Source organism: Denticeps clupeoides, chromosome 3 (assembly GCF_900700375.1).
Source record: "Denticeps clupeoides chromosome 3, fDenClu1.1, whole genome shotgun sequence".
NCBI classification, from domain to species: Eukaryota; Metazoa; Chordata; class Actinopteri; order Clupeiformes; family Denticipitidae; genus Denticeps; species Denticeps clupeoides.
The window spans coordinates 26,305,987-26,530,515 of record NC_041709.1 but is presented as its reverse complement, the minus strand read 5'-3'; the positions used below and the strand labels follow the sequence as shown (position 1 = coordinate 26,530,515).

The window sequence follows — 224,529 nt, the reverse complement described above, 5'->3', positions numbered from 1 at the left end:
TCGTGAGAATATGATCAGACAGGAAGAACTGATCCTGTACTGGATGTTCAAAGCAAAATATTGAGGAAGGAAAAAAAAAATACTGTTCAAACAACAATACAACTAGGATAGGTGAATGTCAATTTATTTGCAACAATATCATTTACATCCAATATTGCACTGGCTCTGGACTGTTTGCATTTACCAATAAACAGACAACACCAATACTATAAATAGGCTGCCGGAATGTGTGCGTCTGTCTTAAGTTTGCTGCTCCCTTGACTTTCATGCTCTTTTCTTAGTGTAGACAGGGCTCCTGTTCCTGCAGAACTGAGCCAGTTGCAACATTACTGATTGTCAGTACAGCAGGCGCAGAAGATCTGTCATCTATCCATACCTTCAAACCCCATGATAATGTTGGTGTGTACATACCAGGTTCTTGTTCGGCAACCTCCCCATCTAGAGAGCTTTTTAATAAAAATGCAAACAGTTGCTACGTACACATATGTAATACAGTATATTTTATATAACAACACAGTACACAAACAATACAATAACAGTAGAATATCCTGGAATCTAGTTTCTGCCAACTGAAAGCTATTATCTACCCCTAAGCCACATTGGAATTATAAAAAATTAAGAAGAAAAAAACTAAAAAGCAACAGAACCCTGTAAAATAAACAGAAATGTGTTAAATCAAATACAGAATGCGCACATTTATTTTCACTTTATGAATTTCTTCCCCCAAGTTAGAAATGGTGCACACACAGGCTTTAAAGAGAATTGACAGCAGGAAGATGAACCCTGTCAGAACCCCGGTAAATAAGAAGCCCACGTTTGCAGGGAAAAGCCACCTAAAAAATGCACAGGGCAGCATTTTCCAGCAGGTAAAAATGAAATGATGCCATTTGTCATGTGATGATAGTGATGTACGTTGCCAATGCTGACTAATTTCTCAACTTTTCTTTTTCAGAATGCATTTGCTTGTTCCAAGTGAGTAAAGGCAAGAAGACTCTTTCATCCACCCCCACCCGCTCCTTAGCAGAATGGCTCTGTTCCATTTGAAAAATGTTGCTGACGAAGCATAGTGTAGAAAATTCTCATAACAGACCATCCGGGAGGGGATATTTTTTGTTAAGAGTTTGCTTTGTGTCATTTCCAGGAAAGCGAACCATGAGATGTCAATAATGACACCAAATCTGTCTTCTGATGATTGCTGGTTTTGCTCAGGTCAATCAATCAATCTTTATTCATATGGCGCTTTTTACAATGTACATTGTCACAAAGCGCCTAACAAACAGGAGTGCTCAAAGCCCCAGGTAGGTGAGCCAGAGGCAATGGTGGCAAGGAAAAAAAGTCCCACTAACAGGAAGAAAACCTTGAGAGGAACCCATCCTCCTCTGGTCAGCACTGGATTACAATGAAATATATCCAAAAATTATGGCATATGAAAGTGAAGTGATTGTCATTGTGAAACGCTGCAGCACAGCACATGGTGACACAAAGAAATGTATCCTCTGCTTTTAACCAGTCACCCTTGGTGAGCAGTGGGCAGCCATAACAGGCGCCCGCGGAGCAGTGTGTGGGGACACTGCCTTGCTCAGTGGTACCTTGGCGGATCGGGATTCAAACCTGCAACTTTCTGATTACAGGGCCACCACTGCCCCAATGTAATGTGATCCACACATCTTCTGCACCTGTACAGGTGTGTATTACAGATCTTCTGCGCCTGCTGCACTGACAATCAGCAAGGTTGCAACCAGCTTGGCGAACAGGCGCGAGGGGGCCTGCAGCTCTGGAACTTAACTACTGTGAACAGGGGGCTGGTGTGCACTGTTCACATGCAAGCTAAGTCCCAGTGCCGCCAAGACCCACATGCGGGTGGGAAAGGCGTGGCACATGTCTACACAAGCCAGATTGTGCGATTTACCTGGCAATTACAGAAAGAAGATAACACACTCTGACAAACGGGCAGATCAAATGTCTTTTGTGGTGACAATGACGGGCCAGAGGCTTGTCTGATTAATCACGTCGCTGCCCCCAAGGACCCTTTCATCTTCAATTTCAGCCGCCACACCAAAAAGGGCTCGCCTACTTCATCTCACCCATGGAGGTCCGGTGTACATGTGTGGGTTAAAACGCTAATGATTCCTAATTACAGGGAGTTAAATGAATGGCCAAATTAGAGGTCCGCTGTGAGGAATAACCCCCCCAGAAGCAGTCCAGGAGAATTCTGGCATGGAACGAACCCATCGCTGAAGCCACTCCAGCCACTGGAAATCCCTGGCAATGTGATTCGGTACAGACATCCTATTAAAACCACCCTGCCAGGAATCCCCCTGGCCAGAGGCACATGGATGTGTCAGAAATGCCACTGGCTCCTTCACTCTATCCGTGCCCAGGTTTTAACGGGGAAAAACTCACACTCTGACTGCGGGCAGTACACACGGCATTCTTTCCAAGACGTCCTAAACTGTTTCTGCATACTCCGTTGGCCGTTAAGCAGGGTGTGCTGACAAGTGATTGGCAGCTATGCACACACAAATGGCCACGCCCTCAAGACGAAATGACTGTCTCTAATAATTCACACATTACAACCAGTGTTGGGCCACTTTAGCCAGCCTTCGGAGGAGCAGACTGCGACCTGGAAGAGATAGGGTGTATGGAAAAGGGACGCAGCAACCCGGATTTCTCAGTTCCGACACAGAAACCTGGAGTGGCGATCTGATACTAGCGTTTTAATTCATCAATTATGAATTAAATATTGACTCAAATACCGATTTCTTTACTTGCCCTGGTTTCACAGACTCCTCTCGCCTCCTGGCTGTGAAGCGAGGCTGCAGAAAGTTCATCGTTCCACAGGTTTAAATAATACACACATACCGGCCACATTACACACAAAGAAAGAAACCTTGCTGTCGAGGTGGCAGTGGCAGCCTGGCGGATGAGGAAGGGTGCCACTGAGGTCCCCACACACTGCCGGTCCCCCGGTTGCCTTTCATGGCTGCCCACTGCTCACCAAGGCTGACACAGGGTTAAAAGCAGAGGACACATTTCACGGTGTCACCGTGTGCTGCGCTGCGGTGTATCACAACGACAAGAAACAATCACAACTTGTTACCCTCACAATCTGATGCTGACTCACGCCGATTTACAGATATGATTCAGTTCATTCACACATTGTGCGTTTTTAATTCACGAAAGCGACGCCCATCTTACCTTTAGTGAGGTCCGAGAGCCTCGAGCGCGAACGCCGTGTGCGTGTGAGCGCGCGGGATTCCTTTCTGCCGACGTCACAGGCGCGCCCCGCCCACCTCACTCCTGACGGGGAGGGGAAGCTGTCATGGACGTCAGAGGCGGGATCTGAATCCGGCACAACGTAATTACATGCAATTTGCTGAAAGGATTACCTTTTGTGTAACTTCACTGGGCGTGTAGGGATCTGATTGTCTGATGGTTAGACACAGTATAGGCAGAAAAGTAAACCACTAATAAATACAAATATAATAGAAGATAAATATTATAATCAAACAAAGAAAAAAGTTAATAAATAATAAAAAGATTAAGACAACTGGCGGAGAACATTCTAGAACCTTCTCTGCAGCAATCCACCAATCAGACCTGTATGGTAGAGTGGCCAGATGGAAGCCACTCCTTAGTAAAAGGCACATGGCAGCCGGCATGGAGTTTGCTAAAAGGCTCCTGAAGGGCTCTCATCTCATACTAAATTCTCTGGTCTGATGAGACAAAGATTGAACTGTTTGGTGTGAATGGCAGGCATTACATTTGCTCATCACCAGGCCAATACCATCCCTACAGTGATGCATGGTGGCGGCATCATGCTGTGGGGATGGTTCTCAGATGCAGGAACTAGGAGACTAGTCAGAATAGAGGGAAAGATGACTGCAGCAATGTACATAGACTTCCTGGATGAAATCCTGATTGGAGCCAAGAAATCAAGAGTGGCTTCAGGACAACTCTGTTAATGTCCTTGAGTGGCCCACCCAGAGCCCAGAATCCGACTGAACATCTCTGGAGAGAAAATGGCTGTGCACCGACGCTCCTCATCCAACCTTATGGAGCTTGAGAGGTGCTACAAGGAGGAGATGGGAAAACTAGCCAAGGATAGGTGTACCAAGCATGTGGCATCATATTCAAAAAGTCTTGAGGCTGTAATTGCTGCCAAAGATGCATCGACAAAGTATTGAGCAAAGGCTATGAATACTTTTTTCAGTTCATGTGATTTTTCAGTTTTTTACTTTTAACAAATTTGCCAAAACGTCAAGTAAACTTTTTTCACGTGGTCATTATATGGTGTTGAGTGTAGAATTCTAGGTATTTTTTTTATTTAATTTTGGAACAAGGCTGTAAAATAACAAAATGTGGCACAAAAACATTTTTCCTGATGTACTGTATGTCATTGTTTTGTTGTAATGTGCACCATGTACGTTCCCAGTTTATGTCCTTCAAGTTAATTTACATTTTAGTTTTTTAGATTTTTTTCAAATTACAGAGGAACAAAGGGGTGCTTGGCTCCCTCGACAGCAAACTTCCACTTTTATGTTAAGCATTGTATTTTATATTGTTGTGGTTCTTGGAAAATAATGCGGGTACAAATATGTCAGTGTTGTTTGCTTATTTAAGTCCACTTTTTGCCCACATCAACAAAATGTTGTGTCAGTCATTTTTTCATGGGTTGTCTGTTATATCATAAGCAGGAAGAGGAAACAACATCAGTGCAACTTTTTCTTAGCATATACAGCAGCCTACACTTGCATTCAGTCTCTTTAAAAGCAGAGGACACATTTTGTTGTGTCATCATGTGCTGTGTTTCAGAATGACAATCACTTAACTTTTTCACTAAAAGAAAACATGATTTATCATACCTGGACACCTTCCATTGCTCCACAGTCCAGTGCTGATTCTCACTTGGTCATTTTAAGTCCTTTAGGTAGTGCATACTGGATTGCATCAGGGAGTCTTGGCTGCCTTGACCTATAGGGACATTCCTGCTTTTTAGGAAATATTTTCTAATACAACATTTTCTAATGTCCATCACCCTCACTCTTACCAGTTCCAAGACTACCATCCATCTTTCAATCGACGTAACCTTCACTTTCTTTTCACTTATATTTAACCTGAAGAGTAACTATAAAAAATAAACTATAAATAATAAAAAGTAATAATAGAAAATATGTTTAAACAAAAGAGTCTATTTCACAGTGAAGTGAGGTGGTAGAGGATGACCAGTGTTTGAGAAGGTGAGATCGCTGGAGGTATGATGAACCTCCACAGGATCGCCACGTATTTGGGTGTTTTTTCCCCTGCTGACAAGGGTGTCCTAATTTAATGTTTTTTTGTCACTCTAGAGGGCACTTTTGCAGCAATTGATTCTTTATGGTGGCACCACAATTGATAATATAGCAATATAGACTGTATTGTCTCCATTCTGTCTCAACCTCAATCTCCATTTACAACATTCTCTTGAAGTCAAAATCATGGAGTCCAGAGGTATTATTATATAGTGCATAATATTTAGATGAACTGTATAAATTTTTGGTCCTATACTTATGTAAGTCATCAATTTTCATTGTTAAGGAAATAAAATTAAGTAATTTATGCACTTTAGCTTTGGGCACCAGAAGTTTTCTGTCATCTCTTTTATAAAAATAAAAAATTACCATAGGCAACAGATTTAGAGAGCTGTTTAATCGTCATAAAATGTCTCCTAATATCAATGTCTCTGAAAGGATTTAGATTGGTAGTACTGAATAATAAAAATTTGAGTAGCACAAGATTTATTCATTACCATTTTGTTTTAAATAATGTGAAGTTCATGTGAGAACAGTTCCCACTGTTGGGTCTGTTTTCCATAATACTGTGTGCTGATTGGTTAGATTGCAATAATTCTAATCTAGATTCTAATGTATTAGTTTAATGCTACAATAACCAGATGTTTTCAGTCTCTAGTGGCTGTAGGCACTTATATCTTCCTGGTGTTCTTCTATCTGAGTCACCATGGCAACCCAACTACACAAATACCATGACAGGCCACGAGTGGGTTTGGCAACAAAACTTGAAGAGACCACAGAGACGTCACTGAAGCTCTTTCTCCTTCTTTCACTTACTGCCTACTTCTTCTCATTTGCTCGCCATTGCTCTCTTCTCCCACATACTCAATTCAAACATCAGTGCTATTAATATTGTGGCTTGCGATGCTGTTTGTTGTGCTGACTTGTTAGTGACACTTGTGATGAGCATGTGTGTATGCAGATATGTGAACGTAGTGTTGATGCCAGTGACAGCGATGTGTGGCAGGCATGGGTTTACTCTCTGGTTTTATCAGGTGAGTGTGTATGTGTGGACTGGATTGGGTCTGTGCCGCAATCCTCAGCAGTTTCATCTTGTTTTGTAGGCTGTAGGCTAATTTCGACTATGTACCAGATTTTTAATCTGAAAATCAGTTGCAGCATGATGTGGAAAAAAATCAAGCATCACTGAAGAATGCTGACATATTTTCTCATGCATAATCTCGAACTCCGTCATGGCAATGTGGTGTCACACAAACAGGAATTTTCAAGATATATACTGGTGGTACACATTAGAAATCTATATCAGTGTTCAATCATGGTACAGTAATATCCAATATAATCTTATTATTTTATTCATCATTAACTTGTTCAGGTAGTCAATCAGTGAAAGTTTTCGGATCCCTTGAGGTGTGAATTAGGGGGCAGCGAGTTATAGTGAAGGCCATTCTGGTACAGACAGTAAGTAGCAGACTTTTGCTCCAAAACGTGTACCTTCACTTGTCCTTCCATGTTCACCTTATCCCTTTTACCAAACTGCCATCATGTGTCTGAAACCTATTAAAGTAACTATCTCTTACAACAACAACAACAACAACAACATGTATTTCTTATATAGCCCAAAATCACATACAGTATATCTCAATGGGCTTTGACAGGCCCTACAGTTGACACCCCCCACACTTGACCCTTCTGCACACAAGGAAAACTCCACACAACAGAAAGCAGAAAGAATAGAGAAAAGAATAAACCTTGGGAAGGAGTGATACAGAGAGGGACCCCATTCCAGGTTAGAGTGATCCTGCAAGTGGTGTCAGTGCAGGGTTTGTGATTGGCCAATAAGAGAAAAAGTCCCACAGTTGTAGAGGTGGAGAAGTCCAAAATATAGTCCAGTGTCATGGTGTACAACACGTGTCCATTATGATGCTACTGGTCCATTTGAAGATCTGAAGCTGTAGTTGTTACGGTGGTGGTGGCTGTGGTGACTGATACTGAAACATGTGGTTATAGTGGTATAATGGTGCTACAGTGGCCCGGTACCCTAACTGGGACAGCCTAACTGAGGTGAATTTAACACTGTCTGTGCTTAACAGGGTGACAGTGTGATAGAGTGGACTTAATAATTGACACTGTGACTGGGACTTTAACAGAAGGCCAGAGAAAACAGATGTATTTTCAGTTTAGATTTAAACACTGAGACTGTGCACACAACTGTGGAGCTCTATAGGAGAAGAATCTGCTCCAAGCTGTGACCCTCTATACTTTGGGTACCAGTAGTGACCCCACACCCGTTTATCACAGGGGGCGTGGCGGGTTGCAAAGAACTAAAAGTTCACATAGGTACTGCAGGGCGAGACCATTTAGGTCTTTTTAGGTTAAAAGTAAGATTTTGTAGTCACACCTAAATTTGATGGGTAGCCAGTGCAGTGATTGTAAGACTGTGGTGATGTGGTCAAATGTTCTAGTTATAGTTAGAACAGCATTCTGTACTTGCTGGAGTTGCACCTACTAGAGCATCCAGACAGTAATGCGTTGCGGTAATCTAACCTTGATGTAATAAATCATGGACCAACTTTTCTGCATCGTGCATTGAGATTATATTTCTTATTTTTGCAATATTTCTAACAGGCTTAGGAAAACTGGGAAAACTTATTCACGCTGCACCCTGTTACCAGCAACATCTACTTCTCAAACAAGGGTGGAAGGTCTGGAACTGCCAGTATGCTGTTAAAGAAGCTGACTTCATATCTGCCCTCACTCCCCACTCCCTTGGCATTTATGAGACTTGGATATCCCCTCAGAATACAGCTACAGCAGCAGCTCTTCCACACACAAAGGAGAGAATGTCCTGGACCTGGTCTTCAGTTGGCCCTTCCCCAATTTTCAGTTCACTCCACATCCCTGACCACCACTTTCTGTCCTTCACCCTCACTCTTACCAGTTCCAAGACTACCATCCATCTTTCAATCGACGTAACCTTCACTTTCTTTCCTTCATCTGTTACCTCCTACACTCTGTCACATCTTCCAAACTCTGACTCATTCTACTCCTTACCACTGGAAACAGTAACTAACTCTTTCCTCTCCTCACTTTCCCTTTCTATGGATCATCTCTGTCCTCTATCTTCCAAACCCAAAACTTGGCAAACTTGGCTCCCTGGCAATCTGATAACACAGCAATCAAAGAAAACAAAGAGCACAAGAGAGAAAATATAAGTAATCACAGCTTGATTCGGACCTGTTGTATTATCAGAATCTTCTACACAAATTCTTCACTAACCTCACCTCCTCTGAATATGCTTTTAACAGAGAAAAAATGGAAGCCTCAGCCCACAACCCCCAAAAACCCCACAACATATTTTAATCTCTACTCAGCCCTCCAACTCCCTCTGCCCAACAAAATGTGTCATCTGCTTTGAACCATCATCCTTGGTGGGCAGTGGGCAGCCATGACAGGCGCCCGGGGAGTGTGTGGGGATAGTGCTTTACTCAGTGGGAACTGGGCGGATCGGGATTTGAACCGGAAACCTTCTGATTACGGGGCCGCTTCCTTAACCAATAGGCCACCACTGATTTTTTTAAATCATCTTCCCTAACTGCTGAAGATTTCACAGTTTCTTCAAAATAGCCACCCTTTGCTCTGATTACTGCTTTACACACTCTTGGCATTCTCTTGATGAGCTTCAAGTGGTAGTCACCTGAAATGGTTTTCCAACAGTCTTGAAGGAGTTCCCAGAGGTGTTTAGCACATATTGGCCCCTTTGCCTTCACTCTGCGGTCCAGCTCACCCCAAACCATCTCGATTGGGATCAGGTCTATTCTTTTTGTTAAGTACATAACTCCACATGTGTTAATTCATAGTTTGATGCCTTCAGTGAGAATCTACCAATGTAAATGGTCATGAAAATAAAGAAAACACATTGAATGAGAAGGTGTGTCCAAACTTTTGGCCTGTACTGTACATGTTGCTTACAAAATTTCTGGATGTCTAAATGACATTTCATCTTGAATGGCATATCATCATCTAAAACTCAGTCCCACCAAAACTGAACACATTTTTAATTCCAACAGATTCTTCACCTCATTAGGATCTTGCTATCTTCCGGGACAACTCACAGATCTTATCTTCTGCAACTGCATGCAACCTTGGAGTAACTATAGACAACCAATTCTCCTTCTTGGCTCACATTACACATCTCCATTCTCTACAATATCCACTTATCTATCAACACAGGCCACCCAGATCCAACTCCCTAGAAAAAAACTCACATGTAGAAAAAAATGTAAGAATACTTTGGATTCAGAGAGCAATCTCTTTCCAGGGTAACAAGAGCGTGTAATGCCTTCACTGCAGTGTTAACACTGGGTTAACAAGAGTCATGAGTACAGGAAATCCCTTATTTCTAAGATTGTCCATGTTGAATATGTCCAGAGTCATGAGTCCATCTTTGGATCGGCGGGACCTGGTCGTGGCGGGGTGAGTAGTCCATGCCCACCTCTCATCTGCACCTCCCTGGTGGTCTCATCATTGGACTTGAGGTTTTCTGGCCGCTTGATGGCTCTGGCTGCAACATACTGAACTAGCTGGAGGTTACTCATGCACCTACTAGAACATCCAGACAGTAGTGCATTGCAGTTATCTAACCTTGATGCACTAAAGGCATGGACCAACTTTTCTCCATTGTGCATTGAGATCATATTTCTTATCTTTGAAATATTTCTACGGTGAAAGAATTCTATCCTAATGCGAATTGAATAAGAGACCTGCATCAATAAGGACACCTAGATCTGTTACTTCTGTACTTGGTGAGATAGAAAGGCTATCCAATGTTATGATGTAGTCAGGCAGTGAGGTTGAGTATTTTCGAATAGCATCTTAAGATCTTCCTCTTTAGAGAATACATAGAGTAACTACAAACTTTCTGATAGTCTGACTTATGTAAGAAAAACTACAAAAGAGTGAATAAAATGATTGTATTCATAGTTAGGGTCCAAGTGAACCAGAACTGATGGAAAAACGAAAGTGTAATATAAAAAATATTATCACTCTGGATAATGATCAGATGGATAATTTTCCATCATCCCTATGTACACCCCCACTTTTGGGGAAATGCATTTTCATGTTAAATTCAGAACGTTATTACAACATATTTCAAATGCCTGCTTCAGATACATTTATCACTCATTTGCTCTCTCTCCCTGGTATGCCACCACCTGAACTGAACTTTATGGAGACTATGACTGAGAACATTTAAAAAATTTATAACAGAAAGCATGAATAAGGTTACTCAGAGTTGTACATCTTTATGAATGCTTTGCACACTACAACATGATATTCTAATCGACCTGAGACTTCATTTCTGTGGTCAAATGTAGACAGAGTTGGGGAATGGGGGAATGCACTTACGCAGTGCTACTAATTAAGACTTTTTGCATGTTGTTTTGCATTAGAAGGTATGAAGAAAAATTCTCCTCATGCTCCTCAGTGCACACCAGAAAGGTAAGGGCTAAATGTTTAGCTTTGACAATTTCTAGGATAACTAGAAAGAAAACCATAACTAAAGATGTCTGGAGATAAAGAGAGATAGTATATGTAGTGTCAGCTAAATTCTGCATTTTGTCATGACTGGAAGATTATCGTCTGAAAAGGTTTTGCTGCAAACTTGGCCATGGTAGGCCAATTAGTAACCTCAGACGACCTTTTAAGTGTGTGTGGTTTGTGAGTGAAGCCGTCCACCTCTGTCACATTGTGAATGGTTTGCATGAGCAGGTTCATTGTAAGCACAAGTATAAAAATAGTCCGCTGGAAAATCCCTACAGACTGGAGACCTCCCACCACCTATCCCTTCTCCCTTTCCTTCACCCTCCTGCTTCGCTCCTAACTCCCATTTTTAAAACATATATCACTGTAATCTTTCATTTTCCTGTTTGTTTCTACATATAAAATTGTTTGTAAGATGGAGCTGTGGTTAACCCAAGGAAATTATGTGAAAGGATGCAATGGTGAAGTAGTTGAGAGAATAGATGGGTGGAAAGAGGAGAATAAATGAGAGAGAGGGCTGCATATGGGATCCACGTGGTCTATAGTCGGTTGTGTGTGTTTACATTGCCACTAGTAAGCAGGCATGGTTCTGATGAAAGCCTTAGACTCTACTAACATTAACATTCACTTCCTCCCTGATTAAAGTGCAGCAGAATTCACTTAACATTATACACACACATTTGGTATGTGTTTACGAATGTATATAAAAAAATGCTGCTTTTTTTAAGTGGATCCTGTGATTGTACAGTATTTATGCAGACTGTTGGGGCTTGAGGAATGCGAGGTGGAAGTTGTCTTGAGTGGTGAGTGTAAGTAGCGTGATCCATGTGCGAAGCTCTCAGTTCATTTAAACTCGAGGCCTTTAAAAATAAACCTGGACTTGAATGAGAAATGAGGAACTGAAATAAGGATACACAGATGCACATGCGTACTGAGAGAAAAACACACACACACACACACACACACACACACACACACACACACACACACACAATTTCCAACATGTGCTTGCAATTATACGACATATGAGAATACAAAGTGTGGTTCCTGAACACCTAGTCCTCATCCTGTTCCATGTGGGAGAACGTTCTTACTTCCCTGCCACAATCAACTGAGGGGATGGAATAAATGAAGGCTGATCGTCCTCAATTTTTCAAAGACAATTTTTCCACAAAAATACCACTAGGCAATTTTCCCATCTAGTGGTTCAAATACATCCTGCCTTTTCTACAGCATTGGTTTTGTGTTTGTAGCCGTTTTTATAGTATTCTTCAGTCGTAGTTGAATGTTTTAGTTGGGTTTTGTCTTTGGCTCGCCGATCGTCACCTGATCATGTGTTGGAGACGTACGCTTTATGCCAGCAGCTCAGCCATTCTGGCTTTACTTTAGTGGAAGCTTTGACTAACCGTGGCTAAAAGGAGTAACAAGTACCTTCATCTCTGTATCGTCTGCATTCATTTCATTTCAAGCTAAATTAGATTTTTTTTAAAAAAGGACAAGAAGCATGAAAGTTGCAAAATGTATTGATAAAGAAATCCTTTACATCCATCAGCAGACACAGCAGGCACACTGACTCGATATATCTCCACTTCACCAAAATACAGATACTGTTTTGGCTTTCTAGAATCCTGTGCGTCATTAAAATCTAAAAGCAAATTCTCTTTCCAACGAACGGACGTTCGTTGCAAGTGACTCTATAAAATGATATAAAACATTCATTCAGGAACAGCAACAAGATGCCTGTTTTAATAGTAAAACTATACACACATGATATATGATGTGTAGTAATTTTTTAGTAGGTGAAATTACTGCATAGTAGACTTCAGTTCTGAATTCAGCCAGTACTTCCTGTTAAATACACTAATGCATCTTATAAAGAAGCTTATACTGAAATAAAAAGAAAAACATCATAGCTGCTGATATGCAATGTTCTTCATAACCTTAAAATACATAATATGCATTCTGAAAGAATGTCACATTAAGCTGTGTGTGCTGCTGCCAAGGACGATTATAATGTTCCTGTTTGACATTGAGCTTGAAATAGAAGAGTGCATATTCATAGTCTGGTCAGCTTTCAGTCATTGAGGAGTAGTTAAAGAAACTTCACCGGTGCATATTTCCTTCTGCCACGTCTTTCTCTCGCTGGCGGACTTCGTCCTTCACTTCTTCTGACTTGCCTGTCCCACACCTCACACCTATAGGTCCAATTTTCACTTGTTCCTAAGTCTAGCACAGGCTCAGAAAAGTAGCTGACAAGTAGGTGGTGAGGATGATACTTAAATCTTTCCCCACTTAATTTATCAAGGACTCTTTACACTAATGTCTTCTTGTCCTGGAAATTGGGGGGATCTTCTCAGAAGTTGCTGAATAGCTCCTGTTTCTTGCTCCAGTCCATAGGAGGAGCCTTCTTCTTCTTCCTCTTGGCATAGGCTTTTTGCTTGGCCTCAGCAGCGGTCAGGCTGAGCTGAAGTCCACTCTCCCTGAACGGGTCAAATGGCTGGTGGTCCTCTTCCTCCTTGACCTGTGTTTCGCGATAAAAAAGATCAAATGGCGACCAGTCAGTCTCTGAGAGTCTTTACATGCATTCTCTGTGCTTATCCCTGAGCCACCCCTTGCTAGCTTGTCACACCAAACATGAGTTATCATTTTAAAACAAACATTAAAAACCCACATTATTCTCAAGTGGTTATTAAAAAGAACCTGTGTTCGATTTACATATGTATTGTAGTATACAATTAATAGATTTAACCAAAATATCCCAGATATTTGTATTTAGTGTGTAATGTCTTTTGAGAGCTGGTTCGACTTGACTAAATAAGTGCATTATATATTAAGATATAAAAAAAACCCCATGCTTGTAAGACTATTTGATCAGCCAATCAAAATCAGAATTCATCAATATCAACTAGTGTGCAATTTGTTCTTTCTCTCTATCTCTCTCACACACACGCACCTTGGTGCTGGTGTCTGAGCCACTCAGTTCGGTGCTTATCTCAGACAGGGTGGAGCGGGTGGAGGTGCTGTCCGGACTGCGGTGTCGTGGCGACCCATTTGAAATTGGCGGATCTATCAGGGTGACATTTATGACTGGCACAGCAACAGCCAGGTTCTCGTCCTCCAGCGATGGTGTCACAGACTTATGTAAGATCGCAACGTCAACAACGGTGACGGGCGAATCCACCGACACTGCGGAATCATCCCCAGAACTTTCTAGAACTGGTCCATCTACACAGTCTTCTGCAAGATAAAATAATAGAAATGTAGTGGTGATAAATCCTACACATTCTACATGCTAAAACCTACATATTCAGGTGATAAGGGTTCAAATATCAACTTATTGTAGTTTTAGTACTTTTGCATGAAGGCCTTCTGAAATCCACAACCATACAGCACGTCCATAACACTGAAGAGAAGCTCAGTGACATAAACCGACCTTCCAGATGTTTGTTGGTGGGTGTGATCCCTAGCCTCTTGAAGAGCTCGTCTGTTTCTGGGTCAACCACCAGCAGAGAGGTTTGGTCCCCTCCTCGTCTGATCATAGCCACCACCTCAGAGTGCCTCAAGTGCTCAATGTTCATGTCATTCACCTGGACGATAAGAGAGCATGTAAAAACTCATTTCTAATAACAAAATGGTCACGGTTTTATGAGGGCTGGTTTCCTTGACTACAATTAAAAATGTATTTGCATACCCATTACAGTAAATATCACCAAATTGAGAAATGTGATGCGGCCTTAGTGCTACTTTTGCATACTTTTACATTAAATCCATAAAAATTTGTCTATTGGTGGCATGATATGTCATTATATCAGTCATGTGATCCGTATAGTATAGTGTTTGACTAATGTCTATATTTCTGTGTAATTTTGAGAAGCAGGTAACTGCTCATTGTGTGATGTTTGGCCATCTCTAGGTCCTCAGAGGGAGAAGGACCATGACACAGTGCTGCAGTTGCACTGCATGAGCAGCAGGGGTCAGGCAAAGACCTGCTCCACTTCCTCCTCCTGCAATCTCTCAGAACAACTAGTGTACGATCAAACTCATCCTGCTCATTAAAAAACAGACTCCCCGCAAATCATAACGTCTGCATTTCTGGATCACAGGGAAGAGCGAGAAGATGAGACTCTGCTACTAATCAATCACATCTGATCTGATTATGTCACTCACATCTTCAGACTTGTTCAGAAACAAGGCACAATTTGCTCTCTGCATAGTTTTACTGTCTTTTAGTAGAAACAATTCTTTTCTATTTTCTAAACCTACTGAACAAAAGATATGTTCATATGATGCTAATAACTTTCTTTTTACAAATACCTCAATCACAGCTATACAAACAAGACTAAACCACCCACAGCCTAATCTGGTTGTAATCTGGCTAATCTGCTGTAATCCAATCTGAAACAGTCTCCTGCAATCACCTCAATGAGTCTGTCCTTCGGCCTCAGCCCCGACTGCTCTGCTGGGGAGCCAGGGTCCACACAGCGGATATACTGGCCCATGCGCATCTTGTCGCTATGCAGATTGAATCCAAAGCCCTGCTCCCCCCTCACAATGTGACACTCTCTTGGGCGGAGGTCCTTGTGGGCCATGGAATAGGTCTCCTGTGCCAACTGGAGAGAATATGAGCAGGGTGAGTTCATGGAGAAGGGAGAAGTTCACTGAGGATCAGAAATGCTAAAATGGAAGAAGGTTAGACTAAACCTGCTCCGCAATTGTCTTTTCATCAACAGAGTGTGTCAGCAATATAACACCGTATAATGTTATGATGTCACTGAACTTATGTAAATCACTAATGATCTCAGAATTATGAAAAATTTTGAAACTGAACCAGACCAGGTGGCTAATATCGCTGCAACGTAATTATAAAAGAGCTTTCATAATCTTCAATTCCATCATCGGCACAGGAAAGGCGGATCAGTGTGGGTCTGGTACAACACAAGACGGCCTGAGGTCACTTCCCCAGGAAACAGCCATACCCTATAGAAACAAGGCAATTTTATGGACACAATGTCACTTCCTGTTCCAAAACAATAGAAATCAGTGGTGGTTTAGGCTAGGAGGTGCACTGTGCCACACCTTGTCATCAAGGCTAAAAATATACAGGAACACAAACACCATTGATGGTACTGTCTTGATCTCAACTTACGTTGCATTAGACTTCATAAATAAAAAAATCATACTTCATAGCAAAACCTGTGCATCAAGAAACAATATGATCATTTATCACATACTTAATTTTCATCAGTAAATACTGTCATCTTAAAGTATTAAAGTATATTATACATTATAAATGAATAAATATGTGGATGGCAGTTGTGACCTTTTATTATGAGTACACTTGCCAGCCCCCAAAAATTGCCTCCTGGAGCCATTGATTGGTTCAATTACTGCAGTGATTAATATATGAAAGTGATCATTTGTCATTGTCACCACAAACACTCATAAGTCTGGGCCACTACACAAGTGAATACCTTCTAATTTCTTAAACAACCGTGTTGTGGAAAAGATGCTACTGGTTTTTCAGAAGGGTCAATTTTTTGCAAAGAAATGTCCAAAAGCATTCTTAAAAACTGGAAGGATAAAGAGACATATTGGCAGAAATGGAAAATGAAGTTTGGTGATGTAAAATTGCAGAGGATTTGGAGGAGCTGTGCAACAGTAAGAGTCACCTTATCATAAAAATGTGCTAGGAAGCACAAACATTGGACTCTGGAGCAACAGGAAGATTTGGGTTTACTCTGTTCAGAGTGATAAAGTAGAAAGGAAAATACACGAAGTCCATCCTCAACACAAAAGGACTGAAATAAATCCCATGTGCGAACGGCTAATGCTGTAATCAGAGCCAAATGGGTTCCAATGTATATATTTTTTTATACGGTATACTTTGAATGATTTGTGAATTGTTTAGTTTGTGATTTTTTATATTCTCTTATTGTGTTCCAGAGATTTGTGTGTCTTTGTGATTCTAACACAAGGTTTTAAAAAAATCCAAGTCAACAATAGTCCTCAACATTCCTCATACACACACTTAGAAAGGAAAAGTACACACTCACACCCTCATACACAATGAACAGGGGGACGCACACAAAGGGTGTTAACACCCGAGGCCAGCAGGTCCAGTAACTGAATCTAACAGTGGCCTCAAGGCACAATTACACTCGTGTATGGAGCTTAAATCGCAAGATATTAGATCGCAAAGAGGAAATCAAGGTCAGCAAAAGTAAAAATGACACGCTTTAACAGAGAAATTCATCTGTTTGCCATTCGATAATTTAATGGCCTCAATCCTCAATCTCTTGCCTAACCTTCAAAGACAGTGTGTGTGTGTGTGTGTGTGTGTGCGCACAAGCTCACATACCAGGGCGCTTGTGTCCGATCCACTGAGGTCAACGCTGAGCTCAGACAGGTTGGTGCCGATGGCAGGTGATGGTGGGCTGTCATGGCAACAGTTGGCTGGAGAGCCTTTGACCACTAGAGATGGGCTTTTGATGGGACTCTAGGAAATATAGAAGACATTAGATCATGACACTCATACACACACACATTTGGTACATTACAAGCATTCAAATGAAAAACAGCTCTAGTCTAATGATAATCAAATGAGCAAACCGTGCAGGACAGGCTCTTAACGTGACCAATTCACAAAGGTTCAGATGTGGAAAAGTGCTCTACAGTGCAGTGAGTAGATGAAGGGCCTGTTTCTGCAGCACTGCTGTGCTTGTTAACTTTTGGAGCCTTCAGTCAGACACCAGTGGATCTACAGATCAATAGCCTGAGATATCTGCCACTTCACCTGATGCAACCCGACAAAATCCAGCTTCATCCTCTTACGCAGCTTCTGTAGAAGGCTGGCACCACCAGTACATGCAACTCTTAGGTTATACTAGCAATGTAAAGAAGTAACTGCTTGTTTAATGACCTGAATGTGTGTATGTGTGTGTGTGTGAATGTCAGAGTATGTTTCATGCAAATCACAGAGGAGACAGGTCACCACACACACCAACATGGTGTCAGAAGGGATTATGGGTGTCATGACATGCTTCTGACCAACTGCACTCAGAGTATCAAGATAAGTACTGGGAATAGACCAGAAGTAGGGCTGAGAAACATGATCATCTTAAATGGGATGATAAGAACGTGATTAATAAAAAGACATCTTTAGAGATTACTGCTACAGATTAAAAATCCTTAACATTTGACAGCCACACCCCTGGGGTGTTCCCACGGCAGCAGTAATCCCACCTGGGCAACATCTGAGCCGCTTAGATTGGCTTGTTGGGACAGTCTGAAGCTTCATCTCTTAAACGTATTATGAACACACATCGCACCAAAGGAGATATGGATGCTCTGCCCTCCACACAGGTCGCATGTGGAAAGAAATTTTTCAGAAAAAAAAAAATAAAAAAAATCCTCATGTGGACAAGTGTTATGTAGATCAACTCTGCAAACATATTAATAAAACAGGCCCAAAATCCACAGTTTTTTTCATAATCCAGCCTCCATCCACTCTTTCAATAAGAATGGCATGGAGACCCCCTGTATGGAGTGACTTAACAATGACTGGGAACAATACACTCATACAGGGTATCAGGGACTACACCCAAAAATGCACACACACACACAAACACTTACACTTACCCACACTGCTTTGGCACTGTTTCAGTGTTGCATCAGTGCACAAGAAGCTCTGCCGGACAAAGAGCATCCTTCTCATCTTCCAAACACACTGCTATGGGGCAGGGATTAACACTGCTGCCCTACTCTCCTGTACCACACAACAAAATCTGCATTTCCCCAGACACGCTAACCGCCCCGTAACTCGCTGACAGCTACTTGTCACTACAGCAGTGACCCAGATGAGTCACTCTGTTTGCCGTGAAAACACACCCACACTTTAATGATGACAGTGACGTTGTACAGTGGTGGTGCAGAGACCCTTAGATCAAGGCAGGTAAAGCGGGTGCTGAACATGGGGGTTGGTTTTGGTATCAACTTGACACAGAGCACAGAGATGACATGATAAAAAAAAAACGTTTCTTGTCTCTTAGAGAATCTGTAACAATAATTACATTTATCACAACTTGCACAGTGTCCTTTTTTAAAAACATACTAAAATATCGCTTTGGCATAATACTGCAGATGTTCCATACAATCTGAATTTGGCCTGATTTTCAAACAGACCAAAATGGTATTTTATCGATATAAAGCACAACCCCAGAAAAAAAACAGGAACACTCCGGAACTGAATCAGATTCAGTATTCCATGCAATTTCATTGGAACTGAAACATCTGCATCTGCATGAAGCTCATCCTTCTCCAGTCGGTCTGCTTACGTAACAGCAGTAGTATGCTTACTCTGAACAGTGGAAAGGTCTAGAAGGCTGCTGGTTTTTCAGCAGAAGGTGCCGAGCCATTCAGATTATTACTATGGCCTTGGCGGCCTAACAAGTAAGGAGGTGAACTCATAATCAGGAGGTTGCGGGTTCAAATCCCAAATTGCCCCCCTTCAGCAAGATTTTTTTAATAGAAAAAAATGAAAATGATGCATATATGCCTGTATTTTTATTCCTTGTTTCTCTTAGTAAGGCTCTAAATGATCCTGTACAATACAGGTTTAGTGTGGACAATGTTTCAACCAGTCTTTATCTTTACTTTTTAAATATTGTCAACAACGTAAATTCATTTTACTGTGCTACCATGGAAATGGAATCTGCTTGGCCCGTGGTTTTGTGAGAGTCGTAAGTGGGAGTGCATGCAGGCGGGTGCCGATTTAATTATACTGCGTAGGTGTGTTTGTGCTCTGGGTTGGTGCATTGTCTTTTCATTAAATTCAGTTTTCTTAAGACTCACCCCTCAAACCAATTACTCACAAAAAACAGATTACGACTCGCTATATCATTGACTAGACAATAGAGTCCCAAAAGTTAAACGAATAAAAGAGATTTTTGTCAAGTTATGAGGTTGATCCTCATTAACCTCTAATACTGAAATTCAATGAACACCACGTGTCCAGGAAACAATCAGAGCCTCTCACCATCTGGCCAAGCTGTCTCCATGTCCACTGGACCTGAAATGTCATCGTTGTTTAACATCCTCAACATTGATGTTTGGTTTAGGATGGGGTACCCAGCCTGACCGCCTGCTTACCCTCTGGCCATTGAGGAGAGGGGATGTGGGCTCAACCTCCTCTCTGGCCTTCACCACAAAGTCCCACTGGCCGGACGCGGAGGCCGGAGACATGGGGACGTGTGGGGAGGAGGTGGCGGAGCTGCGCGGAGACAGACAGCCCATCTCCACGGCCAGCTCCTCCACGCACGGTAGCCCTCTGGAGCGCAGGAGCTCGTCCGTCCCACGGTCCACCACCAGCAGCCTGGTCCTGTGCTCATTGGCCTTGATCTTCTGGACCACCTGGTGAACAGGGATGGGCAAGCAGCAAAGCAGATCACCTGAGACGCTGTCAAAACAGTCCACACCATGTTCAAACAGCTCCAGGCTAAACAGCTCCGACAGGTTCCCACTCACCAGGTGGTGCGGATCCCCCTCCACGTTCTCGCCGTTGACCTCCACCACCCGGTCGCCGGAGCGCAGGCCGGCGAGGTCGGCGGGGGAGCCGGGCTCGATCTTACGGACGTACTGCGCGCCCCGGTTCCTCTCGCCATGCAGGTGGAACCCGTAGCCGCGCTCACCTTTCACCAGGTAGCAGAGCCGCGGTCTCATGATCTCCTTCTCCGAACTCTGAGCCATCTCCATGCGTCAAAGTGGCCTCAACACGCCATCTGCGCCAGCTGATCTTTTTTATTTTCTTACTTTGCATTCATATTTGGCCCAAAAAAAAAGATTTACGAGTCTGTCAGATCCGAGCCCCCCTCCGAAAAGCTCAGACGGCCGCGACCCGTCCGCTTTCCTGCGCGTTCCGAGCGCAACCGAGTGCGCGATTCTGGCCCATTTTCCAGAAGAAGTGGGAAGAAGTTTCACTCCCGCATTCCCTCCGACAGGTGCCGCGTCCGCCTGCGATCCATCCCCCCCGGAGCTGATCCGATTAGAACCGGAGAAGTAGCTTCCAGATCGCGCCTGGTAATACAGCCCACGACACGCCCGCTGTCTCACACCCACATCTGCATACAGTGTGCAGGGACATGTTCCCGTTTCCTCCCCCTGCAGGGAATCAGCGGGGAATAAACTTTTTGGGGTTATTAATTAATTTATATATATTCGCAGCCAGTTCACCGGACAGAAGCTATAAAGTATGCATTACGATGCGAGGAGGCATGCGAAGGTGGTGCACAGGAAGATGAAATTGTGAGGAATCTGGGAAGTTCCGCCCTTTACGTGGACTTTTCCGTGTTCCATTCCGTGGAAATGGCAGCGCTCTCTTCCACGCTAGCGAATATCCGCGGTGTTGAACCTCAAGCCGACCGAGCAAGGAACATAATCATACAGATTATAAATACATTTCGTATTCGTCAAATAGGCAGTTATAGCAATTTAATTAGCATTTATTTCATTTATATATAGCAAAAAAAAAAATACCCCACATTGATTTTCCAGTGGAAAGGATATCAGGCTGCTTTGTCTGACACCCACGTGTTGGGGTTGGAAGTCTGAGCTTCACCTCCCTTCAATTAGCTGCTCAGCCCACAGATTAGAACCTGGATAAGGGAGTTTTGGGAACACTTCCTCCTGCCCTCCCCCACATGACTGACATGTTGCATAAATATAATCCAATATTGCATCATGATCTAATATGTATATGATATAATTATCTATTAGAATATAATTAGAAATCCATTGAAATATGTTTTCTGAAATTTCCTACGTTTACATGTTGCATCCAGCTCCCAGTTTAGTTATTGTCCCCATGCACTGGTGACTTCTATATGAGACTCGTATCCTCCATTCTGTTCAGCTTTGTACAACTTTAATAGTTTTGATGCATTACTCATCAACGTGAGGCTTGCGAACCCGAGCATCTACAGAGACACAAATTGCGCATGATGATCGTATGAACTGGAACAAACCATATTTTAAAATGGTCATATATCCACACTGTAACAAAATCTAGAGTAAAGAAGAATTCGGTGTCCAAACCGCCCTCTAGGGGTCAACATTGTTCTATGCACCTTTAATGAACAAATTGGAGTTTGACTCCCATTATTGTACAGAAATTAAATTTAAAAATATATTTGTAATGTGTTGGCATATTAACAATCAATCAATCATTGGGGGCACTGATCTTGCTTTTGGATCTCGAGCTTCGAGTGGACAGCTGAGGACCGGTCACATGCTGCTCTTCTTCTTTTAGAGAGATTTTGGGTGTCTTTTTCCTACTAGGTGAAATCAGGGGGGATTTATTCTTCTCCTCTCTGACATGACTTGAAGAAGCAGGTCCAGAACTGTCCAAGCCCACATGCTTCTGAGGAGATTTAGAGGACCTGGGGGAGCCTAGTTTGGGCTTCTTCTCTAGAGAAGTGATGAAGGCGGATGGGCAGCATCGCTGGTTTAGGCATGTGGCACATAGGGGGCTTATGGCAAGACATAACTGTTGGCCGAAACCCACCAGCAGCCAGTTAATCTCACTCCATAGCTCCCTGTAGAAAGCAAACAAAGAATAAGAAAGTAGAATTTAAATTAAAAAAAAAAATCTTATATCTCAGTATTACCTTGGCAACCACTGTTCCAAGGCCTGACGTGTCTGCTCTGGATTTTTGGTCCTGTCTTGAGTCCACCCCAGCCTGTTAGAGATGCGGTGTACGTGTGTGTCCACTCCTACTCTTCCACACACGTGTTTTAATTAACATTATTTCAAAAGAAATGCAGAATGGCAATGGATGCAAAGACAAAGGGGCTTACCAATGCCAGAGACTTGCTTCCATGCAATGTCCATGGCCAAATGGGCCATTTTTGGTCCGACTCCAGGCAGGCCTGTCAGACCCTCTACTGAGCTGGGGATGTCCCCGCCATACTCTTTCTGCAGAATAGCTGAGCACTGTTTTAAGTACTTCACCTTTGTCTACAATGGCAGAAAAAAGAGGCTATAAGAGGAAGAACTTGGGTAAAACAGTGTGTGTGTGTGTGTGTATATTTATAATTGATATATGAGTAACACACCCTACAGCAGATTACAGCCTCCATATACGACTGTTGAGTAGCATTTTGTTTAATCTGTGAAACCCATTTACCAAAGGTTTGATGAGCTGCATGTATTATTTCCTGTCAGGAAGTATTGTATATATTTGTGAGACTTTGCAAGCTTTTGCCGTACTCTGACCTTTGACACCGTTATACGGTGAACTCCATGTGAACAGAAAAAAAACTTGCCAAAGGCCTAAAACTTGCTGTCGAAAAGCTGAACTTAAACGACAGTTTCTTCCTCCAAGTTCATGCAGCCGGAGCCCGAGTAAAATGGACCAGATCAGGTTCGGATGTAGATGATCAGCTGTAATTTACATGACTTTTAAAAGGAGACATGTGCTTGCGGAGACACGCATGCTGCCCCACGTGATTGGGTTCACTACGTAAAGTCAGCAAATACACTATAGACCTGCGCTAGTTTTAAATGTTGTAGATATAAATGTAGTCTTATGAGAACAATGTACTTTATTATATATTCATGTGTTTTAAATGACTTTTCAAGCACTTTTTATGTTTATTTCATATTCCAAAACTCTTCAAGACCTGGAAAATTCTCTTTTCAAATTCCATGACGTTTACATGTTTTTAAATGACCGTAAGAACCCTGTTAACAAGACAGTTTGGGCATTAGATTCACTAAGCAAACACACACATAGACATTTGTTCTTTTGGGTCAGAGTTCATATTTCTTCGCATGAGTAGTAAGAGCCTGGGTGGCAACCTCTGTCGGTCAAACCTTAAAAATATTGGTAGCCAATATCTGGGGAAAATCAATTGTTTGAAATATGGGGGGGGATTTCCCATTGTAGGATGTGCCCGTATTAATTAGGACCACACCTGCTGCTTATTAGACAAGCTATTTTGGTTCTTTTTTGACACACCAGAACAGACTGACATACATATTTGCCACAAAATAGGTCAGTAAGTCTGTTTCCACCCGCTTGTCCAGATGAGGGTCAGCAGGCTGAGCTGGTCAGACCAGACATAGCTCCTGGTCCTCCGCCCAGCGGGATGTGCCTGGAAGAGACACAGCGGAAAACTGACCACATCTAAGCAAGTTCCTCTCGATAGAGAGGCTCTTCATCCTCAATTTTTTTTTCTTTCGGTCAATACCCATACGTAAGGACAAATAATTTTTTTTCACGCTTAGCTCTCTCTTCACCACTACAGATTCAGATTTTTTTAATTATCACCTTCCAAAATCCCACTGGGTAGATGAGCCTGCCCAGTGTATCGTCATCCGTGTTGAGGATGGTGGCTACGGTGAGACCATGGGCTTGGAGTCTTTGCATCGCAGCACTGGTCACCTGGTCTTTGGTCTGACTGGACAGCATTAGAGAAACTAACACCTGATACCTCATCTCCTGCACACACATTGAGAAGTGGAGACACAGAGGGAAGAGTAGTTATTACTGTTCAAGACATTTCTACTCACATAATCCCACTAAGAAGGGTGAACCCCACTCTTTGAGCTCCCCTATCACCGTTTTTCACCGTTCAGAGAGCGTCAGCAAAAGAATTTCATGTCATGGGACCTTTAACATTCCGTGCACTTGATTAAAACACATAAGGTTAAATGACTTAAAGGAAGTAATTGTGAATAAGACAAATATAAGATTGTCTTATATAAGTAAGAATATGACTAGAATTTTGCTGGGGATGCCACTGTCTCACTTCACCTCAGGTGTAGCCTGAGAGTCGTAACACTTCACGGCACCCATGTGGTCCACGGGCGCATCCCTGGCCTTCCTCATCTCTCGGATATTCTCCAGTTGCCTCCTCCAGTCGGCTGGTTCCCATTGCTCTTGTTTTGGGTCCACCTGCTCATACTCGACCTTCAAATGACCCCTTTTTCGTTGATGTGGTGACAGGCGTTTGCTTGAGCTCTTCGGTTCTTCCTCTAGCTTGACACTAGCTGGAAGTTCCGATGTAGCACAGTCTGTGGAAAGGTTCAGAATTCAGGGTGTAGGGACTAAAGAAATACCACCTCTATTTAAGTTGGATTTGAGTCATGAACAGAACATATTAAAATGAGCAACATCAAAACCGTCAAGACTACAATGTTGAACTGGGAAAATGGTCAATCCACAATGGTCATATATTACATGAATATGTTTGCGTTTTACTGTCCAAAAGTTAGCTGCTTGCCTGTTTGAGGATGATGGTTTGCGTCTAGGCTGAGGTTAATGTCTTCCTTCTCCTCTTTCACCTGGACCGAATCATTTGATTTAGCCATCCTGGATCTAAGTGCCGATATCCCTCTTCTATAACTACTCCTGGTTTCTCTCCCCATTCCAGCGACACCGCAGCCACTTCGACTAAAGTAATCGGATGTCATTTTCACCGAAGCTTGAAACGTACTAGTCATCCGACAGCATTTCATTTCAGGTCATTTCACTACCTGTAAAACTCAGTCAAAACGAAGAGTAAAAGCAACATTTTAAGACGCTAGACTTCACCATATCGCGGTCAGTTAAAAATTAACGCCATTCGGAGGAGCGCTGACCTGTGTCGTGCGAAAACTACATTACCCAATAGCGCACTACGCGCCGGTCACGTGACATATTTTTAAGGAAGCCCGTGCCAATTTATTAAACATGACTTCCGGTAGGTGTGTAGGGGCTGAGGGCTGCTCTGGGACAGTTCGGAGGGGACGTATTTAGCGAATGAAAGATATATAAATGCATATTTATGGGAGACTCAGAGGGCTGAGCGCCAAACACTTGCACTTTAATGACACCGAGGACATATCTGCGCATTCAGAAGGTGAGGCTTGCGCAGCCGCCGCTACACTGCTGGCTGTTGGCTTAGCAGGCGGCTAGGCTAAATTTATTTATTTCAGCTTGTTTGTGTCGCCCTCTCGGATTCTGTCAGCTGCCCCGGTCAGTCCTGTCGTGGGTCGCTTGGCACTTTCTTCTGTCATTCCGTTGCTTACTTGTTGACACGAAGCCAGGACATGTTTGTCCGAAGGTGTCTTAAAATTCTTCTCTTTTAATGAATATGAGGCAGCTTGGCTCAGACTTTAGAGCATGTGATAATGTGCTACAACATTGATTGGCGAACTTGAGGACAACTTCATGCAATCTTACCTCATTTCAACCTAAGATCGGTACTTTGTACCGACACTATGACTTGTCATTGGGTATTGTTTTAATTCAACAGTGAGAATCTAGTTTTAATTGCACCATTTTAATTTGGTCAGAATCTGTGACAACCGATAACCATGCATGTCACAATTGTCATTGCTCTTTTTTTCTAACCATATTGAAGTTTCATGAATTGCTGTGTTGTAACCAGTTTGTTTTGAGGAGCGTTGATTGATTTGGCAATTGTTTTAAATGCTTTATAAATAGTCTTATTGTTTCCTATAGAGAAATGTGACGTGAAGAGTGTATGAGCAATAAACTACCATTTATTGATTGGGATTTTTTCTTTTTTAGGACCATGGTGCAAAACCTAGTCAGTCAATATTCCACCCAACACAGATTACTGATAAACCATTGCCATGCAGTAAAGGTGGTTGCTAACAGGGTACTCTCTTCCTGCCGATGTAGTGAATTGCCTTGCACGCCATCTCAGTCCTGACCATGAGCAAACCGCCCAGTAAAGAGTCCGTGAAGGACAAGGTCAAGGCCATTTTTGGGCTGGGCCCATCCCGCATTCCCAACAAGCCAACTGAATCCAAACCATCTGAGTTCATCATCACTCTCGATATCCTCAAGGTTTGTGCCATGTCATGCTCTCTGAATATATAATTGTGTCAGTGTGATGTTGTACAAATTTTGCTTTTGTACCTCAGTTTCGGTCCAAATGTCACTTTGTGGGCTCATCCCTTGTTGTTTTCTCTTCCCTTCGTTCTAGGAGTTGAGTCCAGAATCAGGATATAACAACCGCATTCATGTAATCAACCATGTGTGCGACCTTGCAAAGTCCAAAAAGTTTGAGGAGGTTTGTGCAGCAGTATATTTTTCTTGGTTATGAATCTCAGTATTTTAGGTTATTTTAACCTTGAGTGTTTTGTAGCATGCGGTGGAGGCAGTATGGAAGGCGGTGGAGGATATGCTTCATCCAGAGGCTCCACCAGAAGCTCGTCATGCCGTCCTGCAGCTCCTCAGGGCCATAATACAGGGACAGGTGACACACAAACCTCCCAATATCCTTCTGCTCCATTTTACGTAGTCTGCAGTAATGTGGGAGGAAACATTAATCAATTAAAAGAAGGAATCCGTTCTGAAAGTGTGTGTGTGCTGCAGGGAGAGAAGCTTGGTCCACTCAGAGCTTATTTCTTTAAAATCATCTGGAACTATCAACCCTGCAACGAAGACTTGGCTGATCGGCTGGAGGTGTTCAAGGCCCTCACGGAGAATGGGAAAGACATCACCTATTTGGAGGAGGACATAGGTAGGATTGAGACGAATCATTGACCTTCTCTTCTCTCCTGCAGAACCCTCCTTTAAATAAATTTGTTAATCAAGAAGGATGCGTGATACCATGTTGGAATCACTTGAATTATAGAATTATAAAATGAAAAATCACAAATAAAACATTTAAAATAATTTGAAAACATTGTGCTTTTAAAATAAAAATAAATAATTTAAAAATGTTACCCATGTACTGATTTGCGTTCTGCCCTTTATGTTGTACAGCAAATTATTGTTAAACTTTATAAAGTTTACTATTTTAAAGCTTTCCTCTGACAATATTTATAAGAACAATATTATTTGAAGCAAGTTGTGTGAAGCGTTATTGATCATTAAGCCTTTGTTTCTGTGGTGTTTTTTTTTTCATAGCTCGTTTTGTGCTCTTGTGGATGGACACAGGCCTTACTGCAGACTTCCTGCATGTGCTGGTCAACCTGGTGAAGTTTAACAGCTGCTACTTGGACCAGAATGTCTCCCTGATGGTCCAGTAAGAACACTTCCATGTTAATCCCATTAAATACAGACACTAATTATGTTCTGATTATGCATTTTTACCTCGAACAGGAAAATCTGCCTCTTGTGTAATCGAACTACATCCTCAACTGACATTGAGGTACAGCAGAGTTTCTAAAACTTTAGATTCACATACTCTTGTATATGACTTTTTTTTATTGAGTGTGTGTGTGTGTGTGTGTGTGTGTGTGTGTCTGTGAGAGTTTAGGTGGCATTACAGGTGCTGGATGCGGTGGTCTGTTACAACTGCCTGCCCTCCGACTCCCTGACTATCTTCATCATCACACTCTGCCGCACAGTCAATGTGAAGGAGTTCTGTGAGTCCTGCTGGAAGGTAAGAAGCATCCCCTGTCCTTCCTGCTCGTCTCTCCTCCATTTTATTTTTTCATTTCTCTTTCTCTCTTGTTTCTGCAGTTGATGCGTAAGGTTCTTGGGACTCACTTAGGTCACAGTGCCATCTATACCATGTGCCGAATTATGGAGGAGAGGTAACAGCTAGCTGTGTGTGTGTATGTATGCCCGACTGGTGGGATGGCACATGCATTTTCAGGATTTATTTTCTCCAGCAGGCCACTATATGTTTCCCGCATTATTTTCTGTATCCACTGCTTACTACTGCCAGATGTTGTTCTTGCTTGATCAGCTGTAGAGATATTCAAAACTGATGCAGCCAGTCCGGATACGGATACTGAAGATTACAGACAAGGGCAGCACTTTAACACAGTGCTGAGTTTGCTCCAACTAGTCTCTGAACAGTGAGGGGTATGGTAAATGATTCTGAAACTTATTAAAAAAATGGATAACTGTTGATACGTTATACAAACCAATAAGGAAGCGGACCCGTAACTGAAAAGTTGCTGTTCGAATCCCGAGCCACCAAGGTTCGATTTGAACGTGAGTTGGGTTTTTTTGGATCTGTTGCACCACCTCTTAAGCTTACACTTTAAATTGAGTCAAACCATTTCAACATTTTAGTAGTCAATAAAGGTGTCCTATCACAAAGTGACCAATAAAATCCTGGAGTTTGGACTGCAAAAAATTAAAGGTTGGTGAAAGAGCAAATTTTCAGTACTTATGTTCATACTTCAGTATCCATACTTGTATTATACTTGTAGCAAAGTTAGTCCGTTCAGAACAGACAAAATGTGTGTTGCATGGTGCCGTTGATTGGCGTTTAACTTGCCATGGAAGTTGCCCTCCTTGATGATCGCAGGCTCACAGTCCAGTTTAGCATGGGAAGACGTCTTTTCAGCATTTTTGTGTGTGTGTTTACGTGACTGTTTGTTTTTTTAAGGCTCTGTACATATTTTGAGAGATTGATTCTATAACTCTGACTGAGTTCATATTATTGCTTATGTATGTGTGCCTGCTCCTGCCCATAGGGCCTATACAGAAGATGCTGCTCTGTTGCGTGGGGCAGTGTTTTTCGTTGGAATGGCACTCTGGGGAGCCCATCGTCTTCCTGCCCTTAAAAACACCCCCACGCTGGTGCTGCCCTCATTCTACAAGGTAGGAGTGTGTAGGAGAAACCAACATCCGGTCAGAAGAATGTTTGATTTAACAACAAATGTCGAACTTGAAACAAACAGACCAGCCCAGTAGTGTTTCGGTCCTTTTCCTGCTGCCAAAACAGGTCAGACCTGGAGGCATGGAGTCTACAAGGTCTCTGAAGGTGGCCTGTGTCTGCCAGAGCTCTGGATTACTATATGGCCACTGTCACACCTACAGGCCGTTTGAATTGAACTGCAGTGCCTCATAGACATTTGGTCTCCCGACTATATACTCGCCAAACTACCCACAACACACAAAAACACCAACATGTCTGCAGTATTTAGTGAACATGAACAAATTGCTAGGGTAACAGCCAAAGTATGTAAATCAACTTGAATCATGAAAATGTCAATTACAGACATAGTGTAAAAGTCCTCAACAAAAATAAACACACAGCAGAGTGAAAGTTTTCACGTGATTTGAATTTGATTCGCTTGGATTTTTCCCTCTGTGAAAGGAAACCAAATCAAGAGGAAAATGATACAATGCTCAGAACTCACCGTCTGATTTCGACCAATGCAAATGAACTATGGTGTAAAAGCGCCCTAAGACTGCAGGTGGAGCCTCAGAGTAGAACTATTTTCCAGTGGATCCCGCAATAGCTCGGTTGGATTAAAATTTGGGGAATTAGATATCAGGGACCAACAAGAAAAATCAGCCCAGTTTGGATGTTCATGTGCCATTAATGGCACCCTTGCAGTGATTTAATGTAGTGGCTGATTGAGCAGGTGGAAAAATATGCATTTATCTTATGTATGAGTAACTTTTCAGTCATGTACTTTTTACCATCTAATTTGCTTGTTTGACTTTCAGGCCATGACGTGTGCCAATGAAGTGGTGTCCTACGAGATTGTGCTGTCAATCACGAGACTTATCAAGAAGTATGGTAAAGAGCTGCAGGTGGTCACCTGGGATATTCTGCTGACCATCATAGAAAGACTGCTGCATCAAATTCAGGTGAGAAAAAGCAGTACAAGCACAGGGCACCTACGGTCATTAAAATCCTGGGAAAGTCATGAAATTTGAAAAGAGAATGTTTCAGGCCTTTTGGAATAAAAAATAAACATATAAAGTTCTGCAAAGTCATTGAAATATAATTGACACATGAATGCATAATGAAGTACATGGTTCCCATAAGACTGTGCGAAAAAGGGTTTTCTACGTTTATAACTACAACATTTAAAACTAGCACAGATCTATAGTATCTACATGGTGAACCAGGTAACATGGTGCTGCATGCATTGCTTCCGTATTCCAGCATCTCCGCAGCTGCGTGTCTCCTTTTAAAAGTCCTGTAAATTACAGCTGATCTATGCCCAAACCTGATCAGGTTAACTCTGGCTCAGCCTTGCGTGAACTTGGAGGAAAAACACTGTCATTTAAGCTTTTCAGGGTTGTCATAATTTTTTGGTAAATTTGACTCTTTGTGATTTTTGCCTTTAGAGTAATTGAAAAGTCATATAAATTATTCTGTTAAACACACATAAGAGAAGTGAATGTGTAAAAGTGCAGAATTCTATGAATTTGGGATTTATTACTGCTAGTTTTTATCATCTATATATTTAAAATGTTTATACTTTATATAGACACTGATTTGGCTTGAAACAACACAGATAAATAAAATAAATAAAATTGTACACTCCAATGGCTGTAATGGCTGAACTCCTGCTCACAGACCATTGGGAGTTCAGAGTTGAAGGCAATTGTGTACGAGCTGCTCAGCACAGTGGAAGAGCTTTATGAACAGAACGGATACCATGGATCTCAAGAGAAATTCTTCAGCCTGGTGGAGAAATGTGCGGACAGACGACCCGTGAGTCTCCTCTACTTATCTCAAATCAGTCACTCCCACTTCCTTCGATCCCTGCAGTTAATGCTCTTTTGACCTTTTTGTTTTGTTTTGTTTGTTTTCAATCATTGATTTCTGAAGTGTAAGAACAAATACACCACTAGTGATGAGCAGAATGCATAATTAAGCATGTGTGTTTTTAATTAAGAATTTTTTTTTTTATTTCTGGTAGGATGCATCAGTGCTCACACTCATCACTTACCGGGCTCAGTCCATTCAGCCAGCTAAAGATGGTTGGATCCAAAACCTGTACAGACTCATGGAGAAGTTCTTCAGGTAAAAACTGAAGCCTATTTGCAGCAGCTCTATTCTCTTCTTAGACAGCCAGACTGATTGCTTTTAACTTGAATGTCGCGTCATATGCATTTCTTCGTGTCTTTTCCATGATGAGGATATGTGCATGAAGTGCAAAACGGTTGATATGAAGAATTAAGTTTGAGTGAGTTTGTTTCATTGAGACCTGGTGACAAGGTCAAATGTGTTGGCGGCACAAGTTTGCCTATGAAAATCCATAAATTGCCTATTAGTTTCCACCTTGCTCTTTAAATTTGGTTATTGAGTTGCGAAATAAATTAATATAATAATATAAGTTAATATAATTTTATGTCTGTAGAAAATGTACCGCTGATTGTACAAGGACAACAAGTTTATTTAAACAAGTTTAACAGTCTCTTGTCCACATCTGCAGACCCTACTACAGGGCACGTACGGTCATTAAAAAGCTGGAAAAGTCATACAATTCATAAAGAGAATTTTCCAGGCCTTGAAAAGTTTTGGAATATGAAAAAAAAAATTCTGGAAAAGTCATTGAAATATGATTGACACATGAATGTATATTATGATTTTTCAAAGTTTACAACTAAACATGTAACCCACATCTCAACATGCAACATCTAACTATTTATATTCAACCCGTTCATTTACTTTCCTTCTTAGTCTAGCACTCGCAGCGCGTGCAAACCATGCTGGTACTGTCAGGTTGGCTGGCAGTCACGAAAACACGGGCCTAGTGGTAATGATTACTTAGAGTAATTGAAAAGTAATAATTCTTTTGTAAAAATGCGTAAGAACCCTGCTACTAGGCATAAATGAAATGAGAAATTATTTTTTGAAAAGTTTACTTTGACTTTGAAAATACACAATTAGTACTGTTCAATAACTGTTATAACATTATGGAATAAACTGCTGACTAGTATATGGCTTACATTAACCAAGTTATCAGATGCCTTGCTTAGCCCTTTTTTTAACTGGCAAGATTTCTCTGGTGCTGGTGAGACTGCAAGTCATGCGTGTGTGTAGCTGAAGTCTGGATTTAAATGATGTTATGCTCCTTTTGGACCATTTGGACTTTTAAGTCTCTATTTCTCTCTTTCAGGACTGAGACTCGCAGTATGATCAGAATTAAAGTACTTCATATTCTTTCCTTTGTGCTGAGCACCAATCGTCAACTTTATGAGGTGAGTAAGCACCTGGGTTAGTCAAGTTCAGCACTGGTTGGTCAGTTCCTGTGCACTCAAGAATAATAAACTGGACTAACAGGCTTCTAGCCTGGATGTAATCTTCCATCACACCATTTCCATGACACCATGATAAAGACATGCTTGTACATATCTAAATTACAAATCTCTTTCATTTTCATTTCTGATGACTTTTGAGAATTTGGGTTTTTAAACTTTAAAGTCCTTCAAAAGAACCTCTTGAAGTATGGAAACCATGCAAAGTTTTACATTATTTTTTCTTTCTTTGAAAATAAGTCAGAATGTCATTGGTCTTTTAAAGCAATAAAACGGTTATTAAAAAAGTTTTAATAAATTGTGAGCTATCACAAGCTATTATGTGATATGCCATGAATGTTTTGATGCAGTATTTTTTCAAGGTTAGAGAACTTGAGTGAAGTGCTACGAATGCCTCTAATGCCACAATTAAGAATCCTCCAGAGAGTGCAAAACTCACATTTCACACTCCCCACCTCTATAATCAGATCAGTGTATAAGCTTCTCAATACGAGAAACGTATTATGGAAATAACTATGACTTGGTAAACTGTGGTTGATTTCAATAAATTCATATTAATAATGTTGTAGTGGTTTTTAATTGTAAAGGCAACCTGGTATACACATGTGGACATCTGCCCATCTTGCCTCTTGGCCCAACCTAAGCAGCTCGTAATGTGCTACAGTGTTTTGTACCTGAAAACAGTCTTGGAATTTAGTGATACTTTACTTTCAAAATTCTCAAATAAATATCACACCATTCACAAATATATTTCTTGATTCAGCAACAAACGTAACAAGATTCCCTAATATAATTTCTGACGTCCAAATAAATACATTTACAAACCACTTATGTAAAACCCTTACATTTATTAGTGATTTTTTTTTAAAGTAATCTGTCTGCACTTGAGGCACAAATGTGTTTTTTTTTTTTTTTTTTTTTTTTTTTTTTCCTCCCCTCTTCAAAAGACAGCTAAACAAATGTCTCCAAAGTTTACAGTCAATCACATCAACTGATGTTTGAGAACTTGATTTAATGTTTGACAACATGGCGCTACTTTCACGCATTGTCATTCTTATCTAGTTAGGAATTGCAAAAACCCAGGTTTCATAAAATTAATCAGGACAAAAGTCATAAATATAATACAAATCCTCCAGTGTTTCGTTGTGGTAGAAACTGTAAATTCTGCTGAATTTAAATGAAAGTCCATCAGTCACACGTCAACACAGACAGCCTGGTGTCTTGACATGACCTGGATACAAGAACACGATGTGAAATTCTCCGAACAGGTTAACAGCAAAATCCTCACGACCCAATGAAAAGGGAAGATCAATGCAAGTCAGCAGAACGTTTTCTGTAACTTCACTGACCTTTTGCTCTTCAAGTAATAATAATTAGAAAAATGCATTTGTGAATGGTGTTACATTTCTTTCTAAGTTATGAATTATTATTGTGAAACATTTGTTGCTGAATCAAGAAATATATTTGTGAATGGTGTGATATGTATTCATGAATTTTGAAACTAAACTATCGCCATTTGATATGCTTTAGATGAGACTGAAAATGCCACCATTGTCCATTGTCCTCATTAGTTATCATTTCCCACAACGTTTTCTGCCCTGAGAGACAGCAGGTGCATGTCTGGCCAGATGAGGAGCTTCCTCGTCAGAGCTAGTCTTCTGCTGACATTACAGAATGCAACTGACATTTTGTCAGATCAAATTAGCACATGCGTCCCTGTCAGCTTTGTTTTGAAGAGGCGAAGAGCTATAGCCTCACAGCCAGCCAATTCCATCAGCTTTATATGCTGTGCATACAGCCTCAGGTGCCACTGACCTCTCAGTTTAGAAAGTGAAGAATCTGTTCACCGCAGACTATCCCTTGCAGCGAGAGAGTCTGTTCATACCGCAGCATCAGTGTCCTCATACAGTACGAATGAGGTAAATGACTAATCTCTGCCAGTGGTGCAAGCTGTAGCCCTGGCAAAAATGGCTACTAGGCGTTCTAGACTGAACAATTAAAGTGAAGGGCAGGGTAATGGAAAGAACATTCACCCACATTCGAGCCAAAGAGATAATATTTCCAACTTTTACTTTTTAGGAGGAGCTTATTGAGGTGGTGGTAATTCCTCATTTGAGCCAGATCGCTGAAGACCGAGACCCGCTGGTACGCAAACAGGCAACTCAGCTGCTGGTGGACCTTGCAGAAGGCTGCAGCACGCACCACTTCAACAGCCTCCTAGACATCATAGAGAAGGTAAGGAGTGTGTGAAATCATAGAGAAAGTTATGATAAAAATTTCTTACCATCCATCTATCTATATTTTGGCAAGGTTATTTCTATTGTGTCAGTATCACAATCAGTTACTATGTGCAACACTTGTCATGACACGAGCAATATTTACACATAATTTTTTTTTAATTCAATAGTAAAAAGTTTTTTTTAAATAAGTGGTCAGGTTTTAATGTCCATTGTGTCTAATCGTTAATATGCTGGTGTATAATCTGAGTTTGTTTAATTCTATAGGTGGGTAGTCGCTCTCTGACCTGCGGCTCAATGGACGGGGAGCGTGACCTGACTGCAGAGTCATCCATGGAGGATGTGAAGACTGCCATCTTGGGCCTCCTTGAAATCTTGCAGGTGGCTCTGCTGTTAAGACATGTTACTAATTAGTGCAATTTGCACCTTTTAATGTTGGCACTGCAACAATTTCAAGTGCATTCTGACATCTCTAGCCCTCCAGGACTGAAGTTGGAGAGCAAAGCGGACACTAGCAGTGAATATGGAGATGATATAGCAACTTGAATCCAATCATATTTTCTCTCCCAAGAAACAATCCCACTTTTGTTAAGTGAAACTCTTTTGGCTTAAGTTGTTATCCTACCTTCAGGTTCCTCTTATTACTGGAGTTATTATATTTGGCTAAATATATATAAAATTTATTTTTGGGAGATTATTTAAAAATGTATACAAGTTTCCCTAGCCTGTCTATGGTCCTGCTGGAATTTGGAATTTGTCCCTTCTGTCGTCATAAGGGGAAAGGTTACCTTCCGTTTCTCATCCTTTTTCCACCCAGAGAATTTCATGGCGAGACTCTGAGGAACCAGTGGGTTCATTTTATTTTTTTCTCTTGTCTGCGGCAAACATTGTTGTTGGTGAATGGTGTTAATGACGTCATTTCAGCGAATGCCCGCTCGACTTCTTTAGGCCTCTCTCCTCCTCATTAGCATTTAAGGCTACAGATACCGTAATGGTGCATCTTGGGGATATCTCATTGTGTGACTGGATAAAAGTGCCTGTAATTCTGCACCAATGCAGAATTTTGGAATGAGACTTCAGGGGACCTTGAATTTATTTATTTTTCTTGTCTGAATGCAGAGTAAAATGCACAGCCTGCCAGCCAGTCACGCCAGCCGGGTGTATGAATTGCTGATCAACCATGTGCAGCTCCATTACAAACACAAATACTGCTCTGCCATCGCCAGTGCCATCCGCCTGCAGGTGAGGGCAAGTGGGGCTGATCCGGTGAAGTGTCACGACACGTACCTCACACATTGCAAAAATGGGATTCTAATGTATACTTAAATATCGATGTAAAATTTAGATAAATAATTTTTTTTTAAAAATTTATTTTACTGTGCCTCTAGGTCTTTGACTTCTTGTTGCTGATGCGAGCCGACTCTCTTTATCGTCTTGGAGTCCCCAATAAAGACGGAGTGCTGCGCTTTAGCCCATATTGCTACTGTGATGTGGGGTCTGTATTACCCAAAATTAAGAAAAAATAAAAGAAATGAATCAATCAAACATCATCTGTGAAACTGTCCATTAAATGGAATTTTGCATTTATGCTATATATCTACGGCTCGTTTTTTGTCTCTCACTTTTGGATGTGTAACAGAGAGCCAGAGAAGAGACCAGCAGAAAAGAAGCCCTCTGGTTCAGTCTCTCCCCCTGCTGGAAGTCCAGCCCCTCCTGCCCAGCCCTCCTCAATTCGGACTGCCCACCTTCCCTACAGTCTGGCCTTCGGTGTCCTTCTGCAGTGCCTAAAGATGGTGCGCATAAGTTGACATTTGAAGAGAAATGCTACAATTTAAAGAAAAATAAATTACTGGTAGAAGTGGCATATTTTAATGTGACGCTCAATTTTTGTTCCTGCAGGAAACAGACTGGAAAGTTTTGAAATTGGTTTTGGATAAAATGCAGTGGATGCTGCAGTACAAGGTGTTGCTGTTAACATCGCACTGTAGCATCGACCAATTGTGCTCCACACTCTGCTCTATGGTAGTAGCACCTGTGCATACACACACACACACACACACACACACACACATATCCATAAGACCCAGATATCATGAATGTGTTGCATGCAGGCAGCTTATACACAACTCAGATGAGCAGGTTTGCTGTGATTTGCTGTGGCCTTATATTGAAATGTCCCTGTAGAGCATTTGGTCATGAAATGGAAAATGTTGACTCTGCTTAGTGACATGTGCCTCTATTATATAACAAGGTTGGATGGATGTAGTTGGGAAAATGTCACAGCTAAATCTTAAAAATATATTTTTTAGGTGACTGATCGTTTGATCTCTGAACGCTTGAAGAAAACTCCAGATGGTTTTTCCCGCACTGATGTGCAGCTTGGTGTAGTGCCGGTGCTGACTGCCCTCGCATCCTACCACAACTACCTGGAGCAATCCAGACAGGTACCGCCTCTCTGATAGTAAGACATTAAACCATTACAGATATTGGGTGCAAACAAAAGCACTAAATATGCTTTTACCCATCTTGTTTAATTTTTGTCTTGTCCTTTTCTCTGTCAGAGGGAGCTGGTGCAGTGTCTGGAGACAGGACTGATCTATCGGTGTGCTAAGCAGTCTGTGGTTGCCCTCACCATGTGCACTGTAGAGATGCCTGACATTATGATCAAGTTGTTGCCCGCCCTCATCGTGAAGCTCACACACATCTCTGCCACTGTTGCCATGGCATCACCAATGTTGGAGTTCCTGTCCAGTGAGTGAATGCTGTTTAATTAACAAACTCTTGTCCACTTGCAGATGAAGGAACTACCAAAATTGAGTCATGTCATCTGACTGAAATGCACCTGATTTGTTGTGTTTTGGTTTTTATGAATTCTTTCCCGCAGCTCTGGTGAGGCTGCCCCACCTGTACGCTAACTTTGTGGCAGAGCAGTATGTGAGCGTGTTTGCCATATCCTTGCCGTACACCAACCCTTCCAAGTAAGTGCAAAAACATGGGCCACTGAGCCACAGTTTTAATTTCTTTCTGTCTTGCATCCAAGACTGATCTCATGATTATGCAGTTGTGGGTCCAGGGACCTTGCAAATAAGGAAGCGGACACATAATCTGTAGGTTGCGGGTTAAAATCCTGAATTGCCAAGGTGCCACTGAGGTCCGTCAGGGTACCTTACACTAAGGGTGATTGGTTAAAATCACTTTTTCTTGATAAATTCTTCTCTCCTACTCTTCTCTTGTCTTCAGGTTTAATCAGTACATTGTTTCTCTGGCCCATCACGTCATTGCCATGTGGTTTATTCGATGTCGACTCACCTTTAGGAAGGACTTTGTGCAGTACATCACTAAAGTATGTAGCTGATTAATTTTTCTGTTGCCCAAAAAAAATAAATGTCTTAATTAGTCTTTTCTGGTTTCTTATTGATTAGAATTTTAAATCAGATTATTCCTGTTTTTTTTTCCTCAGGGGCTGCGTTCTAATGCCTTGCTGCCGTTTGACGATACACATGAACAGAGTAGTTTTCGTGCTCGCAGCACCAGCCTGAACGAAAGGCCCAAGAGGTACACACTCACACACATTCTCTCATCCTCCTACACACACTGCCACACTTTCCACAACACAAATGTTGCTTACGTTTGATTAATGAAGTGATAGGTGGTCAGACTGGGGATAGTACGCTGCTCTGTTTGGTCATCAGTACATTTTCTGCTGGTGTTTGTGTCTTGTTTTTCTGTTTTTTTATTTATTTTTTTATATAAAGTTCTCATTGAGGCAGGCATACTTTTTATTTTTCACTCTTCCTCTGCATCTCCCCTCCATCACACCCCCCTCTTTGTACTCCTGCCAGTCAGCACACAGCAGGAATAGTCTTGCTGTCTGATATGCTAGATGCAATCTATTAGTTTTATCTTGAAATAGCGCCGATGCTCTGAGTCATTGTCCACGTCTAGTCCCCCTCTGTGACAAAGTGATAAGCAAAGTGCGATAACACTAGCACGGTCAACCAGTCAAACTTTGCGTGCCCAAAATTTTGTCCACATTCCTTTCCACCTGCCCCTTTTTCTTTGCCCCCATGAAAGGAGTAATCTCTCTTTCCCTTCCCTGTGTCTTGTGCCCGGTCTGCCCTTTCTGTTCAGTGTGAGTTTTTAAAGCAAAAACAATTAACGTCACAAATGGCCATAATATCCAGTCTTTTCCTGTAGCATATGCCATATCGTAGCATTAGTGATAGTCATGCTATCATGATAACCACTCACACTGACCTCTGACCTCCTGTGTTTTTGTTGTCCTTCAGACATCCCTTGTAGGTTTCTGCTTCATCAACCATCACTGTCCAGATTTCATTATATGAGTTATTGTTACTTTTTCCACAACATTGTTTGCCATCCATTACCATTTTCTTTGCTTTTATACAGTATCTCACAAAAGCAAGTACACCCCTGAAGATGTGACACAAGATGTGATACAATGTGAAGTAGTCAGTGTCCAGCTTGTATAACAGTGTCAATTTACTGCCCCCTCATAATAACTAAACACACAGACATTATTGTGTAAACCATTGGAAACTAAAGTTTCCTAATTTGGGCATGGAGTTCAATAGAGCTTCACAGGTTGTGACTGGAACCCTCTTCCACTTCTCCATGACGACATGGCAGAGCTGGTGGATGTTAGAGATCTTGTTCTCCTCCACCTTCCGTTTGAGGATTACCCTCAGTAGGGGTCAAACCTTCAGTTTCTTTAGTAAGGCAGTGGTGGTCTTGGAGGGGTGTTGGGGGTCTTTATCATGTTGGAATACTGCACTGCGGCCCACTTTCCTGTTCTGCTTCAGAACATCACAGTACATGTTCAGCACCCAAACCCACCCACTGTGCTGGACTGTAGGCACCCGGTAGCTGGCACACATGCACGAATCCTTTGGAACCAAATAAATTTATCTTGGTCTCATCGGACCACAGCACATGGTTCCAGTACCCATGTTCTTAGACTGTCTTCAGCAGACTGTTGGTGGGCTTTCCTGTGCATCATCGTCTTTCTGGGACGACAGCTGTGCAGACCAGTTTAATGCAGTGTGTGGTATCTGGTCTGATGATTGGCAGGCTGACCTCTGCAGCAATGCTGGCAGCACTCTTACAAAAGACAACCTCTGGACATGACTGGCTCAATTTCAACCATGGTGAGACTAGTTCGGTCCTGGGGCAGCAGCGGCCTAGCGGTTAAGGAAGGGGCCCCGTAATCAGAAGGTTGCCTGTTCGAATCCCGATCCGCCAAGGTTCCAATGAGGTGCCACTGAGCAAAGCACCGTCCCCACACACTGCTCCCCGGGCGCCTGTCATGGCTGACCACTGCTCACCAAGGGTGATGGGTTAAATGCAGAGGACAAATTTCACTGTGTGCACCGTGTGCTGTGCTGCTGTGTATCACAATGACAATCACTTCACTTCACTTTTAAAACCGATGTATGGTTTTGGCCACTGTGCTGCAGCTCAGTTTCAGGCTGTTCAGGGCAATCTTCTTATAGCCTCTGCAATCTTTATATAGAGTAACTATTCTTATTTTCAGATCATCAGCGAGCTACCACGTTGACCAGTGTGAAAGTGAAGTGACATTTTGAAACACTGCAGCACATCACACTGTGACACCGTGAAATGTGTCCTCTGTATTCAACCATCACCTTAGTGAGCAGTGGCCAGCTATGAAAGCCGCCCGGGGAGCAGTGTGTGGGGATGATACTTTCCTCAGAGGCACCTTGACTGCTTGAGATTCGCAACCTTTCAGTTACGAAGCCACCTTCTTAACCGAACAGAGCTAGGCCAGCACTGTCCCCTGAGTGTGAGTGTGAAAACACACCTGCTCCCCATTCACACCTGACACCTTGAAACACTAACCAGTCACATGACACCAGGGCACAATTCAGACATTTTTACTTAGGGATGTTCTCACTTTTGTTACCAGTGGTTTAGACATTAATGTCTTTAACTTTTGTGTGTTTAGTTATTTTGAAGAGACTGTAAATCTGCATAAATTTACACCAGCTGTACACTGACTGCTTTATATTACATCAAAATGTCACATGTTCTGTATTGTCCCAAGGAAAGATATAATAAAATATATATTTTTTTTAAATGTCAGGGGTGTACTCACTTTTGTGTTATATTGTATATGTAGGGTTGGAACACTGCATATTCTAAAGCACATAAAAGGACGTAGACGCCTATGTAGGCAGTGCTCGTAGTATGGGCAGACATAGTCTAAGGACTATGAAGGACAAATGGTCAAAAAGGTGTCCCAGTCAAAAAGAAAACCCTGTAAAAAAAAAAAAAAATGGCATTGCCTCACAAAGTCACCGTGGCCCAATATTCCAGTTGCCTTTATTAATTCAAGCAATATCTCTCAGCTCTCTGGTAGAACCTGACGTGCTCTGTTCCAGCCCTGAATTTGACTGTTTTCGTCTTGCCTCAGGAGCTTGTCTACCGTTTCTCATTTAACTCAGATCCTGCTGCTAATGTTTTACCAAATTGGTTTTTCCTAAACGATGATAATCATTGCCATGTTTTGGCTTTCTGCTCCTGTTCAGTGTGACACTGTTTCTTATTTTGCTTATTTTATATATTTTAACAGCCTTTTACCCCCACTTTTTTAGTAATTGCTGAAGTTATATTTATTGTGCCTTATTGTGTGGTTGTTTCTTTTTCTCAATTTTTTTCTCCCTTCCTGTTTCCTGTAATGTATGTGCACTGCTGTTCAATTTACTTTTGTGTTCAACTATATTTCTTTGACCCTCCCCTCTTCTGACTGGGCCTTCTGTGGTGGCCCTGGTTTGTGGACTACATCTTGGACCCTCCTTCACCGATTGGCCACCTCATCCTTCACCTCCACTTTGCCGTGGCGCTGACGTCTGCGTGGCCCCGCCCCGTCTCGCACCCATTCCGTGTGTTGTGTGACCCCTGCGTTCGCCTCTGGGTTCTGTACGGGGGTGGTTTTCACCTGTCGCTGAGCAGTCTGCGGACTGCCAAAGTGGCCAAACCGAGCCCCAGTAGCAACTCACCTATTAAAGAGCTGAAAGATCTGTCTGCCATGGACGCCTTCCGCTCCCGAAGCATCAGTGTCTCCGAGCATGCGGTGCGCAGGTAGAGCATTATGGGTAACGACCAAAAGATTATAACATCTCCACCCGCACTTCTCCTTATCTCTGCTTCCACTTGGGGGGAGGGATACGCTGCAGGTGGTGGGTGTATGGCAGGGTGGTTGCGCTCAAATGGGATGTTTTGGGCAGGATTTTCTTTTTTATGTATTAATTGTTCTAAATTAATACATAAATTTGGTTTGACTCACCATTCTTTCATTTTACATCCTTATTGCATGCTATTATGCTGAATTTGCTGATTTTTAAAAAATTTTTTTTTATAATGAGTGTGTGCAGTCCCCCTTCTTTCTTCCTTTTGTTTCCTCTGTGCAATGAGGCCTGTTTGGAGGTGTGGCTCTTGTGTGGCTCTTGTGTGGCTCTTGTGTGAGTTTGAACGAACTACCTAACAAATGAGTGACTATTGATGGGGGAAGGATACATAATGCCAATCACTTTATCAATACATAATGCTTTCAGTTACTGATGCTATCACATCAATTCACCAAAATTATGTAATGAGTACTTCAGAAATATAAATATACCTCCTTCATCCCCCAACTGTGCCTTTCCTCATCCTATAGTGCCACACAGGTAACTTCGTTTTGCAGAACATCATGCTGCCATTTTTACCCACAGCCATCCTGTCACAGATACCACATAGAATTATTCTATTTTCATGCCCATTCAGACACAGAAATGATGCATGGTTTTGAGGGATTCCCTTAGACTTCCATCACCATGACAGAATCATGAGTTCAAAATTATTTTTAATGTCAGTGTGTGTTATTTTTCAAAGGGACATGCAAGGTGTATTTTTGTAAAGGGCTGTTAATACTACCAGACGCCTGGTTATCATTGTCATCCCCCCAGGCTATTGTTAAAATGTAAACAATTAAGTCTCTTTTGACATTATACAAAATTTGCAACGCGTTCCATCTAATACAGCTATAAAATATTTGTGGTTGCTGTCCCAGAATCTGTTTCATTTATTTTATTCTCACATTCGAATTTGTGTTTTTTGAGTACAACTTGTAAAAGTGTACTCATTCTGCACTTTAGCTTGTTTGCTTTAGGGGCAGGATTATCAAAAAACTAATTACAAGACCTCCACCTACGCTAGACCAGTGCTTGGTGATGGTCTTCCATGGCAGCTGAGAGGATGTAACATTACTAACAGTGAACAGTACTTTTCACTGCAAATTAATACTTACTGTTTGGTGAGATGCATAAGGAACTTGGACGTCATTATATTATTACATTTACATGTGTTTATCAGACTCCTTTATTCAGAGTACCTTGCAGTCAGTGTTATATGTTTTTTTGGATACGTATATGTTTTTCTTGACACCTGCCATTAAGTAAATTAGTTAGTACATTGGTTGCATGTTTCACTGATTAGGTTGGGCCATAAGCCTGACATGTCGTCGTCATCATCATCATAATCATTAGTAAAATGTTTCGTAAATATCCAGATGCTTGCTGGATCTGTTCAAAGTGTCTACAGCCAGAAAAGACTCTGTGTTATCACACACACACACACACACACACACACACACACACACACACATATATATATATATTTGGTAGTACTGTTATGCTAAGGCCTTTGAAAGATGCTTTATTATGCCACTCACTGTTCCTGCCTTCCAATTTTGAATTTGTATTAAGATATAAGAGTTGAATCTGATTCAGAGGAGCTGTAATAGAACTTGAGCAGTTGTCGTCTTTGCTGTCAGCAGCCTGCTTTATTTTCATTTGGCAGAGCACTATCATGCAGATAGGAAGCATGGTGTAGGAAGATGGACTGCTCTTGCCACGTCAGGGCCACAGGGAAATACAAAAAAATGATTGCAGAATGTGGTGCTTTGCACATTGCCAGTTCACGTATTCAAATGTGAAAAAAGATTCAGATCTTTGCAAAAATGTGCAAAAACAAGGTAATGACAGTTTAATGGGTGGTTTACTTTGTACAGTAAAGACTGCAGATAATTCTCCAAGGCTTTGTGATAAACTTGTGTTTTGTATATGTGTGAAAACGTTTAAAATGTCCCTTGTGAGCTAGCTGAAGTGGTTACCATGGATACAGAGGTGTTTTGTAAGCCACATAATGTCAAAAGATGGACTGCTGTCTTTGTTACGGTCCCATGTGTCATGGTTAAGAGTCATGTGCCTTATGAGCAGAAACACTGGTGGCGTAGCAGGTAAGGAAGCAGACCTGTAATCGGAAGGTTGCAGGTTCAAATTCCGAACTGCTAAGGTGCCGATGAGAACCCCTTGCACTGTTTCACAAGGACAATCACTGCTCTAAGAACCTCTGCCAGCATCTGTAGGCTGTAGTGGTAGCAGAGTGGCATTTCATGTTCTCAGCTCAAGTTTTTTTCGCTAGTTACAACTTTTCTATTAGCATTGAGGTGAATTCTCTATGGAAGACTGCTTTAAATCTTTTTAAATCTGGACATCAGGTGGAAATTAGTCACAGGTTTTTACTCCTGGTGTCACTTGGGTAGTTTAATGATTACTCCTAATGATTGCTCACAAGGTCATACGCTCATTTGTCTTACATTATAGGTTTTGAAATGTCCTGGAAATTGGGATTTCAGAAAATCAATGAAAAGAAAGGTTTACACAATGTGTTCAGACGGTGTAGTTGGCTCACCAAACATCCACAGCAGATACTGTATAATTCGTGTATCATATGATTATGATATATAATTATTAATTAAGTAATTCATCGAATCATTTGCCTTGGCCTCCTTGGCTTTTTATCATATAAATGCAGTCAGCAGTTGTATTCTTGACCGTTCTCATGAGTGGTTTTTAATATCCCTGACTTAAAGGCTAAAGTGAAATTGACTAGTTTAAGTTGCGTTGTAATTTTGGGAGCAGCTTTGCCTTCTAATGAGCAGTGATGTAGATTAATAATATTCCAGCTTCTGAGACAGGACCCGTGCATCATCATGGAGTTTAAAAGTATGTGTGTGATGTGTCTGTGTGTGTGAGAGTACAGTATAGTGCATGTAATGTGGGCAAAATGTGTCCCCCACCAATCAAAACCGTCTGCATGCAGAATCTCAGCTCTGTGTCTTCATTTTGAGGATTGTGCATGGAGGTTCTCCTGGTGGTGGTTCTAGTAAAGGGATTCCTCTGTGGCTCTTCCTGCAGGATGCAGCAGTCCACCACCACCTGCAGCCTGGGTTCTGCCGATGAGAATGCTGTGGTTCAGGCCGACGACGCACTCAAGACTGTCCACTTAGAGCTCACAGAGACCTGCTTGGACATGATGGCCCGCTACGTCTTCTCCAATTTCTCAGCCCTCCCCAAAAGGTGTGTGTCTTTGACTGGTGTACAGTGAGTAGAAAAGGTGTATGCACCCCTGTTAGTTTTTTTTTGTTATGTAAAGTAACATTCCCCACCTTTATTGTCCCCGAATGTGAACTTTATATCTGGCTGATTTCAATTACTATTATGATATTTGTACTCTGATTGGTGTCTTTATAAATCCTTCCACTCTCCATCAGTTAAAAATTCTTACTTTCATAGATACACAACATTTCTCTCTTCACTCTGGGCTCTCTGTGCTTTTGGCTCTTTTTCATTTTTAATTTGATTTGATTTAATTAATTGGTTACATGTCTCCTCTGGTAGATCTCCCATAGCTGAGTTCCTGTTGGCTGGTGGGCAAACCATGACCTGGCTGGTGGGTAATAAACTAGTTACCATAACGACCAGTGGTGGCGCCAGCACTCAGGCTTTGCTGGGTCTTGACCCTACAGAACGCCCTGGAGGAGGAGGAGAGATGACAAGGTTGCTGACTAAATTCCAAATTTTGATTTTTATATAATTTTTCATTTATTATATGATTTATTTATTTTCCATGTATCACACTCTCCCTACTCCCCATTTCAGATCTGACCCTTCCCTTCACACCAGACAGACCAAAGAGGCTCCTGGCAAGCTGGAGTCCCAGTCTACCCAGCAGCAGAGTCGGACCGCTCGCATCCGTGTCCGCTCCATGTCAGGTCTGCAGTAGAATGAAACATGCTTATCATCCAATCAGGCATCTTGGCCAATTTTAATAACAAGATTGGCTCTATAGCAGGACTAAGTGCAGCCTTGTCAAAATGCAGCTTGGACAGATAAAGAATAGGTACCTCCACCTTACTTCAGTTTGAAATTTGAATGTTCATGCGTGTAAGACACATCCTGTGCTCATAGAAAAGATGGTCATCTGTTTGAGAAGGCATCAGTGATTGAGGTTTGAGTCAGTGACATGATGAAAAGTAACTGTTGTTTGACTTTCAGGGGGGCATGCATTACGAGGAGGACCAGGGCAGAGTTTGAGTCCTCTGGTGTCTCCTTCGGATGGGGAATTCTGTGGCCCCCTGCCCCCTCCAGGCCCGCCTTTAGATGGCCTGGCCTCTCTGCTGGCAAATGAGGATCAGAGTGCTTCTTTCAGGGCCAAAGATAAGCCAAGCCTAGCGGAATTCCTGCCCATGCTCACTCAGGGCTGGGCTGAGATCTTCATCCGTAGGCCATCAGGTGAATACATCCCCACAACACACAGAAGTAGTATTCTCCTCAACCGCCTCGCTTGAAGCTGGTGTTATCTGTTGCTCCTTTATATGCTGGATTTGTTTATACCCCATGAATATGAAGATGAAGGAATATGAAGGAATTACCAGCGAACAAGTTGACAGGGTTCCACAGGGACCAACAACCAACCATAAGTGCTTCCTTGGGGAAATCCACACTCAGGCTGGGACATCTGCTATGCTTACCAGGCACTAATGAGCACACTTCATTTATAGATAATTTGTCATTGTGCTCAGTGATGTGCATATTGTGAACTCATTTTAAAATCAATGCCTTCTACTCAACTAAGTTTCATCAATCGTTTGGACTGTGAAGGTGGTCTGCCTTTTTCATGTTGCCACATGGTACCTCATTTAGGATGTCTGAAAAGACACAGATTACATCTTTCACTATATTTTGCTAGGTTTTTTCTTGTGGAATATTTGGAAATAGGAATTTTTAATGTTTTGTGCTTGTGTCTGTCACTCTGGACTGTATTTTCTGAACAGGTAACACCAGCTGGCTAATGTGTCTGGAGAACCCACCCAGCCCGTTTTCTTCTGAGCTGGGCAACATGCCTCTGCAGGAACTTTCTAGTGTTTTGATGGCTATGGATGGTATGAAGGAACCCCCCTCAGACCCGGTCAGCGCTCCTGCCCAGATCCCCCAGACCCACAGCAAGGCATCCCTCATCCAACGCTCAAACACAGGTGAGCAGGAGCCCTCCACCCCTCGCATCCGCACTGTTTTCAAACGGGTTGTGGTAAAAAAAAAACCTCTGTGAGTGAGTTATTGATATGAAGGTTGGAATATGTGATTCCGGTTTAGTTGACTGCTGTGACGTTCTTTGGCTTGCACTGCATAGGATCTCCAAAAGTGTTCTCCTTTTCTTCTAATCAACATGATATATGGTTAATCGAACAAAGATGAACGTAGTGAGACTTATCACATGGTAAAAAAAAGAATAAATTTCTTCTTTGTGAGTAGACAGCCATGTATTTTCATTGGCAGTGGCGGTCATTATCATCTTCTAGGAGTTGAATCGCAGATTCATACAAATCATACAAATGCATACATTTCGTTCTTTTACCTTTATCTCAGTTATGCATTGCTTTGTTGGTAATTCATTTAGTTTGCTTTTGTTTTTGTGATATTGCTTTTTATTTTGCGTGTCATGCTGCTTGGTCTTCCTTTTGCAGTGGGCGCTCTGTCCTCTCTTTGCGCTCCAGAGCTGCCGGTCAGGCTGCACAGGAGCATTTCCTGGGCAGGTACTCCACCCATGTGTATTCCATACACACTTCAGCCTTTTCTAGTGTGACTCCCTGCAAACGTTTGGGGAAAAATTATAATTTTGATAATAATAATTAAATAATAATTAATTTGTATAATAATTATTTATGTTTAACCTTCAGAACTTTCAATCAAAACACCGTACCGACCTGTCGATCATAATAGTCAGGACGTGTTCACGTCATGTTGTGGTTGTGACTTTTTTTTTTTTTTTTTTTTTTGTCTCTAATTATAAATCATAATTTTCATCTCTTCCATTTGACCTCCTCAATAACCCATATATTTCCATCTCCTTTCGTCTGCATGGCAGCAGAAGACCCGGTCCTTCACTAACACTGCTTCTTACCAGGATTATAGCCCTACGTTAAATTATTTTCTTTTCAGAAGCCAGACGCTTTATTTTTATTATTTAATGTAAAATTCCTGATGTCCAGCTTCCAAAGCTACCTGTCTGCTGCATGAGAAGTGAAGTCAGGCCTGTGGCGCTGCTGCTTTTAGCTGCTGTGTCTCTGTTATGTAGCTGCTTTTGGGAACAGAATTCAAAAACAAATCTTAGGAGGCAAGTGGCGATGCTCCAGGCACCTGCTTGTGTGATTACTCATAAGCCTGAGAGTGTGTGTGTGTGTGTTCCCTTCAGAGCTGTGCTTGGATCTTCCCGATCTGTCTGTATGTAGTATGAAAAGTGAAAAGTGGCATTAAAGTGATGAATTCCATTGCCAAACTAAACACTGATGCTTCTTTGTGTGTGGTGACAGTTGTGGTCCAACTACTATTTCCTGCTGAGTCTAATTGTATTTCTCACTCGCTTTCTTTCCCATATTTTTATTTTTAAAAACTCTATTTCTCTCACTTTCACCTTCTCTCTTTCCACTCTTCTTTCTGTCCATCTCCTCCACCCCCCAACCCCCCAAATGCTCGCCACCCTCTGTCTGCACCTCTAGACTCTGTGTTGGAAGAGTACAGTGCTGGAAGAGCAAGTGTCCCCCCTGAGATTGAAGGATTTGAAGCTACAACATCCGAGCCCATCTTCATGAGTGCTGACAAGACCATGCCTGTGCCTTTAAGCAGAGTGAGTGACAAGCTCAGAAGCTCATGAAAACCATGTTAAAGGTTCCATACTAAGTATGAAGTGGTGTAAACCTTATGCGATATCAATTTGGCCAGCCGGAGAGATCTTTGATTGCACTGGCCAACCGCAGAAATATTCACATCACATGCACAAAACCACGGCTACTTGTGGCACAATGCATTATTTTGTGAAAATGCATGAAAGCACACTGAGGAGCAGCTTGTTAACCAAAAAAAGTGGTGCAAAGTTGATAATCTGACCTGAGTAAAGTTAGCTGTGGGTCTTGTATTCCATAGACATTCACAGATCTTTGCTGGGGTTAGGTTTTCATTTTTATTTTTTTTATTTTGAAACGTTGCATACCGTAAAAATCACTGTGAGGTTGTTGTTTAATGAGTAAGAGAAAATCCAGTGAAGTTCTATGAATGTCTGTGAACAGGACCAACTGCTAATTTTACTGAGGTCAAGACCTTTATGGGAGAGATGTTCAAATGTTATCATTTTTTTTCTAGAATTGCAGATTTGCACAATAAATATTCTACGCTTATGGCTACTTTGAAATGTGTAAAAAGTTTATTATTCATCTGGCTGCAGTGCCTTTGCTATGGACTCGTTATGTTTCAAAAACAGTTACATTTAAATGTACTTCTAACCGCAATATATACAGGGTGGGCCATTTATATGGATACACCTTAATAAAATGGTTGGTGATATTAACGTCCTGTTTGTGGCACATTAGTATATGTGAGGGGGCAAACATTTCAAGATGGGTGGTGACCATAGTGGCCATTTTGAAGTCGGCCGTCTTGGATCCAACTTGTATTTTTTTCAATAAGAAGAGGGTCATGTGACATCAAATTTATTGGTAATTTCTCAAGAAAAACAATGGTGTAACGTAACTTTATTCTTTCATGAGTTATTTACAAGTTTCTGACTACTTATAAAATGTGTTCAATGTCACCAACCATTCCCATTTTATTAAGGTGTATCCATATAAATGGCCACCCTGTACAATCTATGGTTCAATTTATATTGCAATATCAATTTTATGCCAAATCACTCAGCCCTAGTCTCATGACAGGAAAATGTGACTCTGTGAGATTATTAAACATTTTATTTAACAGTTTCCCTAGCCTGTCTATGATCCTGCAGTGGCAAGAAAGGGCAATAGGTGTAAAGAGTACTTTTCTCATTCTGCTTCACCGTTCAGAGAGCAACAGCTCAGACGGTCGGGTCTGGAATTTGTCCACTTGGGAAGGTTACCTCCTGTTTCTCATGCTTTTTCCGCCCAGATAATTTCCCCACCCCTCCCCTAAGACATTATCTCCATTGACTGTCATGGCTTCCATTGACTGTCACTGTCACATACACAGTCATACACGGTATGATGTGCAGTGAAATGCTTTCTGCAACTGCTACAGACCACAGTATTGCAAATGTTGCAAGTAAACAATGAACCAATATGCAAATATTGCAAACATAACCAAGTATTACACTTTTACGTCTTTAACATAAAATATGTGTAACTGGTAGGGTGAAGGTGTGCAAATGAGTTACAGTTTTTACAATGTTTAAAGAAAGAGAGAAAGAGCCATAAAAGAAAGAGCAGTAAGGACCTAAAAAGCACAGAGTCATTTTGTGCAAAGTGGTTTTGTGCAAAATCGCATTGTGGGACTGGATCAAAGTGGATGCACCAAGGCTGAATTTCGGAAAGACTTCATATACAGTATTAGGGCACCAATAAGATCTATATAAAAGCAAAAAAAAAATCATATCAGGGCACCTTTAAAACCGGTTATGATTATGAGTGGCCATCATTCTTTTTCAATTAATTTGAGAGAATGTTTTCACTTTTGCTTTGATGTGTGCAGTCATCCTCCAGTTCCAGTCAGGATGATGACAAGTCCACTCTGGAGGAGGTGAGTGAGGGGGCCATTCCCATCGACCAGCCTTCCCTCACCCTCTCCCCGACCGGTGTTCTGGAATCCGACCTCCCCTTCCCCCACTCCCAGACCCTCAACAAGTCCAGCTCCTCGCCAGAACTCCAGACACTTCCTGAGGCATTTGCTAAAGCTACAGCAGGGCCTGGGAGTGCAGCAGGAAACACACCCCGGTCGCGAACTCCAGTGGACGGTAGACCTCAAGCTGAGAGGGAAGGAGGTGCGGTGGCGAATGTGCAGGGCGATTTGTCCAGACCTGGAGGTCCGTGCAGCAGTGCCAGTATTTCTTCCTCATCCTCCTCCACCTCACGGATGAGGTGGGAGTTCCCTGCCGGCCTGCAGTCCGGACCCCTTTCACCTAGTGGCCACCGGCCTCGTGGGCACACCATCTCAGTATCAGCCCCTTCCTCTCGCCGTGAAAGGAAGACGGACAGAGACTCGTACCAAAGCAGACCAGGTCCCTCCAACTCTGAGAAGAACAATGGCCTCAGTCCAAGGTGAGTACCTGTCTGGATATAGGGGGCAGCATTAGAGCTGTAAATCTTGACCCGGTTGGGTAAAGCTTGCATGGTAAATGGTAAATTTGTACATTTGTTTTGCTGATTGGTAAAAGGGTTTTGCATGTTTTATTAAATGTACATTTTTTGATTTGCAATTCTCGGCCACCATGGTCAGGTGATGCGTTTTAATTATCGTGAGAGAGAGATGCGAAAATGGATGCTGAGGAAGTGAAACAGAGGCTCGGCACTGGTGATTTTATATTTTAAATCTGCTCATTTCACCATACATTTTCTTTCCCTCTTAGTCTACCTTAGTCTAGCATGCATAGAAAGCTGCTCTTTTAAAAAGTTGTACTTGTCAGGTCAGATTGTGTCACTGTCTAGGCAGCATGACGTGTGTCCATTTTTTACTTTTTCGATCATATCACAAAACTGCTGTTCATATTGTTTTTGATGTATTTTAATAGCCCACACATTTACCTCTTAATTCATTACATTTTAGTTAAATCTTCTTTTTTGCCTAATGGGACATTAATTACATATTAATTGAACTCCTGGCTTTGTTAAACAGACTTTATGTGAAATTAGCAGCATGGCAGTGTAGGCTCTCAGCATGGCAGTGTAGGCTGTCACGCAGACTCATTGGATGGGGACTTGTCACTGCTGTCATTTAAATGTTTCTAACTTACGTGACTCAGTGGAAATGCTTTATTTCCACTGAGGATTATTACACCTATCTGTCTGTGTGTTGGTACTGCTGACGCTAACAAAAGAACAGCAGTGTCATGCCTATCTGATTTGTGCTGTAATGTCACCGGTAGTCGACTTAATGGAGGAGTTGCAGCATGAGGGAGATGGAAAAAGTCTTTTGGACAGTCTTGACTGCTCCATTGTTCTGTCTCAAACAATCAGAGGTGGCATTAAATTGGATGCTGGCCCAGGGACTTCCATGGGTTCCATGGGTTTGGTTTAATAGGAGCTACAGACAGGCCGATGAATGATCAGGGTGGTGCCTATCATCAATCAAACTGAAAGCTGCATTATTGCTTGGTGTTTCCATGTATTTAAGGTTTACCTTCAACTTGAACTCAGAGACTCATCCCTCATTCCTTCCTGCTCTAATCAGTTTTCAGAAGGGATTGTGAAATAGGAGTATTTATTTTGCATTAACTGAAAAATTGGTGGTGGTGTTTACCACTTGATACACCATCCCACACTACTGATTTTCTTCATCTGACTGATGTTCTTAAGCCTGACATTGTAGTTTCTTAGCCTAGAGTTCACACCAATTTTTATTGATTGCCTCATCCTTCTGGTAGGAATAGTGTGTGTGTGTGTGTGTGTGTGAGATATATATATATATCTCTCTCTCTCTCTCTCTCTCTCTCTCTCTCTCTCTCTCTCTCTCTCATAATGAAGAATGACTGACTGCATAATTAAACCTTAATGTTGATCCGTTGTTACATTGGTGCTGGGAAATCCCATTTTCATCACTTACACTAATATTACCCAAAACTGCACCACAAACCTTTGTTAAAATGCTGTCTCCATATTGTAATAGATAAAATGTCTCCTCCACAGCTTTGTCTTCTTGCAGCTCTACCACTCTCCGTTCTTTGGAAACGAAGCCAATAAGCCCCTCCTACTGCCCAAATCTCAGGTCTGTTTCACTGCAAAATACGTCAATCAAATGGTGTAATTTGTACAGGGTCGTGAATAACATTATATGTTAACTTATATTTGTGTGATATTTCCTGCATCTCCAGTTGATTGACAGAGCTGTAAAGGTCCTGGACCAGATGCCTCCATATGACACTCACAAGATTGGTGTGGTATTTGTTGGTGTGGGTCAGGTGAGCTGTTCCTTATTATTGTGTATATCCAGAGCAGCATGCAGTGCTTTTGTTATTCTGAATAATAATAATAATAATTATTTCTCAGGTTAATAACGAGGTGGCCATCCTGTCCAACGAGTATGGTTCGAACCGATATGCACAGTTCCTCACTGGCCTCGGCAAACTTATCCACCTGAAGGACTGTGACCCAGACCAGATCTTCCTGGGTGGGCTGGATCAGTATGGGGATGACGGCGAGTTCACTTATTGCTGGCATGATGACATCATGCAGGGTGAGGGAATGTATTGCTGCTTGTGTGTGTTGGATATGTGCGAATCTTGTGTTTTTTTTTTTTTCTCCGTAAATGGGCATCTACATGTCATTGTCATGTTTCAAATATTTGCATGATTCACATGATCAAACCTCTTCATTAATAGTATTTTGCAGTATGACAATCTGACCCGCCCTTGACTGTATGTATGAGTCAAACTTTCTTCTGCTCCATATATGACTGGGTGAAAGAAGTAATGAGTGTCAGTGTCAATATTCAGTGTTAGTGTCTTCCTCTTCATGCGATTTGTTGTGTGACTGTCATTGATGTCTGATATACGGGTTTCTGTTACATTGAGACTTTGTTGGCATGTCACTTGTTGTTGCGATGAAGATTTCTGCTCTGTTCTCAGCCTGCTATTGTTTTTTGTGTTCCATTGTGACTCTTTGATTATTTCCTCACAGCCATATTCCACATTGCTACTCTCATGCCGAACAAAGAATCCGATAAAGGATGTTGTAATAAGAAGCGGCACATCGGCAACGACTTTGTGGTTGTTGTCTATAACGACTCCTCTGAAGAATATAAACTGGGAACAATAAAGGTACATTTCACATGCTGCTGGTCTGTACTGATGTTAGTTTAAGGGATGGATAATGCCGTCTCTCCCAAGAAGTTCCGAACATTTAAGGTGCCAAGCCATTTACGCATCCTTTATTCATTATGGAACATGTCAGTGACATATATTGTTGCCCTTAGTCAGTTTCAGAATTTTCAGTCATTCAGAAGAAAACCAGGATGCTGTAAGGATGTGACTCAGAGGTTGATAAATGATTACTGCTCTTTCCCGCAGTCTCATAGAATACTATTAATCATATTTTTGACTTTCTGTCATCTTAAATGACTAACTGCTAGTTTTCGTCTGGTAAAAAGTACAATGGCACAAAACAGTAAACTGTGACAGGCTACTGTCTGTTGCATTCTGTGTGATTTCTGTTCATGCATCCTCCGTGCATCCATATCCATCCGCTGTGTTTCACAGGGTCAGTTTAACTTTGTGGAGGTGGTCATCAAGCCCCTGGACTATGAGAGTAATCTGGTCACACTACAGTGCCGTAAAGGTGAGACAGTTTTGGAGAGCGAGTGTAAGGGGTGGACAGGAACTTAACCAGATGAACATAAATTATGAGAATGTATAAAATGGGGAAAAATATTGATTCATTGTAATTAGCATGGTTCTGAAAAAATGTTTCCTGCCTCTTTCTCATGGCCTCCATAAATTACTGTTTGCTGTAAAGCAGAAGGGAAAAATTTGATATTTTGTTAGGGCTGTCAATCAATGAACTGATTTTAAAAATTAATTCCCTTTTTTTCCATTTTAAAACAATGCAAGCGTCTGCAGTCTCTGACTGACTGTAGAAAAATGGAAATAAAATTCATATTATTTCGGTTTTATTTTTTACATTTCTGCCAGGGTTATGGTTTTTATGATGCACCAAAAACACATGATCACATGGATTAATATAATTTAATCTGGGCATTTCCAGTCTCTGCACAGCAGCCATGTGTCTCCTGTTCACAATAATAATAATAAATAATAAAACGTTCTCATCCTTCAGTCAAACACCACACAGGAAAGACACAAGAAGCAGCTGTGTTCATATATTGAACGAATCAAGTATTCATAAATTAATTGCAATGATTGACAGCCCCATATATCACCTGATACCGATCACATATTTCATGTTGGTAAAGCTATGGAGACAGTAGATGGAATTTCAATGTTGAATACAGCTGAACCTAGAACGCAGTCCTGGCACATGCATACAGCAGTTGTTATTGAAAATAACTTTTATAGTAATCATTTTAAAATCTGATCTGTAAAAAGGATTTTTTTTTTGTTAAAGTGTCATGAGTGCTGATGTGGTGCTGAGCATCTTAGAAAAGTCTGTATTCCACTCTGCTGAATTGACATCTCTTCCCTTTCCATCTCTCAGATTTGGAAGGTTTGGTGGACACCAGCGTTGCAAAGATTGTGTCAGACCGGAACCTTCCCCTGCTTGTTCGACAAATGGCCCTGCACGCCAACGTGAGTGTCCCACATCTTTTGAGAAGAATGTGACTGGATTACTTCAAAGCCATTGCAACACAGACACCGTCAAACGTAGTGTGACACTACACTTTCATAGTGTGAAAGATTAGAACTCTTTGTCAGTCACAGAATAAAAATGCATAGAATTTGAGGTGGCTAAAAGATGGGAGAAGGTGACAATAAGGACACTGTCCAGCCTTACACAACACTTGATATACGCACCATAACATAAAACTCGTCTGTGTTTTGCCTGGTGAGTCACTCCCAAAGTTTCCCCTGAGAAACTCAAACACACTGCAACTCACAAGAAAACGCAGCCTTTGGTCTCTGTGTCCAATTAGAAGGCTGGGAAGCAAAATGGCTGCCGGGGTTAATAAAGTGCAAAAAAAAGGAAAGCCTGTTTTGTTTTGAGTAAGACTTGTTTTGGTGCAAGGAGTGAAAGTTTAACAAAATCAAAAAAGCTAAAGCTGGCCTATTGATTTAAATTTTTTTTTTTTTTTTAAGATGGCTTCACTTGTGCACCAGAACAGATCCAACCCTTCTGATGCCTATGCGTCGAAATGGCTCGCCCGACTCAGACACATTAAACGCATTCGCACACGGGTGAGTGGAGACACAACTGGTACAATGTTAATAGCATCGTTTGACTGAAAGAATTTTTTTTGTCTGTTCTGCTATGTGCTTGTACTATATTGACTGGGTTTAATAGTATTACTAAAAAGATTCTTGCAGATTAAAATACAATTTTAATTGACTACACTAAAATATTCATGATATTAAAATGAGACTAAAACACTTTTAGTCAACTGAAACTAGACTAAAATGAGTTTGGATGTGACTAAGACTAATAGAAATTGCCTGATGCAAAGACTAGACTAAAACTAAAATTAAGACAGGCCACCAAAAACAACTGTTGATGTGAAATATGATCACAACTCATTTTATTTCCACTCTGGAAGCAGAACGGCACTGGCAGCAGCCTCTCTATCTCCCCCTTTCTCCCTCTCCCTCTTTCTCCTTGGCTCGTATCATTTTCAGTTAACAGTTATTACAAAAATATAAGAAGTGTTCAGGAAATTAAGTAAGAAACATGTCAATTCCTCCACATCTCCCGTTCTCTCAGGCTCAAGAGGAGATCCAGTCTCGCCCCACCCCAGGCATCTCTCTCACCCAGAGCCACGCCCAGATGCAGAATAAATCCACCCACCAGCAGAGTGGCTCTGTCTCAAACATCGATTCAGGCCAGAGAAAGAGACTGGTGTCCACAGTGGATGACTTCACAGATTTTGTCTAGCACTGGCTTGTACAACACACAGTGGTTGTGTGACCCCTTTTCAAATTCTGTTTTTGACAGCACAGTCATATCAGACATAAGTGTGCACAGTTTTTAAAATCGGCATCTCTTATAAGGTAAGCATGTTCTTAAGGTCTCTTGTTTAGCTCAGACACATGTGCTCACATGAACTCCTTCAGGCTGCTCTCAGTGTGAGCTTTATGCGTGAGCTTTAGCCGAGCTGAGCCCATCAGGATTCAACCTAGTCTCATCCCTACAGCTTCTGTTCAGACATCACCCTGACCTCTGTGTTTTTCATATTTACATGATCACACCGTCATTTTCCAAAAATACGGTTTGGTTTCAAATGATCACATTATTATTTAATAATAAACCCACTAAATTCCAGGGACTTTGAATAAATGAATCAGCATCTGTGGTTGATGAAGAGCATAATGGAAGCTGTATGATGGTTTTAAAGGAAAACAGAGCTGCAATTAAAACAAATTGCCTCTATTTATTTCACAATTCATAAACTCCATGGGTTGGAAGGAACGTTCTTCCAAAAATGCCCTGTGAATGTAATGGAATTTGGCGATTAAACATTTTGATGAAATTAAGCCATTTGTGTGAGTTTATTGACCAGTCAAGATGGCCAGAATTGACCAGTATCAGTGAGAGGAGAGATGGAAGTACTAATGTGTGTGTGTGTTGTCTTTTTGTGTCTGCTCTCACTCTGAATCACCACTATAGTGCCTACATTTACATTTACGCCCTTATCCAGAGTGACTTACACTTTAATGGAGGGACACTGTAAAGGAGAACCTGAAGATCCCGCCTGTGCAGGATAGATGAGCGGTGATGGTGGCAGGGGTGGAGACACAAAGTGGTTGCAGCTCTGCCTCAACACAACCTGGGTACATTCTTAGCTCCGCCCGTCCCCAGCACCTGGGAAACATTTAAAACTCCACACAGTCTGTCTAATTACAAAACGAACAATCTATATTATAATTAGGAAACGCTGCAACCTGGTTAGGGTGATAATTAAACATCAAGAACAATAGTTGCAATAGAACATTACATAGCTGTTCTGAGTGTGGTAATAGACATAATGGTAGTAGGTGCGGTTTAGGCCTGTGATTTTGTGCTTTTCTGGTTTATAGGCAAGTGTGTTACCACTAGGCCGTGATTCAGATATTCTAAAGCAGAATTCAATTTCCAATTATCCATCTTCATCCACTTATCCATGATCGGGTCACAGGGGCAGCAGCTTCAGCTGGAATACCCAGACTTCCCTCCCCAGCCACTTCTTCCAGATCCTCCAGGCCAGTCAAGAGACATAGTCCCTCCAGCGTGTCCTGGGTCTGCCTTGGGGTCTCCTTCCGGTGATTAGATTCTCGAAGAGGAGGAGCAGCAGTTCTACTGAGCCCCCATCGGACGATTGAGCTTCCCTCCCTGTTTCTAAGGGAGACTCACTACAGTCAGTGGACGTTTTTTTTTTTTTTTCTTTCCAGTTATCATATCGACCAAGTTTGATGAGACAGTGCTCAGCTGTCAAACTTTTTTTATTTGACTTTGTCACGTGCAAAAGCATTTGAAAAAGAAGTGCTACAAAATGCCATTATACACACATACGATACGAAACAAAGACCTTGTATTAGACGCACATAAGCTGAGTTGAAGAGCATTTCTGAATGGTTTGTGTTTGGGTCTTGGTCCTCTTTGGAGGCGTGGGGTTGGGTCTGGACGTCTCGCTCACAAACCCCCTGGGGTATGGGGTCACACACCTGAATGATTGGAAGCTTTTCTATGACACTTTTGAGATGCCTGTAAGTGTGTGTGTGTGTTTTCCCCTATAGGTGAATAATCCTCTTAGTCAGTGCTGGTGTAGGGGAAGAAAATATAGAGCCAAACAGAAACAGGTGATTAAATATGCCGCTGAGGTTTACAGGCTGCGGATGGGACGATAAGCACTTCAGTGTCATTTGGTCAGAAATATTCAAGCACCCGGTCCTTTCTGGAGTGCCTTTTAAAACCACTTCATTAAAAGAAGAAGAAGAGAAAACCCTAACTTGGGCAAAAACAGGTCCCTGAGAAAGTGCATGGTAATTAAAACGGGGGGAAATTGCATTATTACAGATAATGTACAAAAAATGCAACAAAGATGCATAAAAACATAACATCATAAACACCCCCTGCCAATCAACATCCTGCTGTTCTTCTGCTTAACTTCTAAGTGGCAGCTGTTGGGGAATCGATATGAAAACTGACACCATATAAGTAAAATATGGCATATCATAATGGCCACACATGGAAATAAAGTGCTACGTACAAACAAAATTCTCTTTAACTTAAAGTACATCTCTTGATGCATAAATGATTAGCAAGCTTTGGCAAGTCTATGCTGAGAGTTAATGTTTGTGAAGCTCTTGCTTATGAATTTGTACCAAGCTTATTAATCTGAAACACTTGCTCACACATCCTCTATGTACATCAATACAAAGTGCTTTTTTAAAAATTAGATTAAAACAGTTGTGAAAGCCACAATAACAAAAATCGAACCAGTCATTTCATCGAGGAAAATAGCAGAACTGCTGCTGAGTACCCATGATTCCTTTTTCTGCTGGTCCGAACACACTCTGAATTCATGAGGTTCATGTCGCTTGGAAGACGAAACTCTTCTACTTGTCGTCTGTCCAACTCCTGATGGGTGGATGAGGCGTGCTAGTCAGTTAGCACCCGGATATCCTCTTCATGTGTGTGTATGTGTAGGTTTTTGCGTTATTGGTGTGTTTAGCTTTGCAGCACACCTACATTTCAGCATATGCATACACATACTAGCAAGCATGGAAATGTACCCATTTAAGAAATGCATTAGTGTGTTTGTGTGTGAAATCAGAACATTTCTTCTTTGTTCGACCTTTCATCTTTAAGCACAAGCACAAGATGTGCTCTTGTCAACATCATTTGCCCCACTGTGACCTCCAGGGTCAAGGGTTAAAGGTTAATGCTGTTGGGGTGCAATGGCGCAAAAGATGACCCGCATCTTGTTGCCATGCCAACTGTGGAACATAACACTCAAATATGTAACCACCAAACCCTTTCATAAGGCTGTTGGTGCTGTTTTTTTTTTTTATAAAATTTGGCAACAAGCATATTACACTTTTTATATTTATGACTATTATTTCCCTCGTACCTGGCTTAACAGTCAGGTGCCAGAGACAAAACCTGCTGCTCCTGGCAACCTTCTGTCGTCAGGTCTGCACTTCTGTGTTGCTTTTTCCCTGCATTTACTAAAGTTACACGAACGAAACAAAGCAATAGAAAATAAAAGACAATCTTCAGTCACCTGGCTTGTGTTAGTGTTTATGAGAACATGGGCGCGGTTTCTCAGGGTTTGAGGTGTCCTGAGACAGGCCGGTCGGGGTTGGGGTGCACTTTATTCTTGAGGGGCGGGGCTTTGTGCTTGCGTTTACGAGTGGGGATGGTGGTGGTGTGGGCGGGATGCCGGAAGAGGCTGGAAGGTGGGTTGCTGTCAAGGGTGGGGGGGGACCACTCGCAGGGTTTAGGAGGGGTTGGAGTTAGAGGGGCGGAGTCAGGTTTGGAGGTCCCTTTGTCCTTACGAGCACTCTTGCACTTCTGCGTCCCTGAGGGTTTCTGGGGGTCCCTTTTGTGTTGGGGAAATTGATGGTGCTGTCTCCTCTGTCCAGCAGAGTCTCCCCGACTGTTTTTCCTTTGTGCCCCTCCGCTCCGCTCATGACCCCAGCTCCTGCTCCTGCTCCTCCTCTGAGCTTGCTCCAACCAACACTCAGTCTGGTACAGCTCCTCCGTGGCCTGGGTGACGCGGTCCAGCTGCTGCAACAGTGCCTCGAAGGTGGGCAGGACCCTCCGCAGGGTGGCCTCCGTCTCCGCCCGCTCTCGCCATGCCGAGCCTCCCACCACCACCGCCTGGCCCAGACCGACAGTGTCCACCAGACTGCAGGGACTGCTTGAGGCCAGCCTCCAGGAGGACTCTGAGCCACCATCTATGCTGTCCGGGGTGGGGGGTGGCTCGGGGTTGTCCAGAGGTGGCAGGCAGAGGGACTTGCAGTCACTGGTGGACGAGGATCGAGAGCGGGGCAGCTCCATCCCCTCAAAGTGGACGTTGTGACGGAACTGATGGAGAAGAACAGAAGATGTGTGAAGAACAACAGATCTGAACCAGAATCTTCAGAACTTCACATGCCAGAAGTGTCAACAGGAGGGTAGAGTAGCCAAAATATGTATGAGTACCACTAATCCAAAATAGTAATACTCAAGTACAAAAATACGTAGTGATAAAAATACTCAAGTACAGTGTAATTGTTGGATTGTAATCTCATTTACTTTACAGAAATGATTTATTACGATGGAAAGCTAATTCTGGTATTTCAAAATAATATGAATAACTTATTAAAGTATCATTTGTAGTAATGAATGGACTACATCTGAGCATACAACAGTCGCATCTGCCATTTTTCATTTTGTGTCTGTGCCATGCTATGCCAGCATGGTTTTAAAAAAGTAAAAAGTATGGTGTTGTAAACCTACCTTTTTCTTCAAGAAGTTGTTCAAACAAATGTAATGCCTTAACACACACCTTTACCCAAATGGGTTGGACACAATTTAGCTTGGTGACGCACCTCTTTGACCCTGCTGAGTCCCATCCACATCTTGAGGCGCCGCAGGAACAGCTCCACCATCTCGTAGTCCTGCATCTCCACCGCCGGCTGGTACAGCTCTGCCCGCGCACGCTGGTAGTTTCTTAGCAACGCTGAGGTCACCACCCACAGAAGCCCCAGGCGCAGCACGGCGAAGCTGGTGTGGAACGCTAAAGAAGGACCTGAGAACGGGGCGGAGCCTGCTGGGTGCAGTGGCAGGCCCCGGCCACCAACAGCTAGTAGGTAGAGGCACGCTGAACCAACGCTGCCATACTCTTCAAGGACGGAGTGGAAGAGCTGGAGAGAAGAAAGCAGGGAGTTACGTTGGTGTCACTCACATCAATGCGTGAGGTCAATATCATCAAATATTATTATTTCTACAATAACAGAAATACACGAGTCCTGAGCGCTGCACAGATGCAAAGACACACAACTGTTGCTGCCAAAGATGTTGGTGCCCACGTGATTGAACTGTGGAATGGAGAAAATGATTTAAGTAAAAATATGGTTTCTTATCCAAAAGAAGGCCCCTGGACCAGTGCAAAAACCTCCAGACAGCATCTTTCTGGTTTAACTGCTTGTGCACGATTACATCAATAACGTGTGAAATTACGGTTCCTCAAAGCAGGAGGGCTTCGCATCCATACGGTCCTCATGATGACAGAAAGATTAAAAACAAATGGGCCACAATTTATGAGCTCCACTGATCTGTCAGTAACTTTCTTTTCGCCGACCATAACAACAGACTGCAATTTGCGCTCACAGCATTCAAAAATGAAATTAGATTGAGGCAAGATTGGGGGGGGCGACGTGCCGAACGGCTGTTCACCAGCATTAATACATACAACGCCACTTGCACTGAATAACACGAATGCAGCACACACTTAATATTCCTTTGATGCGGTCGGCATGGTGCTTGCCAGGCTTTTAAAGTCTCTGCCAGTGCAACCATTATGATTCAATAAAGGTTAATCTCTCGACTCCCTCACTGAAGACAGGCAGTAAATCACCACGGTCGCGGCTTGCATCTCTAAAGAATCTGCCAATTGTATGAATGGGGTTTGTGCTTTCTTTCTTTTTCACTAACAGATGGCTGCAAGGTCTTCCTAGTAAAAAGTGATAAAAAAAAAACTCATTGAGCTCAGGAGACTCTGAAATAAATGGAGCTCTACTGAAAAGCTTTGCAGGTCCAGGTGCAAAATGAAAGTGTGTGTGGAAAAATGACGACCGCAGTTGTGTGAGCAGCATGGCATGAGGTGATATTTTGCAGTGAAAATGGATTCCAGTTGCAATTTAACAGAAGGTAGAGCTGGTGTGTTTACCTCAATAAGCCACATGATTCTATCTCAGTTAGTCTTTTTGGCCATGATCTGATATTAAGGTTGTCAAAAATTCACATGTTACTTTCTGCTATTTATTTATAATAAATAATGCATTCGTTTTAATGGGTGAAATAAATTTTAGGGTGGTAGTAGCCTAGCTGGTAACACACTCACGTATGAAATAGAAGCAGTTTCAAACCCCACCTACTACCATCATGTCCCCGAGCAAGCCACTTAACCCTGAGTGTCTCCAGGGGGACTGTCCCTGTCACTACTGATTGGAAGGACCTCTGGATGCTAGGTAAATGCTGTAAATGTAAAGTAACTATGTGGGGTCTGCCATATGTCACTGAAAATTCATCCAACCCAGAGAAAATACCTACATAAAAATTTAAAAATACTTTTTTCATAAAAGAATGAGTCTTGAGTTCTCGAGGGACTGTTTAAACAAGACAGGTTAGTCTGTAATGGCATTAAGATGGACATTTTTTTTCTTTCAGAAAGAGACAGGAGATTAGAATGAGTGATCAGAAATGTAATATCGGGCTAAATTATGGGGAGACTTGTGTGTGAAAGCAGAACTTGAACTAAAATGTCATAGTTGGTCCAACAATTCAAATGAAACAAAATCCCAACACCAAACAACTAAACAAGCAAACGGGTATCTGCTGTACTCTTGTTTGATACAGGCTTTGGGTTGCAACTGCATTATTTCAAATTCATATTCACTCATTTTCTGCTCTATGCCATCTTCATTTACTTCTATACTGATCCTTGCACAAAAATATTTTTGTATAGCAGGCATCCAAAGAGGTCAATGTTAAAGAAAGAGCCGGTAATATGTACTGACCATGTGTCCACTGTAGGAGTAGGCCAGTAGTAGGGTGATCATGGCCACCAACGCAGCCAGCAGGTCCGGTGCCGAGTGACGCAGGGCCCGGCCGAACACGGCCCACTCTCTCAGGAACCGCAGCTGATGGGAGGCCTTCCGGCACAAAAACATGAGACTCTCAACGTCTCATGGTTGCTGTTGCGTTTAAGTGTTAATGGGAATCTCTTTTATGGAGTCAAATTTTGCACAAAAATCATTGCACAAGTTGCTCTAAAGAGGATACCAGGGGTTTTCAGTTTTGATTCCTGTTGATATAATTGTAAAATTCTAAATTCTAAACCTTGTATTACTACCTACCCATATAACAGCATGAATGCTATGTCTCCTCACCTTCAGAACAAGCAGGAACAGCAGTAAAGCCATGAGCACGGTGAGAACCTGGCTCTGCTGTACCACGCCATAGAAGCTGGTGTAGCTCCGCCTCTGCAGCAGGAGTAAGGCCCACTGCCGATCGGCCAGGGCCGAGGTGCTGAGGTGCAGCGTGACCACCAGCAAGGCTAACACCAGGCTGAGCACACCCGCTGAATTCCATGTGCGTGAGAAGTAGCCACGCCCTTCCCTCAAAACAGTGAAGCCCTGCCACACACAGAAAACCACACCGAATGCAAGCAGCAGCACCTGGGGAAAGACGGGGAAAGAAAGATCGTATGAGGACATGTGTCCTCTGCATTGAACCCATCAGCCTTAGTGAGCAGTATGTGGGGACGAAACCTTGACTGTTAGTTATTTGAACCCGAGTTTGTCTTGACATGAACTATATTATGCCTTTTTACACACTCTGAATCCCCGAAGCTTCACAAACTTGTTTCTCTGTGTACTTGTATATGGTGAGATGACAATAAAGTTGATGTTGACTTTGAACCCTTCGGTCTGCTCCCTTACCCGCTAGCTCACCACTGCCCCATGCTCTTCTTCTTCTTAGTGGTGTTGCCATGGTGATGGCTTCTCAGTTACCTCTCAGTTTTGTGACTTGACTCCGTGAGACTATTGATGGACGTGCTACATAGTGACCAGTGGGAGGCGGTTGCTAGCAGTTACCGTCAGCAGCAGTGGCAGGTCCAGGCCTTGGCTGAGGCGATGCAGGCGACACGTCTTCAAGTCCAGGCTGGAGAGAGCGCGCTCAGACCCGGAGAACTCCAGCAGGAAGGTCAACACAGACAGAAGGTCTGTGTTTGTGTTGTAGAGTGAGAACTCGACGAATACGGCCCTCGTCCTGAACACGCACACACACACAAACACACACACCATCTTATTTACACATTATTTACGCGTTAACCTGTACATTCCTCCATCATACTTCCAAACGACTTCAATTTAAAGACACATTTGGGACATTCTAAAAATTGCCATATATGTATTTACTCACTGTGGGTCCAGCCACTGTTTTTTTTGCAGATTTTGGAGGAGACCTCTGGATACTTCCAAGCTCTGGCTGAGTTCCTGCACAAATCCACCGCTGCCATACACCCACACCTGACCCCAGTGCCACACCCTGCACAGACAGATACAGGACAAAAGATCAGGAGGATGGATATAAATGGACTGCCAAGACATATCGGAAATCATTTGGTCCCGTTTCTCCTCACCCACTGTTGTCCACTGAACTGGCTGTCCAGTTGGATGCGAGTTCGAATCCCTGTCCACTCCAGGCGATAGTGTCATTCCTGGAAACACACCCGAACCAAGAGGATCCTGGGAAATATCCACTTGCTGGACAGGCTAAAGGGAAAAGGAAATGTCTTTTCAGCGTTAAGGTTGTGTCTCTCCCTCAGGATGAATCCTGTCCAGATCATTCAGATCTCTTGACGGACAAATACGCCTCTTTTCAGGCTCTAAATGGGCCGTGTCATGATTAATGAGACTTCTTTCAATCTCATGTCGGCACAACGCTCCAGGAAATGATTCAAATGAACAATATAAATGTGCAGGCTGTTCAGTTGTTGACACGAATGTAATACTTCTATAAAATTCCCCATTCCTATCCAACCAAAAGCTGTCAAAGCTTCACCTCATATTCACTTCACACCAGAATAATCGATCCTGCACACTTTACTCTCTCCACTCCTGTTTTCTCACCAGTGGGTGCTCTGATCTGTCGTAGGCGGGGTGTCCCCAGCAGCAGACTGCCCGTCTGGTACATCAGAGTCGGACCATCCAGAAGCTGTGGCAACAAGTAGCCCGAGAGCCATGTCCACAGTGTGTCGCGGCTAGACAATAAGGGAGGAAGGAAGGATGGTGAAGTGATTGTCATTGTGATACACTGCAGCACAGCACACTGTGCACACAACAAAATGCATCCTCTGCTTTTAACCATCACCCTTAGTGAGAGTCAAGATTGCTTTATTCTCAGTGCAACAGTATACACAGTATACCTTGTATTGAAATAATGTTTCACAAAGACCCCCCCCCCATAGTGCAATCATAAAAGAAAGAAAATATATATGTATATACACACTAAACCAATCTATAGTAACTAAGCCTAAAGCTTAAATACTGTACAGATTATATAATAGGAGAAAAGTAGACATAAGGACATAACTGGACAAAATCATGTAGGATGCTTGTGAGTGGATATATAAATACAAATACACGACAAATATTTGCAAAATGTGCAGGAATGTGCAAAATGAGTAGAGAAAAATCAGGTGCAGAAGGCTTGAAGTGTATTGTTGTTGAGTTAATAGTGTTTCGGTTGATGGCAGTTTATTGAGAGCTCTGACTGCTTGTGGGAAGAAGCTCTTGCAGTGTTTGGCAGTTACAGTTCTGAGGAACCATCTGCCAGATGGTATGAGGGAGAACAGGGCATGTGAGAATCCTTCATTATATTCCGAGCTCGACGGATGAGGTTTTTCTCGTAGAGCTGGGAGATGGGTGGAAATGGAACCACGATGATGTGCTCTGCTGTCTTCACTATCCGATGCAGGGCCTTCTGCTCAGTGACAGTGCAATTCCCAGTGATGTAGCAGCAGAGAACACTCTCAATAGTCCCCTGGTAGAATGATGGGAGGATGGGAGGAGGGAGATTGGCCTTCTTCATCTTCCTGAGAAAGTGCAGACGTTGCTGGGCTTTCTTGGTGGTGGAGGTGGTGTTGAGGTTCCAGGAGAGGTCGTCTGTCATGTGCACACCCAGGAACCTCACGCTGCTGACGATCTCAACAGAAGATCCATCGATGTGCAGTGAGGTTGGGACAGTCGGTTTCTTCCTGAAGTTGGCAACCATCTCTTTGGTCTTGGTGACATTGAGAGTCAGGTTGTTGCTCCGGCACCAATCCACCAGATGTTTTATCTCCTTTCTGTAGGCAGGACACAGTTGACTTCTTTGGCACTGGGAGGATCTTGGTTGTTTTGAGGCAGGTCGCTGGGAGTGGGAGTCGTTTTCCTCGGTGGCTCCCTGATCTCTGATTCAAACCGTGCAAAGAAGTCATTCAGCTCATGTGGCAGGGAGGGGTCCCTGCTGCAGGCCTGGTGTGTTTGTAGCCCGTGATGGTCTTGATCCCCTGTCACATGCGGCATGTGTCATCTGAAGACGTGACATGGCTGTTGATTTTCTCTGCATAAGCTTGCTTTGCCTCCTTAATGGCCCGCGACAGGTTGATAGTGAAAAAGTGAAAGTAAAGTGATTTGTGGTTTGGACGGGTGATAACGGTCTTGGAGACGTTGATATCCTCAATACACTGGTAGCTGGTGACTGAGGTTGTGTACTCCTCCAAGTCCACAGAGTGGTCATAGGTGGCCATAGGTGAGCAGTGGGCAGCCATGACAGGCACCCGGGGAGCAGTGTGTGGGGACAGTGCTTTGCTCAGTGGCACCTCAGTGGCCACCACTGCCGAATTAGAGGAGAAATGAGCCAATTCAATGTGAGAAGATCCAATCATACCGACACAGGCACACCCCTTAACTAAACCAAACAGCTTCCAGTAGGCGACAATGTCCCTAACATAGATCCAATCACACAGACTCATAGTGAAATAGTGAAACTCACTCACACACAACACTTAACTAAACCAAACTAGTTCCAGTAGGTGACACTATGTCTGACACTATGTCCAGTAGGTGACACTATGTCTGACACACATGTGCAACGCATTATCTGAACATAATTATTATTATTAAATAGGGCTGCAAGATTTGGGGAAAAAGACATATTGCAATTATTGAGATCAATATTGCAATATGCGATTGCGATATGATAAAGGACACTTGCTTGTATATCAATGAAAAGTCGCATACAAATTACTAATAGTGAAATGTTTAATTTCAAAGTGAAACATACAAACTACTTATAACAACTTGAAATGCCCAGTGCTTTCAAAATACAATATTCTACTAAATTAAATAATCACAAAAAACTCTTTACGTTACTGTCGAACGACAAACCCTGGTAAGGCTAAACAACTGTTTTGATTATATTTGGCCATTATAAAATCCTGTATTATAGTTCTTACGTTTAACCAAAACGTTGTTTGGAGGCTGAATTGAACACAGGGATGCATAGCTTGCTAGCTTAGCTAAGGTTAAGATTTGTAAACTGAGGTGAATTTCTTTGGGAAACCTTCAAAGTTTGAGAAAAGTTAACTAAACAGCTAAGAACAGTCTAAATAGTTAATGCCTACGTTTAGCTAAAACGTTGTTTGGAGGCTGACTTGAACACAGGAATGCATAGCTTCGCTACCTTAGCCTAGCTTAGCTAAGGTTAAGACTAATAAAACGGGATTTTATAATGGCCAAATATATGAAATGGCCAAATATAATGAAATGTAATCCCCCAGGATCTGGTTTTGAATGTACAGCGGTTTGTACAGCCCCAAGCAGCACAAGAGTGAGGCATTTTTATGCACTTCTCTCCATAGACATGTATATGCTTCACTCCACAGCAGAGCCTATCGCAATATGGCGGCAACGTTGATGTACGTGTACCCATATGTCTATGTGAGTCACGAATCTAAGGTCTCCATTGAACCGAATCGAAAGTCATGTGACCGAACACGTCACATTCGACTGAAGTGAGACTTCAGTCAGCTCGCAAACTTTGAGAGAATGAGTGATATGTTCAGTCCATGTCCTAATAATTTAAATCGCAGCCTTTTGCGTTCATGTAATCGCACAGACTGACATTGCGATTACGATTAGATTAATCGTGCAGCTCTATTATTAAATCACTGCACATTTGCTGTCATTCAACAAAATATACTTAAGCAGCCTTCATACAACCATAGGTTAAATGTACACAAATGAGTTTGTATCTTTGTGAAAATGACAGGATGCAGCAGTGTGTGTGTGTGTGTGTTTATGTGTGAGATAGGTATCTACCGCAGGTGTTATTATGTGGCAGGTACCTGTTGATGGTGCTGTAGTTGAACCTCTGTTGGAGTTGGGTACGCAGCTGCAGCTGCTGCGTATCTGAGGCCGAGTCGGTGTAGCAGAGCAGCAAGACGACCAACAGGGAGAACATATAGAGCAAAAAGCCCTGAGATCACAGAACAACACACACACACACATACACACACACACACACACACACACACACACAACCATTAGATCACAGAAATTCACACACAGAATACAAAATCATCACATGGTTCCTTCCGACCCCTCATCCACTGCCCCGCCCCCCTCGCCCCTCTTGGCTCTGTTAGACGGGGCTGACCCCAACGTTGGAATGCCCTTACATGCACACTGCACCACTGCTAGGGTTGCCAACTGTCCTGAACTGTCCGGGACATCCTGAAATATGGGTGATTTTGATTTGTCCCTTCTGGGACAGGTCCAGCCCCATATTCAAATCACAGCCTCATCGGCCAACAATAGGCTACTGTAAGCGAGGCAAAACGTTGCTATGAGTTGTAGACTGTTTCAGGAATGTCAAACTCACAGCTACAGACACAGAAACGGCGTGTCCTGGGAAATCTCATTGTGGGACTGGTTCAAAGTGGCAGTAAGTCTGCACCAAGGCTGAATTTCAGAAAGAAACTTTCCAATACGATACAGTATTAGAGGACCAATAAGACAATGCAATGTCTTTTATTTGTCCCATATGCTGTGTTTCTTTTGTTTTATGATGGTTTTATCATGAGTTAATTACATTCTACTTTATTTTTGTATATTATTGTTACTTTTAATGATCACTTTATTTAGCAGTGTCCTTGGAAATATGTATTATTATTATTAAATCAATGCACATTCGTCTAAAACAACATGTTGAATGTGTGTGTTTGTAATTTTGTGAACAAGATGTCCATTTTGCTGCCTGTTGTTTATGCACAGCACACATCTCACCTTCAGTGTGTTGTGCAGCATGCGGACCTTGCGCGCCTCCTCACGGGCCTGAGCTAAAGCAAAGCCCTGTGGAGGCCTCAGCCGTGGCACTCTCTGCAGCATCCGCTTCACCCGCGGCAGCTCCACCAACACATCCTGCTGCTCTGCCCGCAAACGCCCCACGACCAGCGCAAAGTACAGCCCCTCACAAAGCACCTGTACAAATACAGAGATAACCCCGCCATAGCAAGTGACTGTACCTGTCACTACTGGTTGTAAGGCGCTCTGGATAAATGCCGGAAATGTAAATGTATCTTTTCTACATCAACGTAACAAAGCCCTGCATATCAGGAACATTAAGGCGTACATATTGTGTGTCCTTGAACTATGGGAGCATTTTGTATACTTTGTGTGTTTATAGTGCATGCGTACCTTGAGCGGTTCCAGCAGGCAGAAGGAGGACAGAAAGCTGGCCATGCAGGATATGAGCCACATCAGAGCCACTCCACCATTCATGCTCCGTCCCAGCCACATCGTCAGGCTGCTGGAGAGGAGAAGCCCCGCCCAGTTCCCCCACAGAGTGACCCGCCCACACCAGGGAGGCAGTGGCCGAGGCTTACACACATCCGTCACCACTAAAACAGAAGGAGAGCAAAAGCTGGATCAACAACAAACTACTTTGAATGTCCTGCTTGATCCTATTTTTCTCAGACTACCAGCTTCTCAGATCCAAAATCACTTGGCTTATTCCCATATGTCACTTCTCTCATTTGTATTTATGGAATATTAATAAACATGACTTTGTGTTTTGAGAATGTGCCATACTGACCTGTGTGGTTTGTGAAGGCAGTTTTGGGTGGTTCTCTTCTTACTGCTGCAGCAGGCTGGGATTCACTGAGTTTCTGAAGCAATATCACCTCTGTCTTATCCCCCAAAATACTGGACCTATAGCAACAAATCAAGCATAATTAATCATCATTCCATCATCATCTACACATCCAGGAACGTCCCTCATTAATACAATGTCTATCCACCCAACCAGCCCTCCATACTTCAGTCTGCCCAGGTCAAGGATCTCTGCTCTTCCATATGGTCCTATATAATTCTCAAGCCATTCTGAATATTATAGTAATGGCAGAAATTGATCTATTAGACTTACAGGTCGGCCACATCACTGTCTGGTTGAGAGAAGAGCTGCTGTGCATCACAGAGATGGGAAACCGGCAGCTGTCCATCAACCAGGATGCGCTTAATGAGGTCCTCGTCTGGAACAGAGGGAATTAGTAGAAATTCAGTAATCCCTTCACAATCCCAGGAGCATGTCTCAAAAATGCTGGCATGGGGCAAAAAAAACTGTTCATGTGGCACTAAAAAGAAACAGTTGGAGGGACATTTTATCTCTGAATCTGCAACAAACAATTTGATAATAATATTACTCAACACAAAATTGTAAAGACTTTCAACATCACATCATCTGTATGTTATATAATATCACTGTATATAACATCAGTGCATAATGTCTTCAATATTCTGAGCATATGGTAAAAAAACATTCCGCAGGGGACGGGGCCAAAAATCAATATTCAATATTGGTTATCTTCAGGCCCTTGGGGCCACACTGCCTAATTTCCATGAGTATTCCATTATTCAGTTATGGAAACCACTGCACCGGCTCAGGAAAACTTCTAGTAAACGTACATTCTGCCATCAATACAAAGAAAGAATAACCTATACATGAACATGATCCAGAACCACTGGGCCAAAGCTAGTTCACAATCCACTGAGCTCAGATGAATATAAATGTGTAAAAAAAAGAGGAGAGGGACAATCTGCATCTCTGATGGTATTAGTGCACCATCATTGTTGAAAGGTGTATATGAACGTGAAGTGATTGTCATTGTGGAACTGCAGCACAGCACACTGTGCACACAAAAAAATGTGTCCTCGGCTTTTAACCCATCACCTTGGTGAGCAGTGGGCAGTCATAACAGGCGCCCAGGGAGCAGTGTGTGGGGACAGTGGCATCTCAGTGGCATTTTGGTGGTTCGGTATTCGAACAGGCAACCTTCCAATTACGGCTCCACTACCTTACCTGCTAGCCAACCACTATACAGGTCTTTAGCAACATTTACTACCATTTTGATGATGTTATCATCTTTTTCAGGAAATGTATTATGCATCACATGTATGATTTTCAGGGAAGGAATAGCATATTTCTGCAAAGCAATGCTAAATCACACACTGCATCTATTACAGTAGCATGGATTCAAATCAAAAGAGTCCAAACCTGCAGGCCAAGACCAACTGAACTCTGTTATTTGACAACTTGTGAAACAAAATATATGCCAAAGAAGACCCAGGACTTTTAAGCAGCCAGAATCCAATATTAGACAAACCCGAGTTATGGGATTTGCAAATAAACCATTTTTTACCACCTCCCAACTCTTCTTTTTAGTTTCAAGTCTTATAATGTTGGATTCATACTGTTGATGTGTGGACACTGTTTGCATCGTTGTACAAAATGAGAGATAAAGAAGTAACTGGCCTTTACATCTCAAATGCAGATTTATTTTTTTAAATAGGTTTTGTGCTGATCTTCATTTACGCTGTGCTGTGCTGGTGAACTGCTCCATTGCACCTACTGCTTCAGTAACCAGTGTCAGGTCAGCAGTAGAGCTGAGGCTAATTTTAACCTTGTATGCAGTTTTCTTTGAGTGTTTGTGTGATCGTACCAGATGAGGTGAAGTACTTGTTCCTATGAGGATCTACACCCTCCTCATCCTCAGTGTTAAAGGCCATGTCTACACCAAGGTATCGACTGCCCTGTCCCCGTTTCAGTCTTGGGGGAAGTCCCATCCCGACCACCGACGTGTCGCTCACTGTCTCCGGACAATCAAGGTCTGGCACACTCCATCTCTGCAGACTTTGGACAGAAATAGTGGGACAAAGATAAAGGCACAGATAAATACACAAGGCCTCCAGAAAACATCTATTCAGAATTCAGTAGTCACAAACAAAACTCAACAGTGTTCTGGGTGACAAAAATAAATCTACACCAAATTCTACACCAAAAATGTAGTTGAGCTTACACTAGCAAACAAACCCTGTTCTTCGCTGTTCTTATCGTAAGTAAGAAATAAATTAAAATGAAAAGAATGCAAAATACATTATTAATGTCTAAAAAGATAAAAGGATGGGTAACACTGTGATTAAGAATGCTCATATAATCATAAACTACACTGCAAAAGATTAAATCTTAAGAAAAAAATATATTGAAAATGTTGTGGTTGTTTCTTTGATTAAAATATATATGTATATGTTTGATAAATACTTCTAGTTTTATGACAAGAATACACAATAATGTTCTCACTTAAAGATTCTTTTTTTTACACTTCTACACAGGTCTGTTCTCATAATAAGAAATTGAAATATTTTATCTCTTTTCCATATTTTCTAGTGCAATAATATTAACACTGGTCACGTATCAGAAGAAGAAAAACAGAAGCAGCATAGATCATTTTTTGAACATCTTGTGTTCATCTTCATATTAAATCCAGCTGCTGAAATTGTAAAGCAGGGTTAGGGTTTAATTAGGGGCAATTAGGGGGAAACTTGCTCACTTAAAAATGAGAGACACAGAATGTTTACAAATGAGCAATTAAAGATTAAGAGCACAAGACAACACACACACACACACACACACGCACGCTGTAGAGTTTATTGCAGGATCTAATCTCTGTCCATTAGTAAGAGTTGCCTCTCTAGAATGCAAATGGATAACGAGAATGTCACTCAGAAAAAATATCTCCATGGCAACAAAGTCCGTACCTTTTTGTGGAAGGGGTGGGCAAGTCAATATTTGTCTCCTCTGAATACGTCTACAGAGAGAATGCATGTTAATAATCTCTATGAATCATTTTTCATCAGAAATGACAGCCTCAATTATTATCAAAACAAAGTGACAGCAATGCCACACAACATACAATATTTTACATTTGTATTACATTTCTGTTAAAACAATTCTGGGGGATCTAGGCTATAAAACAATTTGTGCTTTGTTGTTCACTTCAAGACACTTCAAGATTGACGTAGAAGTGACCCTATTAATAACCTGCACTATATTGCAAAAAAAAAAAGCATCTGCATTTACAAACACAGGACATTCCTTTATTAAGCCATAAGTTATAATATAGAGGTTTTGCAGGCATATCAGCTTCAATTCTTCTGGGAAGGCTTTTCACAAGGTTTAGCAGTGTGTTTATGAGGATTTTTGACCATTTTTTCCAGAACAGAATTTGTGACTCCACACTAATTCATCTTAAAGGTGTTCTGTACGCTCTGTGCAGGTCAGTCAAGTTCCTCCACACCAAACTTGCTTAGCCACGTCTATAGGGACCAAGTTCAGTGCAGTTCTCCTGTCACTCCATTGCTCTAGAGTCCAGTGGCGCCGTGCTTCACACCAGTGACGTAAGGTTTGGATGTAGCTGCTGGGCCATGGAAACCAATTCCATGAAGTTCTCTATGCACTTTTCTTGAGCTAATCTGAAATCCACATACAATTTGGAGGTCTGCAGCTATTTATTCTGCAGAAAGTTGCCAACTTCTGCACACTGTGTGCCTCAGAACGTGATTTAACCTGAACTTATGCAGTTATTCAATCAGTCAATTTCTTCTTCCCTGATGACACAGTCATATTCAGAGATGACAATGCCTGGATTCGTCAGCAGCAAAGTGTGAAAGCATGGTTCAGGTGGCATGAGACTTCATTTTCACACATGGATTTGCCACCACAGAGTCCAGACCTTAACCCCATTGAGAATCTTTGGCGCATATCTTGTAGCAAGAAAAATTCAGTAATGCAAATTATTACAAATGTGACCTTCTATCACAGCACCACGCTGGAATTCACTGAGCTCCTGAGATCTACCCACTCTTCCACTAATGTTTCTAGAAGCAGTATACCTGCCTACCTATGGTGCTTGACTTTATACACCTCTGACCCTGGAAATGACTGGAATACCTGAATTCAATACTTATGGGTTTTATAGTTTCAATAAAAAAAATATGTGACAATTACACAATGACTCACCTCTCCATGGATTCCATTCAAAACCAAGAGGGAACTTCCTGTCATGGAGTCATCCAGGAAGTCATCGATCTCGAGGGACTCTTGATCGACAGGAGGGGGAAGCTGCTCTACCAGAACCTACAAACAAAGCATACAAGCATGTGTGTACCATGACTTTTCCATGACCCTAACACAAATTTTGATGAATATACATTTCTCACGCAGTCTTATGGGATCTGTGTAATTCATGTTATACATTCATGTATCAATCTAATTTCAATGGCTTTTCCAGAACTTTATATGTTTATTTCGTATTCCAAAACATTCAAGGCCTCAAATTCTATGACTTTTCCAAGTTTGTAATGACTGTAATGCCCTCTAATCTGCTCCTCACATCACAAGCCTTTTTTTTGGTCTCATTTGATCTAGTGATCTGGACAAATAACACCACTGCACTGGCCAAAAAAGCACAGCAGCGTCTCTACTTCCTCCGCAAACTTAGAAGAGCAAGAGCACCAGCCCCCATCATGTACACATTCTACCGGGGAACCATCGAGAGCATCCTGTCTAGCTGCATCACTGTGTGGTTTGGAGCCTGCAATGCGTCCTGCCAAAAAACTCTCCAACGCATAGTCAGAGCAGCTGAGAGAATCATCGGTGTCCCTCTCCCCTCCCTCCAAGACATCTACAGCACACGTCTCACCAAGAAAGCCCTCGGCATAGCAGCTGATCCCACCCACCCAATGCAAACCTTCTTCAGCCTGCTGCCATCAGGAAGGAGACTGTGGAGTCTCCAGGCCAGGACCAGCAGACTGAAGGACAGCTTCACCCATCAGGCTGTCAGGAAACTCAACTCCCTCCCGGCTCTGCCCCCACTCCCCTCACTCCCCTCTTCTGCTCCACAAACTTTCTGAACCCTAACACATACAAACTGACCATGCACCAGTCACTCTGTGCAGCTTTGGTCTGCCAACTACCTCACTTGTCACTTTGTCACTTTAAACTTACCTCTGTTGCACTACATGGGTTTGCACTCTCCACCATGTGCCCTTATTTGTATATGGTGTTTTTAAAATTGTATATTGTGTTTTTTTTTTATTGTATTTATACCTTTGTATTCAATGTTACTGTTTTGTATTTAATGTTACTTGTATGGGTCTGAGAGTAACATAATTTAAATTCTCTGCATGTCCTGTCCATGTGGCAGAATTGACAATAAAGCTGACTTTGACTTGACTTTGACTAGTGTGTGTCTCACCTTGCTCCGACTCAGTCTAAACAGGCAGAAAGTGAGTAGGTAGAGGGGGTACACCACCAAACAGCTCACAAGACCCACCCCTAACGTCTCGGAATTTAGGGACACCAAATGAGAGACTGCAGTAGAGCTACAAGTCAAAAGCACAAAGACACACATCAGATTTACAGTGTACAGTTTAAAATGTATAGTGCTTAAGGACCATAAAGTACACTCAGTGGGCTGAAAACATGGTTATGGCTTACAAACACCATCAGAGGTGTGACCCTCCACTGGTCTCATGACTCGATTACTCGATTAAAAGTGAATCACAATGAATCATGAATCAATTTTTCTACATTATGTTTTACATATGCCAGTGAGATGATAGTTACTAGATATTCTGGCAGCCATTGTCACTACCAACACTACTTTTTAACTTGGATCCAAAAATCACCAAGTAACGTCATTATGATATAATGGAGTATGTTCTGCACTGCATCAATGCAGAATCGCCCATTGCAATGTATCGATTTTGAGAAAACACCCAGACTATGTTGTTTCTAGTGTCTTAAATTCACCTGTTGGTTTCTGTTTTTCCTAAATATCTCAAAAACAAAGCTAAAATACAAATACGTACCTGTTGCCATGGGTGACTGTAGCGTACCACACTGCATTAGCTAGCAGTGATAGACTGAGAAGTGATGCACAGCACGTTGCCCTCTGCAGGCCACTGAAGGGACTGCGTCGGGGCCGTTCCCACAGCGACAGCCAGATGTGACTGTCACACAAGGCCCTCTGTAGCTCCCACGAGAGCAAGCGACGCCAGTCCAATAGCTCCGCCTCTTCTGTAGGATCAACAGGAAGTAAGAAACGGAAGGCATATTATTTGGAGTTAGTTCCATGGGTACCACTCTACATTTTCAACCATAACACAGAGACTGAATTGAGAAATGAAAACGTCCGTACCTGATGCTTCCACCTCAATTTCCACCCGTCCATCTGTGTTCTCATTGTCAACAGACAGCCACTCTTCAACTAAGAAGAAATAGCTGTTTCCAGACTGCAGGTCCTTTACCAACACATACTGTAAAAACCAAGCCGGACTTAGGCCTGAGAAAATGACACATTATGATAGATGTGGAGAGGGAAGAAAGAAAAGGTCAGAGTTATGATAACCATTTTAAAAAGTGTCTAACTGTGGACAAAAAAGTCACCTTTGTTGTCATGCCAAATACGAATCTTCCAAATATTGCCCAGGTTGGTATCTGTGGCAATACGAAATATGTCCAGATTGTTACGGGCAAATGCACCAATGGTGTCCAGATGGCGATGCCCACTTCTGCTCTCTCTCCCATACAGACTTATGCCAATGTGGGCAGTGGTGCCTGAACACAATGGAGGGAAGTTAAGAACAAAGTGCAGAACAAGGTAATGACAGCTACGCTTGTCCAGCTCACAGATTTGACAAGCTAACAAGGCCAAGAGCCTGGAAGCCCTTACAATGTCAGATGATGACATTTACATTCAGAATGAGCCCCGCCCCTTCCCGATTACCCACACCTGGAGAACCTGCACCAGTGTTTCACGTCCAGTCTTATCCCTCTGTCACTGCCACTGTGTGTGGTATGAGTGAGTGTATTACGCAAGTTGTGTGTAATGGGTTTAAAGGGTTGTCAGCCGCGGGCTTCTCTGTGGATTCTCGGTGCGGTCTGCAACAACTGGGCCAATCTATGTAAGTTTTGGTGTGTGTAAATGGTATTGTTGTATTGTATTTTTCTTCAGATGTGGTGTGAGTGTGGAGTGTGTCTGTGTGACTGAGCCTTTCCTTTCCCCATTACCACTTCCCCTTCCCCAAAGTAGATTGTTTGTTTGTCCCATATTACCATAAACTGGTTTCTGGTTTTGCACCTGGATTCTCCCCTACATTGGTGTCCTAAATTAGTTATTTTCAATCTAAAATTATGGATCAATAAGTTCCCATCCCAGATTACACACTAATATAAGTTTTCATCCATGCTAAAAATGCTAATTGGTGCTGAACACTTCTGACACATTTCGAGTTGAGTAAGCCACTAATGTCTGAGATGAACAGTGACCTGAAAAGTAACTGTGACATCCTTACCAGCACCTCGGCTCCAGCCAGTCTTCACCTGCACCTCATACTTGTGAAGCCCATCCTTGCCGCAGAGCGGCACCACGGCAGCGCGTTTGAGCTCCAGACGGTCCAGCTTGTTCAGGATGGCGGCTGCCACTGCGTAGCAGATGAGTCCCACCAGGCAGCTTAGCACTGCCACCAGACTGCGGCCCGCGGGAACCTGGAGCACGACACCGTACGGAGGACTAGGGTGAGGGTGCTGCAGTATATAAATATTATTTATGTAGATGGAGAGTTGAAAAAATGTTCACATTCAGAGCTGAAGAAGACATCTAAATATGAAAAATAAGATGATAAATGGAATTCATTCAGATTGTTCTGAAAGTGAAGTGATTGTCATTGTGAAACACTGTAGCACAGCACACGGTGACACAACAAAATGTGTCCTCTGCTTTTAACCATCACCCTTAGTGAGCAGTGTGTGGGGATGGTACTTTAATCAAGGGACCTAAGTGGCACTTTTGGCAATCTTCTGATTACGGTTCCCCGCCATTACTGTCTTGGCCACCACTGCCCCTGAGTAACTATGCCTTTTTCCCATTTTATGGCAACGTAAATAAATGTTGAATGTTGTTAATGGTTCAATGTGTTCTGCATTCTCAACCAACTGTGGCACTCACAGGGGTTATGAACTCCACGGCGTCGGGTGGCACAAACAGGCTGGCTGCAAAGGCGGTGAGGTGTCTGGTGCTGCAGACAGCCCGGCTGGCATTGGTCTCTGCCAGGGGTGCCATGCCATCTGTTCTCCACAGTTTGGCGCTCTCACTAAAGTACTGGCACAGCGACGAAAACACACCAGCCTCCAGGCGGATCAGAGCAGGGTAGTTCGGTGCACAGCCTGTGGTCACGTTGATGTAGTACACCAGAGTGGTGTCATGTGACCTACAATGGTTACATAGGACAATTGCTATAGACAAGATGGTTTTGTGAGTTCATCTCATTTCTGGGTCAGAAATCTTACACTGGAGACACGAAGAACGTGTAGCGTCGGTGGTCCAGGTCTTTCCCGCGGGTCATGCTTAGGCTGATGTGCTTACGGTCACTGCAATTGTATTCATTGGGCCAGTCCGAGCTGTGAAGGTAAGCCATTATGGCGGGGTCTGGCTCACGCTCCTCTGAACCATCTGGAATAAATTCCATTACAAATACAGTTGAAGACAAACTCTGGTACATCATTTTGCTCGTAATTGCTATGCTGCTTCGCACCAAATTGCAGCAAACTACCTGAAAGCATCATTTGCTTCTAAACATGATCTCTGATCTCGCTTAGACTGAGGAAAATATGTGAAAAATGCTGCTGAGCCCAAAGCATATAACCATGTGAATTAAGACAACATATTTGTCTAGTTTTGTCAAAATAATGTATTTCTCATTGAAGTGGATCCTGTTTAGCATGTTTTACCCTAAAAAGCACAGAAAACAGTCAGTAGCAACTCACAATATAATAAAAAGCCCATCCTAAACAAGTTAAACACCGTATATTCATAGCTTAGTCATATAACTGGATCAAGTAAAACTAACCATGCAGTGATATACAATACTGACCTATTCAGCTAAATTGCAGGTTCTTCTATATGTTATGCTTGCTAAACAAACACACTCCAGCATACTGACAGAGTGTATGTACATTTGTATAAATTTAATTTTGTTAAATATTAAACAATAAGTAAGTAATCTCATTAAGACTGTAAAAGGGTTTAGTCGCATCTGTACCCAAACAGCAGGTATACCAATGTGAGATACCAATGTGTCTCTAGCTATTGTCAGTGTAAAACCTGCGTTGGTATTTATTAAGCCATATGCCTTTCCATGAAAATGCTACTGGGTGGTACAGTCTGATACAGTAGGTCTAGATGAGCTCAGACAGTTAATTACACTGGCTTCCTTACCCTCCACCACAGTCAAGTTGAGCTGGATGTAGATGCCGGCCTGGCGGTTGGAGTTGCCAGTATCCACCCTGACAATGACGTGACTGCACCGACTCACGTTAACACTCCCCGCAGGCCTCCCCACTCCATCCAGTCCAGCTCCAGTTCCGTTGTTCACCGCCACAGTGATGGCTTGGTTCTCATCCAGGCCAGAGATTGGGATCTGGGTGCCATTCTCTGTGCGGAACTCCATGGAAGCCACTTCAGTGGATACTGTGTAGTTGGCTACGTAGTTAAAAGGGAATGGGTTGGGCTCGACCTGGAAAAGCAGCTGCACCACACCGGTCCCTCCAGAGCCCCCAGCCTTGGTGTTCCCGGCCGCAGCCGCCCGGCTGAGGCTGGTGTTGAAGGTGCGAGGTATGGAGAAGCGCTGGCACTCAGGGCTGCTACTGCTGTCGTAACAGAGGAGGCTCTGCGGGTCGGCACGTTTGCCCGCGGCTGCGATCTCAGCCCCTCGCAGAATCAGCGGCTCTTCGTTGAGAACGCGTGAGTGCATCAGAATCCGCATCAGCTCGGAAGACAGGGTGTAGGCTTTGGCTGCTACCCGCAGAGGGTGGTGGTCTTCCGATGACAAAGGATGCGTCAGAGATGCGTGTGGCCCGCGGTCCTCAGAATCGGATGGAATGCCAGCTGCTGCCGCCTGACTCACCTGGTGGATGAGGTCACCTGCAGGATGTAGAAATAAAACCATATCCCATTACGGCTTATTCCCAATCATGTCATGGCTCCCGGGACACTGGGCAAAGGGTGGGTACTGGGACTAGGGAGCACACACCACTCACCTACTGCCTATTTAGTGTCACCAGTATCTGCCATGCCTCTGTGAAGCCCAGTCTTACTCTAATAATCAAATAAATCAAATAATGCATGTAGCATACGGGGAATGTTCGCAAATGTTCACACTAATTTGCGTACACCAAAAGTAATTGGATTATTATGAGCATTATTAAAAATGGAGGGACACTAAAGAGGGAGGGAAGAGACAGGACATTGTGCTACACTTGTACATCTGACATATTGCTATGAGAGGGTTTAAATTGTACAGATTTCATTATAAGTTCAAGTCAGAGATAATAACACTGGCTAGTTACTTATCTTCTTCAACACACTCCTATATTGATACTGTGCAACAACAGTGTAGGCCTTGTGGCATACAAAAGAAATATATAAAAATATATATACTGAGAGAAGAGCATTCTGAACATTCATGTTTCTTCAAGTTTATTAGCTGAAGCGTTTTTGTCCTTGCAGGAAGCAGAGCATCTGCAATACGTGCTTGTTAAGAGCTAAAGAAGAAGAAAAGGTGTGAAGTCAGCTAACCCATGATGTTGAGGATGTTGTCTGCGATCTCAGTAGGGGTAACTGTGCCCTGCTTGGTGTCAGTCTGCAGGATCTCCAGCATGGACTCCAGCTTATTCAGGGTGCTGTTCTGGCACTCTTCACACACAAATTCTCGACTCACCGCCTGGGAAAACACACAATTCACTCGTCTGACTCCCATTAATCCATAATCAGAATTTTGTTGTGCAAATATGCCATATTTAGCACATTTTTATCTGCTCACCTCCCCACTCTTTTTATATCTTTTGAAGTCATAAAACATGTCTTATAATACTCTCTGGCATGAGGCAATGTGGTAAACATGGGCTCATCCTGTCATTTGGTACATCTCTCTGTATTTCCCTGCTGCCACCCACCGTGCACTGAGCCAGAGCGGCAGACGTCTGCTGGATGTCGTTGACAGTGTTGAGGTCAAGGGAGGTCAGCGCTCTAGTGATATTGCCCCGGACGCTGACTCGGTACTGGCGCTCTGCACGCGTCACCACTGCACTGGGTCTGGTCTGTTCGTACTGCACACAAACAAAGAGACATGTTCATGTGTACAGATCGTACAGCACTCAGAGGTCGAAGTCGGCTGGATACCGTAGTGTCATCCACAGTGATTTTATACATTGTAGTAGATGCCGGCAGACCGATGAACCTACCTCATTCAGCACTGTGATGAGGGCAAGGGAAAGTTCTCGCACGCCTTGGGAATCTCCTTGCTTCAGAAGATTCTGAAGCCTGGTCTCGGTCAGGTTTGACAAATAGTGGGGCAGACTGCTGTAGTTATTATCAACCTCTGGCAGAACCACCTCCATTGTCCTGACAACACAAGCAGAAATGTCAGAAATCCCTAAGCCATGTGACACAGAATATGCCTTAACCTTATTTGAATTTAAACAAATGACAGTAGTTTTTGTAAAGATGTTGACTCCTAAACAATTTTCCCCACGCCCACTCCTGGAAGACCCCTTACCAGATATTTTACTCCAACACACACACTGCCCACAATATTCTACGTGCATTATTAGGCCAGTACGCCATCCTGGAGGTAATAAAGGAAGGTCTGAAGTGAAAACATGCCACCAGGGGGTCTTCCAGGAGCAAAATTGCGACCACTGGCCTATACTGTGTCTTCTTGGAAGTACATGAACACATACACACACACAGACATGCAACTGATCCACTGCACAAGATCATCAGTACATTCCAGATATTGAAGCTAGATCTTCATTGCCTGAGACACTGACTTGTTGAGTGCAATGATGGATGCCCCTTGGTGGTCCTCTACAGTGACGGACACAACAACTCTGTTGAGTGCTGAGTGGAAACCTGAGGGCAAGTAGGTGGCGTGCTCGGGGCTTGTGCCCTTGTACACACAGAACTCTTCACAGAATGAACCGGTGCAGCGCATCACCAACAGACTGTATAGCAACGGGGTTGGAGAGTCGTCCAGATCAGTGTAACCTAAGGAAAGGGGTCCAAAAGATCACATAAAACCCAGCATTGAATAAAGTACCTTCACCCATGAAAATATTGTTTGTGTGGGAGACACACTTTCTCAGCTTTATCTAAAAGACAAAGCCTTCTGCTGCTGTCCTCACCCGTGCAGTTAAAATGGACCTTGTCCTGCAGAGAGCGAACCCGAGTCCCAGCCACACTGGCCCACAGTGAACAAGAGCCACCTGAAGGTGGCTTGTTGGGGCGAAGCATGATGTAGGCCACACCCTCACGGTCCATGGTGTCATCGGTGACACGCAAGCTGAAAATGTAGGACTCAAAGTCCCGCAGGATTCCCTGCCGCAGGACCAGCCGCATGCCCTCACTTCCTGTGGTGGTGGTGGTGGAGTCCAAGACCAAGGTCTCATTCTGCTGTGTCATTGCTGTCCAGCGCTGTGGGAACAGACAGGCATTAAAGAAATAATGGTTCTGAAGCAAGTTTTCCTTGTCATATACCTTTTATGAGTTCTTCCTTAACATCTTCCATTATTAATGTCTCTTTTCTCTAATTGTTTCCATCATCCTTCTCTCATTTAATCCTGTCTCATTAATTAAATCCTTGCAGTTTACTTGATTTACATCTTTCAGTTTATTCTCTTCTTCTCTTTATTTGAATTTGTTTTTGGTTTAATTCAGTTTGTCTTCACTTCTTGATTTATTAAATACTCAATCCCATTTTCTAAGTATTTCTGTTTATTTGATGGTCAATTGGATTTTCCCTTAAGGCACATTACATCCTGCTGTGTTTAAAACTACATCCACACTCCAAATATAGCACAGTTCTTCAGGATCGTTTCTTAAGGAAGTTCAATCCATCTTACTTTGGTTTTCCATACTGTTGTGTATGGAAAACTATGCTGAACATGCAGCTCTGTTAAAAGCAAAATATCAATCTTAAATATCAAAATAGCTGAATGAATGGTATGACAACAGGTTTATTTCACTGACTTGGTTCTGTTTGAGAGAAGACATGGACTGCCAGGTATCTCAACAAGTTTATTTTTTACTTTTGGAGGTCGCAGCTCACTCAGCTTGACAAAAGCAATGGGCTGATATCTCAGCGGCCCTCAATCAATGTATAATTGCTGAAATTGGCTGGGATGCTTTTTTAAGTACATCTAAACTTTAAGGCAGATCCGCAGTCCAGATGACTTCAGCTGGCCTGGTGAGTCACTTAAAACCACGGGCATATAACACAATGAATATTGATGCAACTCACCATAAAAGTCTTTCAGCATATAAGTGTTCTTTGGTGTGGTTTCATGTTGGTAATATCTATCTGTAACAGTCTAACATTTTCATCTAGGACACTACTCTGGTAATGCTTCTTTGTGTGTCCTTTACCTTAGGTCTTCACATAGATAAATGTGATGTGCATGTGTGAGTGTCTGAGACAACACCTCAGTGACAGCGAACCTCATCGGAACCCATGACATAACAGCAATGACATCATCCAATGCCTACTTGACTCTACCATTTTCATTCTTTACCGATTACATCTATTTCCCAAAAGTGAGGGAGGAATGTTAAATCCACCAAAGTTGTTTTAAAAACCAGCAATGACCTCATCCCCTCTTTCCATTTAGGTTACAACAGCCCAGATCAGAGCCCATTACTTCTATTCCAGAGACCATGTGAGTAACAGTTCTGCTAATGTTGAATTCTGAATTGAAAGCATAACATATTTTGTTTAGCAACACTATTATCATATAATGACAAAGAAAATAATAAGGAACATCCCAGCTATTTGCACATTTGAATAAATGTACTGGTGCAAAAATTATTTCCATCATTAATTTTTGAATACATTTTTTAATTAAGCCAAAGATTCTCAAGTCTGGACTCTGTGGTGTTTCACGCTCCCTGAGCAACGCAATTTGAGGCCAGTGAATCCAGCCATTGCCATCTTGGAATATGGCCATCAGGGAAGAAGAAAATTTCCCCCAATTAACCTCAGTGGTCAGTAGTGTTGTATATTACTTTAGTAATTACTTACTAGCTACGTTACGAGCTCTTTCAAAACGTTTCAAAAGTTAGTAACTGAGTTATAAGCATAAAAAAAGTGGCTGGCATGGCTCCTTCATTAGCGGAGCTCACATTAGCTGCATCTATGTTTGTGTTGCTATCAAACTCCAACTTGTAATGAGAGGAGCTTCAACAGAATTGAATTTCTCATTACTGACATGGATAAAGACTTAGTTCCAGGGCATAGTGTACATTTAACATATTTAACATTCCTACCTTTAATTCCAACAAGGGAAAAGTCATGTCTGCATTTCCACTGTAAAAACACTACTTTACAACTCGCCATTTCTGTGTCTCTTCTGCACGTGTGTTGTGGGTCAATGGTGGCCTAGCGGTTAAGGAAGCGACCCTGTAATCAGAAGGTTGGCGATCTGCCAAGGTACCACTGAGCAAAGCAGCGTCCCCACACACTGCTCCCCGGGCACCTGTCATGGCTGCCCACTGCTCACACAGGGTGATGGTTAAAAGCAGAGGACACATTTCGTTGCGTCACCGTGTGCTGTGCTGTATATCACAATGACAATCACTTCACTTTCACTTGTGTAAAGACCCGCCCACATCTGTCCCCGGGTGGCTTATTTACCAGTGTAATTTGTATATAATATGTGTAATACTCTTTTATTTGTTAGTTAAATCTTATTCTCATCCTGTCTTTAACAATATGCTTCACTGAGTTGACATCACCTTAAGTTTTGTTGTTCCTTGAAAAGTGACAATGACAATAATGATTTATCTTATCTTATCTTACCCAATTTTAGTAGTTTTAGCTGTTTTCAGATTGTTTTCTTTTTATTGATGCATGCCTATAATTTGACCACTTCTGAAACAGGTTAACTATCTAGTCACATGGTTTCTCAGTTCACTCACATGCTAATGATTCCCATCTCATTTCCACCACAAGATTATTTTACAGTGGATTTCAGCTCATGGACACACACACAAGCACAGGGCCGCTTCCTTAACGGCTAGGCCACCACTGCCCCTAACCTTAATGGAAGGTTGCCCGGCCTTGCCCTCTACTCATCCACTCAGAAGGCATCTCTTCTCATAAATGTATACATTGCATACATTTAAAAAGTTTCTTGTTTTTTTTTGGCCTCACATAGTCCTGAGATTGAAAAAAACATGGTGTAACGTAATGAAATGAAACTAAACATTGTTGTCTTACCCCACGGTGGGAGCTCTGGCAGTTACTGCAGGTTCCAGCCAGGTACACTTTGGAATTCTGGCTGACCTCGTAGATGGACTGAGCCTTGCAGGACACACACTCCAACAGAACAATGGGGATCCGCCCACTCTGCACTAGGACCTGAATGGAAATAGGACAACAGGGTTTGTTATAGAATGATTATGTGGTTTATAGTATGTTTTATTGCATGTGACAGCAGAACTAATGACAGAAATGAGAGTCATTTAAAGAAATCTATTCCATGAATCACTGTGCAAGCTTTCTCATGTGCAACCAAACCAGAGTGTTGAAACAGGACACAAGGGGAAGAGATAATTGGGCTGGAGAGGTGAACACAGTAAACACACACAGACAATAAGAGGAGCAGAGTAGAAAAATTGGTGGATGAAGTGGATACTACTGGGAGTTCATTATCCAGTAAACAAGAGCCCTGTCCGAAAACTGAGCCACCACATATAGCTCATTAAATCACTTACTGTATGGACAAGCTGTAAAGCGCAGGAAAAGATAAAGGGAATGAGTAACAGGTAATGGGAAAAGGGAGCAGTATATACTCTGATGAAAATGTTGAAAAGAAAATTTTGAGATACAATTTAGATTAATTAGATGACCCATTTCTTGTCTAAAACCTTACACTTGCATTTCATAAAATCAATAAAAAAAAACGGAATGCAAAATATATAATTGCATAATTGTCATTATATTAGTTTTCATCTGTTTAATCTTTCTGGACTACAGTCCTTATAAACTAAAAGTAGGCTGTGCTGTTTTTCTAGTGAAGAACTGCATAGACTAATAACTTCTAAAATAAAACAATAACTCCAACTAATTATGCTCCTAACCCTATCATGTCTAAGGGGTTGGTAGAAACAAATTCAGACATGCTGTTGATAAATGTAAATGTAGGGGCACCGTTGAAACACTTCCTAACTGGCATTATGTATTATTTTTATTATTATTTTGCCACCAATACTTACTGAAATTGCCTTGAAATCCCAAATAGACCCAAGATTAGTATTATTATTACTTTCACTTGATAAACAGGGAAGAAGGGGATTTAATGCATATAAAGTTCAGGTAAACAGACACACCCTTGTATTATCTGTCATATTATCCCTTTCTGAGCTTAGAATGGAGATGGAATGCATATACAAGGCCAAAACACACAAGATGGTTAAGTTTCTTTTCCAAACATGACAGGATCTATCAGAAATTCCTGTCAATAAAAGGTACCAGCAATTAGTGAGTTTCTTCTATAACAAGCATTTTTGTTCTGAGGAATGTTCTGTTAGGTACAATCTGCAGACAAATAAATAATATTGTTTCTTTTCAGATACCTTAATCTGTTCTTGGTTACAGAAAGATATTTGAGGAAAAACAAATTTGCTAGTTGTGACAAAGGGGCACAGAATTCCAGTGACATTTGATGTCCTCATTCTTGCTTTAAATAAAATATCGAATTATGTTCCATCAATCATTTCATTTCTCTCTCTCTCATCATTAGCAAATTGATACAGCATATTATTCTGACCTAACTGATTTAGCAATTTTACATTTACATTACATTTACGGCATTTGGCCCTTATCCAGAGCAACTTACAACATGCTTTCAAGTTACCATCGATGAAGAGATCAATTCCGGTTCACTAGGACCCCAACTATGAATACAATATTTTTATTCACTCTGTTGTAGATTCTGTACACAAGTCGACAATAAGAAAGTTACAATTTAATCTAAATATTCTTTAAAGAGGAAGGTCTTGAGCTGTCTTTTGAAAGTGCTCAGTGACTGAGCTGTTCTGACCTCGAGGGGAAGTTCATTCCACCACCGAGGGGCCAAGACCGAGAAGAGTCTAGATGAATGTTTTCCTTTTACCTTCAGAGATGGAGGGACCAGGCGAGCAGTACTGGAGGCTCGGAGTATACGAGGTGCAGTGCGAGGTATAATAAGGGCTGTGAGGTAGGATGGTGCTACTCTATGTTTGGCTTTGTAGGCCAGCATCAGTATTTTGAACCTGATGCGTGCAGCTACTTAGAGCCATTGGAGGGGTGGTGTGGGAGAATTTGGGAAGGTTGAAGATCAGTCGTGCTGCTGCATTTTTTTTTTTTTTGCTGCTGAGTTTTAAAAGGTTGAGTTGTGTTTATTGGGAACCAGACGGGCTGATGACCTGTGGATGCTTCGAATGGGGAACGTTCTGGTTGCAAGCTAGTTCAGGTAGGAGCAGGTGGATGGACGAGCTGAGCAATTGCACCAGAGGCATTTTTTCAATTTCTTGGTTTATTTGCTTGGATCTGTCCATTGGACTAGGGTTGGTATCCAGAGGTCAGACTCCAGAACTTGCGGTAAAACCAGGTTATGAATTGTGGAACTTAGTCCGAGAGGAGGTCCATGGGGGATCCATGATGGCATGCCACCTCCTGGATGATGAGGGATGCCGCCTGGGCTGCTGTGGGAAGCCTGGTTAGGGTGATGAAGCGGGCTTTTGAAAAACGGTGTCTTTGCTTGTCTGCTTTGTGTGCAGTGCAAGTGGAGAAGGCGATGATGAACTCAGAGGAAGCCACCAGAGGACTCTGAATGAGGTCAGGGAATCATGGTGTGCCCACTGGAGGACTTGGGGTCAAAGAGCTGTGGGCACATAAGTTCGGTTGGGGGCTTGTTCGGTGGAGATGGTTCCTGGCCATGGTTGGCCATGGACTACTGGAGGAACCACTGGATGAGGGCAATGATGAAAGCCACTGGGACAACGGGGTCTGGGTTGTTGGTTTCCTTCATGGCTGTATTGACAGGTGAAGGTGAAGAATATGGCCCAGCGTGCTTGGTGGGAGTTCTGTCTTGTGATCCATGAGGACCAGGAATAGGTGCGTAGCCCCCTCCAACCAGTGACACCAATTCTCCAGTGCCAGTTGCGCCACCTGGCTGTAGCCACTGCAGCTGAATGGTGCTGTTCGCAAGGGTGTCATGGATCCTATAATCACGCTCAGGACGTGACATTGAGTAGAGGTGGCCTCTTGGTGTGGATGTGCCCGGAAGCAGATAAATCGCAACGTCTTAGTGTTTGACTGACGACGTAACATTCAAGAAGCCCTGGCAAGGACAGCATGGTTTGGGCTGGTGTGACCTGGACCAAAGAACATGGCATGGACGAGATTTGGCTCGACCCCACTTGAAAAGATAGATGTGGGCCAAGGGGATAGAAAAGCAGAGACGCTTGGCTGAAGAGGAGTCAAACAGTATCTGTCAGTACCAGGAGGACTTGGATTATCAGAGAAGGCTGAAACAATGTCATGGAGGGTCAAGGACCATCAGGTTCAAACAGGAGCAGTCAAACGGTCGGCATGGAAGATATCAGTTCAGGTAAGGCTTACAGCCAAGTGATAATAATCGACAATAAGTTCGTATTGTTTGGAAAGTTTGTGGCGCACACTAACACACACACACGTGCACACACTCTGCACAAAATAAAAAAACTTTTTTTTTCGTCTAGCACTTAACATATTCCGAGCAGGTTCTTTTTCTGACAAATTAGGTCTTAACGGTCTCCTAGTTTTGTCAATTCAAAATCTATAGAAACCGAACGAGAATTGCTGGTGTCTTCCTCTTGTAACTCGCTTTGGATAAAGTAAAGTAAAGTAAAGAGTGCACCCCTTGTGATGGCTGGTTTGGAGCTGCACCCGTGACAATGATTCAGACAGCAGAATATTTTTTCTTTCTAAATGATTAAAAATGGTATGTGGTATGAAAGAAAGAAAGCAGGTCCAAGCTATTTACACATTTGAATAAATATTAGCTTAGACACCAGAGTAAATGTAAACTCCAGAAACTCCAATGCTCCACATGTGGTAAAATTTGCTAATACAATTCCCATTGTTTTTGACAAATGTTATTACAGAACAATTCTTAATGCAGCAATATTTTTTCGAAGTAGTAAGTTGAACATTTAGATATAAATCACAATGCAATAATTAAGAAATAACCATAATAAAGCAGAAAATTGTAAATAGAACAATTACTTTCAACCAAAAACAACTATTATCAGCACCTTTTTCATAATTATTCATATTACTCAATCCCCGAGGACAGCCAATGAAAGTAAACCAAGGCCACCACTCAAGAACCTATACTAACTGTGTCTTCCTATGCATCAGAAGAGCACAAGTCAACCTGGAATACACGTAGCCAGAACTCACCGTTTGTACAGTGGACTCCGAGGGCATGCCCTCCTTGCTGACGGTGAGACGGAAGGTGTACTCAACATCGGCTTCCAGCTCTGAGCCAGAAATGCCAAGGACTGGCCCACTGGAGCCCAGGCCAAAATTCAGAGTAGAACAATGAGCAGGACCCTGGAAGGAGAAGGGCAAACAGAAGAGAAAGAAGTCAAGTCAAGTAAACTTTATTGTCATCTCTCCTATATATTGTACAGATATACAGAGAGACGAGAAGACGTGGCTCCAGTTTACACAGTGCAACATAAAAGAAGAAGACCAAGAAGAACACCAAGTAAGCACTTTGCAAATAAACAGGGATCTCCATGACAGCATAATATGAAATGGTAATATCATGGAAACATATATGTTAAAAACGGAAGCGGTGACAACTCTGTCACATTTCTGGAATCCAGCTGCCCGCCGACATTCACCTGCATTCTAACAGTGAGAATCGATCTGTGACAGTGGGGGCGCTGGAAAACAGGCCACCTCATCAGCCCAGCAGAATGATATGGACTGTAATGTGGAATAATTGTGTCAAATCAAAATGCACGACTACATTTTGATACCAAATTGAAATTGAATTCTAGCATATCCAATTATATTTTTATACTTCAGCATATGCTGTTTGTAATTAAGGCTGAATCAGGCACAACCTGCTGAAATAAGGAAACCATTACTCATGCTTAATTTGGAATAACTAGTGTCTTCAAACCTTGAAAATGAATGAATCAAATTAATAAAATATCTGTTTTTAATGCTTATTTCAACTTTTCTTTAACAAACAGATATTTGACACTGCTGGTTTTGCAATTTTTTTATAGTTTGAACCCACCCACCCAGCCCAGCTGTGTAGCTGTGGTTGATCAGATCTGGGGCGGAAAAGGCTGAGGAATGAAGAACTGATCTTTCCTCATGGTTACATAACCCTGAGATGCCTCTTCACCTCCCACTTACTTCATCTTCTGCACCCTCTCTCACACACACTGAAATAGTTTCTTTCCGTGTAATAAATGGAAAGTCCATTTTAAAACTTCTGAACCCGGTCCTCAGAAATTTGATGGAGATATATCTATACACAATGTACTCTAATCAGTAAACAGCCTAAATACCGAGACAATAAAACAGTTAGACACATTCTTTAATATAACATGCACCCAACAACACACACACACAGACCCTCTCTTCACATCTGCTCATACCATGTCATACCATGTGTCTCTTTTTACTCTCACACACACTTGCACATATGTACACACACCCATCTCAGGGGTCACATTCTCAGCCATAATGCATTGCAAAGTGGAGCAGCCTCACCCAAAAAGCCAACAGCTTCTGCTCTCCAAAAATCTAGCATGCCCAGAGCAACACCCTTAAAACAGTCCTGGAAAGCTACATTTCAATGCTTAAAAGGGACAGAAAGCTGTCAACAATACTAAGCTGACTGTGCATGTAATAAATAGTCTGTGATACCAGCTACATTCACTGAAATTGACCCACAGTACAAAGTAACTAGAATGTATTCAGGATGCAAATGATGTTTTCATCACTTTGCTTCTAATTTAACAAATGTCTATGTAATTAGACTTAAAAATGATTTATGGCCTACCTGATCATCTATGCATATGTTCAAGCAGAACTTAAACCTACATTTACCTAATCTCTCCATAATTTCCCTAATCAGTGCCAGACAGAGTGAACGCTTCCCAAGGGAAATGTCAGCATTCAAGGACCTTGTAAGCACCGAATGTAAAAGAAAACCATTTCATTTTATTGTAGTTTCCAGTTGCCTGACTGTTTGACTTCTTCAAATAACATCTTTCCACAAACGTGAAATTACCCCTAATGCATTGCTTTTTTTATGTTCACTGTCTGCATGCAGAGAATTACGATATATTGGGCTATGCCATGGTAACAGTAGGTCAATGTCTTACCTTTGAGGTGTTCTCACATTCCCAGTGGTAGGTCAAAAGGGACTGGCTCTCCAGATTCAGGTTTGGATCGTAGGACTGCTCTGCACTCAGCTGCAGGTCTTGGGTCTTGGACCAGACTCTGTAAGTCCCACCTTCTATGATGGGCACCAACCTCCCAGACATCACAGACAATTGGAGACAAGCAGCCTTCCTCAGTGGGACGCCCTCATAAGAGAGGGAGAAGACAATGCTATAGTTTCCAGCTCTGAGTGACATCTTCGGAACAGACAGTTGGATCTTGTGCATATCAAGCTCTGAAGGAAGTCGGACTCTGGAGGATGACCCTTGCTTCCCCTCATGGCAGTGTGGGGTTGAGAAAATGTCCCACAGGTACTGAACTCCATAATGAGCACACCCTTTCAGATCAACATTGGCCTCCAGCAAGACTGACTGGTAACGCCAAACAGATAGTTTTGGGGCTTGAATGACCTGAACCTCCGGCTCTTCGCATTCAAGGACACGAATGTTGACTTCGACCTGGGCCAAGATGAAGCTTACCAAGTTGCTAGCATTTACACGCACAAGGTAGAGCCCTGGTTGGGTGTAAATGTGGCTGAGAGTGAAACTTGAAGATGGAGAGTTTGATGTGACAGTAGTACCATCACCAAAGTCCCAGTGGTAGGCAGCTGAGGTGTAACGTGGTCCTAGAGTCACACGGAAAACGACTTCTTTGTTGATGAAAGTGTCATTTGGCTGTGCCTCCAAGGTGGCTGACGTCAGGACATTTTGAACTTGAATAATCTTCGTGATATTTTGACCATGCAGGGAGTTGAAAGCACGTAGAAATATAGTCAATGTTCCCGGGTCTTTAGGCGTGTAGGTTACCTCTTTTCCAAAAAATGATGTCTTGTCCGGGTCATGACGCAAGTCAAAAGTCCAAAGAAAGGTCACGGGATTGCCTGTGTGTATTTCTGCGATGAAAGTCTTTGTCACACCCACAGGGATTGCACCCTTACAACAATCTACAATTGTCAGTCGACTCACAGGCTCCATTACTTCCACCTGAAGGTGTTTTCGCTCAGAGCTGACCTGATTGTGGGCTGTCAAGTTGACAATGTATGTGTCCACCCTGCTGAACTGGTGCACATATGTTTGGTTTTGAAGCTCAACGGTGGCATCACCACTGATGCTCAGAATGAAATTCACAGATGTTCCAGACATTATTGAGAACGTGAATTCTACATTTTCGCCCAGAGCTACAAAACTCTTGCTGGCTTTCAAGTCCAGACCCTGTATTCGGTTCTGTACAGTGAAGTTTTGGGACACGGTTTTCTCACTGACATCATTGGATGCATTCAAGGTGATTAAGAACATACCGGCATTTGAAAAAGAGTACGACGTAATGGATTGTCCTGTTTTTGTGCCACTTGGTAGCAGCCATGCCCAAGAAACATTTGTCCCTGTTTGTATTGCTCCTTGGAAAGTAATATTGTCACCAGAAGCAACAAAATTAGTCTCTGTAACATTGCTAGCAGTAAACCGTATGCCTGTGATTGGTTCCTGTACACTCACCCATAAGGAAATTGATTTATTGCTGATCTCATTGGAGACATTTGCCTGAATGTGCTTCATTCCTGGACTAATAAACCTATGTGGAACATAATTATTCATTTGTGACAGCAAGACACCATCGACTGACCATGAATACCTGAGATCAGAGCCAATACTGGCAAAAACTGTCATTTTAGCATTATGATTTACTGCCACAGGATTTGGGGATATGTTAAGAGAAAGATCATCAATAGGATCAAGAAATTGTATGGTTTTGTTGACAACTAATTGTCCCAGAAGGTTGGTGGCCTTTAGGATAACCTCACATAAGCCTGGATGGGAAAAGTTCAGTTCTGTTGATCTTCCACTGAAGTTCATTACAGTAGTGATGTCGTGTTCTTTCAGAACATTCCAATTGAAGGACATATTGGTTCCCTCTCTTAGAGATGCTTGAAGATGGAGGACTTTATTAGTAGAGTAGCAACACCTCTCTCCAAGCTCCTCAGCTATGATCTGTAGTCCCTCCAGCTCCCGCTGCACAAAAATTAGGATATTCGCTTGGGCAGTGTTGATCTCGTTTTTGGCTGTCACTATGACATTGAATGTTCCAACTGAACGGAAGGTGTAGAACATGGTGTGGCTGCCAGGAATGGATGTGCAGTGGTCACAGAGAATCCATGAAAACCGAACCCTGTCCCCTTGGTCCTTCAGGGCCTCAAAGTGAACAGATATATTTAGAGGGACATTCACTTGACTGGCATTAATGAAAAGTCCCTGTATTGGAGCCAATACACTCACAACAACATTGCTGCTATTATTGCTGACTGCATTACTTCCCAAAAGATGGATGTTAAAGTTGCCTGAGGAGTTGTATGCGTGTGTGACATTGCGGCCAGTAAGTACATTTCCATCTCCAAAATCCCAAAAGTAACGAACATCAGTGGAGTCCAAAGAGGCAGTAAACATATAAATCTGATGCACAGCAAGGTTGCTCCCTCTGGAGCTGTTGTGCTGGATCATCAATGGACCTACTGGTTTCTGAACCTCAATCAGAACTGAGTCATTGCTAGAAGAGATATTATTCCAGACTGTGACCATCACCAAGTACTGGCCTGGGTTTCTGTATGTAAAAGTAATCTCTTCCTCACCATGTAAAGCCCCCTGAGAGTCATCTGTTCCGAAATCCCAAATATAATTGTAGTTAAATTCCGGAAGCGCTATAACCCTGAACTTGCCTTCATCCCCAAGTCTAATGTGACTGCTGATAGGTACAATGGACACATTGGTGACAGCAGGTTGGACACAGATCCAGGTGTAAAAGTTGACCTTGTTGACTCCACTAGACAGGAGCAGTGAAAGAAGATATTCTCCACTTGCCGAATAGGAATGCAAAATCCCTGGAGTACCACTGCCGGTGCTGTTAAGAGTCCCATCTCCAAAGCTCCATTCATACATGTATGCAGAGGCATTTCCTGACACAAAGGCATGGAACTGCACTTCAGTATCTTCTTGGATGCACCCCGTAGGTTCCAGCCATCGTACATGGAGGACAAATATCTGCACAGTTATGAATTTTGACTGGGAGCTCACTGGATTTGTTGCAGTGACATTTACTGTGTAATTTCCATCTTTCATATAAGTGTGCCTTACATGCGGCTCTGTGCCAATCAGAACATTTCCATCACCCATGTCAAAGGTCCATGTTATATTGTTTCCAGACTCCAAGTGTGCAGTAATAACTGTTGGTGTGTTCAGCTCTGTAGGAGCTGAGGACATGACTTCCAGACAATTAATTTCTTCATAAACCATCATGTTTGTGCAATTCCCAGTACTGCTGATGGTGTTGTTAACTGAAACACAGACACTGTAGACTCCTCCGTTTATGTAGGTATGGGACACTCGACGTTCACGACCTTGAAGTTTTGTAGTGTTATCACCAAAGTCCCAGGTGTAGACAATACCATAGGGTGATGGGCCAGGGTCAGCCTCAAACTCTGCAGGCCTGCCTGCCTTCAACATGCTTGGTTCAGTATTAATGGTCACCTCCCATTTAAGAATACTGAAGACATAAACATCCATTTTTTGTGTCTTGTTTTCATAGCAGTTGGACACTGAGACTAAAAGTGTATACACCCCTGCAAGAAATAAGAAACACAACAATTACATGACTTCGAAAAACATGAATATCATCTTCATCTAGTTTTTATTTAGCTGCATAATTCATATGTATGTTTTGCTTGTTTGTACAATACAGAATTTTGTTATTTGTTTTTGTATTAGTTATTTGAGCACAACCAGATCGTACCATAACAAACATTATTTGAATGTCATACAATTCATGCTCTAAATCAAAGCACTTTTGCTATTCATCCCATTTCTATTCAGCAGCCTGGTTATTACCATGGGAAAAGATAGGTCTCTTCCCATGATTTACGCATTGCAAGTTCTCCAATGTGAAAAATACTGTTTGCGTTGCAAATTGTTTTGGGCTAGGGGCCCCACGGGCCCCCTGCACCCAAAGGGCCCCTGGGCAGCGGCCCTGCTGGCCCGGTCCGTAATCCGTCCTTGCCTGGCTTTCCCTCCCAGCTTTTTGTGCATTCGTGAAAATGAAAACAGGAACCTGCCAAACACTGTGATTCAAAATACATTTGCAAAAAATGTGTTTCTCAGTGTTTCATGGTAGGGTGAGCATTACTGTGCACTTGGTCCATGTTCAGTTAACTAGCTATGTCTTTAATGAAATTCACTAATGCTATAGGACGATTCTCTACGTGATGCGGACGTTTTAATAACACAAGTGTCTTTATGCCTATAACTAGTGGTCAGAACTATGAACAAGTGTGACATGAATGTAGTACTTGTTGTGCCTTATTACTGGGTAGTTCAATATAAAATTATGACAAAAGCTTGAAAACTTGGCATGTGATGCACGGGACACAGAAAACTAGTCTCAAGAAAAATTCCGCAATAAAACTGTTTGAACTCTATAAGCATTTAAACAGAACTATTGCACCAAATATTTCAATGCATAATGTTTGTCAAAACTGTGTAACACTACAATACAATAACAATATAAGCGACTAAAATTACCAAGATGGAGTGATGCACGGGACAACAATGTCACTGGTATTAAAGCTTCAAGAGTGCTCGTAAGTTTAACATATGATAGCCAGTACTAAGAGATAAAATGTGGTGCATTATATGAATATTTTAATTAAGCCTGATGAACTATTCAATATAACATACATAAACTGAGCGTTAATAATTTGCTTTGAATTTTTGTGAAATTAGTAAACATTTTACATTGTGAGAGATTACCATTTTCCGAATGTCTGCAAAGTAAAAAATGCAAATATTAAAGATTTTTTTTTATCATTTTGGTTTCATTTTCCAGAGATTCATCCTAAACACTAAATTCCCAAATGCTACAGATGAATTACCTGGCTGCTCATAAACATAGTAAATCTTCTCCGTCAGTTCCACTTGATCTTGAAATTCTGGATAATGGGACAAGTAGTCATGGGGCGGTATGTAGTGAACCTTGTAACCTCCATCTCCAAATGACCATCTGCAATAGTTGTTGATCATTATTAAAGGAAAGAATGATAAGAAAAAGTAGAAATACACTCTGAGCCTACATGACATCATTGCCTGGTTCACAAATAAAATTGTGACTAAATTTATGGCCTCTGGAAATTAATAGTAACAAAGACAACAATATCTAATTGAGAAGCAAACAGAGTAGCACTGCAGGCTACTGAAGTGTTTCTGCAACTGAATCGGCCTGCTTATTCTTCATTCGCTATGACAAATCAGGTGAATTTGGGGGAAATGTGGTAGAAAAGGGTGGGGGATGCAACAACAGAGACTCATAGCCATAGCTCAAGAGAAAACCGGAGAGAGGAAAAATAAAATGCGAGAAAGGCAGACTCAGGGAAAAGCATGGGATGAACACTGTTGAGTAGCAGGAGCAATTTGGGGAGAAGGCAAAGCGGAAGGAGAAACGTTTTAGGAGGAAAATTCTTGTCAGCAATCTTTGAAACCACAGTGCCATAATTGTGAATGATCGTGAGGAAGGAAGAGAGCTACTTCACGGGAGAGAGAATAGGTCAGTTACCTAATTGTTGCATTCACTGAAATGTCCATGGAGAAGTTGACAGACAGCGTCAGATTGGACCCCTGGGTAACAATGCTTGGGACCCCACTCACTGTGATGTTACTCATGGGGTTCATTCGGCCCACGGACACAATGAAGTCCTCTGTCAAGTTGCTCACATGGTTCATGGCTATTACCTAGAATATAAGACAGGCAAGTATCTGCGTCTCACTACACATCACTCATGTCAAATTTGGCCACTTTCATTCAAATGAAAACGGGGTGTTTACTGTGAGCTTGTAGCTGGCTGCGTTCTTGTAGATCACATTAAAATTTGAGTTGTAATAGGTATAAAATGACTTGTCATCCACTATCCACTTGAAAGTAGGGTTCGTGCCTCCGGCCACAGTGACTGTGTAGCTCTGCACAATAAAAGAAAAGAAAATTTACAATGGTTCAAACTTTTATTTGCCGAATGCTTAAAAAACATTGAAGATGTATGTTAAAGCCCAGAAGTAAATTTTATGTAACATACACACACACACATCAGAGATGAAAATTCACCTAGCATACAAACATGCACACTAAGCCAGGGCCAGGATTTAAGATTTAAGTTGACGCCAACCGCAACGTCACCTTGCTGCCCTTCACATGAAGCACTCTAGATTAATCAATTATTCCTACAGTTGATGAGTGCTATATCAAATCACCAAAAGCTAATCAAATACGAACAAACAAGTAAAAAAATGTTACATCCTACCAAAAAAAGTTTTATACATCCACTGATTATCATAATCAACATCTAAATACTAAAATACTAAAGTGTGGTAGCAGCCTAGTGGGTAAGACACTCATCTATGAACTAGAACCCCACTTACTACCATAGTGTCCCAGAGCAAGACACTTAACCCTGAGTGTCTCCAGGGGGACTGTCCCTGTAACTACTGATTTTAAGTCAATCTGGATCTGGGCATCAGATGAATGCTGTAAATGTTAAAAGACACTGAACAGAAATAAAATGTCTTACCGCAAGTGATGAGACAAGTACTCTGCAGTTTGGATGAGGATGGACCTGAAGGCCCCACAGTGGCAGCTCCACCTTTGCCGGGATGGTCAGGATATCTGTGGTAACCTCATTTTCAGCCGTTAGTTCCACCAGGACCTGGTCTGCAGTCTCAATCAGTTGCAAATCTACCAAGGCAAACCATGTCTGGTTTTTGTGGTCAGGTTCTCTGCATTCCACCACCTGGGACACAAACTCCAGCGGGCAAGAAGACTGAAAATGGAAGGTCTCATTGCTGCCTTGCCATCGGACAACTGCTGTGTGCTGGGATTGAACAGTCACCAACAGGGAGGTCTGATTGGGTCTAAAAAAGACAGTTCCATTCTGTCTGTAAGGGTACACAACAGAAAGACCAAGTGGAGGAACTACATGGATGGGGCAGCTGGCCTTGACAGGGAAGTCTGGGTCATTTGATGTCACCTCCAGGCTATAGTCACCGGGGTGGGGCAGACCGGCACTAAACAAAGAGCCCTTAAGTGTGGTCTTGTTCTGTCCAACATGGAGAACCCTTAGCAGACATACTCTGTCATGAAGCCATTGTTTGTCATCGGCTTCTCCCAGGATGCTGTTGTTACCAATCCAACAGGAACTGTTCAGAACCTGGATGCTCTGTCTCCATGGAGATGAGGAGTCTCGTGAGCAGTGTAAGAATGAGCCAGGACCAGCATCATGCTGGAGGGCAATGAAGTCACCTGGGGAGATCAGGAGGTCCTCAACTCCCTCTTTTACCTTGGGAAAAAAACGCAATTATTAATCTTTACCACGAAACGTCCTCTATATGAAAAATGTTCAATGTGCTAAAGTCCCATACTGATATTCCATACTGAAATGCATTAGTTTTTGCTATGAATTAAAGAGATTTGTGTATGAGACCAACTGATGAATAAGGAAAGAGAGATGAGAGTTGAATTCCCTGGTTTTTATAGCTAAATAAATGAAAACAGAACAGAATAAAAAACTGTTCTGAAGTATTGGAACATGACTATACATTTTAAATACTTACTCCTCCTCAGTCCATTACTTTTAAAGGAACTGTATAATAGACATGGTGTCTGGGAATTGTTTACACTTGACAGGTGAAGGAGGTCCTCAGGATTTCCATTAATCCATAGGTAAATAGATAAAACTTCTCATGAAAAAATAATTGAAAACCGCCCTTTCTGGCAACACTCAGTACAAGATATCCTCTGTTTACATAGAAGTTGAGCTTCAGATAGATCCATGTTAGAAAGTCCAGAACCTTCTGTCATAGCATGCAGCACACACACACCGACAGATTATCAACACTTTTATTAAGGAATTCTGAAGGAGAATCCAACATTCCATACAATCCTAAATAACCCCCTTAGTCATCACTGCACAACCTGTTATAGTGATTCCCAGGTCAAAGGGCATTTCGAGACTACACCGCATGCGAATTAAAGGACTCACCAGCTGGTGTGTGGAAGCCCCGGGTGGCAAGATGAACATCACCTCACTCAGCAGGCTGTAGATTGGTGGCACAGTGATAGCAGGTAAAGGGTCCACTTGAGAACAATTGAAGCAGGATGTGGAATGACAGGGTTGGCTCAGGGGCAGGCAGTTCCGCTGAAACGGGCACCACTGCTGCTGAGGAGGACAAGATGGTGGACGGAATGCTGTCTGATTAAAGGGCTCATCCGGGGTCTGGCAAATCGCAATAGGGGCACAGAGTTCGCCACAGCCTACATGGAGATAAAAAAGATGTGGGTCAATACTAAAATGCCTGTTCAGGTTCTTAAACCAAGAACAAGTAGTAAGTGTACAACTCATTTTTACAACACTGACACGTACAAAAGGACCTGTTACTGTATAAACTGACTTGCAGAACATACAGTATATATGGATACAGTTGAAAAAGACATTAAACTGTTTTTTCTTACTGTCTGATATTATATCATACAAAACCTTTCAGTTTTAGGCCCGTTCGGATTCCCAAAATAATTTATATTTGCTAATTGTCAAAATGTCTGAGAATTGTATTACTTTCTTCAAAGTCAAAAGTTTACATTCATTTGCTTACTATTTGGTAGAATTGCCTTGACGATAAAGCTTTGGGTATCCTTCCTCAAGCTTCTCACAACAGTTTAGTGGAATTTTGGTTTTGAGTCAAATTTTCTATGGTGCTTAGGGTCATTGTCCATTTCCTTTATTTGTGTTGTTATTAATAAAATGTCCTGCCTCTGCGCTTCCTTCCCCCGTCAGCTCGCGGACGTGACAAAACTATTAATGTGGATTAATAATAACATTGAAAATGTTTGAAAGCAGTTTCTGATGTCCTCAACTGAACCACACACAAGGATTCAGATATGAAACACTTGCAGTGGATTGGTGCTAACTGCAAACATGACAAGTGCTCGAGCTGCGCAATTGTAAAATGCCAAATTCTGATCAAAACATGATATGCGAGACAACCATCGACACTGATGTGGTTAACATAACTTTCTGTCTACTTATTTTGATTGTAGCTGATCCAATGATTTTGTGTGTTTGCATTACCTGCCAGCCGCCGCTGCATTCCTGATGGACACAGGGGTCGGTAGATCTGGAATCGAACCTGTGTGTCTGCATTGAGAGGCTGCGTGACAAACTCTAGTGATGCCAGACGAGCATGCTGCACGAAGCTCATGGATGGAAACAGCAACAACTAATGTGCAAAAGTGCAAAAAAAAGTATTTTATTGAATATCTATAATAATAATATACAGATTTCATGTTATATTTATCATTCAGTGTGCTTACGTACCTCCACACTCTTTGCTGGGATACCATGATCAGAGGTCTGTATGACAGTGGGGCTGGCCAAAGGAGCATGGGTGTTGAAAATGGTACTTCCCACCATGAACACCCCTGCATCAGGAACTCTCACTGCCAAGGGAGAGACAGGATAAAAGAAAGGCAAACAAACATTACAAAAGGTAGCCTGTCAGCACCACTCAATTTCAGATCCATTAGGCCATGTTTTGTGCTGCCCAATTCTCTGGAAGTGCTATCCAGCAACCTCGGTGCAAGACCCATGAGTGAAAATTGCATTTGCTGCTGCATCTGAGGGCTCAGGCTGAACTAGGCCCATCCATCTCACACAGATGTGTTCCACAAATTCTGCAAGATGTGTAGTGAAATCAGTGGGAAAACAGACAAACTTTGTCATAAAATTATAAAACACACTGTGTTCTAATACTTTTTCAAAACCAATTTCAATGTAAACTTTATTAGCTATACTTTTAGCTATACTTTATTGTTATCTTAGCAGTCCAGCATTCAGAAATCCACAGCTAATAGTGGAAAACCATGTATTGTAACCCGTCATACTGTTCCTTTCTGAAATGGCACAGTCTTGCAGAGTTGCTGAGCGGAATAAAAAAACTGATCATTTAAAGAGTAATGCTGTGGGTAAAAACTGCAAAACTGCAATTGCTTTTAATTCTCAGTAATGGCCGAGATCAGTAATGGCTGAGATACAACACATTGAAAGTTAATGTGCAACCTGCTCTCAACATGTTATTACTGCATTTAAAAATGACTGTATATGTAAATGTCATGACAGTCGTGCTAAACTGTGACTCATGTGTCCAGTAAATATTAAGTCAATTTCAGGCTATCCTGATATGCAAATAACTTTGTGATCATGTATGTGTTATATATTATTATATACTTATAAAATAATTGAACATGTAGGTATATGTAGGTCCTGAAAAAATGCGGGGTCATCTAGCCTATGCATCTAACCTGTCACAATGGCAATCTACATGTTTGGCCTAGCGACTAAGGAAACAGGTTGCCGGTTCGAATTCCAAAGCACCAAGGTACCACTGAGGTCACCTTGATCAAGGTACCGTCCCCACACACTGCTCCCTAAGGGTGATGGGCAGAGCTGGGTAGTAAAAAGTTACATTTACTCCTTTTACTTGAGTAGCTTTTTGAAAAAAATGTACTTCTAAGAGTAGGTTTACAACAATTTTTACTTGAGTACATTTGTGAATAAGAAACTGTACTTGCTACATTGGGCAACACTCAACTTACTTTTTAAAAATGTTTATATGCTTTATTTTTGCCAGACAGACCTGCCAGTAGATCTAACAGGTTTCACCATTCATACGTAGCAGCAATAAACCATATGACACTATGTGGCTGTACAGAAACTGGGGTGGACAGAGCATCGCAAACAGTGTTGCCAGATGCACGATAATTACCCTCTAATCCCAGGTTTAGTCCATTAATTACTACAAATTGTACTTTGATTATTTAGTTATTAATTATATTATTATTAGGAAATACCAGAATTTTCACGTTTATATTTTTCCTGTCTGAATACATAGTCTCTAAAAAAAATCATTCAAATAGTTACTCAGTACTTGAGCAGTCTTATCACTAAATACTTTTGTACTCTTTTCGGATGAGTACTTTTTACTTATAATTGAGTATTATTATTTTGGACTAACTTGAATAACTCATGAACACTAACTTGAACTACTCATACTTAAAATCTTAAGTATTAATTATTACTCAACTTATTAAGTATTAAGTATTACTCAACTCACCTGTGGTGATGGGTTAAATGTAGAGGACACATTTTACTGTGTCACTGTATGCTGTGCTTCAATGTTTCACAATGACAATCACTTCACCTTCACTTTCATATGGTACAAATAGTTAGCCATACTGTCTGACTGCACAAGTGAGGCTTACCAAGCTTGGAGAACTGGCAGATGTATGCCCGTTTGGCACTGCAAGGGTGTGAGCTTGGCAGACCACTATTGTCAAGCGACACACAAACATTGCCTGGAATGAGCATGGCACGGTCTCGTCCACCTCCCTCGCCTTGTAGGGCATCCGATCCATCTATCCAACTTAGCGATCCAGGCGTCTCAATGTCACTTAGGCCAAGCCAAACGCCACGTTCCCTGTAAGCACACAGAATTAGAATTGTCAGAATTAGATATGGTGTACAAATACATGTTTGTGTGCAACATTTATACATGTTTATTACATTTACATTTACATTTACAGCATTTATCAGACGCCCTTATCCAGAGCGACTTACAATCAGTAGTTACAGGGACAGTCTCCCTGGAGCAACTTAGGGTTAAGTGTCTTGCTCAGGGACACAATGGCAGTAAGTGGGATTCGAACCCGGGTCTTCTGGTTCATAGGCGAGTGTGTTACCCACTAGGCTACTACCACCCTTTATTAAGCAATTATTAAGCAAGGGAGTCAACTACTGACACACTGGCTCTTCTGTGCAATCATACACAAAACATTTGATCTTGGCTTAGACAAGAACACTTTCTTATCATTCACTCATGTTAATGAGAATCTCATGACATCTCATTTGATGACGACAGTAGTGAACAAAGCAGCCATGAAGGTAAAAAGAGGTGACTATGAAAAAACTGATTCATCAAACATACTTCACTTTCTCCTGATAAAACAAATACTAAATATGCTTCTTATATTGGAATCTTCTTATATTGGATTCAAAGTGGCTCCATTACCACCAAAGATTTAGGGGCGTCCAGACTTCTGATTTGTAATGTAAGTTTAGTGGAGCATACCATGGCTAATGTCTTATGACTTTGTGATGACATTTGGTCACAATTATATAAATTCAAAAATAAAAGTATACACATACAGCATCACTGATCGACTAAAGATATTTTTGATTAGCAGATCACTCTCTCTATCCAGCTTGAAATATTATTGTCCCCAGGGAGAAATTAACTGTCCAGCATACACAGACACAGACACAGACACACACACACACACACACACACACACACACACACACACACACTCACAGACAGACAGGCAAGAGTGATAAAGGGTACAGACATAAAGTGCAAGTAATACATAAAATATGTATGGCTGTAAGAGACAGCAGACACAGAAATGACATTACAGCATATGCCACTCTAACAGACTCACTGTGACAGTGTACTATTTTACCATTACACATTACATCTACCTCCAACTGAAAACAGATGTACAGCTTTGCACACACATTGCACACCTGCCATTAACAGTACAAATCTCACACACACACACACACACACACACACACACACACACACACACAAACAAAACCACAGACTGTGCACTGATGTGCACTTCACCCACACCCACATGCATCAAATAAAGACAAACACACACACACACACACACACACACACACACACACACAAGCGACTTGTTGTGCACAGAATGAGCTCTGAATGACAAACAGTACCAGTAGGATTGTGGGTAAAGGATGTGATTCCTAAAGTCTATTATGGCTACTGAGTTTGAACAAAGCCCCTATACAGAAGTTAAACCGGCCAGGAAAAAGATAAAGGAGTTCAACACACATAAACACACAGACACACACAAAAACACATACACCCCTCCACTTGTTTTTTTTTTTTTCTCACTCATGTTTCTGATGGGTCTATGCCAAATCCCACATCTGTGAAAACTGCAAAATGGGGGTGTGGGGGGGCAGGGGCTATTAAAAACTAGTAAAAAAAAAGATGGAAGAAAGACAAGGATGGTGAAGGGAGGAGAGAAAATGGGCTATATGTGCCAAATAAGAGACAATAAAAATGTGCATGAATGTGTGTGTCGTACACAACAGTGAGTGTGTGTTACGTGTTTTTGTTGTGTACAGTGTGTGAATGTGGTGTCAGCCCCATCTGTTCCAGTTTAGAGAGGGGGAAAAGGAGGAAGAGTGTGACCAAGAAAAAAGTGTGTGCCTGTGTATGTGAGTGTGAGAAAGAGACCCCTCACTACACAAATTCACACACATCCCCCTCCATTCTCCCCCTCTCACCTCATAATGTGCTCTTGTTGTATTAAAATGCTCGTCATTAAATTTCTGTTTTTCTACCTCTCTCTCTCTCATGGGTGTGGAACAAGAAGACAGGAAACACACACACACACACAAACACACACACAACATTTCAGTTTCTTGTGCACAAACAAATTTCCGTAAGCATTTTCTTATCAATAGGTGTGTACTTAATTACAGAAACAGATAATACACACCTCCAAATGAACCAGTACTGATTTAGAAATGACTAAGTGCCCTGAGAGACGGTCACCATACGATGCCCCAGCAATGCCACAAGACCCTATTTGCTCTTTGAATGAAGTGTGTCACAAGTCAGAGTAAGAGCCCCACCACCCACCACTTCCTTCCCACACCTTTATTTTTGTATTTTGAGAGAACATATGCCAAATAAAAGGGGGGTTTCATTCATCATGCTTTGATACAGAGTCTCGCAGGTGCCAGAGCACAGGGACAGAAAAACAAATGTGAATCAACCGAGAAAGACGCCGCTTAAACATTTGCTGGAGGTACAGTTGGTACTGAGAGTGGCACAGTTCTTCTACATCTGAAAAAGAATCAGAAGAAGAAACAATGGACACACACACACACACACACACACACACACAGTATACAAGTAGGACACATGCAGTATGCACAAACACAACTCACACCCACACACATATAAAATACACATCCATAATCTTCTTTGAGCTCTCAAGTCATCAGAGTAAACTTCAGAAAATCATTAGTTCTGCTCCATAAGCTTGCATGATAACGAACTGATGGGCGTGTCAAACACACCATAACAAACAAACATCAAAACGGCGCGTCTGGCAGCACAGCTCGCCCTTGGTATGTTAATAGCACTGTTTTTCGGTGGGTGGAACTCACTGAGTGATGTGCGGGGCCAGAAAGTTCCGGACAGCTTCGGTGCGGACCACTGCCAGCTCTCCGCCCCGCCCGGAGCACTGGTGACGAGCCTCTGACCAGCTGAACTCCCCAGCGACCAGCTGGAAGCAGTAGGAGTCGTCACCCTGCAGCACCAAGTCAGGAGGACAAGGAGGAGTCGCTAAAAGAGACAAGCACAGTGTAAGGTTTGGAATTTTTTCGGCCAATTCCGGCTGGAAAACTGCAGATACAGCAATTTTCTTTCCCAATTTTATTTTAATGATCCACCCACAAATGATCCAGATATCACAACACGTTGTATGACCTCTTATTACACTTATGGTTACACTACAAACATATGGCAGGACTCTGAGCCATCAAAATTAATAGATGAATTGATAAATATTTCGTTTGTTAAAGCCAATGAACCCAACCAACACAGCTGCTTTTTGTTTACATACTGTGTGGGGTCTGACCTTGGACGCAAAATTCATCCTAGCCAGAGACAATCCCTACGTTAAGAAGGGAGACAGACTTGCTGGGTCTGTCCCGGGGCTGCCATCCATTAATGATAATAGACGCGTCTCAAAAACTACCAACTGAAAGGAAGATATTGATTTGCATTTTGTCAATAGGGGAGGCTCATGTGGGAGACATGAGGGGAGAGGAATTAGTGCTGAACCGACAAACTGAACGACGTTTGTTTGATGTTCGCCGCTGCGGTCATTCATCTCACTTTCCTCACATTCAGCATCTACAAATGGACCTGCGTTTCACATATTCGACCCAAACACACTTTACCTGCTCCACACACTCCCAACCAGTCCCGCACACACACACAGAGGCTGATTCAAAGTGTGTTTTCCAATGTCATCAGGAATAGCACTTGAGCAGATCTCATTTCTCATCTCATGATAAGAGTGAGAAGACAGAAAAAACATTATTTTCCCCAACGACAGGGCATGTGGATGAAAGCTTGTGTGTGTGTGGACTCACATCCCTCAGAATGTAATAGTTCTATATGTTAATTATTTATTTCCTAATAATTTCCTAATAGTCTAGACCATTTTTATGAAATTCTACTACTAATACTAGTACAGCAAATGTGGTTAAGATGGCATGCAGTGGGGCAGTGGTGGCATAGCAGGTAAAGATGTGGTAAGGTGCCACTGAGATCACCTTGATCAAGGTACAGTCCCCACACAGTGATCCCGGACACCTTTCACGGCTGCACACTGGTTAAAAGCAGAGGACACATTTCGTTGTGTCACCATGTGATGTGCTGCAGTGTTTAACAATGAAAATCACTTCATTTTCAAAAACAAGTTCTATTAAAAGTAAAGCAGGAATGCAATGAATCCGTCTGACACCAGACTTTAACTGATGCAACTATCGCAATCAGCAAATGCAATTAACTATATGCACATTTTTATAGTGCAGACTATGTGAAAGTGAAGTGATTGTCATTGTGAAACACTGCAGTACAGCACACGGTGACACAACAAAATGTGTCCTTTTAACCATCACCCTTGGGGAGCAGTGTGTGGGGAATGTGCTTTGCTCAGTGGCCGCTTCCTTAACCGCTAGGTCACCACTGCCCTATGTAGACCATGTACATATGAGGCCAAGATGTATGTATTTCTATCAAATTCGTAGTTGGCCTGGTTTTAAGAGTATTTTCAACTGGGTAAGATAACCACAGAATTCAAATACGAAAGCCCAAATTTGAGCTATTATAGTGAAAGCGAGGATGACTACCCTCTAAGAAAGCCAGGCTCCATTCATAATCCCCACTGCGCACCAAACGTTCTGTGATTGCAGATCTCAGAAGCTAAAATGCTCTAATCAGAATGCATGAGCGAGAGCAGGATATGTCTGTGTTTAGAACAGGTCCACCACCAAGAATCTATTTTTAGAGCTTTTCTAAAAAACTTGTTTTAGTATTTTTAAAGCTCAAGCCATCAAGATTATCCCTTATTTTTTAAATGCAAATTATTGCTTTGTGGCTAGTTAAGGGGTGCCAGTGGAAGCAAGTCAGAATTCAAGCACTTCTACAAAATGTCTGAAATGTAAACTGGCGAACCTACATGACAGATAGGGGCTGATTGAAAAGTCTTCTAAAGAGTTTATCCATTGCTCGGTCATTGCTGGTCAAGTCTGCTCATCAATGTGAATTTTTTTAATGAAGTGATATGGATGGAATCAGCACTTCAGCAACCAAAGACATCTTTGTAATCTTACACATGATAAAAAAAGAGAAAACGGGAAGACTTGAGGCCGATTGAGGCTTTCTTACCTCTCGCCACCACATCTCTCTCTCTCAAGACTTCCCAGTCCACTTCTGCACCAACTCCACCCCAGTTCACTAATGTCGTCACCAGGCTCTGATTGGCCACCACCATGGAAGGGCACTGGAGCTCCAGACGAGGAGGTAGAGTTACGCTGACTTTCCCAGAGGCAGTAAACTCTTTGTGGGCGGCACACACACGGACACGGGCCTGGTAGTGTCCAGGAAGGGCGTACTTGTGCTCAGCGATGGTGTAGGGCGTGCTGGTGTTGAGTTGCGGTGATTGGTCCCCGAAATGCCAAAAGAGGTTTATGGGAGAAACCGAGGACGAAACAGAGAGGACAGCTTTGGAATTTACAGATGTGCGGCTGGATGAGAACAAGGCCGTCAAGCCCACCTAGAAGTGAAGAGAAGAATATTCACTTGCCATGGATAGTATAGCATAACATAAGCATAGAAAAAAAACAACTAAATATCTTCTACATTGTGTTTACCTTTGAAAATAAAAAAATATATATTTTATTTAGATGGACAAAGGCTACATGTTTATGCACTGTCCCTTTCAATAATATGCAAGTTCCTGAATGGCTGCATAGCACAGTCATCAGGTGTCCGTTATGCAATCCTGCAGATATTATGTCCATAATGACAATACCAGCATCTGTAATCGTTCTGTTTATTATACTAAACATCACATGTCACAGCTGTGAAGGCTCATCAGTGTTTAGTGTCACACTAGGTGGACCTTCCTACTTTTGAAAGTGTAAAGAAGTTGCCAGATCAACAAAAGGGGGAGGATTTTTAAGATTTAAATGTTAATCGATAATGCATATATACAAAGAGAGACGTTTTTTTTTTCAGCACTACGATTGGCAGTGTACGACTGGGACTTAGTGTTCTTCAGGGTCATGGGTTTCCCATTAGTTACCCAGCTTGAAGATACCTGTATCTTTTTATTCCTTACATTTTATTTCAAATGTGAAGGTCCTTGTTACATCACATGCTCAGGATGTGATAAGAAAGTCAGACACCTAGTCTTAAGTCACACACAGCAGTTTACACTAAATACTAACATTTAATTTACAGTTACAGCATTTTTATGATCTTGATCATGGACATTCATTTAGAAAAAAGCAAGTCGCTTTTCCACACAGAAGTGAAACTGCGTAAGTTGGTATGCATCAAAATTTCTGGGTCATCACCTGGAATACGTCTGGTGCCACAGTCCAGCCACACTTCTTCATAACCTGGGGGTCGGCACAGGCAGCAGAGCATTGTGATTCGCTGAGCAAGTTGGGCTCCGAGTTTGTGCTGCAGAGGCACTCCCCCTGCTCACCCAGGCCACCATAGCGCTGGGCCTCGAAGAAACACAGAGAGTTGCACTGCTCCCGAGAGAAGTTTCCTTCTGTGGAGGACGTGAAGATGACCAGCTCCCTGCCCCCAATGTGCTCATCCTGCAGACAGCCTGCATAGTTTAGTCCTAAAGAAAGTTGGAAAGATGCAGCCAGTCAGGTTCACTGGGATGGCACACAGGTAACGTGCTATCCTCCATCTTGGAGGAAATCGTCTCCACTGTGGATTGATTCACTAGGGCTGCACGATTTGGGGGAAAAGTTATATTATGATTTCTGAGGTCAACATCGTCTGCTTTTTCCTTTAATCAATCAATCTGATATCGTGATTGCGATTGGATTTATCGTGCAGCCCTAACTTATACTGAATATTGGCCGAGATCAGTGTCTGCACTTGAAAATTGAATTGAAAGAATTGCAAGTGAAGTGAATGTCATTGTGAAATACTGCAGCACAGCACACTGTGACACAACGAAATATGTCCTTTGCTTTTAACCATCACCCTGAGTGAGCAGTTGGCAGCCATGACAGGTGCCCGGGGAGCAGTGTGTGGGGATGGTGTTTTGCTCAGTGGCACCTCAAAGGCACCTTAGCGGCTCAGGATTCGATCCGGCAACCTTCTGATTACGGGGCCTGTCAGGATTGGCGTCAGCTGAAGACATCACCTGGGGCCAATCAGGACAGCTTTTAAAAGCCCTGTGGTTCTGCCCATCAGTAGCGGCGACATTTTTGTGAACTCTTTTGGTGAACTTGACGTGGAACTGGCAACTATTTGTGTTTTGAGTTCTGGCAATCGGCACACGCCTGCGGGCTAGTTTAAGTTCTCCATGTTTTTTCCCCTGTTTTCGGCCATCGTGCCCTGTTTCTTTGTGTTTATTAAAAAAATCATTGTTTCCCCTATGTTCCGCCTCTGCGCTTCCTAAAGTAGGCTCGCCGACGTGACAAGGCCACCACTTTGAGTCCTGAGTCATAAAATTGTGAACCAGAACATTTATATGGACATTACGGTAAATATATAATGTACTACAGACTAAAAGCTGATAATGAGATTGGGAGTGACAGGTAAATGTTTGAAATTGATGTGATTAGTCATGCGGAAGAGCAAGGTTAAGACACTTACCACAGGTGAGCAGGCTGACGTTTAAGAGGGGTTGGCCGCTGACTTTGGCAGGCTGGTGGCACAGCATGGCACTGGGCCGGCGAACATGAACCCCCCTTTCCTGGAGCCAGCTGACCAGTCGATAGAGAGAACAATCACACTCCAGCGGGTTAGAGCTCAGATCACTGCAGAGGGAGAGAAGAACAACAAGACAAGATCTAGATATTAAATACAGGAAACAATGAGGAGAGAAACAATGAGGAAAGAAGTAAAGATGGAAATAGAAGATAGATTAACAAATTAAATAAGGGATGGATTTTCTACAGGTAAGTAAGCTCTTCAGAGTGTTGCACTGTGTGGGGGACCCTACACTCTAGTGTAGAAAAACCACATGGATGGGAGATGAACAGCAAGGTGATATTGATTGATGATTGATTGATAAGACCCTTTATTGCTGTTGCCACAAACCATGTACTACTGAAACTTGGCCATACATATACACAACAAAGTACATTTGGAGGTGTGGACAGGTCAGGAAGATAGGGGATGTTATGATGGATGTTAATCAGTACAGTTGGCAACAAAGGGTGCATAGGGTGGTAGTAGCCTAGTGGTTAAAACACTCACCTATGAACCAGAAGACCCAGGTTCAAATCCCACTTACTACCCACTTGTGTCCCTGACCAAGACCCTAAGTTGCTCCAGGGGGACTGTCCCTGTAACTACTGATTGTAAGTCGCTCTGGATAAGGGCGTCTGACAAATGCTGTAAATGTAAATGTAAATGTGTTGTATACACATTACACTATAACCTTGTTCTTAGTGGCCATTTCCACATACACACACAAACAAATATATAAATAAAATGCAATAAACTTGATGGATTTCAAATCAACTTTTTTTTTCGTTTGTCATTTTAGGTCAAGCCTTTAAGAGAGACTGTCTAGTAGGGCTGGGTGATTGATGGCAAAAAGTGACCAGCTTTGAGCATTTTTCAAGGTATGAATTAGCATCTTTTTGGTGTGTGTATTTTCATTACAATGTATTTTTTATTTTATTTTCAATGTCTTGCTCTAGGCCATGCATTTCTGTGTAGGTAGGAAACATTTAGAAACAGCTTTCTTCTCCTTTTTCTTCCTCTTCACTCTCCTGGCTTTGCTCTCTTATCATTCACCACACTCTTTATTCCTTATTCCTGTTCTCTGTGTGGAAATGTGACAAGGGGCCGCACCTGATACTTACATGTCTGTTAAATTTTCACTTAAATTGTGGCTGATCCTCTCCTCTATGGTGGTGATTAGGTTGCTGCTCACATCTCTTTTCAGGAGGATTAAGACAAAATGAAAAAAGAAAAACAAAGAATATTCTGTTCAGATGAAGTAAAAGAAGGGGTGTTTATATAACGTTTTAAAACATTTTCTGCCCCTTTCACATTAATATATTCCGCCGCTTTACCACCCAGCTCCATCCCCTCCTCCCCCAACCAGCCCCCTCTCTTTCTGTATTGGTATAATCGCTCCCTTGTTCGTCTGGTTTGGAGCAGACGTATGGAAAAGCTCTGGAGTGATTTTGGTATACCAGACCAAGAGGAGAGTGGGAAGGAGGGAGTGAGTGGGAGAACAACACAGTGTGTGTGTTGTGTGTGTAGCAGCAGGGCTGGGAAATGAAGCAGTCTAGGCCTCGAGCAATGAGGTTTAATTGGGCTTAATGGTTCTGTGATTGAGTGTGTGTGTGTGTGTGTGTGTGTGTGTGTGTGTTAACCAAAGTCTCTCCACTCTAGAGGCTTCCTGCCCTCTTAAATTCTGTAAAAACGAGCCAGTTCAGTTCATTTTTATTTGATACAAACACATATGCAGCTGATTCAGTTCATTTTTATTTGAGTCAGTTCAGTTCTTGTGTTTGGTAGTGCTGGGGTTTGTGTGGCGTTCGGGTCTAGCCAAAACACACAGGGGACCTTAAACCTCAATCCCCTTCCCGACAAACAGACACACACAAACAAACACACACAAGAGACTTAAAGCCCAGCTAACAGGCCATAACCTAATATTTCTTGAGGAAAAATACTAAGATACCTGAGACATGGAGAAAAAAGCAAGGAAGTGAGAAGACAGACATAAAAATACATGAAGGACATGGGGGCTAACAAAAGAGAAACACAGAAACAGCAAGAAATCATATTTCTAATCACTTCTCTTCAAATCATAGATTCACGCACAAATAGATGCTCATCACACACACAAGTAGGCATTCCCACAAACACAGAGAGTGGATATGGGAGAGGGAGGACAGAGAAGGTATACTCACAGCTCCTTGAGGGAAGTGAGCCGATCAAAGAGACTGATGTGGATGGAGGGAATGCGGTTTCTGGACAGATCTCTGCAGAACGAGAGGAAATGAGAGGGTTCACTAACTGCATGTGGAATCCAGATGGTTAAAACGCCTGTACCCCAGACACACACACACAAATCACATTCACATGTATCCACACACAAACACACTCGTACAGATATGAGAAAAGACGTTGTGCAAGCACACAGATAAAACGTGCAGATTTCTGCACACATACAGCATAAAGACACATATTCACTACTCACACAGACCCAGTGGTAAACAACTCAAACAGAACATGCAACTAGGAATACAAATATGCAATCATACAACATGCACACACACAAACGCATATATGTAAACAACGATGAACACTCAACCAGTGCTGCCACATCCATAATGCGGCTAAATATGTTTTTATTTGATCATTTTCAGAGCTTATACGGTATGATATGCAGTGAAATGCTTTAGAGACTGCTATAGACCACAGCTTTGCAAATATTGTAAGTATACAGTGAACCAATATGCAAATATTGCAAACATAACCAAATATTACACTTTTATGTTTTTAACATAAAATATGTGTAACAGGTAGTGTGAAGGTGTGCAAATGAGTAAAGTGAAAAACTTGTGCAGGGATTGAGTCCAGAAGTGATTGAAAGTGAAAGTGCTGAAGTGTATTAGAGTTCTATGAAGTGTTGTGGTTGTTGAGAGCTTGTATAGCCTGGGGGAAGAAGCTCCTCCTCATTCTCTCTGTGTTGGATGTCAGGGAGCAGAAGCGGAAGCAGCAGAGAGAACAGTCCATTATTGGGGTGGCTGAGGTCCTTCACTATCATCCTGGCCCTGGTTCCTACCGCTTGCTGTAGGTTGATTGAAGGTCAGGGAGCTTGGTACAGATGATGCGTTCAGCTGATCGAACCACCCTCTGTAGGGCTCGCCTGTCTTGCAAGGTGCTGTTCACAAACCAGGTTGAGATGTTTCCTGTCAGGAGGCTCTCTATGGTGCAGGAGTAGAGGTTCCTAAGCACCTTGGAGGGCAGTCTAAAGTCTCTCAGGCGTCTGAGGTGATAGAGATGCTGCCGGGCCTTTTTCACCACAGTGTTGATGTGACAGGACCATGACAGGTCCTGCGTGATGTGATCACCAAGGTATCGGAAGCTGTCCACTCTCTCCACTGGGCTCCTGTTGATGACAAGGGTCTTGTAGTTCCTCTCCTACTAAAGTCCACTATCATTTCCTTTGTCTTGTTGAAGTTCAGGTGGAGATTGTTCCTCTGGTACCGATTCTCCAGATTTCCAACCTCCTCCATGTAGGCTGTCTCGTCATTGTCAGAGATCAGGTAGGTGACAGTGTGACTATTTCATAAGAGTAAAAAATGATTGGTTGGGGGGGGGGGCAGAAGTATGTGTGTGAGTGTGTGTTTCGTACCTGCGGAAGAAATGACATGCAATGTTTCTCTAGGAAAAGGCTGACAAGAGACTGTTCAGCAACTCATGGAAAAGACAGTTAACCCCGAGTGTCTCCAGGGGGAGTGTCTCTGTAACTTCTGATTGTAAGGCGCTCTGGATAAGGACGTCTATAAATGCCATGTAATGCAGATCCCTTTGCAAAGGACATAAAGATGCTGCAGTCAGAAAAATTTACTTCAGCACTGCTCCTTGATTCTGATACTAGGGATATATTTGTTCTTGTTTGATTCCAAGATGAAACATCGACTCAAAATCTGAAGCATGAAATTAAAAGATTCCGCCATGCAGTGATGTGGATTAATCCCATGCTGATATGGATACTGTAATGACGCCCATAACACCTATATGGATCTGATGTAACCCATTAAGTACTATTTAGATTGACAATATAGATTATCTGGACTCCAAGCTCATTCACTCTCCTCAGTCTCTGAACGTTGCATTGTTGGAAGCGAATACTGCAATGGCAACTAGAATCCTGGTCAGAATTCTGTCCTGGGACTGGGAACTTTCCCCCTTAACTTCTGTGAAAAGAAGCTACTGGATCTGTGAAGCGCTGCCAAGATTCGATTGCCCTCTTCTGGATTTGGGGAATGGCTGAATATCGCCCCAGGCCAGATCAGCACATCCTGTCTTCCTCTGTTCATGTTTTATCGACACGCCACACATTTCTGCTGCATTGATACTGAATGCACACGCTTTAGCAGTTTCTGAGGCTTAACGAAATATCAATGATTTAGCTTGCTCTCTCTCGCCACCCCCTCTTGCTCTCTCAGTGGTATAATAAACTCCCCTGCGGCTATATAAAATGTACTGACCACATCAGTCACATGGCATTAGAGCATGGCAACATATTTACCCCACATCACTGTAGTGTTCTATAGTTTTGCAAAACAAGAACTTATCTGTATGCCCAGGTTCACTGTCATGATCCTTCCATGCAGTGTAATGACCTGGGAAGGTGGCGCTACACAATTCAGGAATGTCAAGTCAGTTACAGAGCAAAAACTGTGAATTAAGATACATGATATGCAGCATGCAGTTTATTTGTGAAAAAGCAGCATGTCATGCTCACCAGTCAGAAATGTCCCACTAACAGCGAATGCACGAAACAGAGATATTCACATTTACATTTGTGGTGTAAAATGTTCAGTCCGAAGCACAACTTCATTCAGAAAAATTCACTGACATAGTTTGAAGAATCTGTCTGTACTGTACACATACTGTACAGTAGTAACTGTAGGACATCACGATGGAGCATTTATTTAGTTTTGCCTGTTGTTCATGAAGCGCTGTCAGCATCCTGTACCACATCCTGTAGATCTGTACACCAAATTCCGCCCTGGGGTTCACCCTTTACCCATTTCATATGTGCATTTAGACTACACTAAGTAATAAATATAATATTTCAGTGTTTTAAAATATTGCACTGTTCTTTTACTATCGTGTATGTAAGATATTTCTGGCAGATTTCAAATACTCACACACATACAATTCCCATTGCAAACAGCCAACAAAGAGGGAGACATTGAGCATTAATCTAAAAATAGCTGCGTGAAGAATGGAATAAAATGATTATCAAGCATAACCGAGTGCTCACAGCCATGTTTATCCACAAGACCACAAGCATGCTGCTGTCTACTAGGGAGTGACATGAGAGGAAGTAAAGAATGTACAGAATACTCTGTTAACTGACCTCATACACACACTTTACAGTTCCAATGTGAATTCAATTTAGTGCAGAGTATCGAAAAATATCCTGTCTACAGTTGTTCAGAGGCCAAAACTCACCAATGAAGGATTAGAGGATGGCAACCACGGTAATAGACTGGACATTGTGTGATAGACTGGAACAATATGCCTTGACTCTGGGTACCAATACTAGTGGACACCAGTGCTTAAATAACAGGTTTTATGCCATAGTGTAGGGTCTGCGATCCTCTTCTTTTTTTTTTTTTAATCGTTGCTTACTAACTTTGGGCAATTGATCTATTCCACCATTCTCTCGACATACAATTAGAATACAATTCCTTTACAATAGTTCATCAGTTCAGCACCTGCACTCTTCTACTACAAGGCCATACTGTTGTAAAAGATGCAGTATGTGATTTTGTAATTATACAAGGTCGTATTAAAAAAACAGAACTTCAAATTTCAATTTGTCAGACCCCAGAACAGTGTTCCACTTAGTCCATTTTTAGTTAAGCTTGAACCCAAGCTTAATGACACCAAGCTCTGGATCAAATTCACATTCGGCTTCTTTTGGGTGTGATAATGCTTTGACCTTTATTTGTGGATGGCACGGCTGAATGTATTTGCAGACAATGATTTCGGTCACAGATTGGAGACCCATGCTTGTTTATAATGCATCACAGGTATCTAATAAAGATTTTAGGCCTGGAGCAAAGACATTTTGTCACATCTACGGACTTACGGGGGAAGGAAGCGCAGAGGTTTGACATGCTGGGCACGGGGTTTTTATTATTAAATAAACAATAAACAAATAAACAATGGCTCGGTGGCCGAAAACAGTTGAACTTAAATAAAGAACAAACGAACCCGCAGGCGTGTGGCGATTGCCAAAACTGAAAACACTATTACACAACAGTGCACTAATGGCCACAAAAATGTCGTCCCTTCCGAAGGGGCAGAACTATTCGGTTTTTATGCACCATCAGGATTGGCCACCGGTGATGAGCCCAGCTGCAGTCAATCCTGACACATTTCGCCAGATTCTCAGACTCTTCCACAATTTGTTGTTACTGTTTTTATGTGCAGATTGATCAGGCTGTCTCTCTTTTTTATAGCCATGTTACTGACCTGTTGTCAATGAACCTACTTAACTGTATCATTTTCCTCCAGCTGTTTCTTTTAGTGCCACTAGCTTTCCCAGCTCTTTGTAAAGCCCCTGTCCCCTGAGACCTGTTGCTACCACCAAATGCAAAATGAGTTCATATTTCTCCATGAAATAGTAAATTGTCACACTTTGACGAGTTTTTAATAAATATCACAAATATATTTAGCTGATTGTTAGCATACCTTGATATGGTTGAAAAACAATAATGAAGATAATATAGAATATAGAATAATATAGACAAGGATGTAAAGATGTAACTGATCCCACAGGTCACTAAACTTAAAATTCTATATATAAATTAGGGCTGCACGATTTGGGGAAAAAGACATATTGCGATTATTGAGATCAATATTGCGATATGCGATTGCGATATGATAAACATACAAACTACTTATAACCTGAAATGCCCAGTGCTTTCAAAATACAATATTCTACAAAATTAAATAAATCACAAAATACTCTTTTACATTACTGTCGAACGACAAACCCTGGTAAGGCTAAACAACTGTTTTGATTATATTTGGCCATTATAAAATCCCATATTATAGTTCTTACGTTTAACCAAAACGTTGTTTGGAGGCTGACTTGAACTCAGGGATGCATAGCTTTGCTAGCTTAGCTAAGGTTAAGATTTGTAAACAGAGGTGAATTTCTTTAGGAAACCTTCAAAGTTTGAGAAAAGTTAACTAAACAGCTAAGAACAGTCTAAATAGTTAATGCCTACGTTTAGCCAAATCGTTGTTTGGAGGCTGACTTGAACACAGGAATGCATAGCTTCGCTAGCTTAGCCTATCTTAGCTAAGGTTAAGACTTATAAAACGGGGATTTTATAATGGCCAAATATATTAAAAACAATTGTCCAGCCTTACCTATGAAATGTAATCCATGGTTTGGAGCATACAGCGGTTTGTACAGCCCCAAGAAGCACAAGAGTGCGGCATTTTTATGCACTTCTCTCCATAGACATGCATATGCTTCACGCCACAGCAGAGCCTCTCGCAATATGGCGGCGATGTTGACGTACGATGCAGCGCGTCATGCGGCGTCTAACCATATGTCTCCGAATCGATAGTCATGTGACCAAATACGTCACATCCGACTGAAGTGAGACTTGCAAACTTTGAGAGAATGAGAGAATGGATCGGATATGTTGCCGATCCAATCCATGTACTAATCATTTAAGTCGCAGCTTTTTGCGTTCATGTAATCGCACAGACTGACAATCGCAACGTCTAATCGCAACGATTACGTTTGCGATTAGATTAATCGTGCAGCACTAATATAAATGTAAAATGTGTCATAGGGAAAGTGGCAAATCTTATGATCAGGAGAAAGACAGAAAGAAAGCATAAGACTAGTAGGCTGTCTCATCTACTCCAGTCTTTTTTACCGAGAAACAAAAAGCATTTAAATAGCTGAGTACGGCAGAACACTTAAAAAAAAACAAAGAAGGATGAATTAACCTATTTAATACAGAAAATAATGATGTGGGCCAGATAAGGGTGACTCTATTATGCCGGTATTCAGAGGACCCAGAACTTTATAATCACGTGATACAGGAGGTTGAAATGAACCACTTTAGCACACCCTGGGAACACTGCAGACCAATGCATGTTAATGACTACAGCCAGGTAAGGAAGCATTGTGTGATAATATGAGTGTGAGCTTATGTGCATGTGTGTGTGCGTGAGGGAGGGAGACTGAATGTGTGTGAAAAGAACATGGCAGCAGTGATTCCCAAAAGGAAACATCTGTACATTCCAGACATGCTGTGTAAGAAGGGGGCTGGACCATCTGAAGGGCCGACGCCAGGTCTCTCTACCAAGGGTCTGTGTGTATGTGATAGTGAGAGACAGCGCTTAACAGATCTTGTACAGTATGTGTACACAGTTTAATACACTTACCACACTGTGTCCCCAGTCCATATCACTGTTGTTAATATGTGTATTATAGTATTGTTGCTGTGTTTCTGGGTTGTTGTAAATATGTCTGAGTATTGTTACTGGGATGTTTTTGTTATTAATATGTCTGAGTATTGTTGCTGGTTTGTTCTTGTTAATATGTCTGAGTGTTGTTGTTGTTGTTGTTGTTAATATGACTGAGTATTGTTACTGGGTTGTTGTTAATATGACAGAGTATTGTTGCTGGTTTGTTCTTGATAATATGTCTGAGTATTGTTGTTGTTGTTGTTAATATGTCTGAGTATTGTTGTTGTTGTTAATATGACTGAGTATTGTTGCTGGTCTCTTATGGTTAATATGTCTGAATATTGTTGTTGTTGTATTGTTGCTGGTCTGTTGTTGTTAAATATGTCTGAATATTGTTGTTGTTGTTAATATGACTGAGTATTGTTGCTGGTCTGTTGTTGTTAATATGTCTGAGTATTGTTGTTGTTAATATGACTGAGTATTGTTGCTGGTCTGTTGTTGTTAATTTGTCTGAGTATTGTTGTTGTTGTTAATATGACTGAGAATTGTTATCGGGTTGTTAATATGACTGAGTATTGTTGCTGGTCTGTTGATGTTAATATGTCTGAATATTGTTGTTGTTAATATGACTGAGTATTGTTATTGGGGTATTTAATTGGTCCAGGAAAGTCTGTTGTACATGCTGCAATATATCTGGCATATAGATGCGGATAAACCTGCTTCACTTGACTACGTTAGAATTTGTTTATGCAAGAATCGGTGTGTATTAATCATTTTATGTGTTCCACCTGTACTGCTCATTGTGAGACTGTGTATGTGTTTTGCATTAATGTAGCAAGGAAGCTAAAATATGAAAAATTGGGACAGTTTTACTGGTCTGACATTAAATGAATTTAAAGTTAAAAGGCTGCTGAGTAGGGGTTGATGTAGATTTTTGGTACAGAGAAACACAGATTTTAGAAAAGTGTGTTTGTGTGCGTACATGCCTTTCTGTGTGTGTGCTGTCATTACTCATCACTACAGTTTTTGAGGCGAACCTGGAAAATTCCAGGTAAAGTCATTATGCAGCCAAAATTCTTTTCTCCATCACAGGCAGACACACACACACACACACACACACACACTTAATCATTACACAGAGCAAGTCTTACCAACACCTCATTTCGTTACATAATCATGAAGTCAGATCCATGTGTTTCATAACAGCCTTTCCTATGTATGCTGTCAACTGTATTCTAGGCAAGCTAGATTCTCAGAGCTCAGCCAGTCAGTGGTATGCGCATCTGGTGAGTCCACATGTATAGGACCCTGCTGTCCTTTTAAAGACAAAGGTGACAAAACGGACCCTGTCAGGCCTCTTTTTCTTTCTCTCAACCATGTTACTCAATAACCAGCTGTCACAGTCCAGCAGACTGTTTCCTAGTAACATCTGACCCTTTCAAAGAGAATGTGCGTGTGTGTATGTGTTTGTGTATGTTAAATGTAGTGTTGATATCAGTGTTAATGTAACTGAACAATAGTAACAATGGTAATTTGTGTCTGCGTCAATGACTTCTCAGTTGTGCTTTGTGTGTCTGTATGTCTGCATTCAGGTATGCACACACACAGAGACAGACATATGTGTGACTGTGTGTGTGTTATGACAGGAGCTCGTGCAGTTTGTTCTGATCCAGCCAGAACTCCCCTTAACTTGTATAATCCGGTCCTAATCTGAACCTAATCCAGCCAATACCAGCCTGCCAAGAACAACTCAAATGGAGACGTGGCTCTAAAGGGGAAAAAGACAGAGAAGAGGAAAGAGGACTCTTAAAAAACCTCTAAACATTCCTTCTCTTACCCAGGAGCCCAAGCAAACCCAAAGTCCCATGAGTCACTGGAAAGGAAAACTATGACATCACTCTCTTTCAGAAGAAAAGGGTTATGGACAGAGGAAAAATAGGAGGGCATTTATGTTCTCATGCTCTTCTAAAAAACCATGGTCACGGAGGAGGGGCAATCTAGATACCCCAATATTCCAGAGGTCAACCAATTTAGTTCTATTCATTACAGAACACACTCACACACACGTCTGTTTTCAACAGGATCCATCTTGTTCCTCCCACAGAAGCCCCTGTTGAGAAGCTCAGATCTGACCTCTCTGTACTGTACACTATCAGCAGTTTGGGCTCCTGTGCAGCGCTGCACAGTGGGGGTTGTGCAACAGTAGTAGTTGTGGCGCCTGTGTAGATCTTTGTAATGGTGACAGCAGTAGCTGGGGTCTCCTCGCAGAACTGCATTGTGGGGGCTTGTGCATTATCAGTAGTGGTGGTTCTTGTGTAGATCTGTGTTCCCGGGCCATGAATTATCAGTAGCTCAGGGGACTCGTGCATTATCAGTAGCTCCTGTGTAGATCTATGTAATGGGCCATGTGTGTTAGCAGTACCTGGGGTCTCCTCTCAGAACCACAATGTGGGGGTCGTGCATTATCAGTCATTGTGGCTGCTGTTGTAGATCTGTGTAAGAAGGACATGCATTTTCAGTACCTCAGGATACTTCTGCATGATCAGAAGTTGAGGCTCCTCTGTGGAGATATGTAATGGGGCATGTGTTAGCAGTAACCTGGGTCTACTTGCAGAACTGCATTGTGGGGCTTGTTCATTATCAGTAGTCAATGCTCCTGTGTGGATCTGTACACATCTGTGTAACCGGGCCATGCATTATCAGTACCTCAGGGGACTTGTGCATTATCAGAAGCTCCTGTTGGATGTATGTAATGGGGTGTGTGTTAGCAGTAGCTGGGGTTTTTCATGCAGAACTGCATTGTGGGGGTTATTCATGTAGTCATGGCTCTTGTGTGGATCTGTTTAACCAGGACATGCATTTTCAGTACCTCAAGATACTTCTGCACTATCAGAAGTTGAGGCTCCTCTGTGGAGATATGTAACAGGGCACGTGTTAGCGGTAACTTGGGACTCCTGGCAAAACTGCATTGTGGGGGGTCGTGCATTATCAGTAGTCATGGCTCCTGTGTGGGTCTGTGTAACCGGGCCATGCATTATCAGTATCTCAGGGGACTCATGCATTATCAGTAGCTCCTGTGTGGAGATATGTTACAGGGCACGTGTTAGCAGTAACCGAATTACATTGGGGGGAGGTCGTGCATTATCAGTAGTCATGGCTCCTGTGTGGATCTGTGTAACCGGGCCATGCATTATCAGTACCTCAGGGGACTCATGCATTATCAGTAGCTCCTGTGTGGAGATATGTTACAGGGCATGTGTTAGCAGTAACCGAATTACATTGCGGGGGGAGGGAGGGGGGGTCGTGCATTATCAGTAGTCATGGCTCCTGTGTGGATCTGTGTAACCGGGCCATGCATTATCAGTACCTCAGGGGACTCATGCATTATCAGTCGTTCCTGTGTGGAGATATGTTACAGGGCACATGTTAGCGGTAACTGGGGTCTCCTGGCAGAACTGCGTTGTGGGGGGGACGTGCATTATCAGTAGTCATGGCTCCTGTGTGGATCTGTGTAACCAGGTCATGCATTATCAGTACCTCAGGGGACTCATGCATTATCAGTAGCTCCTGTGTGGAAATATGTCACAGGGCACGTGTTAGCGGTAACTGGGGTCTCCTGGCAGGACTGCATTGTGGGGGGTTGTGCATTATCAGTAGTCGTGGCTCCTGTGTGGATCTGTGTAACCAGGCCATGCATTATCAGTACCTCCTGTGCTCCTGTGTGGATCTGTGTAATGGGAATGTGTGTTAGCAGTAGCTCGGGCTCCTTGCAGGAGCTACGTGGAGGGGACCACCGGACAACATATGGTTCTGTTTTACACGCTCACTCGTTCTCTTGCTCGTGGCAGGATGGCTCACTGCACCAGCTCCTTATAAGGCCCGACTGCTGCCACGGGCTGGGAGGACGGCAAAAAAAGAGGACGCAAAATACATCTCAACACTGGAGCCGAAAGCAGGAAAGATGGCCAGATAAAAGGGAGGGCTGAAGAGGAAGAGGGCATGATGAAGTTAAAACCAGGAGAAAATGAAGTACAATGATGCTAAAACACTGTACATAGTTCTCTTGAAATTAAAAAGAGGAGAAAGTGTGTGTAAAAGTGAAAATGAATTGAAATTGATTAATTAAGTGTTTCATCTGGGAAGTAGGGGGTTAAAGTGAGCACCAGACAGTGATGATGAACGCTTTGCCACCATGGAAATGTGGTTTTCTTTTTCAGTACCAAAAGGTGTGTCTGACTGACTATTGTGTGTGGTAAACTTTCACAGACCCAAGAGCAGACTCCTAGCCTCTCCCCTACCTTGGCTGGGTCACCTGCAGGCTCAAAGGGCCCTCCGGGCACCCAGGCCCAGCCCTCTACGTCCTCCCAGGCAGGGCGGCATCCAAAATGGGGCGTGTCTCATCTGCAGGGCCACATCCCCAGAGGGGGATTTGCAAGGTACTTTCCTGGTGGTGGGAAGTGTGGAATGAAGGGAAACAGAAGTAGGTAAAGAGAGGGAGAAAAAATATATTCGGGACAGAGGGAAAAGAGTTAAGTCTGTGTTGGAATGAGTAAACGGCCCCTTTGCTCTTTCTTTCTTTCGTTCTCCCCTCCCTTTCCTTCACTCCCCTTCCTGCTTCCAGCACAAGGTCTCCCTTTCTTTCTTTTCTCTCTCTTTTCCTTGTTTTCCTCTACGGCTCTCTGGGACATTCTGTCCATTTTTCATGCTGTCTGGACTCCAGCTGCTGATGTGCATAAAGTTTAACCACACAGGCTGCAGTTCGATGTACCAGGCTTTCAAAGCTGGGGGAACTCAACAAAGTGTTGGACACGAAAGCCATGGTCACAGCCAAGCACACACACAGTAGAGGCAACTTGCTGCCGTCCATTTCTGAAGACGCAAGTCAAAATACTCAGTTGGAATGTTGAGTGCTCTTCAAAAATTAAACTTTGTCTGAGTTATAATTTGCATATATGCAACCAAGTTCTGACTGATAGATGAGCGACAACAGGTTCAAACCCCACTTTGTACTTGTTTCAAGAGCAGAACCCTTAACCCTGACTAATTACAGGAACTGTCCCTGCAATTAGTCAACATAAGAGTGTCTGTGTAATGTAATATAATATAAAGTAGTACATGATTTTTTTTAAGATATTGTTAGTGTCCCTAAAAGTTAAACTTCCTTGCACAAGCCTTACTTATTATTTTAAGTTGCCTCAATTTTTTTCCCCCAGTGTACTTTCCATAGCTGCATGTGCACACACACACACACACACACACACACACACACACTTGGTCTTGTGAGTTTCCATTTAATTACAGAGTGGAGAATGAAATGATCACTTTCCTCCCATCTTTTTTTTGAGTGTACAGGAGAAAATGACAGAGCAAGTGGGAGAAATGGCGGGAGCAGAAGAAAACGGCTGCTTTTCCAAACCCGTGATTGGCTATCCTGCTCAGCAGTGACTAGATCAAGAGCCAGGAGGTCGAGTGAGAACAGACTCTGAGCCAACCCACACACGCACACACACACACACACACACACACACACACACACTACCTGTTGCAGTAAGTCCAGTCTAGTCACACTGGTCTGCATGCCGATACAGCAGCCCACTGCACCCACTCCTCTATTCTCTCATTAACCGAACTAACGAGTACACCACCACGGTGCACTTCTTCTCTCTTACACGCAGCTCCACGAATCTCTCTCAGCCAGTCAGAAGACTGCCGACGTCTTTTTTGTGTGAGATGAAAGTGCCAGACACACGGCCGCAGCACCAGAGCCAGCTCAGGGTGGTCAGAACAAATTAATGAGTCGCAATTCTGGCCAACCAGAGAAAGAGAGAGAAACGAGAATGGAGGGAAAAGGACAGCGTACACTGAAGGGGGGGGGGACCGAACCCCTAATAATCAGGATCAAATTAAGCAACTTTCACTTTTTGAAGCAGCCTGGCCCAGAAAACAGCAAGTTGTCCAAAGTTAAATGGGACAACACACAGAAGACCAATCAGCACAGTCAGCAGAGGAAACAGACGAAACAGGGATGCCCAGGGATGTCTTCTCATAGCATTCCAGTAACAACGCTTCTCACTTGCATTCCTGGAACATTAATACATCAGTATTTATCTATTGCTAAACCAAGACCTATATGTAGCTATTATTATTATTATTATGCATAAAGGAACTGCATAAAGGAACAAAAGCGGCCTTGTTTTTCCCGGCTCGGAGGGGACCAGAACCACGACCGCCAGGGATCCGGTCCCCAGATCCAACAGGAAAAGAACTGGAGCTCTGGCACGCGCGGGAAGGCCGAGGTGCGGACGCCAAGGCGGGGGAAAGCGCGTCAAACCCTTTCTGGCTTCATTGTGAGCAAGGTTTTTTTTATGTTGGACGAACTGATGTCTTCGCATCACATATGTCTTCTCATGAAAGCCTCTTCACAAACACATACAGATTGCTCATTTCATTGGGTCCCCTGTCAGAAAAGTGCAAATAATCACACTTTTGTATGGCCATATGCACAGACTACCAAGAAGTCTGATACAAATAGGAAATAAAAATAATAATACCTTTTGTAATATTTTTTTTCATGCAAATATTAATGGCCTGAGACATGCTAATTTTATTGAACTCACAATGATTATCATGACGCACTGTCTTGCAATACTGCGCTGGAGACCTAAATGGCAGGAGAGTAAAGATGCTGATAATAAGAGAGAAAGCGAGAGAGAGACACACAAGTAGAGAGGGAGTGGGCAAGAAAGCCAAGACGCAGATGCAGGAAATGAGTGGGTGAGTTTAGGTGAGGACTCAGTAAAGGGACAGAATGACTAAGGGACTAAGGGACAATGTCCAAGGCAGCGTCCACCAATGGCCCACAGTTTGAGCCACAACAATAAAACCACTGACAGGTGAAGTGGATAAGGTGGCTAGGCTCTACACAATTAATTAAGATGCTCATATTATGGTATTAATTTCCAATTACTCTAAATGCATAGACAGCTGGGAGAATTTCTATCATTAGGAATTCATCTATTATTTAACATCCACGTTAGGACACAAAAGACAATTATTTTTTTATTAGAGAAATCTATTGCTTTTCTGTTCAGATAAACATAGTCGATCATGCATTTATTTAATTACATTTATTGTTGAAAACACATTAATGAAATTAAACTTTTGTTAATTAATTGTGTTTCTAAAGGGTTCAAATGAACCCTCAATTTGAGATCTTTCTTCAGTCCAAGGCCTGTGCTGGGATAATATCATTTCCAGCTGTGCAACACTAATATCATATCCAGCTGCGCTAAACTCATTTATGACCTATTATCACCTGACAGCATCAACATTTACATTTACAGCATTTATCAGACGCCCTTATCCAGAGCGACTTACAATCAGTAGTTACAGGGACGGTCCCCCTGGAGCAACATGGGGTTAAGTGTCTTGCTCAGGGACACAATGGTAGTAAGTGGGGTTTGAACCTGGGTCTTCTGGTTCACAGGCGAGCGTGTTACCCACTAGGCTATGACCACCCTATCAACACCGAAGTCCTCTCCAGCCCTCTCTCAACTTTGTAAAATTCACTTATGAATTAACAAAAAACATCTTTCACACTTTACCCAGCAGTTACTTATTGCAGGAGGAACACATAGCTCCACAGGAGCCCAGCTAATGAGGCGAAAGATGGAGAATCTGGTCAGAACCGGGCGGCGCACCACGGTTCACAGCCACTGGCTCAAGAACATGGGCGTGTTGAGGAGATCAACGCTACAGAGACTTTTCATTGAATGGACAACAGAAAACTTTAAGAATTTTTTTGTTTTTAAATTTACAATATTGTAAAAATGTAATAATAATATGTATTCTTACAGCACTCTTAGGAAAGTACTCTTCTAACACCATACACTAGTTTGCTCTGTGTCCACTGAAACGTTAACGACATTTGGAAAAAATACAAGGATTTGGATACTTGGATGGGTTGGCTGTTAATGACGCAATAATGACCACAAAGAAATCCATCAGTGGTGTATTAAAGCAATCATGTTGTAATTTAACCCCATTGCGATTAGCCAAAGTGATTATAAATGACAGACCTTGGATATATTTAAATATATTTCATTTTTATAAAGGCCATTAATAACCATTACCTATTGCCTATTCAAACTGAAGAAGAGGCTGAACCATTGCATGCATAATGACATATTAATAGCTCTGAGTTCAAGTCTGCATCTTATTCAGCTATATTATGGAATAAACAGATCAAGTCCATCTCCATCCCCTCCTTATTTACAACGTTCCGGAATGTCTGTGCTTCTGTTAAAAGGTGATGTCATCGTGTGCGATTACCACGGCAACAAAACAAACCTCCTGTCTCATAAGGTCAGTAGATTCAGAATTTTCCAGGTCATAAAAAACACACACACACCGCCTACACAAACAGACTCTTTACAGCATCAAGTTCAAAATGATCAGACAGCGAACGTCATTTGGAGCTCTCATCTCGTTTGTTGCATCATCTGAACTGCATGAGAGGGCACTGCTGTGCCACTTCACGCTCTACTGAAGGCTACAACGTTAAAAAGATCGCATTAGTCATTCGCTTCTCTAGTTTATTGACCTTCATTAGTTCTGGTTAAAGGGGTCATCAGGAACAATCACATGAACCACCTAATGAGGTCTTTATGAGACGTACGAGTGAGAGAGTGGGTTTGGTGAGGAAGAGTAAAAGAAGCCCCCCAAACCCCCCAAAGGCCCTTTCTGGAGGAGTGTGTGACAGCTGCGGACTCTAAGAGACAGGGTGTTCTGCCAAAAAGTGCTCCCTATAAATATTCTATTTTTGAGAAGCACATCTCCAGACCCAATCTGTAGGCTCCGCAGAGAAGGGAGGGCCGGGCTAATGGGTGGAGAGTCTGATTATTGCTGATCGGTAGTCATAGCGACGGCACAAAACAATGATTGGACTGCCGCAACGGAGGAGCAGAATTAGAATGTTTACATCTCAGCCATGCAGTCTGTAACAAGGATTTGAATATTGATATCAAAAACAGTGAAGTGAAACCATACGTCTCCCCAAAGGGAAGCAAAGACTGTCCCGATTTATTCAGCAAACGGAATCGTTCAAGTTTCCACCGGAATGAAAGCAGATTCCACTCTAATTCCACAGATTAAGCTCTGTCCACCTCTGGGTGGTTCCATCACAGCAGGACACAGCATCATCAGCCCCGAGGTAGAACATAACTTCATTTCCCCAAAACACAATAATAATGGCATACAAGCAACGAGCCTGAGGTTCACCGGTTCAGAGAGTCGTAAAGCATCCAATTTTAAACGGGAGTGATCAGAGGAGGCCGGAATCGAGGCGCACATGCTACGAGCTCCATCTCAGCCCCAACAATTTCCTGTTTAGCTGAGATCTGTGTGTCCGTACTCAGCAAGTGTCAGTCTCGCGTGTCTCCCTCGAAAACCACGGCAACTGTCCCTGCCATAGCACAGTTTTTCCCGAAAAAAGGTTGGTGTTTGGAGAGAAAGAGGAAGAGAGAAAGGTGGGTGTGCAGACAGGAGATTCTGCCGCCTTGGGGCATTTATAAACCTGAATTGGAACTAACAGGGTTTCAGCACGTCAAGCGTTACTGATATTGATGAAAAACACAATCAAAACATCCCAGATATGATCTCAAGGAGAATTCCACAAAGAGAAAGATGAGCAGAAGGCGAGAGAGAGAGAGAGAGGGAGAGAGAGAGAGAGAGAGAGAGAGAGAGACACGCGTGTTTCTCCAAGCAACCACTGACCAAGACTTTCAATCGATTACCAGCGAATGACCTTCAGATAGCATTTGATTTTGGATACGGAGCATTTGCAACACTGCTGTGCTTCCAGTCATTTTCCACATTTGTCCAGAAAAGAATGCCGACTCTAAATAAATGCTGCCCCTTCATGAGAAAAGTGCAAAGTACTTTCAGACATACATGTGACATGTACTTTTCAGACATATTAATAACTTTCACGAAGGAGACTGCTTCAGCAGCTATGAAGGAAGAAGAAATATGGAGGCATGTGAATTAAAATTTTTCCACATTCTTATTGCTTTATTCCTGCTATGAAAGCAGTAAAGAGACGCCTGAGACGCGTGGCCACGTGGTCCCTTCCTCAAATGACTGTGGGAGCACACCAAGTACAAATGAAGCGTAGGCCTACACTGCTCCGTGGAGAATGGTGGCATTTATTTCTAATGAAATCAAATTAACATCTCTGTCCTAGTCGTAAGGAAATTGGATGTGGTGGAGGTCGGGTCCAAATGGTTTTGTCCCGAGAAGATGACTTCTTTTATGGCTTTTTAAATTCCCATCCCCATATGATGGGTTTTTTGGAATCTTTTTGTGGAAAAAAAGTCCCCTATTTATCACTCATTAGTAAATTTGTGTTGTTCTTGCGATAGAATCATGCGTGATGGCCATTTCTTAATGTAACTTTAAAAAAAAAAAAAAAAAAAGAAAGTTATCGCCAGACGGAATAAATGTGATGCGGCCACTCACAGAACGCTGGTGTCGGACGGCAGATCCGCCGCCGCCGGGCCGCGCTCCAGGCCCGCGTTGGAACAGTTGACCAGGCAGGAGCCGTGCGCTCCCGCCGCCGCGCAAGAGCAGTTCCCGGGACAGGGGCTGCACGTCCTGCCGTCGCCCGGCGGGCCCGACGCCTCCAGGCAGCAGCAGACGGAGAGCAGCAGGCCGGAGAGCAGTCCGAAGTCGGAGAAGCGGGCGCCATGTTTTCGCGTGGATACAGAGTGTCCATTTCTATAAGGCATCGCTCATTCACGTCTCATCGCCCCCGCTGGTGCAACTTTCCCTCGGACGAGGGGGGAAAAAGACGCGCCTTTGCTTCAGATTTCATAAGAGACCGCGAAAGACAGAAAACCGCGCAGAAAGCTAACGGGACCAACTTCCACATTCATCAGGCTGCCGCAAGTTCCTGGAGAACTTCCTCCCCCCACCCACCTCCAGCCCTTCACGTCACCGCTGGACGAGCTCCGACTTTTCGCTCCAGATGCTGGACGGATATTTTATATATATATTTATATTCACACACACACATTTATATATATACATATATATACATGCATACATACATGCATATATATATGTGTGTGTGTGTGTGTGTGTGAGAAGCATGCCATAGACATTGCGTATTCGAAATTTAGACCAACACGCACATTCAGATAAAACTACAGAAACTCATAGAAAACTAGTTTTCTTCTGTTCGTTTCATAAAATCTACAAAAGCAAAATACCCCTAACTTGTTCCCGCCAGCTGGTTCTATAGGAATTCTGTCGACGCCGGATGGGACTGATGGGAGGGACGTTGTGGTAGTTTGCATGTGAGCAGAAGGGGGCGCCATGTTCGTCCAGTGGATGAATGCAGGGGCGGGCGAGAGGGCTTGTTCTCCCCTGCCAGTCGTCCCCACAGAAGCTCTTCATCCTTCAAGCTGTTTCTTTTTGTCAACCTGGCTGCTGGGCCATATGGAGCCATCGATTTGAGGAGAACCTTGTTCTTTCTGCCACTTCATTAGAATACGGTGCCCCGCTGCCATGGCATGTAACAACTCATGCACGATGAATGCTTTATCAGTCTCTTTAGAGTCTCTCTCTCTCTGTGTATGATATTTAACACCCCCCCCCTTTTTTTTTTTAAACCTAGTCTCCTATTGTCCCAGAGAAAAAATCCTTTCCCAAAAAGCAAGTAGTCTAGCATGTTCTCAAACTCTTGGGTTGTCATATTCAGTTGATTACACTTACACATCTAACTATAATACGACTTTATTGTAATTAGTTTAGCCTTCATTAACATTTATTTTCATGACAATATAGACATAAAAAAAAGATCCACATCCCATGACAAATTAGTTCCATCCCCAAGCAATGTCATTAAGGCAGGGGCATGCCATAGATGAGTTCACGTGATGTGTTGTTGCATGAGCATGGAAATAGTTGGGTTCTGGATGCTTTAAATATTTTGAGTTTGATAGATAAGATTTGATTATATATATATGTACCCCAGAGCCCCACCTCTGGTCCACCCTAACACTGAGTGGTGTATGTTGAAAAAAGTATGCCCCATTAGCTTGATTTTGGATTCCTGCAAAAATTGTCTCCCACCTTGTCACTGTGGGCATTGTCACATTAACTTAAAAGTCACAATGCCCTGGAAAAATAATTAAGAGGTGTGCCCTTGTTTATAATTAGTTCCCTGTCAACATGGGTGCATACAACGCAAGAAATATAGAAACACATGTCGCTGTTCTTCTCATAAAAAATCTGTCTGACCTTCCATTAGAGGAGCTTTCACAAAAATAACCACATACAAATCATGATGGTTTTCTGTGTGATTTGTGTGTGAAATTCCTGGCCGTGGATCTGTATGTGTGCCATTTACACCATCGCTCTGTGTTGGCGCTGCCGCACTGGTTTCCATTTCCAGCCCTAAATTGTCCATAGGTGTGAGTGAATGGTGTGTGGTGGACTGAGCTCTGGCAGATGTGACCCTATTGATGAATGAGCGTTTTGGGATGGTGGGTCTGTGAATATATGCAGAAATCCATTACATTTTTTTTGTTTGTTTTAAAGATGGACATCATATTCCATTTATGGTCCTCCATTCACTCATTTTTAATAAGTAGATGCTAAAGTATTTAACTCTGAAGAACACAGAAGAACATCAAGGGCAAAGCAAACCACCAGTGTTTAAATTTTGGAACTACAGACGTGAGACACTCCAGCATTGTCTGGATTCATTAAAATTAAAGCTCTTGTGTCTCCAAGCTCCCGTGTTTTGACCATCACTAACAGCATACAAATATGTGCTTGACAAATAACGTGCTATTTATTCATGGGAGTGGTTCAATACATCTTCCTCATGGAAATAGCCATGAGCAGCTGGGATTTATCCCAAGGCCTTGTTTCTGAATTTTGCTGGAGGGCCCATCATCTGGCATTCTGTGCAACGTCCCTTTAGCTCAGGGTGGCCGGTTTACTGAGGAACCACACATCAAGCAATTTTTCTCCCATTGACTTATTAAGTGTGGGTAATAGTTCTTACATACATATTACAACAAAAATCCCAACATAAATGTAATTTGACAGTGTCGCTTTGAACCCACATACAAAAAGGGACATAAAAGTTGACATTTTTTCAGCAAGTAAGTAACTGTGTCCTGAAAGGCTATTCTAACCTTGGGCATTTCTCTGTATGTACTTGAGTTCTTTTGAAAATGTGAAACATCATCAGTCACAGGCCAAATACTGTTTCGTATCAGAATACATATATAGTCAAGTACAGATGGAATATCTGTGTGGGTGAATGAATATTGGATTCTTGGTCTAGGATGCATCAGATAGGGATTCGGGTTGTAAATTATCCTAACATTTCACACAGATATCAGAAAAGAAGATGGAAAGCGCATCTGCCACATAAGCGTTGCTCTGATTAATGTTTACAACAAAACACTGCTGTCTCGACTGCAGACTGAGTATTATGTGTTCTTCAGACTCATCTGAAAGCACCATGCTTGAACTCCCGAGTACGAACATTTGTTCATGATGTTTCGAGAAGCTCCTGTCAGTAGTCATGGTGACGACATGACTCCCCAGTTACTGATTTTTTGCACATTGGAGAACATATTACCAGGTGTGATTTGAAGTGATTGTCATTGTGATACACAACATAGCACAGCACACAGTGACACAACGAAATGTGTCCTCTGCATTTAACCCTGCATCACCCTTGGTGAACAGTGGGCAGCCATGAATGTTACCTGGAGAGCAGTGTGTGGGGATGGTACCTTGACCAAGGGGACCTCAGTGGCACCTTAGCAGTTTGGGCTTCGAACCGGCAACCTTCTGATTACAGATCCATTTCCTTCAGGTTGCCTTTCTGTGTTTCTCATAGTAAAGGTGAGCAGCTGAGCATCCTCAGGCCTGTTTAATAACATTTAAAAATGGGAAAAAAAGGGTGTGAATGCATCTTTGCTGGGGGTAGGATGCAAATAACACAGCGTATAAATATAGAAAAATACTGTGAACATCTGTGTGTGAAATGCTGTGTATGCAAGGGTGTTAATAACGTACATTGTTACTCACCAGGGTTCACACAGGTGTAAATACTATACACAGCGGTGTAAAAAATATGCATTTTAACCTAAACCAGGATTTAAATAGCATTTGCCCATCATTTGTGTCCCATCTGGTGGATTTGTGTGTCATTCCTAATCTAATCTTTAAATAAAAATATTTGAATATACACACTGTTCATTTGCCTCATCAACTCCCTGTTCCTCTCTCTCTCTCTCTGGCCTAGCGGTTAAGGAAGCGGCCCCTTAATCAGACGGTTGCCTGTTCAAATCCCGATCCACCAAGGTGCCACTGAGGTGCCACTGAACAAAGCACCATCCCCATACACTGCTCCCCGGGCACCTGTCATGGCTGCCCACTGCTCAAGGGTGATGAGGTAAATGCAGAGGACAAATTTCACTATGTGCACCGTGTACTGCACTGCTGTGTATCACAAGTGACAATCACTTCACTTCACTATTTCAATACATGTGGGTAGAGCAACCATTCCATAGGTCGTTCACAGCACCCAGTCAGGCTGAAAGCAACAACGCTAATGAGAGAAACTCATTACGGTTTCTAGACACAGTCCGTAGTCCTGCAGTTCAGCGATCAGGTAGAATAATTAAAAAGCCAAATAAGATCAAGGATTTAGCCAGCAGGCTTTAAGCAGATTTCAATTTTTCTGAAAGAGCATTTGCACCTTGCTCATTAGAAAACCCAAGTCAAACTAAATATTTAATAATTAAAACTATTCATCCAACATTCAAGATCTAGAAGACATGAACCGAGTGAGAATTATGAGTGATGAGAGAAAACACCAGGGGCAGAGAAGACACACCTCGGGTTGTGATGTGAGAAGTGAGAGGTGATGAATTGAATGTGGTGTCCTTGAATTCTGGTACCTTGGGATTCACCGTAATGATAAAATAAAAAAAAAATGTGTTAATATCCTTACATCAGCAGGCCTTCACCAAACAAGGCAGTAAAGCATCATGTTCACCAAACACATCTTGGTTAAGCAACTCCAGCAGATTTATTGATGGTACAGTGCATGTGTAGTTGTCCACAATCATGATCAAACATCATAAATAGGGATGCACCGATACCACATTTTCTAAAGTACTCGTTAAAAATCCCCCGATACCGAGGACCGATACCACGGTCTGAAAAATGTCTATGTTTGAGCGGCGTGTAAGGGGTTAATCCCAGTGCCCGCCCCCAGGCCCCGCCCCCAGCTCAGAGCGGGCAGAAGGTCGAGGCGAGACAAGTCAGCCGTGTGGAACTATTTCAAAGTGAATGAAGACGACAAAACAAAGGCGGACTGCAAATTGTGCTCAGCGAAATTGTCCAGAGGACAGCGCATTTAACACAAGTAATTTAATCAAGCACCTAAAATACATAGAGCACAACCCACGCTGCAGCAAACTCTTGCGAGACGAGAGAAAATGTCCAGAGACAATCCACATGCTGTGAAAATAACAGGCAATTATCGAGTACATTGCATGGAGTGACCAGCCACTCTCGGAGGCAGAAAATGTGGGACTCCACCATGTTCTGGAGCCCAGATATGAGGTCCCAAGCCGCCGCAACATGACTGACACGGAGCTGCCTAATCTACACGACTTCAGCCTACTGCAAGCCTCCTCTGCGTTTAGTTTCACCGCGGATATTTGGACAAGCAGTGTTAGCCCCGTGAAGCTAATTAGCTCATTTTTATAATTATTTTTTTCTGTAATATGCTGCATTCAACATGCTTTTCATTTTAAATAAATGTTCTTAATTCCAAACTAGTTCCTTTTTTTTGTTAAATTATATAACTGAAGCTGTTACCTGTAAATTTAAATCATGTTTTTATAAAAGTACTCGTTATCGGCAAGTACTGAAATGCAAGTACTCGTACTCGTTCTCCGAAATAGCTGTATCGGTGCACCCCTAATTATAACATTGTATAAAATATGTACAAAAGCTTGGTTTGTCCATAAGAAGAATAAGAAGGTGGAGTTTGATGTTGGATTGCAGAGGACTGCAGCTAGTGATGGTGGATGAAATCAGGTTTTGTCTTTTATCCCAAGGTACAATTTTGAATCCACTAAACGTTATGGGGAGATTTTTCTTGCTGGTTTTGTGGAGGTACAGGTTTTTGCTGCGTACCAGTTTCCAGTGTTAGTTCTGCGGAAAAGAGCTGTATATTCTGGCTGGTTTACATAGTCATACTGGTGACAGCCAGCCTGGTCTGTTTCTATGAATAACAGGCTGTTGTTCTTCACTTTGTCATTTTTTTCTGGGGCATCTACCCTCAGGGAAAAATGCAGATATAGGAACAATTTTCTTTGCCCCCACATTAAACTGTTTTACCTCTTTATCATGGGAATTATTCAGTAAAATTAAGCCAAAATCGATGCCAGTTCCAGGATTTTGGTAGGACCACACACTACTCAAGCTTGCCATTTTACCATCATCATACATCTAGTTCATATCTATATAAGCAAGGTTATGGTTTCATGCAGGGAAAGAGCACTACAGATGCAGTGTGTGCTCTCAGGCTGATGGTAAAGCACTGAGCAGTTCAGAAGGTTTATAGAAAGCATATGACAGGGTGCCTAGAGAGGAGCTGAGGTTTTGTATGATGAAGTCAGGAGTGGTAGAGAAGTATGTAAAAATGGTGCCGGATGTGTATGAGGACAGTGTGACAGTGGTGAGGTCTGCAGTAGGAGTGACAGATGTGTTCAAGGTGGAGGTGGGTCTACACCTCTGAGCCGTGTTTGGTATGGTGATGGACAGGATGACAGATGAGATCAGACAGGAATCCCATTGGACCATGATGTTTGCAGAGCGCAAGGTTTGACATTGTGCTCTGCAGTAAGTAGAACCTGGAGAGGTGGAGAGGAGTAGAGGTCAGTAGGACTGAGACAGAATGCATGAATATGGGCAGTGGTTGCTTAGTGGATCCGTAATCGGAAGGTGGCAGATTCAAATCCAAGGTGCCAGTGAGGTGCCACTGACCAAAGAACCGTGTGAGCAAGTGCCAACTGCTCACTAAGAGTGAGAATGAGAGTGAGGACAGTGGGATAATCAAGTTACAGGGAGCAGAACTTGAGATACTCTGGTTCAACAGTCCAGAGCAATGGGAAGTATGACCTGTGTATGTGTGTAAAATTACATTTAATTAATTTAATGATACCTCAGTATAAGACTTTCCAGCACTAATATGCTCTGTGTAGGTTCATAACTAATGTCATTGCAGTTCCAGTGGCAGGACCATTAGATAAAAACAGGGATGAAAAAGGCATGGACACATGGACCATACAGTAACAACTTGCTTCTCAATGCCCCCTGCAGGACTCGGAGACATATTGTTTGTCTTTGTCTGCAGCTACATGAGTATTTTTAGCTTCGCAGCCTTTTTTAGATTCTTAATGTGAATGGAAATAGGATGCTGACTCCACTACTTTTCTCTTGATAAATTCCAACACTGCTTTGACCCTGTGCTTGTGATTATTGCCCTCCCCACTTCATTGTTTCAGCAGCCTCTCCTGTTTCTTTGCTGTATTTCACTCAGTTTATTGTCAGGTACAGCAGTATGACAATGATGCCGAATGTGAATAATGCAGCAGTTTTAGGCCTGTTGACCTGCTGTTCGATACTCAGTAGTCTCTTGTGTGTAACAAGCCCTGCTTGTCTCCGTCTAGGATCCTGACCCAATTCCTCTGATTTGAGATTGGAACTTGCTCTACCCTGTTAAACATTTTTCTTTTTACTGGTTCCTGGTTCCTGCTTTGGAGGCTCTTTACAAACACAAGGTGAAAGTGTTAACGCTCTCTGCCAGACTGCCAAGAGGAACGTAACTGCTTTGTAAGGTAAGAGAGTGTCAGGTAAACTCATTATATATATATAAAACCAGCAGGCTGCCTACGGATTGTGAAATCAACTCAATAAAATTTTAAGGGGATGAGAGCCAAGATCCAGGGGATCACAAAATGGTGGGTACTGATGATATTTAAAAAAAAAAATTGACTTGGTGAGATTATTTAACATTAACACAAGTTCCTCTAGCCTGGTCCTACAGTGGCTAGAAATGGTGAAAGAGAGCTATCAAATTTCGTATCTAAAATTTGTCCACTTATTTTGTCACAAGGAGAATTTATTTAATCTGGGGAAACACTGAAAAGACTTCCTGTCTGTGCACAACATTGTAGATGGTGAATGGTGTTGACATTGTTTCTGCGAATGCCCGCTTACAATAGGCTGCTTTCCTCGCCCCGCCTCTCTCCTCCTCATTTGCATTTAAAGATACAAACACTGAAATGGTCCTGTTTCATGGCTTTTATTATAGTGATCGTATAGGAATTGTCACTGGCCGAGTTTGGGGATGCATTTGCAGGCATGCTTGGAGCGAGGGGACAAGTCCTCGTATGGGGAGTAGACTGCATGAGCTGGGGGGAGGACCGAAGGCGTTTGGTCGGGCAGAGGGAGGCCGGAGGTGAGTTGGGATGGGAGTGTAGCCGTGGATGCACCGCAGCGTGGTGGGGAGGGAACTCGGGCTCTGTGGGGGGTAGCGGGGATGGAGGCGAGGGAAGGAGGCTAATCTGGAGGGTGTCTGGGATGGCAGGAAGGTGGGGTTACATGGGGGTGGTAGTGGCCTAGTGGGTAACACACTCGCCGATGAACCAGAAGACCCGGGTTCAAATCCCACTTACTACCATTGTGTCCCTGAGCAAGACACTTAACCCTATGTTGCTCCAGGGGGACTGTCCCCTGTAACTACTGATTGTAAGTCGCTCTGGATAAGGGCGTCTGATAAATGCTGTAAATGTCTTGGCAAAAGGGGCAGGCAAGGCTCGAGGTCAGGGACAGGCAAAGGTCATGGTCGTAGATTCTAATCAGCTGGGCGCTGGTAAATAAGGCTGGCGTCTCTGGGAATAAATTCAACTCAAAAAGCGGGCAGAGTCTCCTCGGGGTCACCTGACTTTTATACTTGGCGCTGCCCGCTCTCATTTCCGCTTCCGGGTCGCCATCTCCCTGGTCTGGTGCTCTCTGGTGGGCTGGAGGTGTATTGGCTCTGACAGGAACGTATTATAAAAACACTGATGTCCCAAGGATTAACAGGACTACAAGCATAACTACATTGTACCTTGTTTCCATATTAGGGTCCCACCACCAGCGTTCACCCTGGTAAAAAAGAAAAGGGTGTAAAATGAGATTTGTACTTGTGGAGGCTGGAGTGCTGATTATGGCACAAACCTGACAACAATCAGCCCACCTGCCAATGATGCAGAAATAAATCAAGGTAAAAGCATGAAGAGGTTGGCGAAGGTCTGTGCCTTATGAAAAGAAGGCATACTTGAACTGTTGTTATAGAAACCAGTGCTGAATCCTGGCTGACATTAGGTGTTCTGGAGTGTTCTGCGAATTCACCAAACTACACTTCTGCGCATCCCCAACAGAGAAGGTCTGGTTGCCCATTGAGAAATACTGTATGTGATTTTGGGATATATAAGAAATAAATTGGCTATATATATAGCCAATTTATTGGGATATATAAGAAATAAAATGCCCTCTGAGCGCATCGCCATCTCCAGATGTTTTTTTTAAAAACCCTATCCAATTAATACAATATAAAAGCAGATTTATTCATCTTGAAAAGACCGAGGTAGTAAAATTTCACAAGGAAGCGATGGAACATCGATGGATCAAGTTTGACTGATGAACAGCAGGAGCGCGCCCTCTCCAAGCGCACCCACATCTCGCAGCACCCAGTAAAACTGCGTGGTAACGTGACGCGCCCTCCCGGTCCGTTAAATACCGGCGCGGGACCTTCCCCTCTCCAAACCGAGTCGCCTTCGTTCCGAGGACGGGAGAGCTGTGAAAGTAAGATGCCCGGGAGGACCGGTCCGTCCTGCCCCTCACCGGGGAGCGCAGCTCTGCTCGGGATCGATACGCAGGGATTCGTGGGCGAGGCGGGACGGAGAGTCGCTCTGGGACCGGACTGGTAGCTCCCCTGTACTCTTCTCACATAAATTCGATTTATAGTCCAAACCAACGGAGAAGCCCGGAACGAAATCTTTACGCGTCTTTCATTGAAACACAGCACCACGGACAGCGACCGAGCAAGGTTAGTTCTTCCTCAAGCGCGTCAACTCCACAGAAATGTACAAAACGTGTCTGAATGGGAATTTCTCCAGGTAAACCTCACCAATAATTCCTCAATAAAAACGGAGAGAGAGAGAGCGACGCAACTGCACAAGCATTTTTTGGAAATTGTTGTCAGTCAGGCTTTTTAAATGCTCCAATTTATTTCAAATTAATGAAGGTTTATTATGGTGATAATGTCCATGCATGGATTGAGCAACTGCTAATTTCGGTTCGTCTTTAATGAAACGTGTAATTACATGGGGGACTTTAATTATGCAAAACCCTCGAGTTTGCTCCGTTATTGGAAGGTGCCTCTTTAAATGAAGCAAAAATAATGGACCAGATCACTGAGGCATGATTCGAAGTTACCATTAATATTTGGGTATTTAGGTGTTTTATGTTCTTAGCAAGAACATTTCCCGCTTTTAAAGCCATTTCACAGTAGAGGATTATATGTGTTTAAATTGAATTTAAATTCCCATTCGCATCAGAAACGACACCAGAATCACACCCCATCATGTGGGCACATAAACACACATTCAGACAAACTCTCTGCATTCACACATCAATCATCACCTCATCTGAATTGTTATTTTAAAGTCTCAATGTTGAAACAGAAGCCTAACACAGAACATTTTGGTCTATTATTTATATATATATGTCTGTGTGTGTGTGTGTATATACATCTCTGGTGTGCCAAGGTTGATAATTGCCTACGAAAAAAGCCTGTTCTTCTGCTGTTTATCTCTCCATTCAATTATTCAGACAGAGGAATGGACCACATGGACAGACCTGGCTGGGTGTCCCTGCTGGGGGATGTCAACTCCTCGGCCATGGGTCCGGGAGGTGCTCAAGCTCTGCCACCGCTAGCTGAGGGTAACTACTCAGCCAACATCTCGGACCAGAGCATTCCTTTCCAGGGCAGCAGCTCGTTGGTCACAGCAGTCATCTCCCTCACTGTCTTCCTGGTGGGTTTGGTGGGCAACACTCTGGCCATTTATGTGGTGCTGCGCTACGCAAAGATGAAGACGGTGACCAACATCTACATTCTCAATCTGGCAGTGGCTGACGAGCTCTACATCCTGGGCCTGCCCTTTCTGACAACGCAGAATGTGCTGTCCTACTGGCCTTTTGGAACGTTTCTGTGTCGTGTAGTAATGACCACTGATGCGCTGAATCAGTTCACCAGCATCTTCTGTCTGACCGTGATGAGCATCGACCGCTACCTGGCCGTAGTCCATCCCATCCGCTCAACCCACTGGAGGAGGCCTAGGGTGGCGCGGGTGGTGAGTGTTGCAGTGTGGGCCGTGTCCTTCGTGGTCGTGTTGCCGGTGGTGATATTCTCTGACGTCCAGGACACCTTTAACTCCTGTAACATGAACTGGCCAGAGCCTCACAATGTCTGGTCTACAGCCTTCATCCTCTACATGGCCTTGTTGGGCTTCTTCGGGCCCCTGCTGGTCATCTGTCTCTGCTACCTGCTGATAGTGGTGAAGGTCAAGTCCTCAGGGGCTCGGGCCGGTTTCACGAAGCGGAGGCGCTCAGAGCGGAAGGTGACAAGGATGGTGGTGGTCATCGTGGTGGTGTTTGTTCTGTGCTGGCTGCCCTTCTACATCATCAACATCGTCAACCTGGTGGTCATCCTGCCGGAGAACAACGCAGTGGCGGGCATCTACTTCTTTGCTGTCATCCTCTTGTATGTCAACAGTTGTGCCAACCCATTGCTCTATGGCTTCCTCTCCGACAACTTTAAGCAGAGCTTTCGGAAAGTTCTGTGCGTCCGCAAGACCAATGGTGTGGAGGACGGAGATCCCAGTCTGCCTCGCACTGAGAAGACCACCACCCATGACTCCTTTCTCACGCCCCGGAACAATGACTTTAACGGAAACATGCAGAGCAGCCAGGTACAAGATTTGCTTTTAGAACAATGCTTCTTCCTTCACTGCACCTCAATTATTCCATGACCTTACTACAATATCGAGGCTCCACAGAAATGAGTGAAATTTGATTTTGTCCCACAGGATTACAATATAATTCCCAGTGGTTATGGTTGGGCATATTTCGTGGTTTGCCGAAACTCGTCTACAGTTATTCTTATCCCTCATTTTTATCCCTCATATCCCTCATCAAGTCATTACTCATTTCTCAATCTCAGAGCATCATTATAGGGTCTGGCATCACCAAACGGATTTTCACAACTTGTGTGAGAATGTACATATTCAGGTAATCAGTGCCCGGATAAGTCCGTGAAAGCAGCTTACTGTTTGCTTCACTAATCTCCTGCTCATCTGCGTGACGGCGCAGTGTGAGATGAATTTGCATCAGGTTCTGCATCTAGTGCAATTTACCAGTCATCAAAGTTCAAGTAAATGTGTGGGTAATTTCACACATAGAAATGAGAAGGCAGATCCAAGCAGGTCCCTGTTTCACAAAAATCCTCCTTTACACAATATGCACGAAAATCGATTCTTTTATCTATTATGTTGTGATGAAAACTATATCAGCTCAAGCTAATTTGATAAGGTCTTGAAACTATAGCATACGTTTCATTTCAGGACACACTGGCCCTATTATTCAAAAATCCGACCAGGGGTTCTTCAATTATATGATCAGCATTAACAAACCATTATTCATTATTCTATTCATTGTCCAATGAAGTATGTATGTATTTATAGACACTGTGCCAGCACAATTTTATATTTGTGCTATTTTTTGGTACTTTGTGTTTTGTTCCTGTGTGTGTTTTTGAAAGAGAGAAAGACAGAGAGAGATTGTCATTAAGCTTTTCAATATTTCATTGACACCCCATGTCTGTGAACATTTCCATATCCTGCCACCTTTCAAATTACTCACTTGGTTCTTTTGGTTGCTTTTCTATCCTGTATTGATGTGGTGCATGGTGCAGTCGGGAGAATGTATTACCAGAGTGGTAATCTCACACAGCATTACTGTGTATAGCACTTGGTTATGAATCTTAAGTGTGTGTGTGTGTGTGTGTCTACTGATGGAAAACTGAAATGCAATATAGGATCCAGTACTGTAAAAAGAACGACAGGAGAAGCAGGAGCAGGACCAACAGGAATAGCAGTGACAATGACAACGCAGAGTTAATGAGCCTCTGGGTCTGTTGCCTGGGATATTATGTCATTCCTTCGGAACGGCTTGGCATTGCTTAATCTGGGACACCCTAGTTGTATCAGGTGAGAAGTTGGGCCAAAGCATCACCTGCTCACCCGATTCCTTCAGGGCGGTGGCTTGGTTCAGCATGGCCATGTTGCCTCACACAGGGAAAGATACAATTCTTCACACAGCACCATGAAATTGTGGTTTTTTAGCAAGAGGCTGGTGACAGGGGAAACATAAGAGCCTTTTAAATGACTGTCACAATAATAGTAATTATCAGCTTCTGTCATCGTTTCTTTCCCCTGTGACCTGTCCTCTCTCCATCCTCCACTCTCCCTTTAGCATCTGCCGGTGTGCTGGTGAGCGCCGATGAAAGACAATTTGTCGCTGAAGGGAACACGATCGAAGCGTATTTCATCTGGGGAAGAGGGTAATTGTAGTGTCCTGGGGTTGGCAGGGGTTTGGGGATAAATTGGGATACATTTGGGATATAATGGCAAACTTGAATTGTCCACCCCGATCCTGTTAAGAACCTCATTTTACTTTCAAGTGGAGATTGCTCATGAATATATATACAGTTGCCAGGTTGAACAAACTGCTTCCAATTTGTAAACCTCCAGAGGCATCAACAAGGAATCACAGCCTTTAATTGTATCGGTGTGTGTGTTGGTTGTTGAGAGGTGCTAGCCACTTTGGGATGGTTTCTAATGGCTTCCCAAGAGACTGATTTCAGTGTTCTGTTTCCTACTGGAGCGGAAAGGCTTTATCTCATTTAAATGAACAGAGCTGGGCGTACTGAGCATTAGTGCTGAGCACAAAACAGAGACAATCTTTGCTTTAGCTATCTGTGCTGCTAGTTTTATGCAAAAAATGTGCACTTGGAGGAGTACTGACCTCATCTCAGACAAGATTCACACATCACAGACGCTGAAACATACAAATCCACCCTCCACCCTCCTTCTCCTACACACACCCACACAGACAAACACAGAGACAAACTCTTCTTCTCCCTCACATCAGTCACATTCAGACACACACACACACACACACACACACACACACACACACACACACACACACACACAAAGGCCAAGAAATCACTGGGCATTCAAACATGCACATAGGGATGTGGACTTTTTTGATTTTGGGTTCTGATACAAAATAAGAATTTAGGGTTGATTTACATGGAGCATTTTTCACCCATTATTTTCATTATTTTGGAGCTGTGCGGCTGCTGTGCTGAAACATGTGACTTTCACACAATTCTACAAGCAACAATCTGAGCAAAATTCTGGGTGTCCAATCCAATCATAGTTTTTCATTTCTTGCAGGTTTAATATTGGATGAAAAGACATCCACAAATTATATCAAGGTGAAATCTGGTTCCTTAGCTGCAGCAGGCATGCAGCTCTGGAACAGCGAGTGCGGGTTCATCACATTTTGAATGATTTGTATTTAAGTACATATTTTTTCCTGGTGAGGACCAGCAAAGAACCCTCACGCAGCTTAGCTTGAACTCCAGTGCCACTCTGTGTCTCTTGTCTTGTGTCTCTGCAGGACATGCAGTTGCAGCCTTGTGGTGGCTCAACCCTGGAGCCACAGCCAGCAAGGCCCAAAGTCATTGGCCAGTCCACGCTTTAAACACTGCGCTCTTTCTTTCTCTCTCTCTCTTTCCTCTGTTTGTCTCTCTATTCCTCCCTCCGTCACTGTCTGTCTGTTGGATTGTGTGTCTGTCACTTTCTGCGGGCTGAAGGTGTCTCCACACACACTTAACCCTGCAACTCCGCCTTGTCTCACCACTGCCGCTGGTGACCCTAGCCTGCACACCGTTACCACGCCAATCTCCAGCCACAACGTCTGATGCCTACAGCACCAGTTGGAGGAGAGGAATGGAATGGACTTCCTACCCGCATCAGCCTCCCATGGAGATTAGCGCTGGGTGCAGGGAAGTAAGAAGGACTGGAGTATGGATGGAGAAAAAGAGTGTCCATGTTGGACCAAGGTGGCAACACTATGTAAGATGTAGCATGTTGGGAGTGTTCATGATTGTTTAATTAAAATACATTGAATTAAAACATAAGAACAAGATATATTAGGAGCAATGATAACACAGAGAAATAGAGAAGGAAGGGCGGAGCCTGAACCTTGTGCTAGTTTCAACTATTCAGAAATTAGGACTTCTCCCATTTTAAACTTTGTCCAAAAAAATCATTTAGTTCCATCTGAAATACCTACACACCAACCAATTGGGCTTGGGTAGCTAGTTATACAGATTACTTGCAAGCAGTGCATACATGATATTACATTAACAAACACTCACCGTGCTCTACTTCTATTCCAGCATGGCGAAAATTGCGCCCTAGAAATTAGAGCAAGATAGCAAGAGTGGGATTTTGCACAAAAGTCATATCCTGGGGAACAGTTTCACACACTCACACAAAATAATTTTATTAACATGTGGCATAGGTTGAATTCACACAAAGGCACACGCACAATTGTCACCTCTCAAAGTCATGAAGGTCCTGAAAGAACGTCCTAATTACTTACTGCAGTCCCTAGGATATTCTGTACAGCCTGAACCTGAAATGACTGACAACACTGAACTGGAGAGCTGAAAAAAAGCGCTTTCAGATCACACAAGGCCGACACCCGATCCAGAGTCAACCTCCATCCTCAAAGCCTTCGAAAAGGTGCGTTTTTCACACACACTCACACACATTTACATCCTAATTTGGAAATAGATTTGAGCTTTTATCTTTCTTTCACAAAATCTAGGTTGATAATTGCAAAGTGAGAACTTTTTTAAAGGCATTTTATTAAATTTATGTAAATGAAAACATTAAACAACAATTGTTACCAAAGTGTTGACACCCTTTGCCATACCACAGTCGACTCAAAATGGCACACATATTAGAGCAGAAACCAAGCAATGAAATTCAGAAATGGAAGAAACCGACTAAACTGAGTATCAGAGCATAAGAGAGGTGACCAAGAACCCAATAGTAACCATTCAGGAGGACAACCAAAGCTAATGCACTCAACCAATCAGGCCTTTAAAGGCTCTTTGCAGCCCATTTGAATATCGACAAAAAGCACATTAAGGATTCTCAGACTGTCATGTTTGGAGGAAAACAGGCACTGCTCATCCCCATGTTGGTGGCAGCATCATGCTGTGAGGATATTTTACTGTGGCAGGTACTGGGTGACTAGTCCGCATAGAGGGTAAGATGACAGCAGCCAAATATAGTGCCAGAGTGCTCTGGAACTCAGACTAGGCTGACAATTCATTTTTGCTTTTTACATTTTTTAATTGATTGACACCTCTTCTATATACAGTGAGGACTTTTGAATCTGAATGATATCTGAATATGAATTCAAATGGGATTTGCACATCTGAAATATGGCTGATTTAGTCTCATAATCTCTCTTTCTACATCTTTATTTTTCATTTCTACAAGTCATCAAGGCTTTGTGCTGGGCTAACACCAATGAAACACGTTCATGAAGAACTGTACATTTTTATCTTCTGTACATTTGTATCCCAGAGGCTAATGTATCATGTATCATCCACACGTTTACCGAGACACACGATTGATTGTTTTGCTATGTACTTATTTACTTTTACGTACTTTGTAGTTTGTGGTCTAAAGATGCTTACCATCTTGACTGCTCTGTTGCTTTGGTAGCTTGTTGCGATGTAAATTTATGAAACCAGCCACAAGATCCCTTCAGGTTGTCACATGCCTGTATATATAAGGTGATGGGAATGATGAACCTCATTTGTAAAAAGTAAGAGATTAATAGTAGATGAATCAGGTGCAGATGATGAGTATGGATAAAAACATGTGACAGTGATGAGATCGCTTGCAGTGTCTTTATTTTACATGTTTATGTGTGAGTGTGTGGCTGTGTGCACAAGTGCATGTCGCATTGTGAGCTTTTGATTGGTTAATGTGAAAAATGTGCCTAATATTTCTGCGACCTCATCTGTGTTCTCAAAAAATCATGGAAACCTCACTGGATTTCCTACAGTTATTGTGGCAAGAGACAATATGCCATTCCTCTGAAAAGCTACTACACAGAAAAGAGAAGGAATATATAAATCTTATGGCTTTGAGTTGTCCCATCTCTTTAATTGAAAATGCATACATTTTTCACTGCTAGCTAAAGTTAACATGTCCATGTATAATAATGTCCATTCTGTGTTCGATATTTGCTTTGTAAAATTGTTTGTGTTTAAAAAGATTTTTAAAACAAATGGTAAAATATGAAAATATGAAGAATCTTAACAACGTGGCAAAGCTGTAGGCAGCCAAGGTTTTTTTTTTTTTTTACATCATTTACATCACTATGGGTGAAACAGTCTATTGCTGTGCCCTTGAAATGTTAATGTTTTATTTCTGTACTGACTGGGTGGGACACCACAGAGCCAACAACATTCTGTGCCATCAGTCAGAAGTGAGAAAAGACATGAAACAGAAGTTCTGAAGTGTGCAGGGCCAGCAATTATTAATATAGGTACAGTGTCAAGTCAGTGTAGAACTCAGATGGAATCTTTTTAATCGAGAGATGAAATGTGAATTAAACATTAATCTGGTAAAGTGTTTTTTTTTTTTTTTTTTTTGCTCATTGAGAAATGTTACTTAACCCTCTTGGACTTGCAGTAAATACCAAATACAAGTTCAGGCATTTTAAGCTCCTCAAAACTATATGAATAATGTATTTTTTTGTTCATAAGCATGCAAGTCTGTATATACTATGTCAGAATAAATAATGTGTAACTTTAGAGGAATTTTGTGTCATTCTTTTTGTATAAGTAGATTTTATTCAATAAAACAGCACAAGTTGACACATCAACACACACAAACCCACACAATCAAACCCACAGTGGCATCCCGCTTTTATCTGGTCATACTCACTTGTCATGTGGCTGTAATGGTCCTGTGAAAAATTGAATGGTGATGCTGGATGCAGTGCCAGTGCCAGTGACAGATGGAAGGCCTGTTTCATCACAGCCACAGGAATGCAGGCGATGAGCTATTGGCCTATTGTGGCGTCAAATGCTTAAACCGTGTGTGGGAGTGAGGAGTGGGATTAATCATCAGTTTCACAGAAAAGTCATCATGTAGAAAAGGTAAGATAATATTCAAGATAAGGAAAAACACATTGCAAAATAGACTAAGAGCTCAGTACAGAGAGGAGAACGCTATTTTTACTGGGATGAAAACATCTATTGTGACAACACTAAACCAGACTATGTGATATGTTAACACATAAGGGAAAGTGACAGACCAAAGTGTCATGTGTCAAAGTGATCTGTATTGTTATTTAAGTGATACCCAGTGCTACAAAAGCTCAGTGTTCAAAATGCAACATATATAGTGCAAATAAATAGTATAACCATATGGAGTGCAAAAAATATTTAAGAAATTCTGCAGAAAAAATTATTTGGACCCCTGCTGGTTTTGTACGTTTGAACACTTACAAAGAAATGATCGGTCTATAATTTATTTGAACAATAACAGAAATAATCAGATTAATGCATTTTTAAAAAGTTATAAATTAATTTGCTGTTTCATAAATGAAATAAGTATTTTATCCCCTTTTTACATTCATGAGATTTTTTTAGACGCCCTTATTCAAGAGTGTTGTTACAGGGACAGTCACCCTGGAGACACTCAGGGTTAAGGATCTTGCTCAGGGACACAATGGTAGTGGGGTTTGAACATGGGACTTTGTGCCAGAAGAACCCTGACATTGCAGTGGTTGGTTCCACAGGGGTGCCTTTGTTTCTTTTTATATTCAATGATAAATGTCATGTCATTAAAATGAAAATGTCATTATGAAAAAATAAAACGTTCTGCAAGTTCCAGTGTGTAGTAAAGTGTGTGTGCATTTGAGAATTAACCTCCCAACGTCACTCTGTGATTCAGACAAGGAAAAAGTAACTGAGGAAACCTGCCTGAAGACCCCTCACTGCGTGGCCTTTTAGTAAGATAGCTACCCTGTCTACCTTGATGTCATCACCTGTCTGATCAGTCGGGGGTCCCTCGTGATGGTCTCCCTGTGATCTCTGGCAAGATCTGAGAGAAAATGGCTACTTAGGGTCAGGCATTACATATGAAGTTTGAAGGGCTTTTGTATTAGCTGGTCCAATATGTGGTCCATCAGAATTTGAATACTCAGACCAACTACTCCTGCATCCTCAAGGTCCTCTAGTAATGAGAGTATGGTATATTTAATAGTCAGATCAGCCCTGACTATTCATCCTTCTCACTCAGTCACTCAGCCTGAGCCTCTGCAGCAGATAGCCTTCTCTACCCCTTTCTGTAGAGATGTGGACAAAAACACAGCTGATTGTGTGTAAAATGTACATTTAGAGCATCTATGGCCTTAGTATGATTCCTTGAGTATAAACTAGAGAATACACTTTACAAAAAGACAAGTAAAAAACATTCACAATTAGGCAAGAGCATTGGACAACCACATGTCTCCATCACAGGGGCTTCATCAAAAGATTATGGGTTCAAATCCCAAACCACTGAGGTCCCCTTGATCAAGGTACTGTAACCACACACTCCTCCCCAGGCGCCTTTCATGGCTGCCCACTGCTCAGCAAGGAAGATGGTTAAATACGGAGGACACCATGTCACCGTGTACTGTGCTGCAGTGTGCTGCATAATGACAAAAACTATTTATTGTAATGAAGTGCAATGATACATAGTTGTAATAGTATGCCAATATCAGGAAGTATTTTCAATTTTATGATTTCTCTCAAACAAATTGACAGGCCTGAGCTAACAGCGGTATGAGCATTTTTACATGTTTTTTTTGCGGCATTTGGCAGATGCCCTTATCCAGAGCGACTTACAATCAGTAGTTACAGGGACAGTCCCCCTGGAGCAACTTAGGGTCTTGATCAGGGACACAAGTGGGTAGTAAGTGGGGTTTGAACCTTTTTTGATTAATTGGCGAGTATGATACCCCCTATGCTATTACCCTCTGTTTATTACATGAAAAGTATAAATGCTTGGAATAAAAAACAAGTCAATTTCAACATTTCTGCAATTTTTTTCACATGAAAAAAATCCAGCTGTAGAAACATTGAGAGTGCAGGACAGTTGTCTGTCGTGTTTCTTCAGAAACCCTCATTAGACCCATTTGTAACTGCTGGTTGTAAAACTCAAGTATTCCATTTCAGACACATTCAGAATTTAATAGCCAGACACATCACATCAGGAGACTGTAAAGGGGTGTATCTATCCCTTTCTTTCCATACACAGAACACAGACATTTCTTTTATTTTTTAATTCTGTAATGAACATTTAATGACCAGAGTAAACTTTGTTCTGACTTTGACTTGACTTTTGTTCCCTCCCACCACTTCATTAGGAGCAGCAGTGTGTCAGAGGTGAGCAACGCCACGGTCTCCCCACTCTAATTGAAACGTTATTTTCCTGCACTCTGCTCGCGGTCCACTAACATGTCCATCTTGGCAACCACTGTATTAATTTATTTACACAGTGTGCAGTAACATCTCATGACGTAAGATCATTAGGGTAATGAGTTCTGCAATCAGTTCCTTCTCTGTATTTCACAAAATGCCACGCAGCGTTTCTTTTCGTTCTTCTTCAGTACGGCAACTTGGTGGCATAAGAGTAAAGCCTAGGGTGACCACTAATCCAGATTTAGTTTTGTGCAGTCTGGTTTTTAACTCTCCAGTGTCCCTCCTTTTCGCCTTTCCTCCACCTTTTCTGCTCCAATAACTGCTTGCAGTGTATTCCCTCTCAAGGCATCACACACAACACCATCAGACCTCTACCCAACACTTCAGTGACATATAACAAAAGCCGGCAGAAGTCAGCTGGTACCTTTCAAATGCCACCTTGAATTCCGCCTTGTCTTCCTTTTTGGATACAGTACATGTTACAGTTATCTATGCAGTTACGTACTGAAAAAAATGTAAAAATTATATTTTTGGCTGTGTAGTGCGAGGAACAGTGTAGCAACAGTGTTCACAATAAATACTATTGGACAATGACATATAAAAGCAAAATGCAACTCTAAGTCGTCTAAAAATATGTGTATAGATTTTAAGTTATTCAGTCTTGATTTTCAGTTCCCTGAAAATAGTAACATGCTTATATACTTACCGTGCATTTATCAGGTGTCATTGTGAACTCTATATAAAGTAAAATAGATCTGATGGTCTTTTTATTGGTTACCTAGGAGCATGTGCTAACATTTCAGGGAAAAATGGGAAAGCACATGATTTAAATACCTTCGACATCCTGTGTGCCCAAAGATGATAGACAGGAGTGGGGAGCAAAGGTGTGTCCATCAGGGCCAATGGCACAAATAGCTGAAAACAGTAATTTTAGCCGAACACACATATTCCCAACTTTCTCTGTATAATGCTATGTAGCTGTAATGTACCCTACATCAGCTATATTAACAGAATATGATCTCTGCAGAATTGTGTTTTTTAATAATGTGGAGGAGCATTGGGGAAAAGATAGCAGCACAATGCAAGTCTTCAGAGTTAGTCTTCTATCTAACCAAATACTGGTGCAGAAGGAATAGACCCATAATTCATGTCAACATTATACATGTTAGAACATCATCAGTCTTGCTTTATGTTTCAGCCACTCCTCATTGTCCATTCACACCACTCAATTCGTATTCACTCCTCATTTTTAGAGGGCTAGAAGAGTATTTTTAAAGCAAAAGTTTAACTTTCTCAATATTATAATCTCTTGGCTGATCTGTATAATTGGAAGCTTTCATGATGTATGGCCTAAACTGCACCTTGTAGGAATAAATCCAGACTGGAAATGAATAGTGCATCTGCGTATACTGACCAAAGTGTGATGCAGAGGTTATATCTTAGCTTATCATTGCGGCACATATTTCTGTTTTAGGGCAAAGAATTATGGATAGACTCCTGGGTTTATTAAATTGGAGCTGGCCCACATAGATTAAATGATTCTAAACTCACTGTGGGAGGAATATCAAAAATTCATGCTGAGGAAAAAACGCGCATTGTAAAGCACCCCTAAGCCTTATTGAACGCAAACGTGTCAGCAGCTTAGGTTTGCTGTGGCAACAATGCAGAACAGCATTAACACGAGCCAGTGTTTGGGGACAGAGGCAGACACAATCAAGCGTACACATGAACTCTGCCTCACTCTTCCAAAACCTCACACATTTGAATAAGGGCTTTTTTTAAGAAGCCCTTTGAATGGACCCAATGTTTTGCAAAGTTTAATGAAATTGTGCCCTCGCTTTTCTTCCTGAATCTGTCTCTATTTTCCAAAACCTTAAGGTGTGTCTTGGCTTTATATTTAGTTTTTTCTTCTGATTCCATTCTCTGAGCTAATATAGGAATTAGTGGTTGATAAAGAGAGCTGTATTTTTGACTTGTAATAGTGGTGGCTACTGAGGAACAAAATCCCTCAATACTGAGCAAGTGAGTATATTTACTCTAATTGTTTCAAATTGCAGAAAAGCTTTGTATCCAGTTCCATCTGCACACAGTGTCTCTCTGTGCAGCCACCTTATTGCTTACATTTACATTTGTGGCATTTGGCAGACGTCCTTATCCAGTGCTTACAACTTAAAATATGCTGTCATGTTATCATCAATAAAGTAATTAGTTATGGTTCACTAGGACCCCCAACTATCATTTTATTCACTCAGTTGTAGTTTTCCTTACATAAGTCAGACTATAAGAAAGTTACATGTTAGTCTAAATAGTCTCTAAAGAGGAAGGTCTGTCATTTGAAAATACTCTGACTGTGCTGTTCTGACCTTGAAGTTCATTCCACCACCAAGAGGCCAAACAGAGAGTGATGATTGTCTTCCTCGTACCTTCAGTGCTGGAGGTGAGCAGTACTGGAGGGTCGGAGAGTGCATCATGAGGTATAATGAGGGCTCTGAGGTAGGATGGTGAAACCTCATGTTTGGCTTTGTTAGGCAGAAACAGAATTTTGAATCTGATGCAGGCAGCTACTGGAAGCCAGTGAAGGGATCGTAGTAGTGGGTTGTTGTGGGAGAATTTGTGAAGATGCTGCTGCATTTTGTATTAGTTGTAGAGGTCGGATTCAGAGGTAGACCTGCTGGAAGGGAGTTAAAGTAATCCAGTCATGAGATTACTAGGGACTGAACTAGTATCTGGGTGGCCTGTGTTGATAGATACGGGTGGATATGTCTGATATTTTAAAGAAGGAATCTACATGAGCTGGAAAGATTGGTGTTGTCTACATTTACTTCAAGGTTGTTTGCATTTGCACAAAGAGAGATCTGTGAATTGTCTAGGCAGATAGCAATATCTTGATGTGATGAAGAATCTGCTGGAATGAACATTAGTCTGGTTTTGACAGACAGGGACAGTCTGTCCTGAACAGGCACTGGATGCACATCACTCTGGACTTTTTAATGGACAGTCCCTGCTCAGATGGACCGCCACCAACCTGGTAGTAGTAGACTGTATCTCCAAAATGTGCCAAATCTGGTTGATTTGGAGGGATGTGGACCTGAAGAGCTGAGCTGGGTTGGAGCTCTGTGGCATCACACATAGTTTTCTTTAGGTCGTCATTGTAGTCTTCTCCCTCTTGTCTGAGGTCAGGTCACAGGAGCATAAGCCTAAGCAGGGAAGACCAGACTTCTCTCTCCCTTGCCACTTCCACCAGCTCAACCGGGGGAATCCCAAGGTTTTCCCAGAACAGCCGAGAGACCTAGAGAGATTCTCCAGCATGACCTAGGTCTACCCTGGGGCCTTCTTCTGGTGGGACGTGCCTGGAACACCTCCACAAGGAGGCACTCATGAGGCATCCTAACTCGATGCATCCTTAAAAATTATCAACAGAAATGGTGATAAAGGGCAGCCCTGTCAGAGTCCAAGCCTCACCGGAAATGGGTCTGTCTTATTGACTATGATGTGTACCAAGCGGTACACTGTATTCCCAGAGCACTCCCCATAGGATTCTCCTTCTCCAGGTCCATAAAACCCATGCGGACTGGCTGAGCAAATATCGAGTATGGTCCGCTGTTCCCCGACCAGGACGAAAACCACAAGCTTCTCCTTAATCTGAGATTTGACTATCCGATGAACCGTCCTCTTCAGGGTCCCTGACTTTTTTAAGTTGAGCCAGTGTTTTTCAAGGGCACATTGAAGCATGGTGGTAGAGGTGTCATGCTTTAGGCTTCTTTTCAGATGGAACTGGGGCCTTTGCACACTGACTTTGAAAATCGACAAAACAGTAGAAAATGAAAGTTTTGGACTTACCTAGGCCCATCCCAGACCTAAATCCAACAGAAAATATGTTGGGTGACCTGTATGGGGCAGTGGTTGTCTAGTGTCACGACCACAAGCTGACGGGGGAGGGAAGCGCAGAGGCGGGACATTATGGGAAAGGGGTTTTATTATAATATAAACAATAAACACAAATGAACATCAGCACGAGGGCTGTAAACAGGGAAATAAAGGGGGACAACATAAACAAACCCGCAGGCGAGTGCCAGAATTCAGCACTCAAAATAGAAAACTCTAGTTCACGTACAGTCCACGAAAATGTCGGCGCTCCAGAAGGGGCGGAGTTCCAGTCTTTTATAGGCTGTCCGGATTGGGCACAGGTGATGAGCCCAGAGCTGGGTCCTCCGGCAACCACATACGGCACCCTAGGCTGGTGCCTTCTGGCCCGCTCTCCTCACCAGCTACCGGAGGACCCAGCTCTGTTGCTTCCCCACCTACGCTCCCCTCAGGAGGAGGCCCCAACCCCGAAAAATTATTTGGGGGAGCCCCCCCCGGCTGGACTTATGGGTACCTTGGGGCTTGTCCACCTCGTCATGGACCAGTGCAACCAGGCTAGGAACTCCCTCCCTCGGGTTCGGCTCCGCTGCTGGGTCACCATCTGGTGGACATAAAGAGGGGAAGTGGGTAAGGAAGTGGCCCTGTAATCAAAAGGTTGTCGGTTTGAATCCTGAACCGGCAAGGTGTCACTGATGGGTTAAAAGCACACATTTCATTGACTAAAGTCTGTTTAATCCCTAGTATCTATACTTCTACTTGAATGTGAATCTCCTCATTAGTATAGTGGTGAGTATCCCTGCCTGTCACACAGGAGACTGGGGATCGATTCCCTAACGGGGATTCCCTAGGGCAGTTGTGGCCTAGCAGTTAAAGAAGCGGCCCCGTAATCAGAAGGTTGATCGTTTGCATCACGATTCACCAAGGTCCCAAGGTCCGCCATTGAGGTGCCACTGAGCAAAGTATTGTACCCATAAACTGCTCCCCGGGTGCCTTTCAATGGTTGCTCACTGATCACTAAGGGTGATGGTTAAAAGCAGGGGACACATTTCGTTGTGTGCACCGTGTGCTGTGCTGCAGTGTATCACAATGACATTCACTTCACATTCAAAAATCTAATTGCTTTCAAAGTCAATTGCTTGAATTATTTTGACACCTCTGAAAATAAAATAATCCTTGACCACTGTGTAACAGTTGTAATGACATATTTCATATAAAGCCATTGCAGCTTTTCCTTGTTACTGCAAGATAAATGAAAGATTATGTTTTATTTGACCAACATATAATTCAAACACATTAAAACGCTTGGGGTTGATGTATCATATTACAATTAAGAGATCAAGAAATCCTTTCTTTATATTTTTATTTAACATTCACTAAGCTAAAATGAATTACCTTACATTTTAGCAAAACTTAACTGGAAACAATTTAATTAGTATTAATGCAAGATAATACTTTTTCACATTATAAAAGAAAGTATATTGTATAGAAACAATCCCCAGCTGCACGCTCATTCCTCTGTTGGGCTGTGGAACTGCCTGTCAGCGATCAACAAAGCTGACTTCATTCTGGCTTTTGCTGATCATCTGTCCCTAGAGCTACTCACTGAGACTTGGATCAAGCAGGATAATACTGCTACCCCAGCAGCTCTCTCTAAAACACTACACATTTCCCATGGCTTACATTCCTCTGGGCACAGAGGTAGGACTGGCATTCTGATTTTCAACAAGCAGAAACAGAAATGCCTCCTAACCAATACAGCTCTTTTAAATACATTTCCACTATGGTAACCGCTACTGTCAGGCTCTCTCCATAGTGGTTATTGACCCCCCCTCCTGCCATGGCTTTGTGGCTGAGCTTGATACACTCACCAGAAGACCCAGGTTCAAACCCCACTTACTACCATTGTGTCCCTGAGCAAGACACTTAACCCTAAGTTGCTCTGGGGACTGTCCCTGTAACTACTGATTGTAAGTCGCTCTGGATAAGGGTGTCTGATAAATGATGTAAATGTAAATGTACACTACTGTCCTCCATGTTTCTTCTGTCCACCAAACCTATCGGGTCCAAGCCATCATATCCTTGGCTGACTGATAGCAGCTCACAGCTGCCTAGTTAAGTTAATGAAACCATGAATACTTGTCATCCACATGTAAAAAAAAAATTAAACCTGTTTTTTACACTGACAAAATCAGTAGTGCCTCAGACACTTTGAAACTAATCTATTCTTTTGATTCTCTTTCTGTTGTCACTTAAACCAGACACAATTCTCTCAGCAGATATAAGAAGATTGCCTTCTTCTTTACTTGAAAAGTAGCAGCCATCTCCCCGAACACTACCCGATCAGGCTCAGAGTGATTCAGAGTGAGTTATTCAATCTTGACCCAGTTCACCCCAGCGCAATTTTCAATCAAGTCTCAGGACCCTAATCCAGGACCTTCTGAACCCAGACTTTAAAAGTGGTCACTTTGCTGAAACTGCCCTGTTATCTGTAACAGTAACACAGAAAACAATTTACATCCTGATCTCACCCTCTGTACGCTCCAAAATAACTGTCTTGGGCAAAGGACATTCATGGTTCAAATCCTACTTTTTGGCACTTTTTTTAATATCACCTGTGTTACAGTTCTGACTATTTTTCTCCCCATAGTTGTCCTTTGGGAGCCCTGAAGGTGGAGGTGCGTTCATGTGGAGTGTCAACATTGCCAATGATCACTTCCTGGGCTCTAGGGATCGAAGGGGGAGGAGAAGGGGGAGGAGAAGGAAGATGGCTGCCACTCTTTGTGCACTGCAGATACACTGAATGTTCTGATTAGGTTGTTTTTCTTGTACCTACTTTTGTTATTTTTAATATTTTTTTTTTGATTGTTCATTCACGTGTGGGCTCCCCTTTGTGTTACTTGTGTTACTCAACACAGCACAGCACATGGTGACACAACAAAAAGTGTCCTCAGCTTTTAATTATCACCCTTGGTGAGCAGTGGCTGCCATGACAGGCACCCGGGGAGCAGTGTGTGGGGACTGCGCTTTGCTTTGGGACTCAAACCGGCAACCATTTCCTAACCTGCTAGGCCACCACTGCCGATGTTGTGGGCCAGTTGATGTCAGTTGTTGAGATATGTTACTTAAGGCATAACTTTCAAAATATGGCCCTACATGTCCTCATTATATACATTACTAATTAGTAATGTATTAGAAACAAATAGCAGAATTATACACATGCCATGGCAAAGCAATTTGCTATACATGCTGATCCTAGAAAACTGAACACAGTCATCAAAGTTTCCTGGGGGCATTACATGAGCCAGGAAATTCATGCGGTGTGAAAATTAAGGGCATAAGCAATTAGCAAATGTGCTTCAGGGCAAGAGAAAAACGTAATAGAAAACTGATTAAAAACCATACCCACCCATTATACAGTGCCATCCACATGTACCCTCCTCAAACATAAAAAAAGCTAATGATTATACATTTAAACAATAATCATTATTTTCAACAAAATCACATCAGCCCTTGGTGTTACTGAAGCATTTTTCCAATTTAAATAGTACATTTAGTCAAAGTGATTGTCATTGTGAAACACTGCAGCACAGCACACGGTGGCACAATAAAATGTGTCCTCTGTGTTTAACCATCACCCTTAATGATCAGTGGGCAGCCATGAAAAGCGCTCAGGGAGCAGTGTGTGGGGACACTGCTCAGTATGCTCAGTGGCACCTTGATGATTTGGAATTTGAACCCGCAGCCTTCCAATTACGGGTCTGTTTCCTTACCCACTAGGCCACCAGTGCAATGAGTACCACATTCAAGATGTATTGCATGACTTCCTGTTGGACAAATATGAGCAAACGAGCAAATATGAGTCCTTCAAATTAAACATAAGAGAACACACAAACGAAGTGTGCTGATATTCATAAGACAGGGTAAGGCTATAAAAATAGCTACTTGCCTTAAAATTGTTAAGGCAAAAACAAAAAAAAAAAAACTGACCCTCAGCTGAAACTTTCATTTTGCTGCCAAGTGCAGTGAAAATATTTTTTTTTTCAATTAGGTTAAATTGCATGAAAATATAGATTTATATGATCTTTACAAGGAATTGCACTGTAACTGTAAATGGAAGAGAATATTCTAGAATCTAGATGAAGCCTATTACTATGGCCTTTCTTTCTGTAGTCAAGAATGGAGAACTCCTGTGAGGGGACTGACCAGAATGTGCATTTGGTTCTCAGGGATTGTGTTACTTGTTGTGTTTAATACATATTGATTTGTACTGTTTCTCTGTCTCCAGTGACTCTGTGACCCCATTCAACATGCAACAGGCAGCTACCCACAAAGCGCTATAAGCATATGCTGGTCTTTATTGTAAAATATTATTTCTTTTGGATTTTTTAACATTTTTTAATGACTTTTTTTAGCTACACAGTCACATACCCACAGTAGGTAAATCATTACAATGAAATCAGGTTTGCTTGATCACTAAAAACTGAAGGTCAACCTGTATGTCATTTTGAATGTGTATGCATGCACAATGGGTTCTGCACAAGTAAAGGACTCAGGGTTTTATGTTAATGGATTATGTTCTGACTGGAAGATTGCATTAAATGAGGTGGATTGCTCTCAGCAATTCATTAGTGTTCAAGCCAGATGTGAAAATGTTACTTAATGGAAAACTTGGAAGCAAATCATCTGAAAAATCTTCACAGAACACAGAATGATAGAGAGCTTAATTTTATAAATGTCTGCACACACTTGCAAATGCAAACACATACAAAATAAATGCAGGAACAGAATATGGCGGCCTTTAAAAAAGATGTGACTAGAAAAGAAAGCTGTGAGAAGGATTCTTTTTACAGATTCAAAATGCTACACTTTAACAATATATTTGGTGTGCTGTCAGAGGCAAAACAGTCAAGTTGACTAGCAAAAAAAAGGAACCATGAAATTAATAAACAAAACAAGAATATTTCAAGAAAGTATCTGTAAAGCAAAATTTGCCATTTTTTATTTTTATTTTACAAATCTTTTAGTTCAATGGGAATTTGCTAGGGCTTACATCAAGAAACAATAAATGGCTTTTCTCACCACCACCGTTGGCCTTGTACCTAACTGGGGACTAGGGAACAGAGAAAATCACTTTCTGTTCTGTTTTTAGAATCACATTGTTTCTGCTCAGGGATTCTTAAGCTCTGATCTCAGGAGGATCACCTGGGTCTGACCTGGCAGCCCAAATCCTTAACATAGCACCCTTCAGAAACTAGCAAAACAGTTACATCTTTTTATTTAGCTGAGATAGACAGACAGACAGCAGTATGGGGTCTGGACAATGGAGACAAGGTCACTATAAATGACAAAAAAATATTGAACCTCTGACTTTGTGGTCGTCTGGCTAATAGGAAGTTAAGGAAGTGGCCCTGTAATCAGAAGGTTGCCGGTTCAAATCCCGACCCGCAGTAGCCACTGAGCAAAGCACCGTCCCCACACACTGCTCCCCGGGCACCTGTCATGGCTGCCCACTGCTCACTAAGGGTGATGGGTTAAATGCAGAGGACACAGAGGTCACAGCTGTATCACAATGACAATCACTTCACTTTCTACCTACAACTACCAAGCCTATGAGGAGTGATGGCACAGTGACAGCAAGAAGGTCCTAATGTTTAATGTCTTGTGATGGTGCTGTGGAGGGCATTGTACATGATGTATAGCAATTTGCTGAAGGTCCCCTTTTCTGACACTGATATTAAGAGTCCAGCTCTATGCCAACCACAGAGCCAGCTGTCCTCACCAGCCTTTCTAAGTCATTCTTTTTCATGCAGCCTCCCCAGCTTACCACAGCATGGAAAAGGACTGTTGCGACTACAGACTGGTAGAACACGAGCAGGAGTTTCTTGCAGATATTCTAGTTCTAGGTGGATTGTTAAAGAAAATGTTCACATGCAGATTCAATGCATATCAATCAAGTTTACAATCAACAGGTATACCACAAAAAGCAGTAAAATTATAAATTTGCCACTTTGGAGATTACATAATAATAACAATAACAATAATAATAATAGTAGTTCCAGAGCTGAGGGGCCATAACACAAAAGGACCTGCCACCAAGGGTGGAAAGTACTGCTAACATGCACTTTATGTCAAAATGTCAGTTTCATTGATTTATGACCCCCCCCTGTCACTGGAGGAAGAGGTCAAGATTTATGGCTCTTCTCCCCCTTCTGTCACTGTGTAAAACAATATCATATAATTTGTGGTTTTGTCTGTAGGTGTCATGATCCGAACATTACCTGACAGTCCAGGGCAGGTTTTCCTGGTGTCCTCTGTCTAATCTCTTTGATTGTCACCTGTAGTAATCTCCTAAATGTTTCTGTGTTTTTCTGTTCTGCGTGCATGCATTGTGTCTGTTACCTGGTTCTGTACTTGTGCCATGTACCATGTGTGATTAAATCCCTGCCCTGCGCACTGCTGTGACAGAATGTATTCACCAATTCCTGACTCATCCCTGTGGAAGAACGTGTTGCTTTGCCCACACTCTGAAGGACCTCGCCAGCTCCCCTGCCCAGGCCAGGCTGTGCCACCATGTCCATGGCTGGGGTCATGTATATTCCATAAGGTGGATGGAGGTACAGATGCCCGGCACTCCAAGGCAGGATCCCAGTGCTCATAAGAATCCACTTGGGATCGATTATTCCTGCATCAATGTCCCATGGCTGGCAAGTTTCAATATGTGAAGATACTCTGTCTTGAAGTCTCACAGAATTGGGTATTTAAAGACTGAACATCTGTATAATACAGTCTGTTACAATATCTGCATCAACTGTAAGAAATATGAAGAGATGGATTACACTCACGCCTTTTACAAACAGGATAACTCCTTGTGAAACGCTGTTTGTGCCGAAAAGAAGAAGACCCAGAAGCTTGGTGAATTCAAAACCCTGCAGACTGTTACAACCGTGTTGGTGATGTTTTTGACAAGAACGTTGTGTAAAACTGAGGAGGTGGAGAGTTACAGTGCCGCGCCACACTCCAAATCACCGTCCACCCCAACTGGCCATTAAAAGGTAGAACCACCCCAGAGCCAGACACAAGAGATTGACTGATTGCAGATCCTGTTGGACTATGGCTGAGAAATTCTCTGGAGAACCATCCCCTGCTGAAGGCTGTACCTGGATCGATAAGATGGCAGACTGAACAGAATTTAACATGCATGCCTGGACCATCATCTGCAGACTATCTAACACCACAATACCTGGATGAGGAGCCCCCTGCGGTTGTGACACAACCATGTGAGGACATAAATTCATGAGGTGTCGACAAATTGGATTGCATGGCCCTGCAGGCTTTTAAACTCATAAAGGCCTGTATATGCAGAATCCTTCAATGTATCATTGGTCAATTGGTATGGGAAAGTTGTTACGAATGCATGGTGGATCACCCAAGCCAGAGGCAGAATTCTTGTGAAAAACTGAAAAACTACACACATAAAGTAAATCGGTTCACAAAGAATGTCACAGCCGCTGATGAGTGGCTCAATAGCGCCTTATAAATGCAGTCCTTATTGGCCCAAGTGCACCCAATCCTGACAACTTTTGAGAGGTTGGTTGAAATCACGGAGAAACTTGTTGACCTGCAGTGTGCTGATGTTCTTCATGAAGTACTGGGGTGAGAAGAGTTTGACCGATTAAAAAAACATATGGGGTTAGTCGGAAAAATTTCTGAGGTTTGGTCTAATCTTGTACAGACATGTTTAAATGCTGACGAAACTTGTTGTGAAAGTGTGGGTAGAGTCATAGAGATATTGTTGTATAATCAGAGTTTTAGAATAGGTAGTTTCATAACTCTGTGTGCCCATGTAACCAATGTCTGTTTTATTAAGCTGCATGAAAACGATTTAATGGATGTTTATGCTGTTGTGGATACATTGGTTTCTTTCCAAATTGAAAGAGATATTTCCGTGTAAAATTTTTACAATACCTCAACAATGTATGATACTTCAAAATACATTTTGTGTAACCAAAACCGACAACATCATTATTTACTGTACACCATGATGATTTTTTAAAAAGCATACTAATATACACCAGACCGTGAGGGGTCTTTTGGTTGTAAAACAAGATAAATGCTGTGCTTAAAAATACAGCGGTCCGATTGTCTAACAAAACAGTTTCTGACTGGTTATCGGGGAGGATGCCAATACACTGCACAAACCCTGCACATATCAACTACAAGAGGAATAGAGCTATGTACAGTACAGACAGGCAATTTCATGCAGACCTTGTTGACATGTCTGTGTATTCAAAGGATGGTTATAAATACATGCTAATGTTTTTTGGTGTGCTTCTGTCTGATTTACCCAAAAGGCCAGTGCTAAAACTACCAGTCTCAGTGATAATCAACACACACAGCTTGGATCAACCAGGTGAACACTGGTTATCTGTGTACATAACCAAAGACTGAGTTGGCTGCTTTTTTGACAGTTTTGTATATGAGCCAAACAACAAGCTGTTTCCATTAATAATTTATACATTTCTAAGAACTACATGTTACAACATACAATTTTCAAATAAACTATTTCAAGATTTATCATCGATTACATGGGGTGAACATGTTGCGATTGTATGCTGTTAATTGTAATATGTTTAAAAACACTCAATGTGTACAAATGGGTGAGATGTGTTGAAAAAATGTTATTCTAAATAAATGAGTCGAAAACATCACACGCGTTGTCAGGTTTGTTTTATTGATAGTATGGGTTCAAACACATTTTAAAACAAGACTATATACATTTTACCTAATGCTTGTATCTAAACGTGTAGATGAAAACATGGGGGATTCTGAAACCACGCCATGGGTTGTAAAGCCGTTGTTATTTGAATGATTTTTTTTAAGAATTGACTTCATCTGTAACGCGCCTGTTTGGAACTGTAGAAAGTGATATGTTTAGCATTGCTATAGTGCTCAAAAATATAACATGCCTATCAATAAACATGTGTATTAAACAAAAACAATAGATTATAATACAAAATCTAGATGGCAAGATATGCAAGTGATAAAATAAGAAGAAAGACTTACTAAGCTTTAGGTGATCTATCCTAGGTCTTTTTTTTTAATTTGCAAACTTTCTCCAAGGCGTTGGGGGTGAAGACTGTAATGCTAGCTTGCACCTAGGCCTAACTTAAATACCCCAAAATCCATTGTTGTCACAATATAAGATGTTTTATTCCAAACCACACCTCCTCTAAACTACACGCCCTCTCTAAACATGCCCCCAAATTATATTATATTAATAATATTAATAATAATATAATAATTTTGAACCAAATTTAACCATGTATATTTGTTGGTGTACACTCATTTTAGAAGAATCCTAAGTCTTCATCTTTTCCTCCAGAGTGACAGGGGGGTCATAAAATCATTTTTAACATAAAGTGTCTGATAGATACTACTGTGGAACGTCTTGTACATGGGACAGTGAGGATCTTACAATTGGAAGACCTGAGAGAGAGGGATTTGAAGATAAAAAGCATAATCTAAATTTTATTTGAGTCAAATAGTCCAAAATCTGCTAACATGTTTTTTGTCATGCAGCCTCTACTCTATGTAAGAACATCAGTTTAAGGTCTGAGTTAACAACTTCGTGGCATAGAACCAAAGTACTTCATCATTAGATTTTTTAATTAAAAATGTCGACTTAGAAAGTGTGATCAGTGTTTATATTTAACCTCTGCATTTATAGGCCATAATACTGTAGTTATTAATCACATCAAAGAGACAGTTTAACATCGAGTTCATTTATCTCACTCACTTCAGTTCCATAACCGATTGGCAAATTTCGTAATGTGATAAAGTTATTGTAGCTGTCTTTTCAAATAATGCAGAACTGAGCAGAACTACTGCCTTTGGTTTCATCGTACACCCCAAGCAGTGCCCTACAAAAATGTTTCCAGTGTATTCTGTCTCACTCATGTTACTTTCTCACTTATGTTTTGCAGTGCTCCCAAAGTAGCATGTGTTTATGAATATGCAGCGGGTGTGTGAAATGTTGCACATGAGATTTACATGAAATCTTTCCTGAATATGTGTAGCATTTGTGTAAATACAACAATAAACGCAATTAATGTTCATAGTTTTAATTGCATTTAATTGTTTAATCAAATGGAGCCTTTGCTCCATGACATTAAACATGTTGTTGCCAATTCAGTTCACACAAGTAGTCACTTTTATGCTAGAAAATGGCAGAAACAACTTTATTGTGACCTGCTGCTTGGTGCCTGATACCTCAGAGGACTTATGCAGGCAATGTAATTGCCACAGCTCTTTTGGGGGATAAAACCCAATCTTACAGAAGTGATCACTATCAAGAAGTTATTTTATTCATTTAGCCATGCAAGCATGAGTGCACTATAATTGCAGGCCCACATGAACACATTTAAAACTGGCTACTTGGTTTTTCTTTTGGCAAGTCAGTGATCTTCAGGAGCAAGAGAAGGGAGGAAGGAACAGCTGTGGTGCACACATCAAAGGACAAAAAGTCTGGGTAACACAAGGTAAAGATAAAAGGGAAGCAGAAGTCTTGGGATGAGAGAAAGACAAGAGTTGCTTTGGTTAGAAGAGTGGATTCCAGCCTCATTGTATTCAGGTATGGCCTTCAAACTCCTTTTTTGGGGTGCTGGGCCTTCAGTCTGTGTAAATTATAGATGTTGTGTGTGTTTTCTTAGCTCCTCAGCTGACGGCCTTTTCTTTTGTTCTGAGGACGATGGAGCCCATGTCTGCCTCCATGGGGTAAGAGGTCTGCTTTTCTTAATTATGTTTCATGAATGATTTTCAACCTCAATTTTAATCATTGCATTCATTATAAATTCCTTTTGGCTTTACATGATGTCCCACTGTGCTCTGCTTTATATTAATTGCTCAACCTGTCACTCATGTTCAAGGGTTCCCTTCATTAAAGAATGCCTTGATTTAAAACGAATCAGGATTAGGGTTAATGCAGGTCAGTACAAAAATGCCTCTATTTAGTTTCGTGTTCTATCTAAGAATGTGTATTATTGTTATTATAATAACTAAATCCACAGTATGGCAATAACTGTGTGTCATTATTGCTTGTTATCCATTATTAACCATTGCACAGCTTTTCTGCCAATCAGCTGCTCCTGCCCTTCTTAGAGGCCTGAATAATGGAGGATAGGTCATTGCTTCTGTAACAGAGGACAATTTGCCCCTGCTTCTTTTTCATAGATGCCAGTGCTGTCCACCTAACCTGTCAACAGGTCTGCAGGTCTCAAATCAAACACTTTAAACTCTATGCCCCCTAATTAACGTGAAAGTGCCTTTCTTCATTTTCCCCGATACACAAACCAAACCCATCAGTCCATCTTCTGCCTGATCCCCCATCAACCTGAAGGTGCCGTCATTTTCAAATGTGCACCCACACACCACTCTGCTAATATGTCAATGCTGAATCATAGCTCAAGTTCACCCTGTTGTCACACTCATGGATGAAAGGAGGCAAGAGATGAGGGAGGGTGACTTTAATCTGTTTTCTTTCTGCCTCTGTACTGTGTAAATAGTTACAGCCTCTTATTCACTTTAAACATCTTTGTAATCTAACACAAAAAATACAAGGTTATTTTACCAAAGAATTGTAACTGAAGTAAAATGGCCATGAAATGCCCTGGGTCAAACTCGTTGATCTTAAACAGAATAAGCCTAAAGAATATTTCCTAGTGGCTAGAGTGTAGACCTTCATGGTGCTGCACAGTAGTTATGTCATCCCCTCTGCTGAAGCCGCTCACTAAGAATTTTGCTGCCTTCTTATCTTGAGCTAAGAATTAAGACAGACCCCAAATAGAATTTTCCCTGAGGCTTGATGTGTGAAGACAGGATTTCCTTGGCAATCAAGGCATGGCATGGTTGAGAAAGGTCACAGAGCTCTTTGCCGACTCATGGTGCCCTCAGGCCATCTGGAGCAATTTTCTCTAAAGCTATTTGTCTGCACTTGTCCACCGCTGTCTTTTTACTTTCAGGGACCTGCATCTATCAGACTATCATTATCACATCGCTGTAATGAACATTACTGGAACAGTCATAAATCTTTTTAATTTACATCTGTGATGGCAGAGTTAGGAGCCTCCAGTCATTTTTGCTCAACCAAATCTTAATGAACCTAATGGACCTGATCAGCACAGAAAAACAACCCTAATCCTTTCTAGGTGCCAGTTATTTAGAAGTGATGTATTATTCAGAACATGTTTCATGCAAATATAACCTCGCATGAGCGATATGCTTTTAATTTTGATAGTGATGACCCATTACAGCTGGGCGGGGATCATGGATTGACCAAAATAAGGACTGAAGTAGTGATAACATGTTTTTTGCCCATTACACTTATATTCAGTTAGACTTTATTCAGAAATGAGTTTTTACAGCTAGAATAGCTGTTTTTTTTTTTTTTTAATTATGAAAATCTTCCCGGTCGCCTACATATATCTTGCCAAAAATGTCAGCTCTGAGACAATTATTATTCCTGTCTACAATTTTCCACATTTTTAAAAAGTATGCTGACAATCATCTGAATTATCAGTGTGCTCTTGTACAACCCTGAATTTGGATGAAATTCAGGTCTGCAGGTGTGTTTCGCTCTCCCATGTTCTGGAAACCATTGATGCCACTGTGCTGTGCTGAAAAGGTGATAATTATGATGCAGGATTACTGCTGATGAAATGGCTCTGAACATCAGTGGTCCTATATTAAGCTCATCCTACTTTAGTCTTAAAAATGAATACAGAATGCAGTCTGGTCTCCTATCTAGACATGGTAGAGTGTCACGGTCTAAACAGAAGAAATCTTTATCTAAATGTCAAAGAAAGATTTCATTAAAACAAGAAAGAAGAACACTGTCAAGACATGTTTTGCAGTAGAACATGCACCCGTTTTCAAAGTAAATTCTAAAAGAGCAGAGGTGTTGCCTTATCTTTGGGTATCCGTGCAACAGCAAAATCTCACATTTTCTAATCCACAGCTGAATATCATCCCTGGCACTTGGTCATAATGATATGAATAAAAGCTGACTGTTAAAAAGCAGCTTGCATGAATCCAAACACTAATTACATAATTATTGAGTTCAGCTAATACAATTACTATACAAAGTTCAAACATGGCTACATAGCGTTAAAAGGGAAAAAGAGAAAATATTTTCAGTTTCCATCTTGTATTTGACATTCAATACAGCTTTGTTTTAATAGAAAAATAGATAGACAGACAGATGTGAACTAAATAATATATTTTTTAAAACTACAATCTCTGCAATTCAACTGCAATACACAATTTGTTATGTATGTATGTTTCATATATAGATATCTAAAACATACGTGTAGTCCTTAATATAAGGACTAACATTGATAGTAATTTAAATACATAAATAGTAATTATTTTGCTTCCAAGTTTTTTAATCCATCTCAGAAGGATGGGCAGTGTCAGAACTAATGGCCATTCCCTGCTGTTGTTGCTGAAGGACTCATAGCCTGGGGGATGAAAGATTTCCTCCGCCAGTCAGCTCAGCAGGACTGAGGCAACAGTCTGCCACTGAACACTGTCCTCTGTCGGACAATGGTGAGGGTGGAGGATATTGTCTTTGAAGGATAACAGTTTATTGAGGATCCTTCTCTCCACCACTGACATTAAAGGGTCCACCTCCATGCCAAGCACACCAACAGCTCTGCTCCCCAACCTGTCAAGTGCACCCCAGCACACCACAGAAAGGACAGATTTTAAAGGAACCCAGCCTGGCAATCCCCCCCCTGCACATCCAGGTTTGCAGTCCACTCCAATCTATCATCTAGCTGCAGCCGTAGACCTTTGTAAGATCCTCACCAAGCTAAATATGCCTTAACCAACAGGACAACAGAGGCCATCTTGTGTCTCTCTCAATCACAAACCAAGCAGCCTTGGACTCAACCCACTCTCAACAGAACCCAAACAGTGTGTATGGGTAAGCATGTCACCTACTCCATTATAATAAACACTGGGACACCAAAGGTCTGTATGTGGTGGCAATTCTTGTACCAAAGCAGTCATGCTGCGTGAACCAGTCCATGACGCAGCCTGTGACTCTTCCTATGACTCTTTCCATCAACCAGTCCGTGACCCTTCCCTTGACTCTTTCCATCAACCAGTCAATGACCAGTCCTTGATTTCTCTCCTCACCCATGTAGGGAAAATACCAGTTTTCACACAAACACTGGGGCAGTGGTCCCGAACTGCCAAGGTGCCACTGAGCAAAGCACCGTCCCCACACACTGCTCCCCAGGCTCCTGTCATGGCTGCCCACTGCTCACAAAGGTGATGGGTTCAATGCAGAGGACACATTTCATTGTGTCACAGTGTGCTGTGCTTACTGTGCATCATAATCAAATAAATCAGTTGGCTAAACCGATTATTAAGAATTAATCGCAATTGACTAATTGTCTCGTGAGTTAGTCTCATGGTAAAATTGTATAATAAAAGCAATATACAAATAAAGAGGGCATCCCAGAATTATTCATTATAACTGGTAGATATTTCCGGTGTAGTGACCTCATTGAAATGTAGGAAAACTCCATTTTGGGGTTTTATTGAACAGACTAATCTATTACTTTAACATCAGCATCTGGTCATTGCGTAGAAGCAGGTTGCGGCTGTGCATTTTGACTAGCTTTTTCTTGTTTCTGTTTAGGTCTTCCATTGTTGACGCCCTGTGGCAAACGATTGTCTATGAAGTTCTGCAGTGGGTGAGTTGAGGTTGGGGTGGGGGGAACTGTCTATCACTGTTGTGAGACAGGCAGCACAGCACACTGTGCACACAACAAAATGTGCCCTCAGCTTTTAACTCTCACCCTTGGTGAGCAGTGGGCAGCCATGACAGCCATGACACCCAGGGAGCAGTGTGTGGGTACTGTGCTTTGCTCAGTGGCACCTCAGTGGTACCTTAATTATGGGGCCGCTTCCTTAACCGCTAGGCCACCACTTCCCTCCGCTAGGCCTCCACCGCCCCAAGGTTAAATGAACAAAGAATGCACCAAGATTCATCTAGCGAGTCTGGATGAGCTGTACAGGCTTATGATCAGATTCAACCAGCCTGCATGTCCCCTACATCCATTCTATGACTTTTCCTGTGGCTCTTCCTGTGATTCAGGCCATAACTCTTCCCATACCCATCCTATGACTCTTTCCATGACCCAGCCCATGACTCTTTCTATGACTCTTCCTGTGACCCAGTATATGAATCAGACTGTAACTTTTCTTGTGATTCATCCCGTGAACTTTCCCTTATCCCTTCCTGTGACCTAGTCTGTGACTCTTCCCTTTACCCAGCCCATGACCCAGACTTTGACTCATCTCATGACCCAGCCAGTGACTTCCTGTGACTGAACCTGTGACTCTTCCCATGACCTAGCCTGTGACTTTTCTTGTCACCCATCCTGTGACTGTTCCCGTGATTCTTGCCATGACCCAGCTTGTGATTCTTCCCTTGACCCATCCCATGAATCTTCTCTAATCTCTTCCTGTGACCCAGTCTGTGACTCTGCTCATGTCCCAGCCAGTAACTCAGCCAGTGACTTTTCTTGTGACCCAGCCCATGACTCTTCCTGTGAATCTTCCTGTGAGTTTGTTCCAGCCAAACAGAATGTGGGCTGATCAATTCCCAGCCTTGGCTCTCACCAGTATATAAGGTCATAGGGAATCTGAATTCCTGGTCCCACTTCTTGTCTGGACACAAGTGAGGTGGGCCTGCCAGGTCACTCCCAGCCTGCTGCTTCTGTGGGGGGTTGTGTGTTTGTCAAAAGTGATGATGACTTCCATCTTCTGGCTTGTTGAATAGTATTTCTCATGGCATGTTGACAGTCAACACCAAGAGTTGTTGGGAGTCACAAGTTTGCATCTGTCTCCTGTTCCTTGGTTGGCAGAAATAGACAATGCTGTTGATATCAGTATGCATATGGGTCCTTCAATTCTGAATTCTGCCTCTAGGAAGGACAGGAGTTCAGAGCATTTTAATAAAATACAAATATATAAAAAAAAATTAATACTAAGGTCCCTAGTCTTTCTGCAGGTGATTAACTGAAGTGTTTAACTGATAACACTGAGAGGAGGTTTGTGTCTGTGATCTTGACTAACTAGATGACACACTCTCTTTCTGTCTCTTACTGTCACCAGCATCAGTCTCAGTTCTGCTGATATCTCCACGCAAATTTGTGTGTATGTGTGTGCTTCAAAAGAGAGACATGCTGCAATTGTAAACAATAATTAACACAAAAATGTCAAAGAAGACAAAAAATAGAAAGTGACAAAAATGTGAGGAAATGAGCAGAAAATGAAGAGGGGTGGAAAGTGGAGGAAAAAGTGGGTGTATGAGAGGTGAAATATGCCTTGTTAAGAACTTTCTGCCTAAGCCTTGTCTAACCCTTATTATTTTTTTTTACTTTTTGATGTCATGACTTCCAGTCATTTCTGTCTTCAATCTTGAATATTAATATAATAAAATTCCATCAGTGAGCATGAGTCTGTCCAGGGACCTGGGGGCTTGGATATATTAGGCATAAAGTGAATACTCAGATGTACATGTGTGCTGTAAACAGGCAAGCATAAGAATCTGACTGTGTCAATGGCCAAACAGTGTTTGTTGTTTCGACAATTTGGTGATATTATTTTCAAATGGCAGGTCTTGTGGGGTGGCACCCCAAGTGGAGGACCAGTCTGAGTAAACCAGTGAAAAGACCATGGGAGAACTGATTTCCATGGAGAGTTCAGCTGAGCTATCTTGTCCAGTCTCACAAAAGGCCACTATCACAAACTTTACTTCGGCCCTAGGATTATACAGTTAAAGACTGTTTGTGCTGACTGTGACTGACATCCTGTTTTTTTTACAAGTGAAGTGATTGTCATTGTGATACATAGCAGCACAGCACATGATGAGCTCACAGTGAAATGTGTCCTCTGCACTTAACCATCACACTTAGTGAGCAGTGGGCAGCCATGACAGGCAGGCACCTGGGGAGCAGTGTGTGGGGACGGTGCTTTGCTCGGTGGCACCTCAGTGGCACCTTGGCGGATCCTGATTCAAACCGGCAACCTTCTGATTACGGGGCCGCTGTCACATGATTCCATCCATGTGACTGGGAGCAACACGGAAACGAGGTAACGTGACTCCTATAAATGACTCTAACACGAACAACAACATCCGTGTGGTGTTGCGGCTTACGGCAGTGTTTGCATATTAAGTCGGAGGGAAGTTACCTGCCTCCTTGCGTCCCACCGAATCGAGGTTCCTCGTCTCCTCCTACACATGCTCATGTTCTGGTTCCATGGACCGTGACAGAATGACTGAGCCCACTGTGAATCCCTCCGATTTCGCTGCTTTATGTGATCGGGTAGAATGCCAGGAGAACCTCATCGAATGTCGCCACCTGCGGCGGTGTTTACATGAAGTTTCTGCCGGGCACCGTGAGCATGAAGCGGTGAACGCGGCGAAGGGTCTTTTTCCCCCTGTGGTTCCTGAACCCAGTCTGGCCATCCCGGAGCACTGGAATGGGACCGGGGTGAGCAGCTAGGCACTCCTAACCACTCTTTCCTTGATTTTCGAGTTGCAGCCTCGCCGTTACCCCAGTTCCCGATCGCAGATTGCTTTACTCCTCTCCCTGCTGACCGGTCTGGCCCCCAGTTCCGCGTCGCTGACTTATCCCCCGTTCGTGGAAGAGTTAAAAAACACATTCTGCCATCCGGACGGCATGGAAGACATCGCCTTCCACCAGTGCTTCACCACGTTCCTGGGTTTAATAATCTCACCACAGGTCGTGGCCATGGAGCCCAAGAAGGTGGAAGCAGTTACAGCGTGGTCCCTAGCATGGGGCAGTGGTGGCTTAGCGGTTAAGGAAGCGGCCCCGTAATCAGAGGGTTGCTGGTACGAATCCTGATCCGCCGAGGTGCCACTGTGCAAAGCACCGTCCCCACACACTGCTCCACTGTTCACTCAGGGTGATGGGTTAAATGCAGAGGACAAATTTCACTGTGTGCACCATGTGCTGTGCTGCTGTGTATCACATGTGACAATCACTTCACTTTACTACCCACGATGCTAAAACAGCTGCGACAGTTTCTTGGGTTTGCAAATTTCTACCGGCGCTTCATCTGAGGCTTCAGTACAGTCGCTGCACCACTTACTGCTCTCACCAAGCCTTCTACACGCCCTTTTCACCTGACCACAGATGCCATCCATGCCTTCAAATCCCTGTACCTTCGTTTCACCACTGCTCCTGTCCTTCAACATCCAGATCCTTCACTCCATTTGTTGTGGAAGTGGATGCGTCAGAGGTGGGTGCTGGCGCTGTCCTCTCTCAACGCAGCCCAGACCAGGAATTGCACCTGTGTTGCATCCTCTCATGGAAGTTCACTCTGACGCAGCGGCGTTACGGGGTGGGGGACCTTGAGCTGCTAGCAATCAAGTGGGCACTCGAGGAGTGGCGACACTGGCTGCAAAGCTGTAACACCCCCTTTCTGGTCAGGACTGATCATCACAACCTAATCACTATCAAAGCGTCCAAACAACTCAATCCCCACCAGGCGAGGTGTGCCCTTTTCTTCAAACAATTCAACTTTCATCTATCTTACCGTCCCAGTTTCAGGAACTAAAAAGCTGAAGCACTGTCCCGACAGCACGCTCCAGACTCCCTATCCTCTGACCCCAAGCCCATTCTCCCACCTCATCGCATCCTCATCGCATCATCACCAGTCTCCCTGAGGCCAACGGAATGACCACCATCCTGACCATAGTGGATTGGTTCTCCAAGGCGGTCCACTTGGTCGCCCTGTCCGGTCTACCATCCTCTGCCACAACTGCTGATCTCGTGCTTCAACACGTCGTCAGCCTCCATGGGTTCATGGGCGGGGGGGGGGGGGGTACACTTCTTCATTCAAGACGTTCCTGACCTTATCAGATCCTCTCTCCTGAACTTCTTCCTCTCATCCTGTCCCATCCTAAGTTGTACTCACGACAACATCGTTCTGTGGACCGTGACAGCCACTACCTTAACTACTCGGCAACCACTGCACCCGCTAGGCCAACACTGCCCCATGTTTGTGGGCCACCATGTTTGGGTTTTTCAATCAAGAACCATCCTTTTGAGAATGAAACCTCATCAAATCCTGACAAAGGACTGTTGTAATGTCATTTCCCACAATACTATAAAGAAGGTGTGCATAAGGACAGGATCATGCAGTGCTTCACACATTGCGATGGTGCACATTGTTCTTCTGCGTAATCTGTTGTTGAAAATGTGTGGACACATTGTATGTTAGGTTATATAAAATCTTATTTCACACATAAAAGAGTATGTTATGTTGAATACCAAATGTTATTTTTTTGGTATTCCTCAAAAACACGTTTTCAGCCATAATACATAATTTTATAATATTTTTATTGCTTCTCCAAATGGCTCAAAAAACGAAACTGTGTAATGCATGAGAACATTTAACTCCCAATGTCCCAGGAGATTTTTTGAAAGAGTATGTGTTATATATTGTCAGTAGCTCACAATAATTACCATGAATGTGCAGCAATCTGCTTGATTTAAATTTTCACCTCACATGGCTAAAATGGTTGCAGAGATGAAGACCAATGGCCAAGCAGTTATGGAGTTGGATTCAAGATATTTAGGACAGCCCTATGTCTTTCATTCCTCTCCACCTCTCCAGGGTCTCTCCTACATGCTCCATACTCTCGCTGCAGAGCACAATGTCATCAGCAAACATCATTGTCCATGGGGACTCCTGTCTGATCTCATCTGTCAACCTGTCCACCAACCTGTTTTCACCATAGCAACCAAGAAAGGGCCCAGAGCTGATCCTTAGTGTAAACCCATCTCCACATTGAACACAGCGGCCACTCCTACTGCAGACCTCACCGCTGTCACACTGTCCTCATACACGTCCGGGACCATTTTCACATTCTTCTCTATTACTCCTGACTTCCTCATACAAAACCACAGCTCCCCTCTAGGCACCCTGTCATATGCTTTCTCTAAACCCACAAAGACGCAGTTGTGTTATAATATAGTATAACAAAGTTAAAGTAAAGTGAAGTGCTTTGCTCAGTGGTACCTCAGTGGCACCAGTGGGATTCGAACCGGCAACCTTCTGATTACGGCAACCTTCCTTAACCGCTAGGCCACCACTGCCCCTAAACAACAACAACAACAACAACATTTATTTCTTATATAGCCCAAAATCATACAGTATGTCTCAATGGGCTTTGACAAGCCCTACAGTTGACCATCCAGCACACAAGGAAAAACTCCACACAAAAAAAACTCTAGGAGAGAGAAAAATAAAAGAAACCTTGGGAAGGAGTGATACAGAGAGGGACCCCCTTCCAGGGTAGAATGAGCCTGCAAATGATGTCAGTGCAGGGTTTGTGATGATTTGTACAATAGGAAAGAAAGAACGAAAAAATAATAATTGTCACATGATTTTCACATGAGCAAGGCAGCTTTATACAAACATATACAGGTGAAAACAATCAGGAAACTTAGCAGCACAGGACTAACATGAAACTCCGGAACGAACCCCGGATCTGGAGCAGCCCCTGCCAGACCTTATCCTGACAATTATACTAAATCATATTCTTTACTATAAATTGGTAAATTACTAAGGGTGCATCTAAGGGTCAAGGAACATGATCCAAATAGTAAATTATTCTCTGTGGAGTTTGGAATTCCCCAGCCCTATACACCTATTCAGATATAACAAGTTCATTCTAATCTTATGAAAATTCTATTTTAAAAGGCTTGGGATATTTCACAGAAAGAAAAAACGGAAAAGGCAGTGTTTGTTATTTGAATTGCTTTATTTTTCAGCAGCGATGTGCCTCCATTACTGAGCCCTCAACACAAACACTTCCCTCCTCTGGTCACTTAGGATAATGAATATTGCAGTTTCATCAATATTCATTTTGTTTACCAGGGGAACCGATTATTTTGGCATACACAGTATTACCACAGTCATGGCAGAAAAAATGTCACATATGCACACATAAACATGCTGAGCATTATGGCTTCACCCCTGTATATGAACCAATAATAAAGTATAGTGTCAGAATCTACACACTGGTTTGGTGTAATAGGCAATAAAGGCATTTTTTAATGTTTGCACATTATGCCTTTTATTAAAGCATTTGTCTTGTGCAGTTGTTAACTGCAGGTAAATCTGCCAAAACCTAAAGGCACATTAGTTATTTGTTATCTCAGTAATGTGCAAATTAATATTTTAAATGCTTCAGTGAGAAAGGCAGGCATAGTAAAGTGCAAAATGAGGCACCAGACAAAACAGGTAATTTCAGTCATTCTTATGACACGAGAAGCAATTTCAGGAGTTTACAGAATTTAATTATAACTTCACAGTCCAGTTGCAATTGCTGGATGCCTGTATGTCAGCCTCATAATGAGGCTGGCGTGGTTCTCGTTTTCTCATCCTAACCTTATTCCATCAAATAAATAATTCTTATTCATTTTTTTATCAAGATAGAAGCACTTTAATTTATTTCTCCTATAATAATCATTACATATGGCCAGGTGATAAAAATCAAAAAGTGTTCAAAATTCTGTTTTGTATATTGGATAAAATCACAAAGCAATCTGACATGCTGTTTTTACGTGTGCTGTGGGTAAAATAAGTATTGAACGCACAAACTATTTTCAAAGTATATTTCGGAAACAGATGTTAACATGAAATTCTAAAACAGATGTTAACCAGATGTCATCCAATCTACACATATAAAAAAAAGTCAATCAGATATGTCTATAAATTAGTTATGTGTAGTAAAATGGAATCACAGGGGAAAGTATTGAACTCTAAACTTTTGTTCTTTCCATAGATTTTCTAAAGGATCATCTTCATCATCCTGGCAGCAGATTTTTTTTTATCGAAAATGTCTGTGTGTGTGAGACACAGGCTGAAAATCTTCACTGTTAATAATCAGACAACCGCAAGAGGGCAAATGAAAGCATAGACTTTATGAGCACTAGTTCCGCTTTTCCACTGCTCTGGTTCGAGTTAACAAAGAACCAATACAAAACATTTCATACGTAGGATTTTATTTTATCATCTTGTATTTTGCTAAATTTGTGTTCGACAAATAACGTTATTCATGTTACAGACCAGAGCATTTGTCTGTCCACCCCACCACATAGGAAAAGCACAACTTCTGTTCTGTATATATTGCACAGTGAAGCCGATTCTCTGGAAAGTGAAACCTAAATTCGAAAAGATTTGTGATATTTGCATTTGTACTTGTCCTAATATTTAAGTTTGGTACTCAGATAATGTGAAGGTTTTGCAAACATTTGAAAAATGGTTACCTCTTGTGATGTAAAATGTTTACTCATTTCAATGAAATTCAAAGCTAATTATTATCATAACCAGACATTCAAAGTTCAGTTTATATATGTTATATTGAATAGTACATCAGGCTTAATTAAAATATTCATACAATGCACCTCATTATAACTCTTAGTACTGGCTTTCATATTGTCAGGATTGACTGCAGCTGGGCTCATCACCTGTGGCCAATCCTGACGGCGCATAAAAGCCGGAGATTTCTGCCCCTTCGGAAGCTCCGGCATTTTTGTGAACTTGGCTTGGCAACCGTGTATGTGTTTGGATTTTGAGTTCTGGCAATCGCCACACGCCTGCGGGTTTGTTTACATTGTCCCCCTTTTATTTCCCTTTTCGGCCACCGCGCCATTGTTTATTTATGTTTATTGTTTGTTTATTAATAAAACCCATTCTCGGCATGTCCCACCTTTGCGCTTCCTTCCCCTGTCAGTCCGCAAGCGTGACATCTAACTATGACCCCACTTGGACGTTAATACGTAGTCAAACTTGGACTTGCTAACTTTCTTGGATGTCATGGGGATGTCTAACACAGGTGCAAGAAAACATCTTTTTAGGTCATCTTTGCATATCTGCTGTTGGTCCTCTGAAGGTGGAGACTGTGACGCCAGATGAGGTGTGTTTTTTTTTTTAGGTCTGCCGAATGTCCAGTATTTACGTCCATAGGACAATAGTATAAGGAAATATTAAAAATGTTGGTCTCACCTGACAAGACTGTATTCACAGGTCTGTCTAAATATTGTTCAGAAAACTGGTGAAATTATGTTCTTTCCACTTCAGCATTATGACCCAAACAGAACCTGCTCACTGGAACCTTTAGTGCTTTAGAAATTATTCTGTAACCAATTGTATCAGTGTGTTTTACAACAACAAGGTCATGAAGGTCTTGAGAGAACTCTTTGCTTTTACCCATCATGACATTTCTTGTGTGACAGCATTTTATAGGCCATTAGTTGTGACTGAAACGGCTGACATTAAGTGGCAGGTTTGCCTTTTAATTTCTGATACATAGCTTTTTGCTTCGTCCTTTCTTCATGCCCTTATGGACCTACAATAGTTACAGGGACAGTTCCCCCTGGAGCAACTTAGGGTTAAGTGCCTTAGAAAATTGGTTCAAGTTTTATTTTAGCTGTTGTATGTTTTGATCTAATTTCCAATTTTATCCTGTTGCTTGTTTCTATGTCATCTATGAACTAGTACGACTACTGTTTGTCTTTTAAGATTTTTCTTCAGCCCAAAAAGAACTGTAGCTACAGCTGTACATCACACATGTGCAGTCAGAGCAGTACTAATGCTAACTACAATACTAATTACCATACACAGACGGTGCTTAAAGTGTCATAGACACCCTACAGTTTGCATTCTTTAGCCCACTGCATCCCACTATGCATTCCACCACACTGTGTGCCGTGTTAATTGAAACAGATGATTATGCTCGACTGAGTCGAGGGGTGGGGGCTGTCTGTATGTCTATGTGTGAAAAAAATCTATTTTTTGTGTCTTTGCAAATATGTATCATCTTCTACATCAATATGTTCCTGATTTGTGTGTGTGTGTGTGTGTGTGCATATGCATAATAAGGGTTCTTGGTTGATGGCACCCTTCTGATGTCATGCCAAGAAGTCCTGTCTGCCTGGCAGTGAGTGGCACAGATGCCTTTGGTGTTGCTAAGGGTGTGACCATGATGTGTTTGCTTTTGTTTGTACTTTTTTTGTATTCTCAGTTAAAATGAACATGAATGTGTTGTTGAGAACGATAGGGTAGAAGTATGCATATGAGGAACACACATTCATGTTTGTATATATACATTTTTCGGGGCATAAGGTATATATTATAATATATATATTAGTTACCTCTAGACTATGCCAAGTCACTTTAAACTTTTAAAACATCTTTTATGTAGACTAACTTGCACAAGGTGCAAACTATGTCTGCTATTATTACATCTAACTATGACCCCACTTGTACGTCAATATGTAGTCAAACTTGGACTGTCATGGGGACGTCTAACACAGGTGCAAGAAAACGTCTTTTTAGGTCATCTTTGCATATCTGCTGTTAGTCCTCTGAAGGTGGAGACTGTGACGCCAGATGAGGTGTGTTTTTTTTTTTCTTTTCTTCCGAATGTCCAGTATTTATGTCCATAGGACAATAGTATAAGGGAATAGTCTTGTCAAATTGAGGTCGATGTGAGTGTAAAATGTAAACATTTTATATAAGATTTATTTTGTAATTTATGACAAATATCAACAACATTTCTTTCTTATATAGCCCATAATCACATACAGTAAAAAGGTGGGCCAATGATCACCCACACTTTAATTTAATAGGAACATAAATTTAATTTTAGGAACATAAAATTTAACCTGAGATGTTTATATCTGCTTGTTGCAGTGAGTTGCACATTGTTTTCTGAATTAGAACTCATCTGTGGGTCAGGGTTAAGTGTCTTGCTCAAAGACACAATGGTAATAAGTGGGGTTTGAACTTGAGACTTTGTGGCCTTCTGGTTAATAGGTCTTACCCAGTAGACTACTACCACCCTGCATCCTTTCAGTAAAGTTAGATTCTTCTTCACAATTGAAAAAAAACATCCAAGGTTGTATGAGAACTAACTGCTTCTGTCTGTGTGCACACTGTGTGTGGATGGTTTGGTTTTGAAAGCTTTTACTACTGAATAATGGATGGTATTCTGGATACGTGTTGAATCACAATCAGTTTGTCCTGAAATATATTGCATGGGATGAGGGCGAGCTATTGGAGTGACTTGAACTCCATACACAGCATCTTCAAAAAATACTGAAGTGATTGTAATACACTGCAGCACAGCACACATCGGTGCAGTGAAATGTGTCCTCTGCTTTTAACCATCACCCTTAGTGAGCAGTGGGCAGCCATGACAGGCGCCCGGGGAGCAGTGTGTGGGGATGGTGCTTTGCTCTGTGGCACCTCAGTGGCACCTTGGTGGATCAGGATTCGAACCGGCAACCTTCTGATTACAGGTCCGCTTCCTTAACTGCAAGGCCACCACTGTCCCACAAAACAGGATGTCACGCTGGTTTGACATGGCGAGGCAGTAGATCTGGAACGTTTAATACATGTTTAATACATGATGAACAGGACAGGGGAGACATCCAGTAACATGTAAGAATGACCCGACGGTGAACAGACACGAACAGGGCAACTTTATACACTCAGGAAACATAATAACACAGAACTAAGCTTTCCAAGCTCACATCTGATTAGATCATTCATATAATATCTACAGGCAATCCAACCACCTGTCCACTAGATCCAATCCCTTCTGCAATGCTTCAAACCATCTCCCCTGACCTCATCCCTTTTAATTTCTTATTTCATAAACAGCTCAATGTCATCTGGCCATGTAAAGGAAAGTGAGTAAAGTAAAGTGATTGTCACATGTGATACACAGCAGCACAGCACACGGTGCACACAGTGAATGTTGTCCTCTGCATTTAACCCATCACCCTGAGTGAACAGTGGGCCTCCATGACAGGGGAGCAGTGTGTGGGGACGGTGCTTTTGGTCAGTGACTCTCCACTGGTGTCCCTCAAGGCTCAGTGCTAGGTCCTCTCCTTTTCTCCTTCTACACAAGATCACATGGTAAGGTCTTTCCCTCAAATGGATTATCCACCCACTGCTCATCTTCTCTTTTCCTCCCTCTGATCTACATGCTGCTTCCAAAATCTCTGCATGTCTAACTGACATCTCATCTTGGATGGCAGCCCATCACCTCAAACTCAATCCCACCAAAACTTAACTAATATTCATTCCAGCAGATTCTTCACCACATTAGGATCTTGCTATTTACCTGGACAACTCACACCTCTCTCCTTCTACAACAGCCCGCAACCTTGGAGTAATGATAGACAACCAACTCTCCTTCTCGACTCAAATCAGCAATCTTTCCCGCTCATGTAGATTCCTTCTCTACAATATCAGACGAATCCGCCCTTATCTGTCAGCACTAGCCACCCGGCTACTGGTTCAGCCCTTAGTAATCTCACAACTGGATTACTGTAACTCCCTTCTAGCTGGTCTACCTCTAAGTACCATCCGACCTCTACAGCTCATACAAAATTCAAAATACTGATGCTGGCCTACAAAGCCAAACATGGAGTAGCACCATCCTACCTCAAAGCCCTTATTACACCTCGCACTGCACCTTGTATACTTCGAGCCTCCAGTACTACCCGCCTGGTCCCTCCATCTCTGAAGGTATAAGGAAGACATTCATCTAGACTCTTCTCAGTCTTGGCCCCTCGGTGGTGGAATGAACTTCCCCTTGAGGTCAGAACAGCTCAGTTGAGTATTTTCAAACGACAGCTCAAGACCTTCCTCTTTAGAGAATATTTAGATTAACTTGTAACGCCTTAAATGTAAATGTTAATATGAAACTCCGTTCTGGATCCCGGACCCGGAGTAACACCTTCTGGACCGAATCCTGACACAGGGTTGGCTAGTGAAGTGGCAGTGCGCCCTTGAAATAAGTTGTGATATGGAGGTGGTTGTGGTTAGGATGTCCTTTTCAATGTTTGAATAACAAACATCTATATGTTTTTTATTCACAAGATGGCGCCGGTGAGGTCGGCTGCCGTCGCGACTGCTCCGACCGAGTTTAGTTTGTTTTTGTCTTTTAAACTTCTTTTCAACAACCCTACACCGGCAAATCTACCACCATGGAACACATTAAATACAGTAGAGACACTCTTGTTTCTATTAGTATACAATGCACTTACAATTCGAAGACTTTGACTGCTTTTCCGGATCCCAGCTGGCCGAGTGAAATCCTGAGGAAGAACAAAGGACGCAACGCGAAACGGTGGCCCCGGGGTATACGAGCCGCCGTCAGGAACAGGCTGAGGGCCCGTGTACACAGCACACCTCTGCCTAGCATCCTGCTCGCCAATGTCCAGTCACTGGAGCTCGATGACCTCAGGGCCAGGCTAAAGTTCCAGAGAGACATCCGGGACTGCAACCTCCTCTGCTTCACCGAGACATGGCTGAACCCAGCGACCCTTCTCGGTCGACCGCATGGACAGGACACGCGACTCGGTTAAGACACGGGGAGGCGGAGTGTGTTTGATGGTAAATAACAACTGGTGCAATACCGTTGTCCCTCTCACACACTTGTGTTCACCGAATCTGGAACTATTGTCCATCAAGTGTCATCCCTTTTACCTTCCTCGGGAGTTCACATCGGTCATCATCAGCGCCGCTTACATCCCACCGAAAGCGGACACGGAAACTGCCTTATGCGAACTGCAGGAGGCGCTCACACAGCACCAAACACAGCACTGGGATGCTGCGCTTATTGTGGCAGGAGATTTCAATAATGCCAGCCTCAAACGCGCAGCGCCGAATTTTCATCAGCACATCACTTGCCCCACCAGGGGCGAAAGGACACTGGACCATTGCTGCACGACAATAAAGGACGGATACAGGGCAAAATCTCGTCCACCGTTTGGAAAATCCGACCACGACGCCATCTTCCTCATGCCTAAATACAAACAAAGGCTTAAACAGGAAGTTCCGGTTCAGGTGGCACGCTGGACGGACCAATCGGTGGCCGCTCTTCAGGATGCACTGGATGACGCAGACTGGGGCATGTTCCAGAGTAGTTCTGGAAACATCAGTGAGTTTGCGGAAGTGGTTGTGAGTTTCATTGGGAAACTAACGGACGACACCATTCAGAAAACGATCGTCAGAATGTTTCCCAATCAGAAGCTGGTAGATAAAACCATCCGCGACGCTCTGAAATCTCGCACCGCGACCTATAACGTGAGGCTGGCTTCCGGGGACATGGAACCATACAAGGCTGCGTCGTACAGCGTCAGGAAAGCAGTGAAGGAGGCGAAGCAGCGCTATGGGAAGAACAGAGTGACTCTAGGAGTCTGTGGCGGGGACTAAGGACAATAACAGACTATAAAGCACCAACATCCGGTACGACGAACGCGGACATGTCTCTGGCAGACGAGCTAAATACATTCTATGCTCGCTTCGAGGCTGCAGCTAAAAGCGGTAGCGATGCTACGGCTAGCGGCTCCAACAGTTGCAGACAGGAGGACACTGCCAGCACCGAGCACGCGTTCGCAGGCTCCTCAGAGCCTGCGCGGACCAGCTAGCACCTGTGTTTACAGAGATATTCAACCTCTCTCTATCTGAGTCTGTGATACCCAAATGCTTCAAGGAGTCCATCATTGTTCCAGTCCCCAAGAAAACCCATCCTGCCTCCCTCAACGACTACCGCCCTGTAGCCCTCACTTCAGTAGTGATGAAGATCTTTGAACGGCTGGTCAGAGACTTCATCATTTCTTCATCACCAGATACACTCGACCCACTACAGTTTGCGTACCATCCCAACCGGTCCACAGATGACGCCATATCACATCTCCTCCATACTGCACTCACCCACCTGGACACTCGGAAGGGAAATTATGTTAAAATGCTTTTCATTGACTACAGTTCAGCATTTAACACAATAATCCCTTCCACACTTACCACCAAGCTGGAGCACCTGGGACTCAGCTCATCTCTCTGTCAGTGGATCTCCAACTTCCTAACCGGGAGACCACAGGCAGTAAGGATGGGCGGACATGTCTCAGCCTCCATCACCCTCAGCACTGGTGCCCCCCAGGGCTGTGTTTTGAACCCCCTGCTGTACTCCTTGTACACATACGACTGTGCAGCCACTACTAACTCCACCACAATCATCAAGTTTGTTGACGACACTGTCATGGTGGGCCTGATCTCTGACAACGAAGAGACTGCCTACCTGGAGGAGGTTGGGCATCTGGTGAACTGGTGCCAGAGGAACAATCTCCACCTGAACGTCAGCAAGACAAAGGAGTTAATAGTGGACTTCAGTACAAAGCAGGAGAGGACCTACCAGACCCCTGTTATCAACAGGAGCCAAGTGGAGAGAGTAGACAGCTTCCGTTTCCTCGGTGTTTACATCACGCAGGACCTGTCATGGTCCTGTCACATCAACACCGTGGTGAAAAAGGCCCGGCAGCGTCTCTACTACCTCAGACGCCTGAGAGACTTCAGACTGCCCTCCAAGGTGCTCAGGAACTTCTACTCCTGCACCATAGAGAGCATCCTGACGGGAAATATCTCAACCTGGTTTGGGAACAGCACCATGAAGGACAGGCGAGCCCTACAGAGGGTGGTTCGATCAGCCGAACGAATCATCCGTACCAAGCTCCCTGACCTTCAATCTATCTACAGCAAACGGTACTGTACCAGGGCCAGGAAGATAGTGAAGGACCTCAGCCACCCCAACAATGGACTCTTCTTTCTCTTGCAATCAGGGAAGCACTTTCGCTCCCTGAAGTCCAACACAGAGAGAATGAGGAGGAGCTTCTTCCCGCAGGCTGTCCGAGCTCTCAAAAACAACAGTACATAGAACTCCAGCACTTTCACTTTCACCTCCAATCACTCCGGACTCTTTTGCACAAAATCACTTTGCGCTTTTTACTTTACTGCTCTTTCTTTACTGCAGTAATTACAAATTAATTTATTATCTATTCTTTAGAATGTACCACCAGGTAAATCTGTCAAATCCCAAGGCACGCTTGTGCTTTGTTATATCTCAGTAGTTTGCAAATGAACATTTTAAATGACAGGCAGAGTACATTTACGGCATTTATCAGACGCCCTTATTCAGAGCGACTTACAATCAGTAGTTACAGTGACAGTCCCCCCCTGGAGTCACTCAGGAATAAGTGTCTTGCTCAGGGACACAATGGTACTAAGTGGGATTCAAACCTGGGTCTTCTGGTTCATAGGCGAGTATGTTACCCACTAGGCTACTACCACCCTACAGTGCCAGATCAGAACCAGTCAACACAGATAATTTGGGTCATTGTTATGGCACGAGAAGGAGTTGGCAGAAATTAATTATGGCTTCACAGTCTAGTTGAATTCTCTTGATGGTTCCCTCGTCTCTGAAAAATCACAAATGTAAAATGGCAAACTAAATTGCAACCTGTTCATCCTGGAATATATTTCCTTTGATGTCCATACACAGCACCTTTCAAGAAAAAGGTATTCTGATTACTTTGTGGAGAATGCAAACTGTGCAACACCCAGTCAGAAATAAGTATGTCCAGATGACAACCTACAACAAAAGGTGGCAGTGGTCACCTAGCGGTTAAGGAAGCGGCCCCATAATCAGAAGGTTGCCGGTTCGAATCCCAATCTGCCAAGGTGCCACTGAGGTGTCACTGAGCAAAGCACCGTCACCATGCACTGCTGCCCTGGCGCCTGTCATGGCTTCCCACTGCTCACTCAGGGTGATGGTTTAAATGCAGAAATTCTCTGTGTGCACCATGTGCTGTGCTGCTGTGTATCACATGTGACAATCACTTTACTTCACTTTACCTAGACATATAGTGTATAGTGGTTTATTTGCAGAGCATGGGGACAGGGTGGGCTAATGAACTGGTAGTGTGGATAGGGGATCAGATATTAGTGGTATGCATGTAATAATATCATCCTCTCTTTTTAAATATTGGGTTTACTACAAAAAAAACAGTAATCGAAAATGTGAATATGTGTGTGTGTCCAGTTTACGCCAGGCTGGCTATTCAGAGGGAGGAGAAGAGCAAACTTATTTATGTCTGTTTGTCATCTTGTGCGTGTGTGTGAGAGAGTAATACTTTTTTCTCTCTATCACCATTTCCCCTTCACTCATAAATAATTCTTTGTCTGTGCAATCTTTCCATCAGGGGTGTGCAAACCCCTAATTGAGCTGGTGTTAAAGAAAGAGTGATGAGAAATCTCCCCGGGGAAAGAATGAAATAATTATTCCACTGCTTTGAAGAACAGAGGGCACTGGGAAGATGGGGCAAGACAGGCCTCTCTCTCTCTCAACCATGCCCACTCCTGCTCTGTTGTCATCACACATCCCTCTGCTCTCTGTGTCTGTGTGTGGACTTTTTGGTTATTTTTTCAACCTTTAGTACACTTCTCCTGCATGTAGATATAATCGAAAAATAGAAGCTGTAAATGCCCATTGGAGGGAATGTGCAAGTGAGTGCAAATTTCAAAGCACAGACATTGACCCCTCATTCTCTACAGCTTCCATCAGTAAATATCCACAATATTACAATGAATAAAAACAAATAAAGGAAGAAAAATGCTTAAGAACTTTACCAAAGTGTGTGTGTGCTCCTGCCTTGTTCTATCGGAGTGTATGCTTTTGGAATTAGTAAGCATGCTGAATTAATGAGGATGAATCCTCCTTTGTTAACTTTTCATTTTGCTGAAGATGAGAAGAGAGCAGGGATAATTCCTCGAACCCAGCAGATCTTTTAAGCCTCTATCCAACCGTTACCAAACCAAATGAAGCCTGGCTTTCAAATTTCCTTAAGTGTTCACAGAAAAGAAAAAAGAATTGTGCCACCTGTTGCTGTGGCCTGGAAAACTTGCAGGATTACGTGTTATTTAAATTGGAAAAGTGTGCATCAGACAGACAACACAGGAAGAGGCTGACAATAAATGATTAAATAATGCATCAAAGAGGGCTTTGAATGGAAACACTAGTGAGTCTGCTATAGATCTGGTGGTGACAAGGGTCCACAGGTTTTTACATGACTAAATAGAGAATCTACTTTTTTTTTTAAGTGGGGCATGTTGCATACAGAATGTAGAAACTAAATTTTCAAAAATTAAATTGCAGGAAGGGAATCCTCAGTTGTCTAACAAGGATTAAAAATGTCCCCCTAAAGGCTGATTTAAAAGTAAAAAGTGATTTTTTTTTATCTCTATAACATTAGTGTGGCTCTGGCCCATGTCTTGGGTGGCACCGTATCACTGTCTTTTCTGCCCGAATGACACCCCCCTGTAGCTAGTTGAATGCACCATAAATGAATGTGCAGCCTCAATTTGGGACTGTGATGGAAAAAAGATTTTGTGTCTAAAAAGCACTGAATCTTTCATTCAATAACCATTCCACTCAATAGAGCTTGACCTCATAGAACTCGAATAGTATTAATTTGACAAGCATTCAGTTTAGCCAAAAGGCAGACTGACTACTTCATGTCTTCACAAAAAGAGATCAAAACTTCACAAAGAGTTTCAAAGAATTCAAGTTAAGAGACAGTAGGAACTCATTTATTTGCTTTGCTGTTCCGGGCTTGGATCCCTCCTGTCTCCTGTGTGTGTGTGCAGGCAGGATTTGTGTCTTGGGATGATAAATTGCCAAGATCAGAACATTTCTTCCCCCTTAGGAATGTGTGGATCCCTGGACATGTTCAAATTGTATTTTCATTCTCTTTACAGCTCAACGCAGCACAATTAATACAACCCCTGCAACAATAGCAAAGAAATACAGTCCTGGACTCAAACAAGAATATATAAAAATATAAATCAACTCACTTTCAAAACACACAAACTTGCTCTATCACAAGCCTCTGTGCATGCATTCACCTAAATGACCCAGAAACCTGTTGTTGGCCTGCAATGGTGTTCCCAAAGTTGAGAGTATGAAATTGTGAAATCTCTTGACACACACACACACTCACACTTGGTTTGGCCTGTGTGTTCCTCCTTGTCACCGTCCACATTGTCCACGTTCCTTACTGTCAGGATTGACTGCAGAGCGCAGAGGATGCGACCCCCACGATCTTCGCCATGTCGAGCCAAGAACTCTGTGCTCTGCTGGTAAGGCTCCCCGTGGATTGGGACGACACGGACGATGACGAAAGCACGGGAGACGAGAGTTGGGCTCCGCCCATTGCGCCCGTCCATGATCGTCGCGGGGACCCACGTCACTTCCAGGGGGGTGAGAAGCGACAACGGCGGCGTCCCTCCAGCGAGGAGGTGGGCAGGCTCCAGCCAGAATGGCCAGAGTACTGCCCATGGGAGTTGATCACACCCTGGGTCCAGGATGTCCGCAGGGTGGACGACCCTCTGAGTCTCCGGTGTTAGGGCACGGATGACGTGAGCGACAATGACGTGGATTTTCGTTGGGCAGTCGGGGCCGGGATGGCTCGGCCCAACGCGCGCGTCCGAGATTGTCGCGACATCCGTGATGACCCACGTGACTTCCGAGGGTACGAGGTCGACACGGACTATGATGAGGATGACGCCGATTGGGCAGTCGGTGCCGGGACTGCCCATCGTGCCCGTCCATGATCGTCGCGAGGTACGTGGAGACCCACGTCACTCCCAGAGGTGCGACAACAGCGAGGAGGAGGACAGCCATGCGGGGGTAAGCTGGTGGAACAGGGCGACAGGAGCTCGCCAGCCAGCAACTGCACTGCCGGAACTGCCTCACAGGGAAGATGCCTTCCCAGCTCCAGTCGCCGACCCGCCTTTCCTCTGCCCGGACGTTCCCCAGCTGAACGGCAGCGCATCACCAGCGCCCCCGCATGCTGGAGAAGACGTCCACCACACCCCCACGCCCACCACCATCTCCAGCGACGTGCCCAGCCCAAGGGTCCCGGGATCAGCATGGGGCAGGGGCACAGCCCACTGGCAGCAGGGAGAGACAGACAGAAGGAGTTTTCGGGACTTCCTGCAGAAACTGAGGACGGAGTTTGATCGGCCAGAGCCTGAGCCAGGGATCGAACTCTGCCCCTCCACCACATCCAGAGCCAGTCAGGATCTGGGGCAAGAAGGCCCAGCACTGGTGAGCGACAAGAAGGTCGCGCCTCCCGAGATCCTGGCTGGGCCCCCTGAGGAGTGCTCAGAGAGGGAACCAGACGACCCCCTCTTCTGTCTGTCTCTGTCTGTGTGTGTGTGTGCATGGTATATGTGTCCGTATGTCGCCCCCACTTCCCCTCTTTGTGTCCACCAGATGGCGACCCAGCTGCGGAGCCGAACCCCAGGGAGGAGGTTCCTGACCCGAATGTGCTGGTCCAAGGCGAGGTGGACAAGCCCCAAGGTACCCCTAAGTCCAGCCGGGGGGGTGCTCCCCCAAATAATTTTTTGGGGGTGTGCAGTTCGGGTTGGGGGCTCCTCCTGAGGAGAGGGTAGGTGGGGAAGCGATGGAGCTGTGTCCTCCGCTAGCCGGTGAGGAGGGTGGGCCAGGAATGGGCCTGCATCCGCCTCCAGAGGGGTGGAGCGCCATAGAGCCCCCTGGTAGGCATGAGGACCCAACTGGGACAGGCAGGAAGTGGGCCTGCTTGTCCCAACGGACGCAGAAGGGGCTAGCCGGATGGTCTGGCAATGCCCCCCCCTTGGCACCAGGGGCGTGCAGCGAGAGGGGCTGCATAGTCCCAGAAGGCACCAGCCTGGGGTGCCTGGAACGGTCGCCGGAGGCTCCGGAACAATCTCCCTGCGCGGTGCAGGTGGTGACACAAGACGTGTCAGAGGGGACAGGGCCCTCATGTACCCGGAGGGATCGGCCCTGATTTTTCTGTGCAGGTCCGAGGGTCCAGGGCAGCCATGCGGGACCACGCCAGGGAGCCAGGCCGAGGGTTCGGGGCCACCAAGCGGGACCACGCCGGGGAGCCAGGCCGAGGGTCTGGGGCCGCCACGCCTGACCTCGCCGGGGAGCCAGCCCGAGGGACCTGGGCCGCCACGCCTAACCTCGCCGGGGAGCCAGCCCAAGGGACCGGGGCTGCCAAGGGGAGGATACAGCAGGGCAGGAGCCCTGTGGTTGCCGCCGTCCGCCCCGCCACCTCCACTGATGGTACTGCTGGGGCTCCGAGGACGTAGCCCTTGGAGGGGGGGCTCTGTCAGGATTGACTGCAGCTGGGCTCAACACCGGTGGCCAATCCTGACAGCGCTTAAATGCCAGAGACTTCCGCCCCTTCGAAGTCTCCGGCATTTTCGTGAACTTCATTTGGCACCAGTGTGCGTGTTTGTAATTTGAGTTCTTTATTTGTGTTTATTGTTTATTTAATAAAAAAAACCCGTTCCCAGCATGTCAGACCTCTGCGCTTCCTTCCCCCGTAAGTCCGTAGTCGTGACACTTACCCATAGATGAGAACACCAATACATTTGGCGAAATTATGTATAAACTGTAAGAAAAAATGCACTAAATATAATTAATAATAAAACAAAATAGTACTACAAAAAATTAGTTTCATTCTTCATAGAAATAAGAAATATTTTGTAATAATCAACTGTGTTTCATTTGTGCATTGGTAATGCACCAGCATAATGTATTGTTATTCGGTGTATCACCACCTCTCCATCCATTGACTTCTTTGGCAAGGGTTGAAAGGAGCAGGCAAGGTCTGATTGGCACTATGTGCTGTGTAGTGTATGATACCAATTCACACTCATACTACCTAAATGTATTCAAGGTCAGGGACATTTTATCATCTGAGGATCAGCACAGACTGGTTTCTTTCTTTCATCTCTGTGTTTCAAGCATACATACCTGTATTATGTATTTTGTAATGTATGTATGAATGTATTAATCCTATTGTAGGCCTGAAGGCACAAATATTAATGTATGTGCATACATTACGGTGAACAGGCATATGTGCATGGCTGAGAAAAAATTAACAGGTGCTGTCTAAAGAATCTGTGTTTGGTTTCAATGGTCATCTTCCATTATTGTGATGGTGAGCAAGACTGCAGGCTTTTTAATTAAGAAGGCTGACATAAGTCAACCTGCTGGATTTGCTATGGGTGATAAGCTTGAAATGACATGGGATGAGAATTTTCAGGTTAATTACTGACTGACATCCAATATTCCAGAAACACACACAACTATAGCAGGAGTATTAATATGCAATCTTAGTACACTTGATCAATTTGGAAAGAACAAGCTGATATAAGCAGTTAACCTTTACAGAAATTCTATGTTTCTGCCTCATTCATCACAAGTGAAATTAGGTGCAAACTTTAGAGCAAAGTTTAAAGAGAAATTCCATTAATTATCACCTGTGTGATATAATAAGAAAGTACAGTCTCTGGTTTCACAGGTATTATAATATTCCTGTCTTCTTTTAGATGTTACATGTAATTTCTTTCATGCCAGATAACTTCACATTCTTTAATAGGATGAAGCAAATAGAAACCAAAAGAGTTTTATCCTATATACTATAACATGGATCTGTTTTTTCCGGTCTGAGTCTAATAACTGCAACTTCAAAACAATGCTCATGAATCATAAGCTATAATATGATTTTTTTATTGTCCCCTATACTTGTGACACCAAGGCAGCCCTGGGCTAGCCAGGTGCATATGTGCTAAGTGACTTAATTAGCTACAGATAATTTCCTAATCTGGTGATTAGGACTCTTTAAGTGTTAGTCTGTGTCACACTTCCTTGTTGAGCGCTTGTGCTTTGCCTCTTATTCAGATGTGGCATGACTATCATTTCTTGGGTTGCATAGGACTATATCTTGTTGTTCAAAATATGGACTCATGCTAAGGGAGCATGGTGCTACAGGTAACCTGGTGCTACAGGTAACATTTAAACAAAGTTACATACTGACTTAAAGTGACAGACAAACTGGCTACATAAAGTGCAAATATTGGACACAGGTAGTGCAAGACAAGCAGTACAAGAATAACAGAATAGCAATACAGACAGCACTAAAAACAGTGAAACAAGCCATGAAGGTGCACAGTAACAATGTGCAAATGCTTCTGTTATAGGAATGTAATAGATATATGTTCTGAACATGAGTGTGGCCTGTGGGATGAAAGGTGTGTAGAGTCCTTCACAATGCTGGTGGCTTTCCTGATGCAGCGTGTGTGGCAAATGTCCATTGTGGAGGGGAGAGAGACTCTGATGATCTTCACTATCTGCTGTAGTGCCTTGTGGTCTGATGCGGTGCAGTTCCCAAGCCAGACAGTGATGCAGCTGGTCAGAATTCTCTCAATTGTCCCTCTATAGAAGGTGGTAAGGATGGATGGTGGGAGATGAGCTTTCCTCTGCCTCCACAGGAAGTAGAGACACTGCTGGGCTTTCTAGGCTGTTGAACTGGTGTTGAAAGTCCAGGAGAAGTTCTCCTCTAGATGAACACAGAGGAACTTTGTGTTCTTGATGATCTCCACACAAGATCCACCAATGAGAATCAGATTGTTGACTTTACATCAGTCTGTCAGTTGGTGTATGCTGACTCATTGTTCTTGCTGATGAGACCCACCACGGTTGTGTCATCTGCAAACTTGATGATTTGGTTGGAACTGTGCATCGCTGCACAGTTGTGGGTCAGCAGGGTGAACAGCAATGAACTGAGAAGCTTGTGTGGTTTTCTTGAGACATGAAAACTGTTGGAACAATGGTGGTGCCCAGTGAGATGTTGAAGATGTCGGTGAGAACATCTGCCAACAGATCTGCACATTCCCTCAGCATCTTCCAGGGATGTTGTCTGGTCCAGCATACTTTCATGAATTAACTTTGCAAAGAGTTTTCCCCATATCTACCGTGGTTAGACACAGCACCTGATCACTGGGAGGAGGGTTGGATTTCCTCACAGTCACATTGTTTTGTGTGAATACATTTTCTGTGAATACTTGCTGCCACCGGTGTAGCAGCCTATGTAGGTGTCACACGACGAGAAACCTCAGAGCTGCGGGATGCAAGGAGAAAGGTAAGTTCCACCGCGTTAATATGCGACACAAGACAGGGCAGAACAGGGTGACAGGAAGAAGTTTGGGAATCAGGAGAACAGAGAGGACAGGTACGGTCTTACTTGGGTTGAGGATTTCGGGGCCGAGTCTAATGACGTGCGTCATTCAATGACTGAGCAGTTGGCAGCTGCTCTCTAGCCTATTTATAGGAGTCCCGTTACCTCGTTTCCGTGTTACTCCCAGTCACATGATGGAATCACATGATGGAATCATGTGACAGTACCCCCCCCCCCACCACCCCCCCCCGCCCCATGTATCGAGGGGAAAGTTTGTGTGACTCTGTCCTGAGATGCAGGTCTTGGGTGGATAGCCACAGTCTCTGTCCCACTCGGAAACACAGTCGCCGGGGGTGCCGGCGATCGTGCTAGGTGGACATCTTTCGTGAGGTGGCAAGGAGGGCAGACCGTGCGGATTTCCAGGCCTTTTGGCAACCGCGGATCATCTGATGGGCCGAGGGGACCCCACCTGTGGGCACCTGGTGAGTGAAGATGGGGGGCTGATATCCATGGCAGATCTCAAAGGGGCTATGGCCAGTGGTGGAGGAGACTTGCAGGTTGTGGGCCAGCTCCGCCCAAAGGAGAAACCCGGGCCAGGTGCGTTGGTGTTCCGACGCAAAGCACCGCAGGTATCGTCCCAGCTGTTGGTTGGCCCTCTCCACCTGACCGTTGGTCTGGGCATGGTAGCCAGAGAAGAGGCTGCAGGTTTATCCAATGAGGTGACAGAACGCCTTCCACACAGCTGAGACGAATTGGGGTCCCCGATCAGAGACGATGTCCTGGGGGAACCCATGAAGGCGGACCACGTGTTGAGGCAGGGCGACCAAGTGGACCGCTTTGGAGAAGCAATCCACTATGGTCAGGATGGTGGTCATACCATTAGATTCAGGGAGACCGGTGATGAAGTCCAAGGTGAGGTGGGTCCAGAGGCGTTGAGGAATGGGAAGAGGATGCAGGGGCCCAGCAGCCGGAGTGTTGGGAGTCTCGGCCCGGGCACAGACGTCGCAGGCATCAACGTAGGCCTGTATGTCCCGCCGTACCGAAGGCCACCAGAATGCCCGGCGAATGAAGGAGAGGGTCCGTTGGCATCCTGGATGGCCTGAGAGCACAGAGGAATGGCCCCAATGCAGTACATCGGGCCGGCAGGTATTTGGGATGTACAGGCACCCTGGTGGGGTAATAGCTGGGCCAGGGTCGGACAACTGGGCAGCCCGGACCTTCGTCTCGAGGGACCACCGGAGAGGGCCCAGGATGCGATGAGGAGGAAGAACGGGATTGGGGTCGGAGGATGGTTGAGTCTGGGGCGTGTTGACGTGACGGGACGGTAGGAGAGTTGAAAGTTGAATTGCTCGAAAAATAATGCCTACCTCACCTGGTGGGGATTGAGTTGTTTGGTGGCTTTGATTGATATGAGATTTTGGTGATCGGTCCAGACCAGAAAGGGGGTGTCACTGCCTTGTAGCCAGTGCCGCCACTCCTCGAGGGCCCACCTGACTGCCAGCAGTTCACGGTCCCCCACCCCGTATTGACGCTGTGCAGGGGTGAACTTCCGTGAGAAGAAGCAACACGGGTGCAATTTCCGGTCTGGACCGCATTGAGAGAGGACAGCACCAGCACCCACCTCTGACGCATCCACTTCTACAACAAATGGAAGGGAAGGATCTGGGTGTTGAAGAATGGGGGCAGTGCTGAAATGACGACACAAGGATTTAAAAGCTTGAATGGCCTCAGGAGTTAGGTGGAACGGACGTGATGAAGGTTTGGTGAGAGCAGTGAGGGGTGCTGCGACTGTACTGTAGCCACGGAGGAAGCGACAATAGAAATTCGTAAACCCAAGAAAGCGTTGCAGTTGTTTCAGCGTCGTGGGTAGGGGCCACGATGCCACTGCTTCCAGCTTCTTGGGCTCCATGGCCACACCCTGGGACGAGATGGTAAAACCCAGGAACGTGGTGGAGCGCTGGTGGAAGGCGCATTTCTCCAGCTTACAATACAGTCGATGGGCGAGCAATCTCTTCAGTACTGCTCTCACGTGTTGGATATGTGATTCCAGGGTGGGCGAGTAGATGAGCACATCGTCCAGGTTGGCATACACCCACCATCCCAGCATGTCCTGGAGAGCATCATTGATGAACTGCTGGAAGACGGCGGGTGCATTGCACAGACCAAAGGGGATGACCAGAGATTCAAAGTGACCAGTGGGGGGGTCTTCCACTCGTCGCCCTCTTAGATGCGAATCAGGTTATTGGCCGAACGGAGATCCAGTTTTGTGAAGTACTTTGCTCCCAAGAGGGCGTCGAGTGCGGTGTTGGTGAGGGGTAATGGTGTTCGATTTTTGATAGTGATTTTGTTGAGTCCACGATAATCCACACACGGTCGCAGACCACCATCCTTCTTGGTCATGAAGAAGAACCCTGCCTCGAAGTCGTGGTGCGGATGGTGCCATTCTGGAGCGCCTCCGCCACAAACCGCTCCATGGCGAGTTGCTCTGCTTTCAAGAGGGAGTATAGATGTCCTTTCGGGGGAGTGGTTCCCGGTAGCAGGTCAATGGCCATGTCGCCTGGTCGATGGGGAGGCAGCTGGGCAGCTTTGGCTGGGCTGAAGACTAGGTTGTGATAGCAGGAGGGGACATGGTCTAATACAGGACGGGTCGGTTCTGGGTTTGAGGAGGCAGACAGGGAGGGCTGTGGCAGTAGGCAATGCCGATGGCAGTGCGCTCCCCACTCCAACACCATGCCCAATGACCAAGAAAGGTGGGGTTCATGGAGGGACAGTCAGGGGAACCTGAGGAGGAGTGGTGAGGTGATAGTATTGGTCACTGAGGATTTCGGGGCCGAGTCTAATGACGTGTGTCATTCAATGACTGAGCAGTTGGCAGCTGCTCTCTAGCCTATTTATAGGAGTCACGTTACCTCATTCCGTGTTCCTCCCAGTCACATGATGGTTCATGGCCATTTTCTCTGCCTGTGTTGGGGACTGGTTTTGTACTGGTCGGGGGGACTGTTTTAAGATCCTTTACTTAATAAATAGGTATTTTTATATCGGTATGTATTTATTGAATATTCAGGATTGTTGTGTGTATGGGGGTCAAGATAACCAGCCTGGTTCATTTACTATACTATATCTTATTACCCATCCATCCCTCTTAGAGTGTGAATTTGTGGTGCTTTACTTGCATTTTTGCTGCCCATGAGGAGGATTATGGCCGGACCAGTGCACTAATGCACCAGATTCCAACGGGGATGCCCCTCTGTCGTGACCGTAAGGTTACTTAATGCTCCCCCTGTGTCCACCCCAGACACAGGCAACACGCAAAGTATAATTCAAACAGTACACTTTATTAGTTGTTTAAATAAATCAGACCAAATGCATGTTGGGGGCGTAAGAGAATAACACTGCCAGGAATGGTCACACCTCACTGGTACTGCAGAGTTGATGCCACACTCCCCGGTACACACAGCAAATCGTGACAACAGTTCAGAGCACACATACAAACCCACAAGTCATCAAAAATCTGAGTTCACACCAAACACATGTTTACAAACCGCAAGTGAAGCACCACAAATTCACATTTTAAGGGGGTTGGGTGGGTAATAAAATCAGTATGGTGACAAACCAGGCTGGTTATCTTAACCCCCATACACACCGCATTACTAATTATCTAATAACATATACCTATTTAAAAATACCCGGCCAGTTCCCGGCCAGGCATATATGAATGAAAACGTAACAAGAGTAGGCGCCGTTCCACTCGGTCCACGCTTCCTTCTTTCGTCGGCCGCCGTCGCTGTACGCCGATCCCACTGCAACACAAACACCGTCGGGCTGCTAGACGGAATGATTCAGGTCCACATACAATAACGCGTTAATTGCAAATTGCAACTCCGACGTCCCTTTGCGGGGTACTTAGCTCGCGTTGTCGGTTACTGGCTGTAGCGCCGCTGGCCGCTCCATCCTCCACTACGCCGCTGGTCACGGTCCGGCATCTGGTCGCGTCGCCGCCGTTCGCGCCGCTAGTGACGTCACGAGTCCTGGTTCCGGTCCTCGTCACTGTTCTCTCCGCCCCCTCACGATGTAAGGTGGGCCCTATTTATAAGACATACAAACCTACCCACAACCAATACCCAGTCTCCACCAATTAGTCCATCAGAGTCACTGAAAACCAGGATGATGCAACACACCAGTCCCTGGTAGGAACATAGACGGTTATTATTAGTGTTCATTTAGTCCCAGACCCATTAATGAGCACCAGTCAGTAAAAACAAACAAAAAAACACATTACAGCCAATAACACCATACTACAAGCCACTGTACTTGACATTTCCAATACGAGAACATTACAGACCTGTTCCCCTCAGTCAGTATCCTGAGCTCCGTGACCTGCTGCAAGGTATGTTGGTCAGCGGGATCATCACAGAGAGTTCTAGCCCATAGGAAGTCCCAGTGGTCCTAGTGAAAAAGAAAGATGGGATCTGGCGGTTTTGTGTGGACTACCGAAAGCCTAATGCAGTTACCCCTAAGGATGCGTTCCCACTCCCTCATATCGAAGAATCCTTGACTGGACTGAAAAAGGCCACGTGGTACTCCACCCTGGACCTAGCCAGCGGCTATAGGCAAGTTGAAGTAGACCCGCGGGACAAAGAAAAGACCACTTTTGTAACCCCAATGGGTCTCTACCAGTGGGAGCAGATGCCTTTTGGACATTGTAACGCGCCTGCAACTTTCCAGTGCCTACTGTAGAGGTGTCTGGGGGAGAGAGTCAATGACTTTCTGTTAGGGGGCAAGAAAACAGCGGCCGTATCCTGGACATCGTCCTGTCAAGAGGCTTTTGAAAAAAGACTCAAAAGGGCCCTCCTCCAGACCCCGGTCCTGTCCTATGTCTGAATTATTTTTGTTATTATTTGTACAGCAGATAACTGTATTTTAAATTTAAAACCTGGGTATTTTATTTGTGTTATTGTTTTAATGTTTATGTGGTGTGGGTTTTTCCCCGGTATAATTGTTGGGGATGGAAATAAATGTTCAGTTGTGATATATAGTTCCATTGTATCTGTGATTTCATGTGTTGTGGTTTTCTGTGAGTTTCACTTCTAAATTATGGTATAAGAGCTGGGACCTAGGATGTAATATTACATGGGAATTGAATTATAAATTGGTGCAAGGGAGGTGAATTGCATACAGTTATAGTGCATTCCAACATGCTAGCCTCAGCCTAGTGGGAGTGTTACATACGGATGCCAGCCTCCACGGTCTTGGGGCAGTGCTCGCTCAGGTTCAAGAATGTAAGGAGAGAGTGATTGCATATGCGAGTTTAAGAATTACAGCTCCTTTAAACTGGAGTTATTGGCATTGAAGTGGGCAGTCACAGAGAAATGTAAAGACTATTTCTGGGGGTCATCCTTTAAAGTCTATATCCATAACTGCCCCTTAACTCATCTTCAGACCGCCAACTTGGGGGCAACAGAACAGCGTTGGGTGGCCCAACTGTCTAACTACAATTTCGAAATCTGCTATAGGCCCGGGACCGTAAACCAAAATGCAGATGCCCTATCCTGGGTTCCTGTTGGGGCCAGAAATAACCTGGTCAAAGCACATACAGTCTCACAACCCAGAGGTGGGGAAAATATGGATGTGCCTATAGTAGGGGAACATCCTCCGGTGGATTGGGTGACCCTTCAGGGGGTTGACCCTGATCTTAGTGGGGTGCACCAGTGGAAAACTGAAAGCATGGTACGTCCCTTTCAGCGGTTGGTCAGAGGCTACTTAGAGAATCAGAGAATTTCGTTAGGTAAAGCGAATGACTCCCATCCTTATATATTGGTGATGACTGACTTTTTTTTTCAAATATGCCATAGCCGTCCCCACAAAGGATCAGATCGCACAGACTACAGTGAAAGCTCTATGAATAGATTAGATTCAACTTTATTGACATTACACATGTACAAGTGCAGGGCAACGAAATGCAGTTTAGGTCTAACCAGAAGTACAATAAGCAGCAAGTGCAGGATAAAGGTCAAATAAGTTATGTATATACATAAGGTAATATGTACAGGAGATGGATAAATATGAACATATTTATAAAAAAGTGTAAAGTCAGAATTCTATGTACAATGTAGCGCAATGATTATGTGCAAAAATGTGCAAGATTAGGTAGTACAGTGGTTATCAAAAGTGTATGGGGGGGCAGAGGATTTCAGCAAGGAGACAGCTCTGGGAAAAAAGCTGTTCTTAAGTCTGCTGGTTCTTGTCCGTGGTAGCCTAAAGTGTCTGCCCAAAGGCAGGAGAGGAAACAGTCCGTGGGCTGGGTGGGAGGAGTCCTTAAGAATACTGCGTGTGCAACGCAAGCAGTGCTTCCTCTGGATGTCCTCAATGGATGGAAGTGGAGTCCCTGTGATGCGCTGGGCAGTTTTCACCACCCGCTGCATCGCCTTACGCTCAGCAACAGTGCAGCTACCATAACACACTGGTTAGGATGCTCTCTATTGTAGAGCGGTAGAAGTTCACCAGGATGGTAGTGGATAGCTGGTTCTTCTTTAATGTTCTCAAGAAGAAGAGGCGCTGGTGAGTCTTCTTAACCAGGCTGGAGGTGTTATTGATCCAGGACAGGTCCTCTGAGATGTGGGTCCCCAGGAACTTGAAGGAAGAAACAGGCCCCACAGCCATCCCATTGATGTGGATGGGATCATGCGAGCCTCTTCTCTCCCTCCTGAAGTCCACAATGAGCTCCTTGGTCTTGGTGGTGTTTAGGAGCAGATTATTGTCTGTGCACCAAGTGGCCAGATGCTGGACCTCCTTCCTGTAGGCAGTCTCATCATTGCTGTCTTGATAACGGAGTTCGATCTATACACAGGTTGGCAGTCGTGAGTGAAGAGGGAGTAGAGGAAGGGGCTCAGCACACAGCCCTGCGGTACACCAGTGCTGAGCGTGACAGTAGTGGAGCAGATGTGGCCTGACCTTACATGCTGTGGGCTGTCAGAGAGTGGGCTGTCAGAGAGTCCATAATCCAGGTGCAAAGTGAGGTATTAATGTCCAGGGCTCTAAGTTTAGTGATTAACTTAGAGGGGATGATAGTGTTAAATGCTGAGCTGAAATTAACAAACAGCATCCGTGCATAGGTGTTTTGCTTGTCCAGGTGTGTGAGTACAGAGTGCAGCGCTATGGAGACTGGATCCTCTGTGCTCCTATTGCTACGGTAAGCAAACTGGTGTTGGTCCAGAGTTGGTGGGAGAAAGTCCCTTAGATGTGCCAGGACTAACCGCTCAAAGCACTTCATGATTATGGGTGTGAGTGCTACAGGGCGGTAGTCATTCAGGCATGTTGGGCTAGAGTGTTTCGGCACTGGCACAATGGAGGTGGATTTGAGGCATGTTGGAACAGCTGCATGTTAAAAATGTCTGTGAATACGCCAGCGAGCTGCGCCCCGGGATGTCGTCTGGTCCAGCAGCCCTGCGCGCGTTGATCCGGCTCAGTGCAGTGCAAACATCTAAGGAGGTGAATGTGATGGCCGAGTGGTCAGTAGAGAAGGAGATCCTGACAGCAGGTTGTTTGTTGTGGGGGTTGAATTGCTGGGTTTATAGTCTGTAATGGCCTGAATTGCCTGTCGAGGATCAGCGTTGGAGAAGTACTCCTCTATCTTTAGTTTGTAGCAGTTTAGTTTTTTGTGAAATTTAGGGAGTACGGTCTTCAAATTGGAGTGATTAAAATCCCCCGCAACAATGTATGCAGCCTCTGGGTGATCAGTCTGTTGTTTACATGAAGTTCATTCATAGCAAGCTTGGCATCAGTATCAGGAGGAATGTAAGCAGCAGTTATGATGGTAGATGTAAACTCCCCCAGCAGATAAAACGGTCTGCACTTAACCATGAGAAACTCTAGGTTAGCTGAGCAGTGTCTCCCAATGATAGTAGAGTTTGTGCACCAAGCTTTGTTAACATAAATGCACAATCCCCCACCTCTGGTCTTACCGGAGTCATCCGCCGTTCTGTCTGCCTGGAGAATGTGGTGCTCAGAGGGGTGCTTTTGAATCTCATGAGAAAAGTGGGAAGACTGGTATTGTTCTGGTCGTTCTGGTATTAAATAGGTTTTTTTTATATCGGTATGTGTTTATTGAATATTCAGGATTGTTGTGTGTATGGGGGTTAAGATAACCAGCCTGGTTCATTTACTATACTGATCTTATTACCCATCATAGAGTCTGAATTTGTGGTGCTTTACTTGCGGTTTGTAACGTGTGCTTGGTACGTGTGCTCTGAACTTTGTCACTATTTGCTGTGTGTGATTGGGGAGGGTGGCATCAAATTGGCAGTACTGGTGAACAGCTCTGGGCAACATGTGTTTTATCTGGTTCACCTAAATAACAAATAAAGTGTTACTGTTTTAAATCTTACTTTGCGTGGGGTGGACAAAGTTGGAGCATAACGTAACCTCACGGTCACAACAACAGCACCTCTCAAAAAGAGCACCTCTCAACAGTGCCTAATAATATTCATTCCCAAAATTCTTCAGAGAGATGGTAGTCTATTGTCCTCCACGATTATAAACGGGATCTCAACCATGAAGTCCAGCACTGACCAGCCCACTTACAAGAGAGTAAGCTCGTTACAGCCCTCAGGATCAGCTATGGCTCTTCCACCTCCCCCTTAACCTGGGTGCTGCATTGTGTAAGCAGGTTACTGCTAAACATGGAAAACTGTGAGCCTGTGTCCAGGATATTGTTATGCTTCACCGCAGGGCTGCTATCCATCCTTTTATATTTCCCTGGGCACCTCCTTGCCATATGATCTTGTTCACCACACCCCAAACAGATCACTTCACTTCATCTTTCTCAGAACAACCTACATTTTTACATTTACGGCATTTATCAGACGCTCTTATACAGAGCGACTTACAATCAGTAGTTACAGGGACAGTCCCCCCTGGAGCAACTTAGGTTTAAGTGTCTTGCTCAGGGACACAATGGTAGTAAGTGGGATTTGAACCTGTGTCTTCTGGTTCATAGGTGAGTGTGTTACCCACTAGGCTCCTCCTGGATCCCAACCAGTCTGACTTCAGAGCAGGTCATTCCACTGAAACTGGATTACTGTAACTACCTTATAGCAGGTCTACCTCTAAATGCCATCTGACCTCTACAACCAATACAAAATGCAGCACGACTGGTTTTAAACCTTCCCAAATTCTATCACACCACCCCACTGCTACGCTCCCTCCACTGGATCCATCACATTTTGGGTACTCTGGTTCCGCATTCCAGGCCATAGTTTGATGTTTATTGTGTGTGTTCCTTGTGATCTGATTGTGTGCACCTGTTGTCATGTGTACAAAGGTATCCTCATTGTGTCTTGTCCTCCTCCGGTCATTGTCTTTTACCATGTTCCAGGACACAGACACGAGAGCTGCCATTAAAGATGAAAACTGTCATATAAAAATAAAAAGGCTAACTTGGGATCCCTGGGTGAAAAATCACTTGTTCAAGTAAAAAGACCTGTATTTTTTAAATAAAAAATTATCAGTACTTAAAGTACAGTCTCTGACTCTACTAATTATGTGATTCAAATGTTGGAAGTACAGCCATTAGAAGAGCTTCAGCTCTCTGGGAGGCCATTAGCAGAGCCTAAGTAGTCACTAACCACAGCAAATGAGATGGTGAATGATTTTCTGTTTATTCTATAGGCAAATGTTCTGATCTCTGAAGGGTTACCCCATATAATGCCTCCACACAAAGGACAATTCAATCAGTCTAACACATAGCATATTGCTAAGAATGCAGATTTTTATTTGCCTAAATATCTCAATAAACTGAATACAAGGCACCTCATGTTTTTCTTGCCTCTGCCTGAACAGATATCAAAGCAGGAATCAACTAATGAAATTGGATGATTTGTTCCAATTCCAAGTGGGTGGCAGGCAGGGAGCATCAAGGCCTTGTCAGTCTGGAAGCTTGTTCCTATTGATCAATACTGATGTTGGTGTTTGATAGGGGAATCCTTATCTGTTCCTTAGTGAAGGTCATTAGGACTGTTATAAGAAGGCTTTTAACCAGGCACAAATGACAAAAGCAGCATGCTGCTGCACTAGACTCTGGGACTTTAAGCAAAAATAAAAGGCTGGTTTCACAGCTGCATCTTGGAATTGACACCATTTGGTGGATGAGGCAGTTGGAGGTTCATTGTCAGTAGTGGCAGCAACCTCATTTTTCTGAGTTGCAGCTCAGACAGAGGCAACACAAAGAGAAGTGAAGTGCGCAGGTGAGAGGGATGAGAGAAGACAGTGACGCTGTAGAGAGGGACCAGAACACTGTCATCTGCTGTTGCCTCGTATTATCAAACCAACTAATAGGGAAAGTGGTGGCCTAGCGGTTCAGGAAACGGCCCTGTAATCAGAAGGTTGCCGGTTCGAATCCGGATCTGCTAAGGTGCCACTGAGGTAGAAAAGCACCGTCCCCGCTGCCCACTGCTCACCAATCTCTTTAAAAATTATTTTAATTATCTCTTAACAAAAGAGAATCTGATTCAAGCGCAAAAATACCAGATACATAATTAAACATAAATTAATTTAAAAGAGAATGTATTTTTAATCCATACAGTTTTATTGTCTAAAAATATTTTTGCTCACAGATTAGAAATTTCATTGCAATGTCAGACACTTACTTCTGAGTCTTGCATTTTTGTTGTGAAGAGAATGTGACTAGTTTTAAGTTCCTTTGTGTGCCTATGGATGCATGGGAGTGTTGCTTCAATTTGATTGTGTTATTGACTTGGAGTTACGTTGTGTTGTTTAAGTGTTTCCGATTTTTTTTGAGCAGTGTACCGTACAACAGAGCAATCAGTCCAAAGGCTTTATTGCTTATAACTAGCAGCGCCTAAACTGGTTAACCGCACTGCTACTAGAGACCATGTTGTGGAAGTCCAATTTTCATTCACATAACAAATATGTTGAACAGATTGGTGTAAAAAGTACATCACTACGAAAAAGTGGTGTGAATCACAACATACTATGAATGTTGACAACATGAGAGCTTTTAATCCCTGAAAACTTCATGAATGTACCTTAAAATCTTGGAGTAGGTGAAGTGAAAAAAAAAGAATAAGATATAATAAAAAGAAAAAGAAAGAAAAGAATAATAAGTTGGCTGAATAACAATGACAATATACAATATAAGCAAAACATATACATACAAAAAAACTAAGATTAAAGATTAATGAGATAACAGGTGTACATAAAGTGCAATTGTGATTACAAAAAAACGTTCTTGTGTTGGCTGATGCTGGTCTGCAGGCTTCTGTATCTGTACCAGCCGCTAAACCTCCTGTATGCAGATTCATCACCATCCTGAATGAGTCCAGAGATGAGGGTGTCATCTGCAAACACCTGTAGTTTAACATCTGAGTTCTTGGTGGTGCAGTTATTTGCATAGAGGCGGAAGAGCAGTGGGGACAGGACACATCCTTGAGGGGCACCAGTACTGAGGGTTCCATGAGGGTTCCATGAGTGATCCAACCAGCCTTACTTGCTACTTCCTGTCTGTCAGAAAGCTGATGATCCACTGACAGGCAGCAGGTGACACGTTGAGCTAGGAGAGTTTGGAGAAGGAGGCCTCGTCGCTACTGATGTCATCATACCATGGGACCTGGGTGTTACGTCCACCGGCATTACCTCCCTAAACGACTCACATGGGTGGTACCACTCTTGCAGTTCACAGGGGTGGACCGCTCGCCAAGGCACGTGACTTGAGCAGTCAGGAGGAAACAAAAAAACAAACACAAGGTATGTAATGTCTCTTCCACATTAATGCTCTCTTTTAACAGGTCCTGATCACTCGTGCCTAGCTTGTCTCGTTACTCCGCTCATGTGACTGGGAGGCGACTCCTATAAAATGGCAAGATGTTTGCCTTTTCCTTTAATGACTCTGCTCTCATCGACAACCAAGTAAGATCATTCCTGTAATCTCTTATCCTCTGTCCTGCCTACCTGTCCCTTGTCTTGCCTTTACGAGCCTCCATGTCCACCTACACGCGCTCGCGCTCCTGTCGTGCCTCAATTCGGCCCTAGGGCCTTACATTCATACCTGGTAGCTGCTCTAACCAATGGCTGGGGAGCCTAGACACACTTAGTCAGGCTTGTGCTCCCGCCCCATCAACTTTATACCTTTATTGCTTGCTTGATTCTGTTCACCTGTGTGTGCAAATTTACAAAATTGTGTCTTGTGTCTTGTCATTGTTTTTTTGACATTGTTGACAATTTCATCAACATTAATACTAGATTTTGCCTGGTCTGCTTGTTTTGAGATTTTTATGTGTGATACCTTGGAAAGCAATGCTCTTCATCAAGTAGCAGAGGAATCAGAACAACAGATCGCACAACCCAAACAGCATGACGGTTGAAAAACTGTCTGAAAATCCATGTATGCCTAAACGACTGGCTGGATCACATTTTTTTTTCAAGGTTTTGGGTACGAGCCAGGCTCCGGCTTTAATTTCAGGTTAAGACAAGACTGTATTCCACACAAAGAGGTCAGTTGTTATGGAGTATTTCTAGCCAAGGGCACCAAATGTTGGCACTGCCTGAAGCACCTATTGTGCTTTTAGATGTAGTAACCCTTCTGCGTGGTTACAAAATCATTTGCCTGAAGCAGTACACTGAAACAGCAGGAGTAACTGAACATACATTTCAAAATCACTTTCAATATGAGCTGTTATATAAGAAAGGGGAAGTCAGGCCAATGCATTTGATATCTGGAAAGGGGTCTTTAACCTCTTCAACCTTATTGAAAGATGACTGCAATCGTGTTACATAAACATGTTATACTTGACTTGTACGCAGATAAAAAATCTACATATTTCAATGAATTGTGAATCCTTCTCTCCACAACCAATTATAATGGTTCTGTCATTACCGACACTGAGTCCACCTTATTTGTCTTTTTCATTCCTTATTGTCATTGCTTCTAATAATGCTGCTCCAACAGAACAAAATAATTGTGGTTGTGTTCACACATTGTGCCATAAAGTGTCAGGCAAGTTCGATGCCTTAAATTTGATATCTTTAAATTTACATTTACAATAATGCCTGTCCATGGTCACTAGTCTTTCTGTGGTCCACAACTTTATTGACCATTTTATTGACACTGAACCAACAACAGGGACATGAATGATGTCTGATCATAAAGGAGCTACTGTAGTTCAAATAGGTAAAAATATTAATGCTGGTCAAAACACACAGGGCATGATTGAGTAGCAGCAGACCAATTGTGGTGTCCATGTTGATCTGCCCATACATTGGGTGTGTGAACATTAGAACCAGATCAGAGGGGAATTGAAGAGACATTGATGTTGTGCCAATCCACAACATTGTACCAAACCCTTTGCATGAATGTCTTGGTAAAATGCCTGTTTTTTGTTCATTATAAATATCCAACCCTTGCATAACTTCAATTTTGTGACTGATGCTTGAAAATGATCTGATTTTGCTGAGCCCGTACACTGAAAAAAGTGAACACTGGCTCAACTTTAAAATAACTGAAGTAATCTGTCACATGTAATATTTTAGCATTGCTGTAATGTGAATAAACCAAACCTGCTGTCAGTAGCACTATAGTAAAAAGTTTAAAAAAATCTTATAAGCATTAATTGGAAAGTTTAGTTTAAAAGAGCAAAGTAATATTTTTTAACACTATAATGAGAAAAATCACACCCAACAGAAGACAGCTATGTTTTTCTTTTTTAGTGAACTAGGCCCACACAGCACTCAGGATCCAAGTGTTTTTTTATGTGGTGTTCTGCCATGTGAAGCGATTTTGGTTTGTTCCAAAATGAATCTGGCTTGTCTAAATGAAATTTTTTTTTTTTTGAGAATTGCTTTGAGGATCTCATGCTGTCAGTCTTCAGAGGAGAATCTGAGAGAAGCACAACTTGCTATTGTCCACCATTTCTCCACATTTGACACACCCGTCTATGAAGTTCAAGGCTTAACAAGCAAATCCAACCAATTTGGTGTTGAAATAATCAGTATTGAGCAGTTACATGCAGTCAAATCAAGAAAATTACAAAAATTACAAAAAAGTTAACTGCAAATGTTTCACATTTTATTCAAGCTCATACAACTAAATAATGCTTCACTAAAAATCTTAAAAGTCTTAAAAGATCTAAACTTAAAATACGGCTGTGTTCTTTTGGAAGGCATCAATTTTACTGCTGAATAACAATAATCAGCAGATCTAGCTGACTTTCTTTACAGTAAACAAAGTTGAATGAATCAGACATATGTGTAACATGAAGCATTCATTTGGACAGACCTCCAATTCACAGCAAAATACAAAGGACAAAGAAGCCTGTGGTGGTGCCAGCTGATCCATGAAATTAACTTGCCAAACATTTTACAGAGGGCCTTACCGCCAACATCGGAGAGTGCTTCAGAAATATCCTCATGATGTGAGTTAGACCTTTTCAGCTAAATTAAATATTTTGTAGCTTATGTGGTGTGGAGTTGATATAGAAACATTTATAAAACCTAAATGGTTTCATGTATACATTTTGCCGCCTAGCTGTCACACAGTGTTGAGAGTTGTGGATTGTACCAGAAGATCAACTGTACACAACGTTTTCCTTCAAACATGCCTGCATGGAGACACACAAACAGACTCAGCGAAAACACTTGCTGTGTCTACACAGTTGCTCTTTCTGTCACAGGAGGGGGTAATGCCACTTCTGAAATGTCACATACACTGAATGTTTTCATAATAACTATAATAAAGACGCAGCCCACACAAAAAAATTGAGCTTGCTCACCACCCACAGAATGTCTCAATACAACAATGTGGACGGTCAGGATCTCAAAAAGACACAGCTACACAAAAAAATATTCAACAAATTCAACACATACTGAAAGTCACATACATTTTGTACAGTCACTCGTTTTGGAAAGTATCTGTTATCATCACTCATGACATTCCCCTTAATATATGAACTGACTTAAGGAGACCCACGACCCTGAATATATATTATGTGACTGAGTCAGTATGGATGCTTTGGGTGTTTGATGTGTCCATTGACCTTGTGTTCACATCCAACCTTTGGTATAGAGCATTTCTTTACACTTACATGTGTGCCATTTGGCAGGTGTTCTTTACCAGAGTGACTTTATAAGCGTGTTTTTGTTGCAGTAAACATATATACTGAGTAGGCAAGGAAAGTAGATGCCTGGGGTCACAAGCTGAAAGCGGTAACTCGAAAACATCTTTCTCACCATGTTTCAAATCATGGCCATTTTAATGTCCCACATACTACTAAGTTTTTTTTTAAGAATAATGATTTCTTTTTTCTATGATCAAATAAATCACAATCAATCAAGCAAGCAAGCATGTGATCAGGCGGTGAAACCGAAACATACACACATTAAAATCTCTTGAATAGCAACACAAGGAGCCTGGCCTGTTATTTCTCAACTGAAACGACCCTGCATGCAGTCAGACCAGACCAGGCCTTTTGGAGTAATGTGTGCTGGACCGGTACATCCAGTATAGAACGGTCTGGCCACAGAAATTATACAAATGATGGGCACATTGTTTTTTGTACAAAGAGTGAAGCATGGTGGTTGAGTTTTTACGGTTTGGGGTTGTCTTGTTGCCCCTCTGCAGCTCTTTTTCCAAAACTTGAAGAGGTTGACCTTTCAACAAGAAATCAACCTAAGCATACGAGCAAAATGTACAAGGACTGATAAAACAGAAATAGGGATTATGTAAGGACCTAATCCGAACCCTTCAAAATGTTTAGAGGTTGTTAGAAATGGGCCAAGCTTGCAAAATGACTTCTGCAACTGAAGGAAATTTGCATGGAACTTTTTTTTTGCAGCTGTTTCATGCAACTGTATCAGTTTTATCTCTAGGCACTGTGTCAAAGAGGGAGAAATGTTTGCTTCAATTATGGCAAAAGGAATTTGTCTCACCCTCTTATTTTCTGTACATGAATGTATTTTATCAGAACTGGCTCTTGATTGCAAGCTGAATCCTGGAGAAGGTAAATGCCTGCCTCTAATGCATTATTTGGTAGGCTGTCAAGTGTGCTGGGGTGTATTGGGTGAGAAGCCAAGTGCTTTTCCAGGATCTGCTGTTACTTTTGTGACAACCACTATTCTGCCTGATAACAGCTGAGCTACCTGAACATCTTTAATCATGCAGCACTTTAAAAATAGTGAAATATATTAAATATTATTATTTAATGAATGTAGAAATTAAACATTGAGCATTTGTATGTGTTAAATAGGCATTTTAAATGTAGATATGGGGATATTTTAAATCCAAATTATTTTTAATCAAATTATTTTATCTCAGAACATGAAATTTTACCAGGCTCAGCGAACATTCCAGTATTCTTGCCCATTTCCAAACTTCTTATTCTCTTTAAAATAGGTAGGTCTGTGTGTTTTACCTCTGCTGCAAACCAGACAGAGTCTGTTCACACTGTTTGGCCAGCAAAATGTGCTGTTGAAGCATGAACCTTGGTGCAGAGGTCTTCTGATGTCTGTCTGCATAGGGATCTGAACACAGTATCGGGTGAGAATTGAGTAAGATCAATTGAAGATCATAGATGAGGTATGCCAAAAGGGAAATTGAAGCAACTAAATTTTCCCTTTCGACCTAGGAGAAAAGAACTGGATGTTCCTACTGACACTTCTTCCTCTTTAATGGTTCATCTACTACCATCCAGTGGTCAAGTTAAACATGAGTGAGTCAAACACCATGATGTTTTTTTTGTTTATTATTAAATACCAGGCAACCCAAACATCAAACCTCAGAACACAATAAATTATTGCAATAATTTAATATAACAGCAATTTGTAAATTAAAAAAAAATTGACATGAGGCTTCCACCATTTTAGCTCTGTATTAATAGTGAAGACATTTGCACTATACTGCTTGTCATAAATGGCATTACAGGACAAAAGCTTTGAAATCAGCACCAATGATTTTATTTGATGCACTTTAGATATCATAAAGACATATTATTTAGATCAAAACTAATACAGAATTTCTGTAATCCGAAAACCACATACAAGTCTCAAATGGAAGACAAAAACAATTAACAATTAATTTTAGCATAGTGACAATGTGACGATGTCATGATGTGTCACTAGACATAAGTGGGCAGGAGGTAAACCATTGGATCCTGTGGGCATTTCTGTTTTGTCTTTTGCTGTTATGCATGTGTGTATATAAGATTATTAATATCCAGTCAGGGTGAGCAGGCTGGGGTAGCGTGTACGGTGCCTCATGCACTTCTCTCTGTCGATGAACAGGCTGTGTGTCTTGCAGGCGATGTCCTTCTCCAGAGCCATACGGGTCTCCTCCAGGGCGGCCAGAGAGTGCCTGGCATCACACAGCTGCTGCTGCAGCGCAGACTTGGTGTTTGTGATCTCGTCCACCTCATTCACCAGACTATATAAACACACACACACAAAGACACACACACACACACCTTGAGCAAATGTAAAACATCCCGTGCAGAAAGCAGAAATAACAGAAATTACTAGTGGACTGTTACTGTCCACCAGTTAATTACCAACTCAAATCATGGCTTTGTCTATAACCATTCCATAATCTTCCATTCTCCCTTTTGAGTCATTTCTTGGTGCATTTGTTAGCGTGCTTATTATCGTTATCATGTTGAAAATTTCATCCATACTTTAGTAAAACAAGTGTGTTTTACTAAAGGTTTTTTTAAATAAATTAAAATAAAAAAAACAACTACACCATATACTGTAGTTAAGTATTAAACACAGAACTCACACGAGAGGAAAATTAACCACAATTCAATGCACACAAACACTATCTGGCGGAAAAGTAAAGTTTGTGCTAAATCTCGCACAAACTCGAGTGTGTGTGGTGCATATGTGCTTGACACACCGCTAATGCAAATGTATTGCTGTTTATGTCTGTGTGTGAAGCTGCAATGCACTAATATGGATTCACCAATATGAAAACTATTGTTCCCTACATAACTTTGCTTTGTCTTTGAGCTCTGACAAGGACAGATGCATTACAGAGCTATTCCTCTGGCACCGGAGTTGCATATTTTTGTTCTGGAACAGCAGCTCAGAACATCTCATCCAGCAAATCAGTTCAACATCAAGTCCTTGACCAGTTGTTAGAGTTGTGCTGATGCTGGGTACTGGATGCTCGTCCCATGGGAAGTCACTAGCAGAAAAAGCAGCTGACAAACAAGATGACTAGTTGTGTGTGTGTGTTATTTGTTGGTTGGCTGGTGTTTGTATGCTGTGTGCGGGTCTACCTGAGCTGTGGCGGGTCTCTGCACAGCTCCATATTCGGTCTGTTGGCGCGCTGGTGCAGTCGGGACTGAGCCACACGGAGAGGAGCTTCTTTATCATACAGGGCCTGCTGTAGAGACGCCAGGTTCTTCTCCTGAGCACCAATCTGCTGCAGGGTCTTTTCCACAGACACAAAAAAACACCCATTTACTGGCAATCAGCCATCAGGCCTAATATGAATTTATGAATTTATTCTGCAGCAGTGGTTGTTGTTCCATGTCTCTCGTAACAGTTAAAGGGAGATCCAGACAGGCATTACCTGCACAGTTTAATTCATTCCCGCTCAAAGTTTCGGATCATAATAATGAAGAACAGCAGGACGCGTGCTGAGTGCGTCTGCGTGGTCAGTACCTGCGTGAGGTGGTTCTCCAGCTGGACCTTGGCCTCTGTGAGCTGTGAGCAGCGCTGGCTGAAGGCTTGCTCCACACTGCAGCTCTGGGCCCGCATGTCCTCGCCGGTCTCCTGCAGCACCTGCTGCACCAGCTGCCGGAGCCCCACACTGCCCTGCATCGCCCTCGCTGACTCCGCAAGGTTCAACCGGGTGAAGCTTGCCCACGACTCACAGTTGCTCACCCTGCCAGAGCACAAAGTCTCTAAAAAGCACCACACCTCTTGAAATGTTAAGTTGTGTCAAATGCATATTCATGGCTTAGTTGTGTTTGTGTGTTTGCTGTTGGGTGTGTGGTTGAGTCGATGGACGCCAACTGTGGCTGCCACTTTATTGACAGGCTGTTCATCTGACTTGCTCCCAGCATGAACACAACAGCAGGTGGCGCTGCCCTAGAAACACCCCTTCAAACACTCCAGCTCTTCTACACTACTGAACATACCAGCAGCACCATGCATGTTCACAGTCGTCTGTAACAACTCTACCGTCAATATCCCCATCACCCATAAAAAATTTGTCACACCAAGGTTTTCTGCGACAGCTTTTACATTTTAAATGAACAAAGTGACAAAACAGCTAGGAATTCGTCATTTTTTTCTTTGGGGATTTACTAACCCCTAGTGGACAAAACAAGGCAAACCAAGGTAACGAATGTATGTGCAAAGTTGTGCAAGCATAAGCATACATGAACCACAGACATCGAGTTAACCTTATAAATTGTAAATATAACAAAACATTTAGAAAATTATGCAAATATGCATGTGAATGTGCTGCATGAACCAAATAATGAAATGACTAATACATGTCTCTTCGCATATTTGCATGCTGAGGCTTTGGGTGCGAAAGAGATGTGAGAATGACAGGAAGTGAGAGAGTGATTCTACACGAATGTATTTTTTCATCTAATGTTTCCAATGCACCACATCAAGTCATTTTGTTAAGGACAAGGCAGAGTCAGTGGGGACATTCTAGCAGAAGCAGGGAAAAAGCATGCACAGAGACATTTTGGCCGGAATAGAAATGGCCGGTTGAGCAGCATGAACTGAGCTGAGCAGCGAAACCTCACTGTTCCTGGAGCTTTGCAGAGCTGGGGTAATGCTGCGTGTTGGTGCTCGTGCTCTTGTAGCGGCCGCACAGGCTGTCCAGAGTGTAGGCATGAAATTTATCAGACCAATCGAGTTCAAGCATCTGCTTAACTTCCCTGTTGGTCCTGAGAAATGAACAGTTAAGTCAGGCACCATTTTCAGCTTATCAGACCATTTACGGGAGGAATGTCTTACTTTACTTGACTGGTAGCCTGGTCCAGGGTTTTTCTGAGTAGCGCTTGGACGCTTTTAACTAGCTCAACCTCCTGTTTGATACAAAATAAATAAAACATACAAACTCACTAGGTACTAGATACAACAGTGTGGTTTGTACACTATACTTTACAATATGTATAGACACCAAATGCCACCGGAGCATATTCAGAACCATTAAACCCATTTGTCAGTTTCTAACCACAGGGTGACTATTCTGGCTGGATATTTTTTGCATGCCATTGTGATGAATCTTCTTCACTCCCTACCACCAGTCGCGCTGACCTATGGAAATTAGTGTCATACTTTCATAGTGGTCCTATGTCTAAAGCTAGTAGTATTTCTGTTGAGGTGACTAAGTTAAACTGCTTCAAACTTTGCTTCACTTACTTTATTTCAATTATTTAATTACAGTTATTCTTGTGCTTGTATCCTGGTTAGTTTCCTCAACTAAAATACTTTTGCATTTGTTTCACATTAAGATCAGTGATATGAAGTGCACTACTCAGTGGATCATCCAGCTGAACTGAAATCTCCACAATGTAGTGCATAACATTACACAATGGCTGAAAAGCACACCGAAGGTAGTTTATAGAACCAGTCGACACAGACTGTCATGCACTAGTCTAGTCTAGTACAAAGGTGAGATCAGAGCCTTTACACTACTGCCAGTGTAAAACTGGCCAGCAGTAAGTGATTAATTATTCATACAGCACCTATTGGATGGAGTTTTGAGACGTAGGAGGAAGTTGGTTCCATTTACACACTTGAATGAGGACTACAAGTCTGCAATACTAAATGAAATATTTTCATATAAAGACGGTTACAGCGGATGCATCATGTGACCTGCAATGTCATCCAGTACACTACAACTAGTGAAAGAGTGAACAAGTGACTATTTCAGACAGGACGAGACCGACCAATCTGCATACAGCAAGAATTTTTTCCTGAAATGAAATGGTAATTCACAAATATCCTGTCCTCTCTGACATGGACTTGGACATGGATTGATTTTGGAGAGAGTTATTGCACTGAACATTAGAAGGGTGTGCTATTGATATTTGAGATATTTGTTAATTTTGAGACCTTGAGCAGCTCATCTTCGACACAGTCCTTCACCAGGTCAGGCCCCAGCCTCCTCTCCCGACAGGTGAGGTTGTCGGTGGCGATGGAGAAGGGAATCTCCGTGGCGTTAAGCGCTCGTTCCAGACGCCCTTTCTCCTTTAGCAGCAACCCGGTCTCGGCCTCAAGCTTGTCGATGTGCTGCTCCAGCTCGGACTTCCAGAGGTGGATGTCCTGCAGCCTCTCGCCCAGGTGCCGTGTTCCGTCGGCCTGGGTGCGCTGAGTGCCGGCCTCGGTCTCTGTGTGGAGGTTCTTGGACAGGTGGCAGATGTTTTCGGCAGCGCTCCGCTCGGCTACGGCCCGGTTCAGCAGGGTGTAGTTGTTGGCCAGCCATTCCTCTGGAGTGTACTTGGCTGACCGGTATCCAGCGGTGGCCAGTCCGGAGGAGGCGGGGAGGTCCTCGCGTGGCGCATGTCTCGGGGGGTCATGGGTGTCTACCGCCCTGCCATCAAACCGAGGTCTTGATACTAAAACCCGCGACATTTTAAAACAATACAGATCTGCAAGACAACTCCAGTGTGAACCTCACAGTGTCCAGCCCCGTGTGTTTGTACTGTGTCGCCTGGGCGCCTGTTGCCAGGGACGCGAGAGGTAATGTTACATCATGGCCATTCAGAGGCAGGCCAATGCCCACAGATGCGGCTTCTGAAACAGTCAACTTCTGCAAATACAATGCCCATGTCCTGCTTTCTACAGTCAGGGAAAAAATTAACTGTAGACGTAAACTCAATTACCCACATGGCAAAGGACATGTTTCTGATTATTGTATGTATACATATACACTCGGTGTCCAAAGTTTCGGATTTACGACTCCTACAGCAGAAACAACATCTTCAGCAGGGAAGGTATGTACTTGTACTTTGCTGTCCTAATTTAACATTACAGGGATCACTGCTTATGCACTCTGGAGATTGGAATGCAGCTCATGTTATTCACTAGGATACAATGAAGACGAGAGTACCTTTACACCGATGCCCTGGTGATCATAAGTGGCTGTGATAATGCACAGTGTCCATTATGGTTGGTGGCTGTGTTCTTGGTGTATGAAATTTAAAATGTATTATACATTTCCAATGAGAATGGGATGAAGACTGAACACTGAAGCACTGATAACTGTTACACCCCCTGCTTTTGGCTGAAAGGAGTTTTTGAATTTAAAGTGAAGTGATTGTCATTGTGAAACACTGCAGCACAGCACACTGTGACACGACGAAATGTGTCCTCTGCTTTTAACCATCACCCTTGGTGAGCAGTGGGCAGCCATGACAGGTGCCCACGGAGCAGTGTGTGGAGACAGTGCTTTGCTCAGCAAAGTTCCGATTGTGGGTCCGGTTCCTAATGGGTTCCTTACCCATTAGGGCACCACTTCCCACCACTGATGAGGATACAACGCCATGTTTTTCTTTATCTAGTGTTCCTTTAGCCGTGTCTACTGCTGAAGCTTTCTTCACCTAACAGCACATAATCCAGACAAACCTGTTCTCCTTATTGTGCCATTTCTGCCACCGTGACATTCTTGACCTGCCCAACCAGCGGTGCAAAAAAAAAGGCAAACAAAGTGTTTACATGATGGACTGTCTTGCCTGTCTTAGAATAGCAATATTTCTGAAGTTGAACAATAAGCAGAAGTTTGTATAGTAAGTGATTGTACCAGTAACAGTAACAATTACAGTAACAGCTGTAATTGTTAATCCATTTCTTTCTTTTTTTTTAATCTAGTAACTCCACCTACAATGGATTCTGGGACATCCATTCTGGGAAACGTTAATTTCAGAAAGTTCACCCACAATGAGCCAATAAATCATTATGTCAACATCTGGGCAATACAATGATATATAAACTGAATAAAAAATGTCTGTCATTTTATATTACACACTATTGTACAGTCTATTTGAAAGTGTGGTAAAATACACATTTATGGTTTTACAGAGGACAGGCCCATGACGTGTCACCTGAAAAGATTTTTCCGATAAGAGGTCAAGGAAGTCCGTGGGTATGCTGGTTGGTATGGACTGCTGATTTGATCCTTTAAGGAGAAAAGTGTTAAACGGTTCCTTTCCTGCTGTAATACTCAGTGAAACTTAATTATAAAACAGTTTTGCCAAATTGATAACTAAATAATTAGCTGCGACTGACCAGACTTGATCCCTCCTGTATGACCACATTCTTCTACAGAGGTTAACAGCAAAAGCAGCAGTTAAAAGAAAAAAATCTTTTAATATGATCATTTCTTTTTCATTCTCTGGTAGATTAAAGTCATGTATCTGAAAGAAAAGAATGTTTGGACCACAAAGCCACTCCCCTTCTGCCCCTGCTCTATCACGGCAGATTATTTCCTGATATTCGGTGGGAGGTAGCAGTGTGGATACAGACCTGTAGCTCTGCCACTCCAGCTCCTCAAACACAGGTAGGTGAAAGTCCCTGTGGCCCCCGCCTTATTAGTACACCTCTGTTATATAATAACACCTCTGTTGTTTTTTCATAAATGATGTGTGTAATATTTATATTCTTTTGCGAGTTGGTTAAAAGCCGTTAGTCTCAGTTTTTGAATTGGACAAGTTATTTGTTGTCACGTCCATGCGGGCATGACGCGGCGGGTGCACGGAGAGGAGGACGGAGAGGAGGACGAGGAGACGACGCTACAACCTGACATCACGAAACAGGGGTTTTAATGGTGAATCACAGGACAGGGGAGACATCCGAGACGTTGACACTGGTGAACACGGAACATAACGTTAAAGACCTGACGGCGAACAGAAACGAACAGGGCAGCTTTATACAATTAACACAGGTGAAAACGATTAGGGAACATTTCACATGACAACAATTTCGGACCGAATCGTGACATTTGTATGTATATGTGTAGAAGAGGGAGTAACCACATTGTGTATTTCCCCTAAACATTCATATTGTTTCAGCTTTACACACTCTGCCACCCATCACACACACACACACACACACACACACACACACACACACGCACACCCTGTCACACGATGTTGCTTGGGTTTGTTGGAAGTGAGTACAAAGGTGATCCTTGTAAATCACTATAGTACAGTGCTAATGATATTTCCATGACCAGGAAACCCCAGTAAATCAATTTAGAACAAGAAATGATGAAATAATCTACGATGACGATGCTGTTTCTCGTTTTATGGTAGGTTGTTTCTTTGGTCACTTGACATTGGTCATTCCATCTGCCAGACCATGGACAAGACCCCTCCCCCTTACCCTGGTCCTCCACTGGACAACATGTCAACCCCATATCCTCCTCAGCAAGGTGAGGTTGTAAGTAGTATAGAACTTGTAAAGGCAAACAGCACTTCTTTATACATGTTTAAGGTGGTAATGAAGCCGTAGACTCTGTGTGTAGGTGCTGTATTTGTTTTCTCTAATCTTTCCCAGTCATCCTACCCAGAGACCACATTTCACTGTGTGCACTGGGTGCTGTGGTGTGTCACATGTGACAACTAATCCCTTTCACAACAAAATTTTAAACAAATAAATCATATCAATGATTAATAGCTACTTCCTCATTCTGGGTTATCCAAACCCACTCCTGTCACATCGTCACACATGCAAGCCAAGCACAAGGTCCAGTTCCTGCTGTTCCTCCTCCATTTATCCTTTGTTCACAAGTCTAAGACCAACCCTAACATGCCGTTACATTGTATATAAAAGTGTTTACACACCTGTTAAATGTGACTTATAACCTATACATTTTCAATTGAAAAAAGATTTTTAATATGTAAATATACAATGTTTAAGGTGGTGCAGGTGCTGTATGTATTTCCTCTAAACTTTACCAGTCTTTTTCACACAGCTCCAACGCCCTACCCACCAACTCAGTATGGCCTGAACCCACCCACCTTAGTCCAGCCTACAGTAGGTGAGTGTGACTGAAGACTAACACAGTCATTGTTTCCTGTATGTGAACCTACAGAAGGATGTGACCATTGAACCAGCTCATCTGGCTTACCATTAACATCACTTTTATGGTTTTTGTTAACACACATTTCTCTATATAGTCCAGTACTAGAGCTAGTACCTCATTCTCAGATGAGGAATGAGCTTCATGGCTCAGCGATAAACCCATCCTGGCCACTAACCAAAAGTTAGAATCTGAATATTCAGTTGATGGATATTTATGGAAAAGGTGTTTCTCATTTCCCTAAATAAGTTGATAAGTCATGTTTGCATGTGGAAGCATGAAGTGTATTGAAACTGACTGGTCTTTCTAACATTTGTGTGTTTAGTCACCTCGCAAGTGGTGATGGTACAGCCTGCTTTGACTGATGTCCCAGGGCTTGTCATCTGTCCCCATTGTAATCAGCAAGTTGTGACTCAGACCAGTCATGTCAACGGCCTTCTGACCTGGGCAGTCTGTGGTGGCCTGGCTATTTTCTTGTAAGCTTTCAATGGAGATGTTTGTCATGACATGATTGTTATTCATTAATTAACATGATTGTTATTCATTAATTTTTCTAATTAAACCAATGTTTTCTTCAGGATCTGGCCCTGCTGTCTCATCCCATTCTGTGTGGACTCCTGCAAGGACGTGGAGCATCGCTGTCCAAACTGTCATCACACTTTGCACCTCTACAAACGCATGTAGTGTTCCACCAGTTTTTGGTAGTTCCACCCAGATTCAATCCTTTTTCTGTGTTAAATGTGCCCTGCCAGAACTCTGTTATAGAAAAACAAGATGCAAAGGGAAGGATGACTATATGACCGTGAAATGACTGAGAAGCTGTTATTGTAGTGGAGAGAATGACAATATGAAAAATGTGGTAAAAATAAACCTGCAAGACCAGTAGTCTGTGTAAACAGAGTCTGCTTCATCTTTAAAGTACATTGGTCACATGAATTCACATGTTGTGCAACAAGCATAATGCAGATTTATAATGTGGTTTCTTACAAATACATATTTAGATCAGTTAAATTTAATAACTTATGCTATAGTATTGTGAATGCATCATTTTAACTTGTGTTTGTGATTTATCAGCAGATCTGAATTTATTGTAGTGTATGGTTTTGTAGTTGTTGTGTATGCGCAAAGTGTGACAGAACCAGTAAAATATTGTGGTCATATTTTCAGTTACCATGCTACCATAATACTGTTGTGAATGATGCATCTTAGAACCAGGATATAAGACACATATAAGACTCATCACATGATCATCAAGGAAGGACGACTAGTAGGCTGAACTTTTTGCAACTTGACATCTAGATTTGTCCAGCAGGTGGCATTAAAAAACAGCCATATCACTGGGAGATGTACTGAATAAAATTAAGGTGGATGTATTAAACTTAGTTTGTACAAATTACAATTCACTTAACATTATGTCAAGTGAACTGAATAACATCTCACTACAATGGTATCTGGCAGTGTGGGGATATATTAAGCAGCAAGCTAACTTGTCTTTCAAATTGGAAGCAGACTTTGAGAAGGGCTAAATTGTGATGGATAGTCTGCTATGTCATAGTATCTCCAATATCTTACTAGACTGCAAAAAGTGGCCCTAGTACAACTAGTGGGAAAGGAAATCAGGTGAGGGCAAGTATATATGAGACCTGCACCATTAAGCAATGGGATTAATGGAAGAAGTCCTGGTCTGACGATGAGCTCTTAATGGGCTGGCACCCTTAACATTTTACCAAACTGCTTCTCAGTTTTATACTCCAGCCAGGATGTCTAAGTCACTAAAGGACAATCCTTTTGGGCAGCAGTCCTGGTGTTTTGGAACACCCTACCCATGCTAGATCTGCTCAAACACGGGAAACCTTTAAATCAGGATGTGCTGATTTATTCTTGTCATTTGTGTGTTTCTTTTATGAGTGTTGATCTGTTCAGGACTTTCGTCGACCTCAGTTATTAAAGTGAATAATAATGACTTCATTTACACCATGTGAATGGCCTGGTGCATGAAGGTTGTGGAAGAGAAAGCACCAGATGAGTGAAGAGGGCAAGCCAGTAGAGACTGGGAACTTTGGGTTCTGCATTAAATCCAATCCAACTTTATTTAGAAAGCACATTAAAAACCACAAATGGAACAAAGAGAAAGACAGGACCAAAGCAAAAGACAATGGACAAAATACATAGTTGTAGTCACAAAGATTAAAATATACAGTACAGGCAAAAAGTTTGGCCACACCTTCTTGTTCGGTGTGTTTTATTTATTTTCATGACCATTTACATTTACATACTCACTGAAGGCATCAAACTAAAACAAAAGTACATAACTCCACATGCCTTTAGTGAGAATCTACCAATGTAAATGGTCATGAAAATAAAGAAAACACATTGAACGAGAAGGTGTGTCAAACTTGTACTGTGCATAAAATATAGAAATTATATTATAACAGACGTGTAATCAAATAAATACATAGAAATCTAAATATTAAAAAGGGAAAACAATAATGACAACGCATATGCCAAAAAATCATCAGAATGTTACTCTCACACACACCACTTTCCAAAACATTGCTCCTGACCAAGTACACCCTTTCATGAAAACAGTATTCAAGCACAAGAATCCTGCCACACTGTAAAACTTGCTCATCAATTGTTTGGTTTAGCTGGCACTGTGTCACAAAGTCCTGCACCAGGCTCTTAGCAGTGCCATGTACACAACGTCTGTGTGTGGCATGTACTTGAAGTCTGATGTGTTATGGGTGAACAAGTTAATACATACACCTACAGGTGTAGCTCGGACACATCCTCACTGATCAGATGTTTTGGGTCTAAGACCATCAAACACCCTCTCCAGGGTGACTCAGCTGGGATCAGCCCCTGACCACGGCTCTGCCCTCTTTATCCACAGCCACCTTGAGGCTTTTTCCTGATATTTCTGGTGACTTTCATCCCCTGATTCCTTCGAAGGCGCCTGAGTGCACAGTGCAGGGACTGACCCAGGAAACCCCTGCAGCCCACCTCACAAGGCTCATAACAGCCATGCCTACCAAGACCTCAGCCTTGCTTCTGCCTGAGCAATTGCTTCCTGAACCTGCTATTTCCTTCCAGTTCTTACCATGATGCCTGCAGAGGAGACTCTGGTGTCTTTTGAATATCTGTATAGTAACACCTCTCTGGCTCTGGTGACTTTAAACTCCTCTGTCAGGTCGGTGAAGTGGAGTGGCCATAAAGGGCAATACTGCTTAGACTCTTAGGCAGACGCAGCCATCTGTACAGGAACTGGGTGATGTTGCATTCAATGCCCTCCACGATGGAAACTGTAACTTCATATTTCAACAGTGGCCACAAGAGTCTTAGCAGGATACTGTACTGGTAAATCCATGCCTTGAACCCTGGAAGTCCTGTCTTGTCCACTGCATTTAGCCAGATTTGCATCTCTTTCTGTGTTGCCTGAACTACTGCCCTGTCTTTCAGAGTCACATCGAAGACCTTCCCCAGGCTCTTAACTGGCTTCTCCAACACTGATAGAATTTGAACTCCTTCCAAGTAGACATGTTACTTGACGTTGTTGTGCCAGAGGCGAAGCTCAGGCTGAAACTACTATATTAGTCTTGAATCAGTCCATTGATCTTCTCTGGAATGAGATATGTTGCCAAAGCCATTGCCACCAGCTTGAGTGGAATAGATTCATAGGCATTAGAAAAGTGAAGCCAAATAACCATCAGGTCTCCTCGGTTTTCTCTAGCCTGCTGGATCAACAGTGTAACCACTCCTGTGTGATCTATGCATCCTGGCATGCCTGGAACTCTAGCGTTCTGCACTGTCAATATTTTGTATTTGTGTAAATTGTGCAATTTCATAAATAAAAAAACGGCGCAATGAAAATTCACATAATTTAATAATCAGAAAACAGCATTGCACATGGGAAAACAACATTATCAGGACATGCAGGACATGGGGATGTGGGAGAAACTAACTTAGAACCCTAGTGTGGTTCCAACCCGTCCAGATCGGAGATGATGGTGAGGGATAAAGAAAAAAAAAAGAAGTTAACTAGGATGACAATCGATGAGCTGAGGACTAAACATATCCAGCAGCATTAAATACTGCAGCATTTCCGATTGTGAGGGAAGTTTTCGTTAAAAGCTTGACCACCCAGTATTAAAACTGTCTGATGTCCGATTATTCCTTGGATGTTGTGTCATAGATTAGACATACATACATTAAGAAGTCTTTTACATAACAAGATTTATGCACAAACACACTCTGTCACATGTGTGAATGAGAACATTCTTTTTCCAATCCTGCCTGCCTGCTTTACCCATTCCTCACAGTCTCGAATCTCATTTCTGTCCTAATAGTTGTTACTTGGCAGCTATGGTGAATTATGCATGGCTGTGATAAATCCTTCTCTTTCCGTCTGTCCAGTAAGGCATGGTAACAGGGTAGAAGAGAGAGAAGAGAGGGGAGTGGTCTGAGTCTTAAAACCCTGAGAGAGGCTTATGACAGGAAAAGAAGGAGTGGGAAGAATGAGATGAAGCAGGGGTCAGCAGATGGGTACATAGTGATAGTGATAGTGGGGCCTGTTCAACAGAGGAATTTTGGGAACTCTTCAAGGATCCTTTCAACTCTTGTGTTATGGAAAGTATCTTGAAAGAGAAATTTGACACCAGGAGATGCAGGAAAAGAGCTACCTGGATTATTAAGAATTGACCCCACCTCAAAAACAGCTTATTTCTTGTAAAAGGTCTGACCCCAACAGATGCATAATGGCCAAGTCTTGCAGAATCAGGAAGCGCTCCTGCCTCAGGCCATAGAGCTTCTCAATCGCAACAAGCCACAACATACACTAAAAGTCAAAAGTCTGGATGCAAGTCTGGCAGTTATGGAGACTAATATGGAGCCATTATGAAGAATCCAATACAAGAAACATATTTCATATTTGTTGCATATTTTTACCTTCATGGCTGCAGTGTTTACTATTGTCATCATCAACAGTTGTTTGATGAGATGCTCATCAATTAGTGTTCAGCATAAACCTTCAGGACTGTTGGAATCCCCTGTTAAGTTAAGGTGGTGGAGAGAAGACAAGAGTGTGAAATGCTGCCATCAAAGCAAAAGCTCCATGGTTTGTTTATGTCACGTCTACGGACTTAGGGGGAAGGAAGCGCAGAGGTTTGACATGCTGGGAACGGGGTTTTATTAATACAAACAATAAAGAAATACAAATAAACAGCGGCGCGGTGGCCGAAAACGATTTAACTTAAATAACGAACTGAAACAAACCCGTAGGCGTGTGGCGATTGCCAGAACTCAAAACACATAAAACTAAACAAGGTCAAGTTCGTGCATAGAGTTCACGAAAATGCCAGCGACCCCGAACGGGCAGAAACTTCCGGCATTTATGGGGCATCAGGATTGGCTTCCGGTGTGGAGCCCAGCTGCAGGCAATCCTGACAGTTTATTACATCTTCAGACTCGTTCATGTCTGTCATACATGCTCAGTGTGAACCTGGTTTAATCTGTGAAGAGCAGATAGAAAGCATAGGATCTGCTTTCTAAGTGGACAGTTTGATTTCACAGAAGTGTGATTGACTTTGTGTTACATTGTGTTGTTTAAGTGGTCCTGATATTTTTACTACATATACACGTCTTTTCTTTCTTTCCATTATTCAAAGGATTCAGACAGTTTATTTTCGTGTGTACGAAAGAAATTACATTTCTCTGCACAATGAAATTCTTTCTTTGCTGTCAAAATACAAATGCTGAGTTAGGTTAAGTTCAATATAAATAAGATTTTAAAAGTTGGTGAGGACTAAAGTGTTGTGCAGATATAAATAAATATTAACTGTAATACAGTGACAAGAAAATTACAGTATGATGTGCAGACATGCAAAGAAGATGAACGATTATGTGCAAATGAGCTTAATGAGTCTCAGTGCAAAATTACAACTGAGGTAGTTCAGAGTCTGATGGCAGTAGGGAAGAAGGAGTTGTTGTACGTGTCCCGAGGGCAAGAGTGTGAACAGTGTGTGTTGGGGGTGTGTGGAGTCTTTGAGGATGGAGGCAGTTCTCCTCTGGACTGCTGTTGGAGATGCTCTGCAGAGGGGACAACAGAGTCCTGATGATCTTTTCTTCAGATGTTATCACTCTCTGCAGGCATTTGCAGTCCACGGCAGTAGTGTTGCCATACCATCAGATGATGCAGTTGGTCAGTGTGCTCTCCACAATGCAGCTGTAGGAGCTGCTGAGGATCTTGGCTGACATGCCAAGCTTCCTCGTCCTTCTCAGACAGTGCAGGCACTGTTGAACCTCCAGCTGTGTGGTGTTCAGTAACCTGCTGAGGTCCTCCTTGATGTGGACCCCAGGTATTTAAAGCTACTCACCCTCTCCACTTCACGCTTCAAGCATCCTCTTCTT

At 42.8% G+C, this 224,529-nt stretch overlaps 7 protein-coding genes across 16 annotated transcripts; 3 read left to right on the top strand and 4 right to left on the bottom strand.

Moving 5' to 3' along the window:
* Positions 1 to 12,334: 12,334 nt before the first annotated feature.
* Positions 12,335 to 21,406, bottom strand: nherf2 (NHERF family PDZ scaffold protein 2). Of its 2 annotated transcripts, XM_028973718.1 has the most exons (9): positions 21,085 to 21,406; positions 20,352 to 20,984; positions 19,977 to 20,237; positions 19,864 to 19,896; positions 17,188 to 17,325; positions 15,248 to 15,439; positions 14,263 to 14,416; positions 13,783 to 14,066; positions 12,335 to 13,350 (listed from the first exon to the last, which is right to left on the bottom strand). In XM_028973718.1, the coding sequence occupies exons 2-9, from the start codon at positions 20,577 to 20,579 to the stop codon at positions 13,183 to 13,185; spliced, it is 1,458 nt and encodes a 485-aa protein (XP_028829551.1). In that variant the 5' UTR covers positions 20,580 to 20,984; positions 21,085 to 21,406; the 3' UTR covers positions 12,335 to 13,182. The 2 variants fall into 2 exon arrangements, with proteins under 2 accessions (XP_028829551.1, XP_028829552.1); XM_028973719.1 differs by lacking the exon at positions 19,864 to 19,896 and having other exon boundaries at positions 21,085 to 21,351.
* Positions 21,407 to 21,935: 529 nt separating this feature from the next.
* nthl1 (nth-like DNA glycosylase 1) lies at positions 21,936 to 25,488 on the bottom strand. The gene is made up of 6 exons (XM_028973720.1): positions 25,110 to 25,488; positions 24,641 to 24,900; positions 24,155 to 24,325; positions 22,680 to 22,839; positions 22,490 to 22,595; positions 21,936 to 22,417 (listed from the first exon to the last, which is right to left on the bottom strand). Exons 1-6 carry the CDS (start codon positions 25,342 to 25,344, stop codon positions 22,042 to 22,044), a joined length of 1,308 nt encoding a protein of 435 aa, XP_028829553.1. The 5' UTR covers positions 25,345 to 25,488; the 3' UTR covers positions 21,936 to 22,041.
* An 80-nt stretch (positions 25,489 to 25,568) lies between these two features.
* tsc2 (TSC complex subunit 2) lies at positions 25,569 to 57,627 on the top strand. Of its 5 annotated transcripts, XM_028971643.1 has the most exons (43): positions 25,569 to 25,727; positions 26,516 to 26,683; positions 26,823 to 26,909; positions 26,985 to 27,095; positions 27,215 to 27,362; positions 27,752 to 27,869; positions 27,947 to 27,995; positions 28,104 to 28,229; positions 28,310 to 28,383; positions 29,278 to 29,404; positions 30,260 to 30,403; positions 31,122 to 31,259; positions 31,468 to 31,571; positions 32,671 to 32,752; positions 34,889 to 35,044; positions 35,314 to 35,427; positions 36,166 to 36,288; positions 36,435 to 36,541; positions 36,686 to 36,839; positions 36,946 to 37,068; positions 37,356 to 37,490; positions 37,608 to 37,797; positions 37,931 to 38,024; positions 38,287 to 38,389; positions 38,507 to 38,601; positions 42,040 to 42,168; positions 45,327 to 45,488; positions 45,810 to 45,968; positions 46,071 to 46,183; positions 46,467 to 46,703; positions 47,246 to 47,446; positions 47,936 to 48,004; positions 48,968 to 49,095; positions 50,967 to 51,014; positions 51,108 to 51,532; positions 53,117 to 53,195; positions 53,302 to 53,388; positions 53,477 to 53,663; positions 54,107 to 54,246; positions 54,685 to 54,763; positions 55,640 to 55,731; positions 56,239 to 56,337; positions 56,858 to 57,627. In XM_028971643.1, the coding sequence occupies exons 2-43, from the start codon at positions 26,549 to 26,551 to the stop codon at positions 57,026 to 57,028; spliced, it is 5,442 nt and encodes a 1,813-aa protein (XP_028827476.1). In that variant the 5' UTR covers positions 25,569 to 25,727; positions 26,516 to 26,548; the 3' UTR covers positions 57,029 to 57,627. The 5 variants fall into 5 exon arrangements, with proteins under 5 accessions (XP_028827476.1, XP_028827471.1, XP_028827472.1 ...); XM_028971638.1 differs by having other exon boundaries at positions 50,967 to 51,532; XM_028971639.1 differs by having other exon boundaries at positions 26,402 to 26,683; positions 50,967 to 51,532.
* A 911-nt stretch (positions 57,628 to 58,538) lies between these two features.
* pkd1a (polycystic kidney disease 1a) lies at positions 58,539 to 131,389 on the bottom strand. Of its 2 annotated transcripts, XM_028972679.1 has the most exons (47): positions 130,956 to 131,389; positions 114,161 to 114,232; positions 113,099 to 113,173; positions 111,879 to 112,042; positions 110,609 to 110,886; positions 109,416 to 109,803; positions 107,123 to 107,300; positions 104,116 to 104,330; positions 102,173 to 102,294; positions 101,927 to 102,074; positions 100,841 to 101,112; positions 99,374 to 100,138; positions 98,637 to 98,768; positions 98,368 to 98,543; positions 97,691 to 97,818; positions 92,721 to 96,385; positions 90,769 to 90,921; positions 86,560 to 86,700; positions 83,471 to 83,759; positions 83,117 to 83,333; positions 82,529 to 82,688; positions 82,241 to 82,393; positions 81,864 to 82,008; positions 80,505 to 81,209; positions 79,577 to 79,739; positions 79,236 to 79,497; positions 78,583 to 78,775; positions 77,675 to 77,845; positions 77,427 to 77,570; positions 77,098 to 77,305; positions 76,482 to 76,608; positions 75,245 to 75,361; positions 73,984 to 74,033; positions 72,888 to 73,078; positions 71,315 to 71,420; positions 70,985 to 71,100; positions 70,588 to 70,790; positions 70,177 to 70,371; positions 69,237 to 69,367; positions 65,977 to 66,107; positions 65,487 to 65,619; positions 65,267 to 65,392; positions 64,939 to 65,113; positions 64,231 to 64,518; positions 63,859 to 63,993; positions 61,669 to 61,983; positions 58,539 to 61,162 (listed from the first exon to the last, which is right to left on the bottom strand). In XM_028972679.1, exons 1-47 carry the CDS (start codon positions 131,222 to 131,224, stop codon positions 60,398 to 60,400), a joined length of 13,455 nt encoding a protein of 4,484 aa, XP_028828512.1. In that variant the 5' UTR covers positions 131,225 to 131,389; the 3' UTR covers positions 58,539 to 60,397. The 2 variants fall into 2 exon arrangements, with proteins under 2 accessions (XP_028828512.1, XP_028828513.1); XM_028972680.1 differs by lacking the exon at positions 113,099 to 113,173.
* Positions 131,390 to 140,251: 8,862 nt separating this feature from the next.
* On the top strand, positions 140,252 to 148,515 carry LOC114786782 (somatostatin receptor type 5). 3 transcript variants are annotated; one of them, XR_003749248.1, is made up of 4 exons: positions 140,252 to 140,637; positions 141,423 to 142,561; positions 145,534 to 145,795; positions 146,333 to 148,515. XR_003749248.1 is itself a non-coding variant. In XM_028974237.1 (3 exons), exons 2-3 carry the CDS (start codon positions 141,431 to 141,433, stop codon positions 145,419 to 145,421), a joined length of 1,215 nt encoding a protein of 404 aa, XP_028830070.1. In that variant the 5' UTR covers positions 140,252 to 140,637; positions 141,423 to 141,430; the 3' UTR covers positions 145,422 to 148,511. The 3 variants fall into 3 exon arrangements, 2 of the variants coding, with proteins under 2 accessions (XP_028830070.1, XP_028830069.1); XM_028974237.1 differs by having other exon boundaries at positions 145,338 to 148,511; XM_028974236.1 differs by having other exon boundaries at positions 145,534 to 148,509.
* A 61,325-nt stretch (positions 148,516 to 209,840) lies between these two features.
* tekt4 (tektin 4) lies at positions 209,841 to 216,485 on the bottom strand. 2 transcript variants are annotated; one of them, XM_028973648.1, is made up of 9 exons: positions 216,330 to 216,485; positions 216,146 to 216,219; positions 215,670 to 215,714; positions 214,158 to 214,635; positions 213,054 to 213,124; positions 212,840 to 212,983; positions 211,737 to 211,959; positions 211,349 to 211,503; positions 209,841 to 210,495 (listed from the first exon to the last, which is right to left on the bottom strand). In XM_028973648.1, the coding sequence occupies exons 3-9, from the start codon at positions 215,705 to 215,707 to the stop codon at positions 210,282 to 210,284; spliced, it is 1,323 nt and encodes a 440-aa protein (XP_028829481.1). In that variant the 5' UTR covers positions 215,708 to 215,714; positions 216,146 to 216,219; positions 216,330 to 216,485; the 3' UTR covers positions 209,841 to 210,281. The 2 variants fall into 2 exon arrangements, with proteins under 2 accessions (XP_028829481.1, XP_028829480.1); XM_028973647.1 differs by having other exon boundaries at positions 209,842 to 210,495; positions 214,158 to 215,714.
* On the top strand, positions 216,445 to 219,020 carry LOC114786494 (lipopolysaccharide-induced tumor necrosis factor-alpha factor homolog). The gene is made up of 5 exons (XM_028973650.1): positions 216,445 to 216,600; positions 217,355 to 217,473; positions 218,017 to 218,082; positions 218,450 to 218,600; positions 218,703 to 219,020. The coding sequence occupies exons 2-5, from the start codon at positions 217,401 to 217,403 to the stop codon at positions 218,806 to 218,808; spliced, it is 396 nt and encodes a 131-aa protein (XP_028829483.1). The 5' UTR covers positions 216,445 to 216,600; positions 217,355 to 217,400; the 3' UTR covers positions 218,809 to 219,020.
* The last annotated feature ends 5,509 nt before the right edge of the window (positions 219,021 to 224,529 follow it).

What these genes read in the sequence shown, in the direction of transcription:
- nherf2 (XM_028973718.1), bottom strand. Translation starts at nt 20,579, where the DNA reads ATGGAGATGGCTCAGAGTTCGGAGAAGGAGATCATGAGACCGCGGCTC. An exon ending in CTCTCCTCAATGGCCAGAGG is followed by an intron (nt 19,897 to 19,976) that starts GTAAGCAGGCGG and finishes ATGACATTTCAG; the next exon opens with GTCCAGTGGACATGGAGACA. An exon ending in GCTCAGACACCAGCACCAAG is followed by an intron (nt 13,351 to 13,782) that starts GTGCGTGTGTGT and finishes CGCGAAACACAG; the next exon opens with GTCAAGGAGGAAGAGGACCA.
- pkd1a (XM_028972679.1), bottom strand. Translation starts at nt 131,224, where the DNA reads ATGCCTTATAGAAATGGACACTCTGTATCCACGCGAAAACATGGCGCC. An exon ending in TGGCACCAGACGTATTCCAG is followed by an intron (nt 109,804 to 110,608) that starts GTGATGACCCAG and finishes CTTCACTTCTAG; the next exon opens with GTGGGCTTGACGGCCTTGTT. An exon ending in ACCTGCCACTGCTGCTGACG is followed by an intron (nt 64,519 to 64,938) that starts GTAACTGCTAGC and finishes GTCTTTCCCCAG; the next exon opens with GTGCTGCTGCTTGCATTCGG.
- nthl1 (XM_028973720.1), bottom strand. Translation starts at nt 25,344, where the DNA reads ATGAAATGCTGTCGGATGACTAGTACGTTTCAAGCTTCGGTGAAAATG. An exon ending in ACTCTCAGGCTACACCTGAG is followed by an intron (nt 24,326 to 24,640) that starts GTGAAGTGAGAC and finishes ATGTGTGTGCAG; the next exon opens with GAGATGAGGTATCAGGTGTT. An exon ending in TTGGAACAGTGGTTGCCAAG is followed by an intron (nt 22,418 to 22,489) that starts GTAATACTGAGA and finishes TGCTTTCTACAG; the next exon opens with GGAGCTATGGAGTGAGATTA.
- LOC114786494 (XM_028973650.1), top strand. Translation starts at nt 217,401, where the DNA reads ATGGACAAGACCCCTCCCCCTTACCCTGGTCCTCCACTGGACAACATG. An exon ending in CCCATATCCTCCTCAGCAAG is followed by an intron (nt 217,474 to 218,016) that starts GTGAGGTTGTAA and finishes TTTTTCACACAG; the next exon opens with CTCCAACGCCCTACCCACCA. An exon ending in CTTAGTCCAGCCTACAGTAG is followed by an intron (nt 218,083 to 218,449) that starts GTGAGTGTGACT and finishes TTGTGTGTTTAG; the next exon opens with TCACCTCGCAAGTGGTGATG.
- tsc2 (XM_028971638.1), top strand. Translation starts at nt 26,549, where the DNA reads ATGAGCAAACCGCCCAGTAAAGAGTCCGTGAAGGACAAGGTCAAGGCC. An exon ending in ACCTGGAGCAATCCAGACAG is followed by an intron (nt 37,491 to 37,607) that starts GTACCGCCTCTC and finishes TTTCTCTGTCAG; the next exon opens with AGGGAGCTGGTGCAGTGTCT. An exon ending in TGCCTGTGCCTTTAAGCAGA is followed by an intron (nt 49,096 to 50,966) that starts GTGAGTGACAAG and finishes TGATGTGTGCAG; the next exon opens with TCATCCTCCAGTTCCAGTCA.
- LOC114786782 (XM_028974236.1), top strand. Translation starts at nt 141,431, where the DNA reads ATGGACCACATGGACAGACCTGGCTGGGTGTCCCTGCTGGGGGATGTC. An exon ending in GAAACATGCAGAGCAGCCAG is followed by an intron (nt 142,562 to 145,533) that starts GTACAAGATTTG and finishes TGCGGGCTGAAG; the next exon opens with GTGTCTCCACACACACTTAA.
- tekt4 (XM_028973647.1), bottom strand. Translation starts at nt 214,676, where the DNA reads ATGTCGCGGGTTTTAGTATCAAGACCTCGGTTTGATGGCAGGGCGGTA. An exon ending in CAGGCTACCAGTCAAGTAAA is followed by an intron (nt 212,984 to 213,053) that starts GTAAGACATTCC and finishes TTCATTTCTCAG; the next exon opens with GACCAACAGGGAAGTTAAGC. An exon ending in AGAGACCCGCCACAGCTCAG is followed by an intron (nt 210,496 to 211,348) that starts GTAGACCCGCAC and finishes GTGTTTATATAG; the next exon opens with TCTGGTGAATGAGGTGGACG.